We start from the raw sequence: 271,726 nt of genomic DNA, 5'->3' as shown, positions 1-271,726 counted from the left end.
GTAAGCGCGCCACCGCCGCTTTCCGCCCAATTCACCGCCGCCGACTAAGCTTTCCCATTTCTGGGAAAGGTTGGTGCGGGCGGCGCGGGTTGCGCGCTTCCTGCAGTGACGACCGCCTCAGCGCCCTCACCGACGACCTACTGCTCCTCATCTTGCGCCGCCTTGACACCCGCACGGCGCTAGCCACCGCGACCCTCTCGAAGCGCTGGAGTTGCCTGCCCCGCTGTCTCGATGCCCTCGATTTCAGGGTCACTGACATACTCCCGGCGCGCTACTACCAGTGGATCAGTATCCACGGTAAAGCCGCTAATTATGCTTATGGTTTCGGCGTCGATCTCAAGGTGCTTCGCGACAACATTAAGCGGTATGAGCGCCGTGCTATGCGTGCTATGACCTCATCCATCAACAACTTTCTCGACGCAGATGATGATCAGGACAGAGGCAGTCTAGGCCTCCGGAGACTGCGGCTTGATTTCTTTCCTGGTCATTGTTCAAGTGGCATCAACCGATTGATAGCTAAGGCTGCTGATTCGTGGGGGGTCGAAGATCTGGAGGTTTTAGTTAAGAATACATTCCAGCAACATTTTGCCCACAGTTTTCCTCACCATGGTCTCTGCTACAATCCACACAACTCCCGACTAAGAAGTTTGAAGCTGGCAGCCTGTTACATTCCGCCATTGAAGGGCTTCCATGCGCTCACCAGCCTGGTCTTGCAAGATTTACCGGACTCCACTCCAACCGCAGCCTATGAAGCTATTTTCACCTTGTGCCCGCAGCTACAAGCACTGCACCTCAAGTCCTGCATGCTGAACCAAGGTGTTGTGGCCGTACACGCCCCCAAATCACTGATCAAGCAACTTATCATGGAGCATTGCTGGTTTGGGCTGATCAAGTTGTACACTCTGCCAATGCTCGAGAGCATGGCTGTTCTACAAACTAATGTGAGTTACGAGCTTAGCTCCTTCCCATACCTCACACACTTGAATATCGCCTTTCACCGTGGTGTAGCAAAAACCCGCTGTGTTCGTGTTGGAAATCATTATGATCTCAATCAGTATCTTGGAGGAACCCCAGGAATAAGTGACCTTATTTTACGCTTCACTGGATATCATAGATGGTTCAAACCTTGGAGCCCTACATTGTTGTTCCCTAAACTCAGGAGGCTTCTGATTGCTGATGTGCCTTCATCCTGGGATGTCTCTTGGCCCGCCTCCTTATTGAGGCGGCACCATGCCTCGAGTGCCTTCACATCCATATTACCCCTTGGGAGGAGGAGCCTCATGATGACATTTCGTGGGAACCCTCTGAGTTCTGCCATAATCAGCTAAAGGAGTTGGTGATAATTGGTTTTCAGGGAACGGAGAGACAGATTTACTTTGTTAACTTTGTTATTAAAGTATCAACGTCATTGCAGCTTGTTTCCTTGTACAAAAATGGACATGTTCAGGACAGGGGGCGCTGGGACTGGGACATGGTGACACAGCAATACCGATGGGTTAATGAGGAGAAGGTTAAAATACTGAACCAGATTGCTGATAGTGCTCCTTGCGCTGCTACACCCGTTCAAGTGGTTCTGGAGTAGTCTCCAACATGCGCAAGTTGAATAAATGCATAAATTCTGCTCCCAGTTTGATCTATGTAATTTATAAACCTGTTTCAAGGAGTTCTGAAGTGATGTCCTGTGTGTTGAATCAATTGCATAAGTTATGTCTTATGTATGTGTAATTTGTTCTTTCAATTTAAATGATGTATCATGTAATTCTCTTACTGCTCAATTGATCCAGTTATTATTTCTGTACTATACTGCATTTGTTAGCCTGTGTATTCTCTTCTCTAGTATTCTGCAGTTTACATGTTGGCATCTTATACATTTAGACATTATGGACACAAATTCTAGTCAGTTCGAGCATATGTGATGAAATTTACCGTTCTCATTCAGTAAAACATGTCCTCTGCACTGCATTATGAAGTACTGATGAAGAATGCATATGGTGCTGCAGTGGCTCTGTAAAATAACTTATTTATTGTACTATTAAGAATTTTATAGCAGAAGTTTAATATAACAAGTAAATTTCTCTAGTTTTCATCTCAGCACATCCATACCAAACATCTTGAAGTATGAATTGATAGCAGCACAAAAAGTTTGGCAGGATCCATCTATAGTATCGGATTTCTAATTTTATGTGCCATTTTAGTTTGCAATGAGGTGCTTATTACTCATGAAAAAGGAACTGTGGCGTGCTGATTCTATGAAGGAATTCCCTTCCTCTATATGATGAGCTGTCTAACTGTGTTACAATAATACAATATATGTGCCATTTGTTTGTGGTCTTAAGGCAGAAAGGTTGCTTGTCTGGGGAACAAATAGGTGACCTACATTTGTTGTTTTAAGAGCCTTTTACTTGTATGGCCCTGGAAAAAATCCCTCTTCTTTTAAGAGTACAAATTTTTCGTTTCATCGTAATCCAGTATATTGTTATCGATTAAATGTTTTGTGTTGCAGATGATTAAGCAATATTATTATTTATTACTATTATTTTCTGGTCCTTTCTTATGCTTGTGGATACTATTAAGTTTAGAATTGGCAGATCTTTTTTTAGTTTGCATCATCCTTATAGTTTCTTGTTATGGTTCTAACACACAAGTCGTTATGATAACCCTATAAGGATCCCTGCCTGGTCAAATTTCTTCAGCATCTAGTCTATTGTGCTTCATCTAGTAGGTTATTGTCACGGGCGTCGAGCCCCCGACTAGCTGGACCGCGGCTACGTAGCTCGTAGCCGTCGGCCGTCTTCTCCAGTGAGGTTATTCCCTTCAACCGCAGGCTTCCAGAGAGATAGGGAGATTAGGGATATAATTCTTGCTTAATTGTTTGTCACATGATTACACGAATATATAGCCAAAGGCCCAACATAAAAGAGGAAGGATACCCCTGATTCTAGGAACTTCTAAAACAACTAAACAATCTAATAAACAATCTAATAGGAAGGATATTCCTGATTCTAGGAACTAATCTAAGTTCCTATCTTTAGCCATTAGGGGCTGGCCCTTGCAGCGCCTGGCCCGCGCGCCCAGCCTGCTCAGCCCCGGCCCGCTCAGTCACGCGGTGTATGTGCGCTCGCACATGACATCTCTCCCTGCCTCGAAGTCCAGCTCGTCCTCGAGCTGAAATGTAGGAAACCGAGCACGGAAGTCATCCAGATCCTCCCAGGTGGCCGAAGCTGTCGGCTCTCCTTGCCATTCGACAAGCACGTGGCGCACTCCCCGGGCCAGCTGAGCGTGAGTCACCCGGGCAGGGGCAGGCACCACAGCCCCGTGCAAAAGCGGAGGTAACAGCAGCGGAACGGCCGGCGGAGCGTCGACGAACTTCTTGAGGACACCAACGTGGAACACATCATGCAGTCGTGCGCCGGGAGGAAGCTGTAGCCGCACCGCCACCTCGTTGATGAGTTCCACCACCTGATACGACCCGACGTAGCGCGGCTTGAGCTTCCCTACTGCCGAACATGGAAGAGATGCTGTTGCGCGCTGTCGATCATGGAAGAGATGCTGTTGCGCGCTGTCGAACATGGAAGAGATGATGTTGTGCGCTGCCGAAGGCAAAGTAGGGCCCAATCGCTGACCTAGAAGGACACCGGCCGGTGGTGCTGGTCGTAGACGCACTTTTGTACCGCTTGGGCCTGTTCAAGGTGAAAGCAGACGTCGTCGAGGAAGGCAGCGCGCTCGTCCATCTCCTGGGCGACTGCAGCGACGCGGGTCTCCCCGGGCTCATAAGAGCGAATGGTCGGGGGGGTCTCGGCCATAGACCACTCGAAACGGTGTGTCGCGGAGAGAGAACTGAAAGGCGGTGTTGTAGGTGTACTCCGCCCATGGCAGCCAACGAAGCCACTGTCGGGGACGGTCGCGGGTGAAGCAGCGCAAGTACATGACGATGACCCGGTTGGTGGCCTCGGTTCGGCCGTCCGTCTACAGATGAAAGGCGGGCGACATGTAGAGCTTCGTCCCCATGAGCAGCATGAGCTCCTACCAGAACGTCGAGGTGAACACCGGATCGTGGTCCGAGACGATGGAGTGCGGGGCACCATGGAGTCGAACGATGTCGACGAAGAAGCCGTGCGCGACGGACTCGGAGGTGGAGGGGTGCGCCAAGGGGATGAAGTGGCAGTATTTGCTGAAGCGATCCACGACGGAGAGGATGACCATCTTGCCTTGAACCTTGGACAGTGCCTCGATGAAGTTGATGTCGATGTCGGCCCACACGGTGGACGGAATCGGCAGCGGCTACAGTAGACCAGTCGGCCAAAGGTGGTCGAACTTGTACTGCTGACAGGTGACACAGGCCTTCACGAACTCCTGCACCAAATGACGCATGTTGGGAAAATGAAAATCCCACCGGAGCCTGTGGAGGGTGCGGTGGATGCCCTCATGGTCGTCATTGTGAACTGCGGCTAGGATCTCCTGCAATAGTGGCGACGCCGGGGGATGTATAGGCGGCCGTTGATGGCGACCATGCCGTCCACCAGCGCCCACAAGGCGGTGCGGGTGCCGGCCAAGATCTCGTCGTGGAAGGCGACCAGGGGCGGGTCAGTGGCCTGGGCGTGGCGGAGGCACTCGATGAAGTCAAAGCGGGGTGCTGAAATTGCCATCACCTTCCCTTCGACATCGACGCGGCGAGAGAGGGCGTCGGCGACGACGTTCATGGCGCTCGACCTATACTCCACTGAAAAATCGAATCCTAGGAGCTTACCAATCCAATGGTGCCGAGGAATCGTGGCGAGGCGCTGATCCAGGAGGTATTTCAGTCTGAAGTGGTCGGTCTTGACGAGGAAGCGCCGCCCACAGAGGTACGGGCGCCAGTGTCGTACCGTCGGGACGAGGTCGATGAGCTTGCGCTCGTAGACGACTAACGAGCGGTGGCGAGGCGCCACAGACCTACTTAAGAAAGCGACCAGATGGCCCTTCTAGACCAGGATTGCACCGAAGCCGAACGTCGATGTGTCGCACTCGACGGTGAATAGCTTGGCGAAGTTGGGCATGGCGAGGACGGGAGCGGACGTGACGGCGGCCTTGTGCGCTGCGAAGGCCGTGGTCGCCGCTTTGTCCCAAGTGAAGCCCTCCTTCTTGAGTAGAGCTGTCAGTGGTGCAGCAATCACACCATAATTGTGGACGAACTTGCGAAAGTACCCGATGAGGCCGAGAAACCCGCACACAGCCCGGGGCGAGTGTGGCGCCGGCCAATCATGGATCACCTGCACCTTGGCCGCGTCCATGGCCACCTCTGTCGCGGAGATGACATGGCCGAGGTAGGCGACGGAGGAGGCACCAAAAGAGCACTTAGAGCGCTTGACAAAGAGCTGGTGGCGGCATAGTTCGTCGGGGATGACCCGGAGGTGGCGAAGATGATCAACCCACGTCTTGCTATAAATCAGAATATCGTCAAAAAAATACCAGGACAAAACGATGTAGGAACGGAGCACGTTGTTCATCAAGGCCTAAAACGTCGCTAGGGCGTTGCACAGCCCGAACGCCATCACCAAAACTCGTACAGGCCATCATGTGTACAGAATGTCGTCCTGTGCACATCCTCCGGGCGCATGCGCACCTGGTGGTACCCGGACCGGCGGTCTAGCTTGGTGAAGAACTTGGCGCCATGGAGCTCGTCGAGTAGCTCGTCAACCACCAGAATCAGGAACGTGTCCTTGATGGTGAGCGCGTTCAACGCCCGGTAGTTGACGCAGAAGCGCCACGAACCACCAGGCTTCTTGACGAGGAGGACAGCCGACGAGAATGGCGAGTCGCTGCGGCGGACGATCCCTTGCTCAATCATGGCGGCACATTGCTGCTCGAGCTCATCGTTGTGTGCGGTGGGGTACCGGTACGGCCGGACGACGACTAGCTGGGCGTCGGGCTTGTGCAGAATACGGTGGTCATGCGCACGCTTGGGGGTAGACCAACGGGGTCCGCGAAGAGCCCCCCAAATGAGAGCAGTAGCGCCTCCAAGAGCGGGCCGGCCTCCATTGTGGCGCCTAGGGTTGGCACCAATGGACTAGCCACACCGGTCCAGGAGACGGGACGCTAGTGGTGCCAAAAAGACATGTGTCGGTGGCCGAGGTCCCAAACAATGGGCCCCAATGCACCCAGCCATCGGGTGCTGACGACGATGTCGTACCCGACCAGTGGCATGCATAGAGGTCGGCCGGGAACGACTCGCTGTTGACGAGCAGGGGCGCATCACTGATGACGCCGGTGCAAGTGACCCGCTCGTCATTGGCGACCAAGGCTGTGAGGCGTGGCGGAGAGGTAGACCGGAGCGCTGTGTTGCCGCCTCCGAGATAAAATTATGCGTGTTGCCGGAGTCGAGGAGGGCGAAGAGGGACACAGTGTCGAGGGCCACAACGACCTGCATGGTGCCTGTCATGGGAACCCCAGCCATGGCCTGCAGGAAAAGCAGGGCGCCTGGGCGTCTTGTTTCGTGTCGCCCACGGTGTCTACGGTGTCGCCGATCTCCACGCCTTCCAGGAAGAAGATGCGCCGGCAGAATCTATTATGACCATGGGTATACTTTTCATTACAACTAGGAGAATGCCCCGCGCGTTGCTGCGGGAATTACCGATAAAATTATACTATCATAATATATGTTAGTGGATGATTTTTAGTATTCTAGCATGGACAACTAAATATATGTTAGAAAATAATGTGGTTTGCTAATGTGAATAACATAGATGCAGGATAAATGATATGTGTTAGTTTGATTTATTAGTAGATAATGATGTAAACACTTTGCATGCCAGAGTAATGTATTAGTGAGATGGTTTAGTGGATGTTGATGTGGACGCTTTGCATGGCAAGAGAATTAGTTAGTGGATTGCTCTAGTGGATGATGATGTGGATGCTTTGCATGTCAAGAAAATTAGCTAGTGGGGTTTATCTATATAAGAGATATAGATTAAAACAGAGACCCAGACGGCTCTGTTCCGCCATCTCGTCCGGGGTGAGGCGCTTCGGGTTGCCCTCGCCACGGCCCTACTAGGCGGCCACCTAGGAGCAGGGAGCGCCAGCGGCTGCTGGGGCGCTGGCCGGAGCGCGGGAGCTAGGAGTAGGCCGCGCGGGGGCGCCCGTGGGGGAGGTGGCGACTGCCGGTCAAGCTCCATAAGTTCCACTTAGCGTGCCAGGCTCATGGCGGTTGCAAGCGACTCCGGGTTGTGGATGCGGACGTCGTGGCTAAGCGGCGGGAGGAGTCCGCCGGTGAAGAGCAAGACGCGCTGAGCCTCGTCCACGCGACCTACGCAAGGTAGGAGGGCATGGAAGCGGTTGGAGTACTCCTCCACGGTCCCTGTACACAGCACTCGGCGAGCTCGAACAACGGGGCTGAACGGAGAGGAGGCCCAAACCGTAGGTTCAGGAGCTCCTTGAAACGCCCCCATGGTGGTGTGCCCTCATCCTCCTAGAGCTGGACATACCAGAGTTGCGCAACGTCCTCCAAGTTGTACGATGCCATCCACACGCGCTCCTCCACCATAGTGCGCTGTTGGCGAAAATAGGATTCACACTTGTTGATGAAGAGCGTCGAATCCGTCTTGCCGTCATAGCGGGGGAAATCTAGTTTTTGGAATTTCGGAGGGGCGATCCAGATCGCGTGGCCCCTCCGAGCGGCCGTTGGTACCGTTGTCCGACGACAAGGCCGACTTCTCCTTCATGGCCGCCATGTCGGCCTTCATGGTTGTCATCTCCTTAGAGAGGGACTTCAACATGACCACCACATCGGTGATGGTGGGCTCGCTCATGGCTGCTGGCTGCGGTGCGTGCGCGGTTGAGGACTGCGGCGATGGTGGGGGGCTAGGGTGGTGGGTGGCGGTTGCAGAAGAACTGGTGGAGTGGGTGCCGGGTGGGAGAGGACCGACGAGACCGTGATACCAGGTTGTCAAGGGAGTCGAGCCCCCGACTGGTTGGACCGCATCTATGTAGCTTGTAGCCATTGGCCCTCTTCTCCGGTGAGGTTATTCCCCTCAACTGGAGGCTTACAGAGAGATAGGGAGATTAGGGATATAATTCTTGCTTAATTGTTTGTCACCTGATTACACAAATATATAGTCAAAGGCCCAACATAAAAGAGGAAGGATATCACTAATTCTAGGAACTTCCAAAACAACTAAATAATGTAATAGAAAGGATATCCCTGATTCTAGAAACTAATCTAAGTTCCTATCTTTAGCCACTACCCTTGCAGCGCCTGGCCCGCGCACCCGGCCCGCTCAGCCGCGTGGCGAAGGTCACGGGCACGTCGGTGCCTGGTGTATGTGCGCCCGCACATGACAGTTATATTCTTAAAGACAAATGTAAATTCTTCTCTGGCCTTCACATTTTTTTCCTTCCACTGATCTAAATTAGTCTTTTTCTAAATTTATAAACATCTGCTACTGGTAAGATCTCTAGTTAGCTGTCATGTACTCGACTCCAACACAAGATGCCTAAGTTTTTGTTTTGTTTCTCCAGGTATACATGGACATTGTTCTATACCTCTCTGAACCATTCCAGCTTGCTCACCATACCATGGTAGTGGCCTCTGGATGCTTTGATAATGTTGCCATGCATATGGTGCTGCTGTGCACAAATGGCTGCCATAGCCAGTATGATTTGTCTCAGCCTGTTGTACTTTTTCTATCGTTTCCCCTTCTGTGATTGTTTTCTTTCCATAACTAATATATTGGTTGTTACAAGAAGTGGCTAACCTATAGTTTGACTCGACCTAACAGGCCTATGGTTGGACCATTCTTGGAATCATTTACATTTCAAATTCGGTTCTATCCAGCATGTTGTCTTTTTGCATATTGTTTCATAGTATGTTCATGCCACAATACAAGAATTGAACAGTGCTGTTGTTTGTTCGTTTCTGAATTTCACCTTTTGATTTCACGACCTTTCTGCCTTCTATTATATATAATCTGAACTAATCAAGAATACACTTCTAACATGTGGATATCATATCACATAAATTGGATGACAAAATTCTGGTAGATCTGGTGGGCATCAAAGCGTGCTTTTCTCATTAGGATTATAAAAAGAACATTCTGGATAATAATTGTCTCTCCAAACTTTTTCCTGAGGCTATCAAAGTTCTAAAAGTAATGGTATAATCCCTTATTGATATACTTCTAGCAGAATTAAGCTTTATTTTCTGTATTTTAGGTTGTAAGTAGTAACACCATCGTAGTTCCTTTTATTAAAAAAAATCCAAAGCAGGACATTTCAAATCTGATTAGTCTACATTGCTTCATCTACATACACTTTTACAGTCGGCTTCCCTCTGAACCAAACAATTAATTACACAAAGAAAACTCTATTAGCTACGGGTGTTCTAGCTGTTGGTGGTATTTATAAACAACAATAACATTTTTCTTCATGTTTTGATGAATATTTAAGGTCAGAACATATGTTCGCTTAGCCTGTTATTCAACGCAGCTTGAATTATGTTTTTATAAGGCACACGATGTATGCTTTGATCCATTAGCAATGAATTGTGATCCACTTCAGAATCTGACTATGAAAAAAAAATTATATGTTCAATCGTACTCAAATCGAGTCTTACAGCATCTTGAAATATGATTGTGGCTGGCATTTACATCTGAAAGGAACTCTGGCTTTTAACAAATAAATATTTTTTGGCTAGCTCAATGGTTTTGCCAACTCTAATCTAAACAAAAGTGTTCATACCCCATGACATGTTTCTGAAACGAATTCATATTCAACTAATAGATGTTTTTGTTTGACTGGCTCCATGTTTTTCCCTTCAGGTGGATATTTGTGATGATGTGCTGGGAGAAAAAATATCTAGTATTCTAGATCTCCTCATGCCTTGATAATTACCTCCGGTTTCTTCAAAAACTGTATGGGCATTGTTGCTTTTTTAAACATCAGAGGGTACATAATATGTTCTCTTGCTGGCAATACCAAATTACACACAAAATATGATGCATTCATATGATCTGTTCGAGGTGGTTGTACACTTACAACCATATATAACCAAAAGCTATTCTCGAAAAACAAACCTACCAGATATCAGCATTGAGATCCTGATGTCTGCAGAACAAAAGAACAAAATATAAAGCTTCTGTGCATAATAGGACAAGGAAAATCATCATTTACAAATATTACCATTACTAGTTGAGAGAAAGTATTGATGCTCAAGTATGGTTCACAATCATCGAATGCCGCTTCTATAGTTTATTGTGCCTTCTAATAAAAGAGAATCAAATAATTACATACAACTATATTTTTGTACCATTCAATACAATTGAATAGAATATACATTTTTTGTGTTGGTAGCAAACTCTGCCATTAGAAAACAAAATTGATTCAGTGGTGAATAAGTAAAATCTATCTCATCTCATGAAGAAAAAGGAACAATCAGGACATCACCCACCTATTTTCTTCCATCTCATCAATATACAGATTTATTTTTCATTCAATTCAAGCAAGACTTGGTTCAATCAGTTTGGGCTCATCTACAGGAAGAGATGGAAGTGTAGAGTTGCTCACGTGTTCTTCCATAGTGGCAGCCTATGGAGCAGCACCAACCGATCACCACGACGGGAAATTTAAATATTTGTCATCCTTCCGGTTGGCTCCTCTTGCCAGTTTTAGAATGACAATTATAAATTTGTGGCCCAATACCATTTTTTGCGTCATGCCAGTCCAAATCAGCCTTCCACGGTGGATCAGGCATGAGAAAAGACATCTCTGCCTCTGTCTTGTTATTCCCTGAACCCAACCCTTGAGCCATCTCAGCCCGTTCATTCCCCACCGCTGTTTGTTGCTATTTTATAGTGATGTAACAACAATATGAATGGAAGGATTGTATATCTTGGCAAGATGTGTTTATAGATTTTGAAAACCTTGATAAGATGAAACATCCACATCAAGTTTAAATCAGCTAAATCAAATAAATATAAAACATCCACAAGAAAGGCAAAGCATTAGCTAAATAGTCCGCTGATTTAAAGGTACCCTGCAGGAAGGGTTTAATGGCTGTCAAAGCTAGGGCAAGTTATAGCAGTTGTGTCCAACAACATTACACCTAGGGGCTATTTAACAGTTTTGGCCAAAGGGCCATTTAACAGGTTTTGACCAACAAAATTACAATATGGGCTAGTTATCAGTAACTTAGCCAAACATCCAGAAAACAACACAAAAAGAACTTCTTTTCATGTCCATAACATTTAGATGTCTTTCCTGATTTTTGAGGCCAATTGTTTCTTCCTGGGTGTTATCTTCTTGGCAACAGGCTGCACAACTTGTACCTCGACTGCTTCAAGTGATAGTCTCTTGGAGAAAACACATTGCCTAACTTAGGGACACCACATCTCCACAACATTATAGACTACAACAAAAACTATGTGTTATGCTTTTATACCTTTGAGTTGTAGGACCATTTGGAGTTCCTTGAAGTGGTTCAGGTGGCGGCTCAATCTGGAGAGGAACAGGTTCAGGTGGCAGCTCTCTATTGGCTGCCCTTGATGCTGTTTCAACAGCTTCTAGAGCTGCTCTTGCTTTGGCTTCAGCTTGCTCTACTTCTAGCCTTGCCTTTATTGCTGCCTCCCTGGCTACTGCTGCTCTTATCCTCGGGGTGGCTTGTTCAGGTGCTGGTGCTTCCCCTTTCTTTGCCTTCTTCCTTCCAGCCTTCACACTTGTCTTGCTAGTTCGTTTTCTACAAAAATAACAAAGTCAAGTTGCCATAATGTAGCCATGAAAGAAATCAAAATTAAGACTTACTTTATACCTTTTCTTAGAGCATCTCTAAGGGACTTTGCAAATGAATTTTGCATTCGGTGTTGTTTGCAAAGTCTCAAACTCATTTGCAAAGTCTAAAAATAGTCCAACTCCAAGGGACTTTGCATTTAGACTTGGCAAACCCAAAGTGTGGACGCGCCCGCGTGTTTTTTTCCTTTGCGTCATTTTGACGTACGTCGTGCGTGCCAGTCGCCGCCTAGGCTAGGTCGCCGCCAGTTGCCGCCCAGCCCAGGTCTTCGCGCCAGTCGCCGCCCAGCCCAGGCCGCGTTCGTCGTTCGTCGCCATCGTCGTTCGCGTCAGTTCGGCTCCATCCACCTCCGTCCTCCACCGAGGGAAGGTCCCTGCGAGGGAAGGTCCACCTCCGTTCTCGCGCCGTGGCCGCGTACGTCGTCGTTCCTGGACACGCGCAAGTCTCTGTGGTCGCGCCGCCAGTTCGGTGCGTCGTCGCGAAGACACAGGGAGGCGCGCGACACCTTGGCAGCGGAGGAATCCTTAGCGAGGAAGCTGGAGGGCGGGCGCGTGACACCTTGGCGGCGGAGGGATCCTTGGCGAGGAAGCTGGAGGGCGGGCGCGCGCGGTAGGGAGGGTGGGCGCGCACGGCAGCTGGAGGGACGGCGGGCATGCGCGGCAGCTGGAGGGCGGGCGCGCGCGGTAGGGAGGGCGGGCACGCGCGGCAGGGAGGGCGGACGGGCGTAGAGAAATCACGCGGGGTGAGGGGCCGGGGGGAAGGCCGAAATTGTAGATGCAAAGTGGTGGGAATGTTTGCATATATGCAAAGCCTCAACCTCTATTTGCAAAGTTAACCAAATTTGCAAACCTTATTTGCAAAACCATTGGAGGGGTATTTTCTACTTTTTTTGCAAATAAGGCAATGCAAAGTTTGTTTGCAAAGCCCTTGAAGATGCTCTTAGAGCATCCCCAACCGTTTTGCAAATAGACTTTGCATTTATGTATTTGCAAAAAATTCTTAAAAACACCTATCCAACAGTTTGGCATTTAGAATTTGCAATTTTATTAACTTGGCAAAAAGAGGGAAATGATTGGCATATATGTCAAGCCTGTTCACACTTGGCATTGAGAAACTGGCGCGAAGTCCGTGCGCGGCTACGGGTTGAGGTCACGCGAGTTTGGCGACATCCCGCCGCCAGACTTTTCTGCAAACTGCCCATCGGGTCTTCCATCATGGCCAGGTACTCCATCGATGCCCTCCCAATTGTTTGTGTTTTTGCCTATCGGTCTTCCATCAACGCCAGGTACTCCATCGATGCCCTTCGGATCGTTTTTGCCGGCAAAGACTCTAGCCGCCAAACTTCGAGCGGCTATGCACAAACGCCGCGACCTCAACGCCTCGGCGGAAATAAAATTGCCGTGAACATTCACCCGACACGCGGGGAGGAGAAAAGCTCGGCAAAAAAATTGTGTAGGTCCATAATTTTCTTTTTTGCCAAGTGATTAATGCCAAACCATTGAAGATTGTCTCTTTTCACCTTTGCCATATTTTTTTGAGACTTGACAAACTTTCTTATTTGTCAAACTAATTATGCAAAACGGTTGGAGATACTCTTACTTCCTCCTAGTTGGCACCTCCAACTACCTTGCCTATGACCATATTCACCACATCCATATTCACCACATCTTTTAATTTCTCCTTGACGCAGGAGGTCGCGAGCGGACGCCGCCGCCCAACCTCGCCCCTTGCTGGTGGCCGCACGCCGCCGCCGGCTGTCCGCTGCCGACCGCCCGGTTCAGCTCCATCCACGCAGGCCTCCTCCACCCTCCAGGCCCCCTCCGCCTGCCGCCCTTCCCTGGCTCGACGGCCTAGGGTTTGGGGCGGCCGAGCTTCCCACCAGCGGTCTCCTGTTGGCCCAACGCAAGCAGGCCGTCCACCACCGGGTTCGTCGTCGGTGACACTTGCAACCGCCCATCCTCCAACCGCCGTTGGGACGCCGTGCGATGCGGATGCCTCCATGTAGCCGCAACCGCAACCGCAGGCCCGGGGCACCAGGTAAGCGCGCCACCGCCGCTTTCCGCCCAATTCACCGCCGCCGACTCAGCTTTCCCATTTCTAGGAAAGGTTGGTGCGGGCGGCGCGGGTTGCGCGCTTCCTGCAGTGACGACCGCCTCAGCGCCCTCACCGACGACCTACTGCTCCTCATCTTGCGCCGCCTCGACACCCGCACGGCGCTAGCCACCGCAACCCTCTCGAAGCGCTGGAGTTGCCTGCCCCGCTGTCTCGATGCCCTCGATTTCAGGGTCACTGACATACTCCCGGCGCGCTACTACCAGTGGATCAGTATCCACGGTAAAGCCGCTAATTATGCTTATGGTTTGGGCGTCGATCTCAAGGTGCTCCGCGACAACATTAAGCGGTATGAGCGCCGTGCTATGCGTGCTATGACCTCATCCATCAACAACTTCCTCGACGCAGATGATGATCAGGACAGAGGCAGTCTAGGCCTCTGGAGTGTCCGAACACTGCGGCTTGATTTCTTTCCTGGTCATTGTTCAAGTGGCATCAACCGATTGATAGCTAAGGCTGCTGATTCGTGGGGGGTCGAAGATCTGGAGGTTTTAGTTAAGAATACATTCCAGCAACATTTTGCCCACAGTTTTCCTCACCATGGTCTCTGCAACAATCCACACAACTCCCGACTAAGAAGTTTGAAGCTGGCAGCCTGCTACATTCCACCATTGAAGGGCTTCCATGCGCTCACCAGCCTGGTCTTGCAAGATTTACCAGAGTCCACTCCAACCGCAGCCTATGAAGCTATTTTCACCTTGTGCCCGCAGCTACAAGCACTGCACCTCAAGTCCTGCACACTGAACCAAGGTGTTGTGGCCGTACACGCCCCCAAATCACAGATCAAGCAACTTATCATGGAGCATTGCTGGTTTGGGCTGATTAAGCTGTACACTCTGCCACTGCTCGAGAGCATGGCTGTTCTGCAAAGTAATGTGAGTTATGAGCTTAGCTCCTTCCCATACCTCACACACTTGAATATCGCCTTTCACCGTGGTGTCACAAAAACCCGCTGTGTTCGTGTTGGAAATTATTATGACCTCAATCAGTATCTTGGAGGAACCCCGGGAATAAGTGACCTTATAGTACGCTTCACTGGATATGACAGATGGTTCAAACCTTGGAGCCCCACATTGTTGTTCCCTAAACTCAGGAGGCTTCTGATTGCTGATGTGCCTTCATCCTGGGATGTCTCTTGGCCCCGCCTCCTTATTGAGGCGGCACCATGCCTCGAGTGCCTTCACATCCATATTACCCCTTGGGAGGAGGAGCCTCATGATGACATTTCGTGGGAACCCTCTGAGTTCTGCCATAATCAGCTAAAGGAGTTGGTGATAATTGGTTTTCAGGGAGCGGAGAGACAGATTTACTTTGTTAACTTTGTTATTAAAGTATCAACGTCATTGCAGCTTGTTTCCTTGTACAAAAATGGACATGTTCAGGACAGGGGGCGCTGGAACTGGGACATTGTGACACAGCAATACCAATGGGTTAAAGAGGAGAAGGTTAAAATACTGAACCAGATTGCTGATAGCGCTCCTTGCGCTGCTACACCCGTTCAGGTGGTTCTGGAATAATCTCCAACATGCACGAGTTGAATAAAATACATAGGTTATGTATGCATAAATACTGCTCCCAGATTGATCTATGTAATTTATAAACCTGTTTCAAGGAGTTATGATGTGATCTCCTGTGTGTTGAATAAATTGCATAAGTCATGTCTTATGTATGTGTAATTTGTTCTCCCGATGTAAATGATGTAGCATGCAATTCTCTTACTGCTCAATTGATCCACTTATTATTTCTGTACTATGTAGCACGTGAATCAAATACTGCACATGTTAACCTGTGTACTCTATTCTCTAGTGTTCTACAGTTTACATTTTGCATTATATTCACATTGACATTATGGACACAAATTCTAGTCAGTCTGAGCATTTTTTATGAAATTTACCATTCTCTTTCAGTAAAACATATCCTCTGTACTTCATTATGAAGTACTGATGAAGAATGGATATGGTGCTGCAGTGGCTCTGTAAAATAACTTGTTTAATATGACAGCAGTTTAGTTGATACCAGACAGTTTAATATATCAGCAGTTTAATTTTAATATAACAAGTGAATTTCTCTAGTTTTCATCTCAGCACATCTATACCAAACATCTTGAAGTTTTAGTTGATACCAGACAAAAAAGTTTGGCAGGATCCATCTATAGTATTGAGTTTCTTAATTTTATGTGCCATTTTCAGTTTGCAGTGAGGTGCTTATTACTCGTGAGTCGTGAAGGAGGAACTGCTGCGTGCTCATTCTATGAAGGAATTCCCTTCCTCTACAGGATGTGCTGTCTAACTGTGTTATAATATATCATTTGTTTGTGATCTTAAGGCTGATAGGTGACCTACATTGATTGTTTTAAGAGTACAATTTATTCGTTTCATCATAATCCAGTATATTGTTATGGATTGAATGTTTTGTGTTGCAGATGATAAAGCAATATTGTTATTTTACTGTTATTTTCTGGCCCTTTATTAAGCTTGTTGATACTATTAAGTTTAGAATTGGCTGTTGTTTTTTCAGTTTGTATCATCCTTATAGTTTCTTGTTATGGGTATAGCAGACAAGTCGTTCTGAGAGCCCTATAAAGGTCCCTGCCTGGTCAAAGTTCTTCAGCATCTAGTCTATTGTGCTTCATCTGTGTATTTCCTGCTGATTAAATCAAGCATCAAAACACTGATTAGCAGAAAAAACATTGCAGATGGCAGATTTGTCGAAAATGCGCGATCTGTGCAACGTTCTGGGGCTTAACTTGCTACAGCAAATTCGAGATGAAGTCGATGAATCTGCTACTGACATTAATTCTTGGTTGGCGAGCGATCTGGGAGAGGCTCTGTGGAGAGGCTCAACAGCTCTGTGGAGAGGCTCTCTAAGCTAAAGGCGGACAGGTTTACTGAGGTATGTTTTCCCAGTTCTGTACTATTGTAATTGTTGTAGTCGCTGCTGCTATAGGCACATGGGCTGTTGGCCCATTACAGTTATACTCTCTTTATTCCAAATTATAAATCATTCTAAGAATCTCGGAGAGTTAATGCATCTCAAGTTTCACCAAATTTGAATGATAAAATAGTAACATTAGTGATGGCAACTAAGTATCATTAGATTCTTCATCAATTATATTTTTATAGTATTCCTAATTGATGTCATAAATGTTTATAATTGTCGAGTCAAACTTGATATGCTTTAACTCTTTAAAATTTTTAGAATGATTTATAATTTGAAATGAAGGGAGTAGATTGATTACTCTTACAATAGGGAAGATTGATTACTCTTACAATAGGGAAGGATATCCGACGGTGGTGAACCACCGGTCCACCGTGGATCATTCTTACCTATTTATGTACATGCGCCTCATTTTTATCTACTATTTTTTCCTACAATTTCTTTGCTTCCAGTAATGTTGATCAAGTTCATAAATTTTAAGTCATCGTTTTATGTGCACAGATCAAGAAAAAGGCTTTGGCTATTATATCATTCTGGAATACTTTGTTGGTGCCTTATGAGAAAAAGCAGGAACTTCTAAGCCTGATGTACTATGTGGAAGTGGAATCAGATAAGGAGATAACTGAAGTCAGTGCTTTGTCGGTAGAGTTTCTCAATAGAGTAAGTTTCTGATCTATAAAATTATAGAATTTGATAGTGCATCTATTTAATATTCGTCACCCCTATTATTTCATCTCAATGTAGGTTGTGCAAGAGTATGATGAACTTTGTGAACAAATGAATGGATTGGTTTTGAAGAAGAAATATAAGCTTTTGCAGATTCTAAAGACTACCCATCTCCCATCCAACTTTGTCAATAAAGGTAATTTCTGATGCTATATTTGGGAAAATAGGACTAAATTGTAGTTGAATGAAAACAATAATAAGTTTGAGTAACCTAAGACAATGACAGTAGAAACTTTTGTAGTAACTTTTGCATTGATGATTCATGGTACACTAGACTGTCACCCGACGACTCCTACTTTTAGTTCACAGGAGACTTTTTCCAATAATGTCTAATCGTAAGAGATGGAAAAAATAAAATTCATACCAGCTATGATATTTATGCAATGCTAGTGATTCATATATATTCATATTACCATATGGACTACAGTAGTTTGTCCAAATCAGTAGTAAACTAATCTAGTGAAGACCAATGTAGCTACGTAAATAGTACCATAATTTCTGTTCCTCTTTGATCTTGCTAACTTTATTATGTTCTTGTATCATATTTCATAATTCTTGAACTTACTTGATTCTACTCTGTTTTTTATTCCCTCACAAGCAATTGGCTCTTATTTTTATATATATCCTCTTTGGTCTTGCTAACTTTGTTCTTATATATCCTCTTTGGTCTTGCTAACTTTGTTCTGCTCTTGTACTTACTTGATTTCTCTCTGTTTTTTGTTCTCTCACAAGCAATTGGCTCTCTTATTCTTATATAGTACATTATATATAGCTAATAACAATACTGCAGCTTCGTGTATCTGTTTCTCTAATTGGTTTGTTCTTTTCTTTCTTTGTCTTATCCTACGTGTTGTGCTTTTTATTTGCAGATATCACTGACCCTATAGCAGCACTTTTGTATATGAAGACAGAAATCTCTAAGGCACAAAATCTGGCTTCTCAACGTGCTGCCATTGTGGCCAAAATGGAATTCATTCAGCATGCGGATAGAGAGACTGACTGGTATAAAGAATCAAAGAAGTCCGGTGTCATCATTCAAGATGAAAGAAGTATAAAAGTAAAAATTCTGCAAAAAGGGCTTCCGAAAATATTGAGGAGTCTTAAGGCTGAACTTGGCAAGCGGGCAGAACCATTTATATATGATGAGGTAAGAACAACCTAAAGCATATAAGATTTTCATGTAATATCGTGTATAAATCATAAAATAGTAGTTCTATTTTTTTAATGTATAGGGTGATGCTCTCAACATCGTGAAGCACATTGAGGATATGGCCCGTGGAGGAGAAGACCTCGGATAAGGCAGGGACTTCGGATTCATCCCAAGAGCTCCGCGCACACTTCGCGAGCCTGCACCACGGAGCCCGCCTGCGCCACCTAGCCCGCTCAGTCCACCAGATTCAAACAAGTCCGATCCAGATTACGACCCTACACAGGATCTGTCTGACTCCAACGATGCAGATTATGACCCTACCCTGGACCCATAGATTTAGGTCTCAGTTTCAGTTCCATTGCACTTATGTTTCAGTTCCTATGAGATAGGCACTCATGACATGTAGGTAGGCCTTGTTTACTTCCAAATTATTTTGCAAAATATGAATAGTGACGCTTTCGTTTGTATTTGACAAATATTGTCCAATTATGGACTAACTAGGGTCGTCTCGTCAATTTCGACCAAACTGTGCAATTAGTTTTTATTTTTGTCTATATTTAATACTCCATGCATGCGTCTAAAGATTTGATTGATGTGACGGGAAATCTGAAAAATTTTGCAAAATTTTCTGGGAACTAAACAAGGCCGTAGTATGTTTCAGTTCCTATGAGATGCACTCCCGTAGACTTGTGTAGGCTATATATATATATATATAATACAACTGTCATAGCTGTATACATCTATGTCTGGTCTCATTCAGAGACATATACATATGTCATATGTCTCAGGAAAGCTATATACATCATGCCAGTAGCTTAATTCCTATACATACTTATACCAAACCGCTTTCACTGTTCTTTGTTCAGCCGATTATTATCGGTCACTATTTATTCTTGGTCAGTAACCATTTTGGTCCAATCTTTGCGACCGCAAGAAGCGGCAAACTTGAAGATCATATCTAGTGCATACTGATGTAAACTACAAAACACATATATAGGCCACAAGCTACATGCTATATATTAGGCTTTACCAACTTTATTATAACAAAGAACACTTCCACGCGACTCGTTTACAGACACTCTTCATGACCCAAGAACCACAGCAACGGCGAATTAAACTTACAGCACCAAATCCGTAGAACGAAAATCATGACACTGAAAACATGCATACATACTGGACTCCTGAACAAGCAAACGGGATCATGGTACAGGACGAAGTGCGTGTGCATGTGTCTAGTGATCTCTGGTGATGGTGGAGGAGTCCTTGCTGCTGTCGGTGTTTGTGTCGCTCTGCTTGCTGTTGTTGTCCCCGCCCATCCCCAGCGTGTTCATCACCGCGTCCTTGGCGCCGGCCGCCGCGCTCTTCACCTGCTCGGTGGCCTGGGAATCGAAGCACAGGAGAAAAGCCATGAGCAACCCGCTGTTGCGTTCAATCCTTACAACTAAATTAGTAGGCACGTGAAATGGCCGTAACTGATGGACCAACCATACCTGCTGGATGACGCCGGCGGACTTGTCCTTGCCGGAGACGACGGTCTCCTTGGCGTACTGCCCGGCCTCGGCGGCCTTCTGCTTGGTGGCTTCCATGGCCTCGGCGGCCTTCTGCTTGGTGGCCTCCGTCGTCTCGGCGGTCTTCTGCTTGGTCGCCTCCGTCGTCTCGCCGGCCTTCTGCTTGGTCGCCTCCGTGGTCTCGGCGGCCTTCTGCTTGGCGGCCTCCGTGGTCTGGCCGGCCTTCTGCTTGGTGGACTCCGTGGTCTGGCCGGCCTTGTGCTTGGCCTCCTCGGTCTTCTGGCCAAGGTAGCTGCCGGTGTCGGAGTCGGACGCCTTCTGCTTGGTGGTCTCCTTGGCGTGCTGCGCCGTGTCCTTGGTCGCCCCCATCGCCTGCCCAGTCTTCTCCTGCATATTCCAATTCATACATAAGCAGATAAGAATGAAGGTAACTTAATTCGTGATCAACACAAGATGATGGGAGATGGCCACCATTCATACCTCGGTGCGAGCCTTGGTCTCGCCGGCCTGGTAGCTAGCCTTGTCCTGGTGGGAAGCCATGGCACGCAGCAGGGGTCTCTCAAAAGCTCGTGAAGCTCAGCTCGCTCTGCAACTAATTAAACTGGCCAGGAACAGATCGCGCAATGCAAATCGCTAGGAAAAATACACTTGGCTACTGACGACGGTGGTGATGATGATGATGCTGCTGCTGCTCAGCTGAAGCTTCAAACAGCTACTGATGCCTAGGGGCTTTACACGGGCTATATTTATAAGCTGCAGCCGTGGGACACGTAGCGTGGCGGGGCTGCTACATGACGGCCACGTAGAAAGGACACGCGTTGTGTCACGGCTCCGTACCTTCGCGAAGCCTGCCCATGTAGATGGAGCTGATTCGCTCGCGCGCGCCCATAGACGTTGGTCACCAGCACCACCACCACCACCACATGCAGACACTAAAAGCCAAGCACGCGAGGAGATAATAAAGAAACCCCGAACAAGTACAAGTACAAATCGAGTGCGTTCCTCTCGATGCGATGGTGCACGGTACCGATGATCCCCGGACCGGCCCGATGATGATCACGATCGATCTCATCACCAGATGATCAGATGGATAGGAAGAAATGCTGGCAGTGGCGACTACAAGTTGGATGCGGCTTTCCTGCTCTCGATCAACTAGCTAGTATAGGCCACTTGGTGGTGGTGCGGTGGAGCAATGCGCGGTGCGCGGTGCGCGCGCGCGAGCGCCAGGTGGCCTGGTCATGCCATGTGCTCACGCGCTCGCTTCGACGAACACGAACGTGTATCGTTTTCAGATTTGTGATGTGCACAAGCGAAGTGGTGCGGGGGAAGATGACGGGCATGCCAGGGAGACAGGTGTGTTTGGAAAATACGAAGCCTCGATGACGACACGTCAGAAAGTTCTCGGGGACGGCATTCTTGATTCTGACTCGTATAATACACGCGTTACACGTAACACTGCAAAGCTGCCAAGTTCTGCAATTCAAAAAAAAAACAAGAAATCTCTTCGTCATGAAGTTTAAAAACAAAAAAAACTGTGCAGACCATGAAAGCTCCTTTTTTTAGAGGGCCATGAAAGCTCCTAGGCTGGTTTTTTTTTTTTTGAGTGGAAACTCCTAGGCTGCTAATACCACTTGGTTGTTCCACGGGCCGGCAGCTTGAATTTCTACAATCGTGCTTACTAGGCCTTTTCAGGCTATTTTGGGCCATTGCTAAAGTCTGATCTCTTAGCAGGCCTAGCCACCACGCATTGAGCAGAGGCCGAGAAACTAGCTAGCCAACAGCCCAAGAAGTTTACGTGGCTCGTCAAAGCGTTTTTTTTTTTGGTATAGTCGGTCGCATTCCTCTCTTTTTTAGTAGGGCTGTTCACATTTCGAAATTAAAAAAAAAAACTTTCCAGGTTGACCCTCAAAACGGAGGATGTTGTGTGACAACCTTCAAATAAAGTGTTTTATCTTATTTGGCCAACTCGTTTTACATATTTACGATAGTAGTGTAAAGGCTATAATCTCGTTCCATTATTTAAAAACATATGTGCGTTGGAATATTTCATTCTCTCCTATCAATAATAGATACTCATCCATTTCTACACGAATTGTCTGCCATATGTAGATTTAACTGAGAAGCAACAGTATAGTCGTCATCATCACCTGCTCCATTTTCTCCTACATGACTACCACCCTAGGCCCTCTGGCAATGTGAAGGAGCAGTTTAGCCATAGTTAGGGTGTATCATCTTTGTCGATTCATTGCCGGATCTTATTTCTTATAGAAAATTCCGATAAAAATGTTTAAAAAAACATAGACTTGTTCACCAATAAAAAATGTTTTTAAAAAATCAAGTTCACCAAAAAATCATTCCAAAATCAAGAGAAAAAATAATTAGAAGTTTAGAAGGAAGAAAGATTCCAGCATCATGAGAAAATTCTCCTAACATTTGAAAAAAAACAAAAAATGTATTATATAATATTTTGCTACATAAGTCTAAGAAACACCAAGGTTCAAAATTATAAAAGATAGGTTTAACAGAAAAATGAGTATGAATTCCCGATTATGAGGGCTGGAATGGAGCAGCGGTTCAATAGAAAGAGAAGCCCATAAGCAAAGCCTCACTCGGATCAGTCCATTTAAAAGACCACATGTGTAATTGAATTGAGAAAATTAGGTTGAACTGTCTGGTTTTAGAAAAAAACACTGGGCCTGCTGCTTTTTCTATGACAATTTATGATATTTTTGTGAACTCATAAACTACTATAGAAAAAGCGGCTACAGCCGCAGCCGGACAGCCAGTATAAAACCAGCAAAAGAAATGTGGTACTCCTTCTATATAGAATTTAGAAGTCGTTTAGGAGAACGACACGATCTCCAAAATATAATTTTGACCTCTTATTTTTATAAAAAATATTTTAAAAAAAATAATATATGTATATATTTTATAAAAGTATATTTTCAAGACAAATCTATTCATATAATTTTTACATTTACAAGCTCAACAATTTAAAAATTATTGATGATTTATATTCTTAATATTTAATCCGCACTTTGTCCAAAATGGCTTTTAAATCCTAAGGGAATACACTGCAAGACTGTGTTGGTAAGAAAATTTTTGAATGCACAATGCCAAGGTTTAGCTAGGCGCTAGGCGGAATCTAGGCGCTGACCCATTGCGTAGCGCCTAGTCGGGAGTACTCGCGCCTAGACGCTCCTAGGCGTTTTCCTAGGTGTTTTGACAATCAATTAGACATGCAGTCACAGACACTCAATCAGAGAGGAGGCGGGGAGCAGGGGAGGGGACACGGGACAGGGGAGCAGCCTGAGAGGGAGAGGTGAAGAACATGGGAGGGGAGAGGAGCAGGGGAGAGCAGCTGATGGCGGAGGAGGGGAAGGGGATTGACCATGGGACGGGGAGGGGTGCGCCGGCGGGGAAGATCTCGCGCCTGATTCCATCTGCGCGCGCATGCCCGCGGCGTCCGCCTCCGCGCGGAAACCTTCGCGCCCTGGCCCGCTGCGGCAAATTTCTGCGGGCACGTGCGTCCGCATCCGCTTCTGCGCAGCTTCCACGCCCATCTCGCGCGCCTCTGTACCGCTTCCGCGCCTGCCTCGCGCCGCTTTCGCGCCCCTTAGTTCCGCCTATCGCCGAGATGGGCGACTACCCACCTAGTCGAGGCGACGGGCTTCGCCGAGCGTCTAGTCGTGACTAGTCGCCGCCTACTCGCCGCGTAGCCGAACTATGCACAATGCTAGCATTAGGGAAAAATGAACCTATGACCCGAGGTGAGTAGAGTGAGCGTTCACTCTACCCTCTCCATCCATAAATAAATGTATTGACGAATCAATTTTTTTAAGAACTAGAAATATTTCAAATAGTATCAATATTTGTATCTCTAAATAAATATATTTATGAAAGTATATTTCATGTTCAACCTAATGATATATGTTATATATGATAAATACTAGTGTATTTTTGTATATATTCGATAAATTTTTTTTAAAAAAAATTGATTCTTCAGCAAAAGAGACGTGCAAATATAAATTATTCTTAGACGAGTAGACCAGATTTCCGGTCGGGTCGTACAGCCTTGGGGTCCAAAACCAAGCTAACCGAGCTCGCCTCGCCGATCTAGAAGCTTCCAGCAGCAAGCGTGAAATGATGAGACTGAGAACGAAGATGGAGACTGCGGGACAAGATGAATGCTGATGAGGAACGTCCTGGCAATCTGGCATCGAGCCGATGTTCGGCCGTGGTGCCAAACTGCCAACGAATCAACGAAAGTAGGAGTGGAGTCTAGGACTCGAGCCTTTAGGTGGTCTACTAGCTAGTCTGTAATCTCTCTTTGTGAACTCAGTAGTCCTAGGTCTCTTTTGTTGGTGCTAGGCTGCTCGCCTTCACGTGTTTTGGTACTCGGGTTTTGTATCTTTGTTTGTTTTTCTTTTAATAAAAAACAGTTACCGACCTGATCGTGAAAAAAAATGATCTACTAGCTAGACATGGTGATGACTGGGTTGGGCCCATTTTTTAAAAAAACAAATGGTATTATAAAAACGGAAGGATGGGTTCAATGATTCTTTCTTGCTAATAAAGCCTTGTTTAGTTTCACATCTTTAACTTTGACCAAATATATGCATCGGATTATTAATGTTTGTGATGTACGATGATTATTATTAGGTTAATCGTTGGAATGTTTCTATTATAAATTTATTTAGAGATTATTGAAATTTGCTACAAATTTAGTTGAATTTAAGAAAAAAAATGATCTAGACTCTAAACAACGTTTAGTTAAAATTAAGAGTTTGACTCCAACGAAACTCTAAATAACCTTTTTTTAACTGTGTGATGAGTACCGCATTGCCAGTTTGCCACTACCACTGCATGATATCATGGGTCTTGTAGTTTGTTTGTGGGTGAAAAGTTTTTAGATGTCACATCAGATATTTCGTGAGATATTGAAAGGTACGTTCGGATACTAATTGAAAATTAATTATATAACTCGTCTGGAAACCACGAGAAGAATTTATTAAGCCTAATTAATCCCTCGTTAGCACATATGTGTTATTGTAGCAATTATGGTTAATTATAAATTAATTAGACTTAAAAATTTGTCTCGTGATTTCTATGCAAATTAATATAATTAGTTATTTTTTATTTTTTTCGCGAACAGGTTTGACCCGTATTTTGTTATTTTTTATCTATATTCATACACATACATATACACATACACACGCCACTGTGCTAGAGTAGGTTAGGAATACCTGTACGGGCAGATGGCCGGCTCGACCGCACGACAGACCACTCGCGCTGCAGGAGCCCCCACTAGCACCCCTGCCGCCCTGCGCTTCCGTCCGCGTACCGGCGGACGATCGTCGCTGCGCCTGTCGTCCCCCTCCCCCTCCACCTCCACCTCCATCTCCACCGCTTTCGGCCAGTCACCTCGCGCGAGCGAACGCAGGCCGGCTCGGTCGGTCGCCCATGTGCGATGCGATCTGCAACCTCAACCTCCACTCGCCTGCACAAAGCCGCCATCTTTCCGCGACGCGACGGTGGGTCACCCGCCAACCCGCCCGCAGGCCACTGTTGCTGTTGCTGCTGGCCAGTAGTACATGCAATGCATCATGCACGCGCGCGCGCGAGAGCAACCGGTCGGCGGCGACGGTGCGCGCTGCCTCCGGTAGTGGGCGCCGCTCGTGCTGCACTAGTAGCACTGGTCACAATCCCATCGTCCTGCCTCCTCCTCCTCCTGCGCCCGTGTGCGTCGCCCCAGCCGTAGGTGCTAGGGTCATAGGGTGATAGGTACGCATGCTACCGCTGCAGATCGAAATGGCACTGCACGCACTATCGCGCGCGCGCGGCGCGCAGTGCTGCTCCACCTCCAGAGCGTGCAACTGTGCCGTGCGTGCGTGCTGCACCATTGCGCCAGCAACCAGCACCCAGCAAATGGCTGCTGTGAACACTGTACAGCAATGAACAGTTTGTACATGTGCTGCTTCGCGCAACCAGCACCCAACAAATTAAAATGAGCCCATGAACAGTTTCCACTGTGTGCTAGCTGCTGTGGTGGTGATGAATCGAATAGTGAGTGGTTCGGAAGGTCGCTCTTGTGCATGCGAATCATAGTTGACCTTGTGCTGGGAGGACCATATATTGGCTTTCGTTTTCATGGCTAGCCCGTAGAGGCAGAGCAGATGCAGATCACTGGTGGCACAGCACAGGCCACACTATTGCAAAAGCTTGGACAATTGGTGTGTGCCCTCTTCCTTTCCAGCTGTAGGAGCAGCGCATCGTTTCGTCGTATATAAAGGGGCCATTGCTTTGCTACGTTTCAGCTCCTCGCCACAGTTGACAGTCCTGAGCTGCATAAGGAATTGAAGGAGACTCTGCCGACTCACATCGCTGCTTAGACCAATAATGCCTAAGCTCAGCTTCATCTTCACCGTTATCCTTGTGGTGTTTGTGTTTCTATTGTTCAGTGCATCTTCAGGTACGCCACTTCACAGTCCAGTTTCCTTGCGTTTAGATGTGTAGATGTACATTTCCCTTGATGGTTGGTTAGTCGTACATGATTCCTGTCTGATTGAATGCAGGACAAACTACGACTACACAAGCCAATGATGCAGATACTTTTGAAGTGATTGAGGTCGGTATATGCTAAACTTGGTTGAAACAGTATGACAGAAATAAGAACAGTTGGTTTTACTTTTTCTTTCTGTTAAAGAAAGTGAAATCGTGTTTAAGAACCATCATTCAAGACTAATTGGTTTGCCATGTAAGGAGTATATTTAGTCTCTTTAGCTAGAAGCTGACTGTGAAACTAACTAGCTATTGGGGAAATATAAATAGCAGATAGACCTACTGTTTGACAATTCTGTGACATGTGCTCTTCTGATTTTTTTTTAAGGAGCAGTAGAGTACAGGAAAGTTCATCCTTCCTATGTGATCATGCTGTTCTAGACGTTTTGTTTCGGTTCTGTTATCATTGTTATCTTTTCAGTGAAAGCTTTAGCTACTTTTATAGAAAGCATATAGTGTTTGCTACAATTCAATCAGTGGACTATTATTTGTTTGGATAAAAAGCTTTCCAAAGATTAGATATTTTAAAATGACAGTTCCACCCTATTCACTAAACTCCCCAAACGCAGAGACGCAGCAGGAGGGTTCTGACGGACGTTCAGGATTACGACTACGGTGGGTCCAACCCCAAACATGATCCACGCAGGAAGCCAGGGAATGGACACTGATCACGTCACTTCCATCATCCTGCGTAGCCAAGAACAGGGTAAAAGTCCGGTGACTGATGAGTGATGACGCTCTGGTCACTGGACTGGTATCTAATCTTGCTGAGTTCCTGTAATGAGTAGAATCAGAACGGTTTGATCTTGATCCCATGCATGTATACACCCACGTCACTTTATTATTATTATTATAAGGGAGAAACTAAGGCTAGCCAGTTGTGTTGTTCAGATAAGATAGCTTTTTAGATATGGAATAAAGATTCAGAATGTGCTGTCAATTCAGTCACCAGACTTTCTTACTGCTTTCTAACTTCTGATGACTTCTCAAACCATGTATGAAACGTCTCTTTGATTCTCATGCAGTCTAAAAAATTTAATATGGATCGCTCGCTGTAAAAAAAACTTAAACGAGGGTAAGATATAGTCCCTGGCATTCTGACCTTGGCTCCCACGGGAGTCAAATCTAAGACCTGAGAAGTGTTATTAGAGTCACCTAACCCATCACCGGTGGGATTACTGTAAAAAAATATTTTTGGATTTATTATTGTTGTGCACCACCTGATTACCTTGAGATAGGTCTGCCTGACGCCATAGATTCAGAAAGAACGCTCCAAATTTCAGGACAACCGTCTCTGAAATTCGTCCGTATCTTCCAGGTGACGTGCTAAATGTTGGCTTGTCTCGTATCACTAGTCGCCTCCTAATTCTGAATGACAATTTAGTGTTCCAAAGGGGAAAAAAAACTCCACTATTTTCTAAAGAAAAAGGGGAACTCTCAGAATATCTGAAATCGTCGTTTGCTGCTGCTAGGCTCAGCACAACTGGAGATCAGATACAGAACTGTACCGTTGCCTTGTGCCCTTGTCCTTCTACCATTTCGCTTCCCCTTTTCTGAAACTTTCTAGGAGCTAGCCTTGCCCAGTCAGAAGCTCAAACAACCAGCAACCTTTTATATTCCAGTTTGGAATATTCAAACAGCGCCCTTTATCTACGATATATTTCTGACTTCTACTCTGGTTGCAAAGAAAGAATGCCAAGCATCAGCACAGGCCAGGGTCAAACTAGACAGGCTTCAGCCTCAGCCTCCAGTAAGCTCTATCTACCTGGTCATGAGTCATCCACTCATCCAGACCGTGACTAAGCTCCTCGCCAGCCTACTATACGTACTTCCTAAACCACACACACGCTCTCATGAAGAACTAGCTTACCATCCTCTCTCCTTATATTATTGAATAAAGTAATTCTATGAGCTAGCTTTTGTGGAAACTTGCTCCACTGCATGTCAGCACAGGTCGGCCTCGGCCTCAAAGGCAGGTCAACTTCCATCCCATGGCCTCACCAATCGATTTGGTCGGGGGAGAGCTTCAACTTGGGCACCGGCACGGGATCCCATAGGAAGCCCGGGCTGCATTTTAGGCCTTGTTTAGTTCAGCCCGAAAACCAAATTTTTTTCAAGATTCCCGTCACATGCAGAGAGTATTAAATATAGACGAAAATAAAAACTAATTGCACAGTTTATCTGTAAATCACGAGATGAATCTTTTAAGCCTAGTTACTCCATTATTGGATAATGTTTGTCAAATAAAAATGAAAGTGCTACAGTTTCAAAAACTTTTCAGTTTTCGGAACGAAACAAGGCCAGTGTAAGGCTGTCTCCACCTACTGGGGAACCCAAACCTAAAATAAATCTTCAACATAATGCATATAACCTTTAATAGAGTACCTATATAAAAGATCTATTTTGAGTATTACGAGAGATATAACCAAAATTTAGATATCCTCCCTTTGAGACCCATTTGCAGAATGTGGTCTTTTAGATCTTGTTGGAAAAGACTAAAAATAGGTATAACCTTTTTATCTGTAACGCTACCCAAAGGACAAATAGGTGTTGTATTTGGATGAGAATTGTCAAATAGGTGTTGTATTTGGATGAGAATTGTTAGAGATAGTCTAAGACGGCTCAGTTCCTTTATTATTAATAATACAAATGTTACATCACCGCTTGCAATCTTTTGGGGTGGATCTACAATGCCCTTTTAGGAGCTTGAGCACACAGGACTTAGTTACAACTACAACCAGGCAGAACCTAGTTTCAAATATTATTATTATACAAGCAAAACTATGTTGACTATCCAATAGCTCCGTAATAATAGTTGAAACTTAGCCAAAACAAAAGAAACTATATAATGTACACATGAAGAATCGTGCCCGTGCTGGTCAGCTTTGCCGTTCGGCAAATGCTGCTACATCCTAGAAATCAAAATCATCGTCAATGCCATTGTAGGCTTCTACGCCATCGTCGTTATAGCCCCCATTGTAACCATCATCAACAGTTTCACCATCAGCATTGTCCGGCCCAAACAGTGCGTCAAAGTCCATCTCTTCTTCCTTACTTGCGCTGCCAACTTCATCTTTAGTCTGCTCACAGAATCAATCACCACCGGGTCAGAAAAATGTAGCATAATAGACGATTACAGAGTCAGTGTTGTTAGTTCATTTAGCTTTTCAAAATAAAATCAGCTAAACAACAACAAAAACATTTAAAAAGGAACTGCAGAATAGTTTTCGACTCGAGGCAGGATACAATTTGTAGATTCTACATTTCAAGCATAAACAAACAGGTATACCTTGTACAATTCGCCAACAGCTCCCTCATTGATCTTTGAACCAAGTCCCTGTGAGAAGAGAAGTTGAGGCCTTGTTTAGTTACACCCGAAATCCAAAAACTTTTCAAGATTCCTTATCACATCGAATCTTGCGGAACACGCATGGAGCAATTAATATAGATAAAAAAAATAACTAATTACACAGTTTGCCTGTAATTTACGAGACGAATCTTTTGAGCCTAGTTAGTCCATAGTTGGACAATAATTGCCAAATACAAACGAAAGTGCTATACTATCCAAAAACTTTTCACCCAGAGAACTAAACAAGGCCTGAATATTGAATTTCAGGCTTTCGGTTTGTTTGCACATCAGGTTCAGAATGTCCATGCAGTGTCCAAAGGACAAGTTTATTTTGGATTGTATGTGTCAGCACAAGTGAATACCTTCCGTTTCAGCATGTTGTATGTGGCTTCTGCCGGTGTTTCAGCAGGTGTCGAGCTCTTGGTGTCTTCATTACGTCTTCGTTTCTATGTTTTCAAACAGCCACAGATAATCATACGGTTCAACTTAAAATGGTAAACAGGAAGTTTGATCGCCCAAAAGTGTTTCTTACTTTCTTCTTTCCCTCTTCCACAACAATCCCTCTAGCTGCCAATTCAGCTGCCAAAGCTTCCTTGGCTGCTTGTTCCTGTAAAAAAAAAAAAAAAAAAAAAAAACAGGTAGTAGCATTCTCTAGTCAAGATGAAAAAAATGCGACCATAGATTGAGTTACCTAATTACCTCAAGGTATTCTTTGTTCATTTCCTCCCAGATAATCTTTTTATACTGTTTTTCTTCCTCATTGTGAAGGTACCAATCAACCTACAAAATTGATAGATAGCATTACAACAAATTGCAAAGGCTTGTTTTGTTATCACTACACCTCTTAACTACTTGTGCAATGAAATAGTCCTGAAAAATATGATAAAAAGGACTCATTGAGAAAGCACCTCTGCATCGTCGATGTCAGAAAGGCTTTCTGAATCAGCATTGCCTTCACAATTTTCACCTAAGGATGTAAGATAGCATCCAGCTTTCAAAAAAGGATTCAAAACAGGAAAACTGAAATTATTGCAGCGTGTGATGGGTTCAGGAAGTAACAAACCTCCCTCTTCAGGATCCTTGGGTGGCACAGAGTCATTTATGAGTTCACCAGATCCAACTGTTGAAGATTTATGTCCGCTTAAACCCTGTTCGGAGTGTGTTCCCAGGGAACAGAAAAAGGTGGGAAATAAGCACAAGAGTTGTAACAAAAAAGCTAATCGAAGAGATAACATGTCACATTGCCACACGTCACAAAATTCAGAAACAAAAATAGATTATGCACCATTTAATAATTATAGTGGCTAATCCTTCTATAATATTCATACGACGTTACTGTTGTTTGGGGTCTAAATGGTCCAACCCAGTGGTGCCAAATGAATTTGTTACCCGGGTGCATATTTAATAGAAATCATGCCCTGGGTAGAAAATGGAAAGAAGTTCATAAAATAAGAGTGAAGTTTTAAAATATCCCAAAAAGATCTCACAGGTAGAGGACGTGATAATACACAACCATGCAAAGTTTCCAGATCAGACTTCATTTCTTTTGACACGTGAAATTGGGAAACAATGAAGAAAAAGACAAACTCAGTTATACCAATTTTTGGCCTTTTATCCTTTTTTGCCAATTTCATATCTCATATTAGAAATTGAGTTCCCTCTTGACAATTTGTATAACTGTAGAACATCAGCTTTCCAGCCAGCATATGGTAACTTTATTTTAGAAATTGTTCTAAACTTCTACATACGTTTCATGGGGTGGCTTTCATGTACCCACCTAGTATTGCTACCCACCCAATAACGCTTTCAAAGAATTAAAGAAAAACATTCTAAAAAAAAGAATGCAAAGATATTTTTTTAATGGTAAAATTTTATTTATGTTGCTGACAGCATTTGGCAGAGCATGGCTTGAATGGAATAGATACAGCCCAAGCCGTGGCCACCACTGAGGGCTGTGCCAATGCCAAGCACTACAAGATTTTTTTTCTTTCTTCTAGAACATTTAGCTGTTCCTAGACGAGAAAAATGGTCCACCATTAAGGGGTAAGTAGAAAATGTTCTGCTTGCAGGAAAAACAAGTTCCGCAGAGGGAAAGAATTGTTCACGTATTAATCATCACCTGGTCGCATAGGTGACAATCGACAGGTAACATCGCATGTCTAATGAGATTATAGGACATTTTTCGTGTCCAACCAGAAAACATACACCCTACATTCCAAATTATAAGACGTTTTGGCTTTTCTAGATACATTATTTTTACTATGTATCTAGACATACATGTCTTAAGTGCATGACAAAAGTTATGCAGCTAGAAAAGCTAAAACATCTTATAATTTAGAATGGAGGGAGTACTAAACAAAGATATCAACTTATGAAACTAAACTATATAGATTCTTATAGTCAGGAGGATGAAAACCTCTGTTTATGCAGGCTAAATTGAAACTACATATAAGAATAGCAAGTTTCATCGTCAACTAAATTTATTTTCGTATACAAACTTATAATAAGGATAAGTTTCCATAAATTCACACACAGATTATGAGGTACCGTTACTTTGCAGTGGGAGTGAACCCTGCCCCAACCCCACCCACCACCCCACCAGCCCCAAAAGAGAAAAATAAAGAACTTGAGGCCATGCCAATGTGTATACTACCTTTCTAGGAGTTATGGTACTCTCAACTTCAGAATTCTGTGTGTTGCAAAGAGATTCTTCCAGCGCTGCCTCCTTAACTGTGGCAGCTTCTTCAGCCCTTTTAGCAGCTTCAAGTCTTTTCTTTTCAGCTCGTTGGAATGCTGGAGGGTCAGCACCACCTTCTAGTCCACCCGACAGTTTAGTGAACTGGGCAATCAGACAAAGTGTCAAAAGCAAATGTAGTCTAGTCTGCAAATCAATGTGTTGTGCGCATTGTAGATAAGATCTACCTTATTGTAGCATTTTTCGCAAAGTCCATGGGCAAAATGTTCAAAACCTTTTTTATTCTTGTGTTTGCAAAGGATTTCTCCAGACTTGGGCGAATGTTTTGGAACAGGCTCTTCATTATATTCATCAGCTGTTGCCAGAAATTCTTCAATCTAACAAAAGGGCATGAAGATATAGGCATGCTCACATCTTAAGAGAACTGTTTCAAAAATGCACGGGTGATAACATACATTAAGAATGACAACAGAAGCAATACATTCTTCATAGGGGACGCATTATTATTGCCTCCTAACTCCTTAAGGTTGGTACTTGTTTATTAGTGTATTACACATGATCAGAGTTGAAAATCCACAAGTGACCTATGTTCTGTAAAAGGTAGCAGGACAACTAATAACAATCCAGAAGCATTAAAAATTCAAATTAATGAAATGTGTTTCTGAAAGGGAACTAGCTAGGTACTGGCAATTCTGTGTGGGAACAGATCTACAAATGGCCAGCCTAAAATTGTGCATCCATGGACAAAATACTGGTTCCTAACAGTTACTTAGAAAGGACCAGTATCGCCACGGATCTGAGCTTTTTCCCAAAAATTGGAATTTCAAACCGTTAGCATGAGATCTAATCCTGGCCATAAACAATACAGCTCATGCTTTGGCAGAGCAATTCAGTATGCTGCACAATAGCAGCTTACCAACAAATGACTCTGTTCCAATGAGAACAACACTGCATGAGTTAACACTTAGCAGTCTGCAGTCAGTGTCCCAAGAATAAATTGCAGAATATCACAAGGAATTTCAATTAAATACTATAAATTTCAACAAATTTGGAAATTTTGTGGAAGAAAGGAACATACTGTTAAGCTGCCAGAATCGGTATTTTCGAACTCTATCAATCGCTTCGTTAGAGTGGCCTCACACACATGCACAACAGAGACCTGCAAACGTAAAACATAGTTGATGCCATCACTAAAACTCAAAGCAAAAGGTCGTAGGCTGACAAAGGAGAATATACATAATATAGATTGTTGAATTAGTTCAAGATATATCATGAGCATCTGGACTTACAATATCTGCCTTGGTGTAATTTTTCCCATGAGAGAGTGCAGCGATGTATAATGCTGCACCACACAATCCACTTGGCTTCCTCCCAGTCTGCAACGTAGAGCAAGGCAGTAAACCAGTCACAGCCTTGTGAAACAAAAATTATAATTATGGAAGAAAAACGAAAGAAGAAACGCCTGCCTGCATCCAATCTCTCTTCATGCTAGCTACAATGCGTAAAGCTGTGTCTGAGACAGCATTATCTCTTTTTCCGAGCAAACCTAAAAACAAAACCAATATATAAAATCCTCAAAATCAGACCCATGTACATAAATAGGGGGAACTACTTCAGGTCAATCCTCACATAAGGATCCCGTTAGTTGCAACAAACAGAATAGCACACGTAGAATGTTCTGACAAACATAGCCCATATGGCATTTAAATCACAACGTTTGCACAAAAAACATGAGCAGTCTACAGATTGTTCAATGGCACAATTTTCAATTAGCCATGAGGTGAGATTAGATGAAGATGAGTCTCAGATTGCACTCAACGGATTAGCCGAACACACAATGCCATTAATCAAAACCTGCAGACAACAACTCCTGTGCCAACCTGATGGCCATATACAATGCAGCATATAAATATTTGTGGATACCTCAACCCTTCAAACAATAGCACAAACTACATACAGCAGATCCAACGAAGGAAATATACAATGCAACATATGTCATCAGCTTACGGTGTGTAAAACGATGGATGAAAAGGCTGGGATCTACAAGTTTCTGAACAACTGGATGATCTGCGAGTAGCAAAACTTGGCAGAGCTGGAGAAAAACAGCACCTAGGACATAACTGAAAGAAAATCCAAATGAGCCCCTTCATTGAGTCATATAGAAGGCCAAAGAGTTGGTATACTCACACGCTTATTTGGAGATAGTCAGAGAAATCAATAAGAAGATAAGCTTTCTTAGTTTGCCTGGCAAGAAAAGTTGGAGAAACCGAACATTAGTACTACAATGCTTGCTCAAAAAAACAAACAAAATAAACTTTGCAACATACACTAACAAAAGCATGAAGGCGAAAAGCAGTGTTTTGAGAATTGAGAAAGATAAAATAAATTAAATTGTGAGTTCAGGAATAATTAATGAAACATAAGAGCTTTTCGAAGAAATAGATGATGGTATAAATGTTACTCATGCTTCATGGTGTATTAGGTAAAAGAAATAAAAAGGACCCACAAGTCTAATACATCCTGGCTGCTAATAAAGTCTGCGAAAGAAAATTTATTAATTTAGTAACAACAGATTACAGTGGTAGGGCATTCACTAGAAAGTATAGTAAATGTGCAGGGAATAGGTTTTATTTAATATAACAAAGCCTCTTGAATGGGTTTGACATGTGTTTATATGGTATGGAAAAGCTTACTTGCGTAGTTGTGTTACAGTTTAGGCATTTAAAACATCCTAATCCTTATGGGCCACTGAGAGGGACCTTCTCAAGGTCAAGTATTTACTTTTCTAATTAGAGGCTATAAACACGAGGCATAAAGTCAAAAGGCACTTAGTATACCTGCAGTCAATTAGTTCAATTTTCAATCTAAGTATCTGACAAGAGAAACCTTTTTGCAAGTTTAAAGAAGGATATGATAGAAAAGTAACTTGTAGGAGTTTCTCAAAAAAGAAAAAAAAAAGAAGGTAATATATAACATTAACTACTAGTAGTCCAACAAAAGTGGCTAGGGAGGGGGCAAGTCGCACAGTGAATGTTCACATTCGAACTGAAGTTAGTAGAATAGGTTAAATGCTTCTGACGTTCCAACAAAGAAAGTAGTGAACCTACAATTAGGTTTTAGTATACCTGCAGGCAATGTAAAGGCAAGCAGCTGCAACATGGGTTGTTCTACGGCCCCTGGTAAAATTACGGTCAACAGCTAGCTGCGCTTCAGAACAAAGAAACATCAATATCAAGATGCTGCATTCCATTTAAATAACCTTACAACTTACTGACAACGGAAACACATACCTCATAGAAGCGATAAGCCTTGCTAACGATAGTTTCTCCACCACTGACATTTAAGTTATTGACAATCTGTCTAATCTCATCCTTCCCTGGTAAAATAAAGCAAAAAAAAGAGATTTTGGAGTACCAAGGAAAGTAAAATAAATAAGTGCCCTAAAACCATACCTTTGTCTAAGGTTCTTTGATGAGAAATCGAATATCCAGACTCAATACTTGCAAGAATACTTCCAGCTAAGCGACTCTGTGTAGCCCCAAAATATATCAAATCTCAGCAATTGGTAAACAAAAAAGAAAAACTCAAGGATTATAAAGCATGGAGATAAAACCAACCTCCCCTGTGTTACCCTTAACAAAAGTAGGCTCCTCAGTGTATACCTCCTGATCAAGAACCTTCCCACATGTACCACAACATCTGATCATGAAACATGCCATCTTTCATATGAACAAACAAGCACAAGAGCTTCAATTGCGTTTATGAAACTTTGATGGCCAACCATTAACAGAGTTGTAAATAAGGTCATCTTCATAACAATCATACTGACTGGTTTTGCAAGGTATCCCATAAGAATAATATAGAAAGAACAGGGAGATCTCACATGTATCCTTTGTCAGGGTCCTTTATGGAGGGACAGTAATCAGCGCAGTGAGTGCAGTAAACCATTGCAGAAGGAACTACACAGCCAGGGATGATCAGCTCATATCAATCTGTGAAATTTTGAATGGATGTTCTGTTCAGTTCCAAGCCTATATAAAACATCCATCATATTCATTTACAAAATGTATGCAGACTCAATAAAAAAGAGACTTTTGGAACCATGTTTCCCATTTCCCTTACAGTTATCTTCTTCAAAAACAAAGGTTTTTGGGGAGCCATTTTTCCCCTTCATCAATTCCCCAATTCACTCGCATGCAAAAAAGACCAAACAGACATAGCAAAATCTTTTCTTTTTTTTCAATTTAATCACTGCACTCCTTCCTTCCTAGTAGAAACTTGTGCCGTCAAATTCTTGGTGGCACTCACAGACAGGGACGGGTTCAATACAGGACATGGGTGCGATAAATTTTGCTAAAAATCAAAGTTAGTGTGTATGAATCAAGAATCATGTATATACTTAGTGGCGGATCGAGAAAAATTTGCTCACTGTACACAGTACACCAATGGATATAACATATTTCTTACCATAATATCTTTCCATCCTAAGACACACTGGATATGAATTAAGAATTAAGAATTGTCAAATGTTGCTGAGAGTATAGACTATGGAGAAATAAGAATGGAGATTTGGATCTCGCTTCTCACCTGGTTGGGCAGCCAGGCGGCCAGCAGTCACCGCAGAGGGGGCGAGGGGCCGCAGCCAGTGGGGAGACAAGGGAAGGTCGCCGTCGTGGTCTCGCCGGAGTCAAGTCGGAGATTCACCGGGCGCCTTCGTGCAGCAGCAGCGCCGTCGCGGCTTCGCGACTCGCGAGGGCGTTGAAGTCGAGGAGTCGCGGCAGGGAACGAGGCACGAAGCGGTGAATGTAAAGAACCGAGCAGGCGGTCCCGCAGAGGGTGCGAGCTCTAGCGATGGCTCGGACGCCGAATCCGGGTGAGACCGAGGGCCGCGCGAACTCCGGCCACCGGCTTGGGAGTAGCAGATCGGCGTGGGGGGAGAGACCGGACGGGGGCGGGGGCGCGCAGCGGCAAGCGGCGGCGGCGGCGACGGCTCCTTCAATCGTCGCTACTCGGAGCAACGTCTCACGAGCCGATGGATCCTCGCCTCGCATCCTCGGCTAAGGGTTTTTGGTTTTCCTGTAAGCTGTAATACATACTAGGGTAGCCATAAAAAATAAAAATAAAAACACAAAACACTAGGTAGCCCTTTCTTTTCTGATTTTTTCTTCTTCCGTTTTCAACGCAGAGTCACAAACAAAAGAGAAGACAAGATAATTAAGTTTGAGTAAAGTGATTGGTGGTCTCATTGTGTCACTAGGGTTAAACTCTTAAATTTGTTCATAATATATATTATTTAGATCTCTAAATTCGTAAATAATTTATTTAAGCTTCTAAACTTGTTCGTTTAGGTTACTAGAAGAATACCCCGCGCGTTGCTGCAGGGATTCCAGATAATTTAAAAAGAAATTAGACTATTTATATTTATAGTTATATGGATGAAACTATCTTAAATTAATTTTGGTGAATGGTTTGGCTGGCCAACTAAATGCATGTTAGTGGATGAAGAGATAACTATCATAATTATATGTACCAGTTGGCTATAACTGCAAGTTCTAGTGGATTGTTGATGTGGATAGCTTGCATGTTGAGATAATTCTCTAGTGGGGTTTAGTTTTATAAGAGTATAAGATTTAGGTCTAAACTCACAAATCGCCGAATCAGATTCAAAATCTATGTTTAGGATTTAGAGTCAAATCTAAATAGGTCTAGATCAGGTTTCATGATCTAGCACCCCAAGCCTCCAGCCATGTCGCCCTAGTTATATCGCTAGAATGAAGAAGAAAGATGGAGGTGATATGTGAGCAAATCATATTAGCATAGTGGTAGTTTTAGGTCCGTTTAGACTAACCCAAAGATCTAAATATGGAATTTGATTTGATCAAATTTCAGTCTTTTCTAGGAGTTATGCGACCTACATGTAGCCACCGCTAGGGTCTTGCGACTCAACGCCGCGCCACTCCTCCCACCTCCACCATCGTTGGTACCCCTCTCTCTTCGGCATATAGTAGAGATCCATCATTTTTAATAAGTTTTTAAAATTGAATGAATCTTTAGGGTTAGAGCCTTTTCATGCCAAATTTCTTGGTTTTGGGGTTTTATTTTCTCCTCTCCGGCGACGACGAGATGGCAAGTTGAAATCATTTTCTTCATAGCGGCTCTGTTCGCTGGATTGATGGCAGTAAGACTTTTATTTTCGGACGTCGACATTAAGGCAGAGATGGCGTCGCCACTATAAAATAATTTTCTCCGCCATCTTCATCGTTTTATTGTGGTTAGATCTGGCCACAATAAAATATTAGGAAGAATAAATTTCAGATTAGTCTTCTTCTTTCTTTGGTGGTAGAAAAAAGAACAAGGAAGGTATCAAAAAGAACAAGTTTCTTAACTCCGTCTACATGAATGTTGGTTGTCGTTCGTTAGATATATGTTCTCAGGCCTTTCGTCAAGTGTTTGTCTGTGTGGTCATCCATGCTACAAAGTGTTGTAGATTTTGAGATTTAGAATTATTCGCAGCCAGAGGCTGAGCCTCCATTTCGATTAAGAGGACCGGGCAAATATAATGACATGTCTAGATGTGATAAATATATACCTATTTTTCAATAACTTTTTAATGTTTTTATATACGTTATTTATAAGGAAAAATCATAATATTATAAAAAAATAGCTAATTCGATGTATTATTATGCCATAAAGTGAATATTTACAGGGGTATAAAAAATGTACTGTGTTTGGGGGGCGCCATGGCCCCTGCTAGCCTCTGGCTCTACCAATGTTAGCAGCGTGGTTATAATTTAGGTTTCCTAGATACTTTTATAATCTAGAGTATTTGTAACTTGTTTATCTACCCAGCTATTAATCTAATATAATTTTTAAAAAAGATTATTTGTAATTTAGAGACTAAAATGACATTGTCAAACAAGTTTGAGAATCTAAACAGGTGATTTCCAAGTTTAGAGACTTAGATAACATAAACAACGAGTTTGATGACCTAAACGAAGAATTTGTGAATTTAGGGACTTAGATGACATAAGCAAACAAGTTTGAGGACATAGGCCTTGTTTAGTTGGCGAAAATTTTTGAATTGGCTACTGTAGCACTTTTGTTTGTGTTTGAAAATTATTGTATAATCATAGACTAACTAGGCTCAAAAGATTCGTCTCGTAAATTATAGTTAACTGTATAGTTAGTTATTTTTTTATCTATATTTAATGCTCTATGCATGTGTCCAAAGATTTGATACGATAGAAAATCTTTTTAAAAAATTAGAATTTTAGGGTGAACTAAACAAAACCAGAAACGAACAATTTAGGAACGGAAATGATATATCCAGACAGGTTCGTAGATGCTAGTGGACTTTACTCTTCAAATTTGTGTGTGTTGTATCATGACGGGAAAAAAAATAAGTTTGATCTTCGCTGTGTGCTATTTACAACCCACTGTTACGACTAACTTGGCATTTAAAACTAAAAGTTTTGCACAGTATACTAGACTACAGGTTACCCTGTGCATAGGTTATACCATGATGATTTTATGTTTATAGATACTGTCATGATTTTGAATTAGAAAATATTATTTTACTTGTGCGAATGAAAAATAGATGGCTACTATCAAATTATATCTTATAAAATAAAAAATAAAATTATATGAAATGTGTAACTTTTACATGATGTTCAAATCATTCATCTTTTTACATATAATTATTACAGTGTCTCAATTTTGGAAAGATAGATCCAACGTATACTGCAAATATATAACAAATGATCGAACCTCAGCAAATATATATTGCATAGTGAATACTAAAAGAACATTAAACATTAGTATATATTTGAAAAATAAGTTCTAAATATTTTTCAATACAACTATTGGAAGCAAAGGTTGTTGAATCTAGGTATTGATGTACTAGGTACCTCCGAATAATTCACACTGAATTGTCCTTTTTTTTAATTAGGCACATCTAAATATTGATGTCTTGGCCCTCTTTTGTTTGAACTTATCGTTGAATCTATTAGCCATTCAGAAGTGTTTTTCTCTCATAATAAATCAACAATCAGTATTTTTTTGACAACAAACATAGATATATTATATTATAGCAGCCCAATTTACAGACAGGTCTTTAAAAAAGGACCAAATTACAATAAAGCTCTGAACAGAACGAAGATGACACTGTTTGTGGCGCCGGAGATGACGAAGCCACCGATGGAGGGTCACATGGGCGTCAAGGATGAGTACACTCGGGCAGAATGATCATGCAAAGCGTTGGTTGAAGGCGGGCCAGTCGAGCCAACCAAGAAAGAGCACGACGGCGATTGAAGGATTTAGTCGAAGTTGCTGTCGCCGGAGGTTGGAGATGAGGCTTGAACCAGGGTCCTAGGGGGTGCTGTCGGACAAGCACCAGGACGGGAGCCACCTTGCTGTAGAAGAAATCACCAGTACCAGAGGCTGCTGTGGAGGGGATGAGGCGTGTGGCCAGGCGAAGTCAGTGAAGGCGGAAGACGCAACCGGGGTAAAGAGGAGGTGGGTGACCAAGACCAGGAACCAAATCCACCGACAAGGGGATCCAATCCATAGGCGCAGTCCTTAAATCGACCTCAACTCCGGTCGAATCGGGGGCAGCGGCATGGAAACTGAAGCAACCGGCGATGGGGATGGATGAAGATGGAGCTGCTTGAGTGGACGAGTTTATTTTATTCGTACTAACCTTGGAGGTGGCAACGAAGCAGATAGAGAAGCCGATGAAGAACTCGACGATGACAACGGCAGCGGCGGCACGCTCCAGGTAGCTTGTACCACAACAGGCTACAGCCATATAGACACCAAATTGAAACTAGAAATAAGTACCAGCTAAATCTACGAGCTATTGAGGACGGGCCTCTTTTCCCTGCGCACTCCTGCGAGCTCGCCGGAGACAGGCGGGAGGGGGCCGGATGGGAGGCGGACGGGAGCGCTAGGTGGGGAGCCTTCGAGCAGAAGCCAACTTTGGGTCGGTCCATGGTTGGTCAACCATCAGTATTTTTAGCTATAACTTTTCAGACGAGCGAACATGTCACATCGTCTCTGGGCAGTTAATTAAATGGCCATGTAGAGCATTGTCGAAATTGGAAATATATGTTTTGAAAATGAGTCCATACAAAGGTGTTGCCATATTTACTTCAAACATTGTTGGATGCAATTCATAGTATCACAGAAACAAAAGATCACATCTAGTGTACTCAAGAAAAAATATTTGTTTCTTAACGCACTATGTCAGATGATGGACAACATACTGACATATAAAAAAAGGTTTTCATATGATTTAATCGTTGCAGTCCTCACCCCTAGCCTCGGATGGTTGGTAACCGAAATGCAAGTGTAGTAGAGTGGAGAGGTTGATTCTCTTCATTGAAGAGGAACACTATTTATAGTGTTAAGGCTACAACAGGTGGACCGAAAATGCTTCTACTCTAAGGCTAGATCTTGGACACATTTCTACAGAATAGGAGCATTTTAGTCCTTTCAACATTTGGAAATCCCAATTGGAGAGAATGATTATTTTTGTGTATGTTGCACCCTTCAGAGTTTAGTTCATGTTAGGCTTCATAAGGATGACTTTGTTGGACGCCTCGGCCCCTTGGACGCGGCTATGCCCTCTGGCTTGACGAAGATGACCTTGCACTTACGAGTGCCTCCCAGGAAATGATATCATTTGCGAGTGTCTCACACATAATGATGTCTCCTGCAATCGTTAATAGTTAAGAAAAAACACCGAATGGTGAAGAAGAGGTTGAAAGGTCCTTGTTTGGTTTTGGTAATTGAGTGACTACTTAAGGTGGACTAATAAGTGTTTATGTGAGATACACAGAAGATTAGTCCACAGGTGATGATGTGATGATGGAGGAGCTCATTGCATATGAGACATAACATGGAGTCATGTGACCAAGGTGGAGAAGATCAAGATGAGGCTTGGCTTGATGGACCGGTTGCAAGAGTGAAGGGCAAGTCGGAGGCTTTGAAGCGAGGGACCGCGTGTGACGGTGAAGCTTGAGCAAGACTTGGCGCCGATGGACCGAGGCAACGGTGAAGAGCAAGTGAGGTCAAGATCGAGGAACCAATACGGTCATGTGATGATATGAAGTGGATCATATCATTTGGTGATTGGTTGATGCATGTGTTGCATCAACATTGGAGGAGTTGGAATGGAAAGCGCAAGGCAAAGGTATAACCTAGGGCTTTTCCATTTCACCGGTCATAGGTGTGTAGAGAAGTTTATGACCGGATTTAGGATAGATGGCCGTACTATCAAGAGGGGCAAACTTGTTTGCATATCGGTCATCTAGTGCCACTTGAGCGATCTAACTTTGCATACGTGTAAGGATCGAGTGGCGTGGCAAGTTTGAGAGGCTAACTCCTTTGGGAAAATGTTTGTGAAAATGCTAACACACGTGCACATGGTGGTGTACACTTGTTGGTGTTGGCACACTTTACAAAGGAGGTGGTGTTCCTAGGGTCGAGAGAGGTGTGGGTTCGGCGGGATTCAGCGCTTTTGAGAAAATTAAGTGCATATTTTCTATTGCGCCGGTGGGAAATTTGGAGAAGTCACGGGAGTGTTTCTCGCTGACCGCACGCTCTGCGCGGAGGCACCGGACGCTGGCCTTTAGCGTTCGGTGTGCTGTCGGGTGTAGCAGAGTGCACCGGACGCACCGGAGTAAGTCCGATGCTCAGCGTCTGGTGTGCGGGTGGTTTGGCGACCCTCTCTGCGCATGAGTCCGGTGAGCACCGGACGCTCAGGGTGCGTCCGGTGGCTTGCGTCCGGTGACCGTGCGAGTTTGCGAAGCTCTCTACGCACGAGTCCGGTGTGCACCGGACGCGTCCGGTGTGTCGCAGTAGAGCGTCCGGTGGTGCTGTGCAGGCGTGCGTGCGCAGTAGCCGTTGGCGGCAACGGTCGTTTTCAAACGGCTAGTGACACGTGGCTGTCAGGTGAGCACCGGACGCTGGGGGTTGAGCGTCCGGTGGCTCCCTGTGAGCGTCCGGTGCCCTCGGGTTTTGCCCAGTGAAAGGGCAACGGCTAGTTTAGCCCTTGGGGCTATAAATAGAAGTGGTGGCCAGCCTTGGCTGGTGCTGAGCACCCTTGGGACTTAGTGTCCATGCTTGGGGAGTGCTAGGAAAGCCTCTAACTCACTTGTGCTTGCGAGAGTGCGAATCAATAGCAAGTGAGTGATTCTAGTGCGTTGCATTGAGAGATTGCATCGAGTGGCACTAGGTGTTCGTGTTGCAAGCCGGTGGTGCTTGTTACTCTTGGAGGTTGCCACCTCCTAGACGGCTTGGTGGCTTGTGACTCCGTCGAAGCACGCAAGGAGATTGTGCGGTGCTCCGGAGAAGAGATTGTGAGGGGTACAGTGCTCACCCCGCGGGGATCGCGAAGAGCAACTCTAGTTGAGCGAGACGTGAAGAGCGACAAGTGGTCCGGCCGGGTCAAGTGCTAGAGCTTGTGGTAAGCACTCCACGTGGGAGAGTGTGACTTGCGGGTCACCACTAGCAAGAGGACCGGCGGCAACCTTGGAGCTTGTCTCAACGGGGACGTAGCTTGGTGGCAACCAAGTGAACCTCGGGAGAAAATCATCGTGTCAACTTTGTTCTTCTCGTTGGTTTGCAAGTCCCTAACACAAGCTTGTATTTACATTCATTTATTTGTGCTTGTGTAGTTGCTCTTGTAGTTAGTTAGCTTGTGTAGCTTGCTAGTTACCTTCTTGCTTGTGTAGCTAGAAGTAGTTCCCCTTGCGTGACTAATTTGGTTTGTGTAACCTTGTTAGTCACATTGCTTAGTTTGTGTAGCTAAGTATTTTGCGCTCTCTAATTTGGCATTGGTTGCCTTGTTATTGAGCATTGCTAGTGAGCTTAGGAGTTTTGTGCTTTTGCTTACTAGTTGTGTAGGAGCTCCCCGGTTTGCAAAGTACTCGTGGCATAGGTTTGTGTGACCTTGCTTCTAGAATTGGTTAGGTGAGCTCTTGCTAAGGTAGCACTTTGTTTGCTTGTTTAGGATCTTTTACAAGGTGCTAGAGAACTTAGATAGAGGGGTGTAGTCTTGGCTAGACCGATAGTTTTAATTCCGCATTTGTTTTGGTTAGCCGGCGTAATAAATTTTAGAAAGGACTATTCACCCCCCCTCTAGTCCGCCATCTCGACCCTTCAGAGGTTCACGATGAAAGATATAGATCCTAACAACCATTGCCCCTAGGGCTACTTGTCAGCCCCTCGCTCCCTATGTCCACAAGGTGCCACCATATTGAAAATGTTATGTGTTTTTTTTGAAATAGGAAAATAAGAGCTAATCTTAAAAAATAAACTATACGTGATAAAAGTATGTATAAGTGTATTTTGAACTTATATTTTTGTTGGGATTCGATTTTATGTGATATCTATGGTTGTTTACTTGTTTGATCTTGTTTTTGTGTCTTTAGCATTAGAGGATTTGTAGGAGAAGGTCCTAACGGACTATGGGTAAACGAAGGACCAGGGTGATGACATCCCTAATAATGAGGATTTTTACATCCACCCACTCATATAACCCTATTGAACATATAACTAGATGTATTGGTGCTATAATCCTATTATATCTTACGGTAGGTTGGTATTGTAGACATTCATTGTTTGATCCTTTGCCTTATCATAACCTATCGCCCTAATATACTCAATGATAGGTTTAGCATGCTTTACTTGTATGCACATGCTATTTACATTCTACTGTTATGTCATGGAGCACGTGATGTGATATTGCATATTGTCGTGTGGCTTGGCTCTTTGGTGCTAACGAAATATGGTTGTGTGTCTCAATGCACGGTGAGGCATATATGACTAGACAAAATAGTGTGACTTAGTTATTGGATAATATTGGGTTAGAAAGACATAACTCGAGCGCCTTTCGAGGATTATGGCAGGTACAAGTATTAGAAAAGTTCTACAAAAACTACTACGCCTTGTGTGGATATATTTTGTGAGGGAGGTGAATGTAGCATGCATAGAAAGTTGAGCGTCTTTTTTTAGAGGTGATGTCTTTCCTATGCTACACAAGAACCGAGTCTGGTTAACAGGTCCTACTAATTTTTTTAAGAAAGAACACATTGTATGCCTATTTTTGGAAGAGGGTTGATCGAGGTTAGTCATGGAGAATACCACATCTATGAAGACATAAGTATCGTGAGGCAGAGTCGATCCATATATTGCACTCCACATGACCCCGAGGTAATGTTTATGACATTGTTTGGATATGTTTAAAATCAGATTTCTGTTGGTTGACAAAAAATGGTTGAAAAATCGTACTAAATATTCTGCAACCCATCTACTGTGAGATTGGACGGGTAGTCTAAGGCCTTGTTTAGTTCCTAAAAAAAATTGGGTTTGGTTACTATAGTATTTTTATTTGTATTTGATGATTATTATTTAACTATAGACTAACTAGGTTTAAATGATTTGTTGTGTAATTTCTTTTCTTAACTATATTTAATGTTTTATGTATATGTCTAAAAATTTGATGTGACAAAAAATCTTGAATTTTTTTGAAAACTAAACAAGATCTAATTTTCACATGCCGTAGCTGGTGTACCACATTTAAGGATGGGGAACGGTGCTCCAAATGAGTACCCCGGTTCTTCTCTAGTGTAACTAAATAAAATAAATAAAAAAATAAAGAAAAAATGTCTATTTAGCTCATTAAATTACACTAGTGAAGAACCACGAGTATTTATTTGGAGGACTATCTCCATCTTTAACCACATTGTGCAGCCAGCAAAAGTCGAACCAAAATGCTGACCTTGTTTCTCCATCAACGGCTTCGGACCTCAACATGAGCTGTGGATGTGCGGAGATCTTCCTCTACACGTGTGCCCTTGTACTCATACGAATTGGGGCAGGGACGGATCTACAATAGTAGCATGTCCTCCCAAAGTTTCTTGAAAAACATTTAGTATATATAACCTTTAATAATATGTATATGTATAATACATTGTTATATATAATTGTTAGTCTGCTCAGTCCATACAACAGTCTCAACACTCTATATTCACAACTATATTATTATCGTTTAGTAATCTAATTATGTTATGTTCATGTTGATAAACTATATTATTTTTATCTGTACTCTTAGATTAAATCCACCACTCGGACGTGGCACCAATAGACGCGACCTCACATAGAGCAGCAACGGCACAGGAGGCTGTGCGCAGGCCACGTTCGTGCGGGGCTCTCTGGAAAGTGCTACAGTAGCAAAATTTAAATTTTTTTTATCTAAAAACAAGGCCAGTGAAGAAACAATTCCAGACACTCTAGACTGTAGCCCCTATCTCTGTACACACACCTGAACAGAACGGATCCGGATGACTGGATTCCTTCCTTCTCGGTCACAATCCCCTGCAGTCCTGAAAGAGAATTCCCACGATTCGGTGGGTGTTCGGGTGATCTCCGATGCCGACACGAGGCACGTGTACAAAAAGGTTTAGCAAGAAACAGAGCGGAGCGAAAGGTATCCGTCATGGACGGCCGGTGGTTCGCGTCAGGCCGATGGTAGTGTGCGTCTGATGGATCACCGCGCCCGCGCACCCGTGCCGGTGCTGAGCGGAAGCAGCTACCAACAACAGCACCACCACCACCGAGCGCGGGGGCGGCACCGAGCGGCCACGCCGGGCCCAGGTGCGGCCGCAGCCGACGACAGGGACGGTGCGCGGGGCCCCGGGGGCGGCGACGCCCGGCGCGCGCCTCCCATCCGATCGGACAGCCGAGTCAGCGCGCACTGTGTGCCTGCGGCCATGCGCCCACGCACGCACGCGTACCGCGTGCGGTTTGCCCGGCACTCAACAGCGCCCGGGGCTGGACCGGGTCTCCAGACTCCAAACTGTGGTATGGACTGATGAACGGAGGGAGAGCGAGGCCTTGTTTAGTTCACCCTGAAAACCAAAAAGTTTTCAAGATTTCCCGTCACATCGAATCTTGTGGCACATGCATGAAACATTAAATATAGACGAAAACAAAAACTAATTACACAGTTTAGCTGTAAATCACGAGACGAATCTTTTGATCCTAGTTAATCCATGATTGGATAATATTTATCACAAACAAACGAAATTGCTACAGTACCGAAAACTTTTTACTTTTCGGAACTAAACAAGGCCCGAGCGATGCTAGAAGCGTTGAAGGCTGGAATTTGGCTTGCTGAATTGTCTGCTGACGCCGATCGCTACTGTTGATAAATTCAAGTGAACAGGGCGAAAAAAAACATACGTGTAGAAATTAGCATTTACATGTAGAAGCAAATATACATATAATGAATCCTATTGAGCTTTATACTGTAATCGTTGAGCAATCAAGACCTCAGCTTGCTTTCTTTGATTAAGAACCTGAACTTCCGACCTGCATTTTCACAAGTTTCCTTTTGTCCACTTCTCTAAAAAACTTAGAGCCTCTTTGCTTATCTGAAAAATCATAATTAAAAAAATACTGTTTATTGAGTTTTTATGAGATAAATACTGCTAATTAGCAAAAAAGAATACAACTTATAAGACAAACAGATTTCGACGAATGACGCAGAGGGCATGATCAGCTCCTGACCGCTGTGAAAGGCTGAAAGCTGGCCGTCCAAATGTCCAACGTAACCGGTTCCCTCTGTTCCAGAATAACAGGACTCGGCAGCACTCACCGGTCGTTCAGTCACAGCACGATCACGCTCGTGACTTTTTTTTTTTGTGAATAATCACGCTCGTGACTTGTGAGACTGCAAAAGCACGATACAATACCGCGTTCCAATCGCTACTCGCTTCATTATCCAGTCCAAATCGGCAGGCACGAAAAAGCCGGCGAACAGACGAAATAAAATTGCCCTCCCAAAAAACATGGACCTCAGACCCATCCATAATTTATCCTCGCGGCACGGCCGGTTTGACTCAGCCGACGGCGACGCGCCGACGTGTCTCCGTCCCGCTCATATCCGCCCGCGCCATCCGTCCACGTGTTCCCGGCTCCGGACGGCCCGTCCCGTCGGGCCGCCCCTCCCGCGCCTTCTTTTCCTTTCCCCCTCGCGCCGCGGCGCCCGTTCCGACTCCGGCGGCTATAAATAACCGGCCTTTTCCTCCGCAGCTCCGCCTCCGCTCTCCCCCCAACCCCTCGTTTTTCCTCTGCGCATTTCCTCGTTTCCAGCTGCCTTCCAGGCAACGACGCCTCGCCTCCCCGCCCATTCCATTCCCGGACCGAATCCCCCTCGAAACGGTCAAAGCCAAAAACCAACCGCGCGCGGCGGCGGTAACGAGAACGAGACGCGCTTGCTGAATCAGGAGTAGGAGAGTCGCCGGCGAGCAGCAATGCCTTACTGCGAGGTGGGCAGTTACGCCGACGGCGACAAGTGGGAGGGCGTCCGCCTCTTCTACCGCCGCTACGGCCGCGGCGCGACCAAGGTGCTCCTCATCATCGGTACGCACGCACGCCGATCTCCCCCGGACCTCGATCGGGAGGAGGAGGAGGAGGAATCCTGTTCCTTTTTCCTCTTTTCTCATGTAGTAGCAGTAATAAAGATTACTTTTTGGGTTCCTTGTTGCGCTTTTCGCTGAGATGGGAAACGGTTTGTTTGTGTGTTTGGTTTGGGTCGGAATCAAAGGATTGGCGGGGACGCACGACTCGTGGGGCCCGCAGATAAAGGGGCTGACCGGGTCGCTGGAGCCCGCCGACGACGAGGCCGTGCGGCCGGACGAGGAGGCCGGTGTCGGCGCGGCCGGAGCGGCGGAGGCGGCCCCCGCGGAAGCGGACGAGGCCGCCGGCGGCGGCGATGGCATCGAGGTCTGCTGTTTCGACAACCGAGGCGTCGGCCGCAGCTCCGTGCTCCCCAACAAATCCTACTACTCGTGAGTATCCCCTCCTCCAGCAGATCCAAATCCTCCCTCCCCGTCGTCGTTTGCAAATTGCAATGGCCGGAACGATCGGTGGGCCGTACCGTTCGGTAGATACCACATGATTGCTTCCTCCCCTTGCGGTCCAGAAGGACCGTACATGGGGATCTGGTGGACGACAGCAGCTGCATGTAGCTTTCGACGAGAGATTCCACATTTCACTCGCGTCCTGGCACAATAGCTTTCACGAGGAAATGAGTGATGGGGAAGAAAGAGAGACGGGAATCACTCATTTCCGCGTGAACGTGATGGGGAAGATATGATTCATGTGTAGGAAAAGTCAAAATTGGCGGTGGGTCTCATGAGTATTTGATTTCAAACGTGTTCTCTCATATCTGGCAGGACGGCAATCATGGCGACGGATGCCTTGGCCTTGATGGATCATTTGGGGTGGAAGAAAGCTCACGTCTTTGGCCACTCCATGGGCAAGTCCTTTTTTTTTTTCTTGCGTGTCTTTCAATTTTGGGACTCTGTTCTTGAAATTTGTGAGCTTTAGGCATTGACCCTGTTATCTCTGGGCAATCAGGTGCCATGATTGCTTGCAAGCTAGCGGCAATGGCACCTCACAGGCTATGTTCGCTGGCATTGCTTAATGTTACTGGAGGTGGCTTTCAATGCTTCCCGAAGGTACTGAAGTTCTGGTATTTGCATATTGCATACAATATTTGTGCAACTGAACACGCTCAATGTTGCGAAATGCAAAGGAAATGCTACATAGAGGGACTAATTATAATTTTCGACTATCCCTGGCACTGAGTTAAGTTTTTCTCTCTGCTTCTGTAGCTAGATGGGCAGATGCTATCTCTTGCATTCCGTTTCTTAAGGGCAAAAACTCCAGAGGAAAGAGCTCTTGTGGACTTGGAAACACATTATACGAAGGTAAGGGACTAATAATGCATCCACCATCATTCCCTGTTTGATGAAAAATTAGTTTTTATCTTTTGAGGTTCACTGCATCACTGTTGATATGTTTTATTTTAACAATGCAACTATGCAGGAATACCTTGAGGAGACTGTTGGGTCAGTTACTAGAAGAATGGTCCTCTATCAAGTGAGTGATATCACATTTCTGATGTTGCTTTGTAACAGTCTGCTGATGATGATGTATCTTCTAGATTGGCATATGTGATATGTAATGTTCTCTCATGAGACATTGATTTGGGATTTTGGATGACTTGTTATTTTACACATTGAAAACTTGCATTTGCATGACATTATTTTTCAGCTGTCCCACACCATTGGATTATGTGATTTTCGATAGGCCATCTTTTGTTGTGAATTTGGTTCTATGTTGTGCATACCCTTTTAGAATATAACTGCGTATATGTCCCATACCCTTGGATTATGTGATTTTGACTTGGTCAGCTTTTGTTGTGATTATTCCTAAACTGGTGTTTTGTTGTGAATATATGGTCTTGTGTTTTGCATACCCTCTTTAGAATATAAACATACTAGTAGGTATACACTAAAATGAAGACAAGATACATGTGTCGACCTATTAAAGGAAGGTTCATCGTACCGTGTTTGTTTTCAGGAATATGTGAAGGGCATATCATCTACAGGGATGCAATCTAATTGTGGTTTTGAAGGGCAAGTCAATGCATGCTGGACTCACAATATGACTACTAAGGAACTAGATACAATACGATCTGCTGGTTTTCTAGTTTCAGTTATTCATGGAAGGTTAGTTTTGTTAACAGTGGATATTCTTGTTCGGAGAATAGTACACATCCATTTCATGTGGCTTACATTATAAATTTCAGGTATGATATTATTGCACAATTGTGCCATGCAAAACGTCTAGCAGAAAGGCTTCTTCCTGTTGCAAGAATGGTAGAACTTCATGGTGCACATCTAGTGAGCCATGAAAGACCAGATGAGGTAAACTGCGAACTCTCAAAAAGCAGCAACATGTGCTACTGAAATATTGAGGACATTGATGTGATTGATTGTTTTGCTTATTTGCTTTAACTGAACCCCCCCCCCCCCGCCCCCAAATTGCTGACCAATGAAGGTGACATAAAAAACTGGTTCTCTGCAAGTTTCTCAAAATTGAGCTAGTTAACACTAAATTTTCTCGAACCAATCTAGGAAGGGGCACTGGATGAGAATTTTTTGTTGCAACTTTTGCATATATTCCAGAGTTGCTGAGAGAACTAAGATGACACCAGGCATCTCAGTTAGCTGAAAGCATCATCATCACCTAAACCTAAACGTGCAACAGAATATCAGAGTTGCTGAGTGAACTAAGATGACACATCTCAGTTATCTGAAAGCATCATTCATCACCTAAATGTGCAACAGAATACATGTTACTTTTCAAGGCAGCTGTTCTCCATTACTAGGTTTAGCACGGAAAAGCAGAACAGAATACATGTTACTTTTGAAGGCAGCTGTTCTCCATTACTAGGTTTAGCACGGAAAAGCAGAACATAATACATGGTACTTTTGAAGGCAGCTGTTCTCCATTACTAGGTTTAGCATGAAAAAACGAATCATAGGATCCAGTAGGTTGCCAAAAGTTATAATGAAACCACGTTGCCTCAAGTATCTAGGATTCTAGGTATATTTCTTACTGGCTTATCACATGCTCAAGCATGTTGCACATCTGGAGAACCATGAAAGACCAAGACTAGATGAGGTAAAGTGCGGGACTCTGATAAAACAGCAAAAAGTGCCACTTAAATACTAGGGAGGACTGCTTGATTTCTTATTAAATGTTGCATAGTGGTGGAAAATCCCAAAATTCCTGGCCAACAAAGATAACATCAAAAGCTATTAGCTGTCTGCAAGGTTCCTGAGAAGTTTGAGCTTTCTAATTCTCAACTCTTGTCTACCAAACTACTTTCATATATTTTTTTCCTGAGTGAACTAAGATGACAACAGACGTTGCAGTTATCTGAAAGCATCATTGATCCTAACCAAACATGCAACACAATACAATGCTTTTGAAGATAACTGTTCTCCATTGCTAGGTCTAGTAGAGAAAAACAGAATTATAGTATCCATTAGATTGCCAAATGTTGTATTTGAAATCAAGTTGTCTCAAGTATCGAGGCATGTGCTTAGCATGAACTAAGCATACAACTTTGTACTAAGTACTAACCAAGCAACCATGCCATTTGCTGCTAGGAATTTTCCAAGCAGTGCAGTGGAGTTGCAAACTGAATTCGTTGTAGTGAATATGTAGACTTCGCCAAGTCTGTGTTCAACTGCTTTATCATATCAACTGTTAAATATTTTCTTCAATATAATAAGCACCTCTCTTACCTGTTTTTTTTTAAAATACCATAAATATGTATGCCTTCACATACTCAAGTTATGGATAATTAGGAGAATATTTGGACAGTAATAAATACACTTCAAAGGACTTTAAGAAACACTGAAACAATTGATCAGCATATTATATCTTTATACGCAGATAAGTTGAGAGCAAACCAACTAGAACTAGGGTGCTGTGCCATTGGCATGGTTATCTTCTCCATGGCTCTTATTTCATCTCATTGAGCTTTCTGATGTTTCCTTTTCTCGCTTGTTCACAGTCTACATGAAAAGCACAGTAGGAACTCATGTAGCCTTCTATGAATTTCAGGTGAACAATGCACTTATGGATTTGATAAAGGCCACCAAATCTGCGATGAAACCTGAAGAGTGGTCAGCCCAGCCTGAGAACATATCGGGTAAGCTTAAGAAGACTAAACATCTCCGATTTCTCTTCAAGGCTAAATGTTCTGGAGCAAACCTCTTACGCTGCCTCCTCATCAGAAACCGGGGCACTCATTTCTGCGAGACCCATTACCGTCACGATGCAAACAGATGAAGGTGCAAATGCTGCCGTAGCAATCTATAACTTGCTTGGCAAGCTGCAACTAAGCTTTCTTTATCTCATAGGGGTGATAGTCATGGGGTTTGAGCACATGAGGAACATTGTAAAGGTAATGAAGCCAGTAAGGGTTGCAGCAGTTGAGTCATAAGGTAAAAAGGATATCCATCCTGCTCCCTCCCTTGCAATACCTGCGAAAACACGGCTTTGCACTTACTGAACTTCCTCTGATATGCAGATCCGAAGGCATGTAAACTATTCTCGAGACCTTGTGGGAGTCGAGATGATACTTTCACTTCTCCCCGGTACCTCGGAGATGATGATTTTAGAGTACCATCTCCAACAGATATAAACTGTTCTGACGAAAGGCCTGCTCCTGATAGCAGAATAATACGAGACAGAAACATTGAGAAAAACAGTGCGCGCCTGGACAGAAGTGTCTAAGGGCACGGTTGGTGTATGTACCTGTACCTGTAAGAGTACCTGTAACTTGCTGCGCTGGTGCTGTCCACCATGCTCCTGTATCATACCGAGATTTCAAATCGATTCTTTGTTACGTTGCTTATTTCCTCGTGGTACAAAACCTCTGGACATTTTCTTTCCTGCAAGGCATACAAAGAGATCAATGCGAGCGTGCAGATGCTGCAATACATTTCGCAAATACTCTATACTAGCGTAAAGCTGAAAAAGAGAACGAGAATGACAGCCGCAAAACTGGATTTCACAACGACGGCACAACGTGTAACACCAGGATATTCAGGAGTCAGGACCAGGATCCAGTCGGACCGCTGTGAAGCAATACCAGGGCCAGTGCGCAGGCGTTGATGATGATGACACCATTTGCCTCTTCTGTCTTTCACTGGCGAAAACCCTAAACCTTTGTCCTGCTCGGCACAGACTGGTTGTCCGGCGGCAAGGCCTTGAGCGTTTCTCCAGGACACGTTAGCTTCAGCCTTCAGTTAGCTGGAGAACCACGCCGGAAAAAAAACCCTGAAATGTCGCGCTCGTCCTTTATCGGTTATCTCTGCTACCCCGCGGACCATCCAGTGACACGTCTGATGTAGTTATCTGACAACACTCAGTGTTCACGTAATAGGGTTGAGGATTAACTCGACTCGATGGCGAAAATGAGCTTCCTAATAGTAGAGACCCCCACCTCGCCTGGCCGTCTTCCTTGTCCTGTTGTTATTTCATTGCAGGTCTCTCTCATCTGCCTCATCTCATCTGCATGAACCGCGCTGTGTGTGACCTGGTTAATAAGAGACGGCGGCCTCCCGTGCAAGGAAAGGAAGGTGGTCGTGTGTGCATTCTTATGCTGATGAGTTGATCGAGAGCTGCTGCCCATGCGGCTTCCATTTTACTATTTGTCAAGGTTCGTCCGACTCTGAATTCTGAATTGAATCAGAGTCCGCGCGCAACCGGCAAACTAAAAGGCAGCTTAGATGTTATGGCGTCAGGCGAAAAACATAACCAGACGAATAAAAGAATAGTAAAACCACGCATAATTTTTGGCGAACGATTATTGCATCATATCATGGTGTGCTGCAGACGTATCTAACGAGAGGATTTCATCAGAGGACCAAAGCACGAACACGAACACCATGCAAACTCATCTCATAATTAAAAAGATTTACTTGAATTGATGCTCCAGGCGCGAGACGTACGTAGTGCGGGGTACTAACCTTTGGTAAAAAAAAAAAATCATGGTTGACAGCTTCGATGCCGGCCGCCTGCTGGTGCCCGGCGTCCGGCGACGACCCATGGGCCACGGTACCGCCGGTGTCGAGCAAGACACATGCCGACATGGAGAGGAAGACGACGGCGAGGAAGAACGAAGAAGAAGTGCCTCTCCTCTCCTACGCGCGCCGAGCAAGAGAATAGGTAGGTGAAGAGAGGAGAGGAGAAGGGTGGCCGTGCCGTGCGTGCGGTCCAAGGAAAAGGCGAGCGCGAGAAAGCGGCGCAGCGACGGTAGATTCGCTCGCCCCGGGGAAATATTCGCGCGCGCGCCAGGAATATTCCGACCGGCAACTCCGAATATGCCGTGAGCCCATCGTATTCTCCGCTCGGCCTACGGCCATCAGTATGGGCCTCAGCCCAACAACAAAATGGATCAGGCCCACTGGGCTACGGTCGTAGATGGGCCGGGCGTGGAAGTCTCTCGGCACAAGACATGACGGGCCCACGTCCACAGATCGGACGAGAGCACTGACTTGTCTTCCTCTCTCTCTCCTCTCGTCTCCAGCGACGGCGGTGGGCGAGCTAGGCGAAGGCGAAGCGGAGGAGTGGGAGCAGAAGCGGCAGCCATGGCCGTGATGGAGAAGCTCAAGATCTTCGTCGTGAAGGAGCCTGTCGTCGCGGCCTCCTGTCTCATCGCCGGATTCGGTACGCGCCCTTCTTTCCCCTTCGCAAACCCTACTAGATGCGCGCGCGCCCTTGGGGGCGCAGGGTCCCTTGCTTTTGGTGTGCCTTGGCTTAGTTCTGGTTGACTCTGTAGGGCTAGGTCTGCGACCGCAGGTTATTTCTAGGAACTTGTAGGCGGGGGTTTCCATTTGGGTGGCCTTCTCAAATCTCACTTGCTATTGGTATTATTCGTTAGATCCAGTATTCTAAATCTCAGGCACTGATACAAATTCAACTTTTCAGTAGCTCTGCTCCTATGGCCATTGACACATGATTCGTCTATTTTTCATAACTGACAAGCTATACATTTCCCTGCTCAGTACAAAGATTCATCTGTTCCATTTCCCATCCAAGATAGTTGACTGCAGTGCCAACTAGTACTTCGGCCATTCCAAATTGTAAATCGATTTATATTGTCTAACTTTGACCAAGTTTATAGGAAAATATAACATCTACATCTACAACTACAATGTCAAATAAGTTCATTATCAAAATATATTTAATTGTGTATCTAATGAATTAATTTGATGTTGTAAATATTTGTGCTTTTTTCTATAGATAGACTTAGTCGAAGCTAGAGAAGTTTGACTTAGGACAAACCAAAATTACTTACAATGCCAGACCGCTTTCAGCTCAATGTGACAACCTTTGTCCTTCACTTTTTAAATGCCCATTTCTGGTTTGCCTGAAAATGTTGTATGTGAAATCCAATGTAGTTTGTTGGCACAGATGATGGCCATAAGAGATCTTATTTTCTCCCTCCAAAATATGGTTATCCTAAGTTTTTCATCTTCCTCCAAAATTGTCTCAAAATGTGAATGCTTGTTTTGCTTGTAGAGGTAGAAAGCATTAGGGTATGTGTTATGAACTTTAATGGCATTTGAAAAGATTTGATAGCCAGCAAAGTGGTCTCTACCAATAACAAATTGAGATTGAAAATCAATATAACCTGTAGAAATTGGCTAATGCATACCAAAAAAGGTGTTAAGGCCTCATGATATATGAACTCTGCATTGTGGATCCATTCACTTGGATAGTACAAGGAATAGCTCTGTCAAGTTTACTTTTAACTTCTTGTCTGATTGGGTACTTATGTTTATTTCTGAGAATGCCGAATGCACCTAAATTGTCCATGATTAAGAGAAACTTTTGGCGTTGTAGGCTAGAAAAGTTTGTGTATATTATTTGAATCTAACCTTTTTATACCGTTGTATATTCTTAAGACCAACAGATTGCCTGAGTTTGTTATTCACGATCCCTTGCTATCAAGTTTGATCAAGTAGCATTGTCCTACCCTAAAGTCCTAAACATGCTGGTCACGTGACAGGTGCATCTCAGGTTGACAATTTTGTGTGGCAACTGGGTAACTTTTTGCTGGCTACCACTGTTGTTCAAATTTATAGGGCATCATAAGCACTAGGCACTCAATTCTTCTCACATAGTTTCTACCTGGAAACGTTCAGCCTAAAAGCAATGAGATCGAATGCACACTGTGTGAACCCCATTTTAAATATCAAGCATAGAACATCGCAATTTAAGTAGTGGGCCTGCTATGGTCATGACAAATGACCGAAAATGTTATTGTGCAATTTGACACTTTTCAGCGATTAGTAGGGGACAAACGGATAGGGAGTGGTGTTGACATTTCAGAAAGAAACGAGCAATTTTTATTGATTCTATGAACACACAAACAAACTTGGTTCCTAAGTTTTCTGAGTTGCCTGCCTGAACCTTTGGAATTATCTATTTGGGGAAAAGTTAGCAACCTGCTATTGGTTTTTATTCTGCCAAACTATTTCAACTAACCTTATAATGTGCAATTTCAGGTCTCTTTCTTCCAGCAGTTGTCCGGCCAATCCTGGATTCATGGGAGACCGCAGAGAAAGTTCCTCCACCACCTCTAAATGATGTATGTAATTTACTGCGATTCAATTTGTTTTTGGTTGTTTTATGCGTGTTATTTTCAAGATCATATAAACGATAAACATTGCTTCCACTCAATATATGTCATCATTTCCTAATTCAGAATGTTTATTTCCTTAGCAAATAAATTTCCTATTCATCTTCAGTTACTCCCTATAATCTGGTCACTTCAAACTAACCTGTCTGAAAAAAGTCCCATAAATGAGCTCTAAATGTGCTGGTAGCTCAGAGTAAATTGTCGAGGGCATTTATTGTTACTTTGTGTTGCATAATTGCATCCTTGTGTTGCTAACTTGGGGACTTGCCATTATGTTGATCTCCTTTTGAACAATGAAACCAAAAGTATTTCCCTCAGGCGGTTAGATGCTGTTATCGTGTGATTGAAAATGGGTGAGACAAGGTTTAAATCTTTTGTTACTTTTGCAGGTGGTTGCAGGTGTCACCGGCAAGAAAAAGTAGTGAACTTGCATTGTTTTCTTATGTCAATGTTGTGCCACATTTCTTCCCCATGTTTTCTGGCGACCAGATTGGAAGGATCTCCCAGTCATGGTCTTCAACTCTAGATGGCGACCAGATTGGAAGGATCTCCCAGTCATGGTCTTCAACTCTAGATGGTGTCCGCGGAATAATCATTGTACCTGAATCATGTACTGCAGTGTGACAGTTTTGGAAAATTTTTCTCCTACAAAGGTTGATAGAATGTCATCAATATCTTTTGAACTGTGTTTATCAGTTCGTTGTTACCATATTTCTCGAGAAAAATATACATTCAGAAAGTATTGTTGGCTGATTTGTTGTGAGAGAAAAATACTACTAAGGCCTTGTTTAGTTCACCTCAAAAACCGAAAAGTTTTTAAAAGATTTTTCGTCACATCGAATCTTTCGGCATATGCATGAAACATTAAATATAGACGAAAATAAAAATAAATTGCACAGTTTACCTGTAAATTGTGAGACAAATCTTTTGATCCTAAGTTACAGTAGTTTAATCTAAAATCTTTTAGCATCTAAACAAGGCCTAAATGACTGGCAGCTTCGGCTGATAAGCTTAAGCGAAGTGTCTATTCTCTCCGTGATGAGCTGCAGGACCAGGCGCTTGCGCTTATAGTCTTGCAATTGTTTGGTTGAACTTAGGGCCTGTTTAGATTGGGAACGAAAATTTTTTAGGTGTCACATCGGATATGTCGGAAGGATGTCGGGAGAGATTTTTAGAAACTAATAAAAAAACAAATTACATAGCTTGTCAGGAAACTTCAAGACAAATTTATTAAGTATAATTAATCAATCATTAGCATATGTGGGTTACTGTAGCACTTAAGGCTAATCATGGAGTAACTAGGCTTAAAAGATTCGTCTCGCGATTCTCAACTAAACTGTGTAATTAGTTTATTTTTTTATCTATATTTAATGTTTCATGTATGTGTCTAAAGATTCGATGGGATGGATGAAAAATTTTTGGGTGGGGAACTAAACAGGGCCTTATTAGCTGAATTATCAGCCAAACGAGAAGTGTAAGCTGATGTCACGTTGACCGCGCTTCTGGCTCCATGGTGCTTGCGCATCCCACCTGACGTCTCCGACCTCGGCGAGTCGTCGGCAATCCTGTGCCCATGCGGTCATGCCGCGCGGCACTGGTGCTGTAGAATAGTGAACAGTAGTAGAAGATTGGCACGTCAGCAACGGCGAGTGCGAGACCCGGGCACCCGGCGTGCGGGCATGTGCTGTGGGAGAATCGGGCGCGCACGAGAGGGGGCGCAGGTGCTTTTGGGCCGGTGCTTCGACCCGTGCAGCCCAACTAAGCCCATGAAGCGCCTGCTAGAAATTAGGGTTTACGAGCACGCCCCCGGTATAAAATAGGCGAGGCTCCGAGCCGCTTGGCCTCCCGCAGCCGCCATCCCAACCCCGGAACAGAGCAACGCGACGCCGCGGCACCTCATCTCCGGTAAGTGAGATCGCTTCTCTCACGGCATGCGACGATGATTTGTTAGGTCCGGTAGCGTGTTCTCGGCTGTATTTCGTGGTAAAGTTTGGGCGATTCCACTTGATGCTGATTTAGCGGTCATCACCGTGCTTAGTACACCACCAATCCAAGTGTTTGTATGATTCGGCTGGTGTTTTGTGGGGCTTAGTGTATACATGATGATTCGTCGTTGTTTAGGTTGCTGTAGTCTCCTCGCATCTTATTTTGCACTTGTTCTGTGTTAAGGTTGGCCTAAATCTATTCTTCGCTCAATTAGATCTGGTAGAGACATGTGCGTAGGGCTATCCGTCTTAGAAATACTCGGTCAAATGTTCAGCTCTAGCTAAAAACTGCCTATAGCTTCCTCTTGCAATCCTATGTCTTATGCATATGGTCAGATGATTATTTTTCTCCTTGTCTAATGTTGCTAGGGAATCTCACATTTGGCAGTTCATATTGATTGTTTAGGCGAAGGGAAATGGCAACCGTTCCTGGGGATCTGATCTGGCAGGTTGTGAGGAAGAACAACTCCTTCCTTGTGAAGCAGTTTGGCAACGGCAATGCTAAGGTGCAGTTCACCAAGGAGCCCAACAACCTCTACAACGTCCACTCCTACAAACACTCTGGTATGATGCTTCCTTTGAAGTTTCTGGATGTCCTGCATACATAACACATTGTGATTCTAGTAATATAAATAATAAATTACTTTTTTGCTGACTCCTTTGGCTGTTTTGTTCTGTTAGGCTTGGCGAACAAGAAGACTGTGACTATCCAGCCAGCTGCTGGAAAGGACTCGGCTGTGGTCCTCTCAACTACCAAGACCAAGAAGCAGAACACACCTGCTAAGCTCAGTCACAAGTCTGTGATGCGCAAGGAGTTCCGCAAGATGGCTAAGGCCGTGAAAAATCAGGTACTAGCACATGGAAATGCATATGCTTGTCTCTACGGTAATTGGCAGTACTCGTCATGCTATACATGGCAACACACAACTCTTTGTTTTATGTATTGGATATTATTTTCACACTTTGTTATTATAATAATCTGTTGCTGTGATGAGCCATAACAAATAAGAAGACCAACTGATCAACTGGTTCTTCGATGAAATATAAGCTGATACGCTTGGCTTCTGAGCTGCATTCTGGATATAGAGGTTTCATGTTCCTTTTTATTTAGCATTGTTTTTTAAAATAACGTGTTTGTTTGAAAGATTGTTATTTGTGATGTTGGTTTATATGGTGTCGTGAGTTTTTGTTGGTAGCTAAATTATCTTTATATGATTTGGTTCCATAGCTAGTCCAAGGTTTAGCTGTGATGAGCCATAACTTGTGAGAGAACCAACCGATCAATTGGTTCTTCGATGAAATATAAGCTGATACACTTGGCTTCTGAGCTGATCTTGCAGGTTACACAAGTCTTGTATGATTGAGGCCCGTTTTTTTCCCCTTTAGAGAAGTTTTGCTAATAATACTCGCTCAGTTTTTATTTACACTAGGATTGCCGATCCTGTTTGAACTTGCTGGTATACCATATAATTGCTGAATATTCTAATTTGCATTTTGTTCACCATGCAGGTTAGCGACAACTACTACAGGCCTGATCTGACCAAGCCGGCTCTTGCTAGGCTGAGCTCAGTGTACCGCAGCCTCCAGGTTGCCAAGTCTGGTGTCAAGAAGAAGAACAGGCAGCCCAAGCACTAAGCTTGTTCTGTCAAGGGGCTGTTGGTGCTCATAGTCCCAGCTTATGTTTATCTATGTTCCAACAGTTTTGAGACTTGAAGTGAGACTTGCTAGAACTAGAACAAACCATGTTAAGATGCTGCCGTGTGTCATTTCATAACAAAAAATTGCTTGGCTCTTGATTACTGCTTTGTTGCCGTGTCATTGCATGTCAAAAATTGCTTGGCACTTGATTGCTGCTTTGTTTGCAAACTTTTGCTGGTTGTGATTAGCCTCCCTGTTATTGGATTCTGTTTCGTTCCTGAAACTGGATAGTCGGGTGCTTTTTTTTTTATGTTTGTCTAGCCTATTGTGGCTTTGCATCCCCATTTGACTAAGCCCTCCAATTGCTTCATCGAGTTGTGTACTGTTTAAAATGTGTATGGCAGAGTTTGCCGCCCGTGCTACCCCTTTTGCGTAGCAGGCCTTGCCACGTTGTTCGGTCGACCTAGGGCAGAACCGTTGGCTTGGACGCCAAACCGAGCATCGTAGCAGAAACGATAGCAAGAGTTTTTTTTTGAGTGGATAGCCAGAGTTCTTGCTTGGAAATGATTTGTTACGGCCAACCATTGTCAGCCGAGCTGTTAGACGTCGCTACCATTAGTTTTAGCCGGCTGTAGTGTAAAGGTCGTTGATCGTTAATTCCTGGCGGGTCCTTCCGCGCATGACCGTTAGCTGGGGTAGCTAAAATTCAAATCATGCCATCTTCTACAGAAACTCTGCGAAAGTGTTCATATCAAGCACTTCAGGTTCAGCACACTAGATTCTTTACATTCAGACTGCATAGATTGTAAGCTTTGGTTGGCATCCTTATGTCGTGTGAACAATCTGCGCGTTGCCGTTCTCCTTTTTCACCGGCTCATCCTGCTGCTGCTGCATCTGGGTCCCGATCCGCTGCCAGACTGCCCGGTAGGCCATGAGGCCGAGCTTCTGTACCCTGTCGTACGTGGTCTCCGGGCGCAGCGGCGCGACGTAGAGGCCGACGGCGTCGAGCTGCCATCCGCTCCTCCCGTAGAAGCCGACGATGACGCCTCCCACCACCGGGAACGAGAACGGCGTGCCCTCCGCCGCGCCGAACGGCCCGTACGCCCTCAGGTTGGTCCGGAACGCCAGCGACCGGATCACCGGCGAGCCGCCGTGCGCGATCGGCGCGTAGTGCCCGCTCACCGTGGTCAGGTACTCGTCCGGGCAGCTCAGCTTGATCTGCGTACGAGCGTGCGCACGGTTCAGACTTCAGAAACCCAGCTGAGCTGTGTCACTGTCACTGTGACTGACAGACTGATGGCGGTGAACATGAACGTGCCTGAGTCGTGTGGCTGGCGGCGGCGCCTCCGTGCCGCTCGCCGGGGACGGCCAGGCCGTCCCTGTCGTACTCCACGCTGATGGATTCCATGCACCGGTGGTCGTAGGATATGGTGATGCTGCGGATCCCGGAGTGGCCGCCGTCGTCCCACGGGTGTCCCCCGGTGCCACCCCATGGCCCAACTTTCATCAGCTTCTTCGACACCACCATCTTCCTCTGATGTTGCTGCTGCCAAAAAGAAAAGAAAAGAAAATCAGTTTGGGATATTTCCAAATTTAGCAAATTCTGTATGCTTTGACCGTAGCATAATTTCTATAAAATGTTAAGGCCGGCAATCATAGAACTTCCTAGTTAGTTCCTCTATTTCAAAGGAAAAAAAAGTTTCGGCAGTTTATGTCTGAACATAGGCACACAGAGGTATGCAGGAAAGATGTGAAACTTCAGATGATTCCTAACTGCAAGAATGAAAAGCAAACGAACCGAATACTAGTAAAGTCCATGTGTGTGTACCATGTTTCCTTCCAAGAGTATTCAGAGCTGCACAAGTGGTGAAATTTGCAGATAAAGGTCCTGCAACAAGAGCAACGGTGCTTATAGATAGACAGAGAGCTACTGATGAAATTGCACAACAAAACAAAAGGTGTATCTCTTTTAAAGTGGCAGCAGGATGGGGAGGAAGGATAGCTGAGGATCAGAATTAGATGCCCTAAGGGCTAGGGAGTATACTGCTTTCTAGAATGATAAGCATATTGCACAAAGAGCACTTTGTTCTTCGACGAGAAGTCTCGTAGAATAATCTTGAAACTGTGGATAATCTACGGTTCAATTATAGCATTCCCCTGAAAAATTTCTATCTATATATATTTGGTAACTGTCTATGAAGTTACCTTCAAGAAAAAAGGAAGATCTAGCGATTGCGCTGCTCCCTTAAACTCCAAGTTCACAAGGTTTTGGTACTTCTATGTACATCAGATGGTGACTCGAAAAATAAGAAACGATGGTGACTCGAAACATTTTAGTCAAGCTAGGTATGCCGTGTGTCAGTAAGGGACAGACATGAAAGGTATGGGTTCTCTGATAGACGATCATGAAATTGGAGAATAGGATGCCATTGAGCTGATAGCATCATTGGTAAGGGAGAACAACTCATTCTGCTTATTTTTGCAGCAGTGTTCTTATTAAGCACAACATAGTGCCTTGCATCTCACTGTCACTGAATACTCCATCCCAAATTACAAAGTCATTCCAAGAATCTTAAAGAGTCAAAACATTTCAAGTTTGATCAAATTTATATGATAAGATAGTAACATTTATGATGCCAACTAAGTATCATTAGATTCTTCATCAATTATATTTTTATAGTATACCTATTTGTTGCCAAAAATCTTTATAATTCTCTATAATTTTGGTCAGGACATGCTTTGACTCTTCAAAATTCTTGAAATGACTTATAATTTGGAATAGGGGTAGTAGAATAAAGAAAGAGGAAATACAAACAACTTGTCCTGGGTGACTTTTGCTTAGGATTATTTTGTTCTTAATATCATAGTCAAACCGAGCGGATTAATTGTCAGAGTCTCTGATAAATTGCACGATATTCATTTGTATCCGGTCAGCCAAACTTGCACGTATGAATGAAATACTGAAATGTGAAACAGTCTACAAGGACATATTTGCCATGTGTCCAATAATCATTACGGAGAACTAGTTGGTTGCCACTGAACAAACAGGAGAATCTTAGCTGACAGCGTGCATAAAGTTCAAAAGAAGCCAACAATACACACAGCTAACCTTTGTAGAATTAGTAGTATGTCTGGAAAAAAAAAATTTAATGAAGCAGGTAAGAGGTAGCTGTCGTTTTTCCTGAAACTTCAGGTACATGCTTGGCCACATTTGCAGTAATAGTAATTATGGTGCCTGTGACTTCAAGTAAATACCTGTGTGACAGGGCATCCTCGTTTGTACTATTATTAGTAGCTCCAATTGACCATCTTTGTGACATCGTGCCGTCTCTTCTCTATGCTGTACTCTTTCATTATTGAGCAGACTGAACTTTTCCAAGAAGTTCAATACAAATTTGTCAAGAATCAATTACCATATGCTGTACTCTTTCATTATCGTACTGTCTCTATGCTGTACTCTTTCATTATTGAGTATGCGATATGCATGCAGGTGGTTTCATGGAACCAGACTGTACTGCAACCTAAAGCTCTGCTGATCTGTGCTTTGCTGGATACTCATATTATCAAGAACTAATCAAATTCTCTGATGAGGTGTACTGCTGTCTGGTGCCCAGACCATCCTGCGCTTTCACTTTCTTGCATTGGCTGCCAATTTTAAAAAAGCAAGTCCCCAAAATCACAATTATGAATTCTCTTGTATTAGTAGAAAAAATCTCTGCTACTAATTGTAGCTTTGGTTTTATGTGACTGAAAACCATCAGTCTTCTAACTTTACGCTAAATTATGGGCTGCCACTAATTATGAGCTGGCTGATGGGAAATAGGCCAGCCAGACTGTGAACGTGGGCCCACCAAACCTTCTCCTCCGCCCACCTATAAACACACGCGCTCTCACCACCTCCGACCTCACACACACACACACACACACAAATCGTTTGCAATTTCCCTACGAGCTCAGCTCAAAAGCTAGCGCAGGCAAATCTCTGTTCGCTAGCTTCCAAATCGTCATGGCCTCCTCCAAGATGTTGCGCGCCGCCGTCGTCGCGGCCGTCGCCGTATCCGCCTTCGCCGGCGTCGCCTTCGCCGCCGACGCCCCCGCGCCGAGCCCCACCTCCGGCGCCGCGTCCGTCTCCTCGTCGCTCGTTGCCGCCGTGCTCTGCCCGGCCGTCGCGCTCCTCCTCGGCAACCTGCGCCACTGATGATGTCTCCTAGACGAACGAGAGCCGCCGTAGTGCTGTCGACATGCGTCGCGTGATGCCTTCTTCTTGCTTGCCTGTGTGTGTTTGTGTTCCTGACCTGTGCTTTGTACCACCCCACCCGTGGAATTCTTTTGGTTCAGAGATTCAGATCGTTTCTGTAGCAGCATTGATTGATTCAGAGTGAACATCGTGTCGTTGCCCAGATTCTGTTTTTTCTTTAATTAAGGCCCTGTTTGGTTCCACCAACTAAATTTTAGCTAGCTAAACTTTAGTCACTTTAGTAGCTAAAGTTCCAAACACATTGACTAAAAGAAGCTAAAATAGTTTAGTTCCATTAGTCACCCAATAGTAGCTAAAATAATTTTAGCTAGCTAAAATTTAGTTGGTGGAACCAAACAAGGCCTAAGCAGGAACATTGAACTTAATTCGTCTGATGATGAGAAAATGTCGCTTCATCATGATTTCCCTCGTAGCTTCAGATTGTGACTTTTCACCCCCTCTTTTGTTTATTGCGAAGTGAAAGCCACGTATGTACGTATCGCCTTTGGGAGGTATTTGCATCTCATTCGCAGAGAAAAGCGACGCTTTTATTTTGAGAGATAAAGGGGGGCAAAGCGTAGAACTAAAGCAGGTTAACAAAGCAGCAGCTCTCTCGCTTTCTTTCCCTCTCTCCCTCTTTGCTGCTGTAAAGCACCGAGCGATACAAGCAAATAATGCAACCTTAATCTACTACCCCTTTTGTGCTGTTGAGGCTGCTCGTCGAATTCCTTTGAGTCCCAACGCCTGATTTGTTCTCTCTTGTTTTGGAAAAAAAAAAAATCAGACAAGCCTTGCTCGTCGCCGTCCGGCCGACTACGACGTGCCGTCCGCCACGAGGCTACGCGTTGAGGCAGCCACAGCCAGCCAGACGTGGCCAAGGCTACCTGCAGGCTGCAGCAGGCAAAATTCAAAAACTTTTTAAGATTTCTTGTCACATCAAATTTTACTATACATGTATGAAACATTAAATATAGATAAAAAAATTAATTGTATAATTTGTCTATAATTTATGAGACGGATCTTTTAAATCTTGTTAGTATATGTTAAATATCAAATCCAAATTAAAGTACGTGTCAAAATCTTAGATAAACTTAAGAAAATTTGACTTATCCTAAACTTACAATTGCACTTTTTCTTAGGATTTTTTTTCTATCTAACACTAAGAAAACTTCTACTTTTATTTGGCACCCAAACTTGACACTTCAATGATTTAAATTTTCAAGTCCCCAAAGAAAAGACTGCTTACCTCTGTTGTTTTTTTTTTCTAGTCGTGGCGTTCCCTTTTACTAGCTATTGTTGTTTTTTGGCCTTTTTATTTCCCACTGTCATGTTTCTCTTTAGCAAGCAAAAAGGAACACAAAAAAAAAAAACAAAGGCAGAACTATATTTTCGTCTGAAACTTGACACCGTTACAACTCTAAAGTAACGGGAGTGTCAGATAGGAAAGAAAAACTGAAAGGGGGGTAAATAAGAAAAGACAAGTTTCTAGTGTTAATAGGAATTTTTTCTATTTTCTAGGACGGAGAGGGTAGGTCTGTATAAAAACTACTGAAACTTTCAAAATTTACAAGTCTGTCTGTCCTGAATTACACAAAGAGGTGCAATCATTTGTGTTGCCTGAATCCTGATCCACTCACACTGGAGTGCTGGACAGTCTCATGCTCCTGAATGAATGTACACTGAACCTTTATACAGCACCATGAGAAAAAAAGAAACTATGGAAGGCCCTTTCAGATTCACATTAATTTTTATTGTCAGATAACCCGGCAAACTAGACGCGCCAGGACTGGCTAGCTTCGCGATCACGTTGATATTTGGCAGTGCGAAATTAACATGAGAGGCTTTGCAAAACAGCGTTGCTGCTTTACAGGGAACTGAATGGTTTGCTAATGTTCAGGAATTCCAGCTCCTGCTTCTCTCCTCTCTTTTTCTTCTGTGCAGTTCCTTACATTTGGTTTGTCCTCCGATCTCCACAAGCTAGTCCTTTTGGAACAAATTGATCTCCAGTAGCAATCGTGAGAAATGGTGACCTGTTGATCAGGCCATTCATTCAATCAGGATGCTTTATCATCGACCTCCATATGCTGGATCTGTCCTGGCCTTCTTTCTAATATTCAGCTTCTCATGTTCAGTGCTCTTTTCTTCTTTATTCCGAGTCACTATCCATGTCATGCATAGCTTTCAATCCCCTAGGGCGCTGCAAAATCAGTTCAAATGTCAGCTGACTGAATGAATTCCTCCAAGAGTATGAAATTGATAGATGTCGACATTCCACAATCCACCCACCTTCTTGGAAACCTTCTTCTCCCGGACTTCATACCTTTCGAGAGTCAAGTCACATAGCCACGTTCCTGGGCATACAAACTGCAAATGAACACTATTTAGGCAAGAATCACAGAATGATGGTTTTTCTCATATGCAAACTCAAGAGATACATAAAAATACAAGACAGAGTGTTCTTAAGGTTAGTTCCATGGATGCTTGGACCTCAAAACAAATCACATAGGAGTAATATATCAGTTCAGTTCATATCTAATATATTCTTTTCGCCAAAAAAAATATTAGATGTGAATTAAATTGATATAGCAAAGCAACTCTGGCTCAATAGCAGTAGCATATTAGCTAATCAATAAAACAATCGTGACATTCTCTGATGACATCAAGCTAGTAGGAAGTTCTGCAGTTTCAAATAAGAGCAGTTGCAGTGATAGTAGGAACCAGCAGTGCAACTGTGCAACTCATCAAGCATTGAGGGGACAACCAGATGGGAGGCATCAACTTATTTGCTTCATACAGAAGCATGCTATGGTGCTATGGGTGCTTCTTGGTAAGCAAATCAAATGTCCAGGTACCCACCGAGCGCTATTTTATTTGCAGGTCTCCAGTGTTCAGGGGACAGATCAGGCAGAGTTCACAGAGGCAGGTCTATGGTCCATGTGACCTGATGCCCTGTATGGCTGGATCTATTAATAATAGTGCATAAACAAAGTTAAAAATTACAACACTGGTCAAATTTATGTTTTCCAGCAGTAACCCTACAGTTTGGAGTATATTTTTTTAATGAACATGCACAGTACTGCTGTCTGCTGGCATTTGCATATTATGAGTTTGGAATCTCTCTGCGTGAAGCAAGGTATATTTACCTAATCCCTCTGTGCTCAGAAAAAAGATTCTAGGTTTGAGACAACTCAAACTTTCTTCAGTTTGACGAAATTTATAGAAAATAATATCAACATTTATGTCTTCCAATAGATTTACTATGAAAATATGTTCTATAATTAATGTAATGATAGTTATTTGGTTTTTTTGTATAAATTTGGTCAAATTTAAAATTGTTTAACTCCATGGGAAGCAAGAATTGTATTCTTTTGGTATGGAGATAGTATTACCATGGACAGCAACATAATACCCTATGCACATTGATGTGGATTGATCGCATTCAGTTTAACAGAAAATAATTTCTTCAAATCAGAAGCTATTATGATAGGGTCATACATTGACGGTTCTCTGGATGACCTTGGCTCTTTTCTTGGGTCTTTGAGGCAGTTTGGATCCTTTGAACACCAGGAAATCCTCTTCCTTTTCCCTGTTTGAAAGGGTGATTGCAAACTTTGGCCAGATGGACCCCTCACTCCCTGATGAAGAGCCTTTCTTGTCATCTGGATAGGTCTGTGGAACTCCATTGTTGTTGTTACCTCTACCAGGGCACTCCCTGTCTGGTGAAGCAACCGTGTGGATCCTGTTGTTCTGTTGTTGGCGTGCTGGCGATTTCATGATTGCAAACTCTTCTGAGTTCCTGCAAAATCAGTAACAACATAGATTAGAAGGGATGCAGAGAAGAATGCCTGATTATCAGTTTAATCTATCCAACAAAAACATCTTGTTGCTCTAAGTCATATGTAAGACAAAGCAAAGAACAAACATGATAAAAAGAAGGAAGCGACACACACTGAAGGTGTTCACATAATGGGAAAATATATGCATACAAGATATATTTCTACAAATTTGATTCATTGAGTTTTCCAGTAAACATAGAATGCATGAATTTTGATATTTTTAAATGAAAAAGGGACATACTGCAGTTCAATCTTCTGGCAAAAGGATGTTCAAATGGTTTCATTTTAAAAATGAAAATTAAATGCTAGATTTTTAACCCTCATGCAATTTATTTCAAAATATGATTAAATTCTGAAATAGGCAGACTGCATAAATTCATGATTCACCTCCAATTTAGGGGAGAGGGGCAACATAGAAGGCAAAAACTTCCACCTACTGCCTATATCAACGCTTCGTGCTGTCCAGGCAACAAGCTATGAATTCAAGGAGGCAAAAGGAAGAACAATGAATAAGCAGGCCCTCACCATCCACTTATACGTGTGGTGGTGACTGATCAAGATAAAATTGGTGTTTTCTTCAGAATCCAAAATTAGTCAACAAAATATAGTTTATATGACGTGACTAGAGTCCAAAGATAGCAATAGATGAAGGCAAAGAACACTCAGCCATCAACATTTATCGTAATGCTGATGAGTCGCTTTTTAAGAGAATACTGATAAGCTATTATTGACAGCAGTCTCATAGTTCTTTTTTTGCAATAGTTTCAGTGAAGGAACATCACAAATCAGTTTGAGAAAACTGTACAAACAAAAGGTCAGGTAAGTCATGTGATGCAGAAATCAAATTGGCGAATAAGCTAGAAATCTTGAAAATTTAGAGAATGGATCCAAATACAGATATTCAGCTGGAGAAGATGGAGATAAGGAGCCTGTTGGTCCTTAAACTCCAGACATCAATCTCACCTGGAATGAAAAGGAGAGGAGATAAGCCAAACAAGCTTCTAATTTCAGTGTTGTAACTACTATCAAGATTTCTGCTCTAAACACTATCTTCTTTTAGCCTTCCAGGCCTTATTTTTTGTGGGGAAAAAAAACAGGCCCAATTTTAGCGATGCAAGTAAATAAAAACCAACAAAACTGAATTGGGCAGTACTGGGCATGCGCTGCTCCATGCTCTAGAGGAAGAGAAAGCTGGACCAATCACCACTATAGGCCAACCCATGACAATGAGGCAATCATGTTTCAAAAAAAAAAAAAAAAAAAAAAAAAAAAAAAAAAAAAAAACACTGCTTCGCCTAACATGCGGGCTCCTCTACCAGAAAACTAGCAACTTTGGTATTTTCAGCTCTTCAGGAAAAAGACAGACCACATCTTCGAATTTGATGTCCAGTTGTCCACCATTCATTCAAATTGAATTTCTCTTCAAATCAAAACCAAACTAGATCAGGCCTCTGCCTTTTCTTGTCGACCCACGTGCCCAGGACGACATCACGTGATATCCAGTTGTTGCTTTACAAAACAGCCCAAAATGGGCAGTAGTTTAACGAGTAGCCACCAAAACAAAGCACACGCAATGGGCACATCGACACCACGAAGGAACGAACGATATAATAAAAATAATAATAAGAGAGAGAAAGAGAGGAGAGAGAGAGAGGCACAGACCTGAGAACACGGCGGTGGGTGTGGCCGGTTGGGTGGTGCTGGGCGGCTGCGGCAGCTGCGGCCGCGGCGCGGCGCTGGGCCTTCTCGGCAGCCGCGGTGGCGGCGGCCTCGACGTCGCGGCGCTGCACCTTGACGCAGCGAAGGCGCTTCCGGTTGCCCCACTGTAACAGCAGGTCGCGCTCCGTAGCGGTGCCCCCACCGCCGCCGCGCGAGGAGCCCCGCGTGTGGTAGTGGTTCCTCCCCTCCTTCTCCATTTCGCGACGAGCTGAAATTCCATGTAGACAAAGGGATGAAATGGTAGTAAAATTTAGCTCAAATCAGACCATTCAAAAAAATCTCAAGAGAAGAGAAGTCATCTGCTTTAATTCTCTGCAAAGGAGGAGAAACTGAAAGGTAGGAGACTGATTGAATTTCAGTTTGATTTTACCCCCCAAAAAAGTATATTTTGGAAACGGGTAGTAATTCCACTGACCAATCAAATCCTGAGATAAAACGGGATGACCACTAAAATCCAACTCGACTTTAACTGACTAATCACATATGGTGAGCTGCTGGTTTTCTGATTGAACCCATGTCAGATCAGAAAAAAGGCTAAAAGAGATCGAATTGGAATAAAAATGTAATTGAGCTCAATTTAACTCATTAGCTCAACAGTAAAATCGAAGAAAACAAGCAATCAATCAATCAAATGAAATCTGAACTCTACGGTGTATTATACACAATTTTGCGTTCTCAATAATTCAGCAATCAAATGGAAAGGGAATTTTGAGAGCGACAACAGATTGGGATAAGAACAAGAAAGACCAATCAAGCAAGGAAGAGAACAACTTCCTTGTAAAAGGGGGAAAGACTGAAATGTGCAGGCTTCACAAATATGATACAGAACGCCAGACAAAAAAAAAACAGGGGAAAACGGAGGAGATCCAAACCACAACCAGCAACCAACCTAAACAACTCCAGACTCTGCTTCCTTCTCCGACCGAACAACAAAGGAATACCAAGTGAAAATTGGTAGAGATTGTTAGGCAAATCGTTCGATCCGAATCAGTAAACTCCCAACCAGCTCCAAATCACGGGAATCGCAAGCCAAGCAGCTCAGATTGCGCTTGATCGCAGGGAAAACTGGTTCAAATCGTGCCGGAATGCAGCTCCCGGAGAATCGAATTCAAACAATCCACTTGAGATATCCCCGCACTTCATGTGGGATCCCCGAATCACAGAACCAGAGGAATCCGAGCACAGGAAGAGAGCTGAAAGTGGGAGAGAATCCAATCCCAACAAGAAAAAAAAGGGGGGACGGATCGTTCAGATCAAACAACCACCCATGAAGAACCTTATACGTCGAGAATTCAAACAAATCACAAAATCCAAAGGGACCATGGTGCGAACCTCCAAACTCAAATCCGCGCCAAAATTACAGCTGCAAGCAGCAACGATCGAGGAAAAGAGCAAAGGAGCCGCAGTTTAGCGGACTGGGAAGAGCAGTACCTTCAAATACTGCGCGTCTCTGTGCCCAATTCACCTTCCAGCTCTATCAATCCTCCTCCGCTTCCCCTTCTCTTCTCCTCCAGAAGAATACAGATCAAGCAGAGGAACGGATTCTTCCTTCAAGGCAGAGGTTTCGCGGTAAACGGAAGCAGAGGAAATTCCGGACGCCCCTCTGTGTCCCCGAGTTCCTCCCTCCCCTTCCTCTCTGGATGCCAGGTGAGGAGGAAGAGGAAGACGAAGGCCTTTGCATTTTTTATATGCCTTCTCCCCCGCTCCGCTCCTGACCCGTCGCGCACACCCGAGCCGGATCCTATCGCCGCTGCGCCGGGCCATCTCCCGCCGCTGATGTCACGGTGGACTGCCTGGATTCACCCAGCTCGTCACTCTTCTTCCCTGCTGCCGTGCTGGGACTGGGAGGCTGTCCAGATGTTACTACTTCCTTGGACGAGCGACTTTGGTGGGCCTTGGATCGGGCCGGCGTCTAGTGGGCCAGCCCAATCTCTGGCTTCGACCAGCTGAAAAGACATTGACCGCGGCCCAATTTCCCAATGAATTGTTTAGTTCGCTCTAAAAACCAAAAAATTTTCAAGATTTCTCGTCACATCGAATCTTTAGGCACATGCATGAAACATTAAATATAGACGAACATAAAAACTAATTGCACAGTTTACCTGTAAATCACGAGACGAATCTTTTGATCCTAGTTATTCTATAATTGGACAATATTTGCCACAAACAAACGAAAATTCTACTGTAGCGAAATCTAAAAAAAATTCAGATCTAAACAAGGGCAAAATTGCAAACCGTTACTGCTACGTAACTACGTTTCTTGTTGGTTCATCCATTTTTTGATTACGTACATTTCCAATTACGAAACTAATAGGTCTTTCTACATATACATTATACAAGAAAAACCATATGTATTGCATAGACCTGAGATCAAATGCGAGCATGCGGTGACTTGTCACTGCAAGTTAATTCCACCATAGAATGAACAGTCTGATACTGTACGAAAAGTGCTAAGTTTTTCTTTTTGTCGAACCGGTTTTTAATTAATATAAAAGAAAAGAGGCTAACTACAGTACAAAGGAAAAAAATCGAACAATTGTGTACGTGGATAGAAAGATCTTCTGAAGATCCAAACATAACTTTTTTTTGAATGGAAAAGATCCAAACATAATAACTATATAAGTGCTAGACCTTCAAGGTTCTTCTAGATTAAACGAGAAGACATTTGCATCCAGAAGTTTTTATTAAAAAAAAGCATTTGCATCCAAACTCACTCTCTCAAATCACATCAAGGGTTTGAAAAAAGTAGTCTCTTTTAGAGTTTTTATTCTCATTCAGAAAAGTGACTTGCATCTTCTGCACCATTCAAGATGATGCAAGTGAACTACGCTTTAAAAGAGAGGAAGAAAGCGAGTACAAAAGATCATGTAATCTAAAAAAATGATGCAATGTTCACTGTCAAAGATTGGTGTTTTCCCAGAACAACTTTTTTTTGTTCGTCTGGACTGGTAGAAAACCATTCTTGAACATATGAAGTGCAATAGTATTTTACACCCAATGTACAGGTAGTTCATTGTGAGCTTTGGTGGCTGAATGAGAAGTTGGAAACTGAACAGGACATAAGGTGGTCTTATCAATTCTTTGATTTATTAGGCTCCTGTAAACTCATAATTCAAACTTGGTTTGGTATCGCTAAGCTGAAGAGTCCAGCTATTTATACAAGCATTCTTTCAAAACAATGCCAGCAGTCAGTTACCAGTATACGAGTAAAGTTCAATGTCAAATACATCCTTCAATATAATAAGTTCCGCAGAAAGCATGTATATTCCCCTTCTCATCACTGACTAAACTTGTGATAAGAAAATGGGACAAACATGGCAATATGAACAAACAAATCACACAGAGAGAAGATAAACAAGAGAGAACAAGCATGACAAGATCAGCAACAGCAAGTTGAAGTCTCCAAAGCACAAAAATAATGGACCAAGTACTAACAACAGGCTTATATCATTTATTAGATGGGGGGCACTAGTATGCATAAATTAATTTATCAAATTGGGATCACCATTATGCATATATAACTTACGCATTTTAACTAACACATATTGGAGATTACTCCATAACTAATTGAATGGGAGTTGCTGATCAAGCACAGAGCATCATTATTAGCAATCAGCTCGAGGTATTATTAGCAATCCTTCAATCTTGTTAGTGGTCATCCTCATCCATTTACAAGCTCATATAGTGGCTACCTTGTTCGGCAGTATCTTCAAAGTCCATGGTTTCCAGCTGCAATTTTCACTGATAATTACAGAACATTTACCAGCCCCCTTGGACTTATCTGTTCTCTGCCTTGAAGGTACTTCTGCAAATGCGTTAAGCCCACCATCCACAATCTGGTGGCAAAGTAGAAAGAGTTAACTAGTGCCTTGAGAATTACTTGCACCGCATGACATTACATGAACACAAGAAATGGTTCCCCTGGCTAACCGTGGGCGTTCGGGTTACCCGGTTTTTTTGGGTCGGGTAGTTAAAAATTCGGGTAATGAAAATTATTATCCGATATTAGTCTCGAAAAAACACTACCCGCAATTTCCATTCGCTTCGCCGGAACATACTCTGAGCTGAAACCTCCAGATCCTCTACACCCCATGAATCAACAACCTTGGTTATCAATCGATTGATGCCGCTTGAACACTGGGTAGCAAAGAACTCGAGCCTCAGCTTGCGGACACTCCAGAGACCCAAAGCACCTCTGTCGTGATCATCATCCGCGTCAAGGAAGTTTTTTATGGACGCGGCCATAGTGCGCATGGCACGGCGTTGATAACGCTCGATGCTGGCGCAAATCGCCTTGAGATTGATTTGGAGACCATAAGTATAACGAGCGCCTTCGCGGTGGGCACGGATGCAACGGTGGTACCGCGGCGGGAGTATGTCACTGACCCTGAAATCAAGTGAGTCGAGAGACCACGGGGGAGGGAGGCCCAGCGCTTCGAGAGGGTCGCGGTGGCTAGCACAGTGCGGGTGTCGAGGCGGCGCAAGATGAGGAGCAGTAGGTCGTCGGTGAGGGCGCTGAGGCGGTCGTCACTGCAGGACGCGCGCAGCCCGCGCCGCCGGCACGAACCCTGTCTATAAATGGCAAGAGCCGAGCAGACGGCGGTGAATCGGGCAGGCAGCGGCGGTGGCGCGCTTATCTGGTGGCCCGGCGTTGCGGGTGCGGCTAAATGGAGGCACCCGCATCAGAAATTATGGCGCGCGGCGCCCGACCGAGGGTGAAGACGATTGGTGGTGGCAGGGGTGACCGTCGACGGACTCCGTCTGCAAGGCACCAGCGGCAGCTGTGGTCACCGGTCGGAACAAATCTTTGGGATATGGCAGTGGGATCTCTGGCAGTGGAAGGCGGAAGATTGCGGCAGAGGATGGTCGCAGAAGCGGATCCCGTAGGTGATCTCAGCGGCGATAGCAGGAGGAGATGAAGGAGCGGGCTCGATGATGAAGCGGCTGCAGGAACAGGGAAGTTGTGGACTGTGGAGGGAGGCCGTCGGCGGATTCCGATCCGGAACAGGGAAGTTGAAAAAAAATATTCTTGTGGGCGGGGTAGAAGCGGAAATCATAGGGACGTCCACGCACGCTCGGAGCCTCGGACGGGAGCCGCGCGCCGAACGGCAAAGTGCATACTGCGCCGAACGAAGTGCAGAACGTTGGACGGCCCATGACCGGCCCATAACAAGCACAGTATGCAGTTCGTAATAGCCCTTATCATTTAGACTGGGCAGGTTGTCGCCGTTCAATTCTCTCTTATTTTCTTTTCTTGTTTCTTTTCTACTATTATTAATTTTTTCTGTGATTTTTTATTATTCTCTCCTTTTTTTGTATTTTTTACATTTCATTTCTTTCATTTTACTATGGTCTAATTAATTATTTTTATTTTCTTTTTTCTTATTTTTTCTATTTCTTTTTACCTTTTTACTATTTTCTTGCTTATGTTTCTTTCTTTTAATTTACTATATGACATTTTTTACTTTCATTTTTTTTATTTCATATGTTATATGATATACATGTTATGTTTGTGTAGTAAACATATAATGTTTCTTACTTAAATTACTCATTTATTTTATTTTCTATATTATTATTATTATTATTATTATTATTATTATTATTATTATTATTATTAATGTTTTATGTGCATTTTTTCTTCTTTGCTATTTTTCTCTAAATAATTACTTTAATAATTTTTATTGGTTTACTTTTATATTTTTCATTAGGTAGTATGCCCGTGCGTTGCTACGGGACAACTAAAATTTTATACTAAAAACATACGCATTGTACGCTAAAATAACAATACTATAATTGATATATGTTTCTTTCATGCGCTAATACATCCACGAACTTCATACCATCCTGTACACATATTTGAGTATATATGTAAATACTAATGCCTGTCACATGAGTAATACTGCACGTCTTAAAAACCTCATAAAACCTTTAAACAACTCATCGTATAAATGTGTCGCAAAAGTCAGATTCATTAATATTGATGTCTTGTATATTGTATAACCAGAAGGAGCTTTTAGCTTGTTCAAATTTCACTGCACCATCACCCCTACTTTTGGATGCGTTTGGTTGAGGAGCTATAAGTTGATTAAAAACTACATGAATCTCTCTCAGGTACAAGCAGACTCTAGACGTACTGCCCCTCATTCAAAAATATTATTCTAGTAGATTCTACTGAGCACCCAAATAATGTTAGAAAAAAGGGGTTACGTTGATGCTCAAACGTACAACTCAACTCAAAAGGAATTGACGTGTTGCTCCTGCTGTTGATATCAGTTGATATCTAAGTATTGTGATGTGGATATCAAAAAAAATCTGTATAATGTTTTTCTTATTTTTCACACCTTAAGGATCCACGTTCACCACCTATGCGCGTGGTCGCACGACGCTCGGACCACCCTTGCCGAGCTTGTCCTCTTTGTGTCGTCCTCAAAGCTCGACGTGTACACTGAACACTAAAAACATCTCATTCCTGCAGAAAAAGACGATGAAATAGCAGTCCGGTGAAGTACCTTAATATAATTCATTAATGGGACCAAGATCCAACTATCCAAGAACTATCCAATCTACAAATTTGAAGATAATATATGCAGTCACATTGAAAACAAATTCAGCTCACTTGTATCAGCTTGCTTAGGAACATCCCCTGAAAACAGTGTGCCTAAACTTCTATAAAGTGCAGTGCGCCACTCAAATTTCAGTATTATTAGCACAGATGTAAATAGTCATCTTACAATCCGCAAACCATTATTACGGAACAATAGTCCACTACACTTCCGGATAGTGCACAACAGAGTCTAAAGAATTGGATTGAACACATACCGAGGAAGTTAGCCTGGTACCAGATGTGACAGATCTTTGCATAGTTTCTGTGAAATAATATGTTTACATTTCCTTATATCCAAAGTTCAGCTAGGCGCTAGGCGCTCTCTAGGCGATGACCCCTAGCCTAGCGCCTAGGCTAGCCTAGGCCAGCCTAGGCGTTCCTAGGTGTTTTGCTAGGCATTTTGCCAATTTACTAAATAATATATATACATATATATATATATATTATATACAGCAGAAAATGCTGAATTAATAAGAAGCATATACTAGCTGAATCTATATAAAATAGAGGGTAGTAGACATATCTTAGTGGCTTAGGCTCAATAATCAATAGACATGTTGTTCTTAGTCCTACAGCAAGGATTGACAGCTTGCAAAACTTAATACTTCAATACACAGCAAGTAGTTCATCAAATAAATAGAAAATAGCAAGTTGATACTTATCTGTTTACCAGTCATCTCCCATCCATTCAATGAACACAGCATAGCAGATCAGCAACAGCTATTAATCAGAGACAAGTGGACAGGACAGCAGTACAAGTGCACAACACAATTCATAAAAGGTCTTGTTCAGACAACACATAGTTCTCAGAAAAGAAGAAAAACAGTCACACAGGCACACAGTAGCAACAGTTCACAAGTTTAAGACACACATTGGCACATTGCACATATATGCATGAATGCATCACAAAAGATAAACCATGACATGCGAAAAGGCCCCAGGACCATATCATCTTCCTTCTTCAATAGGGTTCCAAGTAGTCATCCTCATCTTCATCAAACTCTTCTTTATCAGATTCAAACTCTTCTCCTTCATAGAGCTCTCTCACTCTAGCACTCCTACGCAGCTGAAGTTGTTCTTCTGCTCCCACTGCATCTCCAAGAACAGACCAAGGTATCCCAGTACCTTCCATCTCTTCTTCCTCCTCCTCATCTCTATAGACCACTAATGCAGAATCATCTCCATTCTCATGCAAAAATCCTTGAGCTTCAGTTGTATCATTAGACAAGAGAACATCAATGATCTTCTTTGACTTGATTTTCTCTCTCTTATTAAGCAGCTTGGAGTTGAACTGAATGTAGACTAACTTGTTGAGACGTGTTGTAGTAAGCCTATTTCTCTTCTTAGTGTGTATCTATAGATTTAAAATAAGAACATGTTCAGGTCTGCAATTTAATTCAAAAACTCCTGAAATGTTGACAGCAGATAGCTACTTACCGCTTCAAACCCGCTCTAATTTCTTTCACAACTAGAGCTACTTGATGTCAAAGAAAGGATCCTTGTTGCCATCTTCTGTAAGGCTGGTACTTCAGTTCCATACAGCCGCCACCATGATGCTGGAATGAATGAAAACACCACTTTTAGTTAGTAGGTACAATTAATTTATTGTGAGCTGAAAACAACAAACAATCATGTTGTAAATGGTACTACCTCTACCTAGGTTGTAATCAAAATTTTGGAAAGTCCTTGCCAGCTTCTTGCTAAATGGTCCTTCCCTGTTTTGAAACTTTCTCAGGTCAACATGGGCAGCCTGATCTTGCTTATCTTCATCATGATAGTAGAAGGTCTCCACACAACTAATAAATCCTTCTGGGCTCATCAAAGATTGCTGGATTAGCATAACTGTAGTGTGGATTCAGCAAATAAGCTGTCAAATGCAGTGGAGAATCAAGTCTTCCCTTCATCTTCTTGTCAACAATAGCAATGACCTCCTTGAACCGAGACTCATTATTGCCCAAGGACTCCTTGATCTCTTTCTTTGCCTTTAGTATTTCTCCATAAACGAAACCCATGGATGGTTTCACATCCCCATCAACCAAGCGGAGAACTTTGAACAGTGGCTCAAAAACACTCACGGTTAGCTTCACATCCTTCCAGAAGGTTGGATTCAATACAATAGCCGTGGCATCTTTTCCTTTCTTTGATTTTACATCCCTCAGTGAGTCCCACCTATTATGAACCACCATCTTTCTTAGCTGGTCCTTCTTCTCTAGTATGCTATTCAATGTGAGAAAAGTTGAAGCAAACCTAGTCACTCCTGGCCTTACTATCTCTTTCCCCTCTGTGAAATATCTCATGCATTCTAATGTTCTTGTGTGCCCATAGACAAATATAGTGAATGCCTTTGCTTGCTCAATCACCTTCTTGAACCGAGCCAAATTGCCAATTCCTTACAGCATCAGGTTTATTGTGTGGGTTGCACAAGAGGTCCAAAATATTTGTGGTCTCTTCTCAAGCAATAGCTTCTTTACTCCCATGTTGTTAGAGGCATTATCTGTCACTACTTGCACAACATTTTCTGGACCAATGTCTTCAATTGCTTTGTCCACTAGTTCAAAGATGACTTCACTTGTGTGTGACACATCTGACATCTCCATTGAGCTGATAAAGCTTGTTCCATCAGCACAATTGGTGCACAGGTTCATTATGCTTCTCCTCTTCCTGTCTGTCCATGCATCAGTCATAATAGAGCACCCATTCTTCATCTTCTCGGCTTCACATTCTTGCAGCAACCTCTTGGTTCTTGCATATTCTTCTTCTAGCAATTTCTCTCGCAGAGAATCCTGACATGGAGGTTCAAGTCCAGGTCCAAACTGGCCAATGGCTTCACACATCTGCTTGAACTCATCATTGTCACATGCATTGAATGAAATTCCTACCAAAAAAACATAATAATTAATGTTCTGAAATGTTTCCTACATTCACAAATGACACAACAGTACATAATAACAGAAAAGTGAATTACCATGAGTATAGACCCATCTTGCAATATATTTGTGCACCTCATGTGTTCTTTCTTTCCACAACTCCTTGTTCAGCCTCTGTTGCTGCAAAGATTCACTTCTGGTTGCTTTAGGATCAATAGCCTTTGTCCATTTGTCCATGGGCCCCAATTTGTGAGGCTCTGAACTTCCAACACAGGTGACTTCCTCTGACTCTTCTCCAACTCGAGATACATTCACTTCCTCTCTAAGTTCTAGCTCACGAACCACCATCTCTGCCCTCTTCCTTTTTGCACCATCTATTGATTTCTGGCACTTGTCTTTAGCTTTATCTGTGCTCTTTGGGCATTTCGTCGCATTCTTTCCATCATGGGCCACATGCTGCTTCAAACGATAAATTCCCCCTTGCATCACCTTGTTACAGAATTTGCACTTCACCTTGTCCTTGTTCTTAGGATCAACAAGAACCCCGTATTCCCATCCCACATCATCTGAATTCCTTTTCAAGAGATTTACTCCTTCATTCTCACGTGCAGGTGCAGCAGCTGTAGTATTTGTTTCTGTTGTTGACATCCTAAACTCAAGGCTCAAGGGTTCAGTGAGCAACTAACAAGTCATTGACAAGAAACCTAAACTCAAGTAGCTGCAGCTAAGCTATACTGCTAACTGCTATACACTAGCTTTAGATTTAGTCATTTAAAGTTCACATAATCCATTCAGATTCAGTCAAACACAAGGACAAGCTATACACTGCCTTAACCAGAAAGTATCAATTCAGGCAATGACAATAGCACATCACTCAATAGCAAAGCAATGCATTCAGAATCAGTCAAAATCCATCCACATACAAAAGCAGGGGAGGGGATCAGAAGCAGCCAATGGGGGAGGGGATTCACCTTGCCACCTGGGGCTGCCGCTAAGGGAGGAGTCGAGGAGATGAAGAAGTCGTCGGGGGAGGGGAGCAGGACTGCAGGAGCAAGCAGACGTCGGGGGAGGGGTGCGCCCGCTGGTGGACGAAGCCGGCGGGAGGGATGCTTCCAGGCGGGCACGAGCACGACCGGCGGCGAGGACGAGCTTCCAGGCAGGGTCACAGGCGCAGCAGGGAGGTGAGCAGCCGTCCGAGCCCGTGGCTTCCTTTTTGCCCGCGCGCGGCCTCATCCCCCTCTTATCCTTCCCGCGCGCGGCTTCCTTTCCCGCGCTCGAAGAAAACAGCGTGTGCGACCGCGGGAGCGGAATTTTTTGTGCGACCGGCTGCTGCGTCCGCCTCCGCGCCGCCTAGAACGCCTCCGCGCGCCGAATCGCCGCCTCCGCGCCGCCTGGAATCGCCTAGGCGCCGCCGTCGCCTAGAGCTCCGCCTACCCCCTAATCTAGGCGGACAGGCCTCGACTAGCGCCTAGTCGCGCCTAAGGCGACGCCTAGCGGAACTTTGCTTATATCCTCGATTATGATTGCTGATCTACAAGATTGATAGCTGAGTTAGTACAAGTACCATGATATATTGATAACTGTTATAGGAGCTATCGGAGATTAGTGCATTTTATAGAAACCAGATTAAATAACGTACAATACCAAATTCTAGGCAAGTAGGCATCACCGAGCACTGTGCACAACACAAAAATTCTTCGCTAAGCACGCCTTTAGTAAATATTGATAGTGTGTCAGTTCAATAGAAACCAAGCCAATCAAAATTATCAAGTCATAACAATTTTAGTAAAGAAAAGAAAATAATAGGTGGTTTGTACCTATACACAAATAGGAAATTATATCTCAACCGGACAAGAAACCATTCAGGCAAAAATCTTAGGAATTGTATAAGCTCGTTCAAAACAGGGGACAGATGCTAGGAGCCTGGGATGGAGGTGTGTTGTACCTATATATGAGTACGGAGTGAGCGACGGTGAGCTGGGATAGAATGGATTCGGTTGCCGCATCTCGAACCCGTGTCGCTGGCGCCCCCACATCCCAAGCCCATGCCTCCGCATCCCGAGCCCTCCCATGGCTGCCTCCTAGGGCACGCACCACATTATCCAGTAGTCCTCGTAGTGTCAGACACGGTCCCTGTCGACACCGGTGGTCAGAGGCAAACCGCAAGAGACCGTGGGGGAGAGGAGGCGGCCCCGCCCGGCTTCACGCCTCGATAGATGATGGTGCCCTGCCACGGCCTCACCTAGACCAGAGGTGGCGTGCTCCGTCGTGTTCTCACCTTGCCAAGTGGTGGTCCCTTGCAGCCTGTCTCAACAACGGCGGTGGCCTGCGCGTCCATAAGGTCGCACGATGTGGCATGTATTGGCTCAACTTTGCTCTTAGCAACTTCATAATCTGATAGGAGGTCCATAAACTCATTGAGCCATGGATTTAACCATGTCTTACCTAAGAAGTTTGTGCTTCATCATCCCCTGTACAATTGCTATGTTAATTTACAAATCGGAGATCATGTATACTAAGAACATGAGAACTGAAGTGCATCTATTTACAGGTCATGGACCCTCATGGTTATGTAGAAAGAGGACGAGTTGGTATTTGGGACCAACTGATTTTCATCGGACATATTTTATCGGTCAGTTCAACGGACACAACTGAAACCCACATAAACAATGCTATAAGCAAACAGTCTATAATGCGGCAAAGTTTAGCAAACAATAAGATGCAGCAAAGTTCAGAGTAGCCATCTCAAGTTGTAAGTGAAAACTAAAGACTGCATGTACAAATAGTTACCAGCAAGCATGATTGGCCGATGACTCATCTGGAGATGCAACCAAAAAAAAGAAACTAATGAGTTTTGTGAAATGTAAGTCCTGTAATAGAGGTCACATATGTACATTAGACCCCTTATTGTGACAAGAAGCAATTTTCAGCAGCCGTCAGAGTCTATAAAATGGTTATAGATTCATCAATCTTTAATAAATTCAGATAGAAAAACATTACTTGCCTGTAGGTACCTTCACAGCCAACAACCTAGAAATTTGCATTGAATACCAAGACAATCTTTGCAGATATATGATCCAACCAAAGAGTTTTCCTCTTGTACACCTTATCTAAGTTTTTTTTGTTGAAAAGGCACCACCGACACTAATCACATAACCTGCAGCACCTTCTATAGGCCTTTTTTTTTACTTCAAGGCAGACTGCCAATGAATCCTTGTTGTCTTTCTTATCTAATACATGTATAGAAAGAGCAAGGTAGATCAAAGAACTTGAAAGGCTGGAACAATAGATCTAGTGCGTTCTACACTCAGAGGTTCACCTGGCCTGTGACGGGACGATGGAGGTGGGTCGTTGTGCTTGCCATGAGGCCGCGCGAGTGGATCAGCGGACGGCGTCAACGATGTGGCGGCATTTTACGATGGAGGCGTCGAGGCACTCGCTCGTACAACGCCATCTTGGTCCTCGGCACCGTCGGAGTGCTCAACGCCAACACCATGGATGGGGAGGTCGGGGCGGCGCACCAGTCAAGAGGGGCTGCATGCGTCTCCGCTAACAGATGCAGGGGGCCGCGTGCGCCGCCGCCATCAGAAACCGCAAGGTAAGAAGAGAGGTGTGGCTAGGGTTTGAGGGAGGCGAGGCGCTAGGCACGACGCTTGTGTCCGTGGTCACCTCTCGTGTGCGGTCTGGAAGAGGACTCGGAGCAACCCGAAGCCCCACCTGTCGGCGCGCGCACTATAAAAATCGAAAGTACAGCGCACACGCCGCGGTATCGCAAGGGGGAGGCAGGCAGACGAACCAAACAATTGTTGCACCAAAAAAATGTCCACACTTTGTTCTTTTTAGTTGTAGGAGATATTATCTCATATACATGTGATGTTCAAATAGCATATATGTGATGTTCACAAAGTATACATGTAATGTTCTATGGTGTCTTCTATGATATATTTTTGTAATATTTACGTAATATACACGTGATGTTTCTAGGATGTACTGTGTGATGTTCATGTAGTATACGTGTAATAGTATATTTGAAGTTTACGTGAGAGATAGAAATTGATTCTATATAGATCATTATGCTATGTTTCTACTCTTCAACTTATAACACGCTCTCACTTATAGTAGAAATGCAACACATAATTATATTCCTTGTATGAATAACAATAATATACAAATACATTCTATGTAGAACTTTATTAGCTTAACTAAATTGTGCTTAAATTAGGATGAATCCAATTCCAAAGGATCCAAACGAATCATATTTTTTGATGAGTAACGAACTCCGTGGTGTGAAAAAAAAGTTGAGTATATATCTATATACACCTTGATTCATCTCTGCCGACTGATGACACGGCCCTAGCTTTACTAATCCGTGGACGCGCGGGAGCTACACGTACGCTGGTGTGTCACCCGGCCGATGACCACCTATACGACGCCGTCTAGTAGTTTATAGGCGAGCCGTTTCTGTTCGAGGCATGCTCGCATCACCAAACTGTGCCTGGTGCCCTGCTCCTTCCGGTCAGTGCCCTCCTGCTGCTACACGGCACTGGTGACTGGTGAATGATAGGCTCATCGCGCGCGACGATCTGGCGCGGCCCCTGGCTTGCCTCTTCTAGCTCCTCTCGGAGACTCTCGGTAGTCAAATAACCGCGCGCGACGCGCCCCCGGGTTTTTCCATGGCGGGGGCGGCCTTTAATTATGTGGGAGTTTGTTACGTACGCGCGATCTTGGAAAGTCTCGCACCCAGAAGCAGCCAGTGTGAACGTGTTGAGACTGAGAGGCGCATACATGTGTTGTGAGCTGTGAGCAGAGGAGCATGCAGGCCGGAGCAATCACACAGCAGCTTAATTTGGTCAGAGAGCACGCTTTGGCAGTTGACACCCAGCAGCAATAGAGAATTAATGGCCATGTTTGTTTGCTTGACCACTAAAAGTGTTCGTTCATTTCTTATAAGAGAAAAATACTGCTATAAATTCGGTAGGATGAAAACATATAGAACCAATGTTTGGCATTGGGCACCCTAACAATATACTGTATAGTACATGATTACGTGTGCTACCAATGGGCAGTGGGTCAGCGCGACATTGCTCCCAAAACCGAAAGGCGCAAGCAAAAAAGCGTGCACACGACAATGCCCTGCGCTGCTGCACAAGAAACGATAAACCGGCCCGTCCATTCGGAGTACTCCACTCGATCCTTTCCACATCCCTTTTTAACGTTTGCTAGTCAAGCAGGGACAGCAGCTTCTTCACAGAGAAAAGATGGAGTTTATAAATCACGTACTGGATTCCTTTAGAGACTCCCTAATAAGAATGCTTAACTTAGGATAAACCTAATTAATACGGCATCTAAAAGAACGGAAGAGGAGTATGCAGGTTTAGCGGACAATGCAATATCACCTTTTGTGTGTCATAGATATTATAAAAATAGAAATAAGTCTTTGTTTGTCCATCTACTCTCTAGTTAGTACAATATAATTTTTACCCCACTCGAATACTCTTTCAATCCCATAATATATAAGGACATACTGTGGAATTCACATTTTATCTCATAGTATAAATTAAAGACTTATGCGACATTGGTGCTTGATTGAGATTTGAGAGGCATATGCTAGCTAAAAAGGCAAGCATTAGAGCCTGTTTGGATTTCCATCTCTAAACTTTAGAGCACTTTAGCTCACTTTTGAGGTAAGCCCAATGTGAGATGGGCTAAAATTTTTTAGAGCTAATTATAGACCACATGTTTGGAGATTTTAGCTCTAAAGTTTAGAGCAATGAATCCACACAGGCTCTTAATTGTATTGTTGTAATCCTGATGATTGATGCGCATCTATATTCCAAATAGGGGGCTGTTTGGATCATCTTAGTATATTATATTAAATAAGATAAAGTAATCTCTAGATGATCTAAGCATCACAGACTATATGGATTGGATTATAGTAATACAACCAACACAATATTGATATATCCTATAATCCATATTAAACCTACTAATACAAAAGATCATAGGTGAACGGAAAACATTGTCAGTGCAGAACCCTCGCCTTTGGGATTCGTGCTCAACATTGAGCACGATGCTAAAGAATTTCAGGCGTATCTAGAAGGCCCGATGACGAAAGAGGATGATATATAAATGGTCACAACTCACATGCATGTGAAGTTGTGAAAAGTGCAAATAAAGGTTTTGTCCATGAGCCCGCCGCAAATACGCCTTGCATCCCTAAAAGCATTTCTGCAGCACGACTGCATCTTTCACCGATCAAAAAGAGAGAGAGAGAGAGAGAGAGAGAGAGAGAGAGAGAGAGAGAGAGAGAGAGAGAGAGAGAGAGAGGAGAGGAAATTAAATCGTTTTGATTATTATTCCTCAGAAATAAAGTGAAGACTTTAAAGACCTCAAAATCTAGGAGTACTGTAGTAGTTCTCTCATATAAATCACTCACACATCCATGGTTACATATATGCGTCGCTACAAGTGCATGTTCCTGTTGGAATTTACGTAGCCATCAATGGCGCCATCTCTTCCATTGGCAACACCGGTGCCACCACCACCGACACCGAGGCTCCCCGTCCCCGTGTAACTCTGCGGCAGCAAGCTGCTGTTGTGGTAGCCACCATTGCTAGGGTTCGCCCTCTCCAGCGCCTTGACCTGCGTCTTGAGGAACTTGAGGTAGCTGGCCGCCTCGTCGAGCATGGACGCCGTGTCCATCCGGCTACCTCCCGGCACGAGCCGCTGCAGCACGCGCAGGCGCTCGCTCACCCTCTCCCGCCGCAGCCGCGCCGCCACCGTCTGCGGGTCACTCGAGATCCGCACGTTCTTGCGCCGCGGCTTGCTCTGGGACGACGGCGCCGGCTCGGTGCCGGCCCCGCACACGAGCTGGTGCACCGGCCGCATCGCCGCCGCGCGGTAGATCATCTCCTTCACCTGCGCTAGCGCCTCCGAGTCCGGCTCGTACTCGTACCCGCCGCCGGCCGACGATGACGATCCTCCTGCCGCATGGTGGTCACCATGCCCGGCGGCGAACGTGATGCTGGTCGACGACGACGACGTCGCCGAGTCGCGCTTTGCGCCACGCCACGGGGCAGCGACCTGCGCCTCCGTTGATGTGGTCGCGGCTACCGCAGGGTACTTGCCCCCCAGCTTTCGCTTCGAGGCGAGCGCGGCCGTTGCCTGAGGCAGCGCCGACGACCGCGACAGGGCGCAGGGAGACGCAACCTCCGTGTCATGGCCTCCGCCGCCGCCGCTGCACGTGTTGGACTCGCCGGAGGAGATGTTGCCGTAATTGCCGCCCGTGGTGCTGCTGTATCCGGAGGAGAAGGCGTTGCTCGACGCGGTGGGCTGCGCGGGCTCCTCGGCGGCGGCGGCGACGACGTCCGAACCGTAAGCGAACGTGTCAAGGAGGCCGTCGTCCAGTGCGCCGGTGACGCTCGCGAGCATATCCGCCGTGTCCAGGCCCATGAATCCGTCGGAAACGGAAAGACTCGCGCCGCCGTGGCAGGGCATGAGGTTCTGGACCTGGTGCGACGAGGGCAGGTCGCTGAGACCGCCATGGTCAGAACGGAGGTCGAAGCCGCCGCCTAGAAAGGCACCGAGGAGGCCGTCGTCGTCGCTCGGGCGGCTTGGCAGGCATGGATCTGCTGCATACTGCATACTCCAGCCGCCGAAGTCCTCCATGATCTATACACCTACGACACCGCCGGCGTGCCGGAGCCGACAGCCAACTCAGGCAACAAGACTTGGTACAGGTTTACTGCTGCAACAAGATTGCAGGTGCAAACAAATTGAACTCTTGTTGTCAGTGCAAATTGTGAGACGATTTGCAATTACAAAGTCGTTACAATAGCAGAAGAAACAAGATCATCTTTCAGCTAGCTGCTAGGCATGCACTACGTCAGTACCTGACCTGCCTCGCAAATCGCAGTAGCAGATTGATTGAGGAATTGGTTTGGTGATGCAGGTTCAGGCCGCCTGCACCGATCTGCAGTGACTGACGAATTTCTGAAGACTGCTGCAGCGTAGTGCAGGGTGGGTAGCTAGGATGGTCCCTGTGGATGGCTGTGCAGATGGGCGACTTTTATAGACGGCTTGAGGTGTAGCGCTGGCCAAATTTGTTTCCTTTTTCGGTAGGAGAGAGGCATCTTGTGGGGGCACTTGCCGTTGGGGGACAACAACAACAAAGGGTCAGCAGTGTCACAGCTCCGAATTAGTAACTAGCAACTGACAGTTTGCCTTTGCCTGCACTCAAATGGTAAAGGGGCCTCCGAATTCTACGGTAACTTGTTTTGTCTATGTGAGGCTGATGCAATAGTTCAACTGGCATCTTTTATTGTTTTCTTTTATTTTCAAATTTTAAAGATGATGATGTGTTTGGTTCTAGACTTTATAGAGTGGCAGCGTGCATCAGGCTTACCTTCCTTATATACTAAAAAAGGGGTTCTACCTGGACCTCCCTTGGAACAATCTAGAAGTATAAAGTTCCAAATGTATGAATTGTGCAAAAAAAAAAGGTACTTTTAGAGAAAACAGAGGTATTTGGATGTTTTACGAAGCAAACACAGGAATTTTCTCCTTTTGCTTGAAGAGCTTCATATCTAGACGAGAAAACAGAGAGAAACGTATTGCGCATTGGACTTCTCAAAGCAATCGTAACCACAATGTTGGAGATCACTTTAGAAACCTCCAATTCAAATATTCAATGGAGGAAAAATGTTTTTTTTTCAACATGTTCCATTAGGAAACATTCCTGTTTTTTAATCCAATTCTACATAATCCATTCCTCCATTCCAATGGAGACCTTTACCTTTTCTTTAGGTTTGTTTCATGGTTATTAGAGAGACGAAGAGGAGAAAGGATCTTGATGAAAAACAATAAATGATGAATGGCATATATAGCCTCCAGTTTCGGCTGCTTGTTTCTTGTATGCTACTCTCTCCGCCTACAAGTTGTAGTCGTTTTGGATTTTTCAAGTTCATAATTTTCGCTATGTACTTAGACATAGTGTATATCTAGATGTATAGTAAAATCTATGCACATAGAAAATACAAAACGACTTTACAATTTGGAACAGAGAGAGTAGGTTAACTTTTTCTCTTTGTATATGGTATTGGACACTATTTAGAGGTAACTTCTGCCCTTTGTATATGGTATTGGACACTGTTCAGAGATAACTTCTATCCTTTGTATATGCTATTGGACAATTCAGAGGTGACTTATGCCCTTTGTATATGGTATTGGACTCTATTGGTTGGTACATCGCATGGAGCTTTGGAGTCTTGTGCCATGGTTACGTCACATGATAAGGCTAATGATGATATAGGACAATGTATTGATGTATATAGCTTCTCTGCAGGATTTGTAGGATATACAACAATGGACCTAAGTTTTTGTAGATGTAGAGCTCTACAATTTTCAAACAGAGGAAGAAACTATAGATCTTATCAAGTCCATTAAGAAATAGAGTTTTTTTTTGTTTTTTTTTCTTTTCTCGTAAAAGAACATAATGGCAAGCAGCACACGCAGCGGCATATCTTTGAAGTAGATGCGATGTATATAGAGATAAGAATACAAAAGTCAGCTGGGCGCAAATAAAGATAGAGCAGCAATGACAAAAGAAAACAATTGAGAAATGTTGTATTTAATGGATTTTCTTTGATTCGAGCAAAGCAAGCAGCACAATACACATTGTAGTCTATGTGCACGCTGTGTCGCTGTGCTGAGAGGACCACACACTGATGAGGACGTGCAAACCGATTGCAAGATAAAGAGTCCCCTTACCGAAAAGAACAAAAAACAAAGAACATGATGAATAGATAACGAATGATAAAGGCTCTATATTCATATAATATGTCTATATATAACGACCTAGGGGTATATTATTTTGTTACTTGGAGCTTGAAACAGAAGATTTCTAATAACACTGTCACCAATGACGACCAACCTACTTACGCTTTTGTTCTTAGTTCACATAAAAAGATTAACAACTTGGAATAACAGTATATTCTATAAGTCGTAAATTTGATATAGCCCGCACTACAATTAAAGTCATACTAAACCTTCATTATCTCACAACAACAACACATATGCCATCGTAGGCCTAATTCAAACTTGTCCAGATGTCAAATTATCTAGTATATGCCAACTAATTTCGAACCCCTAATGCATATCTAATGACACTACTACCTCATCATACACTAATAAAAGAGCCTTTTATAGGTGGATAACTATATATTTTGCCTTTGACTAAGGGCCTTGGAAATCAGAGGTTTCCATGGATGGGCCAAACAATGTCTCTAAATTAAAGATACTAGAGGTGGAGGAGGCTCAAACCACCGGTTCTGAAAAATAGTATAAAAAAAGTTTGCGCATGGGCTAGACTGACAGCCAATCCCGCGATCTTAAAATCACGTAAATTTTAGTATCCGCGGTCGCAAATTCACACAATTTGCCTCCGAATTATCTCCCTATGAGACGAAGAATGCTATTTTTTTAACTTTACCTCTCTAAACCTTTTTAATTATGCAACAGTACTCTAAATGATCTTAAAAAATTGTTAACTTTGCAATTGTAAGTCTTATCCAGAACTTTAACTTTAACTATTAGAGCATGTTCCCTCACATGAAACTTTTTATAAGAGAGAGTGTTAGATGAAAATGTTATCAACTACATAGTTTTTGGACCTCTTTAAGCTCTACAATTTTAATATAAAATATTTTTTTTAACTTTCTACAAAATCATTACATACTAATTTGTATGTATGGCCTTTATTTCTAAATATGGTCACTTAAGACGGTCATCTTTAAAAATGCATTTCTATTTGCTATCATCTTAAGCAATCTTCAATGGAACAAATGTTGCTTATATGATGGTTTTGGAGTAGAAGAATCAGAGGGAGTCTAGACTAGGAACAACAGGAACCCGACGGAGAGACAGCAAGACCAACAGGTGGGTTCTCGGAAGAGTAGAGAGCTTTCTTGTTCGATGCCTGTTCTCGGAAGATTTCAGGCCTGAATCTTGTTCAACAGCCAGGTTACCTTTCCCAGCAAAGGGTCTCAAACACAGCCTCATAAGTTGCAAATAGAAATGATCAGTTGGTTGGATTTTTTATGGTGGAACCTATCCACCCTGGTCAAGTCCATGATATGACACAGGTGCTCGTATTTTTCTGGATTTAACGACGCTATGTTTTTGGTAGTAGGCGACGTGTCCTTTGATAGCGAGATGTCTGTGGTGACTTTGTCATTCTTAAGATTTGTCGGTCCAACTCGGTTCTTCAGAGGTACTCATAGAAGTAGAATATGCATGCGTTTATAGGGGTGGTAGAGCAAGACTATGCGTTTGTAGGGGTGGTAGAGCAAGAGATTAAAACGGCACCAGTAGCTGGGCAGGTCTTGCCCGGCGTGGTTCCTGTTGACCTCATGAGAGAAACGAGAACGCTGAGATCGACCGAGCGTCTGCGAGGAATTTAAATGGGCACCGTCGTACACTGTAGCGAGATGAGATCGATCCATGAAGAGAAGAAACGTTGCGTTGGTCCCCGACCTGATCGATCGACGGTCGGACGCCGGCCGGACGCCGGCCGGACCACAGTCTACAGGGGTGTGTGGTGTGCTAGCGTGATGCCTCATCTCCTGTGCTGCTACTGTGTGTCATGCAGATTACAGTGCGTGTCCGCCGCGCGCGCGCGGGCGTGGGCGCGCCCCTCGTGCGCGCACGCGCCTCCGGCCGGCCGGCCGGGGCCTCCGCATGCAGATCGATGCATGCACCGCACCGCATCGCATGCATGACTCCGGCCGCTGCCGCGGGGCCCTTCGTCGCGTGGTCGTGGACGCTGCGTCCTGTTCGCCGTGGTCGCACCGGTGGGCATGCAGTGGCGCACATGTATGGAGACCGGACTTTAGGGCCTTGTTTAGTTCGCAAAAGTTTTCAAGATTCTCCGTCACATCGAATTTTTGGTGGCATGCATGGAGCATTAAATATAGATGAAAATAAAAACTAATTACATAGTTCACCTGTAATTTGTGAGATGAAACTTTAAGCCTAGTTACTCTTTGTTTAGACAATGTTTGTCAAATAAAAACGAAAGTGCTACCGTAGCCAAAAACGAAAATTTTTACGAGCTAAACAAGGCCTTACTCTGGTATGTGCAGTGGCTGGTTCGATCAGCACGCACGACGACAGTCGACAGCACGAGACTCGTGTCACCGCGCCTGCAGGCCTGTACGGCGAGCTTATGTGCAAGCTGCAGCCTGCAGAGTGTGCATTTGCTCGGGTCCTGGCTGGTCAGGGGCTCAGGGCCTTCAAAATTCTAGGGCTTCAAACATTTTTTTTAACTACTATAATTTGTATTATTAATACTAATCAACACATTGAACGAATGAATAATAAATAAGTTAGCAGTCACTTCTACGGCACGTATTTGTAAAGGTGGCTAGGGATTATAGAGATAGCTATTTAGTAAGCCTATACTTGTCGTCTCTAAATCAATGGTTTTTAGAGATGGGTATCCAATCGTCTCGAGCGAAATATGAATACCTCTAGAAACCATTTTGCAAAATATACCAATCATTTTACAAAATTATACCAATCAAGCAAAATATTTAACACTGGGAGAAGCCTTCTAGCAAACAACGCATTAAGAGGTTGTTTGGTTACCTCTAGAAATCATAAAGTTATTTTTAAAAATGAATTTCAAGTTATGAAAACTTATAACAAAATTTCTAGGTATTAAAAGGCTATTTGGTTTGCGGCCAAACCCGTCATGCCAGAGCGATGGCGAGCCACAAATTCTGACATAGCTGTTTGGTTAGGTCTACAGTTTAATCTGCCACAGATTCCTCCAGCGTAAAACTCGCCACAAACTGTGGCGCTCAAAAAGTTCGCCGCAGCAGCAGCGCGCCACGCCCAGCCGCAATTTAGGCGTGGCTAGCAGCGACTCACATCCAAACACGCTCTAAATGAGTCCAAATGAAAACGGCTATCAACTAAAAGTTATAGATCTCTTTGAATACTAAAAATTCGACATAAAATTTATCTTCATTGAATCTAATTTGAAAAATTATAAATTTCATGTTGCACCTATTTTTAGAGATGGGCCAAATTGGCATCCATTTGTACTGGTGGCTGGAAAGCCTAGCTTCTAAAAAATTATTTTTAGAGTACTTGAGAAACCATTTTTATAGATGGTTTTTGATAGAGCAACCTCTGCTCAAATAGAGCTGTTTCTAAAAATTGTTTCTGTAGTAATAGTGAATTAGAAAATTTCTTTTCATGCCATGGCCAACCGACTGCTAAGACCGACGTATTTTCTTTAGAAAGTTTTTTGAGAAAACTTTTTCTCTCACGCAAATTGGGAGAATTTTTTTCGAGAAATTAACTCCTATCTCATTCCTTGAAGGATAGCACGGCACGTTTTAGGTAAAAGGTAACCTATCATATTTGCCAATGTATGAGTCCCAGGATTTTTAGACATAATGCTAAGACAAAAGGTATATGCAATATCATTAATAAGCAAACACTTGTTTCCATTTTTTTTCTCAAGTCATCCCAAAACTCTCTAGTAGGAATGTAGGATCCTGCTCATCGTGCTGGTCGTGACTCGTGAACCAAATAGGCATGGGTCAGGGAACAAAAATGAAACCCATGATGGATCATACTCTCTCCATCTCCAATTATAAGACATTTCAAGAATTTTGAAGAGTCAAAACATCTCAATTTTGACTAAAATTATATAATAAAGATAATAACATTTATTATACCAACTAAATATCATTAGATTTTTTATTAATTATACTTTCATAGTATATCTATTTGATGTCATAAATCTTTATAATTCTTTCTATAATTTTGGTTGAATTTGAGATGTTTTGACTTTTTAAGATTTTTGAAATTCTTATAATTTAAAATGGAGGGAGTAGATTTTTAACGGGCAGATTTTATATTTGTGTGTGTGGATTTTGTTGCGGCGGATTTATATCGTCGCCATCTTTTAATGTACTGTTCCGTACTACATTTTTCTTTTTCTTTTTTCCGACTACGTGGTCCTTCGTTCCAGTCCCGGGAGCGTGACGCATTCTTGGGCAGCGCACTGATGGTAACATTGATATGGGCCGGGTGCGCGTCCGTGGACCGTGGCAATTGTCGCGTCGCGCTGGCGAGCGATCTGGAACCCCAAGAACGAGCCCACCCACGGCCCAAACCGAGCGAAACAGCAGTTGCCCCGCCCCCGCCGCCGGTTTTGAACAGCTTCGGATCAGACCGTCGTCAGCTACGGCGGATTCGCACCAAATAATTCATCATTTCCATCCAATCCATATCCAGGCATATCGTCGCTAGGTGTAGCCCCCTGTAGGGTTGGTATCTCGCCTCACGTCAGAATCAGATGTCCTGAATGAATGCCACGCCCCCGGCACCCCACCCCAGGTCCCAAAATGGCAAAATCCGAACAAAAGCGGAAGAGCCGGGGCCGGCGGGCCGCCGCCGCCTTTCGTTCGTGGAATCGTGCACGTTGCCGTCACCCAAAGACGAGACACGCGGCGGCGCCCATGGCGATGGGCCATGTCACACACACTCCCAACGGCCAAGCCAAGTACCACGCTCCTTCTCCTCCCCTCCCGGCCTCCCTCGCTCAAAAAGGCAAAGGGACATGATCCCCGGCCGACCGAACACGGATCACCAATCCATTATTAGTTTAATTTTATTACCCATCCCATCCATCATCATTTTCTAACCAAAAGAAGGGGGTGACAGCAATGAGTACGAGCCCAATCAGTGCCCGCTCTCACCTGTGACGTCGCCGTCGCCTCCCCGGGGCCGGGCAGCAGTCGTGCTGCTCCGGCCCGACTCGACTCCGACAGTCCGACTGGGTAGGGTAGCTGCACGCGCAGCACAGCACAGATTCCATTTCCACAAGCACCACACACCGAAAAGGAGGGAGGAGTTACCACAGCTAGCTTACACAACCGAGCACTCAAACAGAGAGATATATATCATCGCCTCTCCCGACCCGGCAGGCACCTAGTTCAACCGGTTTGGACTTTGGAGAGATCGACTTTGACGAAATAAATACCCAAACAAATGCATGCGTCATCACCAATTCAGCAGAGGAAGGAGAGCTCCGATTCGCTTTAGGAGATGGATGACTGCTACAAGCCTTCTTCTTCTGACGACGGCGCGCCGCCACCGCCGCCGTCGGCGGCGGCTCTCCCGTAGCCGAGCTCCGAGATCTCCCAGCTCGTTGCTGGGGCTACCTCCTGGTGCAACCGGGTGTATTGCTGACAAATAGTACAAGCAAAGCAAGCCACAACAGCGTTAGTATGTGTGGTCAGTGGTCACTCGAAGATGGGACTTGAGATTGTGGCAATGGCAATGCTACCTCCATCTTCGTCAGCAGTTCGCTCGCGGTCGGCGCAGAAACGAATATCTGGCTGCAGTCAGGGTTGATGAAGCCCTCGGTGGCGCCTTTCTCGAACAGGGCAAGCAGCGGGTCGTAGTAGCCGTCGACGTTCAGCAACCCAACCTGAGACAAGAGACAGAGGCCGGCCTTAGTTTGTTTTTGTTTGGGTGGCAACAACGCGTTGCTGATCGATCAGTTGCAGTAGTTCACTTACTGGTTTGTCATGAATTCCGAGCTGGCACCAGGTGATCATCTCCAGCAACTCCTCCATCGTCCCGTACCCCCCTGACAGAAATTAACAAAACTGTATGTAAGCAATGCAAGTTCGACCGAATTGCTGTCGATGATGATGGTAGCAGGAAAACCATCGAACATGCATCTGGCACCTGGAAGAGCGATGAATGCTTCGGACTGGCGAGCCATCTCGGCTTTCCTCTGATGCATGTCGTCCACGACCTTCACTTCTCCCACGCTCTCACCTGATATCTGCGACAAACAGAGACGTCAGACGTGTGCAAATGTCACTGCAAATCTCCATCGTCCAAGCGTAGTACATACATAACTGTGAGATAGGGGGTTTCTGAATGACAGGAGACACACTGTTCAGGTTCACATCAGATAAAATTCACTTGACAGAATTTTCTTTTTCCGGAAAGGACAACAACAAGAGATTTGCCGCGATTTACAATGGAAAAGGAAAAGGATGTGAAAACTGAAAACAGCAACACCAGCCGGCTGGACTAGGAAAGCATTCTCTGGCACAGGAGTACAGGAGCCCTAGTTATACAAAGGAAAAGGACTAGAAAAGCATCTCCTCTACTTGACAGAGTCTACTAGGCACGTGTAGTTACTGAATTCAGACGGGAGCTGCAGTCTAGACTCCAAATTGTCACACCTAAGTCTATCTATCTATATAGGAGTATATAACTAGATAGGAACCTTCTGCTAGTAGAAATAATAGTACACCTAGCTTGGCCAAATCATTCATCAATAGTAGAAAGGACAGCTGGAAATGGAGAAGAAAAGAGGGTGACGAAACGGAACACGACTAGACAGACAACAAGCTCAGCAGTCATTCATTGAATCCTATAGTAGTTGTAGCCTCTTGCAGGTGAAGCTGAATTATGCATGATATCAATGGGTGGGACGTGCTTAAATTTGACCCAACGACCAACGAGAATCATTGCACGCTGATACGTACTACTACTACACTAGCTAAGAGGTCACCATGAACAGATCTTGGAGTAAATAAAGAAAATTCACATACCTCAATAGGCATGAGCGCTTTAGGAATCACCCTGTGAATGAAAGAACAAATCAAAAGCAAACAGAAACACCCAGCTCCAACATCAGATAGAGTACTCCAAAGGGGGTGCACCCAAAAAAAAAAGAGAGGTGAAACTGCAAGCACGGCAGGGTACCCAAGGACATGGCAGCCGCCGTCGCCAACCGTCCGAGCAATCACGCCCATCAGGCCGATGCTGCCGCCTCCGTAGACGAGGCTGATGCCCCTCCGCACCTGCACGTTGCAGTCGTCACAGCAACGGAAAAAGGCACGGACACGACGGTCAGCTACCAAGCAAGAACTCAAAAAAAAAAAAATCGGTGGTGGTGGCAGTGCTCTAGCGCATGGCGGGCGTGGTGAGCGTGAGCTCCCTGCGTGCATCGGTGGATGTGCACACTTACCAGCTCGTGGCCGAGCTCAAGGGCGGCGTCGGCGTACACCTTGCGGCGGCCGGCGTTGCTGCCACAGAAGACGCAGATCGTGCGGAACCTGCTCGGCACCGCCGCCGCCGCCCCGTCGCCCATGCCGATCGTCGGCGGCCACGCGCGCAGCTTCCTAGCTAGCCTAGCGCTGCCTAGCTAGCCGCCGGCGAGGGAACGGCCGGGAGCTCGGATGAGGTAGCCTGATGGTGGCCGCTCGCTCCTCTCGGTGGTGCCGCGTGTGTTGGCTGCGTGCGCGTGCGTTATCTCCAGCAGCGCGTCTCAGCAGAGCTCCCAAGTGATGGCGGCATTAAGCAAGGCCGAAGTGGTGTAATCGATCGCCCTCCCCCTTTTAATTCCGGTGGGTCAAACAAGCCCCGCACCGCACCTCGTCCCTCGCCGCTGTCATTTTCGCGGGCGGTCCGATCCGGTGAGCAGTCACCACCACCACCCCGGCCGGGCCCGGTCCGCTGCCGTAACTCTGCATTGTCTGTCCCGTCACCGTGTCGATCGCCGACAATCTTTTTGCACCGCCCCCCGGCCCAGTCCGCTTCCACTCTCCACCACCACTGTGCCTGCCTGCCGGCAACGGCATGCATGGCGCCGGCACTGTTCCCCGCATCTGGACCATCCGTTCGTGTCTCTGTCTCCCAGGCGCCGCCGACCCATCACAGCCGTCCAAACCCGGCTAGCTGCGCGCTGCATGGAGCCATTTCAGAGCCGTGCCAAACCAGACCTGATCTTTTTAGTTTTTCCACCATGGGTTGCCATCAGGGGGCGCCACAAGCCCGGTAACTGTAAACACGAGCAGCTTCAGGCTTGTTGTTCAGGGCGCGGTGATAACGTTGCCCGGTTCCGGCGAAAGGCGTAGCTTTCGGCACGTCCCTGTCCGCCGCCTGTGCACCGGTCAGGAGGGCACTACTAGGGACAACAGCACTACTAGGGCCTTGTTTACTTCCAAAAAATTTTGCAAAATAGGAATAGTAGCACTTTCGTTTGTATTTGACAAATATTGTTCAATTATTGACTAACTAGACTCAAAAGATTCGTCTCGCCAATTCCGACCAAACTGTGCAATTAGTTTTTATTTTCATCTATATTTAATACTCCATGCATACGTTTAAAGATTCGATGTGACAGAAAATCTGAAAAATTTTGTAAAATTTTTAGCAAACTAAACAAGGCCTAGGCCACAGCGAAATCCCATCGGCCGCAGATTTTCTCCCCGTATTATATCACTCCATCGATCGCAAGATCGTTCGCTACGGGTATATAATAAACTACTATTATTGCAAAAAAAAAAGGGGCTAGACTTTGACAAGCAATGTGGTCAGGGCTAACGTAGACCGGGCGTAGTCAAACAAATGGCGAGAGATTAAACAAGTCGAGGACCCTCGCCATTACAGGGTTCCCTACCAACCCTGTAACAATGTCTGCCGGGGCCGATTCTGATGAGGCCATCATATATGCGGCAGCCAATCGGAATGTGCGGAGCAATTGTTTGATCGCCCGGACGATCGCGCGAGACATGTCATGGGATCTTCAGCGAAGAGGACACACGGTTTCGCGCCAGAAACAGACAAGATGAGCCTCCAGAATTATATTCAGGGTTTTGGTGACCCAAAATAAGATACTATCAACATCCGTCACGACTCTTAAATAGAACGCAAGGTAATTGCCCTTTGCATGCTAATAAGTACTTACATAATTTATCGGTAGACTACAGACAAGAAGAAAATTAGGATCTGGACATCGATTGGATGTGCACAACTCACACTAAACTAGGATGATGATATCTGCAGCAAATATATATATATATGGTTATAAAGGATTTGTTTGTCCATTGATCGATCGATCAAACGTCATTCTCCTTGTCCAAGCTTCTCGGCATGCTCCGGCTGCCTTTCAGGGACATGCTGTTCAGTCTCCTGGAGGTGACTGAAATCTCCGAGCCTGCGTTGCTCTGGGTGTCGATTGAAGACAGGGCCACCCTTGACATGTCCCCGGACCGTTGCCGCTGGAACGACGACCCTCGGTGGCTGCTGCTGCAGCCACTCAGCCTCGCTTTGGCAGACTTGGTCAAGCTCATGTAGTTCGGTCCTCCGGCGTTGTTGCCACTGTCTGACCTTGCTTCTGATGCTAAGATGGTGTTGGTAGCAGACGTCAGGGTCACCGATGATCTCGATGGAGAGCTCTCGTCACACACGGAGTCAGAAGAAGAGGCTGACAGCAATGAAGGAGGCGGTGGCTTCGCTGCTGCTACCCTGGTTGTGACATTGTTTCTTCTGATTTTGACTGAGCTAGCATCGGAAAGCTTGGAGGCAGGCAAGTTCTGCTCCTTGCAGTTCTTCGCAAGCTGCGAGTCGGTGTGATTTCCTTCCATGATTCTGGTCTCCCATGGCTTTGTCGCCATCCATCCTTCCAAGTAACTCAAGTCGTGATTAGGCTCATGGCTTCTAACACAGCTAGCAGGAGAGCTTGGTCTTCCCTTGTGTTTTGAACCCCGAGGCTGAAAAGAATATATGATCAACATGTTTATGAAGATGAAACTATGGATGTAGCATGATGACAAAGATGTGGTGTACTACCTGGTGAGACAGAGCATAGGCAATAGCCCTTTCTCTCTTTGCTGCACCTTCATGCTTCATGTGTAACTTTGATCTTACATCATCAACAGATCCTTGGTGGTCACACCATTGTTCCTAAAATATTAAGCAGCCAAGAAATCTTTGCACCGTCACATACTCACATTACTATTCTAGTGAAAGCGGCCGATCAGTATCAATAGAAACAGCAAACTGTAGTGTGAACTCATTATCTTTTATTTCTGTTCAACTGTAGTCTGAACATGGAAGTTGGGTTGCAATACCTAATTGTAAAAGACATTATTGGTGTTATCACCATAGGCTTTTCTTACCTAATAGCATCACTACAATATTGATTCTAACACACATTGTCAATGTGAAAGAGCGAGAAACAACCTTAATGGACTCAATCATTACAAAAGATAAAGGAAGCTTAGTTGTCCATGTCACTCTTACTGATACAAGTCCCTTTCAAATAAAAGTAACCCACCATATCAACTCTCACGTCAGTTTCCCACAAGGAATTCAGTGTAAGAACAAGCACATGGAAAGTTTTAAATAGTCAAAATATCAACAGGAACACAATGGGAATTCAAAATTCAAACTTTTACCAGTTTCTGACTTCCTAATGATCTTGGTTCTTAAAAAAGGTTCAAAGTGTGCAATCATTAGCTTTGAAACACTAAATTGGAATTAAAGTTAGAGGGAAGTTTTAATATAATAAACTACCTTTATTTTGAACAAATTTGTAAAAAATCTCAGTGGAAGCCAACCAAGGAACTGAAACAAATGGTCCATGTGACAGTGACACCATTAGTGATACTCCCTCAGGTCTAAATTATAAGTCGCCTTGACTTTTTTGATTCATCCATTTTGCTATATATCTAGACATATTTATTGTATCTACATATATAAGTAAAATGGATGTACTAAAAAACCAAAGTGACTTATAATTTGGAACAGAGTGGATACTAAGGAACCAAAGACCTTATGACACTCCAGCAACACTGTCAAGTGTCAACCGAAATCCATCATCAGAAATTTGGTTGTTCCCTCAAATTTTCCTGAATAGCATATGACATTTAGCTGTCTACTGGGGAAGTTTCGTAGGGAACTTAGCAGCTAATAATCAACAACCATTTTGGTGTAACATTGCAATTTCCCCCACCCCACCACCCTTGGGAAATAGGAACATTGCAAATTCTGAAACCAGAAAAAAAACGTGATGTTTTGCGTGTTCAATATACCATAGCGTCTTTGATAGAACTGGCACGGCCGTTGAGCGCGTCCTGGCCCTGGGAGCCGTGGCCGTCGGCGGAGGAGCGCGCTCGGCGCTCCCGGGCGCGTTCCTGCACCCGCAGCAGCGCGTGCATGCACTTGAGCGTGACGGCCAGTTGCTTGCGCACGAGCCGGCCGCGCACCAGCGCCTGCAGCCGGACGATGCCCCTCAGCGCCTTCAACGCCCGTCTCGCCTGCTCACGCGCGCCGCAGCAGAAGAGCACAGAGATGCATAAAGAGTCAAGATCACAGCATGGAAGTAGCAGTGACACATCACCAAACGGAAACAGAGGAGAAGATCGGGCGATACCAAGAACGCGCGGAATGCGGTCTGGATGCGGACGGCGGCCCATTCCTGCCTGATGAGCAGGAAATCCCTGGGGGGAGCGCGGACCACGGCGGCGAGGACCGAACTGAACGAGTCCGCCGACGCCGAAGAAGCCTCGGACGCCAGCGCACTGCCCTCGCCGGCGCTGGCCCTAGACGCGGCGGACGAGGTCCGCCACAGACGCCACTTGCGGCCGCCCTTATGCCCCGCCGCCTTCTCGGGCGCCTTCATGGCCACCAGCGACTTGATCCACTTCCCCGACGCCCCCATCGGCGCCGCGCAACACGAGACGCGCTCTGCTCGACCGAAGCTTCCGCTTTGGTTGTGTGGGGGCACTCCGCGGTCGGCACTGGGATATGGAGGAGGAGAAGACGAAGCCGAGGCGAGACGGGAAGCGACAAAATGGAAGGACCAGTGAAGTAGTGGGGGTGGTGGAGGAGGTAGCCGTTGTCCTTTTCGGCCACGACGGTGTGGGGAGGAGCAAACGAACCGGTTCGTCGATCGTGTTCCGCGGGGATTCAAATTTCGAACGGCGGCGAGCAGCAACCGGCAAAGGTGGCGGCCGGGCCGCGGGATCCGCGGCGCTCCCAACTGACGTGCGGTTCGAGGAGCCCTAGGCCCACATGTCATTCGGCCAGACGAACGGTTGGAGAGTTGTGGTTGTGGCCTTGTGGTGGGCGAGGAGAACGGCGACCTTGGCGGCTGGCTCACGGGCTCGCTGGGCGCTGGCTGGCTTTCCGCGCGTTGGGCTTCGAGAAAGGAGGGGGCTTTCTGGGGACATGGGCCCAAGATGCCTGACTGCGGTGTACGAGTAGTAGGTCCACAATAAAATGGGCCCGTGCGTGAGGGAGTTCAGTGGTCCGGGGCCTGCCATGGTTTGGTGACTGGTGAGTTCTCGTTTCCCGGTCCCGACGACGGGGCTGCCACGACATGACCGCGATCGCGAGGAAAGTCGTGACCGGAGTTGACACCACGCACCAGAAAAAAAAACGGAGAGGATACTGTAAATAACGGAAAGTCGTGAACGGAGTTGACACTACTCTTAGGCCTCATGTGTTAGGGTTCCTCTCGGCTCTAACTTCTCACGTACTGTACTCCTTTCGTACCAAAATAATTATTTTGTTGTTCTCATTTTTTGAGAAATATTTTTAACTAAATATATATTGAAAAATATTAATTTTATGGTACATAACTTTTATCATCATAGAGATTTTTGAATTTAGTTTTTTAATAAATTTATTTAAAGATACAAATGTTACACGTATTTTCTATAAATTTAGTTAAACATTTGATTCGAAAGCCCAAAATAACAGTTATTTTGAGACAGAAGAAGTTTTTATTGTTCATGCACACTTTAGAAGCTTTATTCTCACTTCTCTCTCCTCTTCTCACATAATTAGTTGGAGTAGATGAAGTTAAAAAAACTGGCTTCACCTGCTCTCACTAGCTCTATGAGAGGAAAGAAGAAAGCGAAAAAGAGCTCGTGTGAGGCCTTGTTTAATTTCCAAAAAAATTCAAGATTCATCATCACATCGAATCTTGCGGCACATGCATAGAGCATTAAATATAGATGAAAACAAAAACTAATTGTACAACTTGCCTGTAAATCATGAGATGAATCTTTTAAGTTTAGTTAGTTCATGATTGAACAATATTTGTCAAATAAAAATGAAAGTGCTACAGTATTCCGAAAACAGAAAATTTTGGGAACTGAACAAGGCCTGAGACCAAACATTTGGGAGCTACTTGTGTCGTCCCAAGCTAGGAGCACGTGTAAACTTAATCCGGCACAAGACCATGAAACATTTTATATAACATGATGATCTTACATTTGAAAGTGTGCGTTAAAAGCATGTCTGAAACAAAGCAAGTGTTGGACGTTTGATAATTAGTTGATACATAAAGCAAGATCATTTGTATCATGTCGCTGAATCTGACTTATGCTCATGCTAAAATGTTATGAGACGAAAATATTGTCTGAAAAACAGGACATCGGTGTGGGTGAAAAAAAAAATCCACAATACCCAAAATGAAGACAAGCATGTTCCCAGCTCAAAGGTTGTTAGTTTGAGAAGAAATCATACTATGCTAGAATATAGTGCAGTAGGGAAAAACCACGTTGGACACCCTCCATAGCCTCGTGGCCGCACAAATGGTTTATCTAGCAATAAAGGTGTGATTGTCCCGTTTCTCATGTTGAACACACCAGAGTCACGAAAAAGATCTGCGTCCCAAATTCCATGCTCGTCGTCACACACGAAGTAGATGCAGTCCTTCTGAGCTCCACATTCAGAAGCAGGTAGAAACTTTGTGTTTGTGCCAACAAAGAGTGCTTGGTCTCCTAGTGTATCGAGCCTTCTCCACTTATTTGGGGAATTTATGGTCATGTCCAGCTCAAGGATTTCAAATGAAAAAGTACGAGTATTCTTGATCCTATCTTTTGTTGGCAAAGTGGACAAGAATCCAACTAGGCGCCTTACTTGGAACAACTTGCCGTTATATTCAGCAAGATAACTCCAATACACGCAATGATAGCTCTTATCATCAATGGACCGGTCTATCATAACGTTCTTGACAGAGTAGGATACACATTTCATGGATGAGATGCTTGGCTTGCCTTGGTAGCTCGAGCCAATCTCCAAGACAAAGAGCTTATTGCTTGAGAGAGCATACAATTTTCCATCACAGAATATGATATCACGGATCTCACCATCAGGCACTCTGAATGCAATGGAGGCGGATGGTCGGCAAATAGAAATCACACTCTTAAATACCATGGACGTGGTCAATACAACAAAAAGGGAATTTAGTGATAGGTCTTGTGGTGTGGAGAGTGACACCAGCTTGTAGAGTATCGAGTTTGTGGGGCAAGGATTGGCGCTCTTAGGAAGCTTTATGACATTCTTGGAGAAAGGATTCATCAGTTCGAGTTTACCAGAGAGACGCCTGAGTAAGAGCCACTGCCCCACGGAGCCATGGATGAAAACATCATTCGGTACATGCATCCGGTGAATCTCGCCGCTTGGGATGCTGATGAAAGAGCCGTCGAGGAGGGTCAACCATGGTAGCGGAGGAGGAAGAGGCTCCTGCCGAGCAACACGACGCCATGAGCGACAGACTGCCCCTAGTCGAACGCGATCGGCGAATGAGGGAAGTCGCCTGAGGACAAGGCCCACAAGTTCTGGATGCAAGTCTGTCCAAGACGGGCAGTGCCGTCGTCTGGCCGCCGCCGTCTTGTTATCTTTCTATGGAGACGGAGACGCGCTAGCTCAACGAGCTGGTTCTGGGCGCGCCGGCTAGGAACCTCCAGAACCAGTCGATTGAGATCGAGATGGCGGTGGTTGTTGGAGCAAAATGGCGGTGTTTCGGGTGGGGGGTGACGCGATGGAAATTTATAGCCCACATGGCAGGCAGACTACCGACTCGGATTTTTTTTTTTAGAGCCACGACTACTGAAACGACTACCGACTCGGATGCGGCAGCCTGTAGGAAAGGTGGGCCACGGCCCATGGAGACTCGGAAGTCAGAGACTCACACCACAGAACAAACACACACACACACACACAACGGGCTATGACTATGAGTCGAGAGACTCCAGACGCCACCTCTCGTCCAGCGCTAGCGGGCGCCAACTAAAGTTGAAAACGGATTGGGCCCGTTTCGTGCGCAACCGTATACCGTATTTTTCTGCTCGTTTTCGTTTTTTAGGCATAAACGGAAACGGAACTGAAAACGGAATGCATTAAAGCGGGAGCGGGATCGAAAACGGTAGAGCGTTTGTATCCGTATATTTGCGGAATCCTGTTTTTTATCGGGAAAGTAGCCCAACATAGTCCCTAAGCCCAATATGGCCCAAAATGTCTCTTGTCTTCTGCGATGTATGGATAATTCATATTTGTGTGAATTATGATCTATGAACTATGGATATGTTCTTATGGGATGTATGGATAATTTATATTTGTGTGAATTATAAACTATGAACTATGGATATATGGTATTATATTAATGTGGTCATTAGTCACTGGTCAGTGCATATTTGATATTTGGTATTTGGTATTACATTTTGGTCTCTGTATTTGCGCTATCATATGCGGCTTACATGTTCCGGTTTAAATTTTCGCTTACCGCTCATTTTCTTCTATTTTCGATCGTATTTACTCGTTTTCGTATTACCGTTTATCCCGCTACCGTTTTCACTCCCGGTTGTCCGGCTTCCGCTTCTGTTTTCGTCTAAAAATATGAAAATGAAAACGATAGAGCGATTTTCCGTTCGTTTTCCGTCCGTTTTCAACCTTAGCGCCAACACCCATGAAACACTGTTGCAACATCTCGCTGTAAAAGGCTTTTTTTATGCACCCAAAACCTCAAAACTTTACAAGATTTTCCATCACATCGAATCTTACGGCACATGCATAGAGCATTAAATATAGATAAAAATAAAAACTAATTATACTGTTTGTCTATAAATCGCGAGACGAATCTTTTAAACCTAGTTACTCCATGATTAGACAATGTTTGTCAAATAAAAACGAAAATGCTACAGTGTCAAAATCCAAAAAAAAAATTGGATCTAAACAAGCCCTAAATTAATAACTATTGCAATCCTAGAAAAGGATGTGCGCTTTGCTGTGCTCTAGCAACGCGTCAGTCTAAGTGGGGTTTCATCAAAATGTCATGCACATTTATTAGAGCGTTATGTCAGCAAAACTACATTTTTTGCATGTAACGAAGAGGAGTGAGAAAAAAATAGTTTCACCATGGTGAAACTCCATGGAAGTTGTTTCTCACGCGGTGAGATGAGATGAAATCTCCATTGAAGGCCATATCATTTCACCATATTGCATGTGATCCAATTATTTTGCCTGCCATGGTTTGGTGAGTTCTCGTGTGCCGGTCCCGACGACGGGGCTGACACGACACGACGGCGATCGCGACGGAAGTCGTGGCCGGAGCTGGCAAGTGACACCACGCACCGGAACTCAACGGAAAGGATACTACAAAATGTACTCTAATCTAATCAGTTCTAAAAGCATCTCTACGAGATTGGAAATAAAAGCAATCCCCTTTCTCTATACTTAGTACTGTTTATTTAACTAATAAGTCATATCAAAATATATTGTTGACTGATTTATTATAAAAAAAATAACACTATTAAATATTTGACAGATTAGACAAATAAACTCAAACCAACTGACTGACACGGTCAACTTCCAAACCTTAGTGATCCTAGCCCACGTTACTACACCACCGTCAGGTATTCACGTCGAGCCTCCTGGCTCCTGCCAGCGCGCGCGCGCGGCTGAAGCTTGTCGCTCTCTTAATTGGCCTAAATGACAGGGCCAAGGGGACCAAGGGCGGCGGCCGGCACCAGGAGCTTCAGTTGCGTGCACGGATCACTGATCGAAACCGACGTGCACCAGTCGGTTGCACGCTAGAAATATATAGGAGTATATACAGTATATGCTACACCACCGCGCCGAGACGGTCCCAAGCTGCATGCATCTGCATCGATCGCGAGCACGCAAAGGTTAAGGTGCGATCCATTATATTGCTGGATGGCTACATGACGTGTGGTGCTATGCTATCTATTCCTATCCCGGCGCGTCTCGCTTCGTTTCGTGGCAAAGCGATGAGCCGATGACAACAGATTGACAGACACATCGGACTCGATACGTTATCGTGCGTGTGACACTGACAGACAGCGACCATGCATCAGGAGGAGGGGGAAAAATTAACTGCGGGTTAGCTAGCGACCGCGCTTATCTGCTCACATTAGGTGGCTTTGATAGCGTTGGACGTGATGATTTGGCGCGCACATATTCGTCGTTGACCTCAACGGGAGTCCAGACTAGTTTGTCAATGCGGGTAGCGCACGTGACGGCACGTGGCGGGTGAGCTAATCAATCAATTCACCTAGCTGCAAAGACGATCGGGCGGAGCGAAGCCATGTGTGTCCGGCACGGCGTCAGACTTGGACGGTCCAACCATGCGATGCGCCCATGTTGTACAAGCCTCAGTCTCAGCCATTCCATACGCTCTGAGTCCTCTCAGGTTGCCTTGCATGCATTTTCTTTTTGCTGCTGCTGGTATTTATGGTCGTGGTTTTTTTTATATGATCCGAACTCGTCAAGTGGTGACGCGAAATCACCACGCAGTCCTCTAATCAAATGTAGGCTACACCTCTTTTTATATTTTTCCAAACGACCGAAACCTTGTGGGGAATTTCGGTCGATTGCCAGCCCCCCTCGCTAACTTCAGCTGCCATTGCTGTTGCCTCAGCATCTTAGTCCTAGATTTCGGTCGTTCGCATGAAATCTGAGGTGTGAATTGATAGAACTAGAAAAAACAGGCATAGCATCAACCAATGTGGGGCAGTCATTCAGTGGGCAATCTAGATTAGTTTCGAAAACTTTTTTTGATTTCGCTACTGTAGTATTTTATTTTTATTTGACAAACATTATACAATCATGAAGTAACTAGGTTTAAAAGATTTGTCCCGTGATTTACAGATAAACTATGTAATTAGTTTTTATTTTTATCTATATTTAATACTTCATACATGTGCCTAAGATTTGATGTGACGGAGTTTGAAAAGTTTTTAGTTTTTTGTTGGGAACTAAACAAGGCCGCAGTTCACTGTTTTTTTCTTTTTCGAAAGATCCAGACGCTTCACTGTTGCTAGTACTAGTATGACCGTACTGTTGCCGATGACTGCACGAGGCCCGCGTGGCAGTTATGCCGCCCGCGTCCGTTGCGGAGCGGGAAGATGCCATGAAGAAAGGCATGGGGCATCAACTGCCTGCAATCCCGGCGGGTCGGCTCTCGCGGGCACGAGGGGCGGCACTTGGATTCCCACGTTTTCCACCCACCAAGTCAGCAGCAGACCATCCCCATGACCCATCCGCGGCGCGCCGCGTGGTTCCCCGCAGCCCCAGCCACCATTTAACGCCTGACGACGCCGTGGTCACCGCACCAGACGCCAATCCCCACCACCACCACCGCCTCCCAAGTCCCAGCCTGCCTCCTCCGTCCTCTCCCCCAAGCCCGTCTCGTCTCTGTTCCCGTGCACTCAGACTCAGCGGCGGCGAGATGGACAGCGCCGACGCGGCGACGCCGGCGCCGCTCGGCGCGTGGGCGTGGATCCGGGGATACTTCACGCCGGCCACGCTCTTCCTCGTCGTCAACCTCGTCATCGGCACCATCGCGCTCACCTCCCGCGCCACCCAGCAGCGCCGTCGCAGGGAGCACTACTACCACGACGACGCCCACGGCCCCGGCCACCACCTCCAAGAGGAACCGCTGCACCCGCAGATGGAGCAACCGGGGTACGGACACTACTACCACCCGGAGCAGACGCTGTACGCGGCGCCGCCTCCGCCCGCGCCGCTCGCGCGCACGTCCTCTGTTCTTGACCGGCTCAGGTCGCTCGGCCTCTACCGCTTCCGCTCCGGCGAGTTCCCGCCCGAGTACGGCGCTGCTGCTGCGGCGGCGGCGGCGCCGAACTACGCGCAGGATGTGTCCGCTCCGGTGGGGGAGGAAGAGACGACCGCGACGGCGCACTACGCCAGGAGCCGGTCCGAGCCGGCGCCTTCTGCGCGGGAGGATGAGAGGAGGCCGGCGCTGCCCAGGGTGAAGAAGTCGGGCCCGGAGGTGAGAAAATCACAAGTGGCGCCGGCGCCGCCCAGGGTCGTCAAGGCGGTCGCCGAGGTCGACGACTCCGTGGAGGAAGCGGGGGCGGAGGAAGCCGTCGGCGGTTTCAGGCGGGTCCCGTCGCCGCTCCAGCAAGAGTACCACTACCAGGAAGATTACGTTCCTCCTCCGGCGCGGGCGCGGGCGCGGGCGCCAGCGGCACCGGCCCCGCTGCAGCGCACGTCGTCCGTCCTGGACCGGCTCCGCTCGCTGGGGCTCTACGGCTTCCTCGCTCCCGACCAACCCACCGCCGCCGCGCCAGTTCCAGCGACCGATGCCTTCGCCACCCACGGGGACGAGAACCGGCACGCGCACTACGACAGGAGCCGGTCCGAGCCGGCACCGGTGCAGGGCAAGAAGGAGAAGAAGCAGGAGGCGAAGTCAAGAATGGCAAAGTCGGGCTCGGAGACGAGGAAGACGCCCGCTCCGAGGCCGGTGGAGGCCGGCGGCGAGTGCGTCAACGCGAGGGCGGAGGCATTCATCGACAGCTTCAGGCAGCAACAGCAGCAGGTGGTGCAGCACTACCAGGAGGAGGAGTACGTCCCGCCTCCAGCGCCCGCGCCGCTGTCGCGCACGTCGTCCGTCCTGGACCGCCTCCGCTCCTTCGGCCTCTACCGCTTCCGCTCCGGCGACCTGGGCCCCGACCTCCCCGCCGCCGCCGACACGGACGAGAAGGAGAAGGAGCAGACGGCGCACTACGGGCGGAGCCGGTCGGAGCCGGCGCGGGAGCAGGGCAAGAAGACGAACAAGCAGGAGGCGAGGATGAGCAAGTCGAGCTCGAGCGGCGTCGTGGAGGAGGCGGCGGCGGCGGAGACGGAGCAGTGCGTGGACGCGCGCGCGGACGACTTCATCAACAAGTTCAGGCAACAGCTGCAGCTGCAGCGGCTCAACTCGCTGCTCAACTACAAGGAGATGCTCAACCGCGGCGGCGGCGGCGGCAAGCAGTAGGAGCCTAGCGTCGCCGCATGATCAGTCATCTGTGCGTGCACGGCAGAGAAGGGTTGCATGCAGGAATTGGCTAGCTAGATAGTAGGATCCAAATTCCAAAAACCTACTAAAACATCAATCTTTGGTCAACTACTAGAGTGTGGGTTATACAGTGCTGTTCTTTTTTGGACTGGAACTAATTAGTACATGTAAGAATTGCTAGTTTTTCATCTTGTTAATTTCGAGTCACCTGAAAAATAAACGTCAACTGGTTTATGTTCCTGGAATCCTGCTATGGTTCACCGTTCATACGTTCGTGATCGCCATTCGCCAAGGTACAAAGCGTTGATGAGTGAACAATGGTGGTGGTTCGGACGTCAGAGCCCGCCCAAGATCTTTCTGCTGCTACCCGTTGATCTTGACCTCGAGAATTAATTAACAGGGGTAACTGCGTAAGCAAGTTATCATAGGATCATCAATCATGGGCGTTCTCGTCTTCTCGGATCGCAGGATGGCCCATGCAATGCAACGATGGCACCTTCTTGCTTGCAGGGTGGATTGAAAACGGCAGCATGATTGTGTGCCTGGATTCTCTGCACCAGTCTCGCGCGTGGGACGCACCGTGACGTCTCATGTCTCGATGGAACTTGCATTGGAACATCAGAAATGCTCAAAATGCAATGCTGTAGCATTCGCAGAAATGCTCAAACGCAATGCTGTAGCATTCGCATTCGCCCTGAATGCAATGCACGACGTGTCATCCAGCGCCATGGACGTACTACTAGCAGTAGTACTGTAGCTTCCTGACCCGCTGATGCAACAGGTTGTGCTCGTGTACTCTTGTTGCCTCGTCGTCTGCACTACGCATCGCAATGCAACGCTGACTGCCTGAAGAATGTGAACTCGTCGGACGCAAGAAGCGGTTTTCCGGAATTAATGGATGGATCGCCATCGACGACCCTCCAATCCAAAGTTTACTTCCAAAATTTTTTGCAAAATAGAAATAGTAGCACTTTCGTTTGTATTTGACAAATATTATCCAATTATGGACTAGCTAGGCTCAAAAAATTCGTCTCGTCAATTTCGACCAAACTGTGCAATTAGTTTTTATTTTTATCTATATTTAATACTCCATACATACGTCTAAATATTCGATGTGACGGGGAATCTGAAAAATTTTGCAAAATTTTTGGGTACTAAACAAGGCCCTACTCCACTGCCCATCCATGTTACGCTACTGCCCATGGCGTACTGCCACTACCCTGCCACTACCCGGCCATGGATTAGCAGCGGGCAGCCACTGTGCTGAATTCAGCAATTGGATACGTACATCGCCATCGACAGGGGTGCGCAGCGCGGCCACGAGCACGGATCGCGTCACCGCTCACCGGCTGGCTGGCTGCCCTGGCAAGTGCAAAGCCGGCCGTGGATCCAGACGCAATCGGCTCGCCAAGAAAACGCCATCCGCGACGTGACACACGCGTGTCACGGTCAATTCCGTTTTCCACTGCCGACCTCAGCTCAGCTAGCTTTTACCTCTCTCCTGAAACCAAGCATATTCGTTCCAGGCGTTGCCGCGACCGCGACCGCCGGTGCACTGTACGCTGGATGCCTGGACGTGAACGAGCGAGCCGGGACGGCGGCAGCCACCGAGACGTAGCCAGCCACGCCACGCACGCCGGTCACCGGTCGTCGCTCCCCGACACGGGCGAGTCCACGTCCATCTCTCTCCTGTCTCCGCGAGCGGACGAAGAAAGAAGCGTCGGCCTTGATAGAGTGATAGATCCACATCCACGGCAAGACGTGTGTTCATCAGGATCGGATCGCCTACTAGTAGAAAAAAAGGAAGGGCCTGAATTTCCACTCCACCGGTCGGTGACCTATCAAAGACCTGCCGTCTTACTGCAGTGTCGTCATCATCTCCGCCTCCGCGAGCGTTGTGCTGAAGACGACCAGTAAACTGCAGTCCACTGAAAAAAGAAGTCCCTTCTGCTTCCGCTTGGATCTTAGGGCAGTCCCAATGGGATATTAATTGTAGTTTCTATCTATCTTAATTAAGCTGACAGCTCATTATTTTGCTGACATGGCAGTTGTATTAATGAAGAAAGAGAGTAGAAAATAGAGAAACCGTTTCTACGTGGAGAAACGAAGTCTTCGCTGTGACCGAGACATGAAGAAACGGGATAAACCGCGTTGGGGAGACACTAGTAGTTTCTACCAGCCTAGCTACGGATCCATTGCGTCACCTATCTGCCTGCACGCTCCCACCGACAGCTGCAGATATCCTTCCCGCGCTCCTGCACCCGTAGATCCCCTTTCTAAATTCTCCGTCTCCAAGCCACAGTTCACCGGAGCGTAGAGATGCGCCCCAAATTTTCAAGATCCGCTTCCTCTAATTCATCACAAATATTTGGTCTGAGTTTCAGGCAAGGCGCTAGTGCTCCCGCCGCCCTTGCAACTGCACCATCTTCTTCTGTCGCTGGTGCTCCGGCTATTGTTTCTGCTGGAGCATCTGCACCTGCAAGTGCTCACGTCGCTGGTTGCAAGTGCAGCATCTAAAAGAGAATAGTCTACTATAATTTGGTCTTGTAATCGGCATCGTTTGTACTTTGCAGTAGTATACAGTCTATCATTTGGTTTTGAAAATAATAATCTGAAAATATAATCAATATTATTTGCACTAGTAAATAATACTCTGCTAGTTTGGTGTACTAGTCTGTCAATTGCATCTGAAAACAAGAGTATGAGAGAATAATTTGGTTTGTTAATCGATATTCGGCAACTACATCATGGTTTTCCTCGCCAAAAAAACTACATTATGGTTTAAGATAGAACTGTCCACAGTTGCTTGCTTTGTTCTCAGGGAGATATTCTTAGTGACTGTGCCTATTTATGGATAATTATGGATGTGTTTGATGCAGAAAATGCCGATTAGGCTATATGGCTGCTGGCCACAGGTGATCCACTCCTTTTTTATGTTGCATTTACGTAATCTTTTGTATAGAAACTGCTATAGAAATTATGGATTGGGAAGTATAGTTTCTAGTGAACATTAATTATTGTCTTTTTTTCTTGGAAACTACATCAAGAAACTATCCATTGGGACTGCCCGTAGGGCACTACCAATGCAGAAATCATTGTGGTTTCTATAGATATTAATTATAGTGCCATCTAAGCATTTTGCTGATGTGGTAAGAGAGTTATTGAAGAGAGAGAGTAAAAAACATAGAAACTGGGTCTAAGTTAGAAACCATGTCTACACAAAATCCAAGACAGAAACTGATATGATTGGTTAAGAATGGAAAGAGAACGAATGTGATTGGGTAAAAAAACATTTTATAGAAACTGTCCATTGAAACCATAGTTTCTATATATAGTGTCTATAAAAATTAATGCATATAGAAACTACGTATAGTTTCTAGCATTGGGAGTGCCCTTATGGCCTAACCACTAGCAAGTCAAAAAGAGTTCTAATCCATCTAAATACAAGAGTTAATGAGTGAGCTAATTGATAGTCAATTAATTCGTTGCTAGAGATGTATGCCCCTATTAGCTGGGGATCCAAACATGTATAGTTAGCTGACTAATTTTTAACTCGATCTAGTCCTAAGTTATGCCATTGTTAGCAATATTCCTGCTTTGTAGTCTGCGTATCTATTGTTAATCACCAATAACTTTGGTCCTAACTTTACAGGGCTCTCATCAGTCACCACTCACCAGATCTTTACACTTTAATTACCGTACTGTGACTGATGATCTAGCTTGGTGACTATTATATCTAAACGAGTACATACAAATACAGCGTGGCCTAAGTTGGCCGTTGTTAGCAATATTCCTGCTCTAGGGCTGTCTGCACATCTGTTTTTTACTTTCAGATGATCGAACTGGTCCAACGAGTGTAGTACACAATATGAAAACAAAACAGAAGCATCATTAGCATTTTTACCGTGTGCTTGATTCAAGGACGAAGTGCGACGTGTCGATCCCACTGAACTTTGTTTGGTTTGAGATATCACAATTATTTGGGAGGTCCACTTATCCGGAAACTGAAGACGATTGGTCAGAATTTAGATGGTGCTGTTTTGTCTGGAATCCGAACACAATCTCAGTGCAAACATGTACCAAATCATGCTGAAATCAGCAGGCGTTAAAACTTTAACAAGCTGCTGTTTGACCAGCAATACTTTTGTCTTTCCACAACCAAAAACAGGGAATGTTACACCGTTTCCCTTTTTATTACTCGTAAACACTACAAGCTCACCATAGTTGTGGTTCTCTTGGAAAATCTCATGGTCATGGGTAGCTAGCTACTAGTTAGCCACTTGCTTCTGCTTCAGTGCTCTCCAACCAATGTCCCGCCTGAAGAACCCTTCTGGCCACTGGACAGCGTCTACCGCATCATATGCTCTTGCCCTTGCTTCTTCGATGTCCTTGCCTTTGGCAGTGACACCAAGAACTCGCCCTCCAACGGCGACAAGATTGCCATCTCCATCTAGTGCTGTCCCAGCATGGAATATCTTGACAGCTGGAGACACCTGCTCAGCCTTGTCCACGTTTTTTATTACGGTCCCCTTCTTATAAGAGCCGGGGTATCCCTGGCTTGCCATCACAACAACCATTGCCATTTCAGGTGACCAGGTTAGTGAAACATTGCCTAACTCTCCCTGGCAAGCGGATAACAGAACTTGTGCCAAATCAGATTCTAATCGCATCATCAGAACCTATAATGACACGAAAATAGATCAGTAGAGAAAAGGTTAGTCTGGAATATCATGGAAAAAATATTTCACAGGTCAAGCACATGATTTCAGCTAAATATTTCATCTGAAAATTGTGCAGTGTACTTCTGAGATGTACTAGACAAGCATAATGACAATGCAGCAAGGAAATTCTCCATAAAGTTCAAACATATATTACAAGTAGTAACCCATTAGGATTTTTAGAACAACAGCAATTTGAACTGATGGAGGCCTGCAATCTGGATTCATATTACTTAGGCAAACAGCTACTCCTGCAGAAAAAATAATCATACATTTTCTACTGACAGTTTCTCAGATTTAATTATGATACGGTGGTACTTCTAATGGTCCTGCATGTTTACTGTTCCAGTAGCCTTATGATTTGTTTTTATTCAGAAATAATATTATGTTGGTTTGCTTCTTTAATTTCAGAGATTAGTTCCTTAAGGTCAAGTTGTCCCATATATATAAGGATGGCTTTGTATCTCCTTTTGTTGAGTAAGAAATCTTAGTTTCTAGTATCTCATATGTTAGTAGTAACACTGCTTGGGTTCAGGCTTCAGGACCATCTAAAGTATGCCCATGACACTAATATAGGCCTAGATATTACTGAAAAATTAAGTGGTACAAGCTAGAAATGTAAGACTGTCGTTGGTATAATACAAAGTGAAACTTTTTGCAGTAGATAGTAAAAAATTGGACATTCCACAGTGGTCAAGAAATGTGACCTTCCAAAATTACATGAACCAAAGGAACTTTATGGTGTCTGATATTGATCAAATAGATAGTGAGGAACAGTATAATGGCTACTAGATTTGTCCTTGATAGGCAGTTATATAGATCTTTAAAAGCTGTGCATTGCAATTTTTTACTTCGCTATACATCATATGATCATATCTCCTTTTTCAGATTGTAATAATATATCTGATCACCTAGGATAACTCCGGTATGCTATACTATAACACAGAAATGCACCATTCACATTGCATATAGGAATTGAATCTACTCAACCCATCCACTGGAAGAAAATAGAGTGAACTATTAGTGGCAGAGCTAGACAGCAAATTTCAGGGCAAAAGTGCAGCACAAGCACAGACTCTGTTGGAAAGATATGCAGATCCATTGCATTCTGTTGTCCAACGAAAGGACCTTGATCATATTAACTAAAACCAAAATTGGAATGATCAAATTTAGACATGTATATAAACTATAATGCATCATTCTGCTAAATTGAAAGTTTTCTCTTCCAAAAGATCTTGTTCTGAATTTTTGTCTGTACTGGATTATTGATGCATTCCGACACTCCCCTATACAGTATAGATCTTGCTTTTGAAAATCAATTTTTTGGAATTTCTTGCCTGTTCATCTACAAAAATGAATAGTGGATGTTGGAGATGGGTAACTAACCTGGCATTCTGGGTCACCAAATCTTACATTGTACTCAATAAGCTTAGGCAGTCCAGATTTCTTCTCGATCATAAGCCCAGCGTATAATACACCAACAAACTTGCAACCTTCGGCTGCCATGCCTTTAACAGTAGGGATAATTATACTTTCCATTACAATGCGTTTGAGCTCATCTGTTACTATTGGAGCAGGGGAGTATGCACCCATACCACCGGTATTTGGGCCAACATCACCATCACCAACTCTTTTGTGATCCTGTGCTGATTCAAGAGGCAAAGCATTTTCGCCGTCTACCAATGCAAAGAAAGAGGCTTCTTCACCCTCAAGAAATTCTTCAATGATAACCCGTGAACCAGCAGAACCGAATGAGCCTTCAACCAACATAGAGTCTATGGCTTCCAACGCCTCATCCAAAGTCATTGCAACAACCACACCCTTTCCAGCTGCCAGACCATCAGCTTTGACAACAATAGGGGCTCCTTCATTTTTTACATATTTTTTAGCTTCCACAGCATCCGTGAATGTGCGATACTAGGACAAATAAGTCCTCAATTAGAATAGTTTGAATGGCTTAACATCTGAAATTATCAATACTTACAAATGAATGAGCTATGTTTTACTTTTTTGTATACTGACCTTACATTCATTCTTTTCTAGAGCAACACAATTACTTCAATTTAAACATAATAGCTAGAGAATTTTTAGAATTACAAACAGTTTTTTAATATAGTTCAGCCATAAAACCAGAGATGCCATGGAAAATCATAGTTAACTATTTCTAGTGTTTTTTGACTATCAATATGAGATTATTACAACATGAGCAGGGCTAACAATTTGTCTCAAAACAAAGGAAACATCTATATGAAAATACCTAAAACAGTATATTGTTTGGTTCATATCTTAACTTACAGATGCTGTCACCTATATGCAGGCATTTCCATAAATATAACCCTATAGTCATGCCAAGAGTAACTTATCACATAAATGAAAAGGAAGTACCTTAGCTGTAGGGATATCGTACTTATCACACAGCTTCTTCATGAAGTCCTTCGATCCTTCTAATGCTGCAGCCTCTGATGTAGGTCCAAAGGTTGGTATCCCAACTTTGACAAGATCATTTGCAAGACCGGCGACAAGAGGGGCTTCAGGACCCACTACAACCATTCCCACACCCCTATTGCGGCAGAATGAGATAACATCATCACTACTGGAGATGTCCAAATCTGAAATACATGTTGCATCCCCGGACTGAGCAATACCAGCATTACCAGGGGCACATAGAACTGCAGCACATGATGGGGAATGGTTCAAGGCATGACAAAGAGCATGCTCCCTGCCTCCACCACCAATGACCAGTACAGTTATCCTCTCATCTGAGAAAAGGCAACAAACAGGTGTCAAGCCAACTTGCTCTTGGATTAGCATTTACATTAAAACATTTCATTTTCGAGCTGATTTTAAGATGACAAATCAAAATAAACAAGTATCTTATGTACCGGAAGCCGTGGCTGCATCAGTTGCTGAAGCTTTTGAGTGCAACATTGCTGAAGCCTTAACAATCAAGTGATGATGGGAGGCGACATGCCGCATTGTGATGGATGAGCAGTTGCTGCTCCACCTCTGAGCGACGGGGTATGACACTGAAGACTTGAAGCCATTGCACGAGTTGTTACTAGTCAACACATCCAAGCGGTGCCTTGCAGCGAGCTTGAGAGGGCCTCTGATACTGTAAGCAGCACACGCCATGACCAGTGGCGGACCAGGATAGTCCTAGCCAATTTCTACAGTATGCAATTCGGTATAATCTAATACACAATATATACAAGTTAAAATTTTGCCAATAAATTCAGTATACAAAGATATACATATATATAATAATGAAAAATACATATACACATTTAAAAGGTCTAATAATATCTCAAAAAATTCAACAAAAATAAGTTCAAAATTTGCATGATTTGCTGTATAAATAGTTCTAAGATAATTTGCTGATTTATGGTACACAACACATTTCCTGAAAGAAGGTTCATAAAAAAGCTTACTAGGACATTTGCTGATTACAACGAACCCAACTACTCTTATGGTCATGGGGACTTTATAACATCGCCAAATAGACTATACAAGTTACCTGGCACTGAACAAGCAGAGCAAAGGATTGAAAAGTACTAGCCCTTTGTTCCCGCGGCAGATGCTCTTACAACCCTCTTAGCTTCCGAGACTACAAAAGTGCAACTACGCCGAGAATCAAACCACAACCGGATGGGAATAAAAGAATCGAATAGGCAAAAGATAAAAGTCGAAAGAACCTCAGCGCACGAGCTTGAGGGTCCGCCGCCTGCTTTCGGAGCTTCTTGCCGGAGGGGGCTTCGCGACGGGCGCCAGCGCAACCGAGGTCTTCTTCTTCGCGGGGCGTCGGCGCGGCCTGGAGAAGGCACGGTGGCCGGCGGACCGCGGCCGTCAGCGCAGTCTGGAGAAAGCTCGGGCGGGGAAGTGAGCAACTGGTTAGCTCTCCGCTCTGGTGGTGGCAGCGGCGGCGGCGGCGGTCTGGGCCTAAATCCAGGCTTGTTTCTATGGACAGATGGCCTCCCCGCCCGGTACCCGAATGCAAGGAAAAAAAAAAGAGATCAGCCCAGCCCAAAAATCCACCGTCCGAACGCACACAGGCGCACACCATCTCCTAGCCAATAGCAGCAGCTCCACTCAAAAAAACAGTGCGCAGCCGTGTGCACTCTCGTCCTAGCTGAGCCATTGTCCCTGCCCAACCCGCCTAGACCGACAATGAAAACAAAACTGCATTCAAATAAAGCTAAAGCTAAGGAATCCAACCTTAAAAATAGATTCCACTTCCGGCTGTTTTGAATTTTTGATGTATAGCTGGTGGTTGAATCATCTCATTTCATTTCTTAGTTCTTCTACTGCATACAGGACTTCTTTAAAGTACCTGCTGATGGTTTCTAGGGACCGCCTAAAAAGGGGTTTGATCACCCTAAACCTCTGGTTGTGTCCTACCACTAACAGAAATATGGCAACTTGTTTTTCAGTTGTATTGTTAATACTTTCCCTAAGCAAAGCCCTGCTGCGAAACAAATCGCAGAGTTGGAGAATGGGGCCCTCCTCATCCTAAGTAGCTCCACACAGTGCACATCTTGGCTATGGTAAATGAACCTAAGGTTGGCGGCCCTTTCTTGGTCTCTGGCAGTCATAGGTCCATAGCTAATTCCTCTCCTAGAACTCATCATTCTCCTCGACCTAAGCCACGTCCAGGCATTGATCAAAGACACCAAAGCAGCGCCCCTAACGATGAGCTCCCGATGCCTAGTAAAACGATCCATGGGACTAAACAAGAATGCAGACATGAATTAGTACAACAAGGCAACACAATCAGTTAAGTGAAGGTAAAATATTATATCAGCCGCGTCACCAAATGGTACGCCACCTAGATCTACCCAAAAGAAAAAGACTTCACCCTCAAATATGACAGGCCTAGGGTTAGGGGATCCACAACTACTAAATCCAGTAGCAGCATGACTCGAACCCTAACCATATGTAAGATCAGCTGCGACAGCGTGGTGCGCCACCCAGATCTACCCAAACATCATAGACCCAACCATAAAGCTCGGTTACGAAATCGGCATATGAACTATTCAGTTCAAAGAAACGATTGCTACAAATAAATCATACGGGTAAAAATGGGACCGAGGAGGAAGGGAATGAGCCACAATACCGGGGAACCTCCATGCCTTACCAGCAATGCCGACGGGAAGAACCCGCCACCGCAAGGAATTAGAAGAGGAGTGAACACGGGTGGAGAACAGAAGGCGAGACGAAAGCGGGGGCTGCTGCAACCGAGAGCGAGTGGACAGTGTCGAGTGAAACCCTAGCTAGGGCGGTGAGCGATCTCTTTTATACGATGGTCTATCGAGGCCAACTTGGCCCACCACTTCGCCCACACGAATGGCCAGCCGGAGCCGGGCTGAGTTGGGAAGGCTGAATTGGCCTTACAAGGTTGGCCCGTCCTGGCCATGCCCCAGACCCAGAACAAGGAACCAAACATAAGAAATCTGGCCCAGAGAAGGTTTGGTCACATCCGGATGGGAACCAAACACACCCATAGTGGTGTGCATTAGCCCAACTTTGCTCTGGTTGCCTTAGGTTGCGTCATTGCCACCACTTCTCGGCTAGTATGGCCATGATCTTAGGTGTAAGAAAAAAACACCAGAGTAATTCTTTTATTTTTCATATATATATATATATATATTAGCATTATTTTTTTCTATTAACATATGATCCGATGTTGGTGGTTTATAGTATTAGCTCTAGTTATAAAAATTTTCCAGCTCCGCCACTGCTCGCTCCCCATGAATTTGGGGGTTCGCCCAAGCCTTATTGCCACCTAGGCTTGCCCTGGTGCACTGCCCTTCGCCCTTTCTCCCTCGTCTCCACCCAACATGCTTTTCTTCGTTTCAATGGAACATAATGAACCTTCAATTTTTAAACTAAACATGCTAACTATTACACGTAGGGCAAATGCTTGATCTCTAGGATACATGCATTAGACCAAGGGCAACTATTCTTAACATATTCATTTTCTCATGAAGCCAATTGTTTGGACGGTTGTGGCTGACGACTTAAGATATAAGATATTGTTGTTAGTTGCTATAATGAATAAAACTGCCACAACGCTTGCAAATACAAGGAGCTGAATTGTGAGTTCAACTCTTTCTAGATATAGAGTTTACTGTGGATAATCCTTATAATACTGCTAAAGTCTTAACTGTAGAGTAACTTGAGCAACCTGCAAACTCCTAAGGTGTGGGCATAAGACCTCATAGTTTATGAGGCTTTCAACCTATGAGACAATATCACAAGCCTCTCCACGTCCGATAAGGTGAATTATAATGTTTTATTTCTAAATAAAACTCAATATACATGTAGAAGAAGGTAAGAATAATAACTTTTAAGATAGGGTATACCTATTTTACTTGAATGGATCAGAAAAAAACAAAAATTAAATAAAAAAGATACAAAGTCCTAAACAGAAAGAATCCACATAGTGTAAGGTCTTGTTTAGATGTTTTTAAAATTCCAAAAGTTTATAAGATTCCTTGTCACATTGAATCTTTGAATGCATACATGAAATATGAAATATAGATAAAAAAATAATTAACTGTACAGTTTGCTGTAATTTGCGAGACGAATCTTTTTAGTTAATCTATAATAAATTACTAATTGTAAAATACAAATAAAAATGTTATAGTAGCTAAATTTTAAAAAAATCTAAACATGGCCTAAATCATTTTTTTTTGAAAAGAAACATGAAGCGAGACCCAACATGAAGCGTGGATCTCGTGTTGGAACAGAAGCCGAACCTTCTGGAACCCAAACCCCGTTCCTCTAAAACCCTCGGTGTCGACCCGACGGCGAAAGCAATTCGAGTGCGCACACACACGAGCAGCCGCAGGCAGCCAGGCACACTCGCGCGACCATGTACCGGGCGGCGGCGGCGGCCATCTCGAGGTCCTCCTCAGTGCTGCGGAGGCAGCTCCCGCGGGGCGCGGGCGGGGAGCCGCCGCGTCTGTTGGCGCGGGGGTATGCGTCCACGGCGAAGGAGGTGTCCTTCGGCGTTGGCGCCCGCGCCGCCATGCTGCAGGGCGTCAACGACCTCGCCGACGCCGTTAAGGTCACCATGGGTCCCAAGGTTCGCGCTCCCTGCTTTGCCTCTGTGCAGCTTCGCGTTGGTCGGGGGGCGGGGCCGGGGCGTGATGCAGCGGTGACCGGCATGGATCTTGTGGAACCGCCGGGCTTTCGCATTCGATTGAGAGTGGGCTGATTGCTTGTGTTGCAGGGGCGCACTGTGATCATCGAGGGGTCCTATAAAGGTCCCAAGGTCACGAAGGATGGGGTCACTGTTGCCAAGAGCGTGGAGTTCGAGGATAGCGCGAAGAATGTTGGGGCGAATCTGGTGAAGCAAGTTGCTGATGCTACGAACAAGGCTGCAGGGGATGGTAGGCACCACGGCTTCGGGAAATTACTGTGCTTTTCGTGAATCAGCATCTGAACTAGTACCTGCTAGCTGCTATGCAGCAATACAACATCCATATTGATCTCTTATTTTTCGTCTGACTTTGATGTCAACATCATGATACTTTTACCTTCTCCACTTTGTTTGTGCTGTTCGAATAGGGGATTCTGATGGTATGTATCAATTCATTGAATTTACCATTAGACTGATTTTGTCTCTGCTAGTTAGAACGCTATTTTTAGTGCCTGAGAGGCTCAAACAGTCACACTGGACTTACATTGCCATTGTTTGGGGCCTTAGATTTGCCTTCATTCTTAATATTCGTATCATGTTTTATGCACTAAAATCACTATGCCAACCTAGTACTTTTTTACAGACTTCCAACCTCCAGATTAGGCCCATGTTAAATTGTGTTTGAGTTTTTTCACAATATATTCTGAGGCAGATGGATCTTAATTTGAACATAGATTTTCTTTTGACGTATCATGTTTTATGGACTAAAATCATTATGCCAACCTAGTACTGTTTCACACACTTCCAACCTCCAGATTAGGCCCATGTTAAATTGTGTTTTTTTTTCACAATATATTCTGAGGCAGATGGATCTTAATTTGAACATCAATTTTCTTTTGATGGAGCATATATACTGAAAATACAGTTAGTTTCTGATATATTTCGCAAATACACATTTCACAGAACATAAATTTGAGGTCCCTACCAAAATTTCTATCAGCCGTCTTGCGATACATTTTGACTGAAGTCAGCAGGGGAAACCCCAACCTTTTTTTAATATGATTTTATTCCAAAACTGTTTAATTCACTCCCATGGGGAGTTGAACCCAGGCCTACAAGATGCTACTCAAGTGCTCTAACCACTAGGCTAGAGGCCCTTTCGCCGTCTTGCAATACATCAAACAACTTTTAGTTCAAACCAAATTTACTTGCCTCAATGAAGTATAGTTCCACTCACTTTTTTCTGATGTGTTCTGGAAACAGGTACCACTTGTGCAACTGTGCTTACACAGGCAATTCTTACGGAAGGATGCAAGGCCGTGGCAGCCGGTGTCAATGTTATGGACTTGCGGAATGGTATAAACAAGGCCATAAATGCTACCACTGCTCACCTCAAAAGTAAAGCGTGGAAGATTAATTCTCCAGAAGAAATCAACCAGGTGAGATATCTTTTGCTCCCTTCAACTCCATCATGAGCCATTTATTGAAGTTCATTGTGTACCTTTTGCTATGATTGTTAATAGCATCTGCTGTAGTAAACAACCACCAATCATCATTGTGATTCTGTACTAGTATGCTCTTATGTAACATCTTTTTGCATTTTACTTGAAAAAAACTCTACTAAGCATGCATAGTTTCATTTTTCCCTTGTAATCCAGGTAGCAACCATTTCTGCAAATGGTGAAAAAGAAATTGGAGATCTGATATCAAAAGCTATGGAAAAAGTTGGAAAGGACGGAGTCATTACTATTGTTGTGAGTGTCGAGTGTTTCTTTTAGCTGTTATTAGGCTCTTTCTGTATAGTCATTTTACTGTACTGCAACTTACCATTTGGTAATTGGCAGGATGGCAAAACATTGGACAATGAGCTTGAAGCAGTACAGGGAATGAAGCTGTCCAGAGGATACATATCTCATTACTTTGTGACTGATCAGAAGACTCAGAAATGTGTAAGTCTCCATTTCATAGTTGAGCCAATTAATTCAGCACAAATGATTTCCTAACTTTTTTTTTTGGGAAATCTTAGGTACCCTTGCCCATATTTGTTTTTTGCCCACTCCTTTTTTCGTGGTTATGGTAAAGTTGGCAAGGAAATGAACGTGCCCTCAGTTTCTTTTTTCTTTGTTTTTGGAAACGAGAAGTTCTCTGCTTGTATTATTAAAAGCATAGGAGCTCTCATGCCCTGTTTCTATTCTTGCTTCAGTTTTGTGATTGTCATACTGACATGTATGCTGGTAGAAATGTATGTGCACTACTAGGGAAGTCAAAGGCTGTAGTTTGTTCAGGAGCTTCTGCATAATCACTAATGTTTGGCTATTTGCAAATGTTCCATATGTGTTTAGTAGGCCCATAAAAGTGGGGTATCTGGGATAGCTTTTGGCTTAGTAAAGGGTTGACGGGCAGATGAAAACATTGACGAGATGCACATCAAGTCATCAACGTACAGGAAGATTCCATGTGAATAGTCCAAGTTACTATTATTTTCACAACTGTTTATTTTATACCTGTGCAGGAGATGGAGAACCCTCTGATTCTTATCCATGACAAGAAAATCTCAAACATGGATTCTCTCCTTCCAGCATTGGAAATTTCTATCAAGGTAACTTTCTTCATTTATGTCTCAGCTTTTGGTGCTATGACATCTGATGGGTGGTATTTGGCCTATGTAGAACCGCAAGCCTCTTCTCATTGTTGCTGAGGATGTTGATGGAGATGCTCTGTCAATGCTTGTACTGAACAAGCATCGTGCTGGACTCAAGGTGACATTAACAAATTTCCTAAGGGCCTGATATATACTGTGCTGAAATGTTTATATAAGCTACTGGACTTTCTGTACTTGTTCATGAAAGCATGCCCTTTTCTTTGTCTTTGTCCTTTTTAATCAATGACCAGCCACATGTAGTGCTTCTGCCCTTCGCAAGTCATTGGGCTATCTCTTAATTGTTATCATTGTGAAACTTATTCATGTAAATTTCAACTAATTACCACTTGTCAAATGTAGGTATGTGCTGTCAAAGCTCCTGGATTTGGTGAAAATAGAAGGCACAATCTGGATGACATGGCTGTGATGACTGGAGGAGAGGTTAGCTAATCTAGAGTTTCTTAGCATGAATTACGATTATGACTCAATTTGACTTTGATACATCATTTTGCTTTCAAGGTTATTAGCGAGGAACGCGGTCTTGATCTTGGCAAAGTTCAATTACAAATGCTTGGCACTGCTAAAAAGGTTTGTCAGCTTTCATAAATTATTATGCCTGAGATCCATACAGTGACATTCTTCTTCACAGGTAACTGTATCTCTTGATGATACTATCATCCTAGATGGTGGAGGTGACAAACAGCAGATAGAGGAGAGGTGCCAACAGGTACTGAAAAATTATCACATTTCGACGCATCAGATCAGATGTCAAGACGATCTGGAAAATACTAAAAAGAAGGAATTTCAATTGGAATTACATTGTTCTGATGACCTTGACAGCTTAGAGAATCAATTGACACAAGCACTGCTGTATTTGACAAAGAAAAGGCCCAAGAGCGTTTATCAAAGTTATCTGGAGGTGTTGCTGTACTCAAGGTTTGTTAAAATTTCAGAAAGTGATGTTTGTGTGAAGTTCCTTTTCCAGTCCTCTTCAGCATGTGCATGTAAAGTGCAGATTGGTGGAGCTAGTGAAGCTGAAGTTGGTGAGAAAAAAGATAGGGTAACAGATGCTCTAAATGCTGCGAGAGCTGCTGTGGAGGAGGGCATCGTGCCAGGTACCAAAACTTTCTTGAGGGATCATCTCCATTAGAAGATAGAGGTGCTGCAGCAGATTTCCTATACCTATAATTTTAGGAGATCTCCTAAAACCAGCCCCCTCTCCCGGTCTCCCCTAAATAAAGGAGAGAACCCCCTCCTCCTCTACCCCTAAAGAAATAGGAGACAATTTTAGGGTAATCTACTGCAGCAGTGTTCTCCTATACTGCAGCAGTGTTCTCCAATACGCTGAGATGGTTTTAGGGTACTCTCTTATAACAACTTATAGGAAATTTAATATAAGAGATCTGTTGGAGTTGTTGTATTCCACTTACTATTTCATTTCATTACTTGCTTCCTTATTTTTTTAACCTATGCAACCTGACCATATGTTGCATGTGTTCTTTCGTTTATGTCTCTTCATAGGTGGTGGAGTTGCCCTTCTTTATGCCACCAAGGAGCTCGACAAAATTAGCACATCAAACGAGGATGAAAAGATTGGAGTTCAAATTATCAAGAATTCTTTGAAGGTAGGTTTCTTCTAGCTAACTATGTAGCTTCATTCTCCCGCGTATTCGAGAAAAAAAAACTATGTAGCTTCACACATTTAGGTTATTTGTCCCCTGAACTTAAAACAATTCATGGATTTCTCCAGGCTCCCTTGATGACCATAGCTGCAAATGCTGGCATTGATGGAGCTATAGTCATAGGGAAGCTGATTGAACAAGAGGACCTCAGTTTGGGCTATGATGCAGCTAAAGGTTTGTTCTGTTTAAACTATGAACATTCTAAAATCGTGTGGGTCTGACAAATACCATATTCTTTCACGTACATCACCATTGCCAAGCCCCCCGTTAGTAAAATGGATGTAACAAAAAAAGTCAAAGCGACTTATAATTTGGAACGGAGGGAGTAACTCCTAAAATGCTAAATCCAAATTTCTAAAGCAACATAACAATCCTTAGTAAATCAGTGATCACTGCATTTTGATTTTTGCCAACTGCAGGGGAGTATGTTGACATGATCAAGGCTGGCATCATCGATCCTGTGAAGGTGATCCGCACTGCACTTCAAGATGCTGCAAGGTACATTTCCAAGAAAAATGCCCGTGTTCCTTTTTGTACGACTAAATGATCAAGCTTATTTACCAAAGCTGTGATGCTGTTGAGCAGTGTTTCCCTGCTGATGACAACCACGGAGGCTGCTGTTTCTGAGCTCCCGGCAACGAAGGCCAGAATAGCCAGCCGAATGCCGCAGATGAGTGGAATGGATTTTTGAGGAAAATTAGGCGATCTGACTTGTAAGACTAGTACTGTACTTGGGAAGTTGGGGACGAACTTTGTTTCCCTAGCGGATACGTCTACAGAGTTTATTCGAAACGAGGTGTGACACCGTGTTGCAACTTTTGATAGTGTTCGATGGACGATAGTGATGTAACCTGGACTGATAGCGCCTTCCATTTTGTATGCTCTATTTGATGCGTAATAACTTGCTGCCGTCGAAGCAGCTGAATTTTACTGTGCTCTTCTACGAGCACAGCTTAGTTTATTTGTGTCACCATTATGAATTCTTGCGACCTTCAGATGAGCGACATTCTCCTGTCTGGTTTTCCATAGCTGAGCACAGGGCTAATAACACATGCCAGCAAATTGACACCTGCCATCCCCGAAAGGATGCCAGGACGAGAAAACGGCTGTAATAATATGAACAAAGGGTTTGCTTAGACTAAACGCACAGACAGTTTATTCACCATTACCATGCCGTCGTCTAATCAGTAATCACCCAACGAGGAAATCACAGTAGACCCGTCGTCTAATCAGTAATCATCCAACGAGGAAATCACAGGAGAGGCAGTACAGTAAACACTCGTGGACAGTAGTTTCTCCATGTTTTTTTTTCTATCGAGACCATATACAAGCGTCTTTGGAAAAAAAAAAAAGTAGCTTGATGCTTGCTTGAAGGCTTGAAGCTCCTACGCCGTCTTGGCCTCGTCAGGCGGCTGGATGAAGCGGGGAACTTCTCCGTTCATCACCCTCCATGGCCCCCAGTAGAACTTGGGCGGCATGATTGGCACCGCCTCGCCGGGGTGATCCTCCCAGTACTTCTCCTGCAATTTTTTTGCAAAAAACAAAAGGGGGAGTCAGTAACCTTGCCTAGCGAACTCAATGAAGCGCACAGCCCGATTTCTCGAAATGCTTCGAACAAATTTGACGATTCTCAGTGCAATCACAACAGAAGCTCTGCACATGCAATGAGCAGACGAATTCTGGCACCGAATGCCGCGAAATCATGTGAAGGGGCTGGCCGGCTGGCAAGTTTCAACTATCACACAGGGTCCCGATGTGCGAGGCACCACGCCACTCGAGCTGGCCGGAGATCCGCGGCGGCAGGCGCGGTTTCTCGGGCAAGCATTCCACCGAGCACCTGATGGGCGCTGCAGTGCCTGTGGCCGGCGGTAGAGGAACAAATGCAAAGGGAAAAGGGGTTGGAGAGCCGAGGTTGCTGAGGTTGGCTGACCTTGTAGAGCTGCTCCGTGACGGCGGCCCCGACGACGCCGGTGTAGAAGGCGGCGACGTAGGTGCCGACGAGTGGCGCAAAGGAGCGCGGCGGGCGGTAGGGCTCTACCATGTCCCACAGCACCGTCTTCTCCCACTTGTGGAACTGCCGGTCCGCGTACCACCTCCAGAACCGGCTCGACATCGCCGTCACCTCCTCCTCTTTCTCCTCCTCCACTCGACTCCCAGTCCCACGCTCGCGCGACCTCGCCGCCGGTGGTCCGGTGCTGAGGGGAGTCGGAGACGTGAGGCTTCGTAATGGGCCGACGCGCTTGTTCGTTGTGATGAATAGTTGGGTCGAGTGGGCCCATGCGGCCCGTTACGGCCCATGTGTGCAGTCTTCGCCGCGCCGCGCAAACACAAAACCGGCTGGTAAGGAAATACTAGAAAAAAAAACAGAAATAGTTCGCGGTCTCTTGCGCCACTCCGGCTCCGCCAACGCCGCCGCCCGCCACAGCCGCCGCAGACGAGATGGGCATCAAGGTGAGTGCGGGGGGGGATCCGTCCTCCCTCTACCTTACTTTGGATTTCGGGGTTGGTGCCGTATGGTGGCGAATCGGTTGACGGTTTCTGCCTCGGCTCGCGCCTTCGGCGTGTGTAGGGTTTGACGAAACTGCTGGCGGACAATGCGCCCAAGGCGATGAAGGAGCAGAAGTTCGAGAGCTACTTCGGTCGCAAAATCGCCATCGACGCCAGCATGAGCATCTACCAGTTCCTGGTGTGTTCCGCTCCAACACTAGTCCTCATTACTTTGCCTCGCCGTCCTGTGCTTAAGATGGGCCTGGCTGTTGTATTGCTTGTTTTTGTGGCCAGGATTGTGCATTTCCCCCCTATGTTGTTGTTTTCTGTTTGTGCTCATTACAGGAGTTGCTTCAAACTGTTGCTCTTCAAACTGAACCGGGTCTAGGGTTCAGCATGGTTAAACCTTCGAACGTTGTTTTTCTTTTTTTTTTTTGGGGGGGGGGGGGGGGGAGGGGGGTGGCGGGTACGATGAGGAATCTACATCCTCGTTCTTTTCCTTAATGTCCGAATGAACTGGCAGAGTTATAATGGTAGGAGCTTTGCCTTTCAATTAAGACAGGAAAGAACTTTTACATTATACCGATAGAGGATGTAGCCTAAAAAAAAGGCCTGAACACTCAAGGCACTCTAGGAGCAACCTATTGCCACCGCCGCACCATGGGCCGCACAAACATGAAAACTAGAAATTAATTAGGATACAAATCCAAAAGGCCTCTTATGGTCAATGTCACCCTTCACCCTCCAGACCACTTGCATTGATTTTAATTCAACTGGGTTGACCTTCAATATTGGCTTGCTTGGTTTGTTCAAGTAAAATAAAAGATGAAAGCAAATTGTATTAGTTGCATGTATTTTGTGCGTCTTGAGATGCTACTACTGTGCTAGTTACCTACTGCCATGAAAGAGTTCGAATGTGTTTCTTATAGTTTCTTGAACAGATTGTAGTTGGAAGGACAGGTATGGAAACTCTCACAAATGAAGCTGGTGAAGTCACTAGGTACAGATAATATATCCTCTCCAGCATGTTTAATACCTGAAGCTGCATTCACTATATTCCTGGTGCTGGTTTTTTTTTTCCTAATTATTATTTGTTTGGCAGTCATTTGCAAGGAATGTTCAATCGGACAATAAGGTTACTGGAAGCGGGAATCAAGCCAGTGTAAACATGACTTCCTTTCATTTATTGCCACTGTAAGATATAAATACGTGTAAACAAATATATTGCCTTCTAAATGGTTTGCTTCATTATTTGGGCAGTTATGTTTTTGATGGCAAGCCTCCTGATATGAAGAAAGAAGAGCTTGCTAAAAGGCATGATATATTTGAATATTTCTTTCATCCTTCGATTATTCTTATGTTATTTGACACAATTATGTAATATCTGTAGTCTTCTCTTATTGTTAGAGTGTACTATTATTTTCAGATTCTCAAAAAGAGAAGATGCAACTAATGATCTGAAAGAGGCAGTAGAGGTAATTATCTTGCTCCAAGTTTGCTCACTTTTTTTGTATCATAATTATTTATCAATTCTTCTATTTCTGATGTTTCAGGCAGGAGATAAAGATGCGGTGGAAAAATTGAGCAAGAGGACTGTAAAGGTAATTTCTTCATTTTCCAGTCTATAGCTTATGGTTTACTTGAAGATTTCATGAGTATCCCAACAGCAAAAATTGAGGTGATTTACAATGTTTCTGAAGCCCCATTAGTTTCATGCACAGCATAAATGTCAAAAAAATATAAGTAGGATGCAGGATTTATTGTTCTGAGTAAGTAGGCTTCATCTTGTTTACCCCTTTTATGAACAGGTCACAGCGCAACATAACGATGATTGTAAACGACTGCTAAGACTTATGGGGGTTCCTGTTGTAGAGGTGAATTCAGTTTACCTTGGTATTATGCTGCTAACTTTTTTTCCTGCTAGCATAAGGGCTATGACCTATCTTGTCTTGTGTCAGTAGTGCTAATTCATGGATTTGTCTTGTTGGACAAATAGGCACCTTCTGAAGCAGAAGCAGAATGTGCAGCCCTCTGCAAAAATGATAAGGTACCCTTAATGAAGACCTTTGCCTTCTTGTTTCCACTCCTTCATTCCATTTTTTTTCTTATATGCTATCTATTTTGTAGGTGTTCGCTGTTGCTTCAGAAGATATGGATTCCCTTACTTTTGGGGCTCCAAGGTTCCTTCGTCATTTAATGGATCCAAGTTCCAAGAAAATACCTGTGATGGAATTTGACGTTGCCAAGGTGTGCATTTTTGTAATGTGCTCATAATTACCTTGATGTTGCATATATGTCATCAATTCTTCTGTCGCAGGTTTTGGAGGAGCTTGAACTCACCATGGACCAGTTCATTGATTTGTGCATCCTGTGTGGATGTGACTACTGTGATAGCATCAAAGGTACTCTAATCAATTCTATATCATATTATACGCCACAATTGTCTGTGTTTCTAAAATGCTTTACCTCATGCCTCTATTTTTCTAACTCGGTATCTTTGCTTGTTCGTTAGGTATCGGGGGACAAACAGCTCTGAAACTTATTCGTCAACATGGGTCCATAGAAAGCATTTTAGAGAATCTTAATAAAGACAGGTTAGTCCAGTTAAAATAGTCTGAGATTTGTCTGTTCACCTAGGAGCAGTCTATTTTCCATCATGGTCCTATACTTTACATTATCAACCAATGATGTTTTATTTTCTTTTATTAATTGGCATTCCTTTTGTTATATGGTTTAGTGGTGAAATGAAAGGAAACTGTTTGCTGTTTGATTCTGCCTAATTTTGTACATGTGTGCTACAGATATCAAATTCCTGAGGACTGGCCTTACCAAGAAGCTCGACGCTTGTTCAAGGAGCCTAATGTTACATTGGATGTTCCTGAGCTGAAATGGACTCCACCTGATGAGGAGGTACATGCACCGACCTTGCTTGCTTACCTTCAAACTCTATTCATACATCCTGAATGTAACTCATTGTTCTTGGCCTCTTTCTAGGGTCTCATAAGTTTCCTGGTAAAAGATAATGGCTTCAACGAAGATCGGGTGACAAAGGTATGTACCTTTCTTTTGGTTCTCACTGTTTAATTCTCCAATCGTCTCTTCTCATCTGTGATTCTCATGTTCTTTTGTGCAGGCCATTGAGAAGATCAAATCTGCCAAGAATAAATCATCGCAAGGAAGGTGAGTATCTCTTGGCATCTAATACAAACTACAAAGTGCATGTGAGTATATTTGTCTGTTTAAATTAAACTTACTGTCCTAAAACTATTGATTCTTGACATCATGTGACCAGACTTGAGTCCTTTTTCAAGCCAGTTGCCACCACATCAGCACCGCTGAAACGGAAGGTACTTCCAAAAAGAAATGCCAGCCCATGTTTCATGCTTATCTATGATTCTTACTTTCTTAGCCATCTTCGTAGTCAATTTATGCAGGCCAGGTAGCAATTAGTCAATTGAAACTGTATCTTGCAAGCCTGTCGTCAAGACTCATGGCAGTTTATTTTCATTTAAAATCATATGCTACCATAACTGCACTATAGGATGGTTCTTCCTTGGTTTTTAGCTAATGATGAATCGTTTCGCCACAAAAATGCAGGAGACTTCGGATAAAACAAGTAAGGCAGCTGCTGCGAACAAGAAAACAAAGGCAGGTGGGAAGAAGAAGTAAGCTTGAATGGTTAAATGTGCAGCTACGAAAGCTGTTGGTTGCGTCATCACTTAGGTTATTTGACTCCTTGTTGTAACTCAAACCTGTGGTCAAAAGCTAGGTAAATTAGTTGTGTCTGAAGAGAGATTGGTGTACCAAGTAACAAAACTTATCACGGTGGTTAGTTTTTCCGTTCATGTGTGTTCTGTGTTCATATTCCTCTTGTACCAAGTATCTATGTTGCACGGTTATGTTGCTGTTCTGCACTTTGTCCGGTAATTTGCTTGATCCAGCGGTCGAGCTCATTGCCGGTGGAGAAATGTGCAAGCGCGCGTGCTGGGCGGCGCCTGTCCGCGGAGGATGGTCACCACAAGCGGTTGCAAGTGGAAATCGGAGATGAGGTGAACTGGTCAAAGTCGGACACGGCGAGCGAGGACTACCAGAATTGAAATGGCAAAAACATTGACACGGTCACACGGTCGGAGTAGCTGAAGCCGCTGAGCACGACAAAGATCATTCCAGCAGACAACAACGCGGATCTCAGAAACCAAAGATTCAGAAAGTCCTCATTAGACTGAAATAATAAACACTACGAGGTCTTAGCGTAAATAATCACACAACGCTAGCCCAGTCTTAGAAAGGAAGACATGTACACAACTAGAGAATAAGGGAAACCAACAATCTGAACTTCCCACCCACTATGCAGTTTCCAGGTTCCCTCTTTGCCTTTCACAATTCACGTACACTGCCCTGCCTTTGGTCTATTTCAGCATTAATATCAAAAACTTTTGAACAATGGTCTATCCTGATTAGGTCTAAGCTTCTAGCCGAATCTAATAGGTACATTGCAAACCAGGGGCACTTCTGCCCAAAGGACCTATAACTTCACCGTTCACCCCAAGCTACAAAACTTTACGGGGGGATTAACAAAAAAGGTTTCACCAGCATGTGTTTGTCCGTTGTGTACCACCATTGCCATCCTATTTGTCCCAATGATCTTCACGCATGCCGAACTCCCATTTCTGAGGGAGGGGACCATATATGGAGGAAAACTTTGCCAAGCAATCTGTTCTGATATCATAGTGTTTCTGGGTGTTCCGGCTAATGGCGACAGAAGAAAGCTTGGATGTATCGATAGCCCATGCAGGGTGGACATACTCCACGGTCCTTGTGGAGCTTGCATTCGCATACAGAAAATTCATGAGCAAGTCCTCACAGTTGAAGTTCTTGTGCACATAGTCCCTTCCCTCACGAGCTTTCTCATTCCAGTAAGTCGTGAAAGCAAACTCACTGTCCATGAAGGCAGCACCTGTGAGTATCAGATTGTAGCCATTCTTACCCCTAGCATACCTCTCATTCCTGTATTGCATAGGGTTGCCATCTATCATCCGGGGGTAAAAGCCCACCATCCGCTCAGGGTGTTCTCTCCAGACCCTAAATCCTTTTTCTAAGTCAGTGCAAGTCATCATGATATCATCATCCAGTTCAAAAACAGCACGGGTCTTTATCAGAGGATCAACCCTAAATCTGTTGTTAAGAGAATTGATCTCCTCAACTCGTATCCTCACAGGCACAGTAGAGTCAAATGCATCACTACTTGGAGGGGTACCTTTGTTCCAGACAACAACTATCTCCCTAACTGATTCACATCTGGAGTAGTGTTCAATGAATACTTTCAAATTCCAGATACGAGCTTCATATGTCATTGTGACCATGGTGAATTGAGAGTGTTGCCCTTGATATGTGTATGCCTCTTCAGCACCATTGCCACCACATAAGAAATGCACAGCAATGCAGACATTCACGATACCAAATAGAGCAACTACACAGAAGAAAAGCATGTTGGACCAAGTCTTTTCACTGAGCTTAGTTTTAGTAGCAGAGATATATCTGCTAATATTGGTAGAATATCTGCGGACTTTCTGGTTGAAGCGGTGCACAGAGAAGACACGGGATAATTCTGTTCTCCTTGTAAGAGGAACCCATGAACTGGGAGGAATGTAGCAACTGATTGCACCTTTCATAAAACCCACAAAAATGACAAGGGCACTGGCCAACAGGAAAGCTATGTAACCAATGAGAGAACGTCTGGTTGAATCGCCTGAAGGGACTCGATCACCATCCATTACAGCAATCCATCCACCAGATGCAAGTTGTTGTGCATCCATGTGATGGTACCTCATGCCATTCCATGCATTTCTCCCTTTCTTTGGCTCCTCTATCCCAAGATTTACAGGGACCTCTTTGTATTCTTCCTTGCTTAGCTTTTCAACTTTGTACAACTTAACCCTCCGACCATAAGTACCACTGCAATCCTGACCAGGGCGATATAATGACCCTTCAAAAACGAAGAGCCTCCCGCCATTTCGAGCTCCCAAACTTTTGTCCGATTTGTAGATAGGATTTTGCTTGTGCTCAGTCCAAGGACCAAGAGGAGAGTTACTGTACCAAATCTCAAGCTCCGCATTCTTCTCAACGCCATATCGTGTAAAATCAGAGGCAAATAGCCACCAGTATCCCTCAAATTGGACTAATGAGGCATCAATAAGTGGCTTATTGACAAGAACCTTCTCCAATGTCCATTCAAGGGGAAACTTAGTAGCACGATAAAGGCGCAGCTCCTTCTTTTTGTTTCCCTCTGGCATCATATAAATCTGAGAGAAAGAGAGTTAGTGTTTTGACCATCATAAATGGTTATTTTTTTTGTCAAGTAATAATAGATGTGAAGTTAAAGAACCTACCTCATTCTCATACTTGAACACAAAAGGATATGACAGATGCCATGCCTCATCTAGAGCAATGCCAAGAAATTCCCACGTTGCACCTTGGTTGAAGCTTCTTGCAACTCCAATATCACCTTGCATTGAGGTGGTTGTTTTTGATTCAAAGAAAAGATATAGTGTATCCCCCTAGGAGATGCATAGTACCATATCAGAATGAGAGAGCTAGCAGGTGAAAATGCAAGCCTGGAAAGTAGTATCTTAACTTAAGAATGCTACTCATTGGATGAATACTAGCAAATGATAATCAACAATGCATTCAGGTTGACAAATAGCATTTGTAAAAACTCCTCCTGCTTGGTATACTCAGTGGCAGAGCTTGATGGAAAAACAAGAGGGGGCCATTAGCACTATTTTTTTACTTAATATGCATATTTATTGATCTTAATCTCTAGTTTAATAGCTACTTAATGGAGTTTTCTATGAGCAAGGAGGGGCCATGGCCCTCTTTGGCCTACATGTAGCTCCGCCAGTGGTTATACTTATATATATTCAACCAAGGAGAAATGTCACTGAGAAGCAGACAGCGGCAGTGGACGTATACAGATCAACTTCTATATTACTGGTTTCAAACTTGCAATGTACCTAAGCAAAGCACATTCGGTGTCTATCTCAACTAGATCAGAATCCTTTCCTGAACTAAAACTCCCTAGGTACTATCTCATCATAGGCTATTAATTCATCACAAACCATGCTTACATACTATACTGCGCATCATAGAGTAGTAGACACTACATGCTGGACCTAACTTTTGTATGCCTCAACTGAGACAAGACAGTTACACAATTTTTTTGACAGGCAAGTAAGACACTGTCAAGATAATGGTATTCAGGCAACCAGCCAAACAGTACCATGTGCCTGAGTAAGTTGTCTGCATCCAGAAATCAAACATCAAACCCTCACAGTCACCCCTGCGTGGGTGCTGAATTCTGGAATGCAGCCACATCACCAGTTACAGCCAGTGAGCCTGAATTTTACTTTGTTCAACGATTTGCTCCCATAGTTTAGCTAATTTACAAATCATCCTACATCCACGCGTAGCAGAATTTCACCCCGGGGAAGAGCGGCAGAACAAAACAAGCAGCAGCAGCAGTGCCTCACCTCGATGTAGAGGAACGGGTCGGCAACGAAATTGCTCGGGTACCCCGCCTCCGTCGGGGTCGCGCAGGTCAGCACGGGGTTTGCCACCGGCCACGCCGAGCTGTTGTCATTGCTTCTCCCTTCCTGCCCAGCAAAATTACACCTCAGACAGAGTAAGAGGAAGCGCTTCAGGCGTCAACCTACCCAACGCTCGCACGAGTGGAGGAGAGCTGTTTCGAAGCTGAGCGCCGCACGCCACTCACCAGCTCGATGGGACGGAGCGCGAGAGGGCTGCTGCCGTAGAACATCCCGACCGCCCACGACCCCTCGCCGTCGGGGCGGCACCCGGCGGCGCCCGAGTCGGGGAGCCGAAACGACGATACCACCAGCCAGAAGTAGAACCCTCCGACGAGCGACGCCGCTGCCGCAGCGGCCAGCAGGAACGAGGCGGCTGGCGACCGCGCGGCCGCCGCGCGCATGCCGCTGCCGCTGCTCGGTGGCCTCATCGTTCCTCCTCGCCGCGCAGCCTGCCCAGCCATGCCCCGACGACACCCGCCACAGGCCGTGGCATCGACCGCCCGATCGGATCCCGGGCTGCCTCTGCCTCTCTCTCTCTCTCTCTCTCTCTCTGTCAGCCCGCCCGCGGCCTGCCGAGCTGGATCAACTTCACTAGGCAATTAATTAAGCGAGGAAATGCGCGGAGGAGGCGGCGGCGGCCGGCAGGGGATTAGCGGGCAATTAACGCGCGATTAATCAATCAGGCGGGCAGCTTAGCTTGCAATAAGCCAGAGCTGCCTCGCTGTCCTAGCGACGAGCTGCTTTGTGGGGGAGGTAGTGGTGGCCTGGTGGGGTGTGACGACCGACGACCAAAGTGGACGGACGGCACGGGGTGATCTGAATGCCGCGTTAGTGCTTGGACTTCTTATAGGTTGGACCGAGGAGCGAGGGAGAGGGACGGCGCCACGGCGGCGACGGCATGTTTGACATCGATTTCTCTTTTTCTCTTCGCGGTTTCAAACATTGTTCAAGGCCATTTTTAGGCCTTGTTTAGTTCCAAAATATTTTGCAAAATCGACGCCGTAGCTTTTTCGTTTGTATTTGACAAATATTGTCTAATTATGGACTAACTAGGCTCAAAAGATTCGTCTCGTCAATTTCGACCAAACTGTGCAATTAGTTTTTATTTTTGTCTATATTTAATACTTCATGCATGTGTCTAAAGATTCGATGTGACGGAAAATCTGAAAAATTTTGTAAAATTTTTTGGGAACTAAACAAGGCCTTATTCATTCCATGAATTAAAAGTATAATTAATAATATCTAGAAAATGCTTCTTATTTTATTATTAAATTATTACTTTTCAATTCATCTCAGTTTCTGGAAACCAAACATAACCTGAGAGAAAAATAGTGGAGTATCTTTCATTTCCTTTTCAGATTTTGAGATTTTTTTTTTTGTCACGGACAGGAACGTACCAGGAACTCAGGAAGGAAACGGAGAATGGCTCTTGTCGCAGTCCCACAGTGTGACTGCTCTATTTCTACCACACAATTTTTAGACCGCGTTTTGCCGGGTTAAATACTTTGGTCTTTGGTCGTCGTTGCCATGATTTTTCTGCAGCTTCCAGGACATGCCCACAGAATGATTTGGCTGTTTGGACGAGGGCCGAGGCCAGCTTTCCCGTCACGAGAACTTTCCCCCGGTACTACCCTTTCACCTTGTCCCGCAGCATAAATTTTCAAAAGGCGCCTGCGTCTAAAATATCGGTACTACGTGTGGTCAAATATTTACATTACCCTGAGTCGATGGATCAAAACCCCCGTACAGAAATGGAAGCATCCACCATACAAAGGCAAGAGCCACAAGACAAAGAGGGGAACAACCTGTATACCCTATGAGACCATATGCCACCATCTAAAAACCTTCCAACGTCCAAGCTTTGCGATGCTACGAAAGATCAGGCTCTCCACAGAATGCATCAGGCTCAAATGACCTTGCGGCAGTGTCACTGTACACTCCAGGGATAGCCCTTCCACCGGTATTAACATATGGTTCCTTTGGGTTTTCGGTGTTCACGTAAAGAAGAATGCAAAGGATCAGGGAGCCTGCCAGACCCACCAAGGTGAACTTCACTCTGTTTAGCACAGGCTTGACCTGGAGCATAAAAAGAAAAACAGTGCTTAGCAGCCAAGCAAAAGATTCTTCGCAATGATGCTATGATATTTTTTTTGGTATTGCAATTTCTGATGTTTCAGAAAACGAATGCACCAGATAACACCTAGAGTCACATGTACATCCAGTCATCCAAAGCACAGCCAAGTTCATAATATGGTCATATTCCCTGAAGGATATCACAGCTCATGCCATGTCCATGTGCTATTCAATATCATTCAATAAGCTTTATGGCATGGAGTTGATACTCAATAGAAAACAAAGAGCTAACTGATCACAAAATATGAAAAGAATGTGACATTTAAGAAGTCAATAAGAACAACTTACAGAAAATGAGCCTAGAAGTCGATCGCGAGCTAAAACTTCTGGAGTTTTAACCCATATCTGCCAAAAAGTAAGAAATGATTTTAGCACCAACAGTTAATTATGGTGCCAAATGATGAGCCAAGTATAATTAATTCCATGCATACAAAAATGTATTCAATCTCGCTCAAAAAATAATTATTCAAGAGAATACAAATACTTGTCAAGAATTAGATCAAACAAAGTGGAATTAGACCAGGGTTTTCAATTCCGGTATTAGATTTCTTTCGGTCATCAAAAATTTTTTAGAGAGTAGGAAATAATTTCCCTATTTAGTGTAATTCAAATTTTCGTATTTTTCATTCAGCCACCACCAAAATTAATGAAATTTCACCGAAATTTTGAACCCTGATCTAGACTAGAAAAGTAAAGCCAATTTATATAAGCATCATAAGAATGTGTGTACATGTTTTTCTCCCCTTTTCTGAGACAGATGTCTTCATGTTACAATAATTTAAAAGGAAGAAAATAACTCAGCAGTCCTGCATCGATGCTGAATGGGCAAGGAAGCACTTGCTATAATATGAAACAGCAGCAGATTAACGCCTCACCATTTTCTATGGCATGAATATTAATAATGTCAAGCTTGATCAAGATGAGCAAGAGAGAACAACCACAAAAGTTGTTTTGGTGGGTGAATATTGATTTTGCCCTTAAGAGCATATGCCCCGTGTGCATTACCATTGGATCACACAGGGATGCGTGTGTAGCAGGACAGATGTGCCCTCAACATTTCTCTTTCCTGCTGCACACGCATCTGAAGAGCTTCCATACAATAGGAGGGAGGTAGAGTTGCTTGAAATAGTAGGGAGAAACTATGTTATTTGAGCTAGGAAAAGGCAGACGCGTGTGATGACCAAGTTGACGTGCATGGCTCAAAGAGTCCAGCTCATTTTTATTACAAGTGACAGCAGTAGATTTCACTAATTTGGAAAAAGCCTCATGTCCAACATGACCTAGGCGGTGGTGCCAAACGTTGAAGGAAGTGCCAACAAGAAGAGCATGGGGAAGGAGCGTGCCTCAGGCTGAAAGGGGTATAGCTGCCCACTGCCCAGAGCTATTGCACCTGAAGATCAGGTTCCCAGTATGAAGATCCTTCAGCATCCTCATATGCATCCAGCAGTTTTGGTGGCACTTCCTAGATCATATTTTAGGTGAATTGCTGATTGAATGATTCTTGAAGCTTTCTAGATCATAATATTCCTTTTGTCCAATTGTTTGTTTCACTAAAACATTTCAAGGCCTAACCAAGCAGGGGAGCAGCAAGTCAGCTCTAGATAAGATCCTTGTTCTACTTAACACGGAGAACCTCAAAGTAATACAGTTCCATCTCAGCAGAGCACAATTTAGAAATTTATTCGGATCAAATACCAGAAATGGCGATCAACAGAAATGTCTCACCTGCCCATCATACCATCCCGTCTCCTCATCTGAATCAAATACGATACAGACTTCAGACTAACACAATGCAGACCAGCAGAAAGGAGAACAAAATTAGAGTTAGAATTCCTCACACTCCACTGTGGCGCTGAGCAGGCGGTTGCCAACGTAGGCCCACCCGAGGTACATCCGCACGACGGCGAGCGTGACGGCGAGGATCCCGGACCCCGTGGCGCCGAGCGCGAGGTGCAGAGCGTCGCCGCCGGCCCCGCCGCGTCCCCCGAAGGCGGCGACGGGGAGCCCGACGAAGAGCGCGACGGCGGCGCCCGTGAGCGCGAGGCGGGAGCAGTAGACGCGGAGGTCCCCCGCCGCCCAGGAGAAGGGCAGGGACGCCGCGAGCGCCTCGTACTCGTTCACGGGGCGCTGCTCCGGCGGCACCGGGCACCACTCGGTCTCCGGCGAGGAGGAGCTCCCGTTCCGCGACGGCGGCGTCGCGAGGCAGCGGCGCGGGTGCCGGAGCACCCGCCGCGCGCCGCTCGGGGGGAGGCCGGGGCTAGGGTTCGGGGGCAAGGGGAGCGGGAGGAGGCGCGCGTGGAGAGGAGCGGCCATGTGGAAGTGGAAGGGAAGGCGAGCGAGGTGTTGTGACCCGCGAAGCAACGGCTCGTCGGGTCGGCGTCGGTTTCATTCCCTTCGTGGCGTTTGCGTGGACGCCTCCTGCTCTCGCTCGCAAAGGATCCAGTTACTCGTAAGATTTTTTTTTCGGTTATACGTGGGCCTACGGCCCACTAACATGTTTTCAAGTGCAACCATGCGGTGCCCTCACCTCTTTTGGCCCATTTAAAGATAGCACAACGTCCCCTTCTAGACAGTCTAAAAATTACTTCATCACAAATTATAAGATAGTTGACTTTTTTAATTCAAGTTTGATCACTCGTATTATTTAAAAAAACTATACAAATATAGTAAAATTTAAGTCATTCTTGAAGAACTTTTATTAATAAACCAATCCACGACAAAATAAGTGATATTTTATATAAATTTTTTAATAAGACTAGTAGTCAAACTTGGAGTCAAAAAGTCAAACGTCTTATAATCTTGGATGGATTGAGTAATAGTCATTTGATATGATTGAAATAATATTTGCTGTTCATGCAGGAGTCAAAATGGCAATGGGTACCCGAAACCCGAGTACCCGACGGGTTTTACCCGATAAGGACGCGGGTATGGAATGGATTTTGTACCCGCAGGTACGTTATTAGGCGAAATCCTTTACCCATCGGGTATAGCGGGTACGGGTGTGGAATAGTAGTACCCATACCCGCGTACCGCGGGTAAGAAATACCCGCAAAATGAGTAAGCAACCTAAGCAATTTAGCCCATATAGCCCATGAACTGATTGGCTGAACGTGGGAAGTGTTGAGCGATTGGTGTGCTACTAGTGTTGCTATTAATTTGTTGGAAGTTGTTATGTTTAATTTCCTAGAAGTTGTGATATTTAACTTGCTGAAAGTTGTTATATTTCTGTTGAATTCGGGTATATTTTCGGGTACGGAATGAATTTCTTACCCGTCTGCTTTCGCGGGTAACCCGATGGAATAGGTTTTGATCTAGCGGGTGCGGGTGCGGGTGGCCAGTACCCATCGGGTACATACCCGTTGCCATTCCTATGCAGGAGAAAAATTATATTCGTGAATAAAATTTAAAGCGTTTTAGTTTCTTCGGAATAAATATATTAATAAAATTATTAATAGTTAGTCTGACTTTAACCTTATTTGAAACAACAAGAATTATAAACGTGGAGACGATATTCGCGGACAGTAGGAAATGAATTCTCTTTGAAGCTGAGCATAGGGAACGAAGGGTTATTCTCTCCAAGGGGGGCGAAAAATCTGCTCATCAGTGGTTTTGTACATCGACATGGCACTGAACATCTTTTGAAAAGAAAGCTAAAGCTGAACGTTAATCTTCAAATCAGAAGGAAAAGGTGATAAACTTTATTTCTAGACGGGCTGTTGCTGCCACGCCGCCTGTCGTTCCGCTAGCCAGGCTACTTTTCCCAAGTTCCAAAATTAATTAATTTGCTAAACATCTAGCTACGGAATCACACTGTCTTCACCACTACATTTTGATGCGATTTGCTGGGAGGTTTTTGCCCACAAGCCAGTCTCAAGATGACAGAGGAGACGTACGGCACGCATTAGTTTAGTGCTTCTCTAATTATGCTGCTGCAGAAGATGCCTCCGTGTGACGAGCCTCTGTCTAATTATGCTTCCACTAAGCAACATCAGATGTCGGATGACAAATATCTAGTAATCACAATGTGCATCAAACGAATCAATTATATTCTAACAACAGACTAATCCTATGTAAACTGTTTTTATTTTATTCTAAAGTAAACCATACTAAGTTCAATCGTTTTTTCGGTAAGGTCGGTAGAGAAGAATGATATTAATATTTACCGCACCAAGAAAGAACTATATGAAAAATATATTTTATAACGACCTAACAATACCCATTTAATATTAAAAGTATTACTTGTCTATAAACTTATTAAAAAATCAAATAGTTTGACTTAGAAAAAAACAAAAGTGTTTTGTACTTTTTTTTAACTAAAGTATTTGTACTTGGAACGGAGATAGTAGAATGATCGAACTCACTTCCTCTAAGAGACTCACTTTCCATTAATAAGACATGATTTTTAATGGTTGTTATTATGGGGAAGGCTTTTACTACTTGCTACGCACATATTCTAATTCTAAGAAAAAATAGTTGGATTTATACTAGAATGCACAACCCTAATTAAGCAATTGCCAGTGAAGATGAAAACAAAGAAGAAAATGGTTCACCTAGTTATATAAACCTATAACTTTGTAAAACTTTATTATGTATGTGACATTCGCTCAAATCAGGTAGTTCGGCTGATGGTTTCTGTGGTTGTTGCTGATGTTGATTTGTTATAAAAAAACATTATTTTATAGTTAAAAATAGTGTTAATTCTAGCTGATAAACTCAAGAAAACTAGGCAGCTCGGCACTACCCAAACTTGACAGGGAACGTAAAAGGTAGAGCAACAGCGCCACTTATTACCTTTGCTCTGGATTTGCCACCTAGATAATGCGTGATGGTGAACCAAACGTCGCCTTTGTAGGAGTATTCATTCGCTTTTTCCTCACGAAGCAATCCTTACCAAACAGGCAAATACCAAATATACTACCAATGGTACTCGTTTACATCTCCTGACCAGGTCAGCACTTGGCGCTATCAAATCCCAAGCTCGGTGGCGCAGGCTCTCCAAATCCAGACCGTTCATCCGATGCAAACCACGCGAACTAACGGCGGATCGCAAGGAAAGCCTCTCCACCGGGGCCCACCCGAATCCGGGACCCACACGTCATGGTAACGGAGCGGGACAGACGGGGTGAGCGTAGCGGCTGCTGCCACCCGCTCCCCAGGTGCATGCACCTTCCCCCTCCCCCCCTAGCTTTTCTCCTCCTCCCCCGCACGCTATAAACTGCAGCTGCCGCGCTGCGCCACCCCGATGCGTCAAACACTTGACCTGCACTCCGACAGCGGCGGTGGCGTCCCAATCCTGTCCACCCACCCAATGCGGCCGCTGAGGAGGATCCACCTGCTGCTGCTGCTTCTCCTTCTCCTTCTAGTGAGTTCCCTTGGCTTCGCCGCTTTCCAGGTTGCAGCTCAGATCTTCCCACCCCTCGCCTGAGAAAATTTTTGGTTGTTTCTTCAGTCATCGGGAGGTGAGCTTCCAGCCAGTTCCAGGAGGGCATTTCTCGTTTTGCCTGCGATTGGGGGTTTCCGTTTAGTGCATTATTACTGCTAGCGCAATATAGCTTCTAGGGTCCTTGGGTCGTTGCTCTCGTAGAAGGGGAGGACGGATGAGGAGATGCGTGGGCTCTGGAACTGGAACAGTGTTGCTGTCGCGTAAAGAGAAGTAACGGGTGACGGAGTTTGCATAGAAGACGGTGTGTAGTTTGCAAGATTGTTTACTGTGTTATGATAATCTGATGTGCTTATAGTTGTCAGATGTTCTCGGCAGAGATTCAGAACTTTAGATGACTGTTCAGTTTGCATTGCCCTGCCCCAGAAGTACACTGTACAGAGCCAAAAATATCTGAATCATGTTTGCGTGTGTAACCGATCAATAGGAAAGCGATGGGCGATGTCATGATAATAACGCGCCGGGGACTGTTTTGGTGGTGGACTTCAGAGTAGAGTATAGAAATGAAGGCCAACGGGTCGGTGGAAATGGCATGCAAAAGCGGCTCAAATCAGTCTGAAACTCTGAAATCCTGGCTACTGTCTTTAAGTGAACAAACACTTAGGAGTACCTGATAAATGGTTTTTTTTAAGCTTATGCTCCTGCTTGCAACATCTGAATATTCTATTTTTCTCACGTGTGTGTTAGTCTTAATAAAACTTTGAATTTCAGGCGTGCACTTCATCTATATGCTCGTGTCTTCTCAGTTCCGTTGTTATTTGGTTACTAACAAACCGGTAACATTGTTATGGCAGCGAGACGTAGTAGTGAACTAGTGACTGCAGTAGTAAAGTTATTTCAGGTACTTAATTATCACCTCTATAGCTGGGTGAATGAATATCTGCATGATGAAAGGCAAATCAAATGCTACTTGTCGTCCCAGTCCTACTTCTCTTTATCCTTTTAGTCAGTGTTTGACATTTTTGATAACTTGTCATTGTCATACTGATCTCTGAAGATCTGCTGCTACCATACTTCAATCCTGTATTGTCATCTTCTTTTGAAAAAAAGAAAGGTCATGTCGTTGTTTTCGTAAAGCTACTGTTATGAACGTGGTATTTTTGGGTAGATAACTAGGCCTTATGCTTTGCAAAGAGCTTTGGGATAACTAGGCCTTATGCTTTGCCAAGAGCTTGAGAGATTGAGGGAGACTAGAATTGTTTCTTCATAATTCATTGCTTGATTTCCATTGTGCCCCATGAGCTGAATATAAAAGGTACATAGGACTAACACCTCTTGTGCCTAGACAATATGGTACTATTCCTATAGACAAATAACTAAGAGAGACACTAATTAACACTAATGGGCTTAAGGCCCAACTAGGACACTTGCGCCCTATGGCGCCCCTCTTTATGCCCATGACATCTCCCCGCCCTTGGAGACCCAGCTCGTCCTCGAGCTGGAGAGCTGACGCGAAATAGGGTTAAGCCTTTTACATCTCGGCTTCCCCTTTTTATTGAATACTAAAATAAAATACAAGGATATCCACCTGGATCCCATGGGAAGAGCGCCTCTGCTGGCTTCATGTAGGCTGAAGGGTGGAGTGTGAAGCAGCTGGCTCTTATGCTGAAAGTGTCTAGCACCACGGCAGGCACAAGGATGAATGAGATAGCCTTTGATGCCTGATGCTGGATGCTGATGCGAGGTCGCTGCACTGGAAACACCCATACTTGGACCTCCACTGCAATTGGAGCCGCAGGCCGTATCGGCGAGTCCGAGTGGATGAACACGTACGACAACGTCGAGCTGAGGAGCATGCGTATCTGCCGCACCATGCGACGAACAAGAATTCCTCGCACTGCTGCCTGGAGGCGCACCGTTGCTTGCTCCTTCGATGCTTTTGTGGCACGAAGAGCCTGCACTCGGCGACGTGTCAGGAGTCTCCGTGTTGCTGCCTGGAGACGTACAGCCGCCCGGCATTCACGGTCCTTCTTATCCTTTGCGTTGAGCAACTCCTTGATCCGATCCAGCTGCGTGAATATATCAGCAAAGATGCGGGAAGTGTCGTTGGCAGCAGGGGACACATGGTGGAGCAGGTCGGGGCACGGGGGCGATGTGAAGCGCAGGTGCAGGAGCTCGGTGAAGCGACGCCACGCCGGGGTGCCTTCAGCGTGCTGGACTTGTAGGAACCAAACCCGGGCGTCATCTTCCAAATTACGGGAAACCAGTCATACCTTTTCTTCCTCCATGATGCGCTCTCTGCGGAAGTAGGAGTCGCACTGGTTGACGAAGCCCACAGGATCAGATTTCCCTGCAAATTTAGGGAAATCCATCGAGGCAAAGCGTGGCAGCGGCGGTGTGCTGTGGCGGATCTGGATCGATGATTGTGGCGGCAGTGGATGGTGGTGATGGGGCTGTGGCGCGGCGGCTGTGGTGATGGGGGTGCGGCGGCGGCTGGTGGCGTTGTTGTGGCGGCACGACACGATGGATGAGGTAGGCGACGCGGCGATCTGGATCGGTATCTTTTTTTTTTGGAAACAGCTGATGGAGGATCGGAAGTGCTGGAGGATTCGGCTGATGGAGGAGGATCGCTGGACTCTATCTGATACCAGATGTTATGAACGTGGTATTTTTGGGAGATAACTAGGCCTTATGCTTTGCCAAGAGCTTTGGGATAACTAGGCCTTATGCTTTGCCAAGAGCTTGAGAGATTGAGGGAGACTAGAATTGTTTCTTCATAATTCATTGCTTGATTTCTATTGTGCCCCATGGGCTGAATATAAAAGGTACATAGGACTAACACCTCTTGTGTCTAGACAATATGGTACTATTCCTATAGAAAAATAACTAAGAGAGACACTAATTAAGGCCCAACTAGGACACTTGCGCCCTATGGCGCCCCTCTTTATGCCCATGACATCTACAGAGGCGCCCTATATTATGTGGGCATCATTTGTAAATGTTTTTTTTTCCTGACTAAGAGTAGAATGTTCAATGATCACACAAGTTAATGTGCACAACTTGAGTGGGCTCGATCTTTTTCAGGTTGAGAGACCATGACATGGAACAGCAGTAGCAGATTATATTTAGTAGCACAAGGAGCATTTGTGTAGCTGAAAGGATTTGCCTTCAATGGATCTTGAAGCTACTGCTGCTGATGAAGTATTCAGTTCAAATGACGAGATGCAGACGTTGTGGCCTCTGGGACAAGTAGACCCAAAGAGTGCGAGGTTCCCTTGTTGCATCGTGTGGACTCCTCTCCCGGTAGTTTCCTGGCTGGCTCCCTACATAGGGCACGTGGGGATTGCCCGGGAGGATGGAACTGTCTTGGACTTTGCAGGTTCGAATTTAGTGAGTGTGGATGATCTTGCTTATGGTTCTGTCGCCAGATGCCTGCAGCTTGACAGGGCAAAGGTATGAACTTTGCTCAATCCCAGATTTGAGCTTTTTATGTTAATATATATAGCTTTAGGACCACGGGAACTAATGTGCAATGAGAACTATCTATCCTAGAATTTAGAAAGCATGCTGACTCTGCTTCAAGCCACATTTCTGTTTTTTATTGGCATGGCATACTGAAACTCTGGAACTATATATAGCGAACAAAAAACACCAGTACTCCACACTATGGATTTTCTTTTTGAGGAAACACACTATGGAATTTCAATATTAACACGGTGTCGTTGTGATATTCAGTTCAGTACGTTTCTCGTCTCAGTAAACTATAATCATCATTTGTTGGTAGGCATGCATGTTTCCTGAACTTACCCAGTCAGACAGACGGTTTTCATTTATGCAGAACAATTCTGATTAATTCTTCAGAAATTCAAATGCAAAACAGTCCTGATCAGTTGTGCACATGCATGCTCTTAAAACCCTGTGTTTGCAAACTACAAGACAACCCACTACACACATCTGTCACCCTAACATTCAGTATCTTTCCATGCCTAAATGCTGCTTATTTTCCACTGAGACCAAACCACTATACACAATTTTGTCCATCTCTACCTGATAGCCTGCTACTCCAGTTCTGTTCTTTTGTCCATAGGAGTACCCTTTTTCATACTATATGGTTTGGTTTGCAACGTGCGCGGTCCACGCACGGTTCAAACAACACGAGTTACACGTGTGTCTGTATATATGTGTCTTCATCGGGCACATAGGAGTACTCTTCTTCACCATTTGCGAGCTTGAACAGCTAATGAGTTGGTTCTTTGCTGCGTTGCCTGTGGACAACCCAGTGCTGCTTCCCTGCCAACCTGGCGGCGCACGTGTGTGCGAGGTCCCACGAGCACTCGGAGGCCGGGACGGCGATCTCGTGGGACGACGCGCTGCGGTCGGCGGCGCGGCGCTTCGAGCACAAGTGCTACAACCTCTTCACCTGCAACAGCCACTCGTTCGTGGCCGACTGCCTGAACCGGCTCGCCTACGGCGGCTCCGTGGGGTGGAACGTGCTGAACCTGGCGGCGCTCGTCTGGCTGCGCGGCCGGTGGCTGGACCCCATGGCCGCTGTCCGGTCCTTCCTCCCGTTCGCCGTCGTCTCCTGCGTCGGCGTCCTGATGGCCGGCTGGTCCTTCCTCCTGGGCATGGCCGCGTTCACTCTGCTCCTGCTCGGCTGGTTCGTGATCACCGTCTACTGCATGAAGGGCCTGGTCGGCTGACGCACGCTGACTTGGAGCCGAACGTGTTCATTTGAATTTTGAGTATTCTCTTGTTAGTGTTTAGTGTTTGGTGAGTCATTATTCAGCTGTTGCCTCTAACTATATGATCAACATGTGCCCTCGTCAGTCACCATGTAAGCATAGCATAGAGATAGAGGCCGCGCCCGCGTTGCATGTCTCGCGCTGCCAGGAGCTTAGGACACTGGGAACTAGCAGTGTCGCCACCACATCATACTTGGTCGGCTAGGGTAAGAGATTTAGGAATGAGGATTATGGAATTGCCTCCCACTCATGCCTCGTTCACTCAAATGAAAAAAATACTTTTATTATACATGTTGCCATGTGCATATTTCCTTGTTTAGATAAAAAAGTTTTTGGTTTTTGGATGAACTAAACAAGGCCTTATTTTGGAAAAGAGTTTAGAAATAAGATATGATTTGTACTAATATTTAGTGACATGAGTCAATATGTATGTGGTCTGAAGATAAATAATTAGGTTCTCATTTGTAGAAACAACAAAATAGAATAATTTCGGTAATCGAGCTAACATAGAACCTGTGTGAAAAAATAAATACAAGTATATATTAAAAAGAATGAGAGATAAATTTTATTTGCTAAATATAGAAATACTAATATATTTGATATACATATATATAAATATACCTATATATACTTAGTGCATAAAAAAGTTGGGTATTCCTGGCAATACCAGAAATACCGGTGTATCCGCCCATGCTATCGGGCTCATGTAGTACATGAATGAAGGCCGAAGGGCGGGAGCTTGAAAAGCGCCGAATCGTGGAGGCGGGGACAGAACACAGTGAAACGATTTTTGAGCCTGTTTTAATAGTGGGACCGAATTCAGATGTTTATAAAATTAGGGTCTATTTTGAACAAAGTAATGCAAAATAGAGGGAGGAATCAAGTACGGGAGTAGAACAGGTGTGTTATGGGGAAAACAAAGGAATGAAAAAAATTGAAAACTATCACTGTGTTCTTTGGTACTACTGTAACAGTACTTTTCAGCAAACAAATATTGTTTTTCTCTTATAATAAATTAGCATAAACCAAAGTAACGATGTTTGGATCATAAATGATTTTCCAAAACATATGGTGATGTTTTGAGAATGTTTCCGATAAGAATTTTATTATGTATACTAAATAAACAAATATGATTACTAAGGCTTTGTAATGTTATTGGATTCATCTTAATCCATGTGTGTTAGGGTAGTTCAAGCTTTACTCTAATACACTCTAATACATGTGGACTGGTATAAATTCGACTACATTCAAACAAGACCTAAGAGAAGATGTACTTGTATGTTGTCACAACCGAAATAGACTATTCTCTGCTGGATCAACATATCATAGCCAATGGGTCCACAATTTTGGTAGGAACCAGGTGACAGTGAGTGCAATTGTGCAAGCAGTGAGCTCATCCCTGAGCCTGATCGTTTGAGCTTATCTACCGAATTTGTAGATAATATTTTTCTCTCATAACAAATCAGCGAACAGTACTTTCAGCCAAGCGAACAGACAATTTGGAAGAAACTATGGAAGCTGAAGATTTTGCGAAAAATCAAAATCTTTGGATGGAGAGTTCTACATGGGGTTGTTCCTTGCTGGGCATGCAATACTTGCAAATAGACATATACCAATGTTGGAGGATGTCCAGCTTCCTTGTCAGATGTGAAGATATCAAGCATATGATGTTTCTGTGTGAGAAATCAAAAGAAGTGTGGATGCAGCTAGGGCTATGGAGCAAGATTGAAAACATTATGAGGGTTGACAGATCAGGTTCCATATCGTTAGAAAAAGTAATTCGATGGGGGATCAGTTAAGAACCTGAATGGTGTGGGGTTTGCGGAATTAATCATCACATGTAGCTGGTACTTGTGGTGGGAAAGAAGACAGATAGCTCATGGAGAGAATGTTCAAAGGACACACCGATCAGCTTTAGCTATTGCCACGCTTGCAACCAACTACATGTTGTCGATGAAGGTGCAAACTCCTGGACAGGTTAGCCACTGGAAAGAAATCTTATGGTAAACGTGGATGCATCTTTTGATCTGGTGATCGGAGGAGGTAGCACGTGAGTGATCATCAGGGATTGTTGGGGAAATTTTGTGGCGACATCCAACAATTTCATCTCCCATGTAGCTGATGTACATGTGGCGGAGGCGTATGCACTAAAGGATGGCCTGTTGTTGGCTAAAATCTTGGCGCAAGTAGGGTGATCGTTCAATGATATTGTTTGATGGTGGTTGAAACAACAGAGAACGGAGGATCTTTGGCAACTTCGGCGGCAGCGATTTATGATGAGTGCTATTCGTTATAGAGGGACTTCATCGATCTTTCCATCAAACAGTGTCGAGGATGTGAACTGAGTTAGGCATGATCTAGCTAGGCGAGCTTTTAATTTGAAAAATAATTGTATTTGGGTTGATGAGTCATTTAGATCATGAATCAATAAAGCTAGTTGTATGGCATTCCCTAACAAAAGTCATGAGACATGTTAAAGCAAAATTCTAATTAGTAGTATATTAATTAGCTAACATAAAAATGTGTGCGATTGCAACTTGAATTTTAGGCCAGTCTCAATGCATGTTTCATAGGAGTGTCATGCATATTAAATAGGATGTCACATAGGCAAAATTGCTGACTTGGCAGGGTCATTAAATAAATGAGTTTCATCAGAGAGAGAGGAGTTTCATCCCAACGAAACTCATATGGCTCAGTTACCTAGTTTATAGTCTTGGTAACTATATCATAAAACTATGCATTGAGACTGGTCTTATAGTCTAATTGACACTGGCAAGCAGGTCCCATTCATATATAGTATAGTACTTATCTTTGTCCATAGTGGCATATTAATTAGCTAAAAAATGTGTGTGATTGCAACTTGAATTTTATAGTCTATTTGAAAGTGGCATGCAGGTCACATTCACAGTATAGTACTTCTCTTTGTCCATGGTTAAATTGATTTATATAAAAATAGGATTAGGAGAAAAGACTTATCACCTCTGGCTAAGTTGTTGGATCATAATTGCTAGTTACTTGACGAGTGGTGTCATTTGGTTTACCAAGAGTAAACTAAACGATATTTTAGACCTGAGGATTGGGAGAACTATGGAAAAGACATGAGGATACATGTTGTTGGGTTGTTAATGTCTGAAGAGGAAATAGAGAGATAATGGATCATGCACATAAAAATTTTATTGATTTGATTTGAGACAAAGTTTTAGGAGCAGTTTCGTTGAGGGTCATATGCCACCACACCACAAACCGTGGCTCGCTACTTTTAATGAGGCCGCCACGTCTTTTTATAGTACCGAATCCGTCACACAGTGTGGCGATTGAAAAACCCGTCACCGCCACAACTCACTTCACTTTTAGCGTGGCCATATATGGTCAAGATCCAAACAACCTATTAAATTAGAAATTGATCCAACTGTTAACTTTATCCTCTCACTTCATCGTTTACAACTTCCCTCCCTCCTCCTCTCTCTCTCTCTCTCTCCCTCACCTTCTTCAACTCTCTCCCTCTCCCCATGCTCCATACACACACTTTGGATCGCAAATTCCCTGGCGTCGGCGTGCTTTGCCCTTTCACCGTCGTTACTCACAAACAAATCGATTGGTTTACACCGACAAGCACTGTACCCCAAAGAGCATTGAAGTCTCTTCATGTACGTACGGATCGATCGCGTTGCGAGTAGAAGACTCCACGGATTGGATCGATCGACATCGACCCACACGATCTGACTCCCGTTGGTTTGGTTCACGTGTGCCTGCGTTGTGCCATAAAGCATTGATGGCATCGTTGAAGGCCACGGATCGCGCCGCCCCCCCCCCCCCCCCCCCCCGCCGCCGGCCGCCCGCCCGCATGAGGAGCACGGAAAGCAATGAGTGACTGCCACTGCCAGACCCAGTTGGCGTTGGCAGGGGCCAGTGCCAGGGCAGCTTCCGTCCCGGCGTCCCCCCGTGGCAGAGTCGCAGTCGCAGGCAGGCAGGCAATGGCCAATGGGAGGTCAGGAAGCAAAGCGTACGCGCACGGCGTGCTCTCCTCGGCCAGCAAGGCAAGGATTGTTTTTGCTTGCCCCTGGTCCCTGCAAGGCTGCGACAGAAAGTCAAGACAGGAAGCCCATTTCCAAGGCGAGAATCCTGTGCTTGGACTCGACCATCACCGCTCCTCGCGTAGAAGAGTATACTCCTCCGTCGTTTTAAGTTTTCGTGGAACAAGGTTGATTCGATTTATAGAAAATACGTGCAATATTTGTATCTCTAAATAAATTTATTAAAAAACTAGACTTAAAGATCTTTCCAATAATACTAATTATGTACTATAAATATTAATATTTTTTATTGTATATTTAGTTAAACTTATTTTTCGGAAAGCGCAAACGATACTTATTTTGGGACGGAGGGAGTACGTACCATTCCAACTCTTTCAAACAGCTTTTAAAAAAATAAAGAACCACTCCCTCCATCCCACAAACTTGTCACTCTTAAAAATTTAATTAAAGCATGCATGATTAGTAAGGAGTATATCTTCAATTTGTTTGGAAATGTCGACAAATTTCCCTAAATCTTCACGGCATGGCCTGGCAACTCTAAGCTTATTAAACTAATCTTGCATTCATCTAAAAATAACATACAACTGATAAAAGACAGGTGCATGACTAGTGGAGGATGATGGCAGGACCCCTTTAGTTGGGCTTCTCAACTTGTTTTAACCAATATCATACGAAAAATATAGACGCTTAATGAATCAAAGAGAGTTTTCTACCATGGGTGCTCTCAACTCCTTCATTATTTGGTACTGAAACCAGCGGAGTCCATGGTTATTTGTTACTGAAATCAACGGGAGTCCATGACTTGGGACATCAGCAGTTGCAAAGAAATTTGTTGATCTCCATGAGTTTTCAAAACTCACTTCTAGTGTTTGATTTTTTTTTGGCAAGACTAGCAAACGTGCCTGTACATTGCACCGGAACCCAATACATATATGAATATGAATCGGACTTCCTATCATCGCTAGACTTAAGCTATTCTAGCTTGCATGGGTGCATGTGATGAGTCTAGACCACATATAGAGTATGAGATACATGAACATGATCAATACATATTGGAATAAGAGCTTCTATCCATCATTGCTAGATGCAAATTGTTCTAACTCGTATAAGTCAAGCAAAAAAAGTAGAACAAAAGAGACTCCCCACTATCTGGGTACAGTAAGAGTGAGATGGACAGAAAAATGAGATGTAATTTTGACTCTTTTATACTCCTATATGTCAACTCATATTTTTTCTACATTTGAGAAAAATCCAACCAATAGCGGGGAAATAACGCGGGTATCAATTGACCAAGCTGGAGGTTAAAGGATGTGGGGAATAATTAGGAGTAGGACAGTGTTCTCAATGCAATGTACAATAGAGAAAGTAGAAGTAGTTAGGACAATTTGTAAACAGTTCAAAAATCTTGATATAAAAATGCTTTATATTTTAGAGAAAAGATTTTGAAAATTGCTATGTCAATGGATTAGTTGAGTATACTTGTCTGCAAAACTAGACCCAATAAAATTTTATTTAAAATACAACTAATAAAATTCTTGAATTGTGATTTTTTAGAGCAAGTATTATAGTAGGCTGTAAGCCAGCTAAATGCTGAGGTGGAGGAGAGAGAGTAAAAGCGGGCTGTAAGCTTACAGCCGGCTCAGACACAAAAACCAAGAAAGACTGTGAGACAGACAAATGGGTCATGTATTAATAGTGATGATCTAACCATTATATGAGTGGGCTATAAAGAGGCTGTAAAGAAGTCTTACAGCCAGCTGGCTATTATAATACTTGCTCTTATAGCGTACGGACCGTGACAGCGTGCAGGCATATTCCAGCATCTCGCTGGCCTACAGGTGGGCCCAAAGGCACTCTCTCTCTCTCTCCCGCTCTTCCCCGCTCGCGACTGGCGGAGGCGGAGTCCAAACTCCAAACCAAACCGGCGCTTCCCCCCACGTCTTCTCGAGTTCCCACGCGCCTGCTATAAATCGCAGCCCTCAATCCCCACTCTTTTTTTATCCCCTCCTCCGCCATCCCCTCGCTCTCCCTCTCCCCTCAACCCAGCGCCCCCCCTACCCCGCCGCCGCTAGGGTTTCTCCTCCCCTCCCCGCCCACCCCCAAATCATCCCCGAAGCTTCCAGTGCCTCGCGCCGCAGCCATGAGCGACGGCAAGGACGCCCTCGACCTCTCCGCTATCGGCGCCGCCCTCCCCAACTCGGCCGGTTCGTTGCTTCGCCTCTCGATTTCTACTGCCGTTGTTGCTTGGGCGCGGTGCCTTTGTCTGATCGGTTTTCGGCGGTTCCGATGCAGAGCTCAGCGCGGAGGACAAGGCTCACCTTGTGGCGTCGATCAAGGTGAGTTTTCTATTGCATTCCTGGGCGGCGGTTCGCTGTTTTTTGTTGCAGTTTTGGCGGGCTTGTAGTTGGGTTGGGGCGGTTTTTGGGGATTTCACAGTGAGCCTGTGCTGATTCGGTGTTTTTTTTGCGCTTGTTTAGAACACGCTCGAGGGATTGGCGTCGCGGCATACCGACGTGCTCGAGAACCTCGAGCCCAAGGTCAGGAAGCGCGTCGAGAAGCTCAGGGAGATCCAGGTATAAAGTTGCTTGCACTTGTGGGACTATGATGTTGGTTTTGTGATAGTTTCTGCTGTTGTGGCATGCTTCGGTAGGGAGCTTTGTGTGGTCCTGCATCATTGTCTGTGTCTAATAAAGGATGCATTATGTGATTGTGTTTATACTTGTCATAATGGTAGGATGGTGTATGGTTGGTGTGCACTAGCACCAGCAATTGCAATCCTAATAGGAGCTAGGACACTGTTGGATCCTACTAATATTACTGGAGATTCTGGAGAAGTGCCAGCCACTGTGAATGTTTGTGTAACACATTGGATGATATTTATGATGCCTGGTTGTCAGCTCTAGATTTATTTTTGCCTATAGTTACTAACGAGCCTTTCGCTCCTGAATTCAAGGTGTATTTGGGATTTTGTTTGAGAATTTTGGAAGTAGTATGATACTGATACACATTATCTTTATAGATCTAACCATGTGAAAACCTTAGTTTAGATCGGAGTATCGGACAGAAGCTCTCTTATTATGCATGTGTCTAGACTCTAGACTGGGCTTACTTTGTGCAACATATTTCTGCTTTTCTGTCAAGCAGATCCATCGCTGATTGGTTTACCCACTTGGTTCTGTATTATATATATAGTAATCACTTGGACAATTTTTGAATTTATGCTCTAGATACAATTGCGGATAGTTCATTACCATTGTTTACTGTCTTCTAGGGCCAACACGATGAGCTTGAGGCAAAGTTTTTTGAGGAGAGAGCAGCTCTAGAAGCTAAGTATCAGAAGTTGTATGAACCACTTTACTCAAAGGTAAGCTTGTTCATGTCTTGATACAATGATGCCTCTGTATATGTTGTTCGGTTTTGTACTGTTGCTATTTTTTTCCAACTTCTGAACTGTTCTGAGAATTCATACGCCTATCATAGCAATAGACACTTTATTAGCATGTATGCAAAAGAAATGGATAGTATTCTGATGCTTCATAAAGTACAGGCATCCATTAACTATTGCTGCATACTATTTGATGCCATGAGCATGACCCATCTGATTGTTTTATTGGACCTGAAATTGACAGCGTTACGAAATTGTCAATGGTGTGGTCGAGGTTGAGGGTGTCACAGAAGAAAGTGCAGCTGAAACTCCTGCAGAGCAAAAGGGTGGAGATGAGACCTCTGCTGAGCCAAAAGGTGAACATAGTTTCCACCTGTATTAAGATCTCTTGTCTCCATTGGATAATGGAACTCTATTAAAGAACATACATATTCTCTTGACTTTTGTTTTGACTTCATTCACAATGCTTCCCTGCAGAAGAAAAAGGTGTACCAGCTTTCTGGCTTAATGCAATGAAGAATCATGAAATTCTAGCTGAGGAGGTGAAGTCTTGCATCTTTTTACTTTTTTTTTTTGTGTTCTGAGGGCCTTCGATACTTTGTGTTCATGTAATGCATTATTACACAAACCAGTCTTTTACTGTCTGTAAATAATTCTTGTCCTTCAATTTTCAGATCCAGGAGAGGGATGAGGAAGCTCTCAAGTACCTCAAGGACATCAAGTGGTACAGGATCAGTGAGCCGAAGGGCTTTAAGCTTGAATTTCACTTTGATACAAATCCGTTCTTCAAGAATTCAGTGCTTACAAAAACATATCACATGATTGATGAGGATGAACCAATTCTGGAGAAAGCCATTGGGTAATTATTAATATTTTCCTCTCGCGGAGTTAAGTTTTCTTTGGATGGATAGAAAGTATTATAATGCCTATGTTCATCAATTTCAGTACTGACATTGAATGGTACCCTGGGAAGTGCTTGACACAAAAGGTGCTAAAAAGGAAGCCACGGAAGGGGTCAAAGAACACTAAACCTATCACAAAAACTGAAGATTGTGAGAGCTTCTTCAACTTCTTCAGTCCACCTCAGGTCCCTGATGACGATGAGGAAATTGATGAGGATACAGTAAGTTTTTAACTTATATGTACCAGCTTTTATATGGTTAAACATGCATACAGGAACATGATTGAATTTGACTTAATGTTCCCTTTTCAATAGGCTGAACAGTTGCAGAACCAAATGGAGCAAGATTATGATATTGGGTATGCTGTTATATGTTCTGTATTATATGTAGTGGTTGCCCTCCTGTTACAGATAATGCTTCTGTGGTCAGGGGATTCGATCAATCTGTTGATGCACCAAGATTGAGAGTTTGTTTATTTGTTCTAAACTATCCTTTCTATATCTGCCAGATCTACCATCAGAGACAAGATTATCCCACATGCTGTCTCGTGGTTCACTGGAGAGGCTGCTCAAGATGAGGACTTTGAAGTTATGGATGGTGAGGATGACGATGACGAAGATGGTGATGATGACGAAGAAGACGAAGACGACGAGGATGAAGATGATGATGATTATGACACAAAGGTATGTAAACCTTTTTTTTCCTCTAATGAGGAATATCACTTCTACACCCTTTCCAGCTTCTGAGTATGTTTTGACATTTTTCTCTTTTCCTCTTTGGAACAGAAGACCAAGGGAACTGCTGGAGGGGAAGGGCAGCAGGGCGAACGACCTGCCGAGTGCAAGCAGCAGTAAGGTGGTGCGCATCGAATATTGGCAGGCATTGGTTGTGGAGCACTTAGTTTGGTTCTGCTTGATGCAATGTCATTGAGTTGGTTTTGTGGAGCCCTTGAGGGGGCACTTGTTGGTTTTATGGAATTGGCGGGGGGATTTTTCTGGGACATGGTGTTATATGTGGTAGTTTTGTCAGTTGCTGTATTGGGTATTCAGATATTATATATGTGGTCTTCTTATGCTTGGAGTGAAGATGGTTACCACCCTGGTATGTCTTACTGTGCATACCACTGGCATGGTGTGCTGTACTTTCATCAAGCGTGACGTGCCGCTGAGAAATTTTGCTCTAGGGGAAAGGCTAGCCTTTTGCCCAAAAATGTTTTGCGAATTGCATCTTGCACATGGTCTTGTATTTACCATTTTGTCCGTTGTTACACAATGACCTAGTCGTTCCAGACTCCATTTCAGCAGTTCCGAGTTTTGAAGGAAATTCAGCTCGGCAACTTATAGAAAGAAAATAAAGCGATTTGTGAAGTCCATTTTTTATCACGAACTATCGCTTAAGTCTGGTTTTGCCCATGAAATTGGAAATTGCTGACTTTGCTAGCCCTTCGTCTTCCTCTCCGGTATCCTCTTCTTGGCACCTTGGTACTAGATTCCCTCGGCTAGAATTGAACCCTAGGTTGAGTATCTGCGGAAAAGTGGAACCCTAGGTTTCCATTCGGCATCCTTGATATTATCTCGCCTAGAATGGAACCCTAGATTGAGTTCTGCGCCATGGCGTCCGCGAAGATGCACCATGGCGTCCGCGAATCTCTGCGCATTGTACTCTAAAACCTATCTTATCGCACTTCATCCACGGGCCCATGGGCCTCCACGACTCTAAAATCTATCTTATCGCACTTCAGCCACGGGCCCACGGGCCTCCACTCCTCACCGTTGTCGCTCTGCCTCTTAGTTAACTGGACAAAAATTCTGGTAATGCTACTTCTAGAGCGTCCGTCCGCATCGGACGGACCCACTCCACCGAGCGAACTAGGGAAGGGACCCGACGCGTCTCGTGGCTTCTTATCCACCCGACGCACCCGCTCGTCACTTTTTTCTCTGCGCGCCGTGGCTCCATCTTCGCTCGCTCCGCTCTGCTACTGCTTGCGCTGCCTTCGCTGCTGCTCACCAAGACGGAGGCACAGTCAGATCCAGCTCGCTTGTTCCCTCTCTCTTCCTCCCTTCTTCCCTCCCTCCGACCTCCATGTCACACGAAGAGGAGGGCGATGGCAGCGACTTCCAGCGAGCCGCACCATCCTTGCCTCCCTCCTCCTCTATGTGACCTCCGTGCCACCGAAGATGATCCTCTCTTCCCTCCTCTGCGACATCCATAGCCATCGGAGTGGGGGCCATGGCGGGCAGCTTCCAGTGAGCCGCGCACCCTCCCTCCCTCCCTGCTCTCGCATCTCGTGTGCTGTGACCTCCATGTGTGGCTCTGACGAGGTAGGTAGGGAGGGATCTAGATCTGAGGTCTCTCTCCCCCTTCTTTCTCCCACTGGACCCAGATCTGGCTCCCTCCTGCTGCACCTCCTCCTCCTCTTCTTCCCCTTCTAGATCTAAGGATTTTTGTGGTAGCTGGTGTTTCAGTGAGTCAGATCTCGTCGCTGTTTTGCAATGGTTCATTTTCAATGTTGCAACAGATGATGTGGAATGTTGCAACAGTATCTTTTTTAGTTGTTGCAACACGCATTTCTCTGATGTTGCAGAGCAATTCTTGAGATGTTTTATTTTGTTTTTTTCGTTGTTGCACCAGATTCTCCTCCGATGTTGCAGTAGATTTTTTGTTGCAACATGTGTTTTTTTCGATGTTGCATTAGTAGTGATTGAGATGTTGTAATAGTTTTTTCTCATTGTTGCAGCAGATTCTCTCTCGATGTTGCAGTAGATTTTTTTGTTGCAACATATGTTTTTTTGAATGTTGCATTAGTAGTGCTTGAGATGTTGTAATAGGTTTTTATCAATGTTTTAGTATATTTTCCTCGATGTTGCAGTAGACTTTTTTTTGATGTTGAAGTTTATTTTTTTGTTTGTTGCATTAGATGGTTTCCATTGTTTCAATAGCTTTTTCCGTTTGTTTTAGCAATGTTTTCTCTTTTTGTTGCATTTTTAGATGTCCTTTGATGTTTGCAATAGTTGTAGCTAGAGGACAGACTATGGTGGTGAGCTGGTGGTTGGGTCAGAGGTGCTGGGTTGGCAAGGTTGTGGGCGGACAGATCTGTGCACGTGGGGGTCGCCTCTCTTCTCTGTGCGGGCGCGGGGCAGGAGTCGTTTTCGGTGGGAACGAGTTGGCGGCAGACGGATATGCTAGGGTGCGGCGAGGTGGGGGGCGGGCAGATCCCGTGCTCGTGGGGGTGGGGATGGGCTCCTTGTGCGGGGGAACGGACGAAAGGCGGTCCTTTGCATGGGGCGAGTTAGTTGGGAGGCTGACGGTTTTTTTCTCCGTGTGGTGTGGGTAGGGAGCTCGGCGTCCGGACGCGCTGCTGGCGCCGGACGTCCGGGCGCTAGCAGAACCGCAAAAATTCCTGTTCTCAAGTTCAACGATCAAAGACAAACTTGGACGGTAGTTCAACAGCAAAATAGACCCTTCTTTTTTTTAAGGGCGGGAGCAAGGTAGCCAAATACATGAAATGGGTTTAATCATGGTGCAAACCCCTCAGGGCATTGACATTGCCGGCCTAGAGAAGACGAAGAAAGGAGGGAGGCTCCTAGCTAGCGACGAATAAACCGTCAAACGATTTTCACGGGCCTCAATGTTTGAGAAGACAACAGGTGAGACCATATGAGACAAAAAAAATTCTTTGGTTTCTTTCACATCCACCTCACTAGCTACGTCGCCCGCCTCGTTAAGGGTGGCCTCAGTGCAGGCAACAAACGGCCCAATAAATGGAACCAATACGAGGATAGCCTAATAACAACTCTAAAAGTTGATAGGATGGAAGCGGCGTTAATGAGATTCATTTGGGCAAGTTTATGCTGGGGCAGCAGCGTCAAATGGTATCTAGAACATCGATGAGGTGAAGCACACGTATCGGCACAGGCGAAAGAACAAGGAGCTACGATGACGTCAAATGACCAAGCCACATTGTTCACGAGTCAGAACCTTGAGGCTCGGTTACATGGAGCTAGTTAGTAGGCAGGAGGAAACCAGCATCCAGTTACAAAATGCTCGAGCTGCTGCTCCCTGTACCTTTTGCCTAATCCCACTTCCCATATCGAATCCAAAAATCTGTGAAGAAACCCCTCTATGGCTGTTACAACCTACCCCTGTCCATGAACTTCTTGACCTCATCATACAAAACGAGTATGGTGGCTGCACCAGTGCTCCTAAACATGTTAGACAGTGCACCGCGGTAGAATGACCTGATCCCCTCCAGCCTGTATATCTTCCTCCAGCAGTCGAGTGTGCTGCTGTACATCTGCACCTCCATCCCCGACTGCATCATCATCCTTCGCCGCACCGTGTCCAGTGGGTACGAGATGAGCCCTGCCATGGAAGTCACGGCCTGCGCTGCAACCCAGCGCTGCCACAGGGGGGACTCCAGAGGCACCAGGACATCTTTGGCAGTGTCGAAGCCGCCAAAGTACAGGCCCCGGTGAACGACCATCCCATGGAGTGATGCTGGTAATCCCCTGTAGATGCCTCTGATACCGTTTTTCTTGTACACGGTTTGGATGAAGTGGCGAATGCCTCTGAACTGGCGGGTGTCTGTACATCCAATATCAGCTGCAAGACGAGTGTGAGCAATGTCGAGTGGATATATGAGGACCAGGGTAGTACATCCGGCAGCAGCTCCAGCAAGGAAGTTGCTAAGAGCAATAGAAGTGAACTTATTGTCGGATGAGGTTCCAGCATCTTTCAGTATGCTCCTGTACAGATCCTGCAAGAACAATGGTTGCTCTTACAACATCACGAACATACTCATCAAACTTTCTAATTGACTCATGTACTCTTAATAAATTAAGAAAATTGAACATAGGTACTCATGTACAAGGAACATGTAACATGCTAGATGCAAGAGGTTGATGCCAACATTATCTTAAAAACATGATAGTGTTTATGAAAGGATATGTAAGTTCAAGCTGAACTGCAAGTCATTGACTGGATATGGTGTATCATTTGGTGTCTAAACAATAAACATCAATTAACTTCTAACTGAAAGGTTTTTTCAAACTTTGTGACGATAAACAATATCAGCTACATTTATGTATCACTACTGGTTATATAGTCTTGGTAAAGCAAAGATAGTATGTCTACTATGAATGTCACAGTCAGTAATAATCATAAAATTACTCAAGAGTCCACACCACAACATGGCATACCTTCCAAAACCCACTAGACCATTGCAATAAAATATCAACACACGGCATTGTGAATCTATGCCATCCATTACTTCCAGAACCCATGGAAACAATGCCAAGTCCAATAGATGCTGCGGAAACTATTATGTATACAAGCACTATCTTTCTGCATTGGCTTTTGTCGTCTTGTGCCAAAGCTGTTTGACAGTTCTAAACTTTAACAGCCAAGCTTTCATAATAAACAATTACATAAAATAAAATTTAGTTTAAGGATCCATATGTCACTAGATTATGGTGAATTAGCACCCAATGAACCGACAAGTAAACCCCAAGATTCTTTTACATGTGAAACAATTTTGACGGAATCATGAAACCAAATACTCATTGCAGGTCAGCCCAACAAGAAATGACAACATAACAGTATTAGCATAACAAGCATAACACCATCCCAGCTAGGGGCCAATCGTCAAAGTTCTGGTCATGAATAATCCTTAACTCCCGGATCCTTGACAGAAAAGAAATAAAGGTGACTCCAAAGTCCAAAATGGATATAAAGCGCAAGCATATATGCCCAAAAGACACCGATGCTATTCTGATGGTACTTGCTAGTATGTGGTGCTCTCTATGATGAGACACATGATCCCTTTATTCTCTCATTATTTTTTGCCGTTTGTGTTGGCAAATATTTACCTGTTGAAAGCGAAATCGCACCAAATCTCATCTGTTGGCAACAAAGATCGACATACAGAACCAAATGTAGGGACCTAATATTCTTTCATTCACACCACACGCTGCAACCTGCAAGCATAAACACGGATGCCCCCCGCACAGTCATAAACCAAGCAACCAACAACCTTGCGATACCCTTCCTGACAGGCCGACATCATAAACCACACCAAGCGCATGGATGAAACAAGGAGTTGAACCACGAACCTAATAATATTTGCATCTGATGCAATGCCCTCTATACCACCTCAAGGAAATGACAGGTGTAATAATGAAGTAATAACTTGTAATGCACGAACGATAAAAGGACGGCAAGGGGGGTGTTTGCGGGTCGGGGGAAGGGAAGGAACCTTGAGCGAGAAGTTGAGGGCGACGGAGGGGTAGTACCGGATGACGGCGGTGCCGTTGCCGCGCCAGAGCGAGAGCACCCCTTCGTCCCGGACGGTGCGCGCGACGCAGTCGGCGAAGCCCCGGAACCTGCGCGCCCTGCCCAGCAGCGCGGCGTTGCCGTCCTGCGTCTGCAGCAGCAGCTTGACGCGCTCGATCGGCGCCACCACGGTGTGCACGGCGCCCCCCATCAGCGCCCCGGCCACCAGATCCCGCTCGAACTCCCACACCCGCCCCGCCGCCGCCGCCTCGCCGCGCCCATCCCGCCGCCGCCGCTGCCCGATGGACTCCTCCACTCCCGCCCGCGCCGCCGCCTCCTCGCTCATTCGCATGCCCCCTCCCCTTCCTCCCCTCCCCCTCTCTCTGGTGCTTGGACTCACCAGCCTCTCGCCCTCCTCGCCACCCCCCCTGCGCTGCGGGCTGTGGCCTGTTCGGGCGCGGCGCCTACCGCCTAGAGGAGGAGCCCCCCTGAACAAGAGACTACTACCAGTCTACCACTACCAGACGGCGCCTTTTTGTTTCGGCTCGGGTCGTTCCGGGTCAGGCTCCACCAATTGGACTCGTCGGGTCGGTTGGGCGAGCGCATCGGGATGGCCTTCGCCTTGCCCTTGCGTGTCCCCCGGCCATGCCTCCATGATGCGATTGCGATCCTATCCTCCTCTTCCATGGGAATGGAACTGCCATGCGGGGCCCACCTGCCATTGTCACCGTGCAGAAAGCGACCGATGGTCTCTTCGCTTGGACACAATGCAATGATAAGGTGCCTGGAACTGACTTTTTTGAATTCTAGAGTCACGCTGATTTGGACGGCAAATGTTCTAGCAACTCGAGGTTCTGGTTCTGGATAAACACATCCAGATAGTACAAACCATATCCACACTCTTGGATTGGAACAGGGGATTTTTTTCTCTCTTCGCAAAGGCCAAAGGGGTCAAGTGGGTGTGCTCTACAGTTTCGGACGCAAGCGCGACGTGCCCTGGTGGAGATGGGACCTGAGGAAGCCCAGCACCAGCGAGACCAGCTCCTCCTCGTGCCCGGTGTAACGGTGGTTGGCCTCCGCGATGATGCGCAGCTCGTGGTTGCGGATGTTCGCCGCGAACTGCAGTGCGTCCTCCGCCGGGACGATCTCGTCTTTGGCGCCGTGGATCGTGAGAACCCTACACACCAGGAGAATTTTTCTTCTTACTATTACTATTCCATCAACGGAAGGTGTTTGTACATACAGCCGTGTCCATGCGTGTGTAAGAGATGTCTCACCTGCAGTCTTTGCTTATGGCACGGCTGGAGAAAAGGGTATCAGTGCTCAGCCGGTCTTCCAGACTCGCTCTCGCCACCCGGTACTCCAGCTCCCCTGCACAACCACCAAAACAGTAGCGACGAATGATCCTCTTCATAATCGTTCCACTACATTGGCATGTGTCCTGGCTTGGAAAGAGTGAGCAGGAACACCGACCCTATAGTTAACTTTGGATACTTCCAAGATTGACGCTAGATCAGATGCATTTGTCTCACCCTGTGCTAATTGATTAGAAAGCTAAGCGATGGTCCATTGAATCGGACTAATAAGATTAACATAGAAAGAATGCCATATCAATCAGTAAAGAAAGGCTTAGACCTTTTCTATTCTTCACATCGATGTATCCATCTTTGTTTATTCTCATCATGAAATTCTTCCCAAGGCGCCCCTCGATACCTCGCTCTAATGCAAAGCGGCCAGAAATGTTCACAATGATAGGGACATCATGGTACTTGGAAGCATATAGAAGCACAGCATTTCCTCCTGAAGAAAAGGAATACAAGTAGTAAGACCATATATACTATATATGGTGTGTTACCTGAATGAAAAGCATGGGTGGCACACAAAGATGAAAACACATCATCACAAAAGGAACGATCATGCAAACTTGGCCAAGTATATTGAGCGATAGGAGTAAATGACAAGTCACATAATTCTCCTGCAATGTCCAGCATTTTCTGTACAAGTTTTTCTCGAATAACTCCTTTTATGGGACTTGGTGGATAACTTGCCTCTTTGGCAAAATGTGCCTGATAATTTGGCACCTAACTAAAATCAGGGTCATACAGTAGTAAGTCGGCTTATAATGCTTACTCTTTTGGTTCCGTCAAGTTTATGCCATGTAAACGGTTGGGAAACCTTGGGCTCCACTCTGCTGCAAATTTTTTATTTGGCTGGCAATCAAGAATAGATGTTGGACATGTGATCGACTGGCTAAATGAGGGCTGCCGTATCCCACTACCTGTACCCTGTGTGATCAAGAAGAGGAGACAATCCAGCATATCCTGGTATCTTGTGTCTTCACAAGATCAGTTTGGTAGCTCATCCTCCAAAAATGGGGTCTGGTACCTCTTGACCCTCAGCCTGATGCAAGGCCCTTCTCTATTGGTGGAATAGTGCTGTCAGAAGTGTGCCCAAGGATTTTAGGCCTCACCTCCCTCATCATTCTGGTGGTTTGGGAGATATGGAAACACTGCAATGCTATGGATGTGTTACAGTCGGTGGCGAATGAGAGTATCTTGTGGTGCTTCAGCTCTCCACGAGCTACTCATCAGGTGGCTTATCTTTGACAATTAGGTCAGGGTGTGTGTGGTGGAGGTCAGGTTTTCTAGTATAAGTGACACGCCTGCAACTATACATCTATGGAACTGACCCTCTAGCCTTTCCTTGTATTTTTTCCTTGTTATACAGAAATGATATGCAGTTCTCCTGCCTTGTTGGACAAAAAAAATAGAGGCTGCTGTGTGCTGTCCACTACCATGGTCACCTGACATATGATTTACACACAAAAAAGAAAAGAAAAGAAAAGAAAAAAGCAAGGAATGAGATCAGAAGCTATATGCATGTCAGGTACAAAACACTAAACTACTTAAGTGATTACTTTCAGTTACAGTGAATGTTCCTCAACTTGTCTTTCCACTAAGCAACAAACTCAGAAAACAGTAGTTCAAGTTTGCATCCCAACCGACTTACCAATTTTGCATGTTAATGCAATTTTCTATGCAAGTATGCATGAACATATACTGTGCATGATAGGCATCAACACAAAAGGAGAACTTAATACATATAAACAGTAGCTTTCCTACCTTTACTATGCCCAATAAGAGCAACTATGTCGTATTTCTGTTCTGAAAAATGTAATACTACAGAGCGCAGATCAGCTGCCTCTTTTCTGTAGCTTCCATACTGGAATTCACCATCACTTCCCCTTTAAAGGAGAAAGAGGACACATAAGTATAAACAAGAATACAAATTCAACGTGATTCTCAGAACAGAAATTGTTCAAAGAATTATACATTAAATTGGAGAATGATGGCTGCATGCTGTAGCTACTTGCTGACATGTTATAAACGGCATGGCAACACTTTAATTCAACACTAACATTAGAAATCTCCCACGACATTGATACCATGCTCTCATATATGCCATGATCACCACAAGGTGTTACAATGGCTTACCCATTTCCAGAAAAATCAAACCGAAAAGCACTAATTCCTTCCTTTGTGATGGCATCAGCAAGGTCAACCAAGATGCTGTCATCCTGTAGGTTTTGTTCAAAAGTGCCAGATTACTAATAGTGACAGTAATAGTATAGAACTGAAGTAGAAACATATTAACTTTTTATCCATAATCCTTTCTGCTCTACTTTGTGAATTCTGTGTGATTTTTTTCTCCAGCTTACCCAACTTGCTTGGGGTTAAAAAGGCTTTGTCCTTGTTATTGTTGTGATACATTGAGAATGTACATATCTACATTGAGAATATACATATACTTTGTAGTGACAGGTAGAATTGTGTTCCTATTGCTCATTTCTTTATAATAGGACTAGCACGACCTCAATTGAATCTGTATCAGAAGTGGAATAACTTTGTACAAGCAAAAGTTTACAAAAAAGAAAGAAAGAAAGAAAGAGAAGGATGGAAAGAAAGAAGGAAGGAAGTTGAAGCATCTTGAAAGTGTTACATCTCTGTTACATCTCAAAGGAAAGAGTAGAAATAAAGCAATACCATATGTTCCATCCCTACCTAAAAGAATAATTTTAGCAGAACAAATGGAAACATACAAGAATCTTCAGATCTTTGATGTTTAAATAGCTGGATTTATACTCCTACTTATCACTGCACTCAACATCCTCATAAAGTACATGCACAGGGAATTAATACCAAAGCGAATCAGATACTCAATTAAACTATTTTATTCCTAGAGCATATTATATGACAGATGGTACGGACTTGCCTTTGTGGCTCGGAATCCATGACAAAGGATCACAAGTTTCTTTGAACTTGTTTGATGTAATAAACCAACAAGCTTCTCCCCGTGCTCGTTTGGAATTAGAATTCTTTGTTCACAGATAACTGTAAGCCACATGTTCAAATCGTCATACAAGTACAAATCAGAGTAGGAAACAACATTGTGAAACAAACGTGTAATCAGGTATAAATCAAGGTTTTGAATATGGACAGACTTTAGACAGCTCAATACTCATAACCTTCACATAATGAACCGAGTCAGTACAAAGCACATATATAGGGCTTAGAATTAGCTAGTTTAACCCAGTGTGGACTCGCAATCTGACCAATTGCAAAGTGGAACAGTAGTGAAATGGCCATAACATGCTTTGTGACGCTCGAAAACCCGATCAAATCTCACGAATTATGTAACTATAAAATTCTGAAGTCCACCATGTACTATGGGAGTTGAACATGCAGATGCTATTACTCTATAACATGCCATGAACCACATAACCACGGCCGAAAGAAACAGATCGGTGAGGAATTCAGTCACCAGAGGAACCTCGCTCGAGCTCGCACGGGCTGCGGGGGACCTCCTACCTGGGGACTGCGGGCGTTTCTCCAGCGGCATGTGGAGAGGACGGCAGTTGAGGGAGGAGCTCTCGAACCCCGACCAGCTTGCCGTGCCTCAAAGCTCTGGCAGCCACGAGATACGCGTCTCGCCGGAGGGCCGCTCGCGGTCGCGGAGGAGGGAGGAATAGCGTTGCGAGCAGAGGCCACTCCTTCAATTGCCAGGTGGGGAACGGAAGGAAGAAGAAGAGAACGAAGAAGCCGCTCTGGACGGTCCAGATCTGCCGGCACACACGATCGAACGGTGGTCCCGCCCCACATTAGGCAGCGAGGGTTTTGCAGCCGCAGGGCGCTCCCACGCAGGCGGGCAGACGCAGATCACTCCGCTTCCTCTTCCTTCCTCCGCCGCCGGCGCCGACCAAGGCAGCGCAACGCTCGTTCCCTTCCTCCAAAGGGGAGATGGCGCTCTACCGTCGTGTCCTGATCCTCCGTCGCCTCTCCCACCTCCACCCCTCGCCCGCCCCCGCCATCTGCTCCTCACCGCCACCACCCACCCTTGCGGGGCTCTTCACCCCTATGGGGCGCCGCCACATGGCCTTCTCGTCCGCCGAGGAGGCCGCCGCCGAGCGCCGCCGCCGCAAGCGCCGCCTCCGCATAGAGCCTCCAATGAACGCCCTCCGCCGCGGCCCGCCTCCCCCGCGGGACCCCAACGCGCCCCGCCTCCCAGACACCACCTCCGCGCTCACCGGCCCGCGTCTCAGCCTCCACAACCGCGTCCAGTCCCTCATCCGCTCGGGTGATCTAGACGGCGCCTCAGTCGCCGCCCGCGCCGCCGTCTCCTCGCGCGTCCGGCCCACCGTCTTCACCTGCAACGCCGTGGCCGCGGCCATGGTCCGCGCCGCCCGCCACGATGACGCCGTCGCGCTCTTCGATTTCTTCTTCCGCCGCTCCAACATCGTCCCCAACATCGTCTCCTACAACACCCTCATCCTCGCACACTGCGAGGCCGACCGCGTCGACACCGCGGTGCAGGTCTACCACGACATGCTCGCGTCTGCGCCCTTTTCCCCCTCTGCAGTCACCTTTCGCCACCTCACCAAGGGTCTCGTCGCTGTTGGTCGCATCCATGACGCCCTCGACCTCCTCCGCGAGATGCTCGACCGCGGCGCTGGCGCGGACTCCCTCGTCTACAACAACCTCATCGCTGGCTACATCGACCTCGACGACTGGGGCAGGGCCTTCGAGCTCTTTAACGAGCTCGCAGAGAGGTGCCTTGTCTACGACGGTGTTGTCCACACCACCTTCATGGAGGGCTACTGGAGGCAGGGCAAGGACAAGGAGGCCATGGACAACTACCAGTCCCTTCTTGATCGGGGCTTCAAGATGACGCCGGCCACCTGCAACGTCCTGCTCGAGACACTCTTCAAGCACGGCAAGCACAAGGAGGCCAACGACCTATGGGAGACCATGATTGACAACCACACCCCGCCAAGCTTCATTGGCATCAACGCTGAGTCCTACAATGTCATGGTTAACCAGTGCTTCAGGGAGGGCAAGTTCAAGGAGGCGATTGAGGTCTTCCACCGCCAGCCCAGGAAGAATGTCCAAATGGACGTCGGCTGCTTCAACAACATCATTGGCAAACTCTGTGAAAATGGCATGCTAGGTGAGGCAGAAAAGCTCTTTGAGGAGATGGAGAAGAAGTCAGTCCTTCCAGATGTGCACACCTACACTTACCTTGTTGACTCATGCTTCAAGGAAGGTCGTGTGGAAGATACAATGGGATATTTCTACAAAATGGCAGATGGGAAGCAGCATGGGCCAAAGTTCAATATTGGTTTCTTCAACCGCATGTTTGAAGGGCTTACAGAAGCTGGCCGGATTGATGATGCCTTGAAGGTGTACGGGAGGATGCCTGACAAGGAGATCAAACCAAACATGACCACTTTTGAAATCCTTGTCAAAGCCTTATGCAAAGAAGAAGGGGACTTGGATCAAGCAAGGGGCCTAGTGATGGACATGGCGAGAGGTAGTATTGTGCCTCCTCCAGAGTTCCGTGAGTCTGTTGTTAACTTTTTCAAGAAGGCTGGTCGACAGGAAGAAATTGAGAAAGCTTTTGAAGAAAAACCTATGCTAACAACTCAGCCTAGGACAGAGTATCTGTCGAGGACTGAATATCACTCTCGCAATGCAGTTGGTGCTGCTCAAGTAAAACAACCTGGCTTTAGCTCAGCTCCAGCAGCGGAACCTGAATTTGTTTACTCTCAGCCACAACAGTCAACACTTAGTAACACTCCAAATCAGCAGCCTGAGTTTGGCTCATCTCGTTCATGGAATTCAGGTTTTGGTGCTCCTCAAGCGCAGCCTGGATATGGTGCACCTCAGCCTGTACAGGCTGTAGCTGGTTCATCTCAGCGACCCCGGACACAGTTTGGTGCTTCTCAGGGTGAACCAGGATATAGCAACATAGGAAATCAGCATGGTCAGTTTGGTTCTCCCCAGAGAGAACCAAAATATAGCAACCATCCACCACAAGTTGGGTATGGTGCCCAATTGCCTCAGTCAGGATATCGCTTTGAGCTCCAACAAGAACAGGTTGGAATTGGAAATCGAGTAGCACAATCTGCATATGTGGCTTCAAGCCAACCCTCATATGACACCCGCTGGAGCTCAAGTGGTTATGGATCAACCCAAGGGCAACTGGGATATGGTGGTCCTCAAGCGCAGTCACATGAATCTCAGTTACCACATCACCAGGGAAATTTTGGTATGCCACATATCCAAAATAACAATGGCTTCTATAGACACAACCATGGATACATGCCATCTAATGGTCTGCAGGGATTTGATGCTCCCCATGGTGATTCTGGAACTGCTATGTCTAAAGACTATCAAGAGACTACCACTTCTGAAGACCGGCAACAAGTAACATTTCTGAAAGCATGAGGGCTACAAACATATTTGGTTCCAAATCAAAAGTTTTTTGAGTCATATAATGAATTAGTTCTTTAGATATTAAGATTTTATTGAATAGATGTGAACCAAAATTTGCTATTGTTTTCCTCAAGAAGAAGAAGAAGAATTCACTATTGTTCCTATAGGTCTCACTGCTGTTCCTTTTAACTGAAATGTTCCGCTCTTTCTCAGACATGATGTGGGTGCATCAGGAATTGTTTTATCAGTTATCATATATACATGTGGTTCAAAAATTGAAATTTGTTTGTTTTTAGTTCAGCATAAGATAAAAATGGAAAACTCAATGGATTTTGAGTTCAGCATGTAGATTTGTGGATGTAGGAATTACTTCATTTAGAATCTCTGGAAAATTCTCAAAAGAACTTTATATGTGCATATCTTGTTTATTTCTATATTTTGACTTCTCATTACAATTATCAAGCAGGACTGAGAAGATAAATTAATGTACTGAGACTCCTCTTCATCCACTTCTGACATTGAAAAAGCAAGTTACAGGCTTGTGAAATTACAAAAGGTTGCTTCTCTGTTTGACATCATTGATAATATCAATGATCCTATGAAAGGTTTCTGTTTCGGAACATCCACTTTATATGGAACAGATAGGCCAGGTATCAACAAATACATAATTATGTGTGTATTTTCGTTATTGTTACTGAACTTATCATTTAAGTTTATATTTCATGCATCTGTCATGGGGTTTATTTTGTCAGATGTTTGGTGCTTACCACAAAATGACATGCCATCTGGTGCTTACCCCACTGATGAACCAAACTAAGGTTCATCACATTATGGAATAACATGATTGCAGCTTTGCATATATAGTTTGCCATGAGTGTGAAATTTTGAAGTAATCCAAATTTGTTCACATAATAGTTGTAAGGATCATGCTATCACTTTCTGAATCTCATGGCTAGGCTGGCCCCACTTGTTATTTGGATCGGGACAAGCTAGTGGAGCACTGGAGCCCTTTCTGTGCCAGGCAACAAATAACTGAAACTGGAAATCCTAGTAAAAATTTAGATCTTTATGGATTTCCTTATGTTTTTTTTTGGTTGAGCTACAGATGAATTGAACAACTAACTGAACTGTATATTATCTTTCAGAATTGTTAATCAAGATGTTTCTGTGTCTGGTTTCTACTTGGATGCAATATCTAATTTATGTTCTTGAGAAACATGCTGCTTTAAAACTCAATATCCTTGCATCATCATATAACAGAAAGCATTTCTGCAGAACCTGCATTTTATGAAGGTCATTTCCATATTGGATTATGAGATGAGATAAAAGGATACATTCATACCATTTCGTGGTTGCAACAAGGGTGTTACATTTGTGAACAGCTAAAACATCGGAAGATTTTGGCTGGTACAAACCTGAGAGTTCTGTTCTGCAAATTGTTTAAGAATTCCAGATATTATTTTCAATCCATAATATATGTATTTGCTCATTAGAGCTTTAAATTGAATTGTTCTTTTTAATCCAGGCACACGGATCCCAATGTGCCCTTTATGTTCCAGTGCCTATCATCAGACCTGGGAACGACATCATTGTATGTAGTTTACCTATCATTACGATGTGCTATCTGGTTACGATACTTTTCGGTTTTTGCTGTACATTTTGTCAAAAACGTGGAGAAATAGCATTGAAGAGAAAGGTTTTCTTTAACAAAAATCTAGCGTAACTTGATCTGGTATTTTCTTGTTCCAATCCATCCAGTCAAAATAAAAGGAGAAAAAGAAATGCTCAGCAAAATTCAGGAACCTATGTTAATGCCTTAGCTGGTTTATTTTCAGAAGATCACTAATCTTTAGGTGTTATAAGGAACTAACATACACAACATTATGTTTGTTTTCTACTTTTCTTCAGGTAAGGTAATCGTTAACTGCATGCTCCAAATCCTGGGCTCATTATCGATTTGGTTACGGATCCAGATTTAACGTGCTGTCCAAAACAGTAAAAAGGGTTGCACGTGGTGTACATACTACATAGTACTCTTGCTTCTGAACTGCTATCGGAAGGTGTAAGCGCCCCCTTCATTCTGCTGTTTCCAAATCACACCATTGTTAATGATTGCCCTGTGTATTTGCAATCACAACACATGAGACACCGTGCCGAGCTTTGTTTTTCTTTTTTGGAAACGGCTAATGCACGGCCGGCCGTGCATTAAGCTTCCGGTACGCACATTCCGTTTACGGAAGGTTTTATAAAACCATCAGTAACTATTCCTATTTGCTTTTGCACTTATTTTTCTCCTGTTGTCGCTTTCTACTTCTTCCAACTAGCTCGCTACTCCTAGATTTTCTAGGCATTATTTAGCTCATATCCCAAATATTACAAATTTGATACATTCACCAAAATAAGCCGAAATCAAATATAAACTATTCATCACACATGACATTTTGGGCATCTTGAGATATTTCGTATAACAATTCATTACATATGTCATTTTGGGCACCTTGAGATTTTTTGTATAGCAACTCAGGCTTCTTATAGAATACGTAGACGAAAAGGTAGATATTATGTACTACTATGATAGAAATACATCTTGTTTGCACTAAATCTCCTTGTGTTGGTAATATATATACTGATCCACCATGCATCCCGCTTGCACACATGGCTCTCTTTGTTCATTTTATCCCATGTTGATGCTTGAGAGACCATCACACCTGCAAGTAAAAAATGTTAAAAAAATTTAGGCTTGCAGCAACTAGATGTCATATAGCATATATAAGTACTGAAACCTTGTCTATGCAAATGCATAAACATGAGGCACACCATAGCATGTTACTGAACAAAAATTGCATAACCTTGTGGTTTTTTTGCCTAATCCAGTACACTATTATTGTCTAATAAATTTGACTAACTGCCTTGCATGCCATGATATAGCAGCACACATTTATACTAACTGCCTTGCATGCAAGGAATCATCATATATGTGTCAAAAATATAGATTTGGATGAGCTACCTCCAGATTTTCAACAGAAGGCTACATTGCCTATTTAGGAGCACATTGTTTCCTAACAAATGACTTAATTTGCCTACATGCCATGATATAGCAGCACACATTTATACTAACTGTCTTGCATGAAAGGAATCATCATATAAGTGTCAAAAATATAGATCTGAATGAGCTACCTCCACATTAGCAACAAAAGGCTAAAATGCCTATTTATGTGCACATTGTTGTCTAACTAATGACTTAAATTGCCATAAAAATGACACTTAAATTGTCTAAGAAAATGGTTGTGCTTTTCTTTTGCGCGTGTGCCATCATACCTCGTTGCTGCCATTTGGACACCGGCACACACACTCTACAAAATCCCTGCCCTCTAGACATTGTATGAAGAACTATCCTTGTAAATGCATGCAAAAAAGAGTTGTTTTCATTACATTTGTATATAGCAAGAAGCAAAAAAAACATCACAGGTAAAATGCCTACAATCTGAGAGTAGAACAAAGGGCAACTAGCTCAATAATATAAGTCATCCAGTATTTTCATGTGTGCTTAGAAATAAGGAACTCACATGAAGAAAATTTGGTAGTTAGCCTACTCGGTGGCTATTATTTGGCTGTAGCTGCACCTTATTGCAGTTATACCTACAATATAGTCTAGTTCACTTTTGCGGCCAAAATAGCAGCAGCCGGCTGCAAGAAGTTGCATTTTCTTAGGCAATTTAAGTGTCATTCATTAGACAACAATGTCTTCTTAAATAAGCAGTTTTTGTATTCTGAAAAAGCAAGTATAGTATTTGTGTTCATTAGCAACCCACAACCCCACTCCCACCCCCGGACCCCGGTGTAAAAATAAGCAGAGACATATGACTGTATGAACCATCACCTAGCATTGCTATAGAAGTAACATGTAGTACATCTTTGGCATGCAGATCTCCTATGAATGTAGAAGTGTTAAACCTAAATCACAAGAATACAAGAGAAAAAGAGAAGTAGGGATCAGTTCAGAGCAGATCCCAGATGTGTATAGAAAGATTCAACAACATGTCAAAAGGTAAGATGATAAGACTGGTAACCATAAAGTGAAACAGATGGTAAAGAGATATATGCATCTTTGATCTTTCCACCTATAGTTCTTTCAAAAGTGATAATTGTTAACACTAAAAACCAAGTAAAAAAAGTAGTGTGAACTTAGAGAAAGTTACCATGAACAAAAATCTGGGTGTTATCATGTCTACCAAAAACGTTAATTGAAACTGTAGTATCTATCAATTTGTTTCACTCGACTTTAGTTGGTAAATGTTTTCCAAACTCCAACTTAATTTCACTATCTTACCAATTTATTCTATTGGTGTTCTCAATTGGTAACTATTTTCCAAATCCTACTTAATTAAGCAAGCTTGCATTCGCATCTCAGTAGTTCACTTAGCAAAAAGAAAAATATAATAGAATTAAATCATTCTACAAACACTCACATCGTTGCAGCCTTTATAAAGATGCTTCCCCTAGAACCACCTCCACCCTTCTCATTGCTATCCCCACCTGTGCATTCATGACCAGGTCGTCATCATAAATGGTAGCAAAAAAAGCTGATATGTTGTGTATCTAAATGATATATCGTTGCCTATCCAATGTTATGTTATTGCCTGTATGAGCCCTTATTGTTGCCCCGCCGTATAAATTAAACCTAGAGGAGAATTAACAATGGCATAGCAGGTAGCTAGCTATTGCCACTTCCAACTTGCCTATGTGCTATGCTTGCGGTGATGAGGAGGAGAATCGCATCAGCAGATGAATTAATGGATGAATGAATGAATAAACAAGCCTGGTTGGTGCAGAGTACAGCAGCCGGTGGAGCAATTGGACAAAGATTGCATGTGGTTGCCAGAAGACAGATCATGCATCATTGGAAATGCAAGCCAAGGTTAGTACTATAAAATGTGATAATCACAATCGGGTACCAAAAAGGTTCAGAGTGATGGCTGCCGTACTTCAGAATTTTGCATCAGAGATGTAGACAGAGGTAAAACTTTACAGTTCAGTTCTGTAACCTAGCCTCATTCAGTCTATATTCTGATTTGTTTTGAATCTTTTGAATGAAGATCTATAATACTAGAGTAGTGACAACGTTTAGAAAAAACCTCATTAGTTGATACAATAAGCAATTATTAAAAGGACAGGGAAATGTGAATCATCATAATTCATACGCACAAGGTAAGGGTTCAACTAGAACGGTGACTGAAACTTACCCCTACAGTGCCACCATTACTCATGACATCTAAGTAGTGCCCGTGAGCATGGCCATTATGCCAGCTCCTCTCTCCATTATCCTTGGAAGCCTTGATCTTTCTTCTTGACAACTTGGACAACTGCAAGAAAGCAAACAAACAGATACAGAGCAGGACCCAACGACAGTGACACAACAAAGCTGATATTGTTGCCTATCTAAATAATATATTGTTGTCTATCCAATGTTATGTTATTGCCAGTGTGAACTCTTATTGTTGCCTATGCAGTGCTATATTGTTGCTTAAACATATAATGGTGTCAAATGCAGAATCTTAAATACACCTTCTAACTTCTTTGTCCTCTGTTTTGAGCAGTACTCAATGATCTTAAATCAACTGCTCAACAAGCATCTGCATGCATCTACAAGGGAATGACCAAATTAAAATTCCATCATTCAGTCACACACTTAATAAGCACCAGAACATTGTGCCCTCAAATACCAACATATAGACTACAAAACTACATATACAACAACCACAAAAATCGTAAAGCAAAATTAAAACTAAAACCACTCAATCATAATCACTGAATATTAAAAAAATAGAACAGGATCTGGATCTCACATTATTACCTAACTGTCAATCTATCACCGACGAAGGATTGAGAGCGGGCAGGACCGGGCAGCCGACAGGAAAAAGGGCCAGTGGAGGGCCGAAGGGCCTGCAAGCCGGCCGGCTTGGTCCCTGATGTAGCCGCGCAGGCGGCCTGGGAAGCTCCTCGCCTGCACAGCTAGTCAGGCGGGGGAGGTGACCGACGCGACCTTGGCTGTGGCCACCGGTCGGCTAGGCTTGGCCCCAGGCGCAGCCGCGTAGGAAGGAGCTCTGGCCCCTGGTGGTGGAGGTCGGGTTGGGGAATGTATGACCTGCAACCATGGACGAGGCGTGGGGAAATCGAATAAAAACAAATCAGCATCAAAATCAATCAGCTCGCAATTACAGGCGAATCGATTAAGCGACGGCGACTTGCCTCACAACACTATAGCATCGAGCGAGGCCACCAGATCGTGGATCTAGGGCATGAGACCCTGGATCTAGGCCGCGCGTCCATGGATGCGGCGGCGCCCACGGCTGTCCAGGTGGCGGTGCAGGGAGGCGGCGACGGGGAGCAGGAAGGGTCAGCGCTGGGGGAGCGAGTCCACTGGAGCAGGTCGTGCTCATGGAAGAAAGGTGACCACGCGGGGGGGGGGGGGGGGGGGAAGAGATAGGGGCGAGTGGAAGACGAGCAGGTGGACGACGACGAGCGTAAGAAGTGTCTGTGCGGGGTGATAAGATGACGGCCGGCCAAAACAAAGTCTTTACCTTCTTTTTTTTTTTTGAAAGAGTGGATTGAAACCTGCGTTTGCGCTATCTATATTTATTGCTTGTGGTTTGGAAAGTTGGAATTACGTTTGAAGAACTCTGGAGTAGTAGTAACTCAGAAGATAGTGTCAGGCCCAACAAAGCCCAAGGACCAAAGCCCGCACACAGCTTCCATCGGCCCATCCTAGCGCGCAAAGGGACTGACCGACTGAGGGTCTTATTGCTTGATGACCAAATTTTGTTTACCATATAGAAAATCATTTTTTTTTTTGCAGTGATTTGATTTCCTACCGAAGTTTATCAACAACTTACATTTGGGCGGCAAACATTTTTACCCAACTTTATTGACGTTTGCTTTCCAAATCTTTGGTGCAGGCCCTCGCTCCACAGCAACGTGTGAACGTGACACCACACCAAACACAAATAAGAGAACCGTTGATTTTAATAAAAGGGAAAAGAAAGAAAAGTGAAAAGAAAGGAAAACAGGATAAAGAAAACCAACAAAAAATAAATAAGAAAAGAAAAGGGAAAATAAATATAAGCGTGAAAAGAAAACTAAAAAGAGTAGAATAAGAAAAATAAAAAAAAATGACGTGAAGCCGAGTGTCAGGTTTTGTGTTGCGTCTGCCCCATTCAGCTTGACGTTATCGGCTTTTGCATAATCCGACGCGAACGCACACGATGGCACGGAGTTCGGACTAGCAGCAGAGCAGACACATAGAAAACACCTATTGAGGTTATCAAATTTGTTCAGTTGTATCATTTTGATCTCTAAATTCTATATCAAAAGATAATTCATAATTTTTTTATATGAATTCAAATAAAGATAAATTTTATATCAAAGCTATAACCTTTTAACACCATCTATAACTTTTTCAGGTGAAATCGAACGAAGGTCTTGTTTAGTTCATCCAAAACCAAAAACTTTTCAAGATTTCCCGTCACATCGAATCTTTCAACAAATGCATTGAGTACTAAATATAGACGAAAATAAAAATTAATTACATAATTTACCTATAAATCGTGAGATTAATCTTTTAAACCTAGTTACTCCATAATTAAATAATATTTATTAAATAAAAACGAAAGTGCTATAATCTCCAAAACAAAAAAAATTCGAAACTAAAAAGGCCGAAGACAAACTTTGGAATTCGGTCACAGAAGAACCCTCGCACGGGCCAGATCTGCCGGCAACGGTGGCCCGCGCGCATACCAGATCAGCATGGTCTCAGCATGGCCCACATCTTTGTCCAGCAGTGACAGTGAGCACGGCCATCACTCCCGTCGGCAGCAGGGTCAAACCACCGCCACCACCAGCGCGCACGCAGCTGTGCACGAGGTCTCCTCACCCGCCGCCCCGCCGCGTCGGGACCCAGCTCGGCAACTCGCCCCTCCTCCTCCCGCTGCCGGCTGCCGCCCGCGCGCTTGGCCCCGTTCTCACGGCCACAGAGGGCGGTGTCGATCAGTAGGCCGTCCTGCTCACGGCGCCCCCCGACGCGTGGCTCGTAAGGCACGCTTCCCGCGGTACAAGTGCGACCCACGGCGCTGGCGGGGAGAGGAACCCAGCAGCGGAAGCGCAACGAGTTCAGGGATGGCCTCCGGTGGAACCTTCAGGAACCTTCTCCTGGTGCTCCCCCTCTGCCTCGCGCTCGCCTCCTTGGTACGTATCAAGTTCAATTGCTCGTCGCGCGCGCTTTTCGGTGTCGTCTGGGGTCCGATGGTCCGGCGATTCCATGTCGAGCCACTGCTGAATTGGTGGCACTGCTTCGTTGTGTCGGTGGCTGTGGCTCGCGTTGCCCCTGGATGGTTGGGAATTAGGTTGGTGGCGAGGCGTCGAGGAGGTTCTGGATCGAGAACGATACCTTTAGGAAGGATGGGGCACCGTTCCAGATCGTCGGCGGCGACGTCCACTATTTCCGCATTGTTCCTGAGGTGAGATTTTTCATTTTGTGAGTAATATGTAGTTGAGTGACTTGAGTCTCAGTGAGGTTGCCATTTGATAGACTGGTGTTGAACCAATTTATTTCTACTTGGACTGGAGTGAATCCATCTAGGTCAGAAGCGCTGTTGGTATGAAGAAGAGTTTCAGCAACTAAAACGTTTCAGTGCTAAGTACCACACATGCATATGTTCAATTGGTCCTAGTTGTTTGGAGTTTGAATTCCAATTGTTCTACATACACTTTGTTTTTTTTCCAGTAATATTGTTGAAGACGCCAACTTCCAAAATGTTGATAATACTAACTACCAGAATACTATACATCATTGCCTCATATTTTCATATTTAGTATTGTATGATATGCCTAGTGTGTTTTTTTTTTGACAGACACCAACTTGTAAAGTGTTTAAAGAATCCTCTAGAAATGACATTGTTTCATTGATATGGAAATTAAAAAGTGCACATAACTATGTAATTGACCTTTTGTCAGCTCGGGCCAACATGTTCTATATATCTTTATTATTATATCATGACCTTCTGCAATGCACTGGTGCTTGCAGTACTGGAAGGATCGCCTTTTAAGAGCAAAAGCATTAGGCTTGAACACAATTCAAACATATGTACCTTGGAATTTGCATGAGCCAGAACAGCAGAGCTGGAAATTCGAGGGCTTTGCGGATATTGAGTCATATCTGAGACTTGCTCAAGAACTAGAAATGTTGGTCATGCTTCGGATAGGTCCATACATTTGTGGAGGTAAGTTGACATTCGTATTGAAACTTCATACGTTCAGCATGCCAATGGCTGAAGATATAGTTGTATATTTATACCGCATTAAACAAATAGAATTATTATTGCTGCAGAGGATTAGTAACGTATAACGTCAAATGGTCATTATAAAAATCAGAAGAGTCACTTTTCTTGGTTTTCAATAGTACATAAAAGATAGATCATTGAATATGTGGATGAAGAAAATAAAGCTTTCCTCTGCTTATTTGTAAAAGACATGAGCGAGACTCAGTTTTACATTTTGATACCATGTAGCTGTCCCAAACGTGATGAAGTAATGTCATGATTATCGTTTTCAAATTTGATGGGGTTGTGATGCTGCATGTGCTTGGATTAAAACTTATGATTTGTAATGTATGCACTGCAGAATGGGATCTAGGAGGTTTTCCACCTTGGTTGCTCACCATAGAACCAGCCCTTAAACTGCGATCATCAGATTCGTCCTATCTTTCCTTGGTACTCTTATCAAAACATGATAAATCTTTGGGTATATAGCACTGGTTTTAGTTGTTTCTGGAGATATTTTGACCAACATTGCGATGTTTTCAAGGTGGAGAGATGGTGGGGAGTACTACTTCCGAAAGTGGCACCATTATTATACAATAATGGGGGTTCAGTTATTATGGTTCAGGCAAGTTCATCAGACTTTAAGTTGCTTTATTACTTCCTGTTCATTTTCATTTCTAGTGTATGTAGCTTTTGTATATATGGAAGAGCCTAATTCTATAGCATGTTTAGCAGATTGAAAATGAATTTGGTTCTTTTGGGGACGATAAGAATTACCTTCATTACCTTGTTCAGCTGGCCAGAAGATATCTTGGAAACAACATTATTCTGTACACAGTTCTCTCTGCTCACACTTTTAGCTATATAAATCAGTGTTCTTTTCAGCATTTGGTTAGAAATTATGATATAGCAATTATAGGAGTGATTAGGTACGGGATGATAGAGGTTTGGTACTTGTTAATTTGTGTCCTTATGAAATTCTACAGATATTTACTGTGCAAATCTTATTTATACTATTGTGCCAATGTGTGGGGTCGATAGTGGTGATGCTATAAGAATTTGGCAGAAATGCTACTGCCCACATGCTTGTCAGTCAATATAAGGAAATTGGGAATATTGAACTGTTAGATTTCTCAAATAGTATATAAAAAGTGTTTTGATATAACTTCAAATGTTTGCCACACACTACATGCAACAATACAGTAGCATCTTCAATTGTAAAAAAATGGACCCAATACGTGACAAAAAGAAAGACGGGAAAAATGAGTCCAGACTTTTTGAGAGTTCTGCTAGCTTGAAGTGTTTCCTAGATGATCTCATCAAATTAATGTTTCATATGATTTGGTTCTAATTACCAAAGTTGTGATCATGTGTACTCTTAATTCCTCTTTCAGTTATACAACTGATGGGGGCGCCATGGGTAATTTAAAGAATGGATCAATTCCTCAAGATGATGTTTTCGCTGGTAAAAATATGATAACTGAGCTGTGCTATGATGTAGATTATTTGTTGCCTTCGGTAAAGAATTATGTTTTCTTAATATGCTGACATGCCTAACTTTCTAAATTTCCAAACTTATATTTTACCTGATTTTCTTCAGTTAATCACTTTAGCTAATAATAATATGGCTGATGTGCAGCTGTTGATTTTGAAACTGGATCCAATCCATGGCCCATATTCAGGTTGCAGAAGAAATACAACTTGCCAGGAAAGTCAGCCCCTTTAAGTTCGTAAGTTGGCTACAATACATGCGATGCCAAATATTCTCTGTTGTGTATTTTTTGTATGTGACTTTACCTAATGTTGGCACCTCTTACTTTTCAGGGAATTTTATACTGGATGGTTAACACACTGGGGTGAAAGAATCGCAACAACAGATGCTACTAGTACAGCTAAAGCCCTTAAAACCATTTTGTGCTACAATGGTTCTGCTGTACTTTATGTCTGTCACTGGAGCCCATTCATCAATGCATTGCATTTGCAGTCTAGGTCTATTAATTTTATTTCTTCATGAGGTTGTCCAGATGGCTCATGGTGGGACCAATTTTGGATTTTATAATGGTGCAAATACTGGTCAAGATGAATCTGACTACAAGCCAGACCTCACTTCTTATGACTATGCAAGTATCAGTCCAAATAGTTCATCTCATTTATTGATCCCTTTTTGCATGTCAACTTATTTACGTGACCTCTTTACTGGGCAGGATGCACCGATTAAGGAGCATGGAGATGTGCATAATGCAAAATACAAAGGCATGCTGTTTTGTTTTTTCAAACACGCAGGAGAGCTGCACATTTTTATATTATGGAGAGAGAAGAAATAACGATCCCCTACAAACAATCTCCCCGTCTCAACTATGAGACTAGGAAGCTTTGTAGTACATCACAAGTCAAAAAAGCCTGAAACAGAAAAGAAAAAACTCCCTGACCCTGGCCTATTTTTTCGTACACGCAGGAGAGCTGCGTATCTTTATATTAAGAAGAAAAAAGGGGCAAGAACCCTTACAGCACACACCCAAGCACACTTGGTTTCTATGCAAACATACGCACCTTTTTAATACAACAAAAACAACCTCGACCTCAACTAAAGAAAACCAGTTCTGTGATGCATCCAGTTTAGATATTCACTAGGAATGATTTTTTTGGGCTCACTTTGTCTCAGCCTGCGAAATTCAGCATGAGATAAAAATGGAATACTCAATGGTTTTTGAGTGGCAGATCCTAATAACCTGTGCATAGTGTGTGCCAATGTAGATTAGTGGATGTAGGAACTACTTCATTTGAATCTCTGGCAAATTCCCAAAAAGAACTTTATATGCATATAACTTCTTTTTAAGCACTGTTTTATTTCTATATTTTGATTTCTCATTACAATTATCAAGCAGCACTGAGAAGAGTAATACATGAATGTACTGGGACTCCTCTTCATCCACTTCCTTCTGACATTGAAAAAGCAAGTTACGGGCTTGTGAAATTAGAAAAGGTTGCTTCTCTGTTTGATATCATTGATAATATCAGTGATCCTCTGAAAGTTTCTGTTTCGGAGCATCCACTTTATATGGAACAGATAGGCCAGGTACCAACAAATGTAATTATATGTGTATTTCCGTTATTGTTACTGAACTTATCATTTAAGTATATATTTCTTGTATCTGTCATGGGGTTTATTTTGTCAGATGTTTGGATTTCTCTTGTACATGTCAGAATACGAAGGGAAACTCCCATCAAGCATCCTGTCAATTCCAAAGGTTGTGGCTTTCATATTCATTTTGTTGGCATGAAAGAAAGATCATCTCTTCTAAGATGTGAATTCTGTGTTGCTGCAGGTACATGACAGAGCTCAGGTGTTTGTGTCTTGCTCAGTTGATGGTGTCAGAAACCTAAGATATGGTGGTGTAATTGAAAGATGGTCTAATAAAACACTAGAGATACCGAACTTAAGATGTTCATCTACTACCAGCCTATATATCCTGGTAATCTTTCTTGCATTTTCTTCAGAACTTTCTTTCTAGCGTTGTAATACTATTGTTTATTGACTCGAGTTTTCGTGTTAAGCCTTAAAATGATTTTTTTTTTCATTCCTCAAACATCAACTAAAAAAAGAACGGAGGTTACGTTTCTCCAAGTTTCGTTTTCAACATTAAACTATTCTTACAATCCTGCTTCAAGAAAAATTCTTACAATCTTAATGGTTTGTTGCTTACCGTATTTGTGTTTCATCTGCAGGTAGAAAATATGGGTCGTGTAAATTATGGGCCATATATTTTTGACCGGAAGGTAAGTACCACATTGCCTCTCGTTAGCTGCAGTGTCTGCATGGACCATGGTTATAGGCTTCTATTGCTGATCCGTGACCAGTTCTGAAATACAGGGAATACTATCTCCTATTCAAATAGATGGCATTACTATCCGTCACTGGAAAATGTATCCACTTGCACTCAATTCACTGGACAGGCTTCCAAAACTTCAACTAATCACTCAAATACCTTATGTTGGAGCCAGTAAAATGTCCATTCATGGAGACTCAGAAAAGAATTTGCAGGAATCGTCATCCTATTCAAATGGTAAGTCTCTACATTCAAACAGCTCTGCAAGCAGTGAAAGGGTACGACACTTAATTCTCATGCAGTTATGGTATTTTTAAAATAGTGTGGCACAGTTTATGGTCCATCATGGGCTCATGGCATGTGAACAGCTTACCTCTAGCTCTAGGATAGTACCACCCTCTGTCCCAAATTATAGGTGGTTTACTCGTTTTGGCTTTTCTAAAAGCTATGTACCTAGATACATGATATGTCTAGATACATAATAGAAGTTGTCTAGAAAAGCCAAAACGAAAGAGGAGTACTGATCTGGAGCAAGATATAACTGTCTATGTGTCATATGTAGTTCCTAGGTGGGTTACTGTAACACGTGGGGTTCATTCTTATCTTTTGGAATTCCTTATATTCTTTTTAGCTGAGCTACACATGAATTGAACAACTAACTGAATTGTATCTTTTCTTTCAGAATTTATTAATCAATATGTTTCTGTGTCTGGTTTCTTCTTGGATTATCATATCTAATTTATGTTTTTGAGAAACATGCTGCTTTGAAACTTAATATCCTTGCACCATCTTATAACAGGAAGCATTTCTGCACTACCTGCGTTTTATGAAGGACATTTCCATATTGACTATGAGAGTGAGATAAAGGATACATTCATATCATTTCGTGGTTGGAACAAGGGTGTTGCTTTTGTGAACAACTTCAACATCGGAAGATTTTGGCCGGTACAATCCTGAGAGTTTTGTTCTGCCACTGTTTATGAAGTCCAGTTATATTCGTTAATTTCAATAATAATCTATGTGTTTGCTCATTAGAGCTGAAATTGATTTTTTTTCAGGTCCGCGGACCACAATGTGCCCTTTATGTTCCAGCGCCTATCCTCAGATCTGGGGACAACATTGTTGTACGTAGTTTATCTCTCCTTGTAACGTTAATGCGCTGTCTGGTTATGATACTTTTCGGCTTTTGCTGTACATTTTTGTCAAAATTGCGGCGAAATAGTATTGATCCACCTTTATGCAGAGAAAGGTTTCCTTTAACAAAAATCTAGCGTAACTGGATCTGTTATTTTCTTGTTCTAATCCATACTAGTCAAAATAAAAGGAGGAAAAGAAACGCTCAGCATTCAGCAAAATTTAGGAACCTATGTTAACGCCTTAGCAGATTTATTTTCAGAAGATTACTTATTGTTATTAGGTGTTGAGTTGGTGGTGAAGGAACTAACATACGCAACATTATCTTTGTTTTTCTTCAGGTAATCTTTGAACTGCATGATCCAAATCCTGAGCTCACTATCGATTTTGTTACGGAACCGGATTTCACGTGCGGTCCGAAACAGTAAATAGGGTTTGCACGTGGACGTGGTACATACTACATAGCACAGTGCAGTGGTTTCCTTCCTCTTGCTTCTCAACGTTGGTGCTGCTATCAGAATTCAGAAGATGCAAGCGCCCCCTTTATCATTCAGCGATGCCCAAATCACACCATGGTTAATGATTGCCCTGTATATTTGCAACCACAGGACGTTCATGGCACACTGTGCCGAGCTTTGCATTTTCTGAAACGGAGTGGATTCAGACTTCCGTTTGCGCTATATATAGCCTGTATGTATTACTTGTGGTTTGGATTACGTTTGAAGGGCTCAGGAGTAGTAGTAGTAGTAGTAATAAACTAGAAAATGCTCGCGGCGTTGCCGCTTATGGCTAGTGTTGTGTACCGTTTGTAATGTTTGATGGTCCCTTTTTTCGTAGGAATTACTTTGTTGAGTATATTAGGATAAGTATTTATTTCAGTACATTTACAAAAAAAATATTTATTTTAGTAATACATGTTTGTTCTTAGAGTGGAGAGCTTGTATTGCATCATTGTAGTAGTATAGTTTATACATACTTTATAGGTAAGAAAAATTTGTTGTTTCGTTATTTTTGTATAGGTATCATGGTCTGCATATTTTGCAAACTCGTATTATTTAAGTAATATATTTTATTAGTTATCAAAATGGAGGTATCATTTTTTGGCTATATTTATTATGGAGGGAGAAATGTTAAGAGTATTTATTAAGGAGGAAAGATCATGAGTAGCTGAAAGCTAAGTGTAATTGTGATACGAGGAGAATTTGATCTCGAATCGTGAAATTTGCAATATTAAATATAACCGTATTTTGTTGAAGAAAGTATATTTATATAGTTTTTATGACTATGAAGCTGGTAAAATATCCAATCATTTTATTTTATTCGTTGTATGGTTAAGCTACCATTAATAGCAAAAAAATCATTAAAATATGTGATGTTATGTGTTTACAGTGTATTGGTAGTTGAGTAGAGTTCAACAAATTTGGTTTAGCATTTATTTATTTATTTATTTATTTATTTATTTTGTTTTATTATGTCCTTTATAAAATTTCAACTGTTTTAGATAAAGAATAAATTTGAATGAAAATAGAAATACGTCGTCGGGCCGATTTCAGCCCAGGCCTAGGCCCGTTGATATATGGCCCGAGCCGGAGTCAGGCCGGCCCATTTGTTTATAAGGCCTAGATTGCAGGTTGATTTTTGTAAAGTTTGAGGGTTTTTCTATAAAACAACATCAGAGGAGGCATGGACTGCAGGTTGATTCGACTGAAGTTTGAGAGCTTTTTTGTGAAAAGGTCAATGTGAGCACGATCTGGACCGTTCGCGTGCCCTATCCGACAGCCGAAAAGAGCAGGCGACGTGGCCACGCTGATTGGGCCTCTTTTGTTGCAAGAATCGTAGTAAGAAGATCAGAAGATAGTGTCAGGCCCAACAAAGCCCAATGACCAAAGCCCACACACAGCTTCCATCGGCCCAGCCTAACCCTTATTGCTTGATGTCCAAAATTTATCAGCGATTTGATTCTCTATCAAAGCTTGTCAACATCTTTACATTCGGGTGGCAAATATTTATTTTTAACACAAACGAAGCAGGCCATCGCTCCACAGCAACGTGCCAACGCGACACCACACCAAACACCATCACAACTTCACAAGGCACTCCATTTCCAAGCCCGGGCCCCCACCTCGCGGTCGCGGCGGCCGCCCGGCGCCTCCACGTCTCCGCGCTCCATGCCGTGCACGGCTGGGCGTCCGCGTCCCCGACCCCAGCACGGCAGCACCGCACCCAACCAAACCTTTCTTTCCGCCGAACCGACCCCTCGGATTCTTCTTCATTCTTGATGAAATGAAAGGCAAGTGCGGATGCACAAATCAAACCAACGGGTCCCTTCCCGGTCCCGACCATATGTTTCGCATGCTGCTAGCTTCTTCCCGCCTGCACACTGCATCATCGCCTCATCGGCGGCACCCTGCTGTCTGGTCCCTGTAGCGTTCCGGTGAACGACCCCGGCGCCGAACCTGTGCTCCAGAAAGGCCGAGCTGCCGATGCGTGCCTTGGACTTGGGCCTTGTCTATTTTCATCTCAAAACCTAAATTTTTTCAGAGATTTCTCGTCACATCGAATCCTCAGACACATGCATGGAGTATTAAATATAAATAAAAATAAAAACTAATTGCACAAGTTGGTCAAAATTTACGAGACAAATTTTTTAAACCTAGTTAGTTTATAGTTGAACAATAATTACTAGAAACAAACGAGATTGTTACAATGTCACGGAATTTTTGTCATTAGAAACTAAACACGGCCTTAGACAAGGTACGTGGTTTACGAGAGCTACGTGTGCCCACAGATGCAGAAAAAAGATGCCAGCGCTGGCAGCCTGGCACCTGGCAGCTCCGTTCACACGCGCACAGCACAAAAAGATGGTCCTGGGGACACTTGGGCCAATGGCGGGGCGCCACGGCGAGGGGGAACGTAACCATCGGCGACGGCGACGGCGACCGGGCTCCCGCAGATGCATATCCCCAACACGCCAGCCGGCAGGCAGGCAGAGGCAGTTCCTCTCTTCCCGGATCTTTTCTTTCTGTCTTTTTTTTCTCCCCTTTGTTTTTAGGGGAAAATCTCCCTCTTCGCATCTTCGGCGACGAATTTCTCAGCTCAATCTCGCTTTTGAGAGACCCCGAGTCGAGCACGTAATTTGTTGTATTCCTTCACACTAACGAAAGGAAAGCTAACCCTATCATAGGGAAAAAAAAATGCAAGTCTATATTCTCAATTAGTGGATGTGAAAAATGACGTATGTGTCCTAGATTTCTATCCACTTCGAGTCTACACTCACATCATTTTTTAGGAGAGAAGATGGATGGGAGTGCAGGGTATGCATAGGAGCGCAGCAGATGGAGTTAAAGGATACCGTAATAGTTTGGATTGTGTCAAACTTTCTTAAACTTAACTAAATTTATATGAAAAATATTATCAATATTTATAATTTAAAATAGATATACTATAGAAATATATTGTACGAAGTATACGTTGTCGCCTACGTAATTTAGTTGAAGTAAAAACTGCATGGAAAACGTCAAGAGTTAGGAGCACATTTTTGATGAGACGAGGACACATCCAGCCGCTGCTGACAAGGACGGACGGCATGATGATTGATGGGCATCCTTCCTTCCTTTTCCCTGCTTGAACGACCGGGTGCCAAGTGTCCAATGGATCGGTCTACCATGGGCGTGGCACCTGACAAGTCATCATCCGGCGGGAGGTGATCGGTCGGGTACTCGTCAATCAATCATTGATGCGCCTGCACCAGCCGTGTCGGACCCCGACCCCACTGTCTCCCCCCGGAGTCCGGAGAAACCGCCGGTCACCTCGACCCCAGCCGCGTCGCCGGCTCACCGCGCTGCCGTCGCCGGCCGGCCGTGGCTGCGCCGGCCTCGTCTTTTTTATTTGACTCATTAATTATAATAGAAAATACTGTGAACTGATTTATTAGCTGTTAAATTTAACTGATAAACTCAAGGGAATAAGTCGGCTCGCTTCGCATCTGGTTCGTCGTCCGAGCTCATCTCCCGACCGCGCGCCGCCTGGTGGCGCGGGAGCTCACGTGCAGTCCTGGTTTCGGATCTGGATGGATCAGATCGCCGCGTGTCACGCACGCACGCATCTTCATTCTCGGCGCCAACTGTAGCACAGCAGGAGTAGTACTACGTGGCAACCTCCCTGTTCCCACAACAGCCTACACCCTCCAGAAAACCAAGAAAAAACCCGTCGACGAAGGAGGCCGTTTTCAGCTACAGGAAATGAGGAAAGTGAACGGTAAAGCGCACACTACTGTATATGGAATGGATAGCAATTAGCATTAGGGCACTCACAATGCAAGACTCTATCATAGAGTCCAAGACACTTTATTATATATTATTTATAATATTTTGCTGATGTGGCAACATATTTATTGAAGAAAGAGGTAGAAAAAATAAGACTCCAAGTCTTATTTAGACTCGAAGTCCACATTATTTGAGATAATAAATAACTTTAGACTCTATGATAGAGTCTGCATTGTGAGTGCCCTTACCATACGCAAGGCCTACTTCTGGAGCCCTCGGCTGGCGAGGCGACGAGACGAGACGACACGACCCGGCAGTCCGGCACGACGAACCTACCAGCTCAACCGCTCCATCCTCCTTTTTTTCACCCCCCTTTTTCTCTGCTCGCATCGCATCGCATCGCACGGCCCCCTTTTTCGTGTAGTGTACCCACAGTCCCACATGTATGTGTACAAGAATAGTAACTGTGTAGTGTATACGTAGGCGTCGCTGTCTGGCGCCCGTGACGATGTGGATCGCGTAATCCCGAGCGCTATCCGTTCCGGCCGGGAATGGCGATGGATACTACGAGTACTACACTAGGTGGCGCGTGTCCGCGTGTGGCGATCGGCGCGTCGCACACGGCAGCCGCCGCCGGCGTAAAGCACAGGCGATGGCGGTCGTTGGTCTGCTCCTCTCTCTCTCTCTCTCTCTCGCGGGGGAAGAAAAGGCACGCTTTTCTCGCGTCCGACGTGGCCAAGTGGCGGGCTCCGATTGGGTTAGCTGGGGGGAGGCGTGGGCCCCGGACGCCTCGAAAGATGAGAGGTGTGGGTGTCCGCATCCATCCGACCTGAGCTGAGCGGACGCAACGTGTCAGGCGGAGGGGCGATGGTGGAAGGGCGAAATTGGATCGGGATGGTCGGAGGATCGGGTGGGAGATCTCATGCGGTAGCTGGTCCCCGGCAGGTAGCTGTCATCATGAAAACAAAGGAATTCCCGATCGTGCCCTTAATGTTCATCAATCAAGCTTGTTTGGAACTTTGGATGATGGCACGCTTCTCGCCGGCCGCCCGAAATCGAAAGTATAGGATTAAGAGCCTGTTTAATTCCCCCAACCATGCTCAAAGATATGGCACCAAATATTTTGCACTAAAACTTTTGGTGTTGTAAATTCTGGATAAGATGTTTAGGCCTTGTTTAGTTCCTCAAAAAATTTGTAAATTTTTTTAGATTTTCCGTCACATCAAATCTTTAGACGTATGCATGGAGTATGTAATATAGATAAAAATAAAAACTAATTGCACAGTTTGGTCGGAATTGACAAGACGAATCTTTTAAGCCTAGTTAGTCTATAATTAGATAATATTTATCAAATACAAACGAAAGTACTACTATTCATATTTTGCAAAAAAATTTGGAAGTAAACAAGGCATCAAAAGTTCTGACATTCTATACTACCATATCAAAAGAAGAAGAAGAGAGGTAGCTCATGATCCAAGACAATTTTGCATAGTTTTGGACCTCAAGAATCTCAAATACCAAAACTTTATAAGTGTGAGTGATGTCTGACTGAAACAAGGTTCCTAGGTCAAGAATCAAATATCCATGAACTACGTAGAATTGACCGAATTTTATAGAAAATTTTTATTAAATTTGTTACATTAAATAGATATATTCAATTTAGAATGTAATAATAATATTGTTTATATAGTACCATGAATTTTGTATTTTTATATAAACGAAATCAAATTTAAGATGTTTTCACTCAAAACATATTAAAATTTATCATGGCACGAAATAGATACGGTATATTCAATTAAGAATCGTTTAGTACCATAAATATTGACATTTGTTATATGAAGTAAGACAAATTTAGATGCTTTCACTCACTTTTACTATATTGGAATAGACAACAGTGTTTACTCCTGGCTTTGATAACACGGCAAATGCTACGCGTCACCCTGTGGTGAGACGTGTCTTGGGATCAACGTCCTTGGAAGATATCTTGGTAAAAGACATGATTTTGCAAATTTTCTGGCCAGAGAACTTAGGATGCTGGCTCTATTTAGGTACAACTAAAATCTAAAAACTTTTTAAGATTTTCCGTCACATCGAACTTTGCGACACATATATATAACATTAAATATAGATAAAAAATAACTAATTGTATAACTCTGTAATTTGTGAGACGACTTTTTTTAGTCTAGTTAGTCCATGGTTACAGAGTAGACAATAATTATCAAATATAAATAGAATGTTACAGTATCTAAAAACTTTTTACCCAAAAAACTAAACAAAGTCACTATTTTTTTGTCCTACACAACTCAAACTGCCTGGTGAGGATAAAATCCTATATGAAAGTCCATGAAATTCTTCTATCTATACTTAGCCAAAACTTAACTACTCCTATATGATAGTAGTTGCAAATACGTGTGCGTATAAAGTCTAGATACTCCTAAGTAATACTCTACTCAGTCCAGGATTTTTTTTGAGGTTGCAGCATAAAAAAAGATATGACTTGTATAAACACAAACAAGCGAAATAAACGCCATAACGGAATAACCCAACTCGTGCTTTGTTTTTTTCAAGCAAAAAAAAAAATAAGAGAGCGGAATGAAAAGGATATATATATATATATATATATATATATATATATATATATATATATATATATATATATATATATATATATATATATATATATATATATATATATATATATATATATATATATATATATATATATATATATATATATATATATATATATATATATATATATATATATATATATATATATATATATATATATATATATATATATATATATATATATATATATATATATATATATATATATATATATATATATTCCAGATTATTCCAGCTTAGCTCACATGTCAGATTATTATTAGACTGATAATTGATATATACTCCATTATTCTGCATTTCACTTGAGGATGCTACGGGTTCAAAGAGTGGTCTATGAAAAGAAATGTATAAAATCCAAAGTACCAATAAGAGCTTACTTATTACTCCATTCATCCCAAATTATAAGTCATTCCAAAAATCTTAGAGAGTCGAACCATTTTAAGTTTGACCAAATTTATATAATAAAACAATAATATTTATGATGTCAACTTAGTATCACTACATTGTTCATTAATTATATTTTCATATTATACTTATTTTATGTTATAAATCTTTGTAATTCTCTTTATATTTTTGGTCAAAGTTGAGATGCTTTAACTCTCTAACATTCTTGGAGTGACTTACAATTGGAGATAGAGGAAGTAGATAATACTCCTATTTTAGGGCCTTGTTTAGTTACAAACAAAATTCAAAAACTTTTCAAAATTTCTCGTCAAATCGAATTTTGCAGCACATATGTAGAGCATTATATATATATAAAAAATAATTAATTGCACAATTGCTTTGTAATTTGTAAGACAAATTTTTTGATCGTAGTTAGTCTATAGTTAGATGATTACGGTAACAATTTTTTTTTAAAAAAATTAGATGCCCACTCAAGCAAAATTTCACTTTGGCCTTTTTTAGTTCACCCTCAAAACAAAAAAGTTTTCAAGATTTCCCGTCACATCGAATCTTGTAGCACATGCATGAAACATTAAATATAGACGAAAACAAAAACTAATTACACAGTTTAGCTGTAAATCACGAGATAAATCTTTTGATCCTAGTTAGTCCATGATTAGATAATATTTGTCACAAACAAACAAAAATGCTACAGTATCGAAAACTTTTTACTTTTCAGAACTAAACAAGGCCTTTGTTGCAGACACAAATATCTTTTCAAAGCCTACGGAGTAGGAGTAGTGAGCACCGGAAACACGTCTGCATACACGTACACGTACAGTAGGCCAAAGTCAGGAAAAATCCGTACCCCCTCCAAGTGTCAGGCTTCTCGTGAAGATCGAACATGCGCCTGCCTAGTAGCATCACGCAGGACCAGAGCAGAGCAGAGCAGTGCCACTCCTACGGCACTGACAAACCGGCACAGGTGTGCGTGCGAGTGGGAGCGCAACAGGTGTGCGTGCCCCGGCGTGGTGGCGTGAAGGTAGCAGAAACCAGGCACGCGAGTACTAGTACGCGACAAATAATATCAAGGCGCCCCGCCACGCGGACCCTTCCCAGCGGCGTGACGAGTCGGGGAGACCTGCCCGCTACGGCGAGGGCCCCGGGCCAATCCCCTCCTCCAACCTCGCTTCTTCCCCTCCTCCTCCTCCTCCTCTTCCCCCACCCCTGCTTCTTTCCCCTTCCCCCTTCCCCCTCTCTCTCTCACCCCACCCTCCTCCTCGGCTTCCTCATCATCCGCCCCACCGAGACTGTAGTCCCCTCCTCCTACTGCAAGGCCCGCCCGTCCGACCCGCCGCTTCCTCGCGTCTCAGGTTCGTGCCTGGTGGCCGACTCTCGCGGTGGCGGTGGTTCTCCGGCGCCGCGGTTGGGCAGGGGACGAGCGGGTTAGGGACAGAGGGGGTCTTTGCTGCGATTCCGTGATGGCGGCGACGGCGGCGATCTGCGTGGAGGACGAGGCGACCTGCGCCGCCGCGGAATGCGCGCCGGGGGTCGAGAAGCTGGATCTCGCTGCCGCCGGCGCCGGCGCCGACGGCAAGGCCGGCGGCGGCAAGAGGAGCGTCTACCTCATGGACTGCGCGCCGGTCTGGGGCTGCGCGTCCACGCGCGGCCGCAGCGCCGAGATGGAGGACGCCTGCGCCGCGTTCCCGCGCTTCGCCGACGTGCCGGTGCGCCTGCTCGCCAGGCGCCGGGACCTCGACGGCCTGGGCCTCGACGCCGACGCGCTCCGCCTGCCGGCGCACCTGTTCGGCGTCTTCGACGGCCACGGCGGCGCCGAGGTACGCCCGCGGGCTTCTCAAAAGCCACTCCATCGATGAGAGCTGTTGCTGATTCGTCGCTTCTTGTCGCTGTACAGGTGGCGAACTACTGCCGGGAGAGGCTCCAGGTGCTGTTGCGGCAGGAGCTGAGGCTACTCGGCAAGGATTTGGGGGAGACAAGCGAGGTGGAGATGAAGGAGCACTGGGACGACCTGTTCACCAGGTGTTTCCAGAGGCTGGACGACGAGGTGTCAGGGCAGGCGAGCAGGCTCGTCGGTGGCGTTCAGGAGTCACGGCCGGTGGCCGCCGAGAACGTGGGCTCGACTGCGGTTGTCGCCGTCGTGTGCTCGTCCCATGTGGTGGTCGCCAACTGCGGGGATTCGCGTGTTGTCCTCTGCCGTGGAAAGGAGCCCGTAGAGCTGTCGATTGATCACAAGGTGAGCTTTTTTTTTAGTTGGAGCCATGATGCTTATGGTGTTCATTCATGTGATGTGATTGACCTGTGGTTGCTTCAGCCTGACAGGAAGGATGAGCGGGCGAGGATTGAGGCCCTGGGAGGCAAGGTCATCCAATGGAACGGTTACCGGGTCTCCGGTATACTTGCTATGTCAAGATCGATTGGTATGTATATTGGTTCCTCAGCTAGATCTTGGTAGAATGACTCTATGCCTATGCTGTTGCTGCATGTTGTAAAGTATCTTAGTTAGACTTTGTGGAAGTTCTAAGATCAAATATAAGAAACCAGTTGCTGTAAGAATTAGTTTTTTTGTGGTATTATTATCGCTATCTATACGATCTAGAGAATCATCTTCAATCTATCTAATCGAATAACTGACCTAGGCAATTTTTCACTAGATGCCATGCTTCCATTTAGGAAGATAAGACCATGTTGTAGTTGTTCTATATTAAAGAAAGTGTCTACTGTATCAGCGATTTGGTTTAAACAGCTTGTTTCTATCCGAGATAGGAAGCACGATAGACTTAAAACTCTACTGACATCATTTTCTGGAATTTGACTGTCAGAATATTGGCTCTAATCCTGTCAGTGAAGTTGTAAAATGAGCTTAAGTATATTTCTATGGTATAGAACACAGAATGCAGATGTGATTAGGAAAAGAAGTTCGCTGCAGTAGAAAAGCCATCCTTATGTCATGATTCCTGCAAGTGACACTTGCAGCTTGGACCATGGCTAACCATCAATAGATCTTGTTTGGAAATGTTAACATTCATCGCCATCTTAAAATCAGATGCACCATTGTGTAAAACTCTCGGACATTATTGTTCCTCCAATTCAAAAGAAAATTTAGTTGGGCCAACAGTTCAGCTGATTTCTCTGTGGGTTGGATAGCATTTGTCCAATGTTCTTCACCTTTTCCTAACTTGAACTTGGAAACACTTGTTGTAGGGGACCGGTATTTAAAACCATTCGTCATTCCAAAACCAGAAGTTACAGTCTTTCCTAGGGCGAAAGATGATGACTGCCTCATTCTTGCAAGTGATGGACTGTGGGATGTCATACCGAATGAAGAGGCATGCAAAGTTGCACGGCGTCAAATCCAACTGTGGCACAAGAACAATGGTGTCGCATCATCATTGTGTGATGAGGGTGATGAATCCACTGATCCTGCTGCACAAGCTGCAGCTGATTATCTTATGAGGCTCGCACTGAAGAAGGGTACTGAGGACAATATCACTGTCATTGTGGTTGATTTGAAACCTCGAAAGAAGCTCAAGAGCAACTCATAACATTGAGCTGGATCCATCAGAGTTAGAGCTGACCATGATATGTCCAAAGACTTCTATTGCTAGTTGGTCGTCCGGATGAGACTTGACCCACATTTTTTTTTTCGTTGGGCCTCAAGAATTGTACATGTATATGCTAGATGCATTTTCCGTAGAGGGTTATGCTTAACCCCACTCTATTTCTAGTGGCTAAAATATTCTCCAATCGGCTTCTACCTTGAGCCCTGGCACTTGGTATATCCCCAATGCTGTATGATAGTCGAACTTGTAAAGAGCCAAGCGGCTGAGACGGTCACTAAAATTAACATATTGTTACCTTAATGATTCAAGGCCTACCCATGTCTGTATCCGATGGAAGTTGTGTATTGCAGGTCCAGTGCAGTGTATATTGTGGTGGTGGTGTGTCCGCGTGTATAATAAATAAATCTCATACCCCACCCAGAACTTTGCAATCTTATACAAACCGGGAGGCGTTGTAAAGAAACCGCTACATATTCTCTATTGCAATATAAACGCAAAATTTTGGTTCTCGTGGATAAAAGGTAGCAGGTCACTAACTGACGTCTCCTCAATGTTTGGCATCGACTTCGAGATATCTTCAAGCGAAAAAGGTATGCTGCAAGAGAAATGAAATTATGAAGCTGAACTGAACAAATATCATTTAGGGGCATGAAAACTAGAGCCTATAAATTGTCGGGGAATAGACCTGGAATCATCATCCAGCAGGACCGAAAAGCTGGAGACGCTATTTGATTCTTCACGCAGCGTAGCTCTCATGCTTGATATGAACTATAGATAGTAAAGGAGATTAAACGAAGGTCGCTAGCATTTCGAACCAAACAGTGCAAGACTAAATGTATAAAGCCTATCGTCTTACCTCGGCAGATGTTACGTTTGTGCCATTTAAATCGTCCCAATACATACCGACTATCCGCTCTAGCTGCTGCAAACTGAGAGCCTAAACAAATAGCTAAATGAGTACGAAATAGTGTCAAAGAATCATGGACAAAGCGAACACTTACCGGGCAAATATCATTGCATATCTCTTCCCATGTCCTTATTGGCTTCAGAGAAATTACCTGATGAATGGAAGGGGGAGGGGGTATATTTGAGAAAAAAAAAGTATCAAAGTTTCATATAGTTCAGTTTGTGTACTAAGATTTGCTTCTTAAGGGGAAAATGATTCAAACCACAAAGTCAACAGCTTGTCTTATATGCCTCAGTGCTACCCATGCGGAGTCTGCAAACTGGGTCACAACAAATCATAATTAAAAAGGAATTATAAATTCTTTTTTAAGAAAAGGCATGTAAAAATGAGAGTTAAGAAAAACATGTTCTTGGTCCTAGTTTCAAAAACCTGTTATATCTCGAATTGTGACATAAAGTGCCTGATATATAGCCTAAAGTTTTATGAAATTTGTAACCCCACCGTGGTGAAATCCAAACCTAGGCTGACTAACAAGCCACCCATAGCTCCACATTTCCTATTGCAAAGTGGAGTGGGCAAGGACAACAAAGCCCCTTCTTGATAGCTTGGGTGCAACATTTTAAAATTGGGTTTTGTTAAACATTAAGAACAGTGAACGGTGTTCTTATGTAATTATGTAATTTACCCTTCACGATGTATCCTACTACAGCAGAATAAATAAGTGAACCACCTCTTGACTGACGTCATTGCACCAATATCTTAGTTGAGTTAGCCCATCTTTGATGTATTGCCCATTGCTAAAGGAACAGCACTCACGCCTCAAGAGAAGCCTGTTTTCAAATAAGGAAGAGAACGCTCCAGGAACAGAAGTGAACTGCTCATACTTCCAAGAAGAAAATATGATAGGATGACTCAAACTTACCTGTTAAATAATTGCACATTGACCATAGAAAATATTTGGGTAAGCAATTTGTGGACCAAAATTGAGGGGACCTACAAAGTAACCACATTAACATTGTTTTTAAAATACTGCAAATGGATACTGCATTGATGATTGTGCTCTTAGCACCTACATGATTGGCTCTGAGAACATGCAAATAGCTATTGAAGATTTTCACGATGCTCAGCCAATGCATGAGTTGGTCCTGTTGGCCCAAGCCACTAGCAGGAGACATCAAGGCCTTTGCTTGATTTGAGTAAGTTCTTGGATCCTAAAGATTTAGAAATTCCACAGATTTTCAATAGGAATAGTTGACAGTGGATGGTTCCTTTGCTCAAGAAATGAGGTACCTGTATGCACAACTCAAGTAATGGGTTTAGCTCCTTTTTCATTTTGTCGCTTATCACTCCATACACCTTTTCAATCTGATCCACTAGCTGCTGCTTGAAGAGCAAAGCCGGATATCTTGCTTCAATTTGGTGAAACGCGGTAGCTCCATCCACTGATTGAGCACTGAGACAAGCAAGTCCACTGCTTGAAGTTTGATTGGCTTGAAAAATCCTTTCACAGGAAAACCTTCGTCTATGTGAAGTTGAGACAGTTGCCCTGGAAGCTTTAAATGAGCGTTGCAGGAGAACTGACAATGTGGATAAGTTGGACAGCCAGTAGGCCAAGCCTCTCGTATCATGTTGAGCCTTGAAGTAAGAACATTGATAAATATTACAGGTACTGGAAAATTGGATGCATAAAGCTGTATCATATAGAATCATAAGGTGCAGGCTGCAGAGTATGAGCTACTGGAGTACCACTACTCTACAGCATAAGGAACTTGAAAAACTCAAGTGTTACAAACCTCAGTTGCTGAGTTTACAACTTGTATAATACTGTCAAAGACACTTGTCTTTGCTTCTTCAAAAGATCTCCAATGAAGAAGACAATAGTATATAAGATAAGCAGCAATAGGTTTTCTCCCAGAGAATCCAAGATACTGGGTAATATATTTGAGCAATAACTGCTGATGATTCTGGGGTTGCTGGTGCTGAGAAGGATACCAAAAATAAACAGAGCTACCATTCAATGCTGAGGGTTTACGATAGAATGAACTACTAGAGAATAGCAAACACACACCTGATATACTTCATTAAATAACCTTTGCCCATTTTCATAATCCTTGTGGTTAATCAAATCAAGGGAACTACCCTGCATTGTTTAAAATAAAATATGCGCTAGATCAATTGACTTGTAAAGTAAAAGGAATGAGATGCAGCCGTGTTCGAGGAAAAAGATGGTTAAACTACCATTGAGGGTCTCGTTTCTGTTGGACCGGTTGAGGACTTCATTTCAGCATATGCTACGTTGCCATTTAAAATATGACCACTTTCTTGACATCTCTGTTGAAATGCATCTACCAGTTCAGATTAGAATATTATCAGCAATTCAAATTGAGCACTACTGAAGATATATTACATGGATCATACTGATTTTAGAGCATGCAGCTTGAGAAGACTTTGCTGTGGATGGAGGAGTTGCAATTGCTTGTTGACGAAGCAATTGATTTTCAGCCTCTAAGTTGGCAGCTTTCCCTTCTAACCTGTATTTGTGGAAGGACAGAGACAATTTATAATTGGCCACGAATAAGCACGATGAAGACAAATGAAATGAATTACCGCAACAGAGAGTTATTTGTCTAAGGTAAAATACCTTTCTAAGTTCCCTCGAAGCTCAGTAACAAGTATAGCAGAATCTTCAACCTTCTTCACCAAGTCATCATTCCTTTTTAGGAGGTTTTCATTTCTCCTCATTAGATCTTCATTTGTTCCATGAGCTTCAGTATGTGCATTCTTGACACCATCGCCATCTTGTTTGTCCATTACAAAGTTAGACAGTCTAGATATGGCATCTACTTGAAGCCTAATTGATACAGATATTAGTCTCTGAAATGATGACGAATGATTCTGTAATGATGGCATTGTAGTCGACAATTGGAGAAAGATATTTAAGATACCAACTTTTGGACAGTATCTTGAAGCTGGTGGGCCCTGTATTCGCTATCCCTAACTTTCTTAAATAATACATCGTTTCTCTCCTGAGCTTCAACAAGGGACCTCTTGATTGCTTCATTTTCTTGTCTTTCAGCTTCCAAAGAAGCTGCCATATTCTCCTTAAGCCTGTTACAGGGCAAAAACAACACTACAACTTCATAACGTTGCATAGTAGTAATGAACAAAAGGAAGAACTATTTAGGTTAAGCAAAAAAAGGAGGAAATGCACAAAACTAGGTATTGTGATGCATGCCACATAGCCCTATATTGATGAACTGTTTCCATCTACCTTAGATATTCATAAATGCACTTCTATTTTTACTTTCTACTGTTACCATTCCTTCAAATTCAATTCTTGCGAGACCCAAAGACATTCTGCATGCACGTGGCACATATGAGCCGATGAATGTCTCCCTTTGCATGTATATCTTTTTAGAACATCTGACCCTGATCCATTCTAATGTTATCTAAAAGGTAGTAGAGTGTCTGATCATGACAATATAATTGTCAAGCTATGTTTAGTTAAAGAGACAACTAGGTGCTAAGTGCTATATTAGCAGCATGCCTCATACACATGCCTCATACCACCGATCTTATAGCATGGGAAGAAAAATCGATGAATTTGACACAACTATTCAGATACTTAGGAGGTTTAGTAAAATGGGGTGATCATTTGAAACATTTCATTTCAGGAAAGAAAACAAACATCTCATGCTGGAAAGGGAGAACTACATGCAAACATCTCATGCTGAAAAGGGAGAACTACATGCATGTACTTGTAATATAATATCTATAAAAAAAATTGTTTAAGGTACATACAAATTTATAGTGTTTTGAAGATGCTCAACTTTTTTGTTGGCTTCTTCAGTTTTCATCAGTAACTCTTCATTTTTGTATTCACTCTCAGTAAGTGCTTCCTTCAGGGCATCCTTCTCACGTTTCTCAGATAGCAGCAAAGTGTCTTTTGCTGTGTTATCACCAAGCCTGAAATCGATCATCAGTTATCATGGCTAGCAGTAGCATCTACATTTACGTAAACATGCTCGCTAACTACAAGCAAGCATCCCCATTCCCCAGTGCCAAACACAGCTTAAATAATGTTGGCAATGGAGGTAGGATACGCGCGTGCGCGCGCACACACACACACACACTTCCCAGGTATGCTGTACATCTACTATAGCTAGATCATCTACCAACTCCTACTCTACTCATTACAGTCTACATTTGCTGATCAAAACTTGTCAAACAAAAGAGTAAGGTGTTGTCCTTCCTATATTATATGATAGAAGCAGCAGCTACTAGTACTAATGAGGTTGACTGAACACAGGGATTACTTATCTGTCAAATAAAACAACAGTCATATAGAGTACCTTTGTACATTTCCTTGAAGAAGACTGATTTTTCTGTCAACGTCCTCAAGCTTGTTTAGTAACTGCAAATTTCTTTCTTGAGTTTCAGCTTGTGCCTTCATGGTTGCATTGTTTTGTTCACGTTCTCTCAACAGTAAAGCCTCTGCAGTAGATGTGTTTTCCTGAAGCCTGTACTCATGGTAAAGATATGGAGTTGATACAAAAATTAAAGCAGATATATTTCTGACAGAATTCATGTCCTAGAGGTTACTAGGTAGACAATAAGGAACGATTATGGACCTCTCCACAGTTAGCTGAAGCTCAAGAGTATTTTTATCACAATCCTGAATTTTCTTGATCAACTCTTCATTTCTCCACTGAATTTCAGTTAGAACTTTCTTGGTCGTCTCATGTGCCTGTTTCTCTGATAATAATATTGTGTCTCTGGCAGTAGATTCTGCTTCAAACCTTTCAAAATCACACTGAAAAGTCACTATCACAGTGTAATGATGATATCGAAAAAGAAGTTGGGGCACGTCCTCTGAAGAAAAAGCATCAGACCTCTTGATGGTATCTTCCAATTGTTTTCTTATTTCCTGGGACTTCTGTGACTCGTGTACTAATTCATTAATTGTTTTCTGGGCATTAGCCAGTTCTTCTTTGGTCGTTTTGTTTTCTTGTCTTTCTACTGCCAACAAAGAGTCTTTCTCTGCTGTGCATTCTTCTAGTCTATGAGTAAAGAGAAAAAAATCCTCAAGCAAAGGGCAGATCACAAATGCTTGTAACAAATGAAATCTAACCTGTTAAGTGAATCCTCAAGCATATTGACTTTTTTAGCTGAATCCTCAAAACTTGTCACTAAGTCTCGGTTTCTCCCTCGTGCTTCAGTTAGTGCTTTTGTAGTGCAGTCAAGATTCTGCTTTGTCTTAAGAAGCAAAGATTCCCTTGCTGTTGCATGTTTCTCAAGTCTAATTCATTAAGGAAAAGGGAATATGTATTAGCTCACAAAGTTGAAAGAGAGGAGTAGCTCTCTCTTTTTTTTGGAATGAGAGGAGTAGCTCTCTTAAGTTGCAGACATTGCATTATTCTTGAGTAAAGAAAACTCAGCTACAGATAGTGGCAGCGAGATAAGAACCTCTGAGCATTCTCCAGCATCTTGTTTATAGTTTTCTCACTATCATCAACTTTCCTAAGCAATTCCCCATTTCTTTCCTGAGCTTTGGAAAGTGCTTGTTTGGTTTGATCATGCTCCTGCCTTTCTGCTACATATAAGGCATCCCTTGTGCTTGTGTTGTCCTCACACCTGTATTCAGCGAGTGAAAATTCTAACACTACTAGCTTGCTATATTTAAGACAGGAATAAAGATGTGAAGAGAGGCAGAGCCTGTATTGCTAAGGCATACCAACAGGTACACGACAGCACCCCACCAAACTATGATCAATCCCCTATACTGTGTACACCTAATTGCCATGACCCTCTTCAGTTTCTTTTGGCTCTTGGGAACTCATTTGAAAGAGTTGGACTCCGGATAAATGTCGCTTCTTCATATGGTTGGTTTCCCATAAAACAAATGTTGGTTTGGGCTGACCAGCTGGCTCCCCGGGGTTTGCAGCATCCCCCTTGCTGCCCATTGTGTGATCAGGAAGGTGAAATTTCTCTTGGTGGTTTTGGTTTGGGCTGCTACAAAGGGTGGGGCTCCAGAACCTCTCCCCTCAGCTAGGAGAGTCTTCTTGGTGCCTCATGGTCTAGAATCAATGAAGGGTGGTTACTGGTTAGGCAGGTTTGTCAAGGTCTAAATTATATTATATTTTTCAAATTTTGGACCATTTGGATCATCGTAATCGCTGTTTTTTTTATGGGGCCTCACCAAATCTTGAGAGCATCATGCTGTTGGCTGCTGAGGAGATGAGATAATGGGATTTGGCAGGGGCTAAGGGCATTACTTTCCTAGCTGCCTTGTCTCTTGAGGGGACTTAGAGATGTTTTATTCCTCCCGGTAGTGTTTTGTGGTGTATCATGGGCACTGTAGTTGTTTGAGAGTGGTGGAGTGTGTTTTGTAGGGGTTTCTCTACCCAGTTTTTTCTTTTTAATATAATGATTCGCAGCTCTCCTGCATGTTCAAGAAAAAAAGTTTTATATTATACTTTTAATCCTTTATCTTCAAAGAGGCGTTGATACTGAACCTATGGAAATTCCTTTGCTGTTTCAGGAGACCGCAACATCCATCAATATTTTAAATACCTTGCTCACAGATATTCTAAAATCTTGTTGTTGCACCATTCCATGAATGCGTGTATGTTGAGGGATGGGGGTTCAGGAGAAAGTACAGCATGCAGCAACATGAAAGGTAGAGTTCAGATGCATGCAAATTGTGTATATGAATAACCAGAACGTCAATTCTTAACATTCCATTCAAACAAAAGAAAAATAACTCATACCAGCAGCAATTGTTGAAGTATGGTAGCATCAAGTAATTAACGTAACATGAGAAGTCAACCTTTTCAAAGAATCTTGAAGCAGATCAATTGTCTTATTGGCATCTTCAAATTTCTTCTGCAGTACTTCAATGCCCTGTTGTGCTTCAGCTAATTGTGAAATTATTGCAGTATTCTGTTGTTTCTCAGATAACAATGAAGTCTCCAAAGTTGTTGCAGTTTCTTCAAGTCTATGTTAATTAAAAAGAATAATCAGCATTATTGTTTTAGGATTATGATAGTATAAATATAGTAACAAAATTGCAGAACTGAAGTCAAGCATGAAGTGAAACCACTTGTCACTCCAAAAAAATAGTTTTCCAACAACAGAAGCAAATGCACTTGGATGCACTTGGATATCTAGACCAGCCCATGGCCAGTCAAGTACCTGACCTCTCTTTGTGCATCTTTGAGAAAAAGAATTGCTAATCGAAGAACAGTGAAGGAGGCCCTAGGAGATAACACCTGGGTTCATGTCATTAGAGGTGGACTGTCAGCGGAGGCATCATCTGAATACCTCCAGTTTTGGTACCTTCTAATAAGTTTTGTGATAGTTAAGCCTAGCTACTTGTATCTTACTCTCTGCAGTTACTATTCACTGTCTAGTAGTTTTCAGGTGGCATAGCAGCCAAGTTTAGTATCTACTTTTGCTAAGGAATATGCTGTAGTAGGTGGCTGTCCACTCTGCTATATAAGCAGTGGCAGACCATCTTGTATCCCAAGTCTTGTAAGTGTTTTTCAGATTCAATCCAAGCGGCCTAGTGGCCAAGCTACCCTCTGGGCCTTTACCCAAATCTGAGACCCATTTTGTTCTATGTCTGGGCAACATTTTGAACTCACCCCCACAATAGATGACCAGCATATATGGATGTCATCCTTATCCAGTGAGTTCACAACAAAATTAGCCAACCATCATTTCTTTATGGGATCAGTGGAATTAGGGACATGGAGGGAAATATGGAAGACCTGGGCTCCACCTGGATGCAGATTCTTTGTTTGATTGGCCTCCTTAAACTGTTGTTAGATGGCTGAACGTTTTCCCACCATGGACTTGATCACCTGGAGCGCTGCCCACTGTGCGACCAAGAGGAAGAGACGGTGCAACATTTACTCACTTCTTGTGTGTTTGCAAGGAGTGAGTGGTTTTCAGTGCTATCAATAGTTGGACTGCAGCACTAAGCTCCAGGCTTGGAGGACTACAAGTTTATAGATTGGTGGTGTCATGCTTTAGCTTTACAGATGGCTCCCAATTTATCTCGCAAGGGCTTCAACTCCTTGGCTGTTTTGGTGGCATGGTGGATTTGGAAACATACAAATGGCTGTATATTTGAGGGTTTGTCTCCTAATCTTTCTGCCATCTTGTGGTGTATTAGAGGTGAGGCAATGTTATGGTGTATGGTGGTGGTGGGAGCCGAAGGGCTCCGAAGCATATGGCCATAATTGTTTTGCCCACGGTCGCTAGTTGTGGTTAAAGTTTGCTGGTGAATCCTTTTTGTAACTTGTTTGCTCCTATAGGGGTTGTACGAGTCATCTAGGCTCCTTTCATTTTAATATTAGTGATATGCAATTCTCCTGTGTGTTTGAGAAAAAGCATGAAGTGAAGTCAAGGACAGGAAAAAGCAACATTACGGATCACCTTTGGATGTCGTCTTTGAAGTTATTAATGTTATGTTCAGCTACTTCAATTTTATTGAGTAGTTCCTCATTTTTTACATGAGCTTCAGTGAGTGATTTCTTGGTTGCTTCACTTTCTTTTCTTTCTGCAAGCAAAGTAGCTTCTCCCTCAATTAAACTTTCTTGCAGCCTGTGATCATGAAGAAGAAAAGATAATGAGCTTTAAGTCAACCAAATAGTCCTACAATTCTTTGAGGTTGCCAAGAATTGCACAGATAATAAGACTGAAAATTTTGTAAGATCATGAGTTAGGACAAGCTTATATTTCTTACTAAACCAAAATGACCTTTGCACAGCAGTCTGAAGCTCTGTGGATTTCCCGTTGGCATTTGCAATTTGTCTCAGTAATTCTTCAACCCTCTGGTGTGCTTCATTTAGTTCCCTTCCAATTGTAGTGTTTTGTTCCTTTTCTTTCATCAATGAAGACTCCAGTTCAGTCACATTCTTTTCAAATCTGTATTCAACAGACAGGAGGAAAGTTGTTTTTTTTTTCCAAAATAGAAAGGATGAGACTGGATTTACTTGGTTATGGCACAGCATATTCTACAGTGCACAAAATGGAACTAAAAGAAAGGTTGTTTAATTGTATCGGTGGTCCTTTGTGAATTAATAGAAAATATGTTCTCCCGAATTTCAACTCTCTATTATTTCTTCATTTATATCTTGAGCTTCAACGAGTAATTGAAAACCAGACATCAGTTATATTTGCATTCTTTAGGTCTGTGAGGATGTGGCAAAACGGAATATTATGAGATCAGCAAAGAAACAAACTAGTATTGGGAGGTCCTCACTCTATCATAGCAATCACCAAGATAATGAAGTGCATGTGAACAGTTTCCTGAAGCAGACATTTGTTTACCAGAGTATTTCATTTCCTTGCTACCACTTCATTTCACTTTTGAGTTCAGGCTATTATGATATTATTTACAACTTTACATGTTAATATCTTTCAGCTGGAAACCATACTTCCTCTTTCTTTACATAAATTTTGACTTTTAATCTGAATTAACATGACAAAAGAGCTCGGATAGTCCATAATTGTAAGTATAATCCGTGCTGCTGTTAGTTTTCTGTTACTTTGAGAGTTTGAGTCAAGTCAATGAGTCAGTCTATACTCTATACCTTAGATTGCGAGTTAGTTAAGTCTTAGGCTGCAAGTTTTAGTCAAGTCAAGCCAAGTCTTGAATTAGCTAGCTGTAGCTTTCACCAGGCCCAAAAAACAGACTCTCACCTCTCACTCACGTGAAACGCAGCAGAAAACAGCAGCTGCACATACCGCTATAACAATACAACGGTAATTTTCTACTATAGTACTGCAATCTCACTAAAAAAAAACTATAGTACTGCAAACAGAATTCAATCAACCAACAAATCAAGAGTACATTCAATTGTTATCTTAGTATCGCAATGAGGTTTAGCAATGGCAAATCAGATCCTAACAGTATGCAATGTCAACATCCCTTTTCTGTCAGAGCTTTGCATAAAATATGTGTGACTGCATCAGTATCCATGTGTGATACATGTGCTCACGGAAAGGTTTTGTGGATAAATTGCATCTGAGGTTTCAAAACAGTCCCTTTTCTGTCAAAGTTTTGCATAAAAGTAACAATATTAAGGCATACATCCTATTATAGTGAAAGGTTTAGAATTTTGAAGTCCTATTCTGAAAGCAATGCTAGTTTTTAGTATTGACAACTTAAAGATACTTAATTCAAAACCCTTGGCTAGAACCAAAGAAACTTGGCATGGTCTACTAAGGTCTAAAGTCATTGAGCAACTAACCTCTTTACAGTATCTCTAAGCTGCTCCATGTTTGCATCTGCAACCACAATTTTCTTATTCAGCACATCATTTTCTTCCCGAGTAACAATGAGTGCACTCTTAGTTGCACTGTTTTCTTCTCGTTCTCTTAATAGTAGTACCTGTCAGTTACAGTCATCCATAAAAAGAAAATATCATGACACAGATAAATAAGTAACTTCTACCGTCAGACTCTGATCAAACATGGGATATGTTTTGTAACCAGGCTATTCTTTTTACCATTCAGCTTGAAACAAATGCTGTCACTGAATCTGATTTGATGAAATTACAATGCAAAACTCAAATCCTTGCAGATATCTACAGTTGAGATATTTCATAAGTTGATTTAGGAAAAAAAGTACCTTCAACCCATCAACTTCATTAGTTAATACGGTGATCTTTTCTCTTTCTTGAGCTAAAGCTTCCTCAATAGCCTTTTTGGCTAATTCTCTTTCCTGCATCTCTATGGCTTCTTCAACCCGCTGCTCCATCTCACGAAGAGCAGCCTGTAGTTTGGAAATTTCTCTTGCCTTATTCTTCTCTAGATCAATCTGAAAAGTGAGACTATGTGAGCATAAATTCATCAGTTAATTTATCCACATTATCTTAAATTCGGAATTCAAGAGCAGCATCTACCCTAAGATTCTTTTCCAAGCCCAAACGGCTAGTCAGCTCTTCCACGTGCTCCTCAAGTTTCTCCTTCTCCACCTTCAGGGTTTCTGTGTCCCTTGCAGCCTACAAAAGGTGTCAACAAATAAAAGGGTGTACAAGTGAAATACAAAAGAATCAACATGATTAAAACATTGATACAATTACTTAAGTACCATTTTGAGCTTTCTGAGTTCTCCTCTAGCAATCCGTCTTCTCCATGCACACTGGTAAATTAGCACCGATCTTTTCATTTTAAGGTAATTCAAATGATCCCTATGGCAACGCCAACAAGCCTGCAAGCAACCATGCTCAGAGTGTCAGTTCAGAGATGAACAAGTAAAATCTGAATCTGTAAATTGGAAGTTATAACCAGCCTTCCCTTTAGATAAAAAGAATAGAATGAATCTGTAGTCTACCTGGACATAAGTAGAGGCTTTATTTTGTTTTCTGATAATGTATTCGTTATAAGCACCAAAGGCCCTTAACCCTGTCTGCAATGTAATGGCTGAAGAACATAGCTCTGAATAAGTCTTCCAAGCAAAATAGCAGCGGTAACTTTTCTGTATATGCAGTACTGCAGCTTGTTTTCTGAGGAAAACATGTAACTTGCAGGCCAATATCACTGCAATATATAATGGTACTCACTACTCAGTATATAATTCCACCTGAGATGAGCATTGTTTCCACTGGCGGTACCAACTAGCAGGACCTTACCTCTAACAAAAGATTGAAAAGATATTGATGTCATGCGTAATGCAAGGAATTGCTCACGAGCAACATGAGTGTGAAATCTATTCTGAATAGCTATAGCTGCTTTATTCCGCACTTCAGTTCTTCTAGCATCTAATTCAGCCATCTGACCAGCTCTCAGGAACACCTTTGTTCTTCCAATCTGTCATGCACATCAATAACTTAAATACCACAAGAAAGTTTTCATTTTCTCTGGGTATGCTGCAAGCAGACACCTCTGCCATGCAATTATGTAAAAGAACAAACCACAGAGGGGAAGTTACTAGTTGTGTCACATATTGTGATTGTTGCCAAGCAAAAGAAATGAAAATCAACAAAAGAGTAATGGCATCTGATGGAGTAGTTTATTAGTATTGAGTTGCATGCACCAACCAGTTCAACCCAAAAGCTTAAGCTGATGGGGAGAGGTGGGCAATTCACTTATATTCCAACACTCCCCTTCACGTGGAGGCTCCCAGGTCTCAGACGTGGAATAGGAGCGAGCAGCAATTATTTTATTTTAATTGCGCTAACCAGGATTCGAACTCGAGACCTCTGGCTTTGATACCATATTGAGTTGCATGTACCAACCAGTTCAACCCAAAAGCTTAAGCTGATGGGGAGAGGTGGGCAATTCACTTATATTCCAACAATTAGTTAACAGATGAATTTTTCAGTGTTTTGAATCAAAATCTGTTGGTGGTATAAAACAGTTTTTAGAAAAAAAAAATCTCATGGATCTTTATTATGTGCCACCTCATAGGCTGTAGGTACTCAACAAGGAAGCATTGCGTGTGTTACTTGACTGACTTTTTTTTGGAATAAATGGAAATGAAAAGAATGTAGGCATATAACATACATATAGGATTAGTTATAGCATTCTTCACCTGATAACCATGGAGTCCCATCTTGTCCAAAATCTTTTGGCATGTTATCTTTTCATTGTTTCTGTCAGATATAAGAAAAAAGAGTTATAACACGGGATAGAAATGGCAAAATTAGCAGATCTATTGAAAAATACTTTGTTACCAAACGGTGCGTTCACCTTTCTGTGAAAACTTCAGGAGCAAGAATGCAAAATCGACAGAGAAAATCATGAAATATTTTTCTTGTAGGATATCCAGCACAACTGATTCTAATAGCTTCAAGAACACCCTGAAATGCCAAAGAACCATTAGAGTATACAGTGGGGCTTTGTTTTATGGAAACTTTACCATTAGTGATCTGTTTCTTACTGAACACCGGAGTTGCTGCAGAACATTGATGTTCTCAAAAGTAGTAGGCTTAAGTTGATTGTTGGGCTTAATACATCTGATGTAATGAGGTTCCGTAGAACTCAAAGTCTCCATTAGTTCTTGGAGTTGCCACTGAGAGTTACGTGGAAGTATATCAGATATAAATGACACTAGCACACAATACCAACGACTTCACATGAAACATAACTTGGTGGTGGAACAAACTCATATGTTCTCTTACCTTTGTCTATAAAGTATCGAGTAATATGCATTTACTTTCTATATATGCCATTTCATAGTCTGCAAATATAGTAGCATATCTGTAACACACACATCCAAAATCCACTTATAGCTCTCGGCTCACCCAACAAGTGAGCCCTCACATGCATAGCACCACTATCACATTCGTCCTCACTTCGTGCAAAGGGTTAACTCAGAGGCGCTATGTTAGGAACACAAAGGATTATAAGCTGACCCTACCTACCTAAAATCCCCATGGATTAATCTGAACATTTTTTAACGCAGATTAATCTGAACATGACAAGGTAACTATTAATAGGCTGGGGCATTATAATTTATCCTTCCCTCTCTCAAATGATGACGTATGGAACTATACCTGGAAGTAAACCCAAAAACAAGATATGGAATGACACAGTCACATCTCTGTTCTAACACTTCTATATTGTACAGAAAGTTTGTTTTCTTGAATATGCAGAAGAAAATTAGCCTCAGAAACACATTTTGATAAAAGCATATGCCAAAAGAACCATCTTCAGTAAAAAGGGAAAAAAAAATCTGAGGTACCCTAAAGTCTAGAGTTGGGGCCAAATGGATCTCTAAGCAATTTTTAGTTCTCAAAAGAGAACCAAAGCCAAACTTCAGGTTGAAAAAAAATGGGACTTTGGTAAGGATTTTTTCTCCAGCACTGGCAAGGAATTGCAGGCATAATAACCGGGTAGGAGAATCATACCTTGAAGCGAGTAGCAATGGAAGACTTTGATGCTTTTGTGTTCTCCTCTAGTACTGATGGGAATAACCCTGACACAAAAGAGCACTTGGAAGCATTAAGTAATTCTTGATGTTCTACAACTACATAGTCTCTGTTTTTGTCCAGGAAATGATCAGATTGGTAAGTTACCTGGAAAATAAAATAAAAATCAAAGGAATGTACTCAAGCAAATGTACTGACAAGAATGCGAAAATTGCTTACTTCTCCTGCATAATGCTGTATGGTAAACGCAGTGCGAGAAAGCTTTGGTTTGCAAAATCTTTTGTTATTCCTGAATTTCTCATACAGCTTCTGAGAAAATGATTCATGTGTGCACTTAGGAAACATACTGGTGCATGGAGGATAAACCAAAAACCAAAGAACTTTTATTAGAAGAATTGATTTGGAAATAGAAATAAATAGTGCTCTTTATAGCATGAAATAGAAAAATTTACATCTGCCTTTTAAATTTCATGCAACAGAAGAAGTTCAAACTCACCAAGCTTCATCAAGCAGTGCAATAATTCCACCAGGCTTCTGAAAAATTTTAAAAAAGGAGATAGGAACATTGAACTTCAGAAAATATATATTTTTTAACCGTTAGAAAAGAAAATTTGCTATGAAAGTATAACAAGAGTAAACATTTACATTAGCCCTAGCCTGCCCACCACATTTATTTATTTTAGATGACCCCACATTGTTGCAAAGCACTTGTCACAACATTTCTAGTTCTTATAATGACATGTTTGAAAATACCAAATAACTCCAAGTCCACAAACCATAGTAATGCAGAATTATTCAAAGAAAACATATTGCGTAAATATCATAGCCACATCTGGTATTCAATGAAGTTTTTTATAACACACAAGCACATTGTATTTACATAACAGTACTATACTCACTGACATTATAGTTTTTTTTCTCGAACACGCAGGAGAGCTGCGTACCTTTTATATTAAGAAGGAAAAAAGGGGTACGGGAAACCCCAAAACAACAATATTTGATAAGAAAAAGAGAGGCAGGTAATAGAACTGTATTCACAAAGCTTCAAAATAGCCCATTCATAGGCCAATTTTTTCTTAAAAACTGCTTTGACTTTTGAGTGAATGTGTGGGAAAGTTTATTCTCAAAGAGTTAGATCAGGGTTAACAGCAGTATAATAGCACCACCACACCCTTCACAGTGCCCATATATGCAGAAACATAGAGAATTAGAGACTGCTTTTCCTCAATTAGATATTTTTTAGTTACTTTGCCTCAAGTTAAAAGATAAGATGCACTTAGCTGGCTATGATTTTAAGCAATACTTAAACCTCAAAGGTCCATCTAATAGCCAGCTCAGAGACTCCTGCTTGGCTAGAACCAAGTTGAGACACCTTCCTCTAACCTTATTCCCTACCCAATTCTACAAGCCATCTCGAAACAACAGTAATGTTTTAGTGATAAGTGATAATGACCATTATAATACTGGAAAGATGCATGGCTAAGCAGCTTAAAACTTAAATAAAACTAAAAAAGAGTCAAGAGCACCCCATACCTTCTCAATTAAGTCTAGAACATCTTGGTTGTCGACAAATTCTATGTAGCTCCAGTCGATCTGCTCCCTATTATACTCTTCCTGCTCCATTTTGAAGACATTCTGCCAAGACAAATACTAACTCTTTTACCAGCCCATAAAAGCAAAGAGAAATATAATATCGTGAACATCCACAGATACCTGATTAAAATGCTGTTGAAGTTTTTCATTGGTGAAATTGATGCATAATTGCTCAAAGCTGTTTCCATAGTATGAAAAAGAGTTAAAGACAAGACATCTATAAATGGTCTTCAATTGTACAATGGAATCACATTGTAATTAATAATTTACCTATTAGTCTTAAAACTTTCGAAACCATAGATATCAAGTACTCCAATCAATCGGTCAGAGGATGTATCTTGTCCTATGGAGGCATTTAGTCTGTTTACGAGCCTGCATATGGTACAATCAAATACACTTACAAGGCTGCACTGTATACATGATTTAGGAATGAAATACATAGTTGTTTTCACTACCAGTCAAATAGTCGAGAATATATTTGCTTTGCTAAGCCATCCCTGCTAACAGTAGCAGAATTAGGATCAACTATTGTGGTTATAACTCCTTCTGGTGTATTTATTTTCCTCTTTATTAATGCATTCTCCAGATTCCCACAATCACACCTGAAACAAGAATGACACAGTGCATCATAGGTTATAAATGTGAATGCATGCGCATTACAGTTTGTTTCCTTATCATACTCGCTTTCCTGTTTTATCTTTTACAAGAACGAAACAGAATTTGTGGAAAATTATAGAAACATGGAGGAAATACTAGGCATACATCAAGAGCTCTGCTGCTGCATTAAGATGGAACCTAGCTTTCTCGTCCTTTATTACAGATGAATCTACCTCTCTCCCTTTCACAAAACTGATGTTACCAAGATGGAGCACAGCAGCAACTACCCGGAATGTAGCCTCCTGTAATACAAACGTGTTTGCTTAAAAATCTATACACACATCTACATGTTCTACAATGAATTGAAAGATTCACAAACCAGAAACCTGTTCTTGCTCAGTAATGCCAACTGTATTCATTGCACTTCGTGTTGCAAGATATTCCTTAGCATCACTAATTTCGTCAAGTTTAATGCACGTGGATTGGTTGAGATAGTGGAATGATGATGGGTCAGCAAGCTTATAGCTTTTGATATCCTGCCAGCAGGGTATATATTCATCAGCAAACGAATCAGATTATCAGAGACACAGCCAATCATATTGAACTAGGAAAATTACCTCCGATGGTGCTGCACATAGGAAGTAAAAGCAATGGTAGTTTCTCTCTGGACTATTGATTTGGCAAACACGAGATCTTTCAAGCAAGTATGTTCTAATGGCAGCACCTGATATCTTCCCACTCTTGTCAAATTGGATTTCAACAAATTTTCCAAATCGACTTCATCATGTCATAGAAAATAAACAAGTGTTTGAGGAAATATTAAACAAGTGTTTCCTTAAATATGAAGGTTTAGTTCTATTCCATACTTAAAGAGTTTACTATGCCATACTAAATAATTTTCAAACCATTTTCTTCCAAGACTCAAAGTAGTGTAAAAAGATGACCTTGAGTTGTTGTTACGGACAGTCTTTGCATTGCCAAAAGCTTCAAGGACTGGATTAGACTGCATAAAAAGTATAATCATGTAAAACAGATCATTTTCAAGTGAAACTACAGGCACGTACTCTAAAGGCATCCACTGCCTTTTGGACATGCAGGGCACTGTTACTAACAACAACAACAAGTCTTGTAAGAAATTATGTTTCCTAACTTACTTCTAATACTTGTTGTTCAACTGTCCTCCCGCCTGTTCTAGACCGTCCGCCCAAAAAAGCAAGATATCTCATTAGCATCTTTGTGGTTTCAGTTTTACCAGCACCACTTTCACCACTCACCAAAATGGAGTTGCTCTTTCCCTCATTCATCATCTGCCTGTTTCCTTATCCAAAAGAATGTCACAAAAGGTTCCATCAGCCACATTGTACTTCATTCTAAGAAATCATTCACCATTGTTAGTCTGTTACTGTAGGCATTCACCTGTAAGAAACATCGGCAATTGCAAACACATGAGGGTCTAGCTCGCCAAAATTTGCACCTTTGTACTTCTCCATGGTACGGGGCTCAGAAAGATGAGGCAGACTTTGGAATGGATTAATTGCAATCAGAATATTGCCAGTATAGGTCTGTAACTCAGAAAATTTGGAATATTAGGAAAGAGGGGGGTGCAAATTTTTTGATTTAGCCGAACAAATACTCACATAAATTATATTTTTTGCATATCGAACAGCAAGATTATTTAGAACACCAGGTTCATGCAGGTATGATAGCCTTGTCATGTCATCAATGCCATCAGATGGCACTTCTGTGTCCTTTGGATGAATGTCTGATATGCTCACAATAACCTGGTTTCATGCAATAGAAGAAATGGCATGAGTTGTGCAACATATAACATATGAATAGATAAGCCTATCAAGCCAAATAAACAGGAGCAGGTTTGCATACCCTAATGCAGCTCACACCAAAATATGAAAAATCCCTTCTAATTATTTTATTCTTTAAAGAGGTATTATAATTATAGTTTTGTCAAATTAACTCTTAAATTCAGTAAATGATACACCCAGTTTGATTGCTCAAGATCCAAATCATGTACAGACTAGGTTTAGACATTGATCTCTATGAAAAATAATAGAATATGTGCTGCACACTGCACAGAACACTGTTGCACATCATAGTAATACAGTGTCGCCATCTGTTATGTTAGTGATGCAACTATGAATGGAGAGAGAGAGAGAGAGAGAGAGAGAGAGAGAGAGAGAGAGAGGTACTAGACCATGGAAGTTATAGGACACAAACACAAATTAGATGAGTCTTATTATGCGGAAATGGATGCACTACTAAATCATGTACGATCAACAAGCAACATCAGACATACATACCGTCTTTCCATTGGTAGTGTGGACATGGACATTTTGACCTTCATTTCGGAAAACCTCGCCATCAATCCAAGCTAAATCTTTATCCTCCAGCCATATATGGGAGCCTACAACAATCTTTAATGTGGCAGCCTGCACACAAGCCAAGTCAAAACCCCCAGCATGTCTGAAAAGTCTATGTTGATAGACAATGAATGTACATCTCTGTTAGAGTTCCATACAAAAAGTGCAAAAGGGCAAAACACGATAAAATTTAGGAAAAGACTCCTCCAATCCAAATTGTAAGTTGTTCTAGCTTTTCTAAGTACATAGCTTTTGCTAGCACCTAGATATACATTATGTCTAGATACATAGTAAAAGCTATGTGTCTAGAAAAGCCAGAATGTCTTATAATCTGGAATGGAGGGAGTACATATTACAATGTGTTTGAGAAAAACTACATATTATAACGAATGGCACATAGCATGATGCATGGATCACTGACGAAATTGGCTGAACCTATGATGCATGGATCATAGCATGAGGATAGGTATCACCACTCACCAGTCAAATGATGAAAGAAGGTTGTGATTCAGAAAAAGACCAAATGATACAGATTACAGAATTATTTTGTGCCAAAAAGCATAAAGTCAGAGCAAAACCATGAAAACTAGATTATACTGTTATTAAGCATAACGATGAACGTCACACCATAGGATCTAGGTCACAGATTAACTAAAATGACAACCAGTCATGAACAAGAAAATGCTAGCATTCAGTCAATAACTACTTGCCCACGACAATATTGACTGGTGAATGGTGATACCTATCCTCATGAGACTATTAACTACTACTACTAGTATACCATTAATTTCATGGCCAAACTTTAGTTTCAGATATTACTCGTTCTGGCTGGCATATACACTTATCAAGTCCATCATACCATAACAATGCCTAGAATTATGGACTCATCTCGTCAAATTGGATCACCCAGTGGGAGCGAAGTGGGTTAGGCTTTAACCCAAAGTGCATTTTAGCATGTGGCCCTGCTTACTGGTAGTCTACATACTCACCCATTGATCAAACACTCCAACTACATCAAATGAGGCTGATGATGGAATTCTGAAATTCGAACCAACTGGGTCAGTCTTACACCAAATCCTCCAAAACCGAACCTCTCGCCCTACCACGAAGGATCCAGAATCCAACGATTTCACCTTGCACTCGCCACACAAGCACACAAACAATATCCACAATTTCCTGCCTTAACCCGGTCCGACAACCTAGTGACGTGGCAAAACTGCACGACGGGGCGCGCGCGCACTGACACCGCACACGCCACCACCAACAAAAACAATGGAATCCATATCCATATGAGAACGAGAGCACAATCAACGAAACACCCACCATGCGTCACGCGATCAGCAAAATGCTACGGCTGTCGTCGGCGAGGTTGAATCGGGTTCGGCGGCGGCGTTGTCTCCTGCGCCGGTCGCCGGTCGCCTCGCCGCCACGTGGGCACGCCGTGCGGTCCGTCTAGAGCGCGTGCGGAGGCGCGCGATACCAGCAGCGGAGCGGGAGGCAGAGGGGAATGGGGCGCGAACCAGGCACCAGAGGCGATTCCTCATCCCCCTATCTATTTTTGGCGCTGGTGGGTTGGGGGTGGAGGGTGGTAGGAGTCTGATCGCTCGGGCCACGAGCGCGCGATTCGAGGCGGCGTGGCATTCGCCGGAAAACGGGGGGGAGAAGGAAGAGGGAGACGAGGCTGGCGGACGCAAGGTGAGGGGGAGGGAGAGCATTGGCAGGCGGTTGCGCTTGCGGCCCCTGCGGACTGCCGACTGCGCGGCTTGCAGGCAACAGCACTGGAGCAGGCATTGTGCCGTTGCCCGTTGGCGTGTCAGCGTGTGGGAAACTATTTTCGAAATCATGCCACGGCAAATGGCTAGTAGCTATATAAACGAATTTCAAAACCGCTCAGTTTTGCACTTAATACAAATTTTGAGATAAACAACAATAACATGGTATACATATAATTACATATATAAACACGAGAATAACTAGACTGCTTCGTGAACTGGCTATGGAAGTATGGAGCCATCTAAAACCAAACATTCCAATTTGTTTTGGTTTGAGGTGCGGAAAAATCGATTCTGACATGGACCGATCCTTCAGAGTTAAGACTACAACTTATTTCCACTAGGAAACATGTAGGACCAAACTGAGCTTTACCTTATATGTCTGTTAGATCATTTGTTGTGGATTATTCATAGCCCGTTTAAAATACTAATTCATATTTTTCTAAATTTGTTCTAAATTAAACGGTGTTTTACTATATCATAGACTTAATAACAGACGCAAAATAACACACGCAACAAGTTACAGAACAAGATCCGCTAAAAGAAAAAACAGCCACTGACGTTATCAATCCACAAGTGTGCATATATAATAATGAAACCTAAGGTAAATAAATGCGGTGCAACTTATGCCACACAGAATTACAGATATAAACAAAAAAAATGGGGTCGAGTATGAAGACGTGTTTAGTCGCAGCAACATTTGTTTTTTCATTCTTTCGATTTGCCCCTGTGCATACTCAATTGAATAATTATAAGACTTTGTATTTACTATGATTAGGAATCTGGTATAAACTAAAGGATAATCGGGTATTTTAGAGCTAGTATTCAATTTATAAGATATTGTATTTAGATGTGGACCACAAGGACATATGAGGATGTATAGAGGCGAGAGCAGGACAAAGACGATGGTTGGCAAGAAGTGTACAAAAGAAGTTGCCACGGGTGTAATAGTCTCATCAAAGCTCCATGTCAATGGATTATAGGCACACAACTCCAATAAAAATCTATCATATTATAATAAAGTGATGGCTGATGATCTCAATAACAGTGAGGTTAACAGAGCCCGTGGTAGGATGCAAGTAACCAAGAAAAATATAATAGCCCCAAGAGTTTGATCTTAGTAGAAACAAACCGCCCCATATACGGCAGGGGGATGGCTGCCCTAGCTACCCTCGGGCGGAAACCTCCCCTTCTCCGAAGCTTTAAACCTAAGCAAATAAAGTTGGCATCCTACATGGTTGCAGTTTAGTGCCCCAAATCCAACCCAATAGCCATGATACTGGGAAAAAAATTAAAAACGAAGGTATGATAAGTGGTTTATTTATTGTTTACACATCCATTTTAAGTATAGCATAATGTAACGGACTTTTTCTTAATTTCTTATCACGTAGATCTGTTTTTCAAGTTCCTGTGCTGCATCAGTAAGAGATAATATCCTGAAATTTCATATGCATGTGTGATCTATCAGGTCTACGCTCTTTCCACCTAGCCTGTTCGTTTGAGCTTATCAGATAAATCTGTCAGTCATTCAGCAAGAAACAAACAGTAGATCCACAGCCTCTTAGGAAAACATGCTTCGCGCGTGACATGCCTGGCTCGTTGTGCGCTGTGCATATACTCCCTCCGTCCATCTATCGGGGGCGTATTAAGCTCGGGTGCAATGACCAAGGGAAGGCGGCGCATGCAAAATCGGCGCTTTCCATTTACTCCGTATGCTGCGACGCTTGAATTACTCGCTAACCCCGCTGCAAACACCGTCAAGCGCGCGCCCAGGCTTCCGTTTCACCGACGCTAACGGGAGGGAACGGAGACGAGGCAGTTCAATCGACGCGAGACGTTGCCGCATCAAATGCATCGGTTCATCCCAGGAGTCCGGCTCTCGTAAGTTACATGCATGCACTTGGGGACCTGTGGAACGACTAATGCGACCCCAATTTTTGGCCAAATTTTTTTTGCTCATACGCCCCCGATAGATGGACGGAGGGAGTATATGCAATCTTACACGCACATTCCACACTTGCACCGTTGCGCTGCAAACAAAAGATGTATTCTAATATAAGTATCAGATTCTGTACATCTTATTGCACGGTCAATGCAGTATCTGCTACATTTCCCGGACTAATTTAGCTGAGCTCAAGGCAATGGGGAAATTAAACCTCTTGACCCCAGCATGAACAGCAGCAGCACCACTACATACTATTCGATCGCAAGTCGCAACAGCCAGCCGCCGGGCCCTTTCCACGATCGGAACACGAAAAGGACCGGAGGGGAAAAGAGAGAGGAGCTGTGCTAGAAACCCAAACGAGAAATCCACCTCGGGAAACCCAGCTGATCACCTATCGGGTATCGGCCTATCCTACTAGTAGTAGTGTAGCTAGCTCAGCTAGCTGCCATCTGGGAATCGAAACACTGTGCGGTGGACCGGAGCGGAACGTCGCGACGCTGGTGGGCCATCGGGATTAGTTGAGGGAGCCCGGCGGCTGCGTGCCGGCGACGAAGAAGCGGCCGGAGGCGGCGTCCTGGCTGGCGTAGTACACCGTGCTGGGGCTGACGTGGTTGTGCGTCCCCTCGTATGTCGTCACCACGTAGCTGGGGTCGTCCCTGTCCCGCTCCACCCGCTTCTTCACGTTGCACCCTTCCGTCGAGCACCGGTAGTAGTTCCTGCGCGGGCGAGGAGCACAAGCATGTCATGTGTGAAGTGAGTGAGTCATCAGCCATTCAGCAGCCAGCAACATCGTCGATCCATCCGGCATCCAGATGGCTGCAGCCAGATCGCGAAATGCGTGTACTAATTGTGTGGTGTTCTTGGTGAATAGTACAGTATGTGTAATTGTGATACACAAATACGCAATTATATACCATACCTTGGGTTGGGACTGTTCTTGACGGACTTCTTGCCGTACTTCCTCCACTTGTAGCCGTCGTCCAGGATCTCGATCTCCGACCTCGTCCGGAACGCGATCCGCTCCGTCCGCGGCCGCTCCGGCACGGCCTCCGCCGCCGCAGCCGCGCTCCTGAAATGCCCAGCGCAAACAGCCCGGCGGATACGGTTCAGTTCAGAGTCTCAGACCAAATGAACGAAAGCCCCAAGCATAAACAGGTGCCAATTAAGCAAGCGTCGAGAGAATCGACGCGCACGAACGAACGCACGCACGCCACTCACCCAGCGGCTGCGCTGATTGCACCACCACCAGCAGCGGCGGCGGCATCCGACACGACGACGGGGGCCGAGCCATCGGCGAACACGCCTGGCGCGCCGGCGACTCCCGCGTCGTCGAAGAGGAACTCGGAGATGTCGAACTGCTCGGCGAGCGTGGTCGTCGTCGGCGCGAGCGCGGCGGAGAAGCTGGCGGACGCGGAGCTGGAGGTGGTGGAGCTGCCTCCCTGGGAGAAGTAGGAGGACATGGAGGCGGCGTCGCCCGCCGGCGCCGGGTGGTGGTACAGCACTGGGCGCGCTCCGACTGCCGCCATGGCCGGCTAGACCACCGCCGGGGAAGCTTTGTATTTATAGTAGTAGCGGCTCCGGGGATCGGTGAGCTGCCGGTGCGCATGGGGGAGTGGGGGACGTCGACCGGGGGATTTGTAGCGGGGGGATGGCGGGGATGTGATCTTGGGGGGGTTTTGCACCGGCTTCCCGGTGAGCTTCCTGGGCTGGATGGCTGGGAGAAGGTTCGGAGCTGCTGCGGGGGTCGCCGCGCGCCGCCGCTTGCCCGCCCGGCGTGCCACTTATAGCAGGGGCGGAAATGTCTCCGGAGCCACGACTTCAAGGGGTCTTCGCCACGTAGTGCCGTGCGGTGTGGGCCGGTCCGATGTCCCGTGTCCGGTCCGCCCGATTCAAGCACAGTTTTCAATTGCCTCTTGCGGTCTTGCGGTTGCGGGTGCTCTGCTCGGCTCTGCTGGGATTATGGACGACGACTGCGCCCGGAACAGTGGACCTTGGTTGGTGAGGCCACCCTATATGCATGTTGCGTTGCATGGATGGATGAATTGCACCATGTGCTTGTATTGGGAATGTAAAATACCCACTAGAGGGTTATTACTCTCTTCACCTTGTTTAGATGCACCCAAAAATCTAAAAGTTTATAAGATTACTCATCACATCGAATCTTTAGACGTATATATGCAACATTAAATAAAGATAAAAAAATACACTAATTGTACAGTTTACCTGTAAACCACGAGACGAATCTTCTAAGTCTAGTTAATCCATAGTTAGATAATATTTGTCAAATAAAAACGAAAATGCTACAGTATCAAACTTTTTAAAAAAAATTTGCATCTAAACAAGGCCTTAATAAACAAAATCTATGGATAATACATAACTACTTCCTCCATCCTTTTTTAAGTGATCCTAGGTTTTTGTGCAGTTCAAAGTTTATTAAGTTTGACTGGATTTATTAAAAAGATCTTAAATAAGTATATTACATCTAATGATTAATCTAGTAGTATTTATTATGCTACATAAATATTAATAATCTCTGAGATATATTTAGTCAAATATGAGTATATTGGACTTCTTAATAAACGAGCACAGCACTAGATAAAAGGACAAAGAAAGTATGATCTAAGACTTAAGGAACACCTTGCGTAAAGTTAGGGCTCGTATAGCACAGCTCTATCTCTAGCCTAGCTCTAACAATAACATAGTTTTGGAGGAGCAGGCGTTTTCTAGTCTAGTGAATAGTAGAGGATCCGAGTCATGTTTGGTTTTGAAGGAGGTGCAATTTGTGTCTTCAATTCTCTTTAAGTGGATATACCAAACATATCAGCCTTGTTTAGATCTAAAAAGTTTTTGGATTTTGACACTGTAGCACTTTTGTTTGTATTTGACAAACATTGTCCAATCATGGAGTAACTAGGCTTAAAAGATTTGTCTCGCGATTTACAGACAAACTGTGCAATTAGTTTTTATTTTCATCTATATTTAATGCTCCATACATGTGCCGCAAGATTCGTTTTGATGAGAAAACTTCAAAAGTTTTTGGTTTTTCACAAAGGTAATACTATCCGTTGATCTTGGCTTCCTAATTTTAGTATTACTTGATATTTGCAAGAAATATTGTCGCCACATGTTGAGTTCAACTGTTGTCCTTATTGTACCTCAGGCAGAGCTAAGGCCGTCTCCACATATTTTGAGAATTATTATACTGAACAGTAATCGTAATAGTACTTAGTACCTAATGAAGTCACCCCTCTCTTAGATAAGACCGGTGGTCTAGCTTGGATTTGCCCATATTGTCCTCTTCTTTAAACCATCTTTTAAATTTTATTAGTAATTAAATTTCTAAGCACTTACTGCACTATCAATTACTACAGTGATGAGAAAAGAACAAACATGGCTTGAGATATCGAATCTTCTCTATCAAAGAAGTACGAGGCGAGTGTAGATTCAAGTGGTACACTTAAACCTTAAGTGTAGATTCAAAGTATAATAATAGATCCATCTACAACTACATAATTTTTAGTTATAGAGTATATAGTATGTTTTACTTCCACCATTCCAATGTCCCTAGTTAAAATTCCTCTATTTTTATCACTTTTTAGAAAAATGAATTATATTAACATCTATAAGTTTGAGTAAATGTATTATCAAAAACATATTTGTAGATAATTTGATGAAATTAAGGGGTCGTTTGGTTCATTGAATCATTTTCCGATTCTTCTTAGAATCATGTGGAATGGCGTCAAACGAATTACTAGTGAAACATTTCATGTATTTTGAATCGAGGGGTGGTTTCACACTAGTTCCCTTCTGTTTCTCTTGCCTATCATACGTGCTATTAGAGTCTAGCCTACCGGCCTGTTTTTTTTACAAGAATCTAGATCCGAAACATTTCTATAAGAGATTCCTATCAAACACATTGTAATTAAATTGATATTATAAATACTAAATTTTTTTATATAAATTTGATCAAGTTAAGGCAAACTGTTGGCTAAGGAGTATATGGAACTTAGTTAAGGAAAGATGTTCATGGAGCGCCATGAGAAATTCGAGGCTAATCAATATTTGCAAAGGCCATCCGCATCCGGAAACCGGGCGCTTTCAGCGCACCTCCACTCCCCCCGTGGCTCATGAGGCCAGGACGACAGCCGTTCTCACCACGCCGTCCTGCCCCGATCATATCCGGCGGACGACGGCAGGCCCACCACAAAGTACAATCATTCGGGTGATGAAGCTGAACGAACGTCCAAGACGACGTCCTTTTCATACGCCAACGTCGTTGTTCGGCTGTTCGCACCGCATATTAAACTCGGATCCACGTCGCCTTCATTCCTCATCGATCTCAAACAGAACAAAATTGCGTAAGCGTAAGCTGAAACGTGCGCCGTGACCGTGAGGGATCCACGCCCTGCAAGGCGCGATCTAGAAGCCATGGACCGGACTGATTCGGCGCAGCTTCCTGCAGTGGGTGAATTTATTCGCGGCCAGCCTCCGTGCGTTGCTGCGTCCCCGGCCGATCCGTGCCCAATTCCCGAACGAAGCTGTGGTGTCGTCGTCGTCGCCGCCTCGCCGGCCGAATCCGCCGCCCGCCTGTGGCTGGCGCGAGCCCCCGCTGAAGATCGGGCACGTACGGGTTCTCTGCTGGGGACACTGACGACGTACTCCAGCTCGCTCCGCTTGCGGTTTTCTTTTGAACTTTCTACGATCATCGGTCCGTCGGTCGCCAGGCATCGGGCAGAGACGCCGATAGATGGCCCCCTGCCGGCTGCCGCCTGCCGGTGTCCCCTGATCTGGTGGTACGGTGGTGGCGTGGCGGCGGCGAGCACATGCGTATTATTAGCACAGGCCACGGGGGTGCCGGCGGGTGCAGATGCATGTGTCGGCGTCGCCGCCGTCGCTTGCAGACGTCGTGTCTGAGTTACCTCAGACTCAGAACGCACACGTGACACATCGATCAGTGATCACCATCTCTGCCCACGCTCAAGTGACGACGACGAAGCTAAAGCTATAAGCTAAATAAAGCTAGCCCTTTGTTTAAAGATGGGTTGCGAGGCGGCAGACGCAACTGAGCTGATCGATCGAATCGACCTGACGGGTGGATCCGGCCGACGGCCGTGCGTACGGGGGGCGGTGCACCTGTGCGAGTGAGACAAAAGAAGCACGCGACCTTTGGAGACGGGAACAAACTAGCTAGTGGCAATCAAGCTGGGTCATTTTCACTATTTTTTTTTCGAAACGTAACCGAACCTAATTATTTTGTTGTGTATCCTTATCGCAATATGTGCAGCGAGCGGCCGGTTGGTGCCAGCAATTCTCACGGAGGGTTTACACTTTACTCGGTGTATGTAAACTTTGACCTTTTTTTCATTTATGCAGTTGTTACGTCATGGCCATGAAATTACTCCTCTATATTCACATCACAGTAATTTTTTATACAATAAGCAATATAAGGAGAAAAAAACTGAATATATATGAGCATCAAAACAAGCACTAAGGACCTCGGCTCGCCCCGTGTCGCTCACTAAGATCGACTTAGAGCGGGTCCTCCAAAACCCTAGACCACCCCAACCGCCTACCTAACCGCCGCTCAAGCATTTCAACGAAAAGCTACACACAGGTGCAAGGATGATGATCGTGTTGATAGCGTTGTGTGAGGCAACTAGATGGACTAGAAGACCCTAAGTGAAAGCATTATTCGTCTATTTGTCTAATCCAAAAACGACAGTATGTCTTGGAACCATGATCTCCGTTGGGAAAGGGGCTCTTCCATCATCTCTCGGTTGGGTTATTTGAGCGAAAAACATTGTCTGATGGATGATGACAATATTATCGACGCCATTTTCTTTCATGAAGATTTCGTCTTGAACAACTCAATTTAACAAGTTTATCCTTGGTGGCGATGATGCTTCGGTTGTCACGGCGACTGAACATCTCTTCTCTTTCACCCCTCTCTCATTTTTGTTCAAGATGGGAACTAGGAACCAAGCTTGCTAGGGAGAAGTTGGCTAGTGAGATGGTGCAATTATGAGGGCGTGGCTTTCTTATTGGTGCGAAGATGATTGATTACTCATAGTGGTGACCACTAGTTCGATGTTCTACATCCACAATTTTACCACCATATCAATATATACTTTGTGGTATTCCCTCGGTTTTTAAAATATATTACATTTACGTAAAACATCAATATATACTTTTAGTTCACTCTTTGCAGCCACAGATGCAGCTGCAACCAAGAGAAGCTGCAGCAAGCACATCCAAAGTATTTAGTGTAAAAATAAAAACATATTAGCTTATCAATAACACCACACATATTTAAAGAGACAGAGAGTATATAACAAGTACGAGAGGGCAACTTTATGAAAAAAGAAATTCCCCAGGTGTTTCTCTTGCTTGCTGGCTGCACATGCTTACTCTGGTATGTCCAAAAAGAAAAAGGTATGATTACTTCTATATGTTCCCAAATCAACATCGTCTTTCTTATCTCATACATATATGATATATCCTGTAAGTGCTATGCTCCTGAAAGCATCTACTACTATACTAGAGACAAAATGCCGTGATCCTCCGTTACCCGATAACCCAAGCGACAGAGAGCAAGGGACAGCAGCAACGTTGGCGTGACACAGCACAAAATACTATTGCGCTGCAGCCGACGACAACCACTCGCGCGACCGTTTCCTGATTTCAGAAGCTTCCACCCGGTCCGCTCGCTCTCGCCCGCGCCACCCGAATCTAAACCCCCAAGGTTTGCCGACGGCAACGACGTGCCCGGCCGTGCGATTCGGCACCATCCGACCGTGCACGCGCCGCGCCGTCGCCGTTTCCTCCATCTCTTCTTGGAAGCCTCCACGCCGATCGCGATCGAGCCGCGCGCACGGTCGCACGGAGCCACGCCACGGACGCACCAGGGTCCAGGACGGCGAGAGTACGTACGTTTACGTGCCCGCCTCTCGTTATTAGCAGGGCCGCGCCGTCGGCCTCCGTTCCTTTCCGCCTTTCCGGAGTGTCCGGCGGCCCCGCGCTTTTGGCGCGATTCGAGGGGAACGGCGGCGGCGCAGCGCTCGCTTCGCTTTCGATCGCGGCGGCGTTGTTGTCCGTGGCGTTACGGATGGGGCCGTGCGGGGGTGTGGGGAAAACCCCATCCGTCCACCTCAGGGCTTCAAGTTGGCCACGCGCGCGATTGCTCTCGAGCGGAACCTGCCACGAACGCGGCCCGGCGGGTTGCATTGTCAGCGCCGTAGAGGGCGGTAGCACGTCATCTGCTTCACGTATACACTGCTTCGTTCGTTCCCGCCTGTCCAATCGATCAGCAAGAAAGCTACAGGAAAGAGACGTTACGTTATTTGGTGGGGGAATAATAGTAACAAATTTAAAATGGAGCAATAATGTCGATCTGTCCCGTATCCTATTTCTCTTTTATTTCTTTTCAGATTTGGATCGGAATGGATATACATATATAGATACTGATGCGAATGTGATTTATCAAATGTTGGAAATGCTCATCAAGAATTTGCAAAGTAAATATAAATAAGTAGCAAGCATTGCGCATAATAATCTTGCAGTCCATGTTGCGGCTAACACACACCAACACAATTAACTTTTTAGTAGGTTATATGCTCACAAATGATAAGCTATTATTAGTCAATTAATAAATAATAACATTTAGCAAGCTCTCAAATCAATATTTAGCACATAAAACTACCACACCACGAAATGAAATCAAGTTCTCAACTAACATACTTTTTTTCCCTCTTTACCCTTTATTCTTAAGTTTCTTAATTTGTTCCAGGAAGAGAAATTATCTACATCCATAGTAAAATCCATATAATATTTATGATAATCTATCTATGTTCATCAAATTTTGTCAGTCCCAAACACCATATCCACTTATTGTCAGATTCGAAGTATCCATATCCGGATATATTTGTAAAACTTGTTCCTATATCCTTACAAGATTAGGATCTGATACAAGAATTGTACATACCACTTACACCCTGACACTATTACTGGGTTAGCTACAGGTTATAGCAGTTGTTATATAAACTTCTGTTTCCAAATGATAGTCGGTACTTCAGCTTTTACTGGGTTAGCTTTTTTTTTTTTTTGAGATCGTGCATGAGCATGTTTTTCATTAAGAATACAGGAACAAGGTTACAAAGTTATAGCCAAAAGGTAACCCAGGTTACTAGTAGCCAAAACGGTGAAAATAGAGAACTGAAAAAAAACTGGAAAAAACTTGAAATGGCTACCCGAAGCTATTACAAAGCAACTCTTTGCGACGTCCAGTAGACGCTAGCGCCACCAGCGAGCTCAGGTGCTTGCACCCACCAACGAGCTCAGGTGTTTGTACCCAACAGCACACCACTCATCAATTTCCTGATGCACCAAGTTTTGCAACGCCGCTGGCGAGGACGCCATGCTGCCGAAGGTTCGCACCTTTCGTTCCTTCCAAAGCAGCCACCTAATAAGAAGAAGAAAGAGTCGAAGCCACGCCGTAGCATCTTAGGGACGAGCTTTCCGCTGCTCAGCCACCACTGCATGGATGGTTTTTGTTGAACAACTATGACACCTTTCAGATGCAACTTCCTAAGCCAATGATACCAGACCTCACGGCTGAAACAACAACCAATCAGGATATGGTCCATGGACTCAATCTCTTGGTCACACAGGACATAAGTCGCCGAATCCTGAAGGCCATGCCGAAATCTCCGCTCTGCTGTCCAGCAATGTCCGTGCATCACCAGCCAGAAGAAGAAACGAACCTTCGATGGAGCCAATGTCTTCCAGATGTTCTTGGCCCCAAGCGGAGCAGAGAACCCAATAAACATTATCCCATAAGTGGACGCCGCTGAGTAAGACCCATCTGCCGTCAGTCCCTAGGAGAAGGTGTCCAGAGAGTCCGAGAGGTGGACGCTCTCCAGACAGTCATAGAGGCCGTCAAACTCCATCACCACCTGCATCGTCAGCGGTGCAACAAAGTGTCTAACCCAACTTTGGTTATGAAGTGCCTCAGTCACCGTGGCACTCCGCTTCCTTGGCCGAACGCAAGCGAAGATCGTCGGGGTGAGGTCTCTGATAGTTGAACCATCGAGCCAACGGTCCGTCCGGAAGAGCGTCGATTCACCGTTGCCTAAAGTCAAGGTTGTCGCCGCCTGGAAGACAACCCGCACCCCCGGCCTGCCCCGCCATGCGGTGGCCACGGTCACCACGCGCCTCCCATTCCCAACGGACACGTAACGCGACACCGGCCCGCCTTAGGTCCTGGACGCCTAAACCACCCAAATCCCTGGGGTGGCAAACAATCTCCCAGGCAACCTTGCACTTTCCCCCGCCAATAGAGTCCGTGCCGCTCTATTGCTTTAGCTTTTACAAATGTAGGGAGAAGGGCTAGCTAGCGTTGGGTAGGTTAGTAGCTCTAGTTTTCATGTCTAGGTGTTCTCCAACTTTTTGCTGAAGCCAACGTTGGTGTATGCTTGCATTATTGTTGTTACCCTTGTTACTTTGATCTCTTTTTCCAGATGTGCCCAAAGGCTTTTCTGGGCCTTGTTCTCATGCCCTGATCGAGGACGACCAATCCTACATGGTTGGTGGGCCTCGTCGCACAGCGCTATAAAAAGAAGGTGGGGGTCGGGGCTCAGGTTCACTGTGCAGCTTTTGTCCCTACCGACATCCTAACCCTAATTCTTGATTAAATGAAATAAATAGTTCCGATCTATGAATCCCGTGCATTACGAATACTAACAACCCTAAGCCCTCAACATGCCACCTGTAGTGACATGCACATGCACAGCGCTAATTATAGTATGTCAAGATCAGCAAATGGATGAAATATGCGACAGATGAATTGGCAACCTGTTCATCTAATAACCCATATTATTGATCTCGGCCGTCGCCTGCTATCAGCAACTGCAAGATAATAGATTAGATTATTAGGTTCAATTATGCTGCTTCTGTAAAAGCGATCCGAACTGAAAAAGAAAACTACAAGTGGGACGTCTGGATTTTTGAAAAGGGTGTTGGCAAACGCAAATACAGCATGAATGAAGTTGCACAGCCCGGCCAATAAGAAAAAGTTGCACTACACATCTACATCACTACATGCATCGTCCACGGAAGCAACGAACACGATCTGTGTAATGTAAAAGCTTCACCTGCTCCTTAATTAAGTTAATTAATTAAGTATAAACAATTAAGCAAGAGAGAGGGTCATTGAGATTTGAGAATGACCAAAAGTGGGCGTTTGCAGCTTCTTTCATGGTGGCTTGGTGGACCTACTAGGAGGGCTTAGTGGTTGTCCACAATATCTTAAACTCCTTAGTGATCACCAATTAAGTAGTGCTTCTTTTTGTCCCTATCTACACAACCTGTTTGTTTCGGATACTAATTAAGCAAAGCAAGCACGTGCCATTAAGAAGGGACCGCGAAACTCTTTTAACATCGTAGGATAGCGTGATTATCACATCTTACTTTGTTTCGTACATTCTGATAACGAAGTCAGCAGTTCAGCATAGCATTATGTAATTTATAAAGTCCGTATATGAGGCCGTGAAGGCGTGAACCCAACGCTTGTTCAGCAGGTGATATATTCCCCGTCGAGTTACTGCTCATGCGAAGTTACATGGAGAATCTTGGTATTGATCATTATGTGATTTTCTGTAGTCCATATATATAAATCTTAAGAGTAACAGTAACTGGTCTTTTTAATTTCTCCAGAGGTTTTGAAAGACAAAAAAATCTGTGTGCTAGCTGCCTAGCTGCAGTCAGCAGTATCCACTATCCAACTCCAGCGCCCTGACAATTGAACATCATAGCGACACCAGAGCGCGCGCGCAAGCAGTGTAAAACCACATGCTAATGCTAGTGAGCTAGTCACTCCTGGCTCGTCAGCAAGCTGAATCAGTAGTGGTGCGTCGCGAGGGCTGACTCCGGCGAGCGGAGCGGAGGGCATGCGGGACGACGACGACCACAAGGCAGCGTCACATCAGCGTCACACTCGCATGGTTTGACCTCGCCCGTGGGCATTTTTCCGCAACTTCCGATCCTTCTCGCCGGCAACTCGGCAGGATCCCAGAAGGCGGTCAGCAGGGTCCTGGAAGCCGGGGTCAAGCCCTTTTCTCCCTGCCGAACCCGACGACCTGGGTATGTGGAAAACTCCCTCCGTAGGTGGCAGCTGCAGGTGCACTCACTCACCGCTGCACCACCAGTGTTAAAAGAGACCGAACTGACTGAGGCCCCCGGCAAAAGGCATGCGAAAACGGCGTCGCTGTCGCGGCGTCGTGGGCAAAACTGCTGCCGCGTGGTTTCCCAACCAAGAACCAACCACCGTCAGCGTCAGGTTTTCACCCCTTTCAAAGAGTGCAGTATGGATGGAGTGTGATTTCTGCCCACACGGACCAGGGTGCTTGAATTGATGAATCAACGTTTCGTGCAGCAATCCGTGCTCTGAATAGTCTGCACTCTGAACTATTGCCGAAAAAAGGTCGGTAGTTTACATTTATGTGCAGCAGCATAGTTGCATCAGGAATCATTAGGTAGAAAATCCCCAAAGCACAACCAGTTGTCTTTGCCCAGAAGTATGTTCTGCAAGGGTGTGGTTTTTTATTGTCCTGCTAGGAGTGAGAGCAGGACGGCGCAAGCAGAGTTTGCAAACCGATGCTACAATAATTATCAGCCACTGATGCTACAGTTACAATTAAGAATGGCTACATCAGCTTGTGAAACAGCTGCCAGGTATGTGAGCTTATTGTATACAGTAACAACCACAGAGTTACAGGAAATGGCTGACTCCTAGCAAGCACATCCGCCTGTCTGTTCAGTATCCGGGACTTGTTCTGCAACTGTCTTGAAGTAACTGGGGGCACAAAATAACAAACGCATATGATTAGAACAGCAAATCAGTCTGGGAGCTGCCAGAATCTGGCAACCTGCACGGACAGAGGATGACCTGAACCCTCCTAATATCTTTGCAAGTTCCTTTTTTTTGCTCTTTTTTTAAATAAAATAAAATAGTAAATGCATTTTTTTTGGTAGAACTTCAAATAGCAAGACCATAAGCCAGGAAAAAAAACATGAATTGAACTTTGTATCCGAACAAGAAACTGAAGGCGCTTTTACTTACATGTCTTGGTCATGCTCATGCTCCAAAGCGAGCTTGGCAATGCATAGAAAAGCAGTGTCAACATTGTGGTCCTCCTTTGCAGAGGTTTCGAAGTATGGAATGTCGCCCTTGGAGGCACACCATTCCCTCGCTTTCTTCTCAGAAACCTGTGCGCAAAGAGACTGCAGAGTATTCCGAATCTATATAAGAAAGTTTGCACACTCAGGAAACTCACCATTCTTTTGCTTCCGCCATCTAAATCAATCTTGTTCCCGACCAAAATGAATGGAAAATGTTGAGGATCTGATGGGCTAGCCTAAAAGGGAACAAAATGGTGAATCCATCAGTTAGAGCATTCAGATCATGCAATACACATACGGCATACACTACTCCCTCTATCTCAAACTATAAATCATTTCAACTTTCTTGGAGTCAAAGGATCTCAAATTTGACCTTATATAATAAAATAATAACATTTATGATATCCACTAAGTATCATTAGATTCTTCATTAATTATATTTTATAGTATATCTATTTGATTTTATAATTTTTTGTAATTCTTTTTATAATTTTGGTCAAACTTATGATGTTTTGAGTCTCCAAGAAAGTTGGATGACTTATAATATGGAATGGAGAGAGCACTTAACAACCAAACCAAAACATAGAGAAGGTTCTGCCAGTTGATATACTGCACCAGACAACGCCAGACAAGAAGATTGTAGGGATAAACGTTTTAACAGGTTCAGTTTATTTTATTTTGATTCTGGAGGTAAAAAATGAAGCCTATGCAAACTATAATGAACTTGCTGTAGATGACTATACCGATCATCTGAACATTATCTGTTTGTGTTTTATGGTCAACCTCATAAGTAGCTGCTATTGTAAACAGACACCATGGGAGATGTGATCACAATTCACAACGCACCAAACTATTCGCTAATGCTAATTTTTTTATATTTGCTACTATATCTGAATCTGAGTATCTGAAACGAAGAAGGCAGAATGCAGCACGAAGATATGCAGCTCTCCTACATGCTCGACAAAAAGAAAAGGAGTGACTTACTTGATTGAGGAACTCATCATGCCAGGTGTTGAGTGTATTAAAGCTTCTCTTAGCATTGACATCATAAACTAGCACACAGCAATCTGCTCCCCTGTAGAACGCTACGCCAAGACTCTGGAACCTCTCCTGCCCCGCCGTGTCCCATATCTGCACACACAGTAAGGGCATAACACAATTTGACGACCGCCGCACGCCACGTTTCCTCTTGGTGTCTGGCGCAAGAATTAAACGAAATCGGACAAAGAGGAGTGCCTGCAAGGTGACAAGCCTGTCGCCAATGAGGACCTCCTTGGTGAGGAAATCGGCACCGATCGTCGCCTTGTACTGCTGGCTGAACTTCTTGCTCACGTATCTAGTCATTGTCAAGCAAATCTAAGCATCTCCCAATATACCTTGAAGGCATAATTTCATGACTGAAGCATAATAAATATCAAATTATGCAAAAAAAAACAATGGACATTTCACTATATGATTCATGTGCAGGTACATGTTTGCAGCTCTGAACGGATCAACTGAACGGATGGAGCAACAGGAAAAACAAACAGTAGTTAACTGAAATTGTTATGAAGGTGAGCAAAGATGAAGGATACTGGTTCATCAGCGACGTCTTGCCGACCCTGCACTCTCCAAACCAGCCCACCAATCCATGTGAAGCCGATCGACGTTAAGCAAACCGGAAATGACGAGCGCCGGTAACAGACGACGACAGAAGAGAAATGGAAAGTGCGAGAATTAAGCGAAGGTGAAACGTGCTGACCCGCTGTCGCCGAGGACGATGACCTTGAGGAGCGTCCGCCTCCGCCACGACTCCATGGGGTGCGCGGGCAGCTGCGGCGGCGAATCGGCGATCACCCTCCTCACACCTTGTATCACGAGGCGCACGGGGAGCGAGCGCGAAGAAAGGAAGGAGAGCGTTGGAAAGAAAGCGGAGACTGAGAGCGTGGGCGACATTTGATCTAGGCTCTTCCTCTCCCGCCTCTTGCACCTGCACGTCGGCAACTGATGCACGTGGGCGTGACTGAGACGCGCTCACGCGCGCCACATTCATTTCCGAGCTTTTTGGAGAAAGAAAAGGCGCGCCAAAAGAAAATGGAAGGAAAATATACTCAAAAGTTCAACAAAAATGGGCCGCTGCTTCAATTTACATCCATGGGCCAAATCTGGCAGAGTACCTAGGATTGGGCCGCCAAAACCATTTGAGTTGAGCGTAAGGCCCAGATAGGATTACAGACCGCGACAGAAGCCGGCAGGAAAAAAAAAGTCACTTTCTTTTGTCTTCCTGAGATAAATTATCAGCTTAGTGTTGCGATTTCTTTCTCAACTGCAAGATCAAACATTCCGGTTCCTTCAAGACCTCCATATATCAAAACCATCCATATATCCTCTCTCTCATCAAAAAAGAAAAAAATATCCACATATCAGCACCATGTAACGAGAAAACCATTTTTAAGAGGTTAGGAGAGTGTGAACGTCTAATTTTGCAGTTTAGGAAGGAATGATTTACATGATAGTTGGGTGAGTCAAAAATGACTTTTTTGAGGACAGTAAGTAGCCAAGTAGGGATAATATAAATAAAAAAGATAATTTTGTTCAGTAGCGGGCCAAATTCATGGGCCTTGTTTAGTTCACAAAAATTTTCAAGATTTTCTGTCACATCAAATCTTTAGTCGCATGCATGGAGCGTTAAATATAAATATAAATAAAAACTAATTGCACAGTTTACCTATAATTTGTGAGATCAATTTTTTGAGCCTAGTTACTCTGTAATTGAATAATATTTGTCAAATAAAAACAAAAATAGTACAGTAGTCAAAAAACTAAAATTTTTGCGAACTAAACAAGACCCAAATTAAACGTAATAAAAACAAAATGGGACAGACAGACAGAGACAGTCAGGTGCACATGGAAGGATAAGGTGAGTTGTCCATCCATCCTGGGGGCAGATCATTGGGGATCCGCGCGCAACCCGATCGCCGCACGCGGCCACCTCGATGGCGATGGCGTCCCACGCCGGGCCCCACATCACAGCTGCCGTGGAAAGTTAAAAGCGCCCGCTGGGATACACGACAGACAGCACGAGGAGAGGCTCCGTCGGAGTTCAGAGTCCAGAGAGCGGACGCAACAGCCCACTCTCCCCAACGATCGAAGTGAGCAGCGCAGTGAAGCCAGCCGCCCTCGCCGCCGATGAGCCGCCTACTCTCCCGGCGGCAAATTGACGCCGTCCGTCGATCCGCACCCCTCGCGTGCGTGTCCAGGTGATCCACCTCTCGCCCCCGCTCCTTTTTTTTACTCCCCCCTCGATCTGTTGCGCGTGCAAATGGAGGCGCCGTTGCGTGATCTGATGCGAATCGGGGGGATCGCACTGATGGGCAGTGCGTACCGTGTGGTGGCGATAGGGTTCCGTGCCCTGCCAGGGTTGTTCGGGGAATCGGGGAGCCGTGCCCGTGGTTACTACTGGAGGCCGCACTGGTGTGGATGATAACTTCACTTGGGCCTGCGGTTGATTGTTCGGGTGATTTGCAGGTGGCTGCACACGCCGTCATTTGCGACGGTGTCTCCGCACGAGGTTTCAGGTTCCAGCCCCGCAGAAGTGCAGAATTTTGGTAAGGACTCTGCTTATGTTTTCTTCCCGAGTCAAGAAGTTATCCCATGGAAATGGAATCATACGACTGTTCACCGGGCTGCATGCGTGTGCTCCCACTTTCTCACTCAAGAAAATGCAAATCTCAACCACATTTAGATGCACAGCAATGCAAATATAGCCTTGAGTTGTTTCTGTCTCAACCACAGTGGTTCAGTGCAGGGAAGCTGGACAGCATCTGCTAACTGGAACTGGATAGTTGATCCCTTGAACGGTGACCAATTCATCAAAGTTGCTGAGGTTCAGGGAACAGAAATAAAGGTATGCTTAGGGATAATTCTCTTATATGGCCCATTTTGTGTTCACGAAAAAGTTGAAAACATAATTCAACTACATTTAGTCTTTTCAACTGCCCAACATTAACAAAAAAGCGGTAACTTCTTTGTATTTAACTTGATTTTGCACCTGCCTCTTATTTTGGTAAGGATATGTAACTTCATCGTACCGCTATGAAACTGCTAAGGTAGAGAACTCTTGTCCATTGAATAGTTGTATTTAAACTTGTTTGATATTTTCATATTTCTATTTGAGGATGTTGTTTGTACGAGATCTTATGTCAAGTATGTTCTCATACGTGATATCTTCTCTTTTTTCCTTGTAATAGCCATTTGTGGAGAGTTTATCTAAATGCCCAAAGCATGGACTTCACAATCCACTTAAAGCTCCAGAGAGGTGTGTTTTGTTATCTTCTGTTTTGAACTGTATTTCAGGGTTAACTTATTTTGCCTTGCCAAAAAGGAGCAATCTAACATGACAGTTTATTAAGCCTGAACAACTTATATGCCCTCTGCCCTCTGAATCTCTCATTTAAAATTACCATATTTGAAGTTGATTGTTCCTCTTTACTTGATCATTGAAGTTTCTGCTATGCTACAAATAAATCTCTTGCCATGATGTCCCTAGATCTCTGACTTTTGTTCGAACATCATAATAGAAAAAGGATACTGACACATAGATTTTTTTTTAATGGAACTGACACATAGATTTGTACATCATAAACTCACAATCTCGGTAGATTTTACTTTTCAATCTTCAACTTTTAAATTATTATTTATCATAACATTATTGCTCTTTTCTTTAAAAAGCTCTAATGTGCAGGTACCTCATGTATGGAGATATATCTGCAAAAGCTGCACATATGCTGGGCCAACCTGCAGTATGCCATCTTGTCCTATTGATACTAAAAATATTTATCTGCCTTTTATCTCTATAAATATTCTGCAAATGATACTAGTATGATTGGATTCATCTGCCTTGTGAAATACTTTACACTTCAAAATAAGTCATGTTGAGAAGAGTCACAGTTAGTAATTTAGTTATACGGCTCATTGTTGTAACAATGCTCAATGCAGGTCTCAGATTTCTTTGCTAAACTTATCCAGAGGGTATCTCCAAAGAGCTACCAACAAGCTCTTGCAGAAGTTCAAGTTTCTCAAAAGTTTTTGGAAAACTTTTGTGGAGATCAGGTATTTCAGCCTCTGTTTGCTTCTTTTTTTATATATATTTTAGGTTTCTTCATTTGTGATGACAAAAGCTGTCTGGCATAATAATCTATCCATTAGTGTTGATCTCATAGTTGTGATGTGTTGAGAGCATACAGAGCTATCAAAATGGTCTAGTCTGAACTGTGCAGATTGGAAGAAAATTATCCAGTTTGTAGATTGAAAGAATTTCACTCTTCTTCTCATTACTCAATATTCTCTTTGTTTGGCATAACAGGTACGTTTTCTGGCAAGGTCATTTGCTGTACCTGGCAACCATCTTGGACAAAGAAGTAATGGCTACCGTTGGCCATATGGCCCAGTAAGTGTTCTTAACAGCCTCTTCTGACAAAAAAAGAATGAAATTTCAGGACTCCTTTTTGTCTCTAGTCTTTAGAGCACATAAAAAAACCCATGTGAAATAACCTAATTGTTACGAATTATTTTCTAGAGGATCAAGTTAATTTACATGTATCTAGATTGTAATCCTTTTGGGTTATATTTCAGTTTAAATTTCAAGATATATCTTTTCATCTCTTGGGGTGGGGCATGTCTTTCAACAAAATTTGCAGTACTTCTTAGCTTAAATTGAATCTGCCAGCCAATTTGACTAGCATAGTAAAAGTTATCAGCCAATTTGACTAGCATAGTAAAAGTTGTTGCCATGTTTGTATTGCTGAGTGTTGACACATTCGAGTGAAGTTTGCATCCAAGCTGTCACATGTTATAGCTGATGATGTAGTTTTATCTTATGCTGTATAGCACGAAGATTTGTATTTCTTTTATTCAAATTTATGGCATGTTAGAGCTAATAGATCTAGAATCTGTGCAGGTTGCAATTATCACACCATTCAATTTTCCATTGGAGATTCCCTTACTGCAAGTAATGGGAGCACTATACATGGGAAATAAACCAGTACTCAAGGTTGACAGCAAGGTTAGCATTGTGATGGAACAAATGATTAGGTTGCTTCATGATTGTGGATTGCCAGCGGAGGATATGGATTTCATAAATTCTGATGGTGTCACAATGAACAAGCTTCTGTTAGAGGTATGAATGGTTATTCTATATTGATGAGTAACTAGATAAGGCAACACATTTTCACTGGGGTCAAGGAAGTTACTTTGGGATCACAGATTTAATTGTTTGAAATTTTGAACATTTGTTTTTGGTTTGTTTACTTACTGCTATATTCTATGACAAACTAGTTCCATGTTTGAAACATGTACCTGTTTCTTTGTTTTAACATTTTAGTTTAAGAATTAAAGAGTTGTTCATCTCATTGATAATCACCAATATGCAGTTCAGTTAACATTTTAATTTCTTGGTGTGCGGGAAGTATGTGGCATAACATTGTGTTCTGCAATTGAGAAACTAACATTAAAGAAACAATCTGCCAATTTATATTCATTCACTGCCTAAAGTCCTTGTCGATCAAGTGGACTTAAACTCTGCTTTTATGTGGAATTTCTCATGCTTGAATTTTTTGTGATCTCATGTAGGCTAATCCGAAAATGACCCTTTTCACTGGGAGCTCACGGGTAGCAGAGAAATTGGCTGCTGATTTGAAAGGCCGAGTCAAATTGGAGGATGCTGGTTTTGATTGGAAAATTCTTGGTCCAGATGTTCAAGAGGTCTAAGCCATATTTCTATTCAATGTTTAAAAATCATATATTCGCACAATCATAATTATGACTTGACTGGATTTTTGTGATTTATGACCAAACAGGTTGATTATGTTGCATGGGTTTGCGATCAGGATGCTTATGCTTGTAGCGGTCAGAAATGCTCTGCTCAGTCTGTTCTATTCATGCACAAGGTAAAGACTGCCAAATGTGTGCCTTACTTTGCTAATGATCTAGGATTGTTATTGTGGACTGTGTTCAGCGCTGATGAAGCATATAATGTTCTTGGTTGGTTGATCTATGACTTGTGGTCCCATTTGTTGATCCTTTGGTGCTTTCTTGTCTGGTAACTTGGCCAATGCTAGGGCTAATATTACCTCTCTAATCACATTGGTCTAAAAGTTTTGGGTCATTATGTATCTACTCAAGAGGATTAAAAAAATAAAGAAAAGGCATCAACAGCTGTGACTGGGAGCGGGTGACAGTTATTCTGGATGCATGTGCTATTGTAGGTTAATGAACTTAGGAAGCTATTTGAGATCTTACTGTTCCCTTTGGCATATTTTAAATTGCAATCAATGTGCTTCTTTGTTCTTTATTTGTTGTATAATTTGCTTCCACTTGCAGAATTGGTCTTCTAGTGGCCTTCTTGAGAAAATGAAGAAACTTTCTGAAAGAAGGAAGCTTGAAGATTTAACAATTGGTCCAGTCCTTACAGTAAGTGGACAACTCTGGATAGTAATCACAAATTGTTCTTTGTAACTAAAATGGCATGGTGTCATTTTCGTAACAAATAGTAGTTAAAAACTTAATCAAGCAATAAATTGAATCAGGTAATAACAATTGTTTCCTGTTATTTTAATAGATGTGAGGGTCCAGACATCAGTAGTGTGTAAGAAGGGAAGACAAAGGAAATTGTATTTGCACAGTACAGGTTTTCATCTAAAAGGTCAATATGTGTGGAGAGAAAATAAGAACATGTAGCTATTCATCACTATTATTTTGTCTCAACTGTTCATATGGTTTCATAACTGGATTAGCAGTAGAAACAGTTTTTCTGTTTCTTCATTGAACTAATTAATATCATGGATCTTTTCTGATCCAGGTTACTACAGAAGCCATGATAGAGCACATGAACAACCTTCTCAAAATACAAGGATCGAAGGTTCTGTTTGGTGGTGAACCGTTGGCGAATCACTCAATTCCCAAAATTTATGGCGCCATGAAGCCTACTGCTGTATTTGTCCCCCTAGAAGAAATTCTAAAAAGTGGGAACTTCGAGCTTGTGACAAAGGAGATATTTGGTCCATTCCAGGTAATAGACCCGGTGTAATTATGTTATCATAATGAAAAATAATACAGTAATGCTTGATAATCCTGGCATTCCTGACACTACTACCAACCTCTTCCAAAAACATATACTCCCTCCGTTACAAATTGTATGATGTTTTGGCTTTTCTGGATGCATTGCTTGTATATCTAAGTGTGTAGCAACAGCCAAAACGTCTTATAATTTGGAATGGAGGGAGTATATTATAGAAGGATCTGGGATAACAGAATACCATAGTTCTTGGATATGGATCACAAATCTGCATTCAATTTTTAGAGTTAATTCATGGATTTATTTTGTTCTAAGCAGTAAGCTGCAATGATGCATAGAACTTTAGAAAAAACGAAATGAATTGATGCTTGGCATTCATATGACACTAGTATCAATCCACTATACCAATTATTAGCCTCTTCCTGAAGCATCTACCTGAGATGGAAAATGTCCATGACTAAAGAAAAGGCATGCTTTTATTTGTTTTGGACTGCAACATGTACCTGTAGGTTTTTACTACATTCATTCGAAGCTGCATGCATATTATTTAAACCAGTCTTTGGTGTCGTCCTTGTCACCCATACTGACAGATGCTTTGTCAGGAGTTAATTTGTTTCTATGGTGCTGATTTATTCTATTAGGGCTGCTTAATTTTAATGTTTTATAGTAATAAACTGACCTATTCTGATAACATAATCCAGGTAGTTACAGAATACTCTGAGGATCAGCTTGAATTGGTCTTAGAAGCCTGTGAAAGGATGAACGCGCATCTGACGGCTGCAGTAGTCTCAAACGACCCGCTATTCCTGCAGGCAAGTTGGTTTAACTCCGCATTTCTCACATGGAACTAGTTTGATAAATTAGGATTTCTTCAGCATACTCTCAGGATCCTCCAAAAGTATCCTGTCAGTAACCAAACACTTGAATGATTTCTTAACCTTTCCCTTATCTTGGTTTTTTTTACAGGATGTACTTGGGAGATCTGTTAATGGGACAACGTACGCCGGGATTCGAGCGAGGACCACTGGTGCTCCACAGAACCACTGGTGAGCCAATACCCAAAACCAACTTGACAGTAGATTCATGAATTATATATGGCAATGTAACATTTCCATCCCACTGTAATATCCAGGTTTGGTCCGGCTGGCGATCCACGAGGTGCAGGGATCGGAACTCCGGAGGCCATCAAACTTGTCTGGTCCTGCCACAGGGAGATCATATATGACGTCGGCCCCGTGCCCAAGAGCTGGGCGCTTCCTTCCGCGACTTGATTAGCTAGACGGGGAGAGGAGAGACCATTCCATTTCATGGGGAATAAAAGGGGAAGAGAAGAGGAGCTGGCAGGGCCCGGAGTTGTCAGGAATCGAGAGCGAGTGGCCTTGAATGAATAATATAACCTGTATTTCTAGGTATGCTCTGCTCCCTCAACCTCAATAAAACACAATAAATGGGTCTTATAGCCTGATGTACCAATGTTCGTTCCCCATGATTGGATCGGATTAGTTACAAACAAGAAACGACATGCATGAATTGGTTGACTTCCTCAAAAGTGCTCTGGTTGCGTCATCAGCAGCGAACAATACTATTCCATTTCCGCGGTTGTTTGCGCGATTCGAGCGTGGCGAACGAGAGACTTTGTCTGCGCGGACTCGTAATTCCCTTTTTAACCTCGTATCTTTTATGTCCTTTCCTTTACTCCTCAGGGATGCGGATATATTCTCTGCATGCGCCTAGGCGTGATCCGGAAAAAAAACTCTGCATGCGCGTATTCCGTGGCATGGCAACACCTGCACAAACGTTTCTCTTTTTTTTTCCTTCCTTTTACTTTTATTATTATTATTATTATTATTATTTTCTTTCTATTATTTTTCTTCTTTTTTCTTATTATAAGTAATATTACATAGTCATTTTCATACATAGTTTCATATTTCTACTAATATGTTATGATATTAATTCATACATCTAAATTCTTGAATAGAACTTATACACCCAACTTTACATATAAATAATTTATCAAGTTTTATATCTAAGTTATACAAATAAATTATTATAATATAAGTTATGACTGTTGACTAATACATGTAAGTTTATTCATCTAACTTATAAGTTATGCAGACTAGTTATTATAATATAATTAATCTTGAGTTGTACATATAAGTTTGTTCATCTAACTTATAAGTCTGCCTAAAAAAGAATGTAATGAGAAATCAAAGATTCTTAATTTTGTAGTTATGATTCTTAGTGATAGAGTTTATTCCTAACAAATTTCATTAGTTTTGGTAATTATGAGAATCACAAACAGAAAATAGAATATCCTTGGCGGTCAACAACTTTCTTGAAGGGCAAAATTGAATAAAAAAGTATCATTACCTTAGGGGTTGTAAAAAAAAACCTCTAAAAAATACATATTCTTGAGTGCTAGCCAAACTACCAAGGTAATTCCACATTTCTTCAAGTTTTAGTCCGAATTGCTAAGGTAACATTTCCTTTAGTGTTATTACAAACTGTCAAGGTAATTCCATGTTACCTTGGGTGCTCTTTGAAACAACTAATGTATGTAATTCATATTTCCTTGAGTGTTATTACAAGCTGCGGTAATTCAACATTTTCTTGGTGGTTAAGAGGAAGGACTAGAATTAAACATACATATTTAGAAGAAGAAAAAAAGCTCTCCAAATACTCTTTTTAATCACGTCACGTACGCGACGACGGCGACGGCATCGGCGCGGCGGACCGTGCCTGCCCTACCCGTCCGGCGGAGTTACCGAGTTGGCTGGCTCTCGCTGGTCTCGTCCGACCAAACGTGTTTGCTAGCTGCACCGTCCGGGATGCCTGCCGGGATGGCGGATCATCATACGTAGCAAATGATAAGAGCAGTTGCTGTTGTTGAACTCAACAAATCCAGTCCGAGGACAAACGAGCGTGCGCTCACTGCTCACCCACCCGGTGAACCGTACAAGACGCCTTGGCACGTAGCACAGGCGCGGACAAATCTTAGCCCAGCCAAAACCCCCGCACAGGTTTCTCAGATCGGTTTGCCGCTATCTTGTCCGTTCGCCATGCCCGTGACGCGGCGCCAAAACCATACCCAACCGGGGAAAACGGAATGATACTTTTTGCCTCCTTGTTGCACCATGTTGGAAACGCAAATATGCTGTCAAGGGAAACCGTAAAAAAAACGCACGCGTCGTGCGCGTACACACACACACGCTGACACGCACGCACGCCTGGATCGAGCAGCGCGCGCACGCACGCACGCAGCACCGTCTCGCAGCTGACAAAGGAGCGCAGCACGCACGCAGAGCCAGCAGCTCGACTCGCGCTCGATGTTTCCAAACGCGAGCGAGGACAAAGCGGCGGCATAGTGGAGACAGACGGGGCTTGGCCCGTGGCGGCCTGGGAACCATCAACGCCTTGTCTCGTGCGCGCTCACCTGCGGACAAACCCTGCCACCGGCAACGGCTGTACGTGTATATAAGGGGCGCGCCGCACCGGCGGGTTCTGGCGTCTCACCGCGTCGCGGCAGCAGCAGCAGATTTTGAGCTCGTTCGTTCGTTCGGTGCTGCATTGCTGGAAGGTGCTGCATTGGAAGCTGCCGTGCGTGGCGTGGTTGAGCAGGGAGAGGGACGAGGAGAGTGCGGAGTGGCGGCAGGGGATTGATCGATGGAGAGCAGTGGAATGATGATGGTGAAGAGCGAGATCGAGAGCTGCGGCTACCCGGGGCCGTCGTCGTCGACGGCACCTGCGGCAGGCGTGGTCATCGGCGGCAGCGCGACGACGGAACGCGGCGAGGGGGGGCACCATCATCATCATCATCAGGTGGTGGTGAGGAGGAGGAGGAGGGAGCCGCCTCTGCTCGCACCAATCGCCGGCGGCGGCATTGGCAAGCCGCTGCCCAGCATCACCGTCAAGAGGAGCTCCAGGTTCCGTGGAGTCAGCAGGTAGCTAGCTCATCTACCTCACATTCACACAACAAACTAGCACGAGTTCCATCGAGCTTGCAAAGTTGCAAGTTCGGACATGGACAGCATGCATGCATGTATTTCTTTCTTTCTTGGTGATAAGAAAAAGCCTGTGGCTAACCTGCAAGAGTTTGTTGCAGGCATCGATGGACAGGTCGTTTTGAGGCACATCTGTGGGACAAGAACTCGTGGAATCCGACGCAGCGGAAGAAGGGCAAACAGGGTAGGTGTTCTCCATCTGGAACATCTATCAGGGATTCCTTTCAGTTTCATGAACAAAACATAATAAAATGAAATCAAAACAGCAGATGATCTGATCAAATGCTGGATATATATAGGAGTACTTATGGTTGCTTGATCATCACGAACAGTCTATCTGGGAGCTTACGATGAGGAGGAGGCTGCTGCCAGAGCCTACGACCTTGCTGCTCTCAAGTACTGGGGGCCCACCACCTACACGAACTTCCCGGTATAGCCTTGGAACGTCTTCTTCACTGTCCTGCTGTAAAGCAAAGATTCAATCTGCAACTACCAGTAAACCACTGGACTAGTGAAGTTTGGCATTACCGTATATATGACAGTGCTAGTGACCTGGTTGAGTATGTGTCTCAGGTCATGGACTACGAGAAGGAGCTCAAGATAATGGAGAACCTCACAAAGGAAGAGTACCTTGCATCACTGAGGAGGTGCATATTGCCCTGGAATAAAAAAAATCATTTTTCAGAGGATCCTTTTAGAGGACTGAAATAATCATTACAGTTCAAATTCTGAAATAAGTTTACCTTACCACAGGAAGAGCAGTGGTTTTTCAAGAGGAGTGTCCAAGTACAGAGGCGTTGCCAGGTATATTTCTGACAGCAAAAACAAAATGATTCAATGTCACCATAAATTCATAGCCCCAAAGTTTCATCAGACAATGCACAAATGTTCCATTCAGACATCATCAGAACGGGAGGTGGGAGGCAAGAATTGGGCGCGTTTTTGGGAACAAGTACCTTTACCTAGGAACTTACAGTAAGCACAATCTTTACCTTGGTCTCTAACAAAAACAAAGAACACAACTTTCTCATCCAAACATCATCATCATCATCATCATCATCACTGACAGTAGATTACAAAAAATAAACCTGCTCCGATCCAGGCACTCAAGAAGAAGCCGCCCGCGCATACGACATCGCGGCGATAGAGTACAAAGGCGTGAACGCGGTGACCAACTTCGACCTGAGGTCCTACATCACATGGCTGAAACCCAGCGGTGCTCCGGCCGCCTTCAACCCGGAGGCGGCGCTCCTGATGCAGGCAGCTCCGGCCGAGCAGCTCCTCCACCCGGCAGAGACGGCCCAGATGCTCCCACGAGTCGGCAACCCGTTCCTGCTGGACCACGGCGCCGCGCCGCCGGGCAGTAGCGGCGGCGGCGGGCAGGACGCCTCCATGTCGTCCATGGTGTCTCCCGGTGCCGGCGGCGGCATGAGGAGGAGAGGCTCCTCCACCGCGCTCAGCCTGCTGCTCAAGTCGTCCATGTTCAGGCAGCTGGTCGAGAAGAACTCCGACGCCGAGGAGGGCGTCAGGGACAGGGAAGATGCCGCCGCCGCCGCCGCTGCTGCGCATCCAGCTGGACCAGGAGACGCCTATGAGTACCACAACTTCTTCCAGGGAGAAGCGCCTCCGGACATGTGCGATCTCTTCTCGTCAGGCGGCGGTGGCGACCACGCGCGGAATGCTGGGTTCCATGGAGAGATCGCCGCGTGCTACGATGATGGCGAGGGGTTGGATGGCTGGAATGGGTTTGGCAACATGTCATCTCTGCAATAGTTGCTGTTTATATGTAATAAACATTTTCAAAGGGATCTGTCTACACCCCACCCAAGTATTTTAGAGCCTTTCCATCACTCGATTTTTTTCTCTCAAAATCAAATTAACAAAAATAAGATTATCAAATTAAGCAGATATTTTCTATGGATTGCAGATGAAAAGATGTACATACGGATACAAAATTAGGCATACATACAAATTAAAGAAAAACAAATGAACAGAACAAAGAATTTTCAAATAGTTATACACTTACACCAATTCTATCCAGAAGTTACACCAAAATAATCACTGTAACTTTAATATAAATATACTGTAAATTCAATATAAATTTATAATAACTATAATTCAGATGTGGGAAAGAAAGTTTTGCATGCAAAGGAAAAACGTAGGTGAGAGGAAGAGATTGATTTGCATGCAGGAGTTTTAGATAGAAAGAGATACTGAATGATTCACGGAGACACTTGCTTTGGAGCGCATGGTCTCGTAGGTACTAGTGTGTGGTCTCGTATACGTACTCTTATACAGACAGAGCTCGGTGGAGATAAGAGGACAGAGCAATCGGACGGCCGAAAAAGATCGAGTGACAAGAGCCGGAGAATTGCTCGAGTGACATATAGAATTAGCGTTTTCAAAATTCCAACTGTACGTTTCCCTTTCACACGCACGCGGACACCTGATCGGCAACAGTTTTGCTATATGTCAACCGGTTGACTTAGAAACATCTCTCAACCGTTTTTTTCTTCCGTCGGATGGCGTCCGATCCGTTTCCTTCGAGGGAGCCGCGTAGGCGGCCTGCTCGCCTAGACTGCGTCTGCGTGTCCAGCGCCGAGCGTGTATGTGGAGCAAAGGAGGAGTGCTCGTGTGGGGGGCTCGCTGGTTGGCCAAGAGTGGAGCAGAGGCCGGCACTGTTTCCTTTTGCCTGGGGACGTGTGTGCGTGGGCGTCAACCGTCTGGCCGGCCATTCACTATCCTGCGGCAGTCCTTTCTGTGAGATCCGTGCAAGGCAACCACGTTTTTTATCCACCTAGTGCTGCTGCAGAATGGTGATGGCAGCTGTGCACCTGTTGCACTCAGCACAAGATGGAAAATGCGATGGACGGCTGCCGATAAGGTATGGCCGGCCAGGTGGTTGTGGTTATGTATTTTCGACCCGCGCGGGCGCCGCCGCTTCCGGTTGCAGCAGTTTTGTTTGAATTTTTTTATTTTAAATTTTACGATGAGTTTGCGAATGATTTAACATATTTCTCAGGTGTCTGGAATACATAGAAATAGAAACAATTTGAAAATATTTTTAAACATAGAAATAGAGAGTGTAATTATTCAATCCGATTGCATGAAGGTCGTTCAGACAATGAAAGGAGGATTCACGGTAAATTCGGCAGCAGCTTTATATGATGAGTGTAATATAATTTGGAGTGGTTGCAGGATATCATGATCGAGCATTGTAAGAGACACAAATCAAGTAGCACATAATTTAGGTAAAAGAGCGATGCAACTAAAGGAAAACTTACTTAGGACAATGAGTCCTCTTATCCTCGATCGTGTAGCAAATGATATAACTACCATTAATGATAAAGAATAAAGGATGCCTCGATCTTGTAGCAAATAATATAACTACCATTAATGAATAAAGAATAAAGGCTGCCAAGTTGTTTTCAAAAAGAAAGACGGTGAATAAAGTCTGTAGATTGTTTTTAAAAAAATAATAAAATGGTGTAAATATAGCTATAAGACAATATAAGTGCATAAAAAAATTCAGCTGATAGAAAGGGTGCCGAATCACAAGACTCAAACAGGAAAGACATGGCAAAAAGTATTGTTTGGCTGATTTGTTGTGAGAGAAAAATACTGCTGAATGACTAACAGATTCAGCTGATAAGCTCAAACGAGCAAGACATCGGAAGTAGATTGGGAACGGCATTAAGATCGATCATCAATCCATGCAGGTAGAAGTTCAGCAACACATACATGAGACGATTGTGGTTTGTATGAATATAAAAAAACGATCAATCAAATAGTTGAAATCTGGGAAATGCTGGTGACTGGTGAGCCATACTGAACATTCTCCAAATTCAAGGGGTGACCAAACAACATCACCCAATAGTAGACAAATTGCATAGTTTTTCCACCAAGAGCCCGTGAATGGCAAAAATAGTCAGAAGCACAACGTAAATTGTAACAGAAACCTCTCAGGTAGTTTAGGGGACGGTAACAAGCAACAAATTGGGTTTGCGGGATCAGCACCAAAGTTGACAAGTTCAGTTTGCTGGACTCCAGCTGCTGATAATAAAAAAAATAAACCTAACATCCCAAAAGCAGAAGCTGGTGACCCTCAGGCCTCAGGGCTTGAGGACCAGGGAGAGCCCAACCTTGGAGCTCTTCTCAATTGCCTTGGTGTCCACCTCCGCGGAGATGGTGACCAATGACTTGGGCCTCCACTCATGTTGGATCAGTGCGCTTGCCATGCCGTAGTTGTTGAAGCGCGCCTTCACAGTGGTCAGGGGGTCCAGGGCATGCTGCGTCCCAAAGGTGATGGTGTTCCCGTTGGTTGAGAAGCTGTGGCTCAGCTCTCCTCCAACAGCTGTGGTTGGACTCACCAAGTGGTAGTAGGAAGCGGCAATGTTGTCTCCTTTGTGGTTCCTGAAATGCAAAATCATCTTAGTGTCGTAACCAAAATTATTTATGTTGGTGGACAGTAGAAGCAGAAACAAGGTATGCTCTTTGACACACACAATTTTTCTACTTTATAGATTCCCTAGAGATATCATTGGTGCTAAGGGCAAATGGATCCCTAGGACACAAATAACAGCTACAAACAGATCATGTTAAGCATCAGAACAAACTACTTACAGAGTCGCTGCAGCAACAAAGTCAGAAGTAGTGTAGCTCAGTCCAGCATTGTATTTGGTTAAGTCCCCAGATGACGTATCATATGCAGCATCAGCGCCAACAGCAATAGTTTTAGTTCCAAATACACCAGAAAGGTTAACAACAGGGTTTGCATTTAGGCCGACACTTGCAGCAACACCAGCATGGTGGTGCAAGTACTGGAGTTCAGCCTAAAACCACAAAAGAGAAACGAGATTGAATTGGAGTCTGAATTCAGTAAAGAAGTTGCTTGATCTAGAAAAGAAGGGAATATATACCTTTGCAGATTTCTGGTACGGGAAAGGAATGCATAAAATTCCCTTCAGGCCTGGTGTGCCCAGCTCGTGAACTGTGATTGTAGTTATCAACTGGTGAAAAGGAAAACTACGTATTATTTTACAAGAAAACAGTGCAGCTGTTACGGGAAGATTGAAATTAGTGAATGGTGTGGTAATAACAGACATGTCCACTTACATTTGATTCTGAAGTTGCTTTCACATCCACAGTCACATTGTTGTGCTTCAGCTGGCTCTGGATTTCATTGAAGATAGCTTCATCTTTCCTCGTGCTTGCAGCAGTAATGGCCTACCACAGCATAAGTAACCATAATTAACACCGCTTTGTGGGGAAAATATCAGTACAAAAATCACTATCCAAAAGAATTAGATTGACAAAAAACATCACAACGAAGACATAGATCTATATGAATTAGTACATAAATGCAGTTGCAGACTTGCAGCATGACAACTGACGTGCACAACTACCTGAAGCACCCACCAGTATATGTAAGATGAAATAATTAACAGTTATCTGACACCAAGCATACCCTAGTAAGGTGGCATATATAAGAAACTGGAGAGTGGACATGAAACCGAATAGCTGGTCTATAGCTCATTCAAAGACATAGGAGTAGTTAGAAAGGCAATCCACAATGTGTTCAAGTTCCCTAATAAACAGCATTAAGTGAATCAAACAAGTCAATGGCCAATGGACATGTCAGCTCAAGTCCCCTAATAAACAGCAGTAAGTAAATCAGGCAAGTCGATGGCCAAAGGACATGTCACAGCTCAAGTGAATTGCCACCCCCACAGGGCATAGGCCCACATACATAAGCTAATTTGAGGATTGTCCAGCCAAATTTTCATGCCCACATGCATCATAAGATTGCAACCACACCACAATATCTTGTTCTAAAAGTTGTACTATATGTTACCAATCTTGTTCTAAAAGTTGTACTTTACGTTACCACATATAGAATTGCCCTCTACATGCACAACAGGCCCACTGAGTCATAAGGAATCCACAACAAATTCATTGAAGCAGCAGAAGAAATCTAATTAAAGCAAGCATTGGAAAGCAGAAGTAGCTTCCAAACTGCCACAACAGCTGCCATATCTACTGCATCACTAGCACACATACTGAACCACTGGTAAGCATTGCACTTGCATGGACTAAATGTACATAAAAAGATCCGCCAAGAGTACCAGTGGCTAACACCCTCAATATTAATATATTGTTCGCTTGAGCTTATCAGCCAAATCTGCAAGCCATTCAGCAGTGTTTTTCTCTCACAACAAATCAGCTAACAGTACTTTCTACCATGGCATTCTCTCCATCCAAATCTCAGGTTACTCAAGTCAATCCGCTCTAAATCTAAAGCCAGAACAACCGGACAATGCAATACATCGCCTCCCCGACCACATCACGCCTAATACTTAAGCAAATATCCACACAGAAACAAGCGAAAAAAAAATAACTTCAGCATCTATATCAAACGCAGTACACAGTCTGCCCAAGTTCCCAACTACACCTACAGACAAGCAAATCTTGCCTTGACAACTAAATTTGAGCCACGACAAAGTCCTTTGTGATCTAAACTCCACCGCCACCAAGGAAAGCCCACCTACTAGCAGCATGCCAAATCGAGACAAAAAAAAAGTAACAAGGCGATATCACAAAAACAAGCACGGTAGAGTGGAAACTCACAGCTCCGTTGGCGGCGTAGGTGGTGAGCGTGAACTTCTGGTCCGTGTGGTAGTCCTTGTACAGGAGATCTGCGGACGCACGAGGGGGGAAAAAAAGCACCGCAACAACAACCAAACAATATTAGCAACCCACGAGCTGAAACAATTTAAGCGCAAATGACAGAAGCGGAAAGCCCCAAATCTAAGAGGACGAACCTCTAGCCTTCTTCCCGATCTCGGAGTAGAGCCCGGGACCCGCGGCGGCCATGGCTGGCGGAGGCGGAGGCGGCACCGGCGGCGAGGAGAGGGGAAGGGGAATTTTGGGCTGGGAGGCGGCGAAACGGGGTGGAAGAGGGCCGAGCCGACGGAGGCCCGCCGCTATTTATTAGAGGGAGGAGCTGTGCGTTGCTGACGTTTTCTTGAAGAGAAAGAAGCAGCTAGAAATATTTCTCTCATCCCCGGCAGGCTGCTTGTGTTGGTACGCGTCCTCTTCTCTGACGACCCGCCGCCTCCCGTTCTTTTTCTTGTCTTGAGCAAAAAGATGGTGCTCCCGTTTTTTTTTTTTCTTGTTATACAGGTTTATCGGATTCCAGAAAAAAAAAAGAATTGAAGGAAGGACTTAGGTCCCGTTTGGATGCTTTTGAGTACTATGGGTGTGTTTGGTTGCAGCTTAGGTGTGGTCAATACTCAATTGGGCCAGAAAATGTGTATTTGGTTGCTTGTTTTGAGCTTAGAGTATGGCTAGGAAGACTAGCCGTATCACATTGGCCTAGCCAGCCTTGAAAGGCCAAATCGGGCTTCCCAACTCGGCCTGGCTCTAGCCAGCCGCCTCTTGGTCGTTCTTGTCACTGCCCCCACACGAGCCCCCCCCCCCCACCCGCACCACGACGACCGTACCAACCATGGAGATCTTCACCTTCGTCGCGACGACCGCCTCCTCTCCGCCCGCCAGGCCGGTGTCGGCCGCGGCGTGCTTCCGCGGGCGCCCCCCCCCCCAGCCCAGGAGAAGGACCGGCACGCACAGACCAGCGAGTCGACCCAGCTACTGCTGCGGAGCACCGGTCCCTGAGCGCGACACACACGCACGCCATCGCAAGCTCCATCGGCACGCCATCGCGAGGAAGATGTGACTGTACACAAACCAAGCCAACCAACCAAACACCAATTTATCCCTAGTCAGGCTCCGTAGCACATTCAACCAAACAAACAGATCTTGGCTTACTAGAGACACGCTTGGACTAGCCTGCCTTAGTTTAGCTAGCCAGGCTCATACAAAAAATGAACCAAACACACCCTATATACTCCAACGAACAGCTTAGCTGCAGCAAATCGAAATATCGCAGGTCCAACTAAAAGCTTTAGCTCCAATAAATTCAAACAAACATCACAGCTAATAGTCCAATTAATAACTCAAAATAAACTATTTAGCTATATTAGCTGGTTCTTACTAGCTAAGTACAGTAACGATCGGCTAATAGCCCTACAAGTAAAAAGCATTAGCTGATTTTATTCAGTTAGCAGCTAATAAATAGCGGTTTGTGCCATGTAAATTCAGCACCGCTGAAAAAGATCCAAATTTATTTTTTGTGCATGGACAAAGGTTACTCATGACGTAGAAGCATTTACTAACCATGAAAACATTATGGCCGTGCTTGTTGGTCGCCAGATGGAAGTTGTACATGGTATATTCGGATGAGAGAATGCATGATGAGTAAAACCGCATTTTAGAAAAACGAGTATTTGGTGAGTTTGCATGAGTGGGGGCAAAAAAATTTTGAGATGTTGTTTGGTTACACGTACATAAGCGGATTAGATGCAATATGTGTGGACCTAACACCATATTCATGTATCCACTGGGTCTAGCGGGCAAAGCTCAATTTAATGTATGAGTAAATATATATCGCTTTAGTTTATCAGCCGAATCTGCCAACCATTCAATATTTTTTTCTCTTACAACAAATCATCCAACAATATTTTCGATCATGGTTTATCAGCCAAACGGACAAAGCGTATAGCACCTGCACGTGCAAAAACATAAATGGATGCAGGTTGCTATAATGGAAGGAAATAAGGCCCTGATTGGTTAGCGTTGGTAAAGTTTAACTCTTATCACATTGGGAAGGAGCCTTAGGGCGTGTTTGGTTGAAGGTATTAAAGTTTAATAGGTACTGTAGTATTTTCGTTTTATTTGGCAATTAATGTCCAATCATGGACTAATTAGGCTCAAAAGATTCATCTCGCAAATTATTCTCTAGCTATGTTTTTAGTTTCATAAATAATATATATTTAGTACTTTATGCTCGGATCCAACTACCATAGGCTGTGGCGTGGAGGATCAATTAGGGTGAGGGTTTGTTTAGGGCATGCTTAGCTTCCCAAAGAATCCAAACTGTAAAATGCTAACTACTTTGGAATGATGAAATAAAAAAATATCAAAATTTGTAGGGTTATGTTTAGTTCTATCCAAAATGTAAAATTTATTGCCTTCATTATGGCCTTTTGAGGCTTTTTTGGGTTCTTTGTTCTCTTGAGGCCAAAATCCAAAATAGAGAATAACCACCTTTTTGCAAAAAAAAAAAGTAAGGTGTTTCTTTCATTATGCAAAATGATGAACCAAAACCTAAAGTTTTTTAAGATAAAAAAGGAACTAAACGCCCCCTTAGTTCCCCATGGAATGTAAAATGCAAAATGTCAAACTATTTTGGAACGATGAAATATAAAATACTAAAATTGTCAGGGTTATGTTTAATTTTATTTAACATGCAGAATTTATTGCCCTTATTATGGCATCTCGAGGCTCTTTGAGTTTTTTTTGTCTCTTGAGGCCAAATCCAAAATAGAGAAGGATAATCTTTTTATCGAAATTTTTTGCATGTTGTTTAGTTTCATTGTATAAAATGATGAATCAAAACCCAGATTCTTTTGGATGGAAGGAGAATTAAACACCACCCTAAATATCAATATCAAAAGGTGGAGTAGGAAAACGGGGGGGGGGGGAGGGGGGCTTATAAAGAGTGAGGGTCTGTTTGGAATGGAGTATTTTTATAGGAAAAGTAGAGGAAACGAAAATATAGGAAAGTTTCCTGAGCATAGCGTTTGGATCAAAGGATTGTCGTGTTCCTTTCCTATCGGATACTGTTGCAGGCTTCTCATTTCAAAGGAAAACTAAAATCCAATCCGAACTTATGTTTTCTCTTCCTTCACGAAGTACGAGACAACAACGCTGCTTTAAACATTGGCTACCTTATGCACGTCATTGTCCAACTATCTGCTGCTATGCAGCCTGCACTGATTAATTAAGTACTAAAGCTTGTATTATTATTTCTATAATCTATTTGATTCTACCGTTCCCAATTCTTACGTTCCAAACACCTCCATCCATATTTTTCTGTGTTTTTCCATTCCCCTGTTCTCCCATAGCACCTTTTATCTCATTCCTATGTTTTTTCCCTTTCCTCTATTTTGCTATCCTTTGTTCCAAACAGGCCCTGAAAGGATGAACCGGTCCGTGCGGCTTTTTGCCTGCACTGGGCCGGGCTGTCAAATCGTGGAAGTTTGTTTTTGGGCCAGTGGCAACGACCTCTGCCTGCAACCGCACAGCAGTACAATGGAACCGCACAGCTGTGTAAGTCTAGTGAGGGTAAATTGTTTTTCTCCCGATACAGCCTTTACAGGGGTAAAGTCAATTTAACCTCACTCAACTATTGCGTAAACTTGATTACCTCATATATTTAGAAAATTAGGTTTTCATAAACTCCTCCAACCATTGAAATTGTCTGATTTACCTTCCTCAGCTGTATTGAGACTTTGAGAGTGGTTTTGACTGACATGACGTCACGATACAACACCAAATCAGCCACAAGACAGATAAACCGGACTTTCATGATAGATAAACCGGATTTTCATGGATGTTTACGGAACCGGACTTTCACCACAGTTTAAGGTCAACTAGACTTTCATTCCAGCTAGAGTGGTTTCAAATGCCAGAGGAAGGGGGGGAGGGAGGAGCAAGGCAAGGCTGCAGGAGCAAAGCTTGCTAGACCAGGACAGCAAAACGCATTGACAGCAGGATCACATTGCATTAGCATTGTGGTCAGGTCGCTGACATCAACACACCATCCAGCAAGCCCAGCGGACACTCTAGGAACACAGACATCATTCCAGCGCCACTGCACCTCCAAATGGCGTCAATGTGGAGCAAATCTCTTCATTGTTCCACATTGGCGTTAGCTCGGCAATGTCATTAACTGTGTCATTACACAAAACAAACGAGCATTACAAATATTGAACCTGAAGCACAGAATACTATCCAAACAGAAACATCTCGCCCTCCACCACTCTACTGGCAACATGATTATGGGATCTCATTGTTGACTAACCCGTTTCATCAGGTCTATCATTTAGTAATAATAATAACAAGTACAAAAATGCATTCCTGCCACCAAATTGGACACGTATGCCAAACATCACAGATTGCACCCAACTCATCGACGTCCAACCAAATGCCACAACCACCAAAATTACAGCACTTGAGCAGCAGTGTTCAACTTCTCCGCGATGGTGATTTGTGTCCTTGTGATGCTTGACAGGTATACCAGCGCAAGGTTATCCTGTGGGGTCAGTAATCATTAACTCATCAGCAAGCAAAGCAAGGTGGCCGTCCTACACTACCTACACAGACATCAAGAGGCGCAAGTAATTTACCTGAATCTTGTCATTGAAAAGCTTATCGAAAGCAGCTGGGGACAACTTTGGCATTGAAGCAACAGAATCAGAGATGAACCTTCCAATTCTGTTATCAGGTGCCACGCGTCCTTCCTACAATGTCATAGAGAGATAATTGACACCTGCATCCAAATAAATCAAAATAAAATAGGACACAGTTGCATGAGAGATTCTTACCACAACATCATCGACATATTTGTAGATCTCATCAATAAGAATGTAAAGCTTCTCCATTGAGGACTCCATTCCTTCCAGATCATTGGGGAGCTTCTCTACCATGGTAGATTTCAGGATCTCGACTGTAACAGAAGCTCAAAACTATGATGGAAGTTCCAAATGTTCTGCTACTAAAATTGAGACTGTAGCAGCGACAATATGGTTCTGACAAACAGTAACTATATATGAGAAATAAAATACGCCAATGGAAACACAAACATTATTACGATCAAACTACAGCCACGACAATTCATGAGTTCAACAAAGTAATTGAAAGACCAACTAATATAAGTGTAAAATGAAATTTTCCCCAACCAGCAGGTAAACATTTGCTAGTCACTGGTAATTAAATCAATACATTTAAGAACATAAACGAATTTAACATTGCAAGTACTGGAAGGCTACAGCTAGCAGAGTTTATGGGTTCATTCAATATTTCAATGTACTAAGTTCATTCTTCTATGTCATTTACATATTGTTTGAAGTGTTTCGGTTCCAACAAACCAAAACAATCATTCATATATAATATATAATACACAATGAATTAGCAATCAGGAAAGTGACACATACATCCAGCCTTTTCTGCCTCAATCATCCTTAGATCCAGAGGGATTTCCTGAAATTGCGCAGCGAGGTGCCTATCTCCAAGGGACAGGTTGGATGAGATGTAGGCTTTGATGGAAGCCTCCCCCCTTGTGAAGCCAGTGTCGACTGTAAGATGGATGGGGTTTTGTACTTCCCTTGAATAGAACTCATGGATGAGCGTACTTCCCCCAGAAACACCAAATCCAGTTGAGAACCTACAAACAGACAGTAGATAGGCAACAAAAAGGTTTGAACAATTTAGTAAGGATACTTGGTAAATTAATTCCAGACTTTTCAAAGTGACTTTTCTAGTGTTTGGAAATGCGCTTTCTAAGTTAACAAACCAAGTAACCAACAGACAATATAGCTCTGAGCCCATCAATTATTCTGAAGCACAAACACGGAACTAATTACACTAGATCTATTCTGTCCACAATGCAATAAAAAGGAAAATAGCTGTAGCTGCTAGCAACAAGATGTGTGGTGTATTTGGTTAAAAAAATGACTGCATCCACTAAAACTAATTCAGCTTAAAAACAAAAATACTATGCATTGGGGATTCAGCTATTGCATATAAATGAAGTTTGCAAAAAATTGCCCAATTCCGCGCTATGGATGTACTACAATTGTGAGACCCGGGGATGGTTGCTCACCAGCCGACGATGACTTCCTTGGGGTTCACCTTCTGGTGCGAGGCGTACATGTTATGGTGGTAGTCGATGTCGATGGCGACCTGCATCACCCCCAGCATCAGCAAAGTAAGCCAATGCGAACGAACGAACGAGTGGAATCAATCAGTGAGTTGGTTGGAGATGTGATCTGAACCGACCTGGTCGGCCGACTCGCTGTGGGGGACAACGTAGGAGTTGCGGACGTGGACGGTGCCGTCGGGGAGGAGGGAGCCGAGGAGTGTGCCGATGACGCGGTCCGCCTGGTCCGGGCGCCGCACGTAGCTGTCGCAGACGTTGAAGAGCACCACCGCCTCCACCCGCGCCGATGACGGCGGCGAGGACGCCGAGGACGGAGAAGGGAAGAGGAGAGCTGAGGACGTCGCCATGGCCGAGTCGGAGAGGCTTGGGCGCGGCGGCGGCGGCGGCGACCACGAAGAGAGAAGGGGCCAAGGGTGTAGCGGGCTAGGGTTTCCTTTCTTTCCTCCTAGTCCTCGTCTCCTCTCTTGTTCTTCTTGTCTCGTCGCCGAGGAAAAGGCTGGGCCTTAGAGAACTTAACTTAGTGACGGGCCGGCCCATATAACTTGTGTCAGGCCCACTAAGGCTGTGGCCAAGCAGGGCATCCGGCCCGTCTGGGGAGGGATACGCGACGCGAGACGGGTGGGGGGCGTCCAGATCCAGCAGCCTCACCATCACCACCCGCACCACAGACGAGCACCCGCGACGACTGACAAGGCGAGGCGAGCAGTCGGCGGCGATGGGCGGCGGCGGCGCACATGGCGGCACCACCTACAAGGGCTACACAATCCCGCACAACAAGCGCTGGCACACCGTCGCCGGCAAGGGCCTCTGCGCCGTGATGTGGTACGCATGCGCGCCCCCTTGCTCCCCCTTTCCGTCGCACCACTTCGATCCGTCCATTTCCTCCGAATCCGGTAGCTTCCCTCCGATTCAAGGCTGCCTGCCTGGACACCTCCCTGCCTTCTACAAATTGAACGCCATGGCGCGTGGGATTCGCCCTCGTCTGTGGGCTTCCGCACGGGTAGATCAGGAAATGCTGGGAATAGTTCTTTTTTAATGGATTATTGTTCCTCATAAATTGTGCGATTGGTTTGGGGTTAGAGTTAGACGCCGCCATTCTGTTTGTGCGCAACGTCGCAAACTACAGGCGCAACCTGCATAGCGAAAATCCGATTTGGGGATGTGGAAATAGAGCTGGCTCGCTGCCGTTCACCTTATCCCATTTCGGTAGGACTGTCCACTGGCTGATGCATCCGCTGCAACCGTGCACACCTCAACCATTGCGAGATTAGGAAGGCCGAATCGGACTTTCTTCATGCTTCATGCTCTTGGGTAAATCTGATGGGAACTTCTAACATCCTTTGATGGCTTTATGTCCCTGTTCTAGTTACAACATGTGTGGCAACAACCTTCAATTCTTGTTTCATCTTCACATCAAATGAGTTCATTGGGTTCATTTCATCGTTTTCGCAACCCTAGCCAGTTGAGCAAACCATATTCCCAGGTTTGGGACTGTCTACATTACGGAAATTTGATCTCTGAGTGTCTCGGCAGTTAGTAACTTTGAAAAGGCTGCTGTGGCTTAACGACTGATATTTTATCTTGACCATTTTTTGCGTCTTCATTGACCCGAGTTATGAGAAACCATAGTAAGCTCTGAAGTTTTCGTTAACATAGTAACTGTCCAATCATGCTCTAGAAATCATCTGTTGAGCCCCTCTCCCTTTCTGTGAGATATGGGTCATTTGGACAGTCACTATTGTTGAGCTCCTTTTACTGTGTGAACATAGATGCATTAAACAAAAAACTTTAAGCTGCCTTTCGTTTCAAGATGGACCTCAGTCATTGCTGCAGCTGTGCATACCGTAACCATCATTGCGACATTACTTTTCATGCTTGACTAGCTTGAGGCTCTTTGGTAATTTCATAGGAACTTTCTAACGCCTTCGATGTCTTTATCTCCCTGTTCTACTTACAACATGTTTGGGAACGACCTTCAACTCTCGTTTCATCTTCACATCAGACGAGTTTGATTCAAGTCGTTTTGTTCCTTTTGCAACCCCCTAGCCATTTGAACAAAACATATTACCAGGTTTGGGACTATGTCTACCGCATGAAATATTGATCTCTGAGCATGTGAGCTGTTAGCTTTGAAAAGGAGTTTGCAGTTGATGTTTATATTGACCACTTTTGCATCTTCGTTGACCCGGTTTTGAGAAACCAAATAGAAAAAAAAAACTAAGATTTTTTTTAACATGAAAAGTTGGAAACTACCTCATCAAGCACTGTTTTCACAAAGCATGGTCTGCAGAAATGCATGTTGCATGATATTAAAGTCTCTAGTGGGCTGCAGGTCATTTGGACAGTTAATAACTCTTGTTGAGCTTCTAACCTGATCATGTGAGAATAGATGCATTAACCTGATTAGAAAAAGTTAAGCTAACATGTTTTTCAAGCTGGAGCTCAGGATTTTTAATGATATTTCTTCTGAAATTCTAAGTGTGTCGAGGACAATTAGTTATTTCAGATATGTTTAAGCTTCAGAGTTTGGAACTACAGTTGTGATTGTGGCATGTTTAACCAATTGTGCTGCCTGCAGGTTCTGGGTCTTCTACAGGGCTAAGCAGGACGGTGCCACGCTCTTGGTAATATTCTGTTTACCAACCCTGACCCTACACTTAATCTTGGTTTACTTGAATACAAGTTAAATAAGTGAAATGGTTTCAGGGTTTGCGTCATCCTTGGGATGGGCATGATGACCACTCTCATGGTCATGGACATGGGCATGAGGTAGTACCATCTGATCCTGTCAATTTGCAATCTTTTTTTCATGTTACATTTGATGGATTTTATATCTTCCCATTAGTTTTTCTAGTTTATTTTTCATGTATTATACTTCTGAGAGTTTCCTAAGTCCTAACACGATAGGAAGAAATTATGCCTGGTGACCAAAATATCTGTTTCCGCATGCAAGTCTCAGTTTGTGGCTGGTGGTGAGAAAGACATATGTTTCACGTTATGAGTGTTGCATGATCATTTTAATGTATTGTAGTGTGGTGTTTTAATTGGTAAGTCTATCACATCATGAATTATAGTGTGCTTTGCTTCGGGATACCAAATAGTTGATATTTTGTCTTGGCAACTACTTGATGATTTGATGAACTAGTTGATCAATCTTAGCTTGTTCTTGGTTGTGTGAACATACTTGTTTTTCCTTTTGTTTGCATTGGGGGCGTGTGACTGATAATTCCCAGATATTGACAATTGTCTTTATTTGCTGTGTTTGCTGATACTGTGCATACGGATTTATACTTTCTAGCAGTAAACAGGTGTATACTGGCAATTAATCCAAAACTGCAGGAAACAAAGAATCATTTCTTTACATTGATCCACTATACTATTACGGTCTTATTTAAAGTCCTTTCGCTCAATGGGGACTCATGGATTTCTTATTATTTCATGTAGGCATCGTCATCGTCGTCTTCACATTAACTTCCCTACTCGTGGCTGACGGTGATTCAGTGCTTGGCATGTTCCAACAACTAAAGATTGAGTTAATAAATTCTACCATCCTGCATGGGACTCATGTTGTTCGCAACTTGTTTAGCACAAACTGGTTTTGTTACGATTGTGCTTATGTATTTGATCTGCAGCTTCAGTTCATATGTTGTGGAAAAGAATCTTGTGTATGTTGATGTTCCTTGTGATCAATGCATTGCTCTGCTTCGAATCACCCTTCAGAAAATATATACTATCATCAGAAACCACACGTATGCTGTTGCTTTCGGCTGGTGCGTATATTCCTTTGCTTCAGGCATGGCGTCGTACGTGAAGCTACCGGTAAATATTGTTCGTAAATATTGTTCGCTGGTATAAAAAGTCATAGCTGAAAATATTGTTCGCTGATTTATTACGAGAGAAAAATATTTTTGGCTGGTAGAAAAAATATGGCTTCATAGGTCGACCTCTTTTGGGCCTAACCTTCAGGACAGTCACAATAAAAAAAATGTAGCTTGTGAAATTGCAAGCCCTGGTTCATCGATCTTACATCATCCATGGGACGATCAAGCTCACCATTAGTTGGACTAAAAATTAGCTCAAATCTGCTAAGGTTGGCAAACTACGTGAAGACTCGGTTGAAAAATTAGATCATCTATCACGCCTTTTGTTTTAATACACTATAGCTAATTTTAGGTATAGCTCTTACATCAAACAGGCCAGGTAGCCTAAACTTGTTAAATCATCAGGAACACAAATGGGGGAAGGTGCTGTTCTAAGAACCATGCATATGTAATACTCCCTCTGTTCCAAATTAAAAGTTGTTTCGGGCTCCATTCCAAATTATAAGTTGTTTTGGATCCATTCCAAATTATAAATCGTTTTGGCAATGTGTTTGATCCCGAGTGTTACTTGAAACAACAGCTGGGCCAGCCTTCACTGTGTATAGTGCAGTCCAAACTTTCAAGGGACGGCTCTCGATCGGTTGCCATGCATTTTTTTTTTTACAGCCCTGCTTTTCATTATCATTCGGCCAGAGCCTCGGATACAATTTGATCAGACACGCATGCCAGAGTTACATGCCACGTCTCCGAGCGATGCGACGCCATGCATTTGAATTTTGAAGCAACCCGAGGCTTCTACTTTGATAGATCACATGATACATGGATCCTTTTTGCAAGCCAGCGTTGCATTGCATGACACCCAGATCAAGAAATTTGGAAAAGAATACTACTGCTTCAAGCACAATAATCATGAATGGCACACAACCATCAGTCAAAACGCAGCCCAGATTGCCCAAACAGGACTAAGATTGTTCAACTCAATCCATACAGGTTCTCGTTCTCTCTAACATCAGCAGCTCTCAACAAGGAGGGGAAAAGTCTTGGGATCTGGGAACCAAAGCAAACAGGGAAAACACTTCAGCTATACATCACAAAAGGCATGACCGAAAACCCTATAAATAAGTTGACTCCCAGCAGATTCATCACAACAAAGCTGGTTCGTTCATTCATCGCCGCGGATGATGATGAAAACATCTTTTTTACATCACAAGCAAAACAATCCGAGCAAACTGCAGACGCCATCCATCCACCAAAACAGTTGCACTAATCAAATGGAGGATTTGTGGTTTCATTCGCCATCTCAACGTCTCCACTCAGCTTTCAGTGGTCTCTCTGCAGATATTAATATAGAGAAGACAGAAATTACTTCGGGTCAAGGTACACATGGGGAATTTCTACTTGATAATTTTTTTCTTAGGAGCACTGTATTTTCTATGGGACAGAATATAAAATAAGTATGCATTTCAAGATAATAATAAGAAAAGAAAAGGTGAGCTTTGAAATATATGTTCAAGCTACAATGCAAGGAACACGCAGTCTCATTTGTCTAGGTTATTTAAATAGATAATTTTACAGCCCAACTATTTGGAATAGGATAAACATCGGCAAACCAATGTGAAAAATAATAATGTTAGTACAAAACAACAAAATGACCTCTTCTTCCATTAGCTTCCCAACTATCATGTCTTAAGACCTGATGTTAACAGTTCAGGCAGTATTTGTTTAGGTTCAAAGCTTAAAAACAAGATCAAGTGCATATTATGACAATGCATGCGGTAGACATACAAATGTAATAAGTTCTACATACCGCTTGCATCTCTTGATGACAGCATAGCCTTGTCGCCTTTTGCTCCATCCTTGCCACCAGCAAGGGTTGGCCTTTGTGTACGTGGAGAATGTGAAATCATCTTACCATTGTTAGAGGATGGAAGGGAGTGACGACGAGTGAACCCGTTTTTCTCTGCTGAATCAGAGCTAAGTCTTGGTGAACTACTCCCCCGCAGTTTTGCCTTTGCAGATTGTGTAGCAGCCATGTAGCTTGGCAAAGCTGGAGAATTTTTGGAGCCATTTTCTGGATATTCAGGCTTAGTTGAGAATGAAGACCTCCGCTTGCTGCCTTTCAGGCTCTCAGTAGAAGGATGTTCTTCTTTGGATCTCTCTTCCACATCATTCACCAAAGCATTTTCTTCATTGTTAATGTCCTGCAGTGGCATAATTTCAGCCACTGGAGCAACAACGGATGGTGGCTCATCAACTTTTTCTTCATTTGTGATTGTGACTGGATCTGAAGCATCTTCCACGTCAGGCTGGATATCAGGTACCAGAATATCTATCTTTGAATTGTCCGATAGATTAACATTCCGAGGATCTTGATTCTCAGGATGAATTGGAACTTGCTTTGCACTTCTTAGTGGTCTCTCACATTGGACCTCTTGAGGGTCAGGAATCTCAGTTGTTGGATTAGGTGTCTTTGAGGTTTCAGCCATGGAATTAGTAACCTTCCTAAGGCTACGTTTAACCTTCTCAAGTTCTGTTAACTGGCCATCAGGAACCGACTCAGCAGGAGTACTACTTAATTTCCTTGGATTCCGTCTTGTCTTCTCAATTTCAATGGTGGTGTTTGTTTGAGAAGCTTCAGATGGCACTGCAGAGCTCTTCCGTGCATTACGCTTTAATTTCGCTGACTCTGTTTCCATTGCATAACTGGCCTTCCTTGTATGTGGCTTAGCATCAGCACCAACCCTCTTTGGTTGGGAAATGGGCTTCCAGACATGACTTATCGTCCACCTCTCTAACCAATTGAAGGCTGAATTAGGGTCCATTTCATCATACTGGAAGTGAAGAGCCTCAACCACAATTGGTGAAGATAGAAGCTACATCACAGAAAAAGATAATTGAGTTAGCATAAAACGCCTCAAAGTAGTTAGTATTTCTGATTCGTACATTCATATGCCCCTCTAAAACTGTATTTTGATTTTTGAGATTACCTTGCGAGCAAATGCATTTGAAGACAACTTCTCCTTCCAGGAACCAGGTTTAGCACCCTGCATGAAGGTACATACCATATAATCACCATTTTTGGGTCTCACCTTAATAAGTACGAAAGTGAGCATCACATGGGCAAATCATGCAATTTTGAAGGAGGGGGGGAGGAAAAGAAAAGAGACCATAAAAGATGAAGGATCCTGCACAAGATCATCTTTTCCTATGTAATAGTATCCTTGCTTTTGAGTTCAATAATCAAGGTAGAATAAAAATCATGCAGATATACAGACATCTCTGTTTGCCATTTGCATTTCCCCATGTTTTAAATAGCGAGCTAAGGCCAAGGTGTTTAGCGTTTTATAAACCATAATTAGCGTACTTTAGCGGCAAAATTGTGCATGAACGCAAATAGCGGCACAATTGTTTTCAAGCTATTTCGGGTTATAGCAGCAAAAATAGCGGGCTATTTTTCCATGGGCATTTCCACATTGGTACATAGGAATAGCAATAGATTAACATTGATCAGATCCAAAGTGACCACAAAGTGTGATTAAGTCAGTACAAAATGCTGTTTTAAATTTGATACAAAGCAGTAATGAATATTAGGAAAAGCAGTGGAGCAAACAAAATTCCAAGACATGCTGCATAAGGCATGTATGGAGCACAAGAACATTCCCAATGAAGCATGTAAAATTAGCAATTCAATAATACTAGGAAAAACCTAGTATATACAACTTTGTTATTTACTAAAGGTACAAAATCTGTACATAATAGCTTATAGGCATTTTGGCATCCAGAAGGGAGCTAGTTAATTAAATGTCACTCCAACGCTTCTTTGTCGGTTCCACACTAATATGCACAACAATATAACCCATGTAATCATCAGCATTGGAAATGGTCCAATGGAAGAACCTTCTATAAGAAAATAATGAATTTTGGCATATTGTTCATTTTGTACTTGCTATCCATTAACCAAATATCCATAAAAATTTCTCAAATACCACTTGAAGGAGAATATTGGCAAGTACCCATGTCACCATAATTAGTTTGACAGACCTCAATAGGAACCTATACAATCGCTCAGAATGTACTATTCAGGTGTTAACATGGCTTTTATCAGAATAAAGCACACTGAAACAGATGGGAGTTGTCTCTATTCAATTAGATCACAAAAATTATAAAAGGGACATGATCATGATAAATATATTAGGTATAGTGTAGAAAATATATTGTAAGAAAATTACCCCAAACTTCTCTAGGGAAAGCTCCCTAGTTGCTTGAATGAAAGCTTGAGAAAGTCTAACGTTCCTTCCACGGACCAGGGCTTGAAACTTCACAATCAACCATGTTGCACGGAGAGTTGAAACAGCTTGCCTCCTTACAAGATGTCCCCGAATCAGCGCCTGTAGTCTTATGATCCCTTTGAGGGCACGGAATGCTCTGCGTGCCTGGACCAATACCACGACACAATTAGCACCATGGTAAGCCAGGTATCTATGACAATGGTATTTACGAATTGCTTCATCACAACAATGAAGCAGGGGTACAGTTCTGCGGATATTCAGCATTAAAAATGAACAAAAACAGACAAAAGGCTCAAAGGTATTCAGATTTGCCTTATCATTTTTATATGAACGACTCTTAAGAGACTTGGAGCAGTGCTAGATAACATTGGAACATGGCACAGCCAGATAGCATAAGTAGTTAAGGTAGATGAACCAGATAATTTGAAGAAAAAAACAAATATTACCAGATAACCACGGAAGGCAGCTTGTGCCTTCACTGCCGCTTGCTCTTCCCTCACCCTATCAGCATCATTGGACGAATCAGACCCCACAGCGCCCTGCTTCTCTAAGTCTTGACAGACATCAGTCACTGGCACTTCTTCTTGCACGCTGGAATTCTCAGCCTTGGCCACCTCCCGCGCGGTCTCATCGTTGTGGGCGCTAACAAGCACAGGCTCCGAGATCACCGGAGAGCTCTCGGAGAAAGCGGGTTCCTTCCCGGCAGCAGCATACCCTTTGTTACTCGCACCCTTCTGCACATGGCAAAAAAACGCATCAGTTGCTAGAACAGATCTCAACACCTTAGCTGGACTTGAGGCACACTCAGAAAATCGACGTCGCAACAGCATTCTGAAACTATGGAGGAAGAAGAAGAAGAACGCACCGATAAATCCTTGGCCTTGGCGGAGCCGGACCTCGACGACGACTTCTTCCCGAAAAGCACGGACTTGATCCACTTCGCCGGAGACTTCCCCATTGGAGCCTAATCCGCCGCAAACCGGACCGGAGGGGTTCAGAGCCTGCAGCAGAACCGCGCATCAGTGCACAGATCTACTCCACGGCCACAATTCCATCCACAGGAAACGCCGGAAGCAGGCAAAGCCCAGATTCTTACTACACCCACCCCCCCAACGAAAGCAACCCTTGCGGAGGGCTAAAATAGAATCACACAATAAAAAAAAAGCGACGCTTTGAAGGAGCGCGCGGCGAACGCCGACAAATGAATGCAGCACGAAGAAACCCGAATCCACGCTGCAACACACCCAAACCGCCGCGTGGGCGCACGAACCAGCGCTCCCTACGCCCCCAAACGGCACAGATCTAGACGGCGGCGGCCACGCGAAGGATGCGCGCCCGGATCTACGGCAGTGTCGCTCACCTGAGGGTGGTAGTAGGCGGCGGCGCAAAACCCTAGCTCCCCTCTCTCTCTCTCCTCCCTCCTGCGCCCGCCGCCTACACAACCATTCTCGAGAGGAGAGAGAGAGAGAGAGAGAGAGAGAGAGAGCGGAAGTGTGAGAACTGGGAAGAGGCTCGTACTACTGCACAGCACAGGCAGCGCCGAGAAGGCGAGAGGAGCGAGAGAGAAGAAAAAGAAATCAGCTGCGCGGAAAAGAAAAAGAAAACAATAACAAAAAAAAGAGCCACTGGAGTGTGTGACTGTGACGACTGACGAGCTAGTGTGCGGGCCCCACTGTGCAACGGAACCGCTTCGCTTCGTCCTGGTGGGACGGGACGGGTTCGGTGAGACCGACTTCTGGGCCCCACGTCCGCACGCCGCCGGGCTTGTTACGGGGGGATGACTCGTGGGCCCCGTAGCAGTGGGTCGATGGTTGATTTACTGCTACGTTTCCGACGGGGAGAAAAAGCCGAAAAGGTGACTGGGGATATTTCTCCGTAAAAATCTGGGCCCGCGTGTCAGTGAAAGGAGATATTTCGACGGTTCACGACCAGCAGCGGGGCTTTGGACCGGTCCTCGGGGCGAGGCGGGACATATTGTCAGTGTCCGTTTCCATCTCCTGTGGGGCTGCGGCCACGTACCGTTGCCTGCGTGCGGGGCTACCCGAACTGGCCCAATTTTTTACAATTTGGCCCTTTTTTTGAAAAAAGTTCACAATTGGACTTCTGGAAAACTTAAATGCAGAAATGGACCCAGGGGGTCGGCGCCATGCATCATGGCGCCGAGGTTTCACGTCTCGGCGCCATGGATCACGGCGCCGAGGTCCTGGACTGCCTTCTCACGTGGATCTGACGTGGCAGGGAGCTCGGCGCCACAGATCACGGCGCCGAGCTCGGCGCCACAGATCACGGCGCCGAGCTCCCTGCTACAAATCGGCCGACGCCCTTCGCTACCCGTGGACACAGTTCATATTTTCATCTCCCCTCTCGGCTCTTTCTCTCCAAAAACCGAGCACGAATTTGGATTCAATATTTGGACCATCAAAAGTTTGATTTGTTCCATAGATCTTGAAGAGCCAGGTATCCAAATTGTAAAAAATTGGGCCGAACTGGTGCGCCGTGCGCGTGAGATCGGACGGGGGTCGTGGAGGAGCCGGGCCCACGGCAATGTGCGGTAATTAACGTCTTGTGTAGTAAACCGCTGTGGTGTTGACACTAGTCAGTAGTATTGACTTGATTTAGGCCGTCTCCCATCATGACCATTTTGCCCCTGGATGCCTCCATGGTGCATGCCATCGTGCCCGGTCGTTGCTAAGAGGCACGGCCTCTACTCAAGCCCCAATAATTAAATATAGATGTTTAGGCTAAAAATATTACTCCAGCAGTAGCTCTACTCTAGACCCTATGGGCCTGTTTGGTTGGACGGCTAATTCCAAATCAGACCTTAGAAAGCCAACTTCTAACTGTTTGGTTGCCTATAAATAGCTTGAAGCTAGGCCCAGCTAAGACACTTTAAAGGTCGTAGCCTGGGCCTCGGGAAACGAGATGGGGGCTCGTTTTTCTAGGGCCTGGCTTCGCTAGCGCTTTGGCTCCCGTCGCGTCACCTCCCGGTCACCTCCCATAGTTGTTGCCGTGCTCGCGAGCTCCTCTTCCTCTCCACCGGCTCACCCCTCCCTCTCCACCGGTGAGCCCCAACTCCTCTCTGCTGCCCTGGCGGCGTGCACTCCCCCTCCCTCTCGTAGGCCTGCGTAGGCGCTGGTGGCATGCGGCAGCGGCAGCGACCGTGGGGGGAGTGGACGGTAGAGATCCAGGACCCAAACAAAGCCGGCGTGCAATTTTGTTTTCGGCATTATCGTCGTCTGAGAGCACCACGCGATGGAGGTCCAGGGATGGCTCGGCACTATGGTGGGGCGCCCCGCGCTGCGAGGCGTGCGGCAGGTCAGGTAAGGAGGTGTGCCGCCTATACACGCGCTGGTTCGATGCCGAGGTGCGCGGGAAGAACGGTCGATTCGGGTGCAGAGCTTGCGCGTGCACTCGCCGGACGCGGTGCCAGAGCTGCAGCGGGTTCGAGACCGGCCGTCGTGCGCCCATGCGGATCGCCATGTTGGCACACGCCGCACCAACTGCCCGGACTTCCTCCTCATGTCATGCTCAGGTGCAGTGCTCGGCAATTCATCCTCCCAGCATTAGTCGTGCTCAGGTGTTGTGTTGTTGTGCTCGGCAGTTCATGCTCCCAGTGGTGAGCTCGTGTGGTGACTGGTGAGGCTGAACGACGTGGCTAGCGAGAAGAGCTCCCTCTGCTGCCATGCTAGCAGAGGTGCTGCACGCTCACCACCTGTTTGATAAAATTCATCAAAGAAGGTGTACTTACCAGCATAGAGAAAAGGTGATTCTATACAAATTAAACGAGACAACTAAACACAACATTTGTTAACCAGGCCTAGATAAGACTGACAACCAAACAACTAGGAACCGCTTGCTAGGGACAGGCTACAGTTATCTAGGCTTAAAAACTAGCCAGGCTAAAAATAGATGAGGAAACCAAAGTCTCCATATTTCGTTGGCCACCCATATTCATCCTCCATACCTCATTTTTGTTGGCCCAACAGGATAGCCTTCATCTTCCATCGCGTGTCTTAGCCCCAGCGCGCTCTCTCTCTTCCCTTACATGTGCATGACACCCTATGGTAACTGGCTCGATGCTCCAATTATGTCCCTGTCTAAAGGAAGAATAAAGAGAAAGAAGAAAAAGACAATGACGAGTGGGTCCCTTCTGTCATTCTCTGAAATAGGTTTGGGGGCCCAAATTTAGATGCTATTGTTGGATTTGAAGCAAAAAAAAATTAAGCCCCGAGAAGTAGGGGAGCACCCAAATCAAAAGTAGAGGCTTGATTTTGGGGTCTACTGTTGGAGTTGCTCTAAGAAAAAGACTGCTTCTTCGCTAAAACAACAAAAGCCCTTTCAAGTTTATAGGAGGAGGATCTCACTCACACCTCCCAAACATAGTTGTTAAAGATGTGATTTTACCAAACCATTTTACGCCCTTATAATTATGTGACTAAAGAGTATGATTCTATGATGTTGTTCGAGTCTGCTTTCTATGATGGCCTTGTTTGGTTCAGTGAATTTTAGCTGTTGTTAATGTTGATTTATTATAAAAGAAAAAATATTGTTTATTCGCTGAAAAGTATCACTGAATTAGTGCCGTGAAACAAGGAAGATTTCTATGTTTATGTTCTTATGATTATGGTGCTACCTCCCCCAATTCGATTTAACTATAATCTGCGATTTTGACAGCTCCTCCCAAAACGAGCAAAGCAGTTAGGAAAATCCTAATCAGAATCGAACCAAGCAGCAAACCAGCAGCTATCATCACCCAGCACACTAATTAATTGATTAGCACAATCAGACTTGGACATGCAGCAGGCAAGCAAAAGCAGAGGCGCCGAGCGAGGGGCCAAGGACCTGCCAACCACCGGCATCTCTCCAAGACCTTTCACTCTATCTGTCTTTCAGAGTGTTGGGTCTGGCCACATGGCTCGCATGTCTGCAGCGAGATCACATCCATCTATCAGCCATTCAGCCCCGGCGACGACGAACGCAGCGTCGGTTGTGTCTAACTGACTGATGATGATGATTTAGTGCTAATAATCGTAATAACAGACAGAGAGATTAGACACTTGACTCGCTAATTATTGCACGTGACGACTGACGAGTGAGGCGCCTGCCTCTGATCTGACGCAGTGATGTGTGTCGTATGAGTATGATCCAGGTGAGGTAGCGTAATAGCGAGGCTAGCTTGCTTGGTTGTCTCTTTTTTTTTAACTTTTATTTGAACATATACATGGAGTATTAAATATAGACTATTTATAAACTAAAAGCATAGCTAGAGAATAATTTACGAGACGAATCTTTTGAACTTGATTAGTCCATAATTAGACAGTAATTGTCAAATAAAACAAAAATATTACAGCTTGTTAAACTTTAACACTCCAAACCCAAAAAAACCCTAAGGATATGTTTGGTTGCGGGTGTTAAAATTTAACAAATATTGTAACGTTTTTGTTTTATTTGAAAATTAGTGTTAAATCATGAACTAATTAGACATAAAAAATTCATTTTATAAATTATTCTCTAGTTGTGTTTTTACTTTTATAAATAGTATATATTTGATGTGATGAGAGTTAAAAAAAACAGGAGAACCAAACAGTGCATATATAGCCAGCTTGTGGATTGAGGGCCATGTTTAGTTCCCAAAATCTTTCTTTTTTTTCCCATCACATAAGTCTTTAGACATATTGTATGTATAGAGCATTAAATATAGATAAAAATAACTAATTACATAGTTTAGATATAATTTGTGAGATAAATATTTTAAATCTAATTAATTTATCATTGAACACTAATTACTAAATAAAACGAAAATACTATGGTAACCAAATCTAAAAAAAATTGCGAACTAAACAAGACCGGAGTTGAATGAAATATGAACGATGGTGGCCGCTTGCTGTTTCTCGATCTCAAGAATCATGGTGCGGGCAATGGCGATGTTAGATCCGTCTTTCTTTTATTTTATTCTCATAATTACATTGGTCTCAGGGTTTGGTGCCAAACAGTGTTAGCTTAACGCCAGCTACAATAGCGTCAAGCCCTGAGACTAGATTCTGAAATCAAATTATTAGAGGTGTAATTGCGATTTTTTTTGAGAAAAGGCTAGAAAACCAAAAAAAAGATGGACGTTAGATCGTAGTAGTAAATTAAAAGCTCTAAAATGCCACTATCAAGGTAGACGGAGCTGCCATCGTCGCGTCGACACTTGACAAAGAAGATAGCCTCCTTTGAGTAGTTGCTTTTTCTGTGTGTGAAAGATGTTAAACTGGTTAAATCTTTTGTGGTGAATAGTACTTTCAATCATACTACTTTTAATCATGGTTTATCAGTCAAGTGAACAAGCTTGGTAATCGATCTGTACCATGGGTAGTGTGCACGTTAACGTTGAACCAGTATACTCGAGCACATTATTACTTTGGAAAAAAAAAGGATACTCGAGATGTAGAGCACGTACTAGTAGCATTTTGGGCGGGACGGTCTCCATCACGTAGGTTACGGAGAGCGGAGCGGGAGAGGGCGCGGCACATGCCCTCAAGCGTGAGCCGACGCCGCACGCGCGCGTGCGCCTCTGCCCCTGCCGGTGCCACGCGCGGCCTCAGTACCTCGCCGCGCTGTCGGCAGCCGGTCCCGCGGGCGGCACCCCACAGTGCCCAGTCCCAGTCCCATGGTTGGTCACCCGCAACCGCCCTCCCTTTTTTTGTGCGCCGTCGCTCTCCCACGGCGCGCAGGGACGGGGGTGCGGTGCGAGTGCGAGTTCCACGCACGCTTCAGCCT

At 44.0% G+C, this 271,726-nt stretch overlaps 39 protein-coding genes, 2 long non-coding RNA genes and 2 pseudogenes across 76 annotated transcripts; 18 read left to right on the top strand and 25 right to left on the bottom strand.

The window, feature by feature from the left end:
• Positions 1 to 1,801, top strand: part of LOC110430120 — a 2,243-nt pseudogene extending 442 nt beyond the window's left edge.
• On the bottom strand, positions 10,047 to 12,409 carry LOC110430489. Its single transcript, XM_021448201.1, has 3 exons — positions 12,147 to 12,409; positions 11,411 to 11,704; positions 10,047 to 10,077 (listed from the first exon to the last, which is right to left on the bottom strand). The coding sequence occupies exons 1-3, from the start codon at positions 12,407 to 12,409 to the stop codon at positions 10,047 to 10,049; spliced, it is 588 nt and encodes a 195-aa protein (XP_021303876.1).
• LOC110430242 lies at positions 13,408 to 15,660 on the top strand. The gene is made up of 2 exons (XM_021447546.1): positions 13,408 to 13,792; positions 13,862 to 15,660. Exons 1-2 carry the CDS (start codon positions 13,741 to 13,743, stop codon positions 15,382 to 15,384), a joined length of 1,575 nt encoding a protein of 524 aa, XP_021303221.1. The 5' UTR covers positions 13,408 to 13,740; the 3' UTR covers positions 15,385 to 15,660.
• LOC110430244 lies at positions 15,806 to 19,207 on the top strand. The gene is made up of 5 exons (XM_021447548.1): positions 15,806 to 16,759; positions 17,306 to 17,464; positions 17,549 to 17,666; positions 18,400 to 18,677; positions 18,763 to 19,207. Exons 2-5 carry the CDS (start codon positions 17,390 to 17,392, stop codon positions 18,826 to 18,828), a joined length of 537 nt encoding a protein of 178 aa, XP_021303223.1. The 5' UTR covers positions 15,806 to 16,759; positions 17,306 to 17,389; the 3' UTR covers positions 18,829 to 19,207.
• Positions 19,673 to 20,928, bottom strand: LOC110430243 (late embryogenesis abundant protein, group 3-like). Its single transcript, XM_021447547.1, has 3 exons — positions 20,669 to 20,928; positions 20,171 to 20,575; positions 19,673 to 20,059 (listed from the first exon to the last, which is right to left on the bottom strand). Exons 1-3 carry the CDS (start codon positions 20,726 to 20,728, stop codon positions 19,913 to 19,915), a joined length of 612 nt encoding a protein of 203 aa, XP_021303222.1. The 5' UTR covers positions 20,729 to 20,928; the 3' UTR covers positions 19,673 to 19,912.
• Positions 26,497 to 27,697, top strand: LOC8061085. The gene is made up of 3 exons (XM_002441410.2): positions 26,497 to 26,660; positions 26,764 to 26,816; positions 27,319 to 27,697. The coding sequence occupies exons 1-3, from the start codon at positions 26,588 to 26,590 to the stop codon at positions 27,415 to 27,417; spliced, it is 225 nt and encodes a 74-aa protein (XP_002441455.1). The 5' UTR covers positions 26,497 to 26,587; the 3' UTR covers positions 27,418 to 27,697.
• Positions 29,358 to 37,856, bottom strand: LOC8068996 (transcription factor IIIB 90 kDa subunit). The gene is made up of 20 exons (XM_002440119.2): positions 37,381 to 37,856; positions 36,677 to 36,785; positions 36,411 to 36,492; positions 36,246 to 36,321; positions 36,084 to 36,169; positions 35,919 to 35,995; positions 34,981 to 35,037; positions 34,801 to 34,913; positions 34,260 to 34,339; positions 34,083 to 34,169; positions 33,872 to 33,952; positions 33,021 to 33,170; positions 32,752 to 32,937; positions 31,162 to 31,246; positions 31,007 to 31,065; positions 30,798 to 30,878; positions 30,631 to 30,705; positions 30,461 to 30,544; positions 30,039 to 30,086; positions 29,358 to 29,829 (listed from the first exon to the last, which is right to left on the bottom strand). The coding sequence occupies exons 2-20, from the start codon at positions 36,739 to 36,741 to the stop codon at positions 29,662 to 29,664; spliced, it is 1,740 nt and encodes a 579-aa protein (XP_002440164.1). The 5' UTR covers positions 36,742 to 36,785; positions 37,381 to 37,856; the 3' UTR covers positions 29,358 to 29,661.
• LOC110430019 (putative aminoacrylate hydrolase RutD) lies at positions 48,892 to 54,082 on the top strand. Of its 2 annotated transcripts, XM_021446853.1 has the most exons (12): positions 48,892 to 49,221; positions 49,406 to 49,649; positions 50,037 to 50,119; positions 50,221 to 50,321; positions 50,478 to 50,573; positions 50,692 to 50,745; positions 51,229 to 51,377; positions 51,458 to 51,575; positions 53,287 to 53,374; positions 53,460 to 53,516; positions 53,586 to 53,669; positions 53,756 to 54,073. In XM_021446853.1, the coding sequence occupies exons 1-11, from the start codon at positions 49,113 to 49,115 to the stop codon at positions 53,666 to 53,668; spliced, it is 1,182 nt and encodes a 393-aa protein (XP_021302528.1). In that variant the 5' UTR covers positions 48,892 to 49,112; the 3' UTR covers position 53,669; positions 53,756 to 54,073. The 2 variants fall into 2 exon arrangements, with proteins under 2 accessions (XP_021302528.1, XP_021302527.1); XM_021446852.1 differs by having other exon boundaries at positions 53,460 to 53,669; positions 53,756 to 54,082.
• Positions 54,045 to 55,625, bottom strand: LOC110430022. Its single transcript, XR_002447192.1, has 2 exons — positions 55,200 to 55,625; positions 54,045 to 54,119 (listed from the first exon to the last, which is right to left on the bottom strand). It is a non-coding gene; the product is annotated as an uncharacterized LOC110430022 (long non-coding RNA).
• On the top strand, positions 55,699 to 58,616 carry LOC8061084. Its single transcript, XM_002441409.2, has 3 exons — positions 55,699 to 55,899; positions 57,744 to 57,826; positions 58,267 to 58,616. The coding sequence occupies exons 1-3, from the start codon at positions 55,821 to 55,823 to the stop codon at positions 58,297 to 58,299; spliced, it is 195 nt and encodes a 64-aa protein (XP_002441454.1). The 5' UTR covers positions 55,699 to 55,820; the 3' UTR covers positions 58,300 to 58,616.
• LOC110430020 (60S ribosomal protein L28-1-like) lies at positions 59,627 to 61,759 on the top strand. Of its 3 annotated transcripts, none has more exons than XM_021446854.1 (4): positions 59,627 to 59,782; positions 60,269 to 60,426; positions 60,544 to 60,710; positions 61,372 to 61,759. In XM_021446854.1, exons 2-4 carry the CDS (start codon positions 60,279 to 60,281, stop codon positions 61,495 to 61,497), a joined length of 441 nt encoding a protein of 146 aa, XP_021302529.1. In that variant the 5' UTR covers positions 59,627 to 59,782; positions 60,269 to 60,278; the 3' UTR covers positions 61,498 to 61,759. The 3 variants fall into 3 exon arrangements, with proteins under 3 accessions (XP_021302529.1, XP_021302530.1, XP_021302531.1); XM_021446855.1 differs by having other exon boundaries at positions 59,672 to 59,782; positions 60,251 to 60,426; XM_021446856.1 differs by having other exon boundaries at positions 59,722 to 59,782; positions 60,232 to 60,426.
• Positions 62,197 to 63,458, bottom strand: LOC8068995 (jacalin-related lectin 19). Its single transcript, XM_002440118.2, has 3 exons — positions 63,329 to 63,458; positions 62,819 to 63,046; positions 62,197 to 62,718 (listed from the first exon to the last, which is right to left on the bottom strand). Exons 1-3 carry the CDS (start codon positions 63,329 to 63,331, stop codon positions 62,326 to 62,328), a joined length of 624 nt encoding a protein of 207 aa, XP_002440163.2. The 5' UTR covers positions 63,332 to 63,458; the 3' UTR covers positions 62,197 to 62,325.
• On the bottom strand, positions 67,260 to 73,003 carry LOC8061082. The gene is made up of 5 exons (XM_002440117.2): positions 72,724 to 73,003; positions 71,236 to 71,500; positions 69,233 to 69,533; positions 68,024 to 68,101; positions 67,260 to 67,934 (listed from the first exon to the last, which is right to left on the bottom strand). The coding sequence occupies exons 2-5, from the start codon at positions 71,487 to 71,489 to the stop codon at positions 67,884 to 67,886; spliced, it is 684 nt and encodes a 227-aa protein (XP_002440162.1). The 5' UTR covers positions 71,490 to 71,500; positions 72,724 to 73,003; the 3' UTR covers positions 67,260 to 67,883.
• Positions 74,277 to 75,974, bottom strand: LOC110430488 (annotated as a pseudogene).
• Positions 78,633 to 84,478, bottom strand: LOC8061080. Of its 11 annotated transcripts, none has more exons than XM_021447539.1 (8): positions 83,554 to 84,478; positions 83,313 to 83,414; positions 83,042 to 83,234; positions 82,709 to 82,896; positions 80,862 to 81,412; positions 79,547 to 80,771; positions 79,334 to 79,452; positions 78,633 to 79,250 (listed from the first exon to the last, which is right to left on the bottom strand). In XM_021447539.1, exons 3-6 carry the CDS (start codon positions 83,171 to 83,173, stop codon positions 80,287 to 80,289), a joined length of 1,356 nt encoding a protein of 451 aa, XP_021303214.1. In that variant the 5' UTR covers positions 83,174 to 83,234; positions 83,313 to 83,414; positions 83,554 to 84,478; the 3' UTR covers positions 78,633 to 79,250; positions 79,334 to 79,452; positions 79,547 to 80,286. The 11 variants fall into 11 exon arrangements, with proteins under 11 accessions (XP_021303214.1, XP_021303217.1, XP_021303215.1 ...); XM_021447542.1 differs by lacking the exon at positions 83,313 to 83,414 and having other exon boundaries at positions 83,554 to 83,581; positions 83,768 to 84,478; XM_021447540.1 differs by having other exon boundaries at positions 83,042 to 83,414; positions 83,554 to 83,581; positions 84,083 to 84,478.
• Positions 78,858 to 80,082, bottom strand: LOC8061081. The gene is made up of 4 exons (XM_002440116.2): positions 79,825 to 80,082; positions 79,547 to 79,724; positions 79,403 to 79,452; positions 78,858 to 79,250 (listed from the first exon to the last, which is right to left on the bottom strand). The coding sequence occupies exons 1-4, from the start codon at positions 80,080 to 80,082 to the stop codon at positions 78,858 to 78,860; spliced, it is 879 nt and encodes a 292-aa protein (XP_002440161.2).
• On the bottom strand, positions 87,113 to 89,066 carry LOC8061079 (transcription factor PIF1). Of its 4 annotated transcripts, none has more exons than XM_021448333.1 (2): positions 88,656 to 89,066; positions 87,113 to 88,510 (listed from the first exon to the last, which is right to left on the bottom strand). In XM_021448333.1, the coding sequence occupies exon 2, from the start codon at positions 88,429 to 88,431 to the stop codon at positions 87,226 to 87,228; it is 1,206 nt and encodes a 401-aa protein (XP_021304008.1). In that variant the 5' UTR covers positions 88,432 to 88,510; positions 88,656 to 89,066; the 3' UTR covers positions 87,113 to 87,225. The 4 variants fall into 4 exon arrangements, with proteins under 4 accessions (XP_021304008.1, XP_002440159.1, XP_021304009.1 ...); XM_002440114.2 differs by having other exon boundaries at positions 87,113 to 88,507; XM_021448334.1 differs by having other exon boundaries at positions 88,661 to 89,066.
• LOC8061078 (probable cytokinin riboside 5'-monophosphate phosphoribohydrolase LOGL7) lies at positions 95,616 to 98,179 on the bottom strand. 2 transcript variants are annotated; one of them, XM_002440113.2, is made up of 7 exons: positions 97,835 to 98,179; positions 97,570 to 97,667; positions 97,416 to 97,446; positions 96,535 to 96,634; positions 96,363 to 96,433; positions 96,128 to 96,271; positions 95,616 to 96,026 (listed from the first exon to the last, which is right to left on the bottom strand). In XM_002440113.2, the coding sequence occupies exons 1-7, from the start codon at positions 97,955 to 97,957 to the stop codon at positions 95,898 to 95,900; spliced, it is 696 nt and encodes a 231-aa protein (XP_002440158.1). In that variant the 5' UTR covers positions 97,958 to 98,179; the 3' UTR covers positions 95,616 to 95,897. The 2 variants fall into 2 exon arrangements, with proteins under 2 accessions (XP_002440158.1, XP_021303963.1); XM_021448288.1 differs by having other exon boundaries at positions 97,416 to 97,667.
• On the bottom strand, positions 99,479 to 102,579 carry LOC8061077 (protein IQ-DOMAIN 1). Its single transcript, XM_002440112.2, has 4 exons — positions 102,026 to 102,579; positions 101,685 to 101,909; positions 100,441 to 100,554; positions 99,479 to 100,361 (listed from the first exon to the last, which is right to left on the bottom strand). Exons 1-4 carry the CDS (start codon positions 102,311 to 102,313, stop codon positions 99,708 to 99,710), a joined length of 1,281 nt encoding a protein of 426 aa, XP_002440157.1. The 5' UTR covers positions 102,314 to 102,579; the 3' UTR covers positions 99,479 to 99,707.
• On the top strand, positions 108,764 to 110,946 carry LOC8061076 (serine/arginine repetitive matrix protein 1). 3 transcript variants are annotated; one of them, XM_021446808.1, is made up of 2 exons: positions 108,764 to 109,510; positions 109,547 to 110,946. In XM_021446808.1, the coding sequence occupies exons 1-2, from the start codon at positions 108,779 to 108,781 to the stop codon at positions 110,678 to 110,680; spliced, it is 1,866 nt and encodes a 621-aa protein (XP_021302483.1). In that variant the 5' UTR covers positions 108,764 to 108,778; the 3' UTR covers positions 110,681 to 110,946. The 3 variants fall into 3 exon arrangements, with proteins under 3 accessions (XP_021302483.1, XP_021302482.1, XP_002441452.2); XM_021446807.1 differs by having other exon boundaries at positions 108,764 to 109,514; positions 109,551 to 110,946; XM_002441407.2 differs by having other exon boundaries at positions 108,764 to 110,946.
• LOC8068993 (phosphoribosylamine--glycine ligase) lies at positions 114,720 to 119,425 on the bottom strand. 3 transcript variants are annotated; one of them, XM_002440110.2, is made up of 6 exons: positions 119,112 to 119,425; positions 118,934 to 119,023; positions 118,302 to 118,610; positions 117,805 to 118,178; positions 116,806 to 117,336; positions 114,720 to 115,380 (listed from the first exon to the last, which is right to left on the bottom strand). In XM_002440110.2, the coding sequence occupies exons 3-6, from the start codon at positions 118,549 to 118,551 to the stop codon at positions 114,970 to 114,972; spliced, it is 1,566 nt and encodes a 521-aa protein (XP_002440155.1). In that variant the 5' UTR covers positions 118,552 to 118,610; positions 118,934 to 119,023; positions 119,112 to 119,425; the 3' UTR covers positions 114,720 to 114,969. The 3 variants fall into 3 exon arrangements, with proteins under 3 accessions (XP_002440155.1, XP_021303993.1, XP_021303994.1); XM_021448318.1 differs by having other exon boundaries at positions 114,763 to 115,380; positions 118,934 to 119,037; XM_021448319.1 differs by lacking the exon at positions 118,934 to 119,023 and having other exon boundaries at positions 114,763 to 115,380.
• Positions 122,159 to 127,839, top strand: LOC8061075 (chaperonin CPN60-like 2, mitochondrial). The gene is made up of 16 exons (XM_002441406.2): positions 122,159 to 122,503; positions 122,651 to 122,810; positions 123,824 to 123,999; positions 124,219 to 124,314; positions 124,405 to 124,509; positions 125,073 to 125,159; positions 125,230 to 125,319; positions 125,562 to 125,642; positions 125,721 to 125,789; positions 125,851 to 125,928; positions 126,042 to 126,137; positions 126,217 to 126,316; positions 126,723 to 126,826; positions 126,952 to 127,057; positions 127,303 to 127,381; positions 127,469 to 127,839. The coding sequence occupies exons 1-16, from the start codon at positions 122,291 to 122,293 to the stop codon at positions 127,572 to 127,574; spliced, it is 1,746 nt and encodes a 581-aa protein (XP_002441451.1). The 5' UTR covers positions 122,159 to 122,290; the 3' UTR covers positions 127,575 to 127,839.
• Positions 128,012 to 129,132, bottom strand: LOC8068992 (uncharacterized protein At4g29660). Its single transcript, XM_002440109.2, has 2 exons — positions 128,814 to 129,132; positions 128,012 to 128,403 (listed from the first exon to the last, which is right to left on the bottom strand). The coding sequence occupies exons 1-2, from the start codon at positions 128,994 to 128,996 to the stop codon at positions 128,269 to 128,271; spliced, it is 318 nt and encodes a 105-aa protein (XP_002440154.1). The 5' UTR covers positions 128,997 to 129,132; the 3' UTR covers positions 128,012 to 128,268.
• Positions 129,207 to 133,232, top strand: LOC8061074 (flap endonuclease 1-A). Its single transcript, XM_002441405.2, has 17 exons — positions 129,207 to 129,334; positions 129,453 to 129,569; positions 130,312 to 130,370; positions 130,473 to 130,532; positions 130,631 to 130,684; positions 130,797 to 130,845; positions 130,924 to 130,971; positions 131,179 to 131,244; positions 131,367 to 131,417; positions 131,498 to 131,617; positions 131,688 to 131,772; positions 131,883 to 131,964; positions 132,172 to 132,280; positions 132,365 to 132,421; positions 132,504 to 132,550; positions 132,663 to 132,717; positions 132,968 to 133,232. Exons 1-17 carry the CDS (start codon positions 129,323 to 129,325, stop codon positions 133,037 to 133,039), a joined length of 1,143 nt encoding a protein of 380 aa, XP_002441450.1. The 5' UTR covers positions 129,207 to 129,322; the 3' UTR covers positions 133,040 to 133,232.
• On the bottom strand, positions 133,559 to 137,781 carry LOC8061073 (glycosyltransferase family protein 64 protein C5). Its single transcript, XM_002440108.2, has 4 exons — positions 137,142 to 137,781; positions 136,900 to 137,022; positions 135,760 to 135,927; positions 133,559 to 135,672 (listed from the first exon to the last, which is right to left on the bottom strand). Exons 1-4 carry the CDS (start codon positions 137,415 to 137,417, stop codon positions 133,999 to 134,001), a joined length of 2,241 nt encoding a protein of 746 aa, XP_002440153.1. The 5' UTR covers positions 137,418 to 137,781; the 3' UTR covers positions 133,559 to 133,998.
• LOC8061072 (uncharacterized protein ycf36) lies at positions 138,614 to 141,492 on the bottom strand. The gene is made up of 4 exons (XM_002440107.2): positions 140,928 to 141,492; positions 140,815 to 140,843; positions 139,378 to 139,434; positions 138,614 to 139,032 (listed from the first exon to the last, which is right to left on the bottom strand). Exons 1-4 carry the CDS (start codon positions 141,400 to 141,402, stop codon positions 138,826 to 138,828), a joined length of 768 nt encoding a protein of 255 aa, XP_002440152.1. The 5' UTR covers positions 141,403 to 141,492; the 3' UTR covers positions 138,614 to 138,825.
• LOC110430341 (protein REVERSION-TO-ETHYLENE SENSITIVITY1-like) lies at positions 144,303 to 149,502 on the top strand. Of its 2 annotated transcripts, XM_021447918.1 has the most exons (4): positions 144,311 to 144,451; positions 144,539 to 144,548; positions 147,554 to 147,922; positions 148,750 to 149,502. In XM_021447918.1, exons 3-4 carry the CDS (start codon positions 147,641 to 147,643, stop codon positions 149,167 to 149,169), a joined length of 702 nt encoding a protein of 233 aa, XP_021303593.1. In that variant the 5' UTR covers positions 144,311 to 144,451; positions 144,539 to 144,548; positions 147,554 to 147,640; the 3' UTR covers positions 149,170 to 149,502. The 2 variants fall into 2 exon arrangements, with proteins under 2 accessions (XP_021303592.1, XP_021303593.1); XM_021447917.1 differs by lacking the exon at positions 144,539 to 144,548 and having other exon boundaries at positions 144,303 to 144,451.
• On the top strand, positions 155,250 to 158,753 carry LOC110430348 (nucleosome assembly protein 1;2). The gene is made up of 11 exons (XM_021447944.1): positions 155,250 to 155,449; positions 155,538 to 155,581; positions 155,723 to 155,818; positions 156,517 to 156,609; positions 156,875 to 156,986; positions 157,108 to 157,172; positions 157,305 to 157,489; positions 157,576 to 157,753; positions 157,847 to 157,890; positions 158,041 to 158,215; positions 158,318 to 158,753. Exons 1-11 carry the CDS (start codon positions 155,386 to 155,388, stop codon positions 158,384 to 158,386), a joined length of 1,125 nt encoding a protein of 374 aa, XP_021303619.1. The 5' UTR covers positions 155,250 to 155,385; the 3' UTR covers positions 158,387 to 158,753.
• On the bottom strand, positions 161,447 to 164,169 carry LOC8061071 (probable ADP,ATP carrier protein At5g56450). Its single transcript, XM_002440106.2, has 2 exons — positions 163,786 to 164,169; positions 161,447 to 162,288 (listed from the first exon to the last, which is right to left on the bottom strand). The coding sequence occupies exons 1-2, from the start codon at positions 164,152 to 164,154 to the stop codon at positions 161,662 to 161,664; spliced, it is 996 nt and encodes a 331-aa protein (XP_002440151.1). The 5' UTR covers positions 164,155 to 164,169; the 3' UTR covers positions 161,447 to 161,661.
• LOC8068991 (mycophenolic acid acyl-glucuronide esterase, mitochondrial) lies at positions 164,584 to 168,862 on the bottom strand. Its single transcript, XM_002440105.2, has 7 exons — positions 168,671 to 168,862; positions 168,075 to 168,193; positions 167,297 to 167,379; positions 166,925 to 167,046; positions 165,438 to 165,602; positions 165,080 to 165,173; positions 164,584 to 164,979 (listed from the first exon to the last, which is right to left on the bottom strand). The coding sequence occupies exons 1-7, from the start codon at positions 168,699 to 168,701 to the stop codon at positions 164,769 to 164,771; spliced, it is 825 nt and encodes a 274-aa protein (XP_002440150.1). The 5' UTR covers positions 168,702 to 168,862; the 3' UTR covers positions 164,584 to 164,768.
• Positions 168,998 to 177,716, top strand: LOC8068990 (pentatricopeptide repeat-containing protein At1g10270). 6 transcript variants are annotated; one of them, XR_002447525.1, is made up of 6 exons: positions 168,998 to 171,407; positions 171,482 to 171,565; positions 172,041 to 172,224; positions 172,850 to 172,981; positions 173,100 to 173,165; positions 173,483 to 173,844. XR_002447525.1 is itself a non-coding variant. In XM_021447440.1 (1 exon), exon 1 carries the CDS (start codon positions 169,100 to 169,102, stop codon positions 171,584 to 171,586), a length of 2,487 nt encoding a protein of 828 aa, XP_021303115.1. In that variant the 5' UTR covers positions 168,999 to 169,099; the 3' UTR covers positions 171,587 to 171,740. The 6 variants fall into 6 exon arrangements, 1 of the variants encoding a protein (XP_021303115.1); XR_002447523.1 differs by adding an exon at positions 176,407 to 177,716 and having other exon boundaries at positions 168,999 to 171,565; positions 172,038 to 172,224; positions 173,483 to 173,636; XR_002447522.1 differs by adding an exon at positions 175,501 to 175,549 and having other exon boundaries at positions 168,999 to 171,565; positions 172,038 to 172,224; positions 173,483 to 173,636.
• Positions 179,363 to 186,842, top strand: LOC8068989 (beta-galactosidase 8). Its single transcript, XM_021447441.1, has 19 exons — positions 179,363 to 179,815; positions 179,974 to 180,087; positions 180,654 to 180,849; positions 181,250 to 181,338; positions 181,433 to 181,513; positions 181,624 to 181,718; positions 182,283 to 182,353; positions 182,528 to 182,618; positions 182,713 to 182,830; positions 182,913 to 183,008; positions 183,093 to 183,141; positions 183,774 to 183,964; positions 184,065 to 184,136; positions 184,215 to 184,361; positions 184,615 to 184,665; positions 184,760 to 184,952; positions 185,515 to 185,660; positions 185,774 to 185,839; positions 186,191 to 186,842. The coding sequence occupies exons 1-19, from the start codon at positions 179,378 to 179,380 to the stop codon at positions 186,275 to 186,277; spliced, it is 2,391 nt and encodes a 796-aa protein (XP_021303116.1). The 5' UTR covers positions 179,363 to 179,377; the 3' UTR covers positions 186,278 to 186,842.
• On the top strand, positions 194,252 to 197,024 carry LOC8061070 (probable protein phosphatase 2C 50). Its single transcript, XM_002441401.2, has 4 exons — positions 194,252 to 194,967; positions 195,045 to 195,383; positions 195,462 to 195,567; positions 196,352 to 197,024. Exons 1-4 carry the CDS (start codon positions 194,611 to 194,613, stop codon positions 196,690 to 196,692), a joined length of 1,143 nt encoding a protein of 380 aa, XP_002441446.2. The 5' UTR covers positions 194,252 to 194,610; the 3' UTR covers positions 196,693 to 197,024.
• LOC8061069 (myosin-17) lies at positions 197,037 to 217,799 on the bottom strand. Of its 7 annotated transcripts, none has more exons than XM_021447430.1 (49): positions 217,392 to 217,786; positions 216,009 to 216,137; positions 215,331 to 215,474; positions 215,110 to 215,255; positions 214,848 to 215,004; positions 214,638 to 214,696; positions 214,311 to 214,470; positions 214,080 to 214,229; positions 213,859 to 213,995; positions 213,552 to 213,698; positions 213,367 to 213,468; positions 213,217 to 213,274; positions 213,037 to 213,138; positions 212,000 to 212,037; positions 211,723 to 211,849; positions 211,483 to 211,650; positions 210,513 to 210,644; positions 210,323 to 210,432; positions 210,165 to 210,225; positions 209,263 to 209,440; positions 208,965 to 209,170; positions 208,722 to 208,841; positions 208,534 to 208,632; positions 208,260 to 208,448; positions 207,880 to 208,019; positions 206,384 to 206,551; positions 206,060 to 206,227; positions 204,447 to 204,614; positions 203,084 to 203,251; positions 202,749 to 202,916; positions 202,510 to 202,677; positions 202,249 to 202,416; positions 201,970 to 202,137; positions 201,419 to 201,583; positions 200,567 to 200,725; positions 200,259 to 200,468; positions 200,036 to 200,148; positions 199,856 to 199,962; positions 199,686 to 199,757; positions 199,411 to 199,596; positions 198,908 to 199,252; positions 198,691 to 198,828; positions 198,540 to 198,610; positions 198,348 to 198,447; positions 197,880 to 197,936; positions 197,712 to 197,768; positions 197,567 to 197,647; positions 197,396 to 197,478; positions 197,084 to 197,305 (listed from the first exon to the last, which is right to left on the bottom strand). In XM_021447430.1, exons 1-49 carry the CDS (start codon positions 217,392 to 217,394, stop codon positions 197,188 to 197,190), a joined length of 6,468 nt encoding a protein of 2,155 aa, XP_021303105.1. In that variant the 5' UTR covers positions 217,395 to 217,786; the 3' UTR covers positions 197,084 to 197,187. The 7 variants fall into 7 exon arrangements, 6 of the variants coding, with proteins under 6 accessions (XP_021303105.1, XP_021303106.1, XP_021303104.1 ...); XM_021447431.1 differs by having other exon boundaries at positions 199,856 to 199,948; positions 200,025 to 200,148; positions 217,392 to 217,785; XR_002447518.1 differs by having other exon boundaries at positions 197,037 to 197,305; positions 197,567 to 197,639; positions 199,856 to 199,948; ... (1 more) ...; positions 202,249 to 202,677; positions 217,392 to 217,797.
• LOC8061067 (probable WRKY transcription factor 50) lies at positions 219,866 to 221,533 on the bottom strand. The gene is made up of 3 exons (XM_002440102.2): positions 221,004 to 221,533; positions 220,705 to 220,854; positions 219,866 to 220,501 (listed from the first exon to the last, which is right to left on the bottom strand). The coding sequence occupies exons 1-3, from the start codon at positions 221,309 to 221,311 to the stop codon at positions 220,300 to 220,302; spliced, it is 660 nt and encodes a 219-aa protein (XP_002440147.1). The 5' UTR covers positions 221,312 to 221,533; the 3' UTR covers positions 219,866 to 220,299.
• Positions 231,359 to 233,903, bottom strand: LOC8068987 (ras-related protein Rab7). 3 transcript variants are annotated; one of them, XM_021447903.1, is made up of 7 exons: positions 233,701 to 233,903; positions 233,534 to 233,560; positions 233,196 to 233,295; positions 232,944 to 233,090; positions 232,115 to 232,195; positions 231,901 to 232,046; positions 231,359 to 231,633 (listed from the first exon to the last, which is right to left on the bottom strand). In XM_021447903.1, the coding sequence occupies exons 1-7, from the start codon at positions 233,892 to 233,894 to the stop codon at positions 231,570 to 231,572; spliced, it is 759 nt and encodes a 252-aa protein (XP_021303578.1). In that variant the 5' UTR covers positions 233,895 to 233,903; the 3' UTR covers positions 231,359 to 231,569. The 3 variants fall into 3 exon arrangements, with proteins under 3 accessions (XP_021303578.1, XP_021303579.1, XP_021303580.1); XM_021447904.1 differs by lacking the exon at positions 233,534 to 233,560; XM_021447905.1 differs by having other exon boundaries at positions 231,901 to 232,195; positions 232,944 to 233,295; positions 233,534 to 233,765.
• Positions 235,016 to 241,602, top strand: LOC8068986 (delta-1-pyrroline-5-carboxylate dehydrogenase 12A1, mitochondrial). Its single transcript, XM_002441400.2, has 15 exons — positions 235,016 to 235,198; positions 235,467 to 235,546; positions 235,742 to 235,845; positions 236,189 to 236,256; positions 236,683 to 236,740; positions 236,937 to 237,050; positions 237,304 to 237,387; positions 237,898 to 238,116; positions 238,569 to 238,700; positions 238,796 to 238,885; positions 239,319 to 239,408; positions 239,797 to 240,006; positions 240,714 to 240,824; positions 240,979 to 241,058; positions 241,145 to 241,602. The coding sequence occupies exons 1-15, from the start codon at positions 235,128 to 235,130 to the stop codon at positions 241,281 to 241,283; spliced, it is 1,650 nt and encodes a 549-aa protein (XP_002441445.1). The 5' UTR covers positions 235,016 to 235,127; the 3' UTR covers positions 241,284 to 241,602.
• Positions 243,558 to 245,854, top strand: LOC8061065 (AP2-like ethylene-responsive transcription factor PLT1). The gene is made up of 7 exons (XM_002441399.2): positions 243,558 to 243,953; positions 244,115 to 244,197; positions 244,346 to 244,443; positions 244,587 to 244,660; positions 244,767 to 244,817; positions 244,912 to 244,988; positions 245,116 to 245,854. Exons 1-7 carry the CDS (start codon positions 243,676 to 243,678, stop codon positions 245,784 to 245,786), a joined length of 1,332 nt encoding a protein of 443 aa, XP_002441444.1. The 5' UTR covers positions 243,558 to 243,675; the 3' UTR covers positions 245,787 to 245,854.
• On the bottom strand, positions 244,351 to 245,213 carry LOC110430177. Its single transcript, XR_002447481.1, has 3 exons — positions 244,757 to 245,213; positions 244,542 to 244,672; positions 244,351 to 244,476 (listed from the first exon to the last, which is right to left on the bottom strand). It is a non-coding gene; the product is annotated as an uncharacterized LOC110430177 (long non-coding RNA).
• LOC8061064 (mitochondrial outer membrane protein porin 2) lies at positions 247,826 to 251,073 on the bottom strand. The gene is made up of 6 exons (XM_002440099.2): positions 250,835 to 251,073; positions 250,641 to 250,708; positions 249,129 to 249,239; positions 248,933 to 249,022; positions 248,637 to 248,845; positions 247,826 to 248,426 (listed from the first exon to the last, which is right to left on the bottom strand). The coding sequence occupies exons 1-6, from the start codon at positions 250,884 to 250,886 to the stop codon at positions 248,126 to 248,128; spliced, it is 831 nt and encodes a 276-aa protein (XP_002440144.1). The 5' UTR covers positions 250,887 to 251,073; the 3' UTR covers positions 247,826 to 248,125.
• Positions 254,777 to 257,335, bottom strand: LOC8061063 (eukaryotic translation initiation factor 3 subunit F). The gene is made up of 6 exons (XM_021447426.1): positions 256,974 to 257,335; positions 256,798 to 256,877; positions 256,130 to 256,359; positions 255,521 to 255,642; positions 255,323 to 255,436; positions 254,777 to 255,228 (listed from the first exon to the last, which is right to left on the bottom strand). The coding sequence occupies exons 1-6, from the start codon at positions 257,199 to 257,201 to the stop codon at positions 255,139 to 255,141; spliced, it is 864 nt and encodes a 287-aa protein (XP_021303101.1). The 5' UTR covers positions 257,202 to 257,335; the 3' UTR covers positions 254,777 to 255,138.
• On the top strand, positions 257,462 to 260,566 carry LOC110430208 (NADH dehydrogenase [ubiquinone] 1 beta subcomplex subunit 2). Its single transcript, XM_021447428.1, has 4 exons — positions 257,462 to 257,676; positions 259,433 to 259,478; positions 259,561 to 259,623; positions 260,299 to 260,566. Exons 1-4 carry the CDS (start codon positions 257,570 to 257,572, stop codon positions 260,323 to 260,325), a joined length of 243 nt encoding a protein of 80 aa, XP_021303103.1. The 5' UTR covers positions 257,462 to 257,569; the 3' UTR covers positions 260,326 to 260,566.
• On the bottom strand, positions 261,548 to 266,575 carry LOC110430207 (protein IQ-DOMAIN 31-like). Its single transcript, XM_021447425.1, has 7 exons — positions 266,325 to 266,575; positions 265,830 to 265,965; positions 265,411 to 265,698; positions 264,905 to 265,108; positions 263,663 to 263,719; positions 262,483 to 263,548; positions 261,548 to 262,007 (listed from the first exon to the last, which is right to left on the bottom strand). Exons 2-7 carry the CDS (start codon positions 265,920 to 265,922, stop codon positions 261,976 to 261,978), a joined length of 1,740 nt encoding a protein of 579 aa, XP_021303100.1. The 5' UTR covers positions 265,923 to 265,965; positions 266,325 to 266,575; the 3' UTR covers positions 261,548 to 261,975.

The sequence above is a fragment of the Sorghum bicolor genome, chromosome 9 (genome assembly GCF_000003195.3).
Source record: "Sorghum bicolor cultivar BTx623 chromosome 9, Sorghum_bicolor_NCBIv3, whole genome shotgun sequence".
Taxonomy (NCBI): Eukaryota; Viridiplantae; Streptophyta; class Magnoliopsida; order Poales; family Poaceae; genus Sorghum; species Sorghum bicolor.
Note: the sequence above shows the minus strand (reverse complement) of the source record. Positions and strands in the feature narration are given on the sequence as shown.

Coding starts and splice junctions, on each gene's coding strand:
- LOC8068987 (XM_021447905.1), bottom strand. Junction 232,196..232,943: donor ATGATGAGTTCCTCAATCAA/GTAAGTCACTCC, acceptor GTTCCCTTTTAG/GCTAGCCCATCAGATCCTCA. Junction 231,634..231,900: donor CATGAGCATGACCAAGACAT/GTAAGTAAAAGC, acceptor TTGTGCCCCCAG/TTACTTCAAGACAGTTGCAG.
- LOC8061067 (XM_002440102.2), bottom strand. CDS start 221,311: ATGGCGGCAGTCGGAGCGCGCCCAGTGCTGTACCACCACCCGGCGCCG. Junction 220,855..221,003: donor GCAATCAGCGCAGCCGCTGG/GTGAGTGGCGTG, acceptor TGGGCATTTCAG/GAGCGCGGCTGCGGCGGCGG. Junction 220,502..220,704: donor AAGAACAGTCCCAACCCAAG/GTATGGTATATA, acceptor TCGCCCGCGCAG/GAACTACTACCGGTGCTCGA.
- LOC8061079 (XM_021448333.1), bottom strand. CDS start 88,431: ATGGAGGACTTCGGCGGCTGGAGTATGCAGTATGCAGCAGATCCATGC.
- LOC8061073 (XM_002440108.2), bottom strand. CDS start 137,417: ATGGCTGGGCAGGCTGCGCGGCGAGGAGGAACGATGAGGCCACCGAGC. Junction 137,023..137,141: donor CGCTCCGTCCCATCGAGCTG/GTGAGTGGCGTG, acceptor TTTGCTGGGCAG/GAAGGGAGAAGCAATGACAA. Junction 135,928..136,899: donor ACCCGTTCCTCTACATCGAG/GTGAGGCACTGC, acceptor TGCATCTCCTAG/GGGGATACACTATATCTTTT.
- LOC8061065 (XM_002441399.2), top strand. CDS start 243,676: ATGGAGAGCAGTGGAATGATGATGGTGAAGAGCGAGATCGAGAGCTGC. Junction 244,444..244,586: donor CCACCTACACGAACTTCCCG/GTATAGCCTTGG, acceptor TATGTGTCTCAG/GTCATGGACTACGAGAAGGA. Junction 244,661..244,766: donor TACCTTGCATCACTGAGGAG/GTGCATATTGCC, acceptor ACCTTACCACAG/GAAGAGCAGTGGTTTTTCAA.
- LOC110430020 (XM_021446854.1), top strand. CDS start 60,279: ATGGCAACCGTTCCTGGGGATCTGATCTGGCAGGTTGTGAGGAAGAAC. Junction 60,427..60,543: donor CCACTCCTACAAACACTCTG/GTATGATGCTTC, acceptor TTGTTCTGTTAG/GCTTGGCGAACAAGAAGACT. Junction 60,711..61,371: donor CTAAGGCCGTGAAAAATCAG/GTACTAGCACAT, acceptor TTCACCATGCAG/GTTAGCGACAACTACTACAG.
- LOC110430243 (XM_021447547.1), bottom strand. CDS start 20,728: ATGGCTTCCCACCAGGACAAGGCTAGCTACCAGGCCGGCGAGACCAAG. Junction 20,576..20,668: donor AGACCAAGGCTCGCACCGAG/GTATGAATGGTG, acceptor TGGAATATGCAG/GAGAAGACTGGGCAGGCGAT. Junction 20,060..20,170: donor CCGCCGGCGTCATCCAGCAG/GTATGGTTGGTC, acceptor TTCGATTCCCAG/GCCACCGAGCAGGTGAAGAG.
- LOC8068986 (XM_002441400.2), top strand. CDS start 235,128: ATGAGCCGCCTACTCTCCCGGCGGCAAATTGACGCCGTCCGTCGATCC. Junction 238,117..238,568: donor TGAACAAGCTTCTGTTAGAG/GTATGAATGGTT, acceptor GATCTCATGTAG/GCTAATCCGAAAATGACCCT. Junction 238,701..238,795: donor TTGGTCCAGATGTTCAAGAG/GTCTAAGCCATA, acceptor ATGACCAAACAG/GTTGATTATGTTGCATGGGT.
- LOC8068990 (XM_021447440.1), top strand. CDS start 169,100: ATGGCGCTCTACCGTCGTGTCCTGATCCTCCGTCGCCTCTCCCACCTC.
- LOC8068995 (XM_002440118.2), bottom strand. Junction 62,719..62,818: donor CCGCCAGCCACACGACTCAG/GCACGTTCATGT, acceptor GCTCGTACGCAG/ATCAAGCTGAGCTGCCCGGA.
- LOC110430341 (XM_021447917.1), top strand. CDS start 147,641: ATGGATCTTGAAGCTACTGCTGCTGATGAAGTATTCAGTTCAAATGAC. Junction 147,923..148,749: donor TGCAGCTTGACAGGGCAAAG/GTATGAACTTTG, acceptor TGGACAACCCAG/TGCTGCTTCCCTGCCAACCT.
- LOC8061063 (XM_021447426.1), bottom strand. CDS start 257,201: ATGGCGACGTCCTCAGCTCTCCTCTTCCCTTCTCCGTCCTCGGCGTCC. Junction 255,643..256,129: donor TGAGGCAGAAAAGGCTGGAT/GTATGTGTCACT, acceptor CTTCTGTTACAG/TCGAGATCCTGAAATCTACC. Junction 255,437..255,520: donor AATATGTCGATGATGTTGTG/GTAAGAATCTCT, acceptor ATGACATTGTAG/GAAGGACGCGTGGCACCTGA.
- LOC8068996 (XM_002440119.2), bottom strand. CDS start 36,741: ATGGTTTACTGCACTCACTGCGCTGATTACTGTCCCTCCATAAAGGAC. Junction 36,170..36,245: donor TCAAAGAACCTTAGACAAAG/GTATGGTTTTAG, acceptor TTATTTTACCAG/GGAAGGATGAGATTAGACAG. Junction 30,087..30,460: donor ACAACATGCTGAAACGGAAG/GTATTCACTTGT, acceptor CTCTTCTCACAG/GGACTTGGTTCAAAGATCAA.
- LOC8061069 (XM_021447429.1), bottom strand. Junction 211,651..211,722: donor TACAGCATTATGCAGGAGAA/GTAAGCAATTTT, acceptor TTTATTTTCCAG/GTAACTTACCAATCTGATCA. Junction 198,829..198,907: donor TACTTGAGTTGTGCATACAG/GTACCTCATTTC, acceptor CTAAATCTTTAG/GATCCAAGAACTTACTCAAA.
- LOC8061078 (XM_021448288.1), bottom strand. CDS start 97,957: ATGGGCGACGGGGCGGCGGCGGCGGTGCCGAGCAGGTTCCGCACGATC. Junction 97,668..97,834: donor TTGAGCTCGGCCACGAGCTG/GTAAGTGTGCAC, acceptor TGCAACGTGCAG/GTGCGGAGGGGCATCAGCCT. Junction 96,635..97,415: donor AAGCGCTCATGCCTATTGAG/GTATGTGAATTT, acceptor TGTTTGTCGCAG/ATATCAGGTGAGAGCGTGGG.
- LOC8068993 (XM_002440110.2), bottom strand. CDS start 118,551: ATGGCGTGTGCTGCTTACAGTATCAGAGGCCCTCTCAAGCTCGCTGCA. Junction 118,179..118,301: donor TGATGCAGCCACGGCTTCCG/GTACATAAGATA, acceptor GCCTTTTCTCAG/ATGAGAGGATAACTGTACTG. Junction 117,337..117,804: donor ACGATATCCCTACAGCTAAG/GTACTTCCTTTT, acceptor TATTTGTCCTAG/TATCGCACATTCACGGATGC.
- LOC110430207 (XM_021447425.1), bottom strand. CDS start 265,922: ATGGGGAAGTCTCCGGCGAAGTGGATCAAGTCCGTGCTTTTCGGGAAG. Junction 265,109..265,410: donor CTGCCTTCCGTGGTTATCTG/GTAATATTTGTT, acceptor GTATTGGTCCAG/GCACGCAGAGCATTCCGTGC. Junction 262,008..262,482: donor GTCATCAAGAGATGCAAGCG/GTATGTAGAACT, acceptor TAATATCTGCAG/AGAGACCACTGAAAGCTGAG.
- LOC8068992 (XM_002440109.2), bottom strand. CDS start 128,996: ATGTCGAGCCGGTTCTGGAGGTGGTACGCGGACCGGCAGTTCCACAAG. Junction 128,404..128,813: donor TCACGGAGCAGCTCTACAAG/GTCAGCCAACCT, acceptor AAAAAATTGCAG/GAGAAGTACTGGGAGGATCA.
- LOC110430019 (XM_021446852.1), top strand. CDS start 49,113: ATGCCTTACTGCGAGGTGGGCAGTTACGCCGACGGCGACAAGTGGGAG. Junction 49,650..50,036: donor CCCAACAAATCCTACTACTC/GTGAGTATCCCC, acceptor CATATCTGGCAG/GACGGCAATCATGGCGACGG. Junction 50,746..51,228: donor GAAGAATGGTCCTCTATCAA/GTGAGTGATATC, acceptor GTTTGTTTTCAG/GAATATGTGAAGGGCATATC.
- LOC110430348 (XM_021447944.1), top strand. CDS start 155,386: ATGAGCGACGGCAAGGACGCCCTCGACCTCTCCGCTATCGGCGCCGCC. Junction 155,819..156,516: donor AGAAGCTCAGGGAGATCCAG/GTATAAAGTTGC, acceptor ACTGTCTTCTAG/GGCCAACACGATGAGCTTGA. Junction 158,216..158,317: donor ATGATGATTATGACACAAAG/GTATGTAAACCT, acceptor TCTTTGGAACAG/AAGACCAAGGGAACTGCTGG.
- LOC8061074 (XM_002441405.2), top strand. Junction 130,371..130,472: donor GAAGCTGGTGAAGTCACTAG/GTACAGATAATA, acceptor TTTGTTTGGCAG/TCATTTGCAAGGAATGTTCA. Junction 130,972..131,178: donor TGAGCAAGAGGACTGTAAAG/GTAATTTCTTCA, acceptor TTTTATGAACAG/GTCACAGCGCAACATAACGA.
- LOC8068989 (XM_021447441.1), top strand. CDS start 179,378: ATGGTCTCAGCATGGCCCACATCTTTGTCCAGCAGTGACAGTGAGCAC. Junction 181,339..181,432: donor ATTCGTCCTATCTTTCCTTG/GTACTCTTATCA, acceptor GATGTTTTCAAG/GTGGAGAGATGGTGGGGAGT. Junction 184,953..185,514: donor ATCGTCATCCTATTCAAATG/GTAAGTCTCTAC, acceptor ATCTTATAACAG/GAAGCATTTCTGCACTACCT.
- LOC110430242 (XM_021447546.1), top strand. CDS start 13,741: ATGCGGATGCCTCCATGTAGCCGCAACCGCAACCGCAGGCCCGGGGCA. Junction 13,793..13,861: donor CCGCAGGCCCGGGGCACCAG/GTAAGCGCGCCA, acceptor TTTCTAGGAAAG/GTTGGTGCGGGCGGCGCGGG.
- LOC8061064 (XM_002440099.2), bottom strand. CDS start 250,886: ATGGCCGCCGCGGGTCCCGGGCTCTACTCCGAGATCGGGAAGAAGGCT. Junction 248,846..248,932: donor CGTACCAGAAATCTGCAAAG/GTATATATTCCC, acceptor TTGTGGTTTTAG/GCTGAACTCCAGTACTTGCA. Junction 248,427..248,636: donor TTTGTTGCTGCAGCGACTCT/GTAAGTAGTTTG, acceptor TTTGCATTTCAG/GAACCACAAAGGAGACAACA.
- LOC8061071 (XM_002440106.2), bottom strand. CDS start 164,154: ATGCGAATGAGCGAGGAGGCGGCGGCGCGGGCGGGAGTGGAGGAGTCC. Junction 162,289..163,785: donor CCCTCAACTTCTCGCTCAAG/GTTCCTTCCCTT, acceptor TTGTTCTTGCAG/GATCTGTACAGGAGCATACT.
- LOC8061072 (XM_002440107.2), bottom strand. CDS start 141,402: ATGGCCGCTCCTCTCCACGCGCGCCTCCTCCCGCTCCCCTTGCCCCCG. Junction 140,844..140,927: donor GCTCAGCGCCACAGTGGAGT/GTGAGGAATTCT, acceptor TATTTGATTCAG/ATGAGGAGACGGGATGGTAT. Junction 139,033..139,377: donor GACTTCTAGGCTCATTTTCT/GTAAGTTGTTCT, acceptor TTTATGCTCCAG/GTCAAGCCTGTGCTAAACAG.
- LOC8061081 (XM_002440116.2), bottom strand. CDS start 80,082: ATGGTGGTTCATAATAGGTGGGACTCACTGAGGGATGTAAAATCAAAG. Junction 79,725..79,824: donor ATGAGTCTCGGTTCAAGGAG/GTCATTGCTATT, acceptor ATGCTAATCCAG/CAATCTTTGATGAGCCCAGA. Junction 79,453..79,546: donor TGATTACAACCTAGGTAGAG/GTAGTACCATTT, acceptor CATTCATTCCAG/CATCATGGTGGCGGCTGTAT.
- LOC8068991 (XM_002440105.2), bottom strand. CDS start 168,701: ATGCCGCTGGAGAAACGCCCGCAGTCCCCAG. Junction 168,194..168,670: donor GAAACGCCCGCAGTCCCCAG/GTAGGAGGTCCC, acceptor TGTGGCTTACAG/TTATCTGTGAACAAAGAATT. Junction 167,047..167,296: donor TTTGATTTTTCTGGAAATGG/GTAAGCCATTGT, acceptor TCTCCTTTAAAG/GGGAAGTGATGGTGAATTCC.
- LOC110430208 (XM_021447428.1), top strand. CDS start 257,570: ATGGGCGGCGGCGGCGCACATGGCGGCACCACCTACAAGGGCTACACA. Junction 259,479..259,560: donor AGGACGGTGCCACGCTCTTG/GTAATATTCTGT, acceptor AAATGGTTTCAG/GGTTTGCGTCATCCTTGGGA. Junction 259,624..260,298: donor GTCATGGACATGGGCATGAG/GTAGTACCATCT, acceptor TATTTCATGTAG/GCATCGTCATCGTCGTCTTC.
- LOC8061080 (XM_021447535.1), bottom strand. CDS start 83,173: ATGGACCTCCTATCAGATTATGAAGTTGCTAAGAGCAAAGTTGAGCCA. Junction 82,897..83,041: donor AGGGACCACCACTTGGCAAG/GTGAGAACACGA, acceptor CGGTGTCGACAG/GGACCGTGTCTGACACTACG. Junction 81,413..82,708: donor CACTCCGTACTCATATATAG/GTACAACACACC, acceptor CCTTGAGTTTAG/GATGTCAACAACAGAAACAA.
- LOC8061082 (XM_002440117.2), bottom strand. CDS start 71,489: ATGGAGAAGGAGGGGAGGAACCACTACCACACGCGGGGCTCCTCGCGC. Junction 69,534..71,235: donor ACCCACCGCCGTGTTCTCAG/GTCTGTGCCTCT, acceptor CTGATTTTGCAG/GAACTCAGAAGAGTTTGCAA. Junction 67,935..68,023: donor AGAAGAAGGTTTCCAAGAAG/GTGGGTGGATTG, acceptor CTGATTTTGCAG/CGCCCTAGGGGATTGAAAGC.
- LOC8061075 (XM_002441406.2), top strand. CDS start 122,291: ATGTACCGGGCGGCGGCGGCGGCCATCTCGAGGTCCTCCTCAGTGCTG. Junction 125,320..125,561: donor AGCATCGTGCTGGACTCAAG/GTGACATTAACA, acceptor TGTCAAATGTAG/GTATGTGCTGTCAAAGCTCC. Junction 127,382..127,468: donor GCACTTCAAGATGCTGCAAG/GTACATTTCCAA, acceptor GCTGTTGAGCAG/TGTTTCCCTGCTGATGACAA.
- LOC8061070 (XM_002441401.2), top strand. CDS start 194,611: ATGGCGGCGACGGCGGCGATCTGCGTGGAGGACGAGGCGACCTGCGCC. Junction 194,968..195,044: donor ACGGCCACGGCGGCGCCGAG/GTACGCCCGCGG, acceptor GTCGCTGTACAG/GTGGCGAACTACTGCCGGGA. Junction 195,568..196,351: donor TGCTATGTCAAGATCGATTG/GTATGTATATTG, acceptor CACTTGTTGTAG/GGGACCGGTATTTAAAACCA.
- LOC110430244 (XM_021447548.1), top strand. CDS start 17,390: ATGTACTATGTGGAAGTGGAATCAGATAAGGAGATAACTGAAGTCAGT. Junction 17,465..17,548: donor CGGTAGAGTTTCTCAATAGA/GTAAGTTTCTGA, acceptor ATCTCAATGTAG/GTTGTGCAAGAGTATGATGA. Junction 17,667..18,399: donor ATCCAACTTTGTCAATAAAG/GTAATTTCTGAT, acceptor TTTTATTTGCAG/ATATCACTGACCCTATAGCA.
- LOC110430489 (XM_021448201.1), bottom strand. CDS start 12,409: ATGCCCGCCGTCCCTCCAGCTGCCGTGCGCGCCCACCCTCCCTACCGC. Junction 11,705..12,146: donor GCCACGGCGCGAGAACGGAG/GTGGACCTTCCC, acceptor TTATTTTTGTAG/AAAACGAACTAGCAAGACAA. Junction 10,078..11,410: donor AATGGTCCTACAACTCAAAG/GTATAAAAGCAT, acceptor TTTGTTCTGCAG/ACATCAGGATCTCAATGCTG.
- LOC8061085 (XM_002441410.2), top strand. CDS start 26,588: ATGCCTAAGCTCAGCTTCATCTTCACCGTTATCCTTGTGGTGTTTGTG. Junction 26,661..26,763: donor ATTGTTCAGTGCATCTTCAG/GTACGCCACTTC, acceptor GATTGAATGCAG/GACAAACTACGACTACACAA. Junction 26,817..27,318: donor ATACTTTTGAAGTGATTGAG/GTCGGTATATGC, acceptor CCCCAAACGCAG/AGACGCAGCAGGAGGGTTCT.
- LOC8061076 (XM_002441407.2), top strand. CDS start 108,779: ATGCCGCCCGCGTCCGTTGCGGAGCGGGAAGATGCCATGAAGAAAGGC.
- LOC8061077 (XM_002440112.2), bottom strand. CDS start 102,313: ATGGGGGCGTCGGGGAAGTGGATCAAGTCGCTGGTGGCCATGAAGGCG. Junction 101,910..102,025: donor CCGCATTCCGCGCGTTCTTG/GTATCGCCCGAT, acceptor GCGCGTGAGCAG/GCGAGACGGGCGTTGAAGGC. Junction 100,555..101,684: donor GTTCTATCAAAGACGCTATG/GTATATTGAACA, acceptor TTAATATTTTAG/GAACAATGGTGTGACCACCA.
- LOC8061084 (XM_002441409.2), top strand. CDS start 55,821: ATGGCCGTGATGGAGAAGCTCAAGATCTTCGTCGTGAAGGAGCCTGTC. Junction 55,900..57,743: donor CTGTCTCATCGCCGGATTCG/GTACGCGCCCTT, acceptor GTGCAATTTCAG/GTCTCTTTCTTCCAGCAGTT. Junction 57,827..58,266: donor CTCCACCACCTCTAAATGAT/GTATGTAATTTA, acceptor TTACTTTTGCAG/GTGGTTGCAGGTGTCACCGG.